General features: G+C 45.0%; 3 protein-coding genes and 1 non-coding gene across 13 annotated transcripts; 1 reads left to right on the top strand and 3 right to left on the bottom strand.

Moving 5' to 3' along the window:
* The first annotated feature begins 34903 nt into the window (after positions 1-34903).
* Positions 34904-37055, top strand: LOC133759281 (MAP/microtubule affinity-regulating kinase 3-like). Its single transcript, XM_062190210.1, has 5 exons — positions 34904-35663; positions 35817-35996; positions 36088-36150; positions 36418-36480; positions 36841-37055. Exons 1-5 carry the CDS (start codon positions 34904-34906, stop codon positions 37053-37055), a joined length of 1281 nt encoding a protein of 426 aa, XP_062046194.1.
* Positions 37056-153605: 116550 nt separating this feature from the next.
* ACTR3B (actin related protein 3B) lies at positions 153606-286156 on the bottom strand. Of its 10 annotated transcripts, none has more exons than XM_062192903.1 (12): positions 286123-286156; positions 247087-247142; positions 228307-228431; positions 226971-227081; positions 211151-211246; positions 209613-209720; positions 205793-205936; positions 201670-201843; positions 200156-200248; positions 156438-156563; positions 155224-155307; positions 153610-154514 (listed from the first exon to the last, which is right to left on the bottom strand). In XM_062192903.1, exons 4-12 carry the CDS (start codon positions 227040-227042, stop codon positions 154419-154421), a joined length of 993 nt encoding a protein of 330 aa, XP_062048887.1. In that variant the 5' UTR covers positions 227043-227081; positions 228307-228431; positions 247087-247142; positions 286123-286156; the 3' UTR covers positions 153610-154418. The 10 variants fall into 10 exon arrangements, with proteins under 10 accessions (XP_062048880.1, XP_062048881.1, XP_062048882.1 ...); XM_062192895.1 differs by lacking the exon at positions 286123-286156 and adding an exon at positions 286030-286116; XM_062192896.1 differs by lacking the exons at positions 211151-211246; positions 286123-286156 and adding an exon at positions 286030-286116 and having other exon boundaries at positions 153606-154514.
* Positions 258313-258383, bottom strand: LOC133761314 (small nucleolar RNA SNORD57). The gene has a single exon (XR_009866117.1). It is a non-coding gene; the product is annotated as a small nucleolar RNA SNORD57 (small nucleolar RNA).
* On the bottom strand, positions 268146-268588 carry LOC133761147 (small nuclear ribonucleoprotein E-like). The gene has a single exon (XM_062193814.1). The coding sequence runs from the start codon at positions 268557-268559 to the stop codon at positions 268281-268283; it is 279 nt and encodes a 92-aa protein (XP_062049798.1). The 5' UTR covers positions 268560-268588; the 3' UTR covers positions 268146-268280.
* Positions 286157-288358: the final 2202 nt, after the last annotated feature.

The following is a 288358-nucleotide window of genomic DNA, read 5'->3' as shown; positions in this document are numbered from 1 at the left end:
AGACCTATCTATCTCTTCACATGGGGTACATCCTAAGGGAGTTGTGAACCTCCTAGGGAAAGGCACTCTGTTGACTTTCATTACTTGGCTGGCCTGGGAGGAGAGCTGGCCAGGTAAAGGCAGGTGGCATCTCTAACAAGAAATTTACAGTTCTGCCTGCAATGTTGCTGACCCTACTTGACCATACCCTCAGCTGCAGTGGTCACTTTGTAAGTTGGGCTGAGTGAAGGGCTTTTCAGCTTAGAGCCAATAAGATCTGTGGCTCTGACCTGGGCATCCTTCGACTCCAGGGCAGGTCCATTTCCAGTGATCCAACTCTTGGCAGAGCTGCCAGGGCTCTTCACAAGCTGACTTCTGCTGAAGCCCAGGCTTACCACATTGAAAGCCACTGCAGTGGACTGGCCTGTTGCGTCTCCTTGAGGGCAGATCACTGTACAGATCAGCCATTAATAGGCCTGCCACCCATTGCTTCTGATGCCTAGCTTTCTTTTCCTCCTGGTTTTTGTTAAAGCAGACCAGAGGATGCAAGTCAAGGGAGTGTCCGTGTCCCATCTCTAATCTTCGGTGGCCTGAACTATAAGTCTATAGTCACAGGCATGTTCTGTAGTAGTTTTTCTAAGGTAGACAATGCCCATGAGGAAAATTATATTCTCACTTTAAAACTTTCTTTCCCTTTGGTCTGAAAGGGAGGTTTTTTTTTAAATAGCTTTTAAAATCTTTAACTCTTTTTGTAGATTGCCAATTGATTTGAATTGCTTTTTTAGTAACTTCAGTTAACCATATTTTCTCTCAGTTGGTACTGTTAATACATTATTGGCTTCAGCTGTTTACAGAGCCATCCCAAAGTACTGAATACAATAGAAGGGGCTGGGAAAAGTCCATAGGAACCTATAGGAGGACAGCTAAACACAGAACCAACAACGCATTAGTTTTATGAGCAGCAAATCATACATAACTGTGGATGACAAAAGACTTTAAGTTGCCATGTTTAAAATTATAAACTCATCAATCAACAAGAGGCACTTGCTTACTTCACAGTATTTTTCAAAGCACCTGGATGATTTTACAAGTATTTAACCCTTTAGGCCTCTGGGGCTTTCTCATTAGATGATCTACAATTTTCCATGATATGCTTAGATGCAGACAATTCTTATTTATCCAGTTCTGAACCCTGTGTGCTTCCTCAGTCTTTAAGTCAAGAACTTCTTTTTATTCTGGTACATGCTCAGCAATTGTTTTTTCAAAGATTTATTTATTTATTTGCAAGTAAGTTACACAGAGAGAGGAGATGCAGAGAGAGAGAGAGAGGTCTTCCATCCAATAGTTCACTCTCCAATTGGCCGCAATAGCCAGAGCTGCGCTGATCCGAAACCAGGAGCCAGAATCTTCCTCCGGATCTCCCACGTGGGTGCAGGAGCCCAAGGACTTGGGCCATCTTCTAGTGCTTTCCCAGGCCATAGCAGAGAGCTGGATCAGAAGTGGCACAGCTGGGTCTTGAACCGGCGCCCATATGGGATGCCAGTGCTTGGAGCCAGGGCATTAACCCTCTGTGCCACAGCATTGGCCCCAGCGATTGTATGTTCAAATATTTATTTTCCTCAATTCTTTCTATCCACAACTCTAGAACTACTATAAAACATATAATTTTTAATGTATGTTTCACTTTTTTTCATATTTGCACCTTTTAATGTATCTATGATATAGTATGGATGGTTTCTTCAGGTTTATTTTTTAAAATCTATGCATTTTCTCCTCTGCTAATATTAATGTTTTAAAATCATGTATTTGTTTATTTATTTGAAGGAAATACAGAAAGAAAGAGAAAGAGACAGAGAGAGATTTTCCATCCACTAGTTCACTCCCCAAATAGCTGCAACAGCCAAGGCTGGGCCAGACCAAAGTAAAGAGCCAGGAGTTTCATCCAGGTCTCCCACAGGGGTTTCAGGGGCCCAAGCACTTGGGCCATCTTAGACTACTTTCCCCAACACATTAGCAGGGAGCTGGATTAAAAGTGGAGCAGCCAAGACTGGAACCAGAATGCATATAGGATTAACCCTCTGCACCACAGCGCCAGCCCAATATTCATTTTTAGTTTAACTTTCTCCTACTCTTTTGAACATTTTTTATTGACATGACTGACTTTACCTTACATGTAACTACACTACAGAAAGAAGTTCTACAATAAGAAATTGTATCACTATGCCACACATGCTAAGCAAATGGACAAATACATATAGCAGCTAGTCAGACCAAGCAAGCAATGTCCAAAGAAAGTCATAGCTAACAAATCAGAGAACAGTGGCCAAATACAAGGATATAGGGAGAGTGGGTTAAGTAGAAAAATTGGTAGTTACTTTTAAATAGTCTAAAATGTACATATAATGTAAACAGAATACACATAAAAATAAACAAGGCAAGAAAGACTTTTTTTTTAATTTGATCAACCTACTTTGTGATTGCAGCAACTTGTGAGAAAAAGCAGTCCACCAGCAAAAACAATAAAGTGATACAATGAACTAGAAATTTAGAATTCAAACTGTCCAAGATGAAAGCAGCAACTCAAAATTCAGTTGTGAATAATTATGAAGATTTTTAGGTATTTCATGCCAGCAGGTGAAATCCACAGCAAGGTTAAATTTACAAGGTTATTGAGGCTGTCCAATAAGCAGAAAAATTCTCCTTTGATAGGGACTAAGTGATGGCAATTCTGCTGCTCAAAGTTTTCATCAGGAGGAGAAGAGATGACTGTTAACAAAATACTTTTAAGATTGTGATATCATGTCCCTGGCTTATGCTTTTATTCATTTCTTTTACCATTTTAAATATATATATCGCCAACATTCTGCTATCTCCAGTTCCCGGAACACAAATCTTCATGTGTGTCACTGTTATATCCAAAATTGGGTTCATTTCCTTATCTGCCTTTATTTATTTAAATTCATGTTCAGTGTTGGCCACTCCTTTGGGGCACCTTGAGCACCTGGGCACACCCAATACAGTGGGATATAGGTTTGCCTCTAACAGGATACCTGTCGTGTTCAGCCGTTCATAGCCAGTTTTTATTACTTTCTCAAGGGAGGCTCCATGATCCAGGTAGTTAGAATGAATCCACATACCCATATCTGTGGAATGCGGTAAAGGACAGAGCTGCACCAGATGTCAGGTTTCCCTGCAGCTTCCCCAAGTAAGTGGACAAAAGTTTTCATGATTTCGCATGTAGGGCGGCTCTTTGTATCCTCTGGCTGTCTGTAGCTGGTTACCTTCCAGTCCTCGTGCTCACTGACCACAGCCCCAGTCACCCGTGTGCCTAGGTAGTCAAGCAGCATCCAGATTTTTCAGTTTCTGCCTTCTGCCTGAGCCCAGAGGACTTCTCTTTCTTGATGTCCCATGTAGCTGTGTCTATGAAGCTTTGCTGCTATTGTTGCTATGCTGTTGTTTGCTTTGTCTACTCTTTCCGTGTGTTGTCAGCTCAGTCTGCCATACGAACCTGAAGTCACTCTGATGAACTCTCAGCACCCACTGTAAATGTTACCCACAGACAGCAGAATCCTTGCAGATGGAACACAAAAGGGTTATAACAGGGGTTATAGAATGCGAAGAGCTGATAGGTGCCAAAGCTTTACCTGATAAAATTTCAAGAGACTTGATTTCCTCTCTATCATCACTTGTTGACATTTCCATCCAATGTGATTCAAAAAGCATTCATTGAGATAATTTAGTATATTTTATATACTATATATTTATATAGTATATATAATTTAGTATATGGTATATAATTTAGATAATTTATGTCTGGTGGGGCTATAAAAATTGAAGGAAATAAATTAAGAAAATGCTTGCTACCCATAGGAGATAGGTAGTTCACAAACAGTTAAGCCTTAAGACAAAATGTGCTATGTATGCACAGCAAGAGAGAAAATGCCATTTGAGTACAGAGACACGTGGTGCTTCTGGCTCAGGGGCTAGAGACAGCCTCGTGGAAAACAGAAAGCAGCTTTGAAGGCTGCCTGGGTTGTGACTCCTGAAAATGCACAGAAAGTCAAATTAACAAAATAAATAATAAAATACAAGATTTTTAATAAAACAAAATATGAGCAAAGGGATACAGTGGCAAATGAAAAACATGTTCTAGGGAGCAGAGCACTGCTTGGTTGGACAGGGATTAAAGGCCTCCAATAAGAAGAAAATGGGATATGAAGTTTAAAGGTAGGCTCTGTCATAGTTGTCCAATAATTTCACATGATATTGTGCTTTCGGTTTCTGTTGATTGAAGAATACATAATGATAAAGAACGATGGAGTCAGTGAATACTTTAAAGTCATAGTGAACTGTGCATCCTTCTACATGTTACCAAAATTGGGTAAATACAGGTGCTGTGGTTTGGACGCTGAGTGTCTCCCAAGAGCATGTGTGTTAAATGTCGGTCCCCAGTGTGGCACTATCGGGAAGTGGTGAGACCTTTAGCAGATTGGTCCTACTGAGAGTCCCTAGATCACTGGGGTCATGCCCTTGGAAGGTAGTTCTTATGAGAAGGTTGTCTGAGTTTGGCCCCCTCAACACGGTCTCTGCCCCTTGGATTGTCATGTGAGCCTTCTTCCACATCTCTCCACCGCTAGCCATTTGCCACCGGGTTTCACCAGAGCCTGCATCATGCCATTTAGACTTCATCCTCCAACCATGGGTGTTAATAAAGCTCTCTTTCCTTCAGAAATAGCTTGTCTCAGCTTTTTATTGTAGTAAAGAAAAGCTTACTAATACAAAATGCAAGTCAATCACTCAAAGTAAAACAATGCTTGGAAGCTAGCACTGTGGTGTAGCAGGGTAAGCCTCTGCTTGCGCCATCAGCAGCCTATATGGGCACTGCTTTGAGTCCCAGCTGCTCCACTTCCAAACCAACTGCCTGCTAATGGCCTAGGAAAGCAGTAGAAGATGGCCCAAGTCCTTGGGTCCTTGCACCCATGTGGAAGACCCAGAAGAAGCTCCTGGCTCCTGGCTTCAGCCCAGTTTCAGCTGTTGTGGCCATTTGAGGAGTGAACCAGTGGATGGAAGACCTGTGTGTGTGTGTGTGTGTGTGTCTGTCTGTCTGTAACTCTGCCTCTCAAATATATAAATAAATCTTAAAAAAAAAAAAAAAGACAACGCTTGAACCCTGTGCAGCATCTCCTCAGCCCCAAAGTTGGGAACACTGCTTTAGGACATCCTATCTTCTACCCCAAGTTTCCAATACCCTCTCCATCCTTGTCAGAGGAGTTGCCCAGGCAAGTTGGTAGCTAGAATTTCTGGCAGCTGAGCAGAGCAATTTTTAAACAAGGAAATAAAGCTTTTACAAGAGCATCCAGCATGTCCTGCCAGAATTGGCGGTTCCCATCCCCTTCTCTCTAGGTCAGCAAAGAGAATAAAACATTTTTTAAAAATGAGAAATTGCTTTGGGGATGCACAAGCAGAGAGGAAGCAGGTGGAAAGTGGGAGAAAGAAAGCAGAATTATAGCCAAGTCTCTGTGAGGTACACTTCCTGCCCCACCCACTATTAGAGGTCAAGGCAGCAGGCACAACTCTTGTCTCCAGTTATCCCTTCCGACCTATCGAAATGCCCCTTCCCTGTCCTCTCATGTTCCACTGACATATGCATGCATACATGCACACATGCACACACAGGGCACCCTTCACCGACATCAAAAGTGTCTGGGACACTTGCCTCAAAGTAAAACTAATTACAGCCACTTATGAGCTGCTTATCATTCATGCCTAATTACTAATAGCATAATATCCGTGGCGCATGTAATTAATTACATGTTTGGTTAGCTTTATTGTAAGTTTTATTTAATATCAATACTGTTCTGTGAACTCAGCCTTTGCTGTCTGAGTACCCTGGTTGTGGGAATAGAAGGAAGAGCTAAAACACAGCAGAGGCACCTCTTGTTGAACAGCCAAGAAATGGATCAGCCAAAAGGCACTTCAATGATGGAACCAACAGGTTAAGTGCAGTTCTGGAGAGGGGGACAGAGCAGGGTTGGGAATAAGGACAGAGCAGGATGGAAATCCTTCTAACCCGGCAGGTAAAGTAGGAGCAAATACAAGTTGAAGGTGACGACTGAGTGCAGACTGAATACAATCTGGGTAGAAGGTGTATATATAAGGAGGTGAAGACAAGATCCATGAAACAGGGGTCAATGCTGTGGCAGAACCAATAAAACCACCTCCTGCAGTGCCAGCATCCCGTATGGGCGTCTGTTCGAGTCCCAGTTGTTCCACTTCCCATCCAGCTCTCTGTTGTGTCCAGGGAAAGCAGCGGAAGATGGCCCAAGTCCTTGGGAGACCCAGAAGAATCTCCTGGCTCCTGGCTTCAGATCTACTCAGCTCCAGCCATTGCAGCTATCTGGGGAGTGAACCAGCAGATGGAAGACCTTTCTCTCTCTCTCTCTCTCTCTCTCTCTCTCTCTCTCTCTCTCTCTCTCTGCTTCACCCTCTCTATAACTCTATGTTTCAAATAAATAAATAAATACATCTTTAAAAAAAGATTCATGAGACAAACCTGGTCTTTGTGAAAAGGTTGTTAATGATGTATCCATTTTTATCCATCACAGAGCCAAAAGGTAAAAACAACAGAACTGTTTGCTAGTTGATGAACAGGTAAACAAAATGTGATTTGGCCACACCATGCAATATTATTCGGCCTTAAAAAGACAAGAAATTGCATGACATGCAACAGTGTGGGTGAACCTCCAGGACATGATGTTAAGTGAAGAAAGCCAGTCACAGAAGACAAACGCTGTATGATTGCACTTCTATAAGACCCCTGAGGAGTCAATTTTTCAGACAGAAAGTAGAACCACTGGTGGCTGCCAGTGGCTGAGGGGGGAGGTACAGGGGGTTCAATTTTGTAGGATGACAAAATTCCAGAGATGAATTATGATTGTGGCTGAATAAACATGTAAAAGAGCTCAACACCACTGAACTATCCACTCAGAAATGGCTAAGACGGTCCATGGTATGGTATCTGATATTTTACTCCAGTAAGAAAAAAATCTGGAGAACAGCTGGAACACAGAGGGAGAAGGAGGCTAACAAGAGGCAAAGCCATTTAAAACCATTTGCTGAGGCATTCAGTTCAAGTTGAGACGACAGGCAGGAGGTGGTTCATACCTTAGTGGGTAACACATCTCCTTCTGCAAGTGCGTTTTGCCTCATTCCTCCACCTTTGCCCCCTGCATCTCCTCTTCCATCTCTAACCATGGTCGTACCACACAGACCACACACACAGAAAGTGCAGTTGCTTAGGAAAGGAAAATGCAGCCAGAAGGCACCAAATTAGCCTGAAAAATAAATACCTTTTGATCTTTACCTTAAAAAAATGTTATTTTTTTAAAGATTCTACCATTTGCTATCCTGAACAGTTTTGGTCTTTTAAAAATTACCTTGTTAGGCCGGCGCTGCGGCTCACTAGGCTAATCCTCCGCCTTGCGGCGCCGGCACACCGGGTTCTAGTCCCGGTCGGGGCACCGATCCTGTCCCGGTTGCCCCTCTTCCAGGCCAGCTCTCTGCTGTGGCCAGGGAGTGCAGTGGAGGATGGCCCAAGTCCTTGGGCCCTGCACCCCATGGGAGACCAGGATAAGTACCTGGCTCCTGCCATCGGATCAGCGCGGTGCGCCGGCCGCAGCGCACCTACCGCGGCGGCCATTGGAGGGTGAACCAACGGCAAAAAGGAAGACCTTTCTCTCTGTCTCTCTCTCTCTCTCATTGTCCACTCTGCCTGTCAAAAAAAATAAATAAATAAAAAATAAAAAAAATTACCTTGTTATAAAAAGATGTACAAATGACTACTTATTGTTACGTCCTGTCACTTTCACATATGTGATCTAATTTGACCCTCCCAGAAGCTCAACTGGAGAAGTAAAAGTTTCCATGTCAGGGCTGCAGTGAGTTGAGCCCAGTTGGACTCTGGCAGATCCCACTCTGCCTGTGAACATCTTCAAGGGACGGGAGGCCACTCTGCAGCATGAAGGCCTGCAGAGTCCAGGCAGGCTTAGCCCTGATCCATATGTCTTTTTCTTACAGTTGGCAGCTGCTATGTGGGTTTAGATGGTAGTGGCAAGAGCGATTTATCATCCTAGGGCACCTCTTGATCACATTTTAATAAAATCATAAATCAACACCCGACAGTGAGCTAAGTCCCCAGAAATCATGGACAGGAGCACAGGAACAAGGGCCAGGCCAGACAGCAGGTCAGAGCCATCAAGGACACCTGGTACAGAGAGGGGTCTGGCAGAGAAGGTCCCATAAGAACAATGTCTGAGATACGCACATAGTAGATAAATATGGACTGAAGAAAAATAAAATCAGAAACCATCCCATGCAACTTCAGAGAAACAAGGGACTGAGATCTAGGTAGTTACTAGAATAATAACCAATAGAGTCAGTATATATTAAAAACATATAAAAGTACTCTGTGGTTACATATTAAATGGAATTGGGCTCTGGGCTCAGAAATTATAAACTAATTTTCTACCTTTATAAATGAAATTTTAAAGTCACGTTGAACAAGAACTACACTTTCTTGTAGCAGTAATGTCCTACACAGACACACAAAGCATCATCCTGTACTCCATCCTGTGAATGCCCATGTTACGGAAAACTCAGTCCCTGTCCAAGGTGCTGAAGCAAAATGACAAGGACAAAGTCTGAGGGTAAAGGAAAGAGAAAGTTTAATCCATCAACAGATGAAGATAATCGCCAACTTCCATCTCAAGAACTACCAAACTGCTCAATGAGGGTTTTAGAAGGCCACAAGGTAGGGGAGTCAGGAATAGGGGAAGCAAAGAGTAGGGACAGCTGCACATTGACCTCCCACCAGGCATTAAGGAGCTGTTTGGAGTCATGGTGGGTATTTGGTCCAGGTACATGTTCAGCTCATGTCCAAGGTACCTTGTTGGTCAACAATGTCATTCCCTTGAAGTGGCCAGCTGGGCTTCAGAATATCTGCTCTGGGCCTGGAATTCCCCTCCCGGGACCTGAAAGTCACCTAAACAAAACCCCTCGAGGTAATACTGGTCATCAAAGTGTTCTCTATTGGAGAAGCAAATTACCTCATGAGTCCACTAATTAGAACCTTGAATGGCTGGCTGTACCACTCCCTCAGTTCAGTGGCTTAAAATTTAGTGCTATCAAAAGGCAGAGCAGGGGCCAGTGCTATGGCATAATGGGTAAGGCTGCCACCTGCAGTGACAGCATCCCATATGGGCACCAGTTCAAGTCCTGGCTGTTCTACTTCCAATCTAGCTCTGCTGTGGCCTGGAAAAGCAGTGGAGGGTGGGCCAAGACCTTGGACCCCTGCACCCACATTGGAAGACCTGGAGGAAGCTCCTGGCTCCTGGTTCCTGACTCCTGGCCCCTGACTTCAGATCTGCACAGCTCCGGCTGTTGCAGCCAACTGGACAATGAACCAGCAGATGCAGATGGTAGATCTCTCTCTCTCTCTCTCTCTCTCTCTCTCTGCCTCTCCTTCTCTATGTGTGTAACTCTTTCAAATAAATAAATAAATCTTTAAAAAAACACACACACACAGGGCAGGGGCCAGTGCTGTGAACACTTCAAGGTTGGCACTCCATATGAGCAGCAGTTCAAGTCCCAGCTTCTTCACTACCAATCCAGCTCCCCACTGACCTACCTGGGAAAGCAGAGGAAGATGGCCCTAGTGCTTGGGCCCCTGCCATCCATGTGGGAGACCCAAATGAAATACTTGGCTCCTGGTTTTGGTCTGGCCTAGGCCTGGCCATTATGGTCAGAGATGGTCTGGCACACTCCCTCTCACTCTCTTGCTCTGTGACTCTGCTTCCTAAATACAGATTTTTAAAAAATAAATAAAGGCAGGGCAAGGACACTTTAAGCTAAGAGATGGAGGCTAGGAGACTAGGGCCTAATAGTACCCAGTATCAGCATTCAAGGCCAGCGCCTTGGGAGCTCAGTGTCACTCATAGCAATCCCTCTGTGTAACAACCAGGAATAGGAATACTCCCACAGATTCCCAAAATACTCCTAGGTCTACCTCAACTCCCTGTGACATGTTTGCATGTATGTGTCACAAGGTTTGAAATGGGGGAGAAATCCAGCCTATTCTCCCAATGTTGGATATTGGAAGAAAATGGAAAGGAAGAAGGTCCAATGTGAAGGTTGGGTTTTAAGTGTGAGTGACTTGGATAGTGTGCAGTCAGCAAAAATCTGACATTACCTCACAGGGGATAAACTATGTGCCATCCTCCCAAACCCACAACTCAGCCTTGGTGGGAATATATATATCCCAAAAAAATCAGGATCCTGTTTTTTGAGATCCTGTATACCACTGGGTACATCCATCACTGTAAATTAGAAAGAGAATAGAAAGAGAGCTTTTAGAAACAGACAGAGAATTTAGCTTTAGACATATTGAGTTGGGAGGGTGACAATGTTTAATGGCTAGTTAGTCTACAATTTGCTTAGGAAATCAGAAATTCTAGCTGAGCAATTCTCACTTTCTTCAGTTCTAGAGAAGAGAATGAGGGCCCTGGCCCAATGCTTGGAGTACTGGATGCTGGAGGCCTACCCTATGCTTGCCTGGAAGAGGTGTCTGGGAGACAGCAGATTTGGTGGAGAAAGAGAAGATCTGAGAGGCTCATTTCTCCTTAGGTAAGCATCAGTTCACAAGCCAGCTCGGTGGGAGCCCAGCTCACTTGTTTCTTGTTCATTTTGTCACTTCACACAAATCAAAGAGCTCAGGCCCCATACAATGTCTGCCCCCTTGCAATGGTTGCCACCAAATAAAATCCATCCTTACCTCTTGGACCAGCATCCAGCTTTATCTTGGATGAAGCACTTGTCCTTTCCCAAGATTCTACACTCCTTTAGGATTCCCACTTGTAGTTACTTTTGTCCATCAATGCTGCCCTTAAACAGTGCCTAGCACGTATCTTTTGAGTGACCAGATGCTCTAGGTGTTGACATTACCCAGAGTCCTTGAATCAAGAATGGAAAGAGGTGGGGCAGGAGCGTCTGACTTGTCTGCCCTTTGCCCCAGCTCAGACAGAGCAGGCAGCACCGCCACAGCAGTAAGGCTCACTCTGGATTGATCTGGAATCTTCAGACCACAGAACTCAGAGTCTCCCCACATAAGAGCTGCTCCCTAATGAAGTTCCCTCAGTGTTCACATTCATCATTGTCTTGGACGAGGGCTGCACTTAACCACTGGGAGAATATTAAGTTAACAGGAACACATTAAGTGCTGGTGTAAATTAAAAGCCAAATCATTCTATAATCAAATAGTCATTATTCCAAAAGGAATTACTCACTAGGAACACATTTATCAGTATTTATTGCCCTATTATATTATAATGGGGTACTTAATAATAAAAAAATACATTATATTGATTAGAACTTAGCATTGGATTCAGACAAAATTGCAGAGGTCCTGTGTATATTTCCACTCATCCCATAATTTATCCCCCACTGCTCCACTTTTCTTTTGGCCTGATCTATGAGGACAGTTAAGGACATAGAGATATATGGCCCTCCCTGCCAGGGAACAATACAAGGGGACTGGATGAACCAGTTTTGAATTAGGCATTGTCCTTTGCTGTACCAATGGAAATCACATATCACTACTTAATAAATAAACCCCCTCTTTTCTGGGATTGGGCCACCTGTGGCCCAGAAGGGAGAAAACAGAATATTCATGCCACCATGATTGTCACCAGGAGGGAATGAGCTGTGAGGATAGAGACAGAAAGGGAAGTGAGGAACCAAGGGAAAGAGGCTAGGAGAGAGGGAACAAGAAAGAGGCAAAGAGGTTAAACCACCACCTGCAATGCTGGTATCCCATATGTGTGGCAGTTTGAGTCCTGGCTGTTCAGCTTCCTGTCCAGCTCCCTGCTAATGCACCTGAGCTAATGCCTGGCCCAGCCCTGACTGTTGCCCTGACTGCAGCCACTTGGGGAATGAATTAACAGATAGAAGACCTCTCTCTTCTCTCTATCCCTTTCTCTCTCTCTCTCTCTCCCTATAAAAACAAATAAAATAAATATTTTTTTAAAAAAAGACAGGAAATTGGAAAGGAAGGAAGACAGAGAGGGGAGGGAAAATAGGATTACTGGGTTTGGGTTATATTTTCAGTAATATTGTATTGGCTTATAAGTCAATAAAATCAGAGAACTTTTGAGGTTATCTTCACTGATCACAGAAAAAAAATCAGGCTTTATCAGTTCTCTACAAGTTAGTCTCCAATTTTTCTAGGTTGTAACGTCTGGGTCTTAATTATTGGTCAAAGACAATTACACTTCCAAAGATCAGATGACTTTTAAGTGGGATTAAAAACTGCTTGCACTTGGCACCCAAAGGTTATGTTTTTGTCAATCTTCAAATGTTGGACTGTATTTCATGAAATTCACTTCATAAAAATTCTATTGCTAGACTTGAACTGCTGTTCTGATATGGGATACCAGCATTGCAAGCAGCTTACCCTGATGAGCCACAACACCAACTCCCAGATCTATAATTGTATGGCTTTTCAGATAAGTTTGCACCATTTAAGCCATCACCACAATCAATACAATGAGTGAGATACCCAACCCAAGGTTGGATGAATACACAAGATGGGCAGGTGTCAATGTACGGACATAGGCGACATGAAGAAGCAAGGTAGCGTGATACCTCTAAAAGAATACAATGCTCCTCCAGAATTAGATCCTGACTGAAGGAAATCTATGAAATGCAGGCATAGAATTCAAAACAATGATTGTAAGGAAACTCAATGAGATGCAAGAGAATACAGCTTTTAAAATGAGGTAATCAATGAACTGCATGAATGGAAACATTACTAAGGATCTAGAACTCATTAAGAAGTGCCAAACAGGAATATTGGAGATGAAATCTTCAATCAGTGAAATAAAGAATATGAGTGAGAGCTTTAATAGCAGACTAGACCAAATGGAGCAAAGAATTTCTGACACTGGAAGTAAGAATATTGAAATAACCCAATCAGGGAGAAAAAAAGAGAAAATAATTGAAAATAATGAAGAGTCTATGTGAAATATGGGATACCATTAAAAGTATTCATATTATAGGTATTCCTGAAGGAGAAGAAAATGAAAAAAGACTTTGAGAACCTGCTAAATGACATAATAGTTGAAAATTTTCCTGGTCTTGAAAGGCACACAGACATTGAGATATAAGAAGCTCAAAGAACTCTATGGAGACTCAACCAAAAAAAGGTCTTCTCTAAGATAGATTGTCATCAAATTATCAAAAGTTAAAGACAAAGAGAGAAAAGTGTCAAGTTAACATATAGAGGAAAACTACATTAACATCAGACATCTCAGTAGATGCCCAACAGGCCAGAAGAGAGTGGGATGATATATTCAAATTCTTTAAAGAAAAGAGTTTAAACCAAGAATATTATATCCAATGAAGCTATTCTTTAAAAGTGAAGGAGAAAAAATGCATTTTCCAGATAAGCAAAAACAAAGAATTTACCACCACCAGACCAGCTTTACAAGAAATTCTGAAGGACATCCTGCATTAGCAGTAAACACCAAACACCATGAAAACACACGGCTCCACTAAATTCACTAACAGAGCCATCAACACAATGACAGGTCTACGTTCTCCTCTATCAATATTGACCTTGAAAGGAAACAGATTAAATTCACCAACCGAAAGACTTATGTTGGCCGAGCCGATAAAAAAATCCATGACCCCACTATATGCTGCCTACATGAAACTCACTTCATAAACAAAAATGCAAACATATTGAAAGTGAAGGGTTGGAAAAAGATATACCAGGCAAATGGAAAACAAAACCAAGCAGATGTAGCCATCCTAATTTAAATCAAAAATGGTGAAAAGGAGGACATTATATTTTGATAAATGGTTCAATATAGCAAGAAGACATAGTAATCATAAATATATATGCACCCAACACAAGACCACCCAGATATATATAGAAAATACTATTAGACTTAAAGGAAGAAATAGACTCCAATACGATAATAGTGGGTGGCTTCAACACCCCACTCTCCTCAATGGACAGGTCATCCAGACAGAAAATCAATAAATGTATACCAGAGTTGAAATGTACTATCGAGCAAATGGAGCTAACAGACATTTGCACGCCATTTCACCCAACAGCTACAGAACACACATTCTTCTCATCAGCACATGGAACATTTTCGAGGGTAGACCACATATTAGGCCACAAATCAAGTATCAGCAAATTATGAAAATGAAAACACAACATAACAAAACCTGTGGGGTACAGCAGAAGCAGTATTAAGAGGGAAGTTTATAGCATTAAGTGTTTACATGTAAAAGAGAGAAAATTCTCAAACTAAAGATCTAATGATATATTCTGAAGACAGAAAAACAAGAACAAACCAAACCCAAAATCAGCAAGAGGTGAGAAATAAGAAGCATCAGAGCAGAAATCAATGAAATTGAACTAAAAAAAATACAAAAGAGCAACAAAACAAAATAGTTGGATTTTTGAGAAGATAAACAAAATAGATAAATGTCTAGCCACACTAACAAAGAAAAAAAGGAGAAAACTCAAATAAAGTTGGAGATGAAAAAGGAGACACTACAATTGATGCCACTGAAATACAAGGGATTAAAAAAAACTGCTTGGAAGAATCATATGCTAATAAACTGGAAAACCTCAAAGAAATGGATAAATTCCTGGATTCATGTAACCTACCAAGATTAAATCAAGAATATATAGACAATCTAAACAGAACTAAAACAAGCAATGAGATTAAAGAAGTACTCAAAAGTCTTCCATCAAGGAAAAATCTAGGGGGCCAGCACTGTGATGCAGTGGGTTAACGTCCTGGCCTGAAGCGCTGGCATCCCATATGGGTGCAGGTTCAAGACCTGGCTGCTCCACTTCCAATCCAGCTCTCTGCTATGACCTGGGAAAGCGGTACAAGATGGCCCAAGCCCTGGGAAACCTGGAGGAAGCTCCTGGTTCCTGGCTTTGGATCAGCACAGCTCTGACCATTGCAGCCAACTGGGGAGTGAACCATTGGATGGAAGACCCCCCCCCCGCCTCTCCTCTCTCTGTGTAACTCTGACTTTCAAATAAATAAATAAATCTTTAAAAAAAGAAATCATCAAGGACACACCAAAAAATGGAAAGATATTCCTTGTTCATGGATCAGAAGGATCAGTATAATTAAAATATCTATACTACCTAAAGCAATTTACAGATTCAATGCATCTGTATCAAAATACCAATGACATTCTCTACAGAATTAGAAAAAACGATCCTAAAATTCATATGGAATCACAAAAGACCCCAAATACTCAAAGCACTCCTGAGCAAGAAAAACCAAGCTGGAGATACCATAATACCTGATTTCAAAGCATACTACTAAGCTATAGTAATTCAAACAGTCTAGTACTGGCATAAAAACTGATATATGGATAAACAGAATATGGAACCCAGAAATTAATCCACATACACACAGCCAACTGATTTTAGACAGAAGTGCTCAAACCACACAGTGGAGTAAGGATAATCTCTTCAACAAATGGTGTTGACAAATCTGGATATATATATACATAGAAGAATGAAATTAGATCCATACCTCTTACCATATACAAAAATCAACTCACAATGGATCAAAGACCTAAACTTAAGGCCTGAGACTATGGCATTGCTGAAAAAAAATAGGGGAAACACTTCAAGACATTGGTACAGGAGGTGACTTTCTGGACAAGACCCGCAAAGCACAAACAACAAAACAAAACTATACAAATGGGACTTTATCAAACTCAGAAGCTTTTGCACAGCAAAAAAAATAATCAACAGAGTGAAAAGACACCCAACAGAATAGGAAAAAAATATTAAAACCAGCTATCTGACCAAGGACTAATATTCTGAATAGATCAGCAACTTAAGAAACTCAGCAACAAAAAGCAACCAATGCAGTTGAGAAATGGGCAAAGGACTTCATACACAGTTCTCAAAAGAAGAAATACAAATGGCCAACAAATATATGAAAAAATGCTCAACATCACTAGCTATAAGGAAAATACAAATCAAAAACACAAGGAGACATCACCTCACCCCTGTCAGAATGGCTAAAACTCAAAATACAGAGAGTAACAAATGCGGTAGAGGATGTGGAGAAAGGGGAGCACTTACACACTGCTGGTGGGAATGTCAGTCAGGGCAGCCATTGTGGAAAACAGTGTGGAGATTTCTGTAAAAACTAGAAATAGACTGGCCATGTGATCCAGCAACCCCAGTACTGGGTATATACCCGAAAGACTAGAACACAGTGCATCAAAAAGACCCCTGCACCACCATGTGTATAGAAACACTGTTCACAACAGCCGAAATTTGAAACAACCCAGGTGTCCATCATCAGATGAATGCGATACAGACAGGCAGATAAGACCCAGTTGATTAGATTTGTGAGCTGGAGACCACGCCTTCGCTCTGCCTCCCTTCATAATCTCATGCCCTCACCTATACGCCCACCTGCCAATCAGACTGCGTAACCACTCCCCTCTGGAAGTGAATAAAAGGCCTGGAGCTCCTAGGCCCTGACCCCCCTACCCCGCCCTGTTGTCCTGCGCCTTCAGGCCCACAGCCAAAAGCCCACAGCTCTGTCTCTGCTTTCCTTCCCGTGCTAAGCTACCTGTGGCTGCTCCTAATCACACACTTTCCTCCACGTGGCTCCTGGACTGCTCTCTGCCTGCTATGGACACACTTATGTTTCTAGACTCCTTTCTCCCTTAAATAAAGCCCTTACATTCCTGTATATGTCCCTCACTGAATAAATGCTAAAACGTTACCATGCAGCCTGGTTTATTGGAGTTGATATTCAGAATTTTTATCTGAATAGACAATAAGAACTCTCAAAATATTAATATTAACTATTATTTAAAAAGCTGGTTGATTTCAAATGGATAAGGAAAATGCAGTGTATATATTTATATATTTATACATGATGGGGCATTATTCAGCTATTTAAAAAAAAGAATGCAAATCTACCATTTGCAAAATGGACACAACTGGAGGACATCATGCAGAATGAAATAAGTTGGATCCAAAAAGGCAAATGCCACAAGTTCTCCCTTATATGTAGGAGCTACAATTTAAAAAACAAACAAAAAAGAAATATCTGTGTGTATACAGTTTTGTAAAACATTGTTTTATGGGGCCAGCACTGTGGCACAGTGGATTAAAGCCCTGGCCTGGACTGCCATCATCCCATATGGGTGCTGGTTCTAGTCCCAGCTGCTCCTCTTCCGATTCAGCTCTCTGCTATAGCCTGAGAAAGCAGTGGAAGGTGGCCCAAGTCCTTGGGCCCCTGCTCCCATATGGGAGACCTGGAAGAAGCTCCTGGCTTTGGATCGGCTCCGGTCATTGTGGCCATCTGGGGTGTGAACCAGAGGATGGAAGACCGACCTCTCTGTCTCTACCTCTCTCTGTAACTCTGTCCTTCAAATAAATAAAATAATTATTTAAAAAAATTATTGTTTTATAACTTTGTGAAACCAATGGTTAATGTTACACTTCTATAATTTGAATGATCTGTGATTACTTTAACATTTACTGTGTATGGGTGATGATGAAACAGGGACACAAGCCTCAGCCATTTCATCTCCCTGCCTGAACGTAGATAAAATTCCATTTTACCCCTTACCCCTGCCTTCTTTCTAGAGACCAGCTCAGCCCTAACCCTGTATTGATCCTCACCCTGCATTCTTTTCCAAGTACAAACAACCTGTCAGGAGAAGCTCGTCTCTGCCTACTGCCCTCCCACTTCGGACCCTCACCCTGAGGCCTAGCCCGCTGGAGGATCGGGCCCTCTGCTCTGTGTTGGTTGCTCTTTTCCTGCCTTTTTCAGTATCTTTTTGTGCATTATTCTATGTTATCACTAATCATAAAACAACTTGGACTTCGCTGGAGACAGGAAGATCCTCTAGACTGTCCTCTCTTACAGAGGTCACTTGCTCTGTTGTTGGGTCTGTGTGCACGCTGGCAGCTGACCATATCTGAAAATTTATTTTTCTTCTTGAATATATTCGTTCTGGCTGCGAGTTCATATCCGGCCTCCTCCTTATTCTGCACCCCTTTTCCTTACAAGTGAAATGATCATTTTCCATTTAATTATTGCTTATAGTCATCTATATTTCCACTAAACTAGGGTCTTCTTGCTTTTTACTGTTAAACTTCTTTACTTGTATTACTATAATGAAATTTTAAAATATGTTATCTCGAAACCTATAAAAGAAAAAGAAAGAAAAGGAGAAGGAAAGAGGAAGGGAGGGTGAAGGAGGGAGGGAGAGAAAGGGAATATCACTATGTTCTCAGAATTGTATTTACAAATCAATTGAATCTGTTAAAAACTGATTAAAATAGAATAAAAATTTTTAAATGTTATATATGAAATTCTGTATTTCTAATTTTTAATGTTAGAGACAGAGAAGGAAAATGGTTCAGATACATCTCTTTTTATAGCACATTTATTTCCATATATCAAATAAGACCACTTACTTTACAAATAATGTTCTTCATTTATTATTTATTCCCTGGGTTTTAATCATTCTCAACTACAAAGAAGGCTCCAATCCTGCTCCTGGCAATCATTGCAAAGTTGCCTATTATTGTACATAAATGCACTTACCTGATACTTTGCTAGAATTTATCCAATCTACAAGTCTGTATTGATGCCTGCTATTTAAGTCAAAAATGTGAGGTAAATGAGTCTTATTTTGAGGAAACAAGTGACCTCTGTAAGAGAAAACAGTCTAAAAGATCTTCCTGTCTCCAGCAAAGTCTAACTCGTTTAATGATTAGTGATAGCATAGAATAAAAAGATGCTGTAAGAGAAAGGCAGGAAAAGAGCAACCAAATGCATCCACAGAAAAACAACATTAACCAGAAAAACTGCTGCCATGAAACAGCTGAACAGTGACCTAATACATTATGTGCATTTTTTTACCTCAAAGATTAAGGAATGGCATGAAGCAGACACACAGTAACTCAAGAAAGAGAACGAGATGATAATGAAGAGAGATAAACGCACTGGGAAAACTCAGGAAGTAAGTTGGAAAAGGAATAAAACCATTCAGAATCAGGATGAAATAGGAAACCAGACAGGGCAGACCACTGGCAGAGATACTGGCATCATGGAACTAAAATCATACAAGTAAACGGAATGAAAACAAAAGCTGAACTTTGAAAAGCTATAAAGAATATGATGTGTAGAAAATAAGCAGAAGCAGTCCACTGCATGCATAATCGAATTTTTTTAAAAAGGAAATCAAAATAATGGAACAAGTTAAGCTTATAATTTAAGAACTCTCTCTTGAAATAAAGATTTGTAATATTCACATTTAAAAGAAATCCAATGTGCTGGGGAAAATTAATTTGAAAATGTTGACCTTTGGTGTACTAAAATTATTGAACTCCAAAGATAAAAAAAAAAAAAACAACTGCACAGCCAAACAAAAAGACAAAGTCACCTACAAGGAGAAGAAATCAGTTGCCTCAGAAAAATTCGAAGCCAGAACACAACATAACAGTGTTTGAGAGCTAAGGTCCTCAACCAAAGATGGTGCAAGTCCAGTATTTTATATCCAGTCCAATGATCTTTCATTTATAAAGAATACAGATAGTGCCGGCGCTGTGGGGCAGCGGGTTAACACCCTGGCCTGAAGCACCGGCATCCCATATGGGCACCGGTTTGAGTCCCGGCTGCTCCACTTCCAATCCAGCTCTTTCCTATGGCCTGGGAAAGCAGAGGAAGATGGCCTAAGTCCTTGGGCCCCCGCACCCACATGGGAGTCCCAGAGGAGGCGCCTGGATCCTGGTTCCTGGCTTTGGATCGGTGCAGCTCCAGCCGTTGCGGCCAGTTGGGGAGTGAACCATCAGATGGAAGATATCTCTCTCTCTCTCTCTCTCTCTCTCTCTCTCTCTCTCTCTCTCTCTCCTTCTCCTCTCTCTGTATAATTCTGACTTTAAAACAAATAAATAATTTTTTTAAAAAAGACTATAGATAAAGGTTTTTACAGGAAGGAATTCTAGTAATATTGGGCTTAAGAATTTCCTTGAAGAAACGACTAGAGTGTGAATTTCAAATCATTCTAAGACAGGGTAGGAAAACCAAACGAAACAGACTAACAGTCTTGACTGTACTTAACAGTGAAGTCCACAACATTCATGAGGATTAGTACCAGGGCAGAGTGTGTGTGCCCATCAGTGTAGAAATGATAAAATGAACACACAATGAGAGAAGAAGACAAAAATGTAGCAGATAGAAAAAGTCTCCCAGTTGCCTCAGTTGTGATAGCTGTCATAAAGAATAGGATTTAGAGCTGACAGACCAAGCAACAAAAGAACAAAAATAAGCACCAAGAAAGATAACATTAGATATAGTTAGATGGAAGGGGCAGGCAGGTGGAATAAGAAGTATGGTAGTTTCATTATGGTTTTTCAAAGGAACAAGGAAATAAAATACTAGGGGCATTATATGAGGGGATCATTATTTTAAAAAACATTAGAACAAATCAAAACCTTCCTGTCTGAAGAACTTCAAAAAACATAAAACAAAATGCAGAAGACACAAGAAAAACTTACAAAAACAGCCCAAATATCCATCAACAGGAAAATGGATAAGCCAGCTGTGCTATCTTCATTCCTACAATGAAAAATGATTGACATCAAGATAGGGTGTGGACTTCACAGATGTATACATCTGCAAAGGTTATAGCCTAACTTTTGGCATAGCTTGCATAATACGAAAGATGCACAGGGGATTGTAAAACATTTGTGGAAAACGTAATGGAAAAACAAGTTTACTTGTTCAGAAGATTTGGAAGTCTGTGCATTATTTTTCATAATATGCATTTTTCCATGACTCTTTTGAAGACCTCCTGTGTTTCCTGATGCAGTCACCTTATGTCAAATAGCACCTTTAAGAATGCCATCCTCGGGCAGGAGAATTGCTTGCAACACCAAGAGAAGTAGCACCAAAGGCCACTGGCAGTCATTTCCATCTCAACATAAAGGAACACATGAGGTCTTTCCTCATCTAAAAAATTATCTAAAGGCAGATTTCTTAAGATTTATTTATTTATGTATTTATTTGAAAGGCAGAGTTACAGAGAGAGTGGAAGAGACAGTGAGATCTTTTATCCATTGGTTTACTCTCCAAATGGCCACTTCAGCCAGGCTGAACCCAAGAGCCAAGAACTCCAACAGGGTCTACCACATGGTCCCAGACACTTGGACCAAATTCTGCTGCTTTCCCAGGTACATTAGCAGGGAGCTGGATCTGAAGTAGAACACCCAGGACTCAAAGAACTGGTGCTCATATGGGACGCCACCAGCACAGGCAGCGTCTTGCTGCTCAACACCGATCCTTAAAGCAGATTTTGAGGCAAGAAGACAGCAGGAAGGTTTTTAGAAAAAGAGGCTGCACTACGCCACAGCACTGGCACCTATTTTTGTTTTCTAAAAGTTGCCTGTGAGGATCTGGCATTGTGGCACAGCAGGTTAGGATGCCACTTGCAGCACTGGTATCCCATATGGGTGCTGGCTCTTGTCCTGGCTGTTCTACTTTCAATCCAGCTCCCTGCTAGAGTGCCTGGGAAAGCAGTAGAAAATGGCCCAGGTCCTTGGGTCCACTGTGGTGGAACGAGAAGGCCATGCCAAGATGGCCGCTGGCAAGCGAGCATCAGTTACTCAGGAATGGCTTTGAAACCCACCTGGCAACGGAGCCTGCCTGGCAACAGGCTGTGATTGGAGGGCTTTGGAAACCACATGGCAAACAGAGCCTGTCTGGCAACAGGCTGTGATTGGATGGCTTTGGAAACTACCTGGCAACAGGCTGTGATTGGTTGGGGCATAGACCGCCCCTTGACCAGATTGGCTGGTCTTGGCTATATAAGCTGTTGCACTAACTGAAACAAATTAGTCTGCGGGCTGCTTGCCTCAAGCCCGCTTTCACCCGACTCCCCGGGGTCTGTGTGGTGACTCCACGCCTCTTGCCTCCACCATGTTCCTCCTCTCAGAAATGAATCCACTGCAACATTGTTGAGAAATCAACTGCAACAGTCCACCACCTGCATGGGCAACCTGGATAGAGTTCTAGAGTTCCAGGCTCTTGACTTTGGCCTGGTCTAGCCCCGATTGTTGTGGTCATTTGGGGAGTGAACCAGTGGATGGAGGATGTCTCTCCCCCATTCTCTCAAACTCTCTGCCATTCAAATAAATAAGTAAATCTTTTTTTTTTTTAAGTTGTCTTTGAGTCTAAGCTTGAAAGCATTGAACAATGTTCTTTACACTGGTAGTAGAAGTTAAAATTCCAAAGAAGAATTTAGTTGCAAATTAAGAGGTGGAGAAACATGAAGAAGTAGAGCCTTCTCCCCATTCTCAGGCTCTTTTTCAACTGAAAAATGCAGTAAGTGAAATTTAAAATGTGATAGAAGGCATCAATAGCAGAATAGATCAATGAAACAAAAGAATCAGGAATGTGAAAAACAGGTTATCTGAAAACACAACCTATCCCATTAATTAAAGGATAAGGGAGGAAATTTTTAAATTTCTTTAAATGAATGAAAATGGAAATATAACAAATCAAGATCTATGGAGTATAGCAAAAGTAGTACTAACATCAAAAAATCTCAGATAAACAACTTATCGTTACACCTCAAGGAAATAGAAAAGTAAGAACAAATCAAGATCAAAATTGGTAGGAAGGAAAGAAATAATAAAGCTCAGAGCGCAAATAAATGACACAGAGACTAAAAAAGTATATTGAAAATCACTAAAATGAAGAGCTGTTTATTTAATAAAATAAAAAATTATAAGCCTTTAACTAGAATAACCAAGAAAAAAGAGATGAGATTCAATTATATAGACTCAAAAATAAAAATAGAGACATGACTAACAGCACAAAAATACAAGATTATTAGAAATTACTATGAATGATTACATAATAAGAAATTCAATAACCTAGAATAAATGGGAAAATTCTTGGACTCATATACTTCACCAAGACTGAATCATAAAGAAATAGAATACCTAAGCAGACCAGTAATGAGTGGTGAGATTGGATCAGTAATTTTTAAAAAGTCTCATCAAAGGAAAAGTCCAGGACCAGATTGATTCAACACTGAATTCTACCAAACTTTTGAAGAATTAACACCAATGCTTCTTGAATTGCTTCAAAAAATAGAAGAGGAGGAAATCCCTCCAAACTCATTCAATGAGGCCAGCATTACCTTGATACCAAAACTAGATACCAATACAACAAAGAAAGAAAGCTACAGGCCAACATCTTTGATGACTATAGAAACAAAAATCCTGAACAATTACTAACAAATCAAATCCAATGGTACATTAAAAAGATGATTCACCATATTCAGGGGATTCATTCCAGGGATACAAGAGTAGCTCAACACATACAGACCAATAAATATGATACATTGTGTCAACAGAATGAAAGACAAAACACATATGGTCATCTCAATAGATTCAAAGATATTTAAAATTCCATATGACCTTAGGAAAAAAAAAAAAACTCTGACCAACTTAGGTAAAAGGAACATGCCTCAACATGATAAAGGCCATGTATAAAAAGTTAACATCGTTTTGAATGGGGAAAAGTTAAAGGCTTTCTCTCTAAAATCTGGAACAAGACAAGGATGCCCACTTTCTTTTTTTTTTTTTTCTTTTTTTTTTTCTTTTTTTTTTTTTTTTTTTTTTTTTGACAGGCAGAGTGGACAGTGAGAGAGAGAGACAGAGAGAAAGGTCTTAGTTTTTGCCGTTGGTTCGCCCTCCAATGGCCGCCGCGGCTGGTGCGCTGCAGCCAGCACACCGCGCTTATCCGATGGCAGGAGCCAGGTGCTTATCCTGGTCTCCCATGGGGTGCAGGACCCAAGGACTTGGGCCATCCTCCACTGCACTCCCTGGCCACAGCAGAGAGCTGGCCTGGAAGAGGGGCAACCGGGACAGAATCGGTGCCCCGACCAGGACTAGAACCCGGTGTGCCGGCGCCACAAAAGGAGGATTAGCCTATTGAGCCGCGGCGCCAGCCAAGGATGCCCACTTTCAACACTTCTACACTTTTATTCAACATAGTACGGGGGGTCCTTACAAAAGCAATTGGGAAAGAGAAATAAAGTACAACCAAATTTGCAGTAAGACAGTCAAAATGTCACTGTTTACAGATGACATGATTTCATAGATTCCATCCAAAGATGCAACCAAAAATCTGTTAAAATTAATAAGCAGGGGCCAATGCTATGACATAGTGGGTAAAGCTGCTGGCTGAAGTGATGGCATCCCATAGGTGCCAGTTCAAGTCCCAGCTGCTCCACTTCTAATCCAACTCCCTGCTAATGTGTCTAGGAAATCAGCACAAGATAGCCCAAGTGCCTTGGCCCCTGTGCCTGTGTGGGAGACCCAGAAGAAGCTCCTGGCTGCTGGCTCTAGGTAGGCCCAGCTCCAGCCATTGCAGCCATTAGGGGAGTAAACTAGCAAGTGGAAGACCTCTCTCTCTCTCTCTCTCTCTTTGCCTCTGCCTCTATGTAACTCTGCCTTTCAAATAAAATAAATAAATCCTAAAACAAAAAAGGAATAGAAAAGAAATATCACAATGAATCTCATAGAACAGAGATGAGAAAGTCAAAGAAGACGGAGCAAGAAAGTCCTGAATGAATTCATGGAGGAGGGGTTGAATTGGGCTGGGAATTAGAGGTCAGACTGGCAAGAGGAAAGATCATGATGGGAAGACAATTGTGATGAGGCAAAGTGTACTTGATCTTCAATTGCTGAGGAGACAGAAGAATGACCTCACTCTAGATGATGGAATGGACATAGACAGGTGAAATAGAAAAAAAAGGAGCCCCGTTGGGCCGGCGCTGTGGCGCAGTGTGTTAAAGCCCTGGCCTGAACTGCCGGCATCCCATATGGGTGAGGCTTCTAGTCCCAGCTGCTCCACTTCCAAACCAGCTCTCTGCTATGGCCTGGGAAAGCAGTAGAAGACGGCCCAGGTCCTTGAGCCCCTGCACCCTCATGGGAGACCTGGAAGAGGCTCCTGGCTCCTGGCTTCTGATCGGCGTAGCTCCATCCGTTGTGTCCATTTGGAGAGTGAACCAGTGAATGGAAGACCTCTCTCTCAGTCTCTACCTCTCTCTATAACTCTGTCTTTCAAATAAATAAAATAATCTAAAAAAAAGAAAAAAGGAACCCCCAGATCTTAGGTCTGGTGATATACTCTCCACACTCCTGAGTAATAAAAATGAAGTAACAGAGAGTGACTCCACAAATAAATATACTTATGTTATCTCTTGAAAAAAACCTCTGAAATTATTAATTTGTTAGTATTATCCAGAACTCCAATGTTCAGTATTCCTCCTGAAATTTACATAATTTACATAGATTACTTGGAAAGAATCCCAGTCAAAAATATATAACAACACAGCTCTCCATCACAAAAGCATGTAAAATTACATGAATGCTATTTTTAAAAACTGGCATTTAAAAGAACGATAATCTCAAAAAACACAAAATTGCCACATTGTCCCCTAAACTGCTAAGAAGATAAACATGAGTGTGATGAATGAATTTAGATTTTGTAAGGAAAAATCAAATTCAAATAAATTGGATAATTCATACAGAGCTGCTAAGCTTTAAGTGTCTTCTCCCTAAATGGCTATGTGCTTTATAAAGAGACAAACCACAATATAGGAAAATATGCCCTACATTAAATGTGGCTTCATAATTTCAAAGCTGGCCCCGTTAACCAAAACTACTTGTAATGGAATCTCAAGTTTCCCGAGCAGTCCATATTTAGACAGATGGGAAGGACACGGACAGCCAGCACTTTCATAGCCTTCAGTGGGACTGATGATTAACAAAACATTTACTCCAGCAGTCTTGTATTTTGAGCTCATGCTTTTAGGGATACAGTCTCAGATCTTCTTTAATGTGCCAACTGCAAAACTGAACTGCCATTACATAGTAATGGGAGCTAAATACAGAATCCTCAAGTTAAGAGTAGAACATACTTTTCTATTACTCCTTCAAGAACAGACTTTCAAAATGTTTAATTCTAATAATCCCATGCTGTGAGTGGATTTTATACGTAAGCAAGCAATCCACTGCTTAAGATTTTGTAGTTTCAGTTATGGATCCATTTAACTTTTATTCTCCCATCATAAGTGCAGTGTATAGACAAAAGTTTGTTATCAGCTAACTACATGAAAAGATAAACAACACTGTGATAATCCATGTGATCCAAATGGGCAAAAGCAAGACTAGTTCCCCCTCAAGAAGAGAAATTTCAGACCTATGAAAAGGGCAATACTAATTTTAAAAATTGTATTTACTAGGGGCCAGTGCCGTGGCTCACTTGGTTAATCCTCCACCTGCGGCACCAGCATCCTATATGGGCGCCAGGTTCTAGTCCAGGTTGCTCCTCTTCCAGTCCAGCTCCCTGCTGTGGCCTGGGAGGGCAGTGGAGGATGGCCCAAGTGCTTGGGCCCTGCACCCGCATGGGAGACCAGGAGGAAGACCTGGCTCCCAGCTTCGGATTGGCGCAGCACCAACCATTAACAGCCATTTGGGGAGTGAACCAACGGAAGGAAGAGCTTTCTCCCTGTCTCTCTCTCTCACTTTCTAACTCTGCCTGTCAAAAATAAAAATAAATAAATAAATAATATAAAAATAAAAATAAAAAATAATAAAAGTTGTATTTACTTAGAAGCATTCAGAATGTCAACAAAACAACTGCAACTTTTTTTTTGCAAATACAGTGATATTCAGTTAACAGAAAAATGATCATTTCGTATAAGCTGAATCAGAGCAATTGAAGATGATAAAACTACTATCCCCATGTATAACTAACGTGCTATGCACCAAAAAGAACCTGGTTTAAATTTCCATGCCATTTTAAAACTGTACCAGGCAAGGTTAGTGGCTACTGAAAGTACCACGAGGACAAGGCTATAGAAGAACACATTCAGTGGTGTGTTATCTACACAAAAAAAAGACACTCTACAGATTAACAACAAATCTTATATAATCTTAAATGTCAATTTTTTTTCTTTAAAAGGAGTGAGTTGTGTACAGGGGAGTTAAATGCTTTATGGACACAAAAAAAAAAAAAACCCTGAAATAAAGCCATCATCTTTCCATCTTCATCTTCCTCATCTTCTTTTCTTGCTCTTTTCAGCCTTGACAATTCCTTTTTTGCTGCATCAGGTTTTCCTATGCTCAGTCTCCTTTGATGTTTTGCTTCGGTTTTGCAGCCTCCTTTCCATCAGGCTGCCTGTCAGAGGCAGCAGCATTATACCACATCTCTCCCAGTTTCTGTGCAATATTACCCACAAATGGGCCAGAGTGTTCTTTGATTTTTTGGCAATACTCCGAACAGAACAAGAAAAAGGCCAAAGGAGGCCTCTTGGGTGCACTGGGATCCTTGAACTTCTATATTGTCTGCCCTTTGGAGGGATCTAGGTCTTCATTTCTCTTTTAATACCAAGGCTTGTCCCCCTTTGCCATGTCTTCACATTTTCCCTTCTCTTTAGCAAACGTGGTCTTCCCCCTCTCTGAGCACCTCTTAGAAAACTCCGAGAAGCTGACAGAAGCATTTGGATCCTTCTTCTTGGGCATCCTTTCAGCAAATTTGCACAAAGAACGCATAGGATGACATTTGCTTCTCAGCTTCTTAGGACCTCCTTTGCCCATGCTTAGTTACTTTTCCTCAGTGAGGCAGAGTCGCCCAGTGCCTGTCCGGCTCTCACTTGCCCTGGCGCTGTCTCTATGGAGCCCAATGTACTTCAATGGCTGTGAGAGTGGGAGCCAGACCTCATATGTAACTTAGAGGGGGAAACTGAATAATTCCAAAATTTGAGGGGAGGGTGGAACAGTGAAACTACAGCAAGACTAAGACCAGAGGAGCTCTTGGAGCCCTGGTAAGTGCACAGGAGCACAGCTGAGTCGCCAGGGCTCTGTGATCAAGGGGCCCCAGCTCCAGCAGCCTCCTGTCCCTGTGGTCCACCACCCAATATCCAAGCTCCTGCAGAACAAAATGACTGCCCTGAAATGGAAATGATGCTTTCTGTAAATCAGTCAATGAGAGCTGGCAAGAACGTGGGGAGGACCGGAAGTTCAGGAACCATGAGCTTCTCCCAGGTATTGGGGAAGTTTCCAAACAGTAAATCCCTGTTGGGAGCTGGTGAGATTCCCAGCGAGGCTCAGTCTCCGCTGAATCTTGCCTGCCGTTCAGAATCTACTTCACCTGTTACTCACATAATTGCTATTTTCCTGCAGAGAATTGCTTAAGAGAGAAAAGCGTGGTCTTGGGTGATGAACATAAAAAGGCTGATCTATATGTACAGGATGGGTCTTAAATCCCCTCTTCCTGTAGACTCACCATTAGTCTTCTGGGAATCGCTGGACGACTGCCAGCTCCAGAGGACACTGATACCAACTACAGGCAACCAGGACATTCTCCCTTCTAGGGGGCATTTCTCTCTTTAGGCTAATGAGGACTGCCTTTAAGTGCCAGTGAGTAAGTGGACTGGGACAAATCTAATTGCTGTTTCCCCCCTAGAGCTCAGAGCCCTGATGGCATCTCAGGCCTAAAACCATTGCCCCCAGAGCGCCCAGTGCAAGCCTCTCTCCAGCAGAGGAAGCTAACAGCATTTCCAGTAGTTTCTCATTCCATAATAGCATTATTCCCAAGTCACAGTTTTTGAAATATGGCTGAGGAAGTATTGAGAAAGTGCTACCTTCTAAACTAAGGACAGTTTTTTTTGTTTTTTTTTAAGATTTTATTTATTTGAGAGGCAGAGTTACAGACAATGAGAGGGAGAGACAGAGAAAGGTCTTCCATCCGAGGGTTCACCCCCTAAATGGCCACAACAGTTAGAGCTGAGTCAATCCTAAGCCAGGAGCAAGCCAGGAGCTTCCCCCAGGTCTCCCACACAGGTACAGGGGCCCAAGAACTTGGGCCATCCTCCACTGCTTTCCCAGGCCATAGCAGAGCTGGATCGGAAGAGGAGCAGCTGGGACTCCAACCAGCATGGGATGCCAGTGCCACTGGCGTAGGATTAACCTACTGCACCACAGCGCCAGCCCCAAGAAGTTGTTTTAAAGAAGGAAAGCAGGGGGAGAGAGAGAGAGAGAGAATAAAAAATAAAAGTAACTTGCATTTGTCATGTATCTTTCAAAGTTTTGGAAGCACTCAATTTCCCAAGGTCACAGAGTCAATTATTAGAAGAAATGGAACCAGAACTGTGTTTTCATGCCTCAGAGTGCTACGGATCTTTCTTCTAGACCAGATGCCCCATGGAGCTGCAAACTTGGTTCACTGAGAGTGAATCGAGCAGGATCTTTTTACAATCCCTCTCGATTTTGTCCCGTTCCCAGAATTCCTCATTGAAAATACTGATTCCCTAGGGCACAATGCCCCAGTTAGGGCCTGGCACGCCTTTCTCATATGCCCATTTGAGATTCTACATTCTACTCAAAGCCATTTTCTCTCTACAGGAAATGATTGTTCATTCACCCATGATGTTGCACGCACACTCTAAGTCCTACAGGAAAGTTCTATAAGAAGCCTTGGACCAACCCACACTTCCCTGATTTTCTTACTTATAGCTCTCACAGTAACCATAGAATGTGCTGAGAATATCATGCCCTGAGACCAAGAAGTGCCTGAAATAGCCCAGGCTTGTTTCTGTCCCTTTATATCATTGTGAGTTAAGGTGGAATTAAGTCAACATAGGCTGTGTTCCTCCCTGCCCTGGAAGAAGAATGTCCTTTCAAAGATTTGCTCAGAGAGTCGTACTGCCCCTGAGGTATACAACCCGGAGCAGACAAGTAACGATAGTAATTGTGTCCCAGAATACATTCCCACTGTCCTGTAACCACAGCCAGGTGGTTGACCATTTCCTTTTCATGTAAAGTGCCACCCCTGGACAATCTTTGCACAAGTGACTCTATTCTATTCTGGAAAAAAAAAAAAACAGAATTTTCCAGTGTCTTTTGTCCCATCATCAACTCAAAGCCTAGTCCCATAACTAGCAATGATTGAGTTGGGCACCTTGAGATAACATGGGAACAGAAATGAAATGCCTCATAACCCAAGAAACTGATTTACTTCACCACATGGTCTATCCTCCCTGCAACAACTGACCTGGAGCACAACTGTGAAACAGACACACCTAACCAACAGGACACTCTGTCCCTCTCTCAGAGCCTCTACCCTTGTTCCAACACAGCTTCCTGAGGGTGCATCAGAAGCCAGAGGCCATCAGCTCTCCCGAACACTGATCTCAGGGATTCACTGCTCCTGCTCTGCCTCTTATTAGTTTTCCCTTCTGCTCTTATCTGGAGGCTGTCCAAGCTCCATGTTCTCCCTTCACGAAGTAGCTCTGTTGGGCAATCATGCACACCAGCCTGTGTGTTCCAGTGCAAATGCGTCCTGGGTTTTCAAAGCTTTTAACCATAGACTATGCCTGGGCCCCACCCCCCAGAGCCTCTGACTTCCCTGGTTTGAAGGAAAACCTGGGCTTCAGATTTTGTAAGATTCTCCCATGTCTTCAGCACTCGCTAGGGATGAAGACCTCTCTGGACCTCAGTTTGTAGACAATGCAAAGGCACAAATCATGACTTAGTGTTGCAGCACCGTGGCCTAGCACAGTTCTTGGCACAAAAAATCATACTATCAGAGTCTGCTGAACAGAAATTCACCTGTGAAATGCATGGAGACCCCACAGCCCAAAATTAAGGGTTCCCCTGAGCATTATGCACCACCTGTGCCCTGGGACGCATGTGGGACCATAAGAGGCAAAAAGAGTAAATTCTGACCCTACAGCAGGAGACTTTGCACCCTGTTGCCTGAGTTTGAGTCATCTTGCTGTGCAGTGGAGCCAATGGAAACCTTGTGCTAAATGCCAAGATGGAGCCTCTGGCACAGGGCTAAAGGACAAGCAACCTTCAATCCCCTAGGCTCATTACCTTATGGAAATACATTAGATGCCAAATCCAGAAGACCCCAGGGAAAAGCAAGGGACCTGTATCCTAGCTATTGTAGCCAACATGGGCTATAACCATGCCTACCCAGCCCAGTTTATGGGTCAGATGACAGGTGCCTTTTAACTACCACTTAGCACATCTGCCCAAACTTGACCTTCTGAAGCCAGAACACAGGCTCTGGGGTGATTTTACAGGCGACGAGTGATTTAGACAGAAGATGCTCTGTTTCCCACATACCTGCCGCGAACACCTGGAATTCCTTCTTTTCCATTTCAGCCCTTTGACTGACAGCTAGGATAGCCAATACCTTTCCAGTAAGTGTTCATCTTCCCGTAGAGCCTTAAAAAGGCTCTCGATGAATTGCTACTGCTATTCTTCCCTGGTGGTTTTGTAGATGGTCTTGAGGTGAAATATGTGGTACAAAACATTGATGGGATTTACTAGGGACACAAGCAAATAGTATTTAATCTTCCTGGGAGCAAAACTGCCCATTTTACTGAAAATACTCTCTTAGAAGCCACATGGCAAAGTAGCAAGTAAACGAAGGAAGAGTATGCCGCTGTGTTTTAGACACAGTGTTGTTTTGCGAGCACACCCAAGGAGACCACTTGTGTAGACTAACAGTAGGCATGAAGGATACTACCACAGAGGTAGGCGGTTACCTTTCACTTTGGAGTTGCTGATAGTTTTACTGAAATTCCTGCTGCACCCGCCTATCTGATTTCAGTGTTGTTTGTCTTAATGTATGATGGAATGAATCCAGTAAAGGCTAGCAGGTGTTCTGAGACACACAGAGAGATGAAGTCACCCCAACCAAGGGTTGTTGGAGTCTCATGAAAAGGACTATAGCCTTGCAACCTGAAAGGAGGGGGAAGGGCCACTAGGAGGATACAGCCAGCAAAATGTACCACCAATAGTGTGCCCCAAATGACAATGGATTTGCATAAGGACCTCTAGAGAAAATTAGCCAAGTCTAGGGATGTCCTGGGTCTGCTGATTTTAGATCTCCTGGCCTGACCTGGCCCTGCATCATGGCAGAGTCTAGGTACCTTGGAGAGGTCAGGCAGAACCCTGTACAGCATCCATACAAAGGCCTATAAAACCTTTCACTTCTCTCTCTCTGACCTCATAGCCAATTCTCCACACTGTCTATTCCAGCCTCCCAGGGAGCAGGCAGGACATCCCTCCACAGGACCTTTGCACTTGTCCTTTCTCAGAGTCCTCCCTCTGTGTCCACATGCCTGACTCCCTCACTCCTCTGGGTCTCTACTCAGATACCCACTTCCTGTGGTTCCCTCTCACCAAACTACTTTCCTGATTTAAGTTGCACACCATGGGGTGGGGATGGGAGTGTTTTGTGCAGCAGTTCAAATACCACATAGGAGACCCACATCCCATACCACAGTGCCTGGTTCAAGTCCGACCCCTGCTTCCAACCCAGCTTCCTGCCACCATGCACCCCGGAAGCAGCAGTGACAGATCAAGTACCTGGGACCATGCCACCCACTTCAGGGACCTGGACTGAGTTCCAAGCACCTGGCTTCAGACTTGCCCATCCCTGGTTGTGGTGGACATTTGAGACATGGGCCAGTACATGGAAAATCAATCTCTCTCTCTCTCTCTCTCTCTCTCTCTCTCTCTCTCTCTGTATTTCTCTCTCTCTCTCTGTGTGTGTGTGTGTGCCTTTCAAATAGGATGAAAATAAATGTTTAGAAATAAACAGTACACACCATTCATCCATGGCACCTTTTGCTCTCTGTCCTGCTTTGTGTTCACTCACAGCATTCCTTGCTGTGTAGACCCCAGTAATTATGTACGTGCTTAAATTCATTATTTATATAGAAAGCAATGACTTCGTTACGCATTAGCCTAGTGTCTGTCTCTTCCCAATGGCATGTGCGCTCAGTGCAGGCAGGAATATCTGCCAGTTTTGCTCAGCTCCTAGAACAATGATTCCGAGCACAGGCAGATGCTCACCAGAGAGTTGTTGGCTTCCCAAATGACAGCAAAGCCTAGGCAGCCAACCATGTGGCTATTAGAAAGACCCCGAAGAAAAAGCAAAGGAGATGCAGAAAGTGACCTTGGAATACAAACGCATAAACCTGGAAACAAACTCTTTGAAGGCCTAAAACCAACAGTGTGTGAGTCTTGTGAGCTCCAGACACCACGCAGACACAGCTGGACAGTGCTGAGCAGAGTCAGTAGCTCTCAGAGAGGGCGGGTCGCTGACTTGTTCTTTCGACACCAGTAAAAGCTCAAGGACAATTCACTGACTGAAAAGAAGGGAGGAAGTAAGGGAGTGAAGGCATGAGCCTGCACAAACATGGATAATATTAAGAGAACCTAGAAGAACGGATAACCTGATAACAAAAACAGACTATATTCTCCATCCTCCTGAGCCATGCTACACTGGTCGGTCTCCAATAAATGTCTTTAATGGTGATGTTTTTATAACTATAGTTGCTAGTGAGAAAGAGAGAGAGAGAGAGAGAGGGAGAGGGACAGGGAGAGGGAGGGAGGGAGAGAGAGAGAGAGAGAGAGAGAGAGGGAGCTAGGGAGCTCCTCCGTCCTCTGACACAGCCCATAAATGACCTCCAGGCCTTGGCCAGTCTGAAGCCAGAAGCCAGGAGTTTTGGTTGTTGTGACAGGAGCCCCAAAACCCCAAGTCCTGGCAGAGCCTCGATTCCTCCCTATGGGGTGGACGACAGTCTCAGAGGATGTAGCTTTCTCGGCTGCCTCTGATTGGGCCTTCCATGTTTGGACTGCATGGACCCCACTACCTTCTGGGCTTCCAGCGTTTCTGCCAAGAAATCTGACGATGGCTTAGGGGGAAAGGGTGACCAAGCCCCCTTCCTCTCAGCTCTGGAGGTGCGAACAGTGTACCTGGCGGTGTCTTGGGCAGCAGAACACTTGTTGAGTTTACCGAGGCAGAGATGTTGTTCCATCATTCTGAGTCCCATCACTCAGAGAGTAAAGACAAAGGAGGGGATATACTAAGTGGAGACTCTAGGAGGTCTTCAAAAGACACAACTGATCATCATATTGAAACTAGTCATGAGAAGGCCACCGAAGCAATCCACAGGTTGGAGTTTCTCAACAATTAAGTATCCAGCCCTATCACCAACCTAGGCCCAAAACTCTTTGGGTATCGTTTTAATTTAATTGGAAGATTCTCAAGAAAACCACTGTGGATGAACTACAGCTCCCATTGGTCAATTTCTTGCTCTGACTTCATAAGGCACCACTGTTAGGAAAGTCGTATTATGACACAGTCCCTGGCTGGGCTGTGATTGGTCCATTTCTTGCTCTGATCTCACAAGGCGCCATTATGTGAGGTGAGCCCCCAAAAAGTATATATAGCCGCTGCGGGGGCCTGGAGTTTCGTCCGCCTTACCCAGAGAGCACTCTTTTTGTGATCTGTGTAACTAGGACCGCAACTAGCCCTTTGCGCTCATTGCTGTTGCTTGTGCTTTTTCTTGGTTGTTTGTTTCTGGGTCTATTTGGTTTTTGCTTTTTCCCCATTTTGTTTAGTTTGTTGTTTTCCTCCTCGTTGTTGTTTTGCCCATTTGGCCTTTTTTTGCAGTTTTCTTTATTTTTGCTTCCCCCACTCTAGTCAGCTAGCACACTCAGAAGTATCAGCGTTCGAGGATTTAGTGGCTTTTCCTCTTTGTTGTGTTCTGCTTTATTGAGATAGAATTGCGGCTTTGCCTCTAGAGTAGTGAGAGTAGTTGGTGCTGTGTCTTAGTCAGCTGGGTAGTCAGTCCCCCGTGGTCCCTTTGTGTTGTAGGTAGTGCAGTGAGGGTCCGTGATTAGCTAGTGTGTGTCGAGCGACTTAGGGAGTCGAGAGAGCGTAGTTAGGTGACCGGCATCATGGAAGGCCCCTTGGACTTCCATCCTCCTCTGGACGGGTTCCGCTTCGTGGACATGCTTGGCCGGGGCAGCTTCGGCCTGGTGAAGCTGGCCCGGCACCTGGCGTCCGGCAAGTATGTAGCCGTGAAGATCCTCCTGCAAGACGCCTCTCCCAGCAGCCCGCTGTCCGCACAGGGGGAAGCGGCCATCCTGAGGAGCCTGCGGCATGACAACATCGTGCGGCTGCTGGCGGAGCGGCACACCAGGACGCACCTGTTCCTAGTTATGGAGCTGGCGACCAAGGGCTCGCTGGAGAGCTACGTGCTTGAGCAGGGCGGCCTGGCCGAGGACGAGGCCAGGACCCTGTTCGGCCAGGCGCTGGCCGCCGTGAGCTACTGCCATGGCCAGCGCGTGGCGCACCGGGACCTCAAGCTGGGCAACCTGCTGCTGGGTGCCCACCTGACCCTCAAGCTGGCGGACTTCGGCCTGAGCCTGCGGCTGGAGCAGGGCACCCTGGTAAGGGGCTTCTGGGGCACCCCCGAGTACTGCGCCCCCGAGCTTTTCCTCGGGGAGGCCTACGACCCCTTTAAGGCCGACGTGTGGAGCCTGGGGGTGGTGCTGTTTGCCATGCTGGCGGCCAAGCTGCCCTTCCGCGGCAAGGACACGGAGGAGCTGCAGGACACGGTGCTGTGCGGCTGCTTCGTGCTGCCGCGTGCCGTCAGCCCGGCCCTGCAGGAGCTGCTGGCCTGGCTGCTCACTGTCGACGCCTCGGGGAGGCCCAGTGCGGAGGACGCCAGGACCCACTGGTGGTTCGGCCCCGGCCGAGAAGCCGCCCAGGAGGAGGAGGAGGACGCTGTCACCCTGCTGCAGCCCCTGGGCGTTCCCCGGGACTCGGAGGCCAAGGAGTACCTGGCGGGCCTCGGCCTGCTGCCAGGCACGGGGACCGAGGGGACGCCAGGCCCTCAGCCCCACGGCCCCGAGGCCCTGCCCGAGTCCTCGCAGGGCGGGGAGCGCCACCCCATAGAGAAGGACGGCTTGTCTCTGGTGTCAGTGTCCTGTGACAGCATGTCCGTCGACGTTTCCTCCGCACGAAGTGACTCCTCCGAGGCCTCCAGTGAGTCTGGCCCTCCCCCCTGCCTCGGGGCCTCCAGGAGCTGAGCCCAAGGCCCCCTGAGGTGACCCCACTCTTGACTCTCTCCTACCAGGCCAGCCACAGCTGGAGTGGAACCCGGCTTCCAGCGCCGCCCCCGACTCCTCCCAGGCCTCCAGTGAGTCTTGCCCTCTCCCCACATCCCCTGCCACTTTGGGGCCTCCAGGAGCTGAGCCCAAGGCCCCCTGAGATGACCCCACTCTTGACTCTCTCCTACCAGGCCAGCCACAGCAGGAGTGGAGCCCTGCTCCCAGCGCCGCCCCCGACTCCTCCCAGGCCTCCAGTGAGTCTTGCCCTCTCCCCACATCCCCTGCCACTTTGGGGCCTCCAGGAGCTGAGCCCAAGGCCCCCTGAGATGACCCCACTCTTGACTCTCTCCTACCAGGCCAGCCACAGCAGGAGTGGAGCCCTGCTCCCAGTGCAGCCCCCAACTCCTCCCAGGCCTCCAGTGAGTCTTGCCCTCTCCCCACATCCCACTTCGGGGCCTCCAGGAGCTGAGCCCAAGGCCCCCTGAGATGACCCCACTCTTGACTCTCTCCTACCAGGCCAGCCACAGCAGGAGTGGAGCCCTGCTCCCAGCGCAGCCCCCGACTCCTCCCAGGCCTCCAGTGAGTCTTGCCCTCTCCCCACATCCCTTGCCACTTGGGGCCTCCAGGAGCTGAGCCCAAGGCCCCCTGAGGTGACCCCACACTTGACTCTCTCCTACCAGGCCAGCCACAGCAGCAGTGGAGCCCTGCTCCCAGCGCCGCCCCTCAGCCAGCCTCCAAAGCGTCGCCCTCCAGCCCCGGGAGCCGCGTGAACCTCGCAGAGCCAGAAGCCACCGCAGCAGCCCATGAGCCTGAGGACTCTGGGACCACAGCCACCGCTGACACCACAGACACCAAGGCCAGCACCCAGGGCAAGAGGCAGGGCCGGCGCGGGGTCGGCAGGAGGATCCTCCGGTTCCTGCTGAGGGCGTGCTGCATCCTGCCGTCCCGAGGGAGCAGCCCTGGCCTCCGCGGCGGCAGAGTGGTCCCCAAGTAGCCTCGCTCAGCCCCAGCCACCAGGAGCAATCCACAGGCTGAGCCCACTGAACGTTTTTCTTTTCTAAGCATTTGCAAATGTCCCATGAATAAACTTCACCATGTGTGCATGGCTTTGGTCCCGTGTGATGTTTGGGTCCCTGTGTGCACCTTGGCGAGGTGATGGAGGTACGGGCGGGTGGCTCTCACAGAAAGACAAACGCTGGGTGATCTCCCTGTGTGGGGATCACAGAAGGGGTGACATCATAGAGGTAGAGCATAGAGAGCAACACATGGCCCTGTTTGCCCTGCACTTCACTGCCATGAGCACCATTGTAGTTCTACACAAACACTTTCACCTCTTACAGCTTTAATTTTGTCATCTTTGTGGCTTTGTTTTTGTTCATTTTTTAAAGGATTTTTTTATTTAATTGAAATGAAGAGAGAGAGAGAAATTTGCATCTGCTGGTTCACTCCCCAATGGCTGCAATGGCTGGGGCTTGGCCAGGATGAAGGCGTTTCATCCTCCTCTGCCACATGGGTGCAGGGGCCCAAGGACTTGGGCCACCTCCTGCTGCCACCTCAGGTACAGTAGTAGGGGGCTGGATCAGAAAAGCGGCAGCCCAGACTCGAACTAGTGCCCATATGGGATGCCAGCATTGCAGGTGGTGTCTTAACCTGTTATGTCACAAGGCTAGCCCCATCATTTTTGTCATCTTAATAGAAAGGGAGAATTAATGCCTTCCTTTCTTATTGAGCAATGCTTTTCTGAGGCTTCAATGGTGTGTGTGAAGGTGCTTTGTAAACTATCAAGCCATAGACAAGCACAGCTATCATTATCGATGTGAAAGCCCATCGTGTCGTGTGGAGCCCCCAAAGTCTCACAAGGTGTAACACAATAATACTCACATTTTCAACATCCAATCAATAGTCACAGGCAGGCTTTTTATTGAATCTTATTAAAGATCACATAGCAGCTTCAGAAATGAAAGAGCTTTTGAATCTGTGAGTGATACGGGAAGCCTCTTCAAATCCACAGTTCACAGTGGGAGGCTGTGTAGACACATTTCCCAAAGCATAAGTTCCCCTCCGCAGTTTAGGTTCAATGAGTAACCTGCAGAGTGCACCCATGTGCATAGGGGTCCATATTTTGAGAATATTTGAGAATAATCTAATTTCAACTTCAGCATCAATTTGGGGGAAAAAAAAAGCAACAGGGACAGCACAGTCACTTTTGCACGCAGACACCTGTTGTTCTTCATTAGACCGGATGAGGTCCTGGCTCACCCCAGGCAGACTCCGCACAGGCTCTTCACTGAGAATTTGCTGCTGACTCTCAGGGATCATTGTATCCTTCTCACTTCCTCTTCAAGCCCTTCCCAAGCTCACTCCTGTCACGACTAAGCCCAGCCTTGTCAGTGGGAATTACAAATCTTCCATAATTGGATTCCTCCCAAGTTATCCCCCAAAAACCCCACACTAGCTCTCTGAGCTTTGTGAGATCCACCAATTGACTGACGGACTAAATCAGAGATTTGGTTAGAACCAGAGAACCAGTGAGGAAAGCACCAATCCCCAAGAACACTCACATGTCCCTGTCTAAAGGTTCGCAGAAAAATGAACCCAAATGTAATTTCCGAGAGATTTCACCTTCGAAAGCAAACAGCCTATAAAAGCAGATTTATTTTGCCAGCCACAATAATAGATGCCATGCATCAGAAGTTCATCGGGGGAAGCTAGTTTCATTTGACCTTGTTTAAGACCCTGCTAAATTGGTCCACAGATATCACAGGAGGGGCTTCACACTGCTCCGACTGCTCTTGCCGGCATGATACTGTTTCCTTCAAGTTATCACCCACTCTGACGGTGACAGAGGAGCAATCCAAATCCAGGATCCAAATCCCAGAGAGGGGAATGGAGCCTGCAAGAGGCACCTGCCCCATCCCAGTTGCCAGTCCTCCAGTCCCAAATGGGATGCCGGCGCCACCGTGCTGGCCCCTTCAATTAGCTTTGTATACAAAAGACCAACTCTATACTCAGCAAAGATTTCAACTACTTGAGTCATTTTTAACCAAAGTAAAATAACCTAAGTAAAGCAAACTGTTAAAATATAGTATGAAGATACAAAAACAGATGTACTAATTCTAGTTATGAATGTAATTATAATGTCATTTTTTTCTTTTCAACTTTTATTTAATAAATATAAATTTCCAAAGCACAACTATTGAATTATAGGAGCTTTTCCCCCCATAACCTCCCTCCCACCTGCAACCATCCCTTCTCCCACTCCCTCTCCCATCCCATTCTTCTTCATGATTCATTTTCAATTATCTTTATATACAGAAGATCAACTTAGTATATACTAAGTAAAGACTTCAACAGACTGCACCCACAAAGACACACAAAGTATAGAGTACTGTTTGAGTAGTAGTTTTACCATTAATTGTCATAATACAACACATTAAGGACAGAGGTCCTACATGGGGAGCAGGTGCACAGTGACTCCCATTGTTGATTTAACAATTGTCACTCTTATTTATGATGTCAGTAATCACCTGAGGCTCTTGTCATGAGCATGAGCTGCCAAGGCTATAGAAGCCTCTTGAGTTCACCAACTCCAATTTTATTTAGACAAGGCCGTATTCAAAGTGGAAGTTCTCTCCTCCCTTCAGAGAAAGGTACTGCTTTCTTTGATGGCCCATTCTTTCCTCTGGGATCTCACTCACAGAGATCTTTCATTTAGGTCATTTTTTTTTTGCCACAATGCCTTGGCTTTCCATGCCTGTGAAAATCTCATGGGCTTTTTAGCCAGATCCTAATGCCTTAAGGACTGATTCTGAGGCCAGAGTGCTGTTTAGGGCTTTTGCCATTCTATGAATCTGCTGTGTATCCTGCTTCCCATGTAGGATCGTTCTCTCCTTTTTAATTCTATCAATTATTTGCAGACACTGGTCTTATTTATGTAATCCCTTTGACACTTAATTTTATCTTTTTCATCAATTATGAACTTAAACTGATCACTTTAACAAGCAAGATGGCATTGGTACATGCCACCTTGATGAGATTGAATTGGAATCTCCTGGCACGTTTCTAGCTCTACCAGTAGGGGTAAGTCCAAGTGAGCATGGGCCAAACTGTACATCTCTTCCCTCTCTTATGCCCACTCTTAGGATCACTTTTCAGTTAAATTTAAATGACTAAGAATAATTGTGTGTTAATTAAAGAATTCAACCAATGGTATTAAGTAGAACAAAAAAAAAAAAAAACACTAAAGAGAATAAAATAGTAAGTTGTTCCTCCACAGTCAGGACAAGGGCTGAGCAAGTCACTGTTTCTCATAGTATCCATTTCACTTCAACAGGTTTCCCCTTTGGTGCTCAGTTAGTTGTCACTGATCAGGGAGAACATATGATATTTGTTCCTTTGGGACTGGTTTATTTCACTCAGCATGATGTTTTCCAGATTCTTCCATTTTGTTGTAAATGACCGGATTTCATTGTTTCTTACTGCTGTATAGTATTCTATAGAGTACATATCCCATAATTTCTTTATCCAGTCTTCAGTTGATGGGCATTTAGGTTGATTCCATGTCTTAACTATTGTGAATTGAGCTGCAATAAACATTGAGGTGCAGATAGCTGTTTTATTTGCCAATTTAATTTCCTTTGGGTAAATTCCAAGGAGTGGGATGGCTGGGTTGTATGGTAGGGTTATGTTCAGGTTTCTGAGGAATCTCCAGACAGACTTCCATAGTGGCTTAACCAGTTTGCATTCCCACCAACAGTGGGTTAGTGTCCCTTTTTCCCCACATCCTCTCCAGCATCTATTGTTGGTAGATTTCTGAATGTGAGCCATTCTAGCCGAGGTGAGGTGAAACCTCATTGTGGTTTTGATTTGCATTTCTCTGATTGCTAGTGATCTTGAACATTTTTTCATGTGTTTGTTGGCCATTTGGATTTCCTCTTTTGAAAAATGTCTATTGAGGTCCTTGGCCCATCTCTTAAGTGGGTTGTTTGTTTTGTTGTTGTGGAGTTTCTTGACCTCTTTGTAGATTCTGGTTATTAATCCTTTATCAGTTGCATAATTTGCAAATATTTTTTCCCATTTTGTCGGTTGCCTCTTCACTTTCCTGACTGTTTCTTTTGCCTAACTAAATCTGCCTGTAAAAAAAAAAAAAGTTCTAATTATGAAGGAATGATGATGCAAAATATGACTCCTTTATGCATTAATTTTTTTAATTATAATAAATAAATAAAGGAGGGTTGGCACTGTGGTGTAGCAGGTAAAGCCACCGCCTGCAGTACCAGCATCCCATATGGGCACCAGTTCAAGTCCCGGGTGCTCCACTTCTGATCCAGCTCTCTGCTATAGCCTGGGAAAGCAGCAAAGGATGGCCAAAGTCCTTGGGCCCCTGCATGCATGTGGGAGACTTGGAAGAAGCTCCTGGCTCCTGGCTTTGGGTTGGCCCAGCCCTGACTGTTGCAGCCATTTGGGGAGTGAACCAGCAGGTAGAAGATCTCTCTCTTTCTCTGCCTCTGCCTCTCTTTCTCTGTAACTCTGACTTTCAAATAAATAAATCTTTTTTAAAAAGAAAGAAAGGGTGTTGACAGTTCTTGGAGTAGTAACTATGGTATTACCTTCCTCAACAAAAGAAATCCAGAAGCCAAAGAGTTAGATGGTGCACAAAAGCACCCAACCAATGAGACATCTTAACAGCACCAAGTGGCCTGGGGCTTAAGGGAGTCTGCAGTGATGACATCATGACATGGCCTCTCTCCCAGGCCCCCTCGCCATGGAAATGGATGCTCACCTTCATCAGAATGCCTGGAGCAGTATTTCCCATATATCAGCATCGTCATCACTCCTTGAGAGATTATTAGTGTTAGAACCTGTTAGGCCACTTGGGTATGAATAGTTAGCCCCAAATCCAACGAAACCGTGTACAGGTGGAAACAGGGCGCAGGTGGCTAATCTATGTTTATTGCCCGGCAAAACCCCTCACTCAAGACATTCGGAACTGCTAAGACAATCGCTGTAAACCTTACCGAGGAGTCTTGCTGCGTATCCCCCACCCACCTTATCGAGGTCCACGTGGCACCCTCCATGTCCACATGACCTCCTCCAACAAGCAGCTTAAGAAGGGACTCTGCCCACTCCCCAAGCAGAATGAAGCGAGATTTCACACCCCCTGCCCGATCCAGGCAGGCTGAAGCCCCATTCTTGTTACTCCCTGCTCTGTCCCTCCTGAAGGGAAGTATTTTCTACTTTAACCACCTCCAGGCCTTTTTAGAACCCTAAAAATCTAAAACCCTAACAATTGGAAATTCAGAAACTTGGACAAAACTGTCAAAGTAAAACTGCACTGGACATAGTTGAAGAGGCAAGGAAGGTTCTATTCAAAACTACTACAATCAGGCAGAGAGAGAGAACTCAGCCCTGCTAAAAGAAAAGGCAGGAGAGTGCTGAAGTCCCAGAATCAGCTGGTTGGAAAGTACTGGAGGACAGAAGAGAGACTGGTCAATGAGATTAGACCATCTGTGTTTGCCAATCGGAGTTTCTGCCCCACTACAGAGACAATTCGATTTCAAAGGGATGGCCTGCGTCTTTGAGAAAGATGTTCCTGGTCTGCAACACTGGCAGGAGCTGAAAGAAGAGTTAGATCTGAGAGGGTCAGAGAAGAAGTTACAGTTACAACTCCCTAAAGCAAAGGTCCTAAGAGGAGGGAGATCAGTGGCCTATAGCAGAAGGAAACCTGGAGTTCAGCCCAGCTGAGGGGAAGGGCAAAGCTGCCTTGGTCACACAGCTCCAGGGCTACTGAGTCAGAACTACGGACATGGGGCCCAGGAATCTGCTTTAGTCAGCTACCTGAATACTTCCAAAAGTGCCAGACTTCCGGTTCTCAGATCTGATACCCAGAGGAACTGAAAGGCTGACATATCAGTTAGCAAAGTTTAATTAATGTCATTTTTCCAGCTTTACTGAGATATGACTGACGAAAGATTATATATAATAAAATATATAACATATAATAAAGATTATATATACACTTATATATAAAGGCAAAGTGATTTCACATAAGTATTCCTTGTCTAATGATTCTGATTAGTAAGACAATGAACGTATCCACAACCTCACTTAGTTCCATTTATGTGTGTGTGGTAAGAACACTGGAGACCTACTCCCTTAGCAAATTTCAAGTTTACACTATATTATTAACTGTGGTCACTATGCTGGACATTAGATCTTAACTTACTTTTCTTCTAGTTGAAAGTTTGCACCTTTTAATAAATATCTCCCTATTTCTCCTATCTCTGGACCCCTGACAATCACCATCCTACTCTCTGTTGCTGTAAATACAACTTTCTTTTGTAGATTCTGCATCTTAGCAATATTGCCCTTTTTCAATCTCATTCCTTTCACTTAGCAAAATATACTTCAAGTTCATCCATGTTGTCACAAATGGCAGAACCGACATGGCTTTACTAAGTTGTTAGTTAACATTTACGTGAGCTGAAATTCTTGTAACCCTGCAGTGTAATCCTACCTCTTTAACTGCTGGCTTATAACCCTCACCTTCTCATGCTCCTGTTGCATCCAGGACCAGGGTACATGCTCAGATTCCATCCCATTTGTGTATCCATTTGGGGTACTAACTCCTTTCTTAGAAACAGGTGGAAGGCTGGAGGGAAAGCCCTCTTTCCACCACAGACCACTGTCAGACGGGCCTCTCCCTCTCTTGCGGGTGTTGCTCTCTCTTGTTCACGGACATCTGTTTGGCCCACTCGTGTGTATTCTTCTGTGTGGGGCAGCATGAATGTGTGTCTATTCCCCCACTGCTAAATACATTCTGTTCCTGTTGGCAAAAGATACCAGTCTCTATGTAGTGTTTCTATGAGAGCGACAAGAACCTGGATTGGAAATTAATATATTCATGGCCTTCTTTTTTAAGGATGACTACTATCCCATTCTGTATGTATACCACATTTTCTCTATCCACTCACCTATCTGTGGATATCTGTGTTGTACCCATGACTTGACTACATGAATAACACTGCAATGGACGTGGGGGCACAGACAGTTCTTCGAGATACTGATGTCATTTCCTTTGGGATTGCATCACAGGAGCGAAGAGGTGTGATACCTTTCCTCCTCGTTCTAAGGACATTCCTATAACGAAAGACAAAAGAGAGACACGGAGAGAGAGGGAGAGAGAGAGAGAGAGGGAGAGAGAGAGAAAGGCAAAACAGATTCATCTAAGCGAAGTTTTATGTGACACAACAGCCTTCAGAAATAAAAATCCAAAGACTGAGGGAGAACAGGTCATTTTTATGCGTAAGTTTGATGAGCCACGGAAAGTCTTGTAGAAATGTTATGGATAACGGCCTGTGTGGCGGGGTTCTTCCTGGCTGCTGTGTGAGGGATGTCTTCCCCCAGGTATTCAGCAATGCATTCTGGAATGAGGTCTCACACTCAGACAAGGTAGGTCAGGGGATTTCTTTAAAGCACAGCTCTTACACAGAAAGATGGGGAAGGTTACAGCAATATTTCTAGTCTGTGACCAGCCTTGGGGAAGAAGAATTCTAGTTTTTATGAGTAGCTTCCAGGAAAAAATAGAGGAGAGAGAAAAACAGAATGTCAGAAAGACACTTTGCTTCTTTTCCAATACTCAATTCTGAGTACTCAGTATAACAAAGTACTCATTTTCTGAGCCCCAACATTACCCATAAGTGGGATTGCTAGATCACATGGCAGCTCAGTATTTAGTTTGTTGAGGAATCACTATTCCTTGTTCCATAATATCTGTACCAATTTACATTGCCATCAACAATGTGCAAGGGTTTCCATTCCTCCACATCCTCGCCAACACGTATCTCTTTTTGACCAGAGCCATCTTAACTGATGAGAGGAGCTCTCTCATTGTGATTATGATTTGCATTTCCCTGATCACTGCTGATGCTGAGAACTTTTCCTGTATCTGTTGACCACTTGTTTGTCTTCTTTAGAAAAATGTCTCATGGAATCCTTTGCCCATTTCTTATTCAGATTATTTGATTTTTGGATATGATGCCAATAGCACAGGCAGCAAAAAGCAAAAATTAACAACTGGGACTGTATCCAATTTTTAAAATTCTGTACAGAAAAGTAAGTAATCAATGCAATGAAAATTAGCTTAAAGAAGGGTAGAAAATATTTGTAAACCATATATCTGATAAAGAGTTAATAGTCAAAATATGTATTAAACTCATACAACCCAAAAGCCAATGTCATTCCCATGAACCAGCTTCCCTTACAAAATCAAGTAGACCAAGGGGAAAAGCTCCATAATGATCGCTCCATGGAAAATAATAATAATAAAACCAAGCCTAGAATTTAGAGGAGGCCTGGGTTTTTATTTGTTTTTGTTTTATTTCAAGGCAAACTCACTGCAGAAAATTTATCATTCATTAGGAATTTTTCTGGAGACCCTGGACGCCCACACCTTGGTAAAGGCAATTCTTTGTCTTTAATGCTCTGTACTGCTCTTAGTACATTAAGAGTATTACCTTTCAAGGGCTACAGGGAGATGTTTTTTATAGGTCCAGTAAATCACAGGATAAGAACTAATTGAAACTTGCTTGCTATACCTTTGTGGGCTGAATCTTGCAACAGGAAAGCAATCAGCCAGCAATTAAAATGCTAATACAGGGCTCACCCCAGTTGGGTGCTCTTGCCAAAATGCAATGGGCAGCTCCAGTAGAATTCAGAACAGTCAGCCTGGACTGGACATTAATTCAGATGCCATCGATTTATCAGAGTTGCAAATAACACTATAGGAGACATTTTGCCAATGGAAATTAACAATAACAGCAATAAAAATAAAGAAATTATATGATGCAAGCCAAAGTATTCTCAAAGATCTGAATTCAGTCAGCTCAGTTGCTGAACATCAATAAAACCGGTATCTTGGGTGCAAACCCCAAGGCTCGCTTTCCTGTGTTCCCAACCCATGGGCAAAAGAGTCAAGTACCACACACAGAGATTCAGGACATCAGAAATGTAACTGACACATGTGAAAGTGGGTCCATCTTGTAAATTCTGGGGTTGAACTTGCCTCATTTCAAATCCTGATTCTGCCAATTGCTAGCTCTTGATCTTTAGCAAGTTATTTCACGGCTATCTGTAGAAAGATATTAACAATACCTAACTCATAAAGTTATCGTGAGAGTTGAAAATATTACTGGACAGCAGTCAACGCAGTGCAGGTACAGACTGATTGTTAATATAGTGAATTACTATCGCTGCTACTATTGTTAGTCTCTACAAACCCACCCTCACATACTCTGGATTCTGGCCCTCGCCACTTACCCTGCGTATGCTCTTGGGTCTTATCACCAACTCATCCACTATTACTTCATTGGGACTCTCAACTCCACTGTACCCCTGCACCCCTGCTTGCTGTCTTAGGGCTAACCCTGCATACCACGCTCCACAGTCATGGCCATATCCACGTGGCCCTGCACAGGCTCTGGCTCTGGAGTCCAATTTCCCAGGCAGAAGGTTCAACATATTCCTACAAAATTTCCCTCCTGCTGAGGGGAACTTGAGAGTAACATATTTACATAAACTCTGCTTCAATTCTGCCAGAAAAGAGAGCCCATTATAAGGGAGGCATCAGAGTAGGTCCTATTTGGGGACCTTTTTGTAGTTTTCCACTCTGGTTTGGACTTGCAGTAAACAGGACCACGCCCTCAACACACACACACAAAGATGGCCCTATCCTGACTCCCAGAACCTGAAATTATGTAACCTTATGTGACAAAGAGGCAGTGCAGTTGTGGCTAAATCAAGGATCTTGATATAGAGAGGCTCTTTTCAATTATCCCAATGAGTTGGTACAGCTGCTATATGGTCATGTTTTGAATGACATTTGATAAAAATTGGTTTGTGGGGCCAGCGCTGTGGACGTAGGGGATAAAACCATCACCTACAAAGCCTGCATCCCACGTGGACACCAGTCCGAGTCTCAGCTGCTCCACTTCCTATCCAGCTCTCTGCTGTGGCCTGGGAAAGCAGTACAAGATGGCCCAAGTCCTTGGGCCCCTGCATCCAAGTGGGAGACCTGGAAGAAGCTCCTGGCTCCTGGCTTCAGAACAGGGCAGCTCCTGCTGTTGCAGCCATCTGGGGAGTGAACCAGTGGATGGAAGACCTCTCTCTCTCTCTCTTTCTGCCTCTGCCTCTCTATAACTCTGCCTTTCAAATAAATAAATACATCTTTTTAAAAAAAATTGGTTTGTTACTCTGTAAAGAGTTTTTCTAGAGACATTTTCAAGAGTGAGAATGTGGAGAATAGAATAAATCAGCTGATACAAATATATAGAAACTTCCCTTTTTTGCTTACTGTTTTCAGTTGATTTGTGTTCTCCAAAGAGATATGAAGCCCTAACACCATTTCCCCTGCCGCATACCCATGAATAGGATCTTATTCGGATATAGGGTCTTTGCAGATACGATCAAGCTAGATGGGAACATGCTGGATTAGTGTAGGTCTTAAACCAGTGGCTGGAATTCCTTTAAGGAAAGATTGATTTGAAGGCTGCCATGGTCTGAATATGATTTGTCCCCACTGAACTCATGCAGGAGTTTAATCCTAAAGTTATGTTAACAGTTTTAAGAGGGAGGGAATTTAATAAATCTGTAGTGTTTAGAGCTGGGGTCTCAGGAAGGAGATTAGGCTAGATTAGGTCATCAGTACGGAGCTCCCATATTAAGTCCTGATGGCTTTTTGGGGGGTGTAGGGGAGAAAGAGATGTGGATACACAACCTTCTGCCATGGTGTGATGCAGCTAAGAGGGGCCCTTGCTAAAGCCTGCAGTGCGCTGTTTGGACCTTGAGCCTCCAGAACCATGGGCCAAAATAAACCTCTTTTCTTTATAAATCAGCCTGCCCCATGTATGTATAGTCCTGAAAAATGACTCATAATACAGAGAAAGACACAGAGAGTCATGGGATGACAGAGGCAGAAACTTTAGTGATCTGTCCGCAAGCCAAGAAATGCCAAGGACTGATCATATCCAGAGCAAGTCGGAAGAGGCAAGGAAGGACCCTTTCCTTGGTCCTTCAAAGAGAGCACGACTCTGATGATACTTCTGTCTCCAAATTTCTAGCCTCCAGAACTATGAAAGAAAAAATATGTGTCGCCTTAAATCACCAAGTTTGTGGTGCTTTACCATGGCAGTGCCAGGAACTCACACATTCACCAGCTGAAGACTCTGAGGTTGCAAATCTTGGATGCAGCTGCTTCAAGCTGAGCAAAAGAAGCAACAGCAGCCATGGCTGACTACATGTCCAAGCCACCCTAAAAGCTGGTCGGGGCACCCTAGATCCATAACCCTGCTGAATCCAACCAGAAAATGATGGAAGGCAGTCTTCTTAGTTGGAGAGAAATAACTCACAGGAAAGGAGCTTAATGGTGCAGAAACACAGTTGATGACTTTCTCCTTAATACCTCTAACCTCATCCCACTCCACTTCTTGACAAACCAGAATTGACTAGACCCTTGGGGAGATGGTGTAGACAGCACATATTTTTCACCAACCAGTAGCCATGGGCACATTTTTCAGCATCTCTGTCCTAAATTTCCTCTTCCAAAAAGCAAAAGCATAGTTATGGTTCTGTCTGCCCACCGCCTTGTTATCAAAACCAGATGATAGTGTAATTTTTACTCTGTCATTCATTATTTGATTTTTTTCATCCTGTGTACTCTGGGAGGTTCTGAGGGGCAAAAAAGAACTACAATTAGAGATGGTGATGGAGAAATCGTGGGTCTGCTACCTGACAAAGAAAGTTGTATGTAACTTTCGGTCCAGACTTGTGATTTGACTCCACTGTGAGTTTTCCATCTTCCTTCCTCTGCCTAAGCCGCGTACCTTAGTGTTTCCTCCCTCTGGGTCCCACAACACCAGCAATGTTTTAATCAGGGAGATGCCAGAGGTGATGATGGGAGAGAGTGTCAGGTTTGGCAGGAGCCAATGGGGGAGTCCCACTACAGAGCAGTGAAGAGACCAAACACCAGCACCTTCTCATCCTGCTCACCTCCCGGGGTCCCACGTTTCTCCCACCCTACTTTGAGGCACATTTTGCAACCCTTTGTCTATAGAAGGTGTTATATAAGTAATAACTCATGACTAATACTTTAGTGATAACGAGACCTGATTCCTCCTACTCTTCTTGTTCAGGAAAGTTTCTCTGAGGTACTAATACTCTCTGTTCTTTTGTCTGAGTTTCATGGGAGATGTTGTACAAGTCCCTTTTTCCTGATAATAACCCACATGTCAATTTTCCTTGGACAATTTAAATGCAAAGCAACTCCAGAGAAGCTTAGCACCAAAGGAAGACACATCACTCTGGAACTTCTGGCCAACCAAACACAAAACTACACTTCTCTCACTTATAATGTTGGTTCACTTATATCTCTCCTGCTCCTTACCTGAACAATTAGATTTTTTAGGCAGAAGAATACAACTGTCTTTGTGTTCCCCTTAAACTTTATTTTGCTGGGGTTAGCTGATCATTAAAGCCAACTGAGATAATTTAGAAGCTTAATTCTATCATCTATCATTTTAGCTATCACCAAGAAACTTCATATTGCCCAAAACATTTCTCAATGTCTTTAAGTCTTTTTACTGAAATGTAAATTTAGTCTAAGGCCATACCAACCTGAACATGCCAGATCTTGTCTGAAATGTAAATTTAAAATGTTATCTCAAAAAAAAAAAAAAGAAAGGTAGAAAGAAGAAAGGTGGGAGGGAGGGAAGGATGGAGGAAGTGAGGAAGGGAATATCATTATGTTCTTAGACTTGTATCTACAAAAATCATATTGAATCTGTTAAAATTAATTAAAATTAAAAATGAAATTAAAAAATATTTCTCAATGTCTGCACACAAATTATCCATAAAAGACAAGATGACAGAAGAATATCCCTCCATAGTGTTAGGGCTCCATTCAGCAGTACTTCTGCATGTTTTTTTAAAGATTTATTTTATTTATTTGAAAGACAGAGTTACAGAGAGAGGTAGAGACAGGGAGAGAGATGTCTTCCATCCACTAACCTAACCATAGGAATAAATCTGTATCCAGGAAAGCTGCTTTTACAATTGTAGCTTCTTGGGGTTGGTACTGTGGTGCAGCAGGTTAAAGCCCCAGCCTGCAGTGCCGGCATCCCATATGGGCACCGTTTCGAGTCTCGGCTGCTCCACTTCCGATCCAGCTCTCTGTTATGGCCTGGGAAACAGTAGAAGATGGCCCCCAAGTCCTTGGGCCTCTGCACCCAAGTGAGAGACCTGGAAGAAGCTCCTGGATCCTGGCTTTGGATCAGCTCAGCTGTGGCTGTTACGATCATTTGGGGAGTGAACCAGTGGATGAAAGTCCTCTCTCTCTAGCTCTGCCTCTTTGTGTAACTCGGTACTCACAGCTTTTCACAGGTGCAAATATTTCTCCATCAGCATCTTTAATCATTTTAAACAGAAATTATAAAAATCTAGGGAAAAGAGAAATATCCAGCAACAAAAATTGAAATGTGAACCAAATAACAACTCAAAACAGGTGTTCAGCATAGTAATAAGAAACCACTTGGGATATTCACATCTCATATCAGACTATCTGGGTTCAAGTCCTGGCTGCACTCCTAATTCCAGCTCCCTGCTAATGTGCACCTCTGAGAGAACAGATGATGGTTCAAGTACTTAGGTCCCTGCCACTCACATGGGAGATTTAGATTAAGCCTCTGCTTCTGACTTCAGCCGGGTCCAACCCTGGCTGTTGCAGACATTTGGGGAAAGGACCAGGGGATGAGGATGAGACATCTCTCTCTCTCTTCTCTCTCTCTCTCCACCTGCCTTAAAGATAAAACACATTTTTAACTTTTTGAAGAGTGTAATTGAGAAAAGAGGAAAGATATCAAGATATCAGAGGCTGGCACATCAAGTATGAAGTCCTGAGGGAGAGGACTCTTGTTGAGGTCTTGAGGGAAGTCCCATTTCTAATCTCCAAAAACCCTACTCTCCTGAAGATCTTCTCGGTACCTGGTACCAAGAAAATTCCTCAGTTTGATGCATGAAGTCACTGCCCATTCTGGCACATGCCCTCCTCTGGGTGCCACCCCCACCCCACACACAACCCCTTGCTATCAGATACAGGATCTCCTCAGACCAAAGCCATGTTTCCACTGTTGTCGCTCCTGTCCTTGCCTTCACATCAGATACATGCTCTATAAAGGCTTGAGCAGAGGCAAGAGCACAAATCCCAGGCGTCCTCCTCCCCCTGTGGAAATCTCAGCTTTGCGACCTCTCCGGAGGAGCCGAACTGTATCTTATGAATCTGTCACTTCTAGACTCAGCTGGTTCAGTGCGTATCAATAGGGCAGGTGGAGGAGCCAGGCAAAGTGAGGAACATGGCTACATACAGACAGAGAAGCAGAGTAGACGCACCAGGAGACCTTAACTGAACTGTTTGCCGCGCTACGCTCATAAACTCTCCTTCCACCGTTATTCCCACTTCCCCACTTCTAGAAGGGAACATGGAGACATTAGTAGTCCAAACAATGACCTCAGGCTAATTAAATCAATAGTCCCTGCAAATTAGGTTTTTAAATGAAAGTGTTTTAAAGACCTTTAAAAAAAACTAAAATTCATTCCTATTGGGGACAACATTTGGGGATCAATCAGCAGTAGGAGAAAGGGAAGGAAGGGAACAGAATGGCCTCCAGTTGTCTAAAAAGTCGATTGCCATTTGAAAACGCTGAAAGGAAAGACTCTGTTCTGTCCCCTGAACGTGCACAAACGCTTTCATTATACTTATCATCAACCTTGCAGGAACCGACATTGCAAACAAGCAAGAGCATTTGTCTTCTTATGTTAAATACATACGGACAAGTTTTTGATCCTCAAAAACTGTTATGATGAGTATGCTGTTACACATCCCATTGCCACAAAAAGAAAAAAAAAAATACAGTGATTGGGAATCAGCACTGTGACGTAAAATGTTAAGCCACCACCTGCAGTGTCAGCATCCCATATGGGTGCAGGCTTGAGTCCTGGCTGCTCCACTTCTCATCAAGCTCCCTGAAGATGCACCTGGGAGGTCAGCAGAAGATAACACAAGTGCCTGGGCCCCTGTCATCTACATGGGAGACCCAGAGGAAGCTTCTGGTTCTTGGCTTAGGCCTAGACCAGCACCACGGTCATGGCCATTTGGAGAGTGAATCAGGCGACTGAAGATCTCTCTCCTTTCTATCTGTCTGTATCTCTGCCTTTCAAATAAATAAGCAAAAACAAAATAGAGTTATTGCTCTACTAACATTGGGCCAATAGTCAAGATTCTTGGTTGTCTCTGACCTTAAGTAAATCCCTTTCCAAGTTATAATTTATCCAAAATATGGGGAAAAAATGCTAGTTGAAATAGGTAGCTTGTAGAGATATGGAACATAGATTTAAAACCATATAATCTTGAACAAAGGTAATAAATACAAGGGATTCCAAAAGGCCCATTGTTCCCATATTTTTAACACCTCTGAAATCAGGATTTCTTGCAGTCTGACGGTCACTGTCAGCTGAGGAATAGTGCTATGGTCTGACATGTGACACGCCACAATTCACGTTAGCATGTAAACCCCAAGATGATAAGAGTAAGCGATGGGGCCTCTGGGAGATGACTGGGCCATGAGGGCCCTACTCACATGGACAGAATTAATGCCCTTATAAAAGAGGCTTCCGGGAGCTGTCTGCCCCTGTTGCCGTTGATTTCTCAACAATGTTGCAGTGGGTTCGTTTCTGAGAGGAGGAGCGTGGTGGGGGCAAGAGGCGCAGAGTCACCACACAGACCCCGGGAGTCGGGTGAAAGCAGGCTTGAGGCAAGCAGCCCACAGACTCCTTTATTACAGTTGGTACAACAGCGTATATAGCCAAGACCAGCCAATCTGGTCAAGGGGCGGTCTATGCCCCAACCAATCACAGCCTGTTGCCAGGCAGTTTCCAAAGCCATCCAATCACAACCTGTCGCCAGGCAGTTTCAAATCCATCCAATCACAGCCTGTTGCCAGGCAGGCTCCGTTGCCAGGTGGGTTTCTTTTTTTTTTTTTTTTTTTTTTTTTTTTTTTTTTTTTTTGGTTTTTTTTTTTTTTTTAACTTTTATTTAATGAATATAAATTTCCAGTGTACAGCTTATGGATTACAATGGCTTCCCCCCCCCAATAACTTCCCTCCCACCCGCAACCCTCCCCCCTCCCGCTCCCGCTCCCCTTCCATTTGGATCAAGATTCATTTTCAATTCTCTTTATATACAGAAGATCAATTTAGTATAAAGATTTCAACAGTTTGCACCCACATAGAAACACAAAGTGAAACATACTGTTTGAGTACTAGTTATAGCATTAAATCACAATGTACAGCACATTAAGGACAGAGATCCCACATGAGGAGCAAGTGCACAGTGGCTCCTGTTGTTGACCCAACAAATTGACACTCTAGTTTATGGCGCCAGTAACCATCCTAGGCTGTCGTCATGAGTTGCCAAGGCTATGGAAGCCTTCCAAGTTTGCCGACTCTGATCATATTTAGACAAGGTCATAAAAGACAGAGTGAGGATAGTAACCAATGATCCTAAGAGTGGCATTTACCAGGTTTGAACAATTATACAGCATTAAGTGGGGAAGAGGACCATCAGTACACACATGTTGGGAGTAGAGCCATTGGTGGTAGAGTAGAGGTTATGATTACAAAGGAATGAGGCCCAAGTGCACTAGACAGGGCCTAGAACAAAGGACAGAGTCATTATTAGAGGAGCTAAGAAAGGTGCTGTCTAAGCTACAAGTAATTTTTCTGATTGAGAGGCAAATAGAACCTGATAGAAGGGGCTTGATAATAATCTGTTGGGCTTTAGGCCTTGTAAATTCAGAGGCCCAGACCTACTATCTCTTCACATGGGGTATATCCTAAGGGAGGTGTGAACCTCCTAGGGGAAGGCACTCTGTTGACTTTCATTACTTGGCTGGCCTGGGAGGAGAGGTGGCATCTCTAACAAGAAATTTACAGTTCTGCCTGCAATGTTGCTGACCCTACTTGACCATCCCCTCAGCTGCAGTGGTCACTTTGGAAGTTGGGCTGAGTGAAGGGCTTTTCAGCTTAGAGCCAATAAGATCTGTGGCTCTGACCTGGGCATCCTTCGACTCCAGGGCAGGTCCATTTCCAGTGATCCAACTCTTGGCAGAGCTGCCAGGGCTCTTCACAAGCTGACTTCTGCTGAAGCCCAGGCTTACCACATTGAAAGCCACTGCAGTGGACTGGCCTGTTGGGTCTCCTTGAGGGCAGATCACTGTACAGATCAGCCATTAATAGGCCTGCCACCCATTGCTTCTGATGCCGAGCTTTCTTTTCCTCCTGGTTTGTGTTAAAGCAGACCAGAGGATGCAAGTCAAGGGAGTGCCCGTTTCCCATCTCTAATCTTCGGTGGCCTGAACTACAAGTCTATAGTCACAGGCATGTTCTGTAGTAGTTTTTCTAAGGTAGACAATGCCCATGAGGAAAATTATATTCTCACTTTAAAACTTTCTTTCCCTTTGGTCTGAAAGGGAGGTTTTTTCTACTTACTGTATACTTCGCTGATGGCGAAGTGAATCTAGCTATGAGATTATTATTTGAGTTCTTATTTTGGCTATGCTATTGCAGAAAAATGTTAGCCATCTCTTTTATAAGGTCTAAAGATTAAATTGTGCATCCTACAGATTCCTTCATAATAGAATTAGTTTCCTACCTTGAAGAGAATAGAGAAATGAAAGAACAAGTTGGGCTTAGAATAGAGAAATGAGGGAGCAAGTCCTAGATCGCTTGCTGACAATAGCAATATCACATGAATACTTAGCAAACCGTTTCAACCATTAGATAACAACTTAAGAAAACATTTACCAGAAGGTCCAATGCCTTCTATAAATTTTAAGAATCATGTATTTGAAAACACCTCTGTAATATCTAACATGGTGTAGTTTGTTTAGCCAGTAAACTTAAGCACAACCATCTAAAATGTTTTTAGTTTCTTTCTACCAACAAGTCTAAAACATATGATACACAGATTCAGGTCCCACAAATTAAAATGTATCTTTGATTGCTTTTAGCAGCTTAAATTTATGGACAATCTTATCTATAAGCCATTTAAAATAAAACTCTTAATAAAATTTCCCCATGTGGACATACAATATGTACACACATATAATATAGTATAATAGACCAATACATCAATTTTAATAATAGCTTTTTAAATCTTTAACTCTTTTTGTAGATTGCCAATTGATTTGAATTGCTTTTTCTTTTTAGTAACCTCAGTTAACCATACTTTCTCTCAGTTGGTACTGTTAATACATTATTGGCTTCATCTGTTTACAGAGCCATCCCAAAGTACTGAATACAATAAAAGTGGCTGGAAAAAGTCCATAGGAACCTATAGGAGGACAGCTAAACACAGAACCAACAACGCTTTAGTTTTATGAGCAGCAGATATTCAAATTTTTGAAAAAAGCACATATTTAAATAACCCATTGCTCTTAATAAAAATTCAGCTGTTTTTGAACAATTAGAATTTAACAGACATCAAGAGAACATAATAGATTACTTTAACACATTGCTTTAACAGAGCATCAAAGTTTAATTCTATGTCAAAGAGAAATTGAGCTTCCTGTGATCTTTTGCTGTGAGGTTTCCTTCCTTTACCTTCTTTCATATTGGTGACCATGTTTCTGTGTTTCTGTGTGTAACACATCTTTAAGCATCTTTTGCAGGGCAGGATGAGTGGCAACAAATTCTTTCAGTTTCTGTTTGCTGTGAAAAGTCTTAATTTCACCTTCATTCACAAATGAGAGCTTTGCAGGATATAGTATTCTGGGCTGGCAGTTTTTCTCTCTTAGTACCTGGGCTATGTCTCGCCATTCCCTTCTAGCTTGTAGGGTTTCTGATGAGAAGTCTGCTGTGAGTCTAATTGGAGATCCTCTAAGAGTGATCCGACGTTTCTCTCTTGCACCTTTTAGGATCTTTTCTTTATGTTTCACTGTGGTGAGTTTGATTACAACATGTCGTGGTGAGGATCTCTTTTGGTCATGTTTATTAGGGGTTCTATAAGCTTCCTGTACTAAGATGCCTCTGTCCTTCTCCAAACCTGGGAAATTTTCTGCTAGTATCTCACTGAAAATGCCTTCTAATCCTTTCTCCCTCTCCATGCCTTCAGGAACTCCTAGAACCCGAATGTTGGGTTTTTTAATAGTATCCTGTAAATTCCTGACAATATTTTTTAGATTTCTAATTTCTTCTTCTTTTCTTTGGTTTGCCTGTTTCCTTTCCTGTTCTCTGTCTTCTAAGTCTGATATTCTCTCTTCTGCTTCGCCCATTCTGTTTTTAAGGCTCTCTAATGTGTTTGTCATTTGATCTATTGAACTCTTCATTTCATTATGATTTCTAGTCACTATCAGAGTTTCTTGTTCCACTAGTTGTTTCATTTCATTTTGATTCCTCCTTAATATTTCACTTTCACGAGAGAGATTTTCTATCTTGTCCATGAAGGATTTCTGTAGTTCAAGAATTTGTTTTTGAGAACTTCTTAATGTTCTTATCAATTTTTTGAGATCTGCTTCTTGCATTTCTTCGATCTTATCATCTTCATAATCTTGAATTGGGGTGTCTTTTTCATTTGGGGGCGTCATAGTTTCTTCCTTGTTCTTGTTAGCTTGGTTTTTGCGTTTGTTGTTTGGCATGTTGGAGATATTTGGTTTCTTCACTGTGGTGTTTTTTCTTGTTACACTATGGCTCTATATTAAGTGGACTGTCTGCTTTCAGTGGAGCCTTAGAGGCTTGAGATGAGCGTGGACTGAGAGCTGTGTTTGGTTCCTCAGGGTTGAGGGTGTGTCAAGGATGACACTCCCAGGTTAGGTGTGGTAAATCTCTCTTTCTTTTTTTGATTTAAAAGGGAAGTAATTCCGCACAGCTGAACGTAATTGGAGGTAGTTAGCAGGCAAATGATATACCCACAGGAGCCAGAGATTGGGAGCTCTTTCCCAAGGACCACACAGGGAATCTCTGCTGCCCTCAGTGTGGGCTCCAATTCTCCTGCAGTCTCCCACTGGGTTGCCAAGTTAGATGCTAATCTCCTGTTATTTCACCCCTCCCCACAGAGTCAGGTTTTTCTGCTAGGCTCAGGGCTGGTGCAGACCTGAGGTCGCCCTGCTTATGACGTATGTCCAAAATGGCGCCTGCTCTGTCTTGCTCGCCTGTGAGAGGTGAGCGGAGAGAGAGAAACTTGTGTCCGTATCAGTCACTTTTTTTATTTTTTTTTTCTCTCTCTTCTAGTTAGCCTGGTGAACTTTTCCCCACGGAGTTTCAAGCCTCGTTCCCTCTAGCCTCCTCTTTCCGCTTGCCTGCTGGTATCTCGGGCTATGGAGGTTCGGCTCACCTCGCGTTCCAGCGCTGGCGCGTTGAGTCTGCTGCTGGTGTCCCGAACTTGGGCTCCCACGCTCTCCACGCAGGTCCACTGTGAATCACTAGTTCCGGAAGAGTTTCCTCTGCTGTTTCATCCCCTACTCTTCCTTGACACTGCAGTATCTCCACTTATATTAAACTTTCTTTCCCCCCGGACTAAGTGTGCTTCCTGCCTATTCCGCCATCTTGCCGCCTCCTCCGCCAGGTGGGTTTCAAAGCCATTCCTGAGTAACTGATGCTCGCTTGCCAGTGGCCACCTTGGCATGGCCTTCTCATTTCACCACATTGCCCTTCCTGTTCTTTGGCCAGGGGAGGACATGGAGCTTGTCCCTATGGGGCCATCCCTCCATGTAGGACTTTACAAAAGACACCATCCCTTAGAAGGCCTTTTTAGTGAGATACTTGCAGAGAACTTCCCGGGTTTGGAGAAGGACAGAGACATCCTAGTACATGAAGCTCATAGAACCCCTAATAAACATGACCAAAAGAGATCCTCACCACGACACGTTGTAATCAAACTCACCACAGTGAAACATAAAGAAAAGATTCTAAAATGTGCAAGAGAGAAACGTCAGAATACTCTCAGAGGATCTCCAATTAGACTCACAGCTGACTTCTCATCAGAAACCCTACAAGCTAGAAGGGAATGGCGAGACATAGCCCAGGCGCTAAGAGAGAAAAACTGCCAGCCCAGAATATTATATCCTGCAAAGCTCTCATTTGTGAATGAAGGTGAAATAAAGACGTTTCATAGCAAACAGAAATTGAAAGAATTTGTTGCCACTCATCCTGCCCTGCAAAAGATGCTTAAAGATGTGTTACACACAGAAACACAGAAACATGGTCACCAATATGAAAGAAGGTAAAGGAAGGAAACCTCACAGCAAAAGATCACAGGAAGCTCAATTTCTCTTTGACACAGAATTAAAATCTGATTCTCTGTTAAAGCAATGTGTTAAAGTAATCTATTATGTTCTCTTGATGTCTGTTAAATTCTAATTGTTCAAAAACAGCTGGATTTTTATTAAGAGCTATGGGTTATTTAAATATGTGCTTATTTTCAAAGATTTGAATAATCACCTTGTAACAACAATCAAATTTGGTCTATATTATGTCATGATTTTAAGGAATCTTATTTCAACCAGATATTTTGGATTTTGAGCCTTCTTGGCATTCTTGACAGGCATTCAAAAAATCAAAGTTTCAAACAATCTGGACTCTAAGATTTCCAGTAAATCTTGGACTTTGGTTTCTCCAGTTTGGGCCCAACTGAAAAAATCGAAGGACCTGTGTCTCTCATCATATAGAGACACCAGCTAATCGGGTTATTTGGATTGTATTAGAAGTACTGTCAAGATGTAACGTGGTACTAAATTTTAAGTTTCTATAATGGAAAATGCTATTAATACAAATGTTTGAGAATTAAAAAGTCTAATGATCTTGTGACATGATAGTTATCTTAATGAGAAAGCCCCAGAGGCCTAAAGGGTTAAATACTTGTAAAATCCTACAGGTGCTTTCAAAAATACTGTGAAGTAAGCAAGTGCCTCTTGTTGGTTGATGAGTTTATAATTTTAAACATGGCAACTTAAAGTCTTTTGTCATCCACAGTTATATATGATTTGCTGCTCATAAAACTAAAGCGTTGTTGGTTCTGTGTTTAGCTGTCCTCCTATCGGTTCCTATGGACTTTTTCCAGCCACTTCTATAGCATTCAGTACTTTGGGATGGCTCTCTAAACAGATGAAGCCAATAATGTATTAACAGTACCAACTGAGAGAAAGTATGGTTAACTGAGGTTACTAAAAACAAAAAGCAATTCAAATCAATTGGCAATTTACAAAAAGAGCTAAAGATTTTAAAAGCTATTATTAAAATTGCTATATTGGTCTATTATGTTATGTTATATGTGTGTACATATTGTATGTCCACATAGGAAATTTTATTAAGAGTTTTATTTTAAATGGCTTATAGATAAGATTGTCCATAAATTTAAGCTGCTAAAATCAATCAAAGATACATTTTAATTCATGTGACCTGAATCTGTGTATCATATATTTTAAACTTGTTGGTAGAAAGAAACTAAAAACATTTTATATGGTTGTGCTTAAGTTTACTGGTTAAACAAACTACACCATGTTAGATATTTAAGAGGTGTTTCCAAATACATGATCCTTAAAATTTATAGAAGGCACTGGACCTTCTGGTAAATGTTTTCTTAAGTTGTTATCTAATGGTTGAAACGGTTTGCTAAGTATTCATGTGATATTGCTATTGTCAGCAAGCGATCTAGGACTTGCTCCCTCATTTCTCTATTCTAAGCCCAACTTGTTCTTTCATTTCTCTATTCTCTTCAAGGTAGGAAACTAATTCTATTATGAAGGAATCTGTAGGATGCACAATTTAATCTTTAGACCTTATAAAAGAGATGGCTAACATTTTTCTGTAATAGCATAGCCAAAATAAGAACTTAAATAATAATCTCATAGCTAGATCCACTTCACCATCAGCGAAGTATACAGTAAGTAGAAAAAACCTCCCTTTCAGACCAAAGGGAAAGAAAGTTTTAAAGTGAGAATATAATTTTCCTCATGGGCATTGTCTACCTTAGAAAAACTACTACAGAACATGCCTGTGACTATAGACTTGTAGTTCAGGCCACCGAAGATTAGAGATGGGACATGGGCACTCCCTTGACTTGCATTCTCTGGTCTGCTTTAACAAAAACTAGGAGGAAAAGAAAGCTAGGCATCAGAAGCAATGGGTGACAGGCCTATGAATGGCTGATCTGTACAGTGATCTGCCCTCAAGGAGACCCAACAGGCCAGTGGACTGCAGTGGCTTTCAATGTGGTAAGCATGGGCTTCAGCAGAAGTCAGCTTGTGAAGAGCCCGGGCAGCTCTGCCAAGAGTTGGATCACTGGAAATGGACCTGCCCTGGAGTCGAAGGATGCCCAGGTCAGAGCCACAGATCTTATTGGCTCTAAGCTGAAAAGCCCTTACTCAGCCCAGCTTCCAAAGTGACCACTGCAGCTGAGGGGATGGCCAAGTAGGGTCAGCAACATTGCAGGCAGAACTGTAAATTTCTTGTTAGAGATGCCACCTGCCTTTACCTGGCCAGCTCTCCTCCCAGGCCAGCTAAGTAATGAAAGTCAACAGGGTGCCTTCCCCCAGGAGGTTCACACCTCCCTTAGGATGTACCCCATGTGAAGAGACAGATAGGTCTGGGCCCCTTAACTTACAAGGCCTAAAGCCCAACAGATTATTATGAAGCCCTTTCTGTCAGGTTCTATTTGCCTCTCAATCAGCAAACTTAATTGTAGCTTAGACAGCACCTTTCTTAGCTCCTCTAATAATGACTCTGTCCTTTGTTCTAGGCCCTGTCTAGCGCACTTGGGCCTCATTCCTTTGTAATCATCACCTCTACTCTACCACCAATGGCTCTACTCCCAACCCGTGTGTACTGATGGTCCTCTTCCCCACTTAATGTTGTATAATTGTTCAGACCTGGTTAATGCCACTCTTAGGATCATTGGTTACTATCCTCACTCTGTCTTTTATGACCTTGCCTAAATATGATCAGAGTCGGCAAACTCAAAAGGCTTCCATAGCCTTGGCAACTCATGACGAGAGCCTAGGGTGGTTACTGGCGCCATAAACTAGAGTGTCAATTTGTTGGGTCAACAACAGGAGTCACTGTGCACTTGCTCCTCATGTGGGATCTCTGTCCTTAATGTGCTGTACATTGTGATTTAATGCTATAACTAGTACTCAAACAGTATGTTTCACTTTGTGTTTCTGTGTGGGTGCAAACTGTTGAAATCTTTACTTAATATATACTAAATTGATCTTCTGTATATAAAGAGAATTGAAAATGAATCTTGATGTGAATGGAAGGGGAGAGGGAGCGGGAGTGGGGAGGGTTGCGGGTGGGAGGGAAGTTATGGGAGGGGGAAGCCATTGTAATCCATAAGCTGTACATTGGAAATTTATATTCATTAAATAAGAGTTTAAAAAAAATAATAAAAAAAAAAACAAGTCACCATCCCTGATGCAGAGAACAAGCAGGTATTTTTTAAAGATTTATTTATTTATTTATTTATTTATTTATTTATTTATTTATTTAATGAGAGGCAGAGTTACAGAGAAGGGGAGAGGCAGAGAGAAATGTCTTCAATCTGCTGATTTACTCCTCAAATAGCCAAAATGGCCGGAGCTGCGCCGATCCGAAGCCTGGAGCCAGGAATTTCTTCTGGATCTCCCACACGGGTGCAGGGGCCCAAGGACTTGGACCATCTCCTGCTGCTTTCCCAGTCCATTAGCAGAGAGCTGGATCAAAAGTGGTGCTCATATGGGATGTCGGCACCATAGGCGGAAGCTTAGTCTACTATGTCACTGTGCCGGCCCCACAAACAGACATTGAATCTGCTGGTTGATTGATCTTGGGCTCCCAAACTTTAGAACTAAGAAATAGGGGCTGGCTCTGTGGCATAGTGGGTAAAGCCACCGCATGAAGTGCCGGCATCCCATTCAGGTGCTCATTCGAGTCCCGGCTGCTCCACTTCTCATCCAGCTCTCTGCTATGGCCTGGGAAAGCAGTAGAAGATAGGCCAAGTTCTTGGGCCACCGCATCTGAGTGGCAGACCTGGAAGAAGCTCCTGACTCCTGGCTTTGGATCAGCGCAGCTTTTGCCCATGCGGCCAATTTGGGAGTGAACCAGTGGATGGAAGATCTGTCTCTCTCTCTTTCTCTCTCTCTCCTTCTCTTTCTTTGCCTCTGCCTCTCTATAACTCTGCCTTTCAAACAAATAATCTTTTTTGAAAAGGAAAAAAAAAAGACATTCCTTAAAATTATACTGTATAGATATGCACTGTGTCTAAATTTTATGTTAGTATGCTATAGTTGCTATAGAAAATTATCACAAATTTGGTGGCTTAAAACAACATAAATTGGGGCCAGTGCTGTGGTGTAGCAGGTAAAGCCACTGCCTACAGTGCCAGCATCCCATATGGGTGCCAGTTCGAGCCCAGCTGCTCCATTTCCAATTCAACTCTCTGCTATGGCCTGGGAAAGCAGTGGAGGATGGCCCAAGTGCTTGGGCCCCTGCACCCATGTGGGAGATGGGGAGGAAGCTCCTGGCTCCTGGCTTCGGATCAGTGGAGCTCTGGCCATTGCGGCCAATTGGGGAGTGAACCAGCAAATGGAAGACTTTCTCTCTCTCTCTCTCTCTCTCTCTCTCTCTCTCTCTCTCTCCACCCCCCCACCTCTCCTTCTCCTTCTCTCTCTGTGTAACTCTGACTTTCAAATATACATATATATATATACATATATATATATATACACATATATATATAAATTCACTCTCATGATTCTAGAGGTAAGAAATGGTAACTGGATTCCACTGAACCAAAGCCAAGGCATCACAGGACCACACTCTCTTTTCCAACTTCCAGAGCTGCACTCCTTCCATTCTTCTACTATCCTCTTCCTTCATCTTCAAAGCCAGAAGCATCGCGCCTTGCCTCAATCCTCACACGGCCCTCTTACTCTACAGCCAACTCTCTCTCAGTCTCACTCGCTCTCACATAGGAATAGTTGTGATTGAAGCTAGGGTCCACCCAGTAACCAAGGCTAGTCTCCCAACTCGAGACCAGTGCTTAATCACACCTGAAAAGTCCCTTTGCAATGTAAGGCAACCTTCGTGAATCTAGGGATCAAGACCTAAATATCTTCAGAGGCCACTAACCAGCCACCTGTACTCCACAAGGGATTATGAATTTACAAGAGGAAAGAACTGGGGCCGGCTCCATGGCTCAGTAGGTTAATCTTCCACCTGCGGCTCCGGCATCCCATGTGGACGCCAGTTCTAGACCCGGATGCCCCTCTTCCAATCCAGCTCTCTGCTATGGCCTGGGAAAGAAGTAGAAAATGTCCCAATTACTTGGGCCCCTGCACCCACAAGAAACACCTGGCTCCTGGCTTCCGGTCAGCTCAGCTCCAGCCTTTGTGGCCATCTGGGGAGTGAACCAACAGAAGGAAGACCTTTTGGCCGGCGCCGTGGCTCAACAGGCTAATCCTCCGCCTTGCGGCGCCGGCACACCAGGTTCTAGTCCCGGTCGGGGCACTGATCCTGTCCCGGTTGCCCCTCTTCCAGGCCAGCTCTCTGCTGTGGCTAGGGAGTGCAGTGGAGGATGGCCCAAGTCCTTGGGTCCTGCACCCCATGGGAGACCAGGAGAAGCACCTGGCTCCTGCCATCGGAGCAGCGCGGTGCGCCGGCCGCAGCGCACTACCGCGGCGGCCATTGGAGGGTGAACCAACGGCAAAAAGAAGACCTTTCTCTGTCTCTCTCTCTCACTGTCCACTCTGCCTGTCAAAAAAAAAAAAAAGAAGAAGGAAGACCTTTCTCTCTGTCTCTCCCTCTCACTGTCTGTAACTCTACCTCTCAAATAAATAAATAAAATCTTTAAAAAGAGAGAGAGAAAAGAACCTTGTGTGCAGGAGCTTTGTACAGTGCTTGGTAATGTGAACAGTGCCCAACAAAGTTGGCTGAATAAGTGAGCTTACCTACATACCCATATCTATATAATCATAATTTATATAATGATAATATAATCCATAACTGGTATTTGACTATCTTTATACACATATGGTACTTGCTTTATATTGTGTTTTGCATGACCATTTAAAAAAATGTTGGTGATGGGACAGCATTGTGGAGTAGCAGGTAACACCACAGGCTGCAACACCAGTGTCCCATGTGGATGCTGGTTCATGTCCTGGCTGCTCCACTTCCAATCCAACTCCCTGCTAAAAGGCTTGAGAAAAGTAGCAGAAGATGATCCAAGTGTTTGGGCCCCTGCCACCTGTGAAGGTCCAGGTAGCATATCTCTCTCTCTATCTCTCTCTCTCTGTCTGTCTCTCTCTCTCTCTCTCACCCCTCCCTCCCTCTCCTTCTCCCTCTCTCCCTCTCTCTTCCTCTCCTTCTCTCTCCATTTCTCCCTCTCTTTCTTTGCAAATCTTTCAAAATAATAAAAAAAAAATCCTTAAAAAAGAAAATTTTGATGAGGCATTCGTTTTTTGAGATCTATCTATTCGTTTGAAAGGCAGAGTTAGAGAGAGAGAGATCTTCCATTCACTGGCTCACTCTCCAAATGTCTGAAATAGCCAAGGCTGGGCCAGGTTGAAACCAGGAGCCAGGACCTTTATCTGGGTTTTCCACATGGGTACAGGGGCCCAAGTACTTGGGCCATCTCCCACAGCTTTCCTAGGCTCCTTAGCAGGGATCTGGATCAGAAGTATAGCAGCCAGGACTTGAAAGGGCACCCATTTGGGATGCTGGCATTGCAGGCAGTGGCTTAACCGGAAAGCCACAGCACCATTCCTTCATTTTTATCCCAGAGTTTCCATCAAACCCTCTGGTTTTCAGCAGTTTCACAAAGGGGATTTATTTTCTCCATTTCCATCTATCTTCTCTGCTTTTCCATTCTACCTATAAATTTTCTCATGACACCTGGCCCAGGGTCATGGGGCCCTGGTGGAGAAGCTCTGTCCCAGCCACGTGACTTCACCCAATCAGGAATACCCTGTATCATATTTCAATCGCTAGCCAGCTTAATCATCCTTTCTGTCGGGAAAGTTTTGCTGGCAAATAAATCAAAGCAGCTGTGCAACAAAAGTCAGGGACAGACTAACTTCCTGGGAAGAACTTTGCTTTGCAAATATATTGCTTTCTCAGTCATAAACAAGGTCACCAACGGCACCTTTCACCTTGATGAGAAATTCAAAATTTCCAATGAAAAAATTGCCCTACAGGCAGAAGAATCTTAGCTCATCCCACAGAATCTTAAAAAAAACATAATTTTTCTATCATAAATTTATCCTGGTTAACCCAAGAAGGCCTGTGGTTTTTGATTTGTGTGACCAAACATCTTAAATCTCACAGCTAACTGCAAGTCCCTAAATCTAACCGTTTCTGCTGACAAGAGAAGAAAATTTGGAAGGCTTAGGTTTTACAGACGTTTTTCTTGGCTTTGGCATTCCCCACCAGGGCCTGTCAAGTTGATGCTGTCACTTTTGATCACTTTGTTTGTTTGGACACAAGACTGTAAAAAAGTACAGCTTGTGCCCCATCCATCCTGTGAGTCTGGACCACAGTCACAGTGCATGAAGAACGGAAGGCAGGCAGAGCCAGCACAGGCGAGAAGAAGGGTTGGGAACAGGTAGGGGGAGTTATCTAGCTCATAAAAATAAGTGAGTCAAATGCATTTTCCAAACACATCCACCATATTATTTCCAGTCCTGCACACTCTTCCAGACTCTTGTCCCTGCCCCATCAAGAGGGGCCATCTGGGAGGCGCTGTGCGACTCCCTCATTGAATAGAATCGGGAAGTGATGCTGTGTGACCTTCAGGGCCAGGTCACAGAAGGCGATGTTTTCACTTTCTTTATCAAGCACAACCACAGGGAAGGCTTTTAGCCCAGCAGCAAGTCCCCCAGGGCCCACATCAGAGCTACCTGGATTTGTACCCCGCTCTGGCTCCTGACTCCAGCATCGCATCAGTGCAGACCCTGGATGTAGAAGTAGTGGCTGAAGTCACTGGGAGCCTGCCGCCACATAGGAGACCAGCACTGAGCACCCAACTCCCAGCCTGGCCCAGTCCAAATCATCACAGGCATTTAGGAGAGAACCACTCTCTCTCACTCACTTGCTCTTTCCTCCCTCTCAAATATACAACTAAGGGCCCTGCACCCCATGGGAGACCAGGAGAAGCACCTGGCTCCTGGCTTCGGATCAGCGTGGTGCGCCGGCCGCAGTGCACTGGCCGCGGCGGGCATTGGAGGGTGAACCAACGGCAAAGGAAGACCTTTCTCTCTGTCTCTCTCTCTCTCTCACTGTCCACTCTGCCTGTCAAAAATAAAAAATAATAATAATAATAAAAAGAAAGAAAGAAGTGAAACTGAAACATTTTAAATTGTCATATAAAACGCACAGCCTCCTGAGAATATTGCAAATACCATAAGGATGTTGTACGTTTCAGTTGTACAAATATTTTAAAACTCAAAAACCACTGTGGTCAGCTGTTTACAACTCCCTTGGCGTATCTTTGAACAACACCATGTTTTGTCTTTGATAGAACTAGCAAGGATAATTCTGAAGATAACAAGGATATGTAGTCCCAAACATCGTTCTCAACGGTTGAAGTTTAACGACTTTTTCTCAGTAATCCTATGGGTCATAAATTTACCCAAACAGGTGGACCAGATTCAAAAAGACCAAGTCTAGACTCTGACTTTCTAGAGGCCATAGAAGGGATAGGTGCTGCTCTCCCCTTCAAGAGGAACCTGTACAAAAATAACCCCACTTAGGAAATGTGAAAGGGGTTTTAATTCTCAAAAGTATCCATTGCTCTGTTTTCCTCCGGGTTCAGAGGACGACTCCTCTGCAGTCCGGGTTCAGAGGACGACTCCTCTGCAGTGGCACCGTTGGCTGATACTTTGACTCTTTCCCTGGAAAAGGCACAAGTATGACCTTGCACAAGTTCACACACAGCTTCCAGGTAGTCACACACCCACCCCCATAAAACCCAGCAGTAGGTAGCCTAGGATCTCAAGGGAAAGTTGAAAAGATGCTGGTGCGTGATACAGCTGCAGAATTGGGTACAGTGGCTTTTCTCCTTCTCTGTCGTCAACTTTTCTCCTGATAGAAGTGAATGTCAGCTGTGTGGCCAGGCATACTTGCATAGGAAGGCTGAATAGTCTGTGCAGCTGTAGAAAAGAGTTCAGATCTCTACGAACTAGTTTCAAGAGATTTCTAAGATACACTCAAGTACCTTAGAAAGTTCTTGAACAATGGAATTAAAGCCTAAATGCAGGGGTGGGCTTCCTGAAATGCATACCCTGGGTGCCAGAGGTGATGGCTTAAGTAATTGGGACCCTGCCACACACACACATATGGGAGATCCAGAAGAAGTTCCTAGCTCCTGGATTCTCACTCTTTCTGTCCTCTTCTATTTCTTTCTCTCTCTCTCTCTCTCTCTCTCTCTCTCTCTCTCTCTCTCTCTCTCCCTGCCTGCCTCTCCTTCTCTCTGAAATAAATCAACAGAAGGCTATGCATCAGTTATATCCAAATACTACACCATTCTTATAAGGGATTTGAACATATACAGATTTTGATGTCCAAGGGTGGGTAGTACTGGAACCAATCCCTTCAGATACCAACAGATACTGTATAACAAGCAGGGTTGTGGAAATGTGTTAACCTGCGCCCATAGCACTGAGACTGCCACCCATCTTCCCAGCAAAGGTCACTTTGTAACTGAGCACTAGAAACACATCCCCTCAAAAGTGTGCAAAGCCTGATGGATAAGGATGTTCACTGCAACTTGTAGACTCCTCCAGTGTGGAAGAATCACTCCATGACTAGTGATTTTGTAACACTTGTATAAAGATCGAAGACAAGTAAACTCTCAGCTTCTGCAGACATCTGGATGTTAGAGGTGTGTTTTGTCATCTGGAATTTGCTCTCCCCTTGAGTGGTTCTTCCATACCAGTCAAGGAGAGCCTTGGACTTGATACAAGGCAGGATGTTCCTATCAGTGGCCATTTATAGGAGCGAGGCAAGAAGGCGGATGAAGAGGACAGCCGCTGAGTTGTCTGTGTCCACTGCCCAGCTCATCATGCTGATTTCCAAACTCCAAGGAATAGATGTCCTGGCATTCCATTCAAATGTGTGCTCTTTTTAACCCAATTTGCCATCTGGGCAGGTTGCTCCACACTCCAACAGGACAAAGAATTCCCAGACCTTGTCAGCTTAATTGGAAACTCTCTCAACTGGGATGGCAGGGAGCCTAGATTCAATCTTTATCTTTCAACTTGCCCTGGCTGAGTTTTGCTTCTCAACCTGAAAGAGAGGATGACAGCATGGCCCTCATGGACTAGGACTCTGGATGCTGTCCATGGTGGGGAAACGAGACAACATCTTTTCCAAAGGAAGCTTCCTAAGGGTGATAACATTATCATCGTTATCATCGTCATCATCTTCACAGGGGTGTTGGTCAGATTAATGAATACAAACTGGGCATCAATAGTACACCTCGTTACAGAACCAGTTTTAAATGTCATAAATAGGTGTCACCCCCAAAAGAATGATTACCAATAAAGTTTTTAGTTTTAAAAGAAGCATTGTTAATACCAATGTGTTCTTCCACGCATTTTAAATTCTCCAAGTTGCAAACACTGCATTTTCCCATTGCCTAATGCCCAACATTCCCCAGTGCAATAGAAACAGTGGGAACCAGACTGGTAGCACTTTTCTGACACAATGCCAATGCCTAGATTATGGCATTTGCTGCTACTTTATTCCCACAATTGAGTTTGCTTTTAGAAATTCTAAATTGCTTGTCTCAAAGTAAGCTTCTTAGGATCTTTAGTGCCTCAAAGTGTTTTGTGAAAAAAAGGATCATAAAGACTACAATTTTAGAAACATCATGTACATAAATCCTCTCAAAACTGTGCAAAGCCTAATGAATAAGAATGTACATTGTAACATGTTGAGGACTCCAAATATAATTGTAGGTCTGGTTGTTTTTCCTTCTATCCTAAACATTTTGACAGCAATCTGTTGTTAGTTGCACACACATTTAGGGTTATTATGTCTTCCAAATAACTAACCCTTTTATCGTTATGTGACATCCCCTTTACCCATGGCAATAGTCTGCTGTGAATTCTACTGTGTCTCTGTTAGCATAATTATGCAACCTTTCTTTGATTCATGTTCTCATGGACTATTTCTTCCATCCTTTTACTTTTAGCTTATGTCTATCTTGGCGTTTAAAGCTGTTTTGTTGCATACAATATATAGGTCAGCCTTGCTTTATTATTCAATCTGTCTTTTAGTGATGTATTTAGATCATTTCTATTTCATAAATTATTTATATCGTTGGATTAACATCCACCATCTTGGCAGCTATTTCCCATTTGTTCTTTTATTTCTCCTCATTTTCTGTCTTATTTGGATGTCAACCTAAATAACTAGCAAAGAGAGATTATCCACAGGACAATGATGTTTATTTGAGAATAGCAGAATATTGTAATGGAAATTTGCATATCATAGTAAACTATGACCATGTTCAAGGAGGTTGAGGCAAACAAGTTTTTCAAGGCAAAGTGATGAGGATTACATAAGATATTTTAAAGCAATACTCACAAGGATCAATAACAAACATAGCATTAATCCACGTGTGAGACAGTTGTTGAGCAGACATGCTACAAAATAATCTCTTTGTGCATGGTTGCAGTGGCCCTTGTGCAGGGTTGTGGCAGAATCGCTGGAGAATAGTTCTTGTTATCAAGCATGTTGTCCTCTCCATAACACCCAACTTTCTTTCTTTCTTATTTGTTTATTGGTTAGGGCTTAACAAAAGTGCAACTTGCTATATGCTATAATGCCAACATGCTCTAAATGGACAATATGCCATAAAGACACAGCATACTGCTGTAATATTGCCTTAGATCATTATCATTTAGAGCAATTATATTTCTCCTTTCAGTCTTGAAGACATTTTTTGCAGGGTACAGAATTCTAGGTAGATAAGTTAATTTTGTTTCAGTTAGCATTTTAAGCCACACCATGGTCTTCTGGCTTGCACAATGTATTAGTCTACACAGAATATTGTAACAAAACAGCACTTATTCTCTCACAGTTCTGCAGGCTAGAAATCCCAGATCAAAGTACTAATTCATACAGTTCCTCATTGGGCTCTCTTTCTGGGTTCTTCCTTTGCCATGATGTGGCTACATTTCTTGCACAAAATGAGAGAGAGAGAGAGAGAGAGAGAGAGAGAGAGAGAGAGAGAGACCTGCTGTCTTTTCTTCTTCCAACAAGATTTCAGAAAATTCATGGAAAATGGAATTGAAAGATAAGTTAAAGGGAGGTCATTTAGGCTAGCAGTTAAGATCCCCCATCAAAGGACATGAGTTCAATACCCAGTTCCAGCTCCAGCTCTGGTTCTTGACTTCAGCTTCCTGTTATTATAGACCCTGTGAGGCAGCAGTGATGACAACGCAAGTAACTGGATCACTGCTCCCCACAGGGGAGATCTGGAATGCCTTCCTGAATCCCAGCTTCATGCCAGCCCGGGCCATTGCAGGAATTTGGAAGTCTCTCTCTCTCTCTCTCTCCCTCCCTCCCTCCCTCCCTCCCTCTCTCCTCTCTCTCTCCCTTTCTCTCCATGCCTCTAAAATAAATAAATAGAAACTTTTTAAAAGCTTATTTTGGTGCAAAAATATTGAAGTCCATGCTAGTCCTTCAGAACATGCATCTCAATGAACTTCTTTAAGATCTATCACCTTTAGACACCAGTTCTATCAGGTTACGGCTCCACCCTGTGATCTCACTTTACTTTTATTATAGTCTCCTTATAGGCTCTATCTCCAAATACAGACACACCGTGAGTTGGGGCTTCAGCATATAAACTTGGAGAGAGGAGACACTATTTCATTTCCGATGAGAAGTCTGCAGTAATTTTTGCGGTTCCTTCTGCATGCAGTGTCTTTTTTTCCTTTGGTTTTCCCAAAGCTTCTTAGATCTGTGGATTAGTGTTTACCATTAGCTTTGGAAAATTCTCAGCCTTTATCTCTTCAGACGTTTCTTCGGCCCCCTTCTCTCTCCTCTCCTTTTGATATTTCAGGACTTGTGTTTCATGACACTTCCTGTTGCCCTGCAGCTGTCCAAGGCTCTATTCTGCTTTCTCTTTGTGTTTCAGTTTGGGTTATTTCTGTTGATCTCTGTTTGATTTCACTCATTCTTCCCTTGGCTGTGCCAAGCCTACTGACAAGCTCATCCAGCATTTTATCAGATTCCTTCTCATAGTCTCCATCTCTCTACTGAAATTACCTACATGATCATGCCACGGATGACATTTTCCACTACAGCCTTCAGCATATTGATAATAGCTATTTTAGGTACCTTAGCTGATAGTTTCGACATCTGTGTCGTATCTGAGTTTGGTTACACAGCTAAGAAGCAGCAAAAACTCAAGCCCAGGCAGTGTGGCTCTGAGGTTGGGCCCTTCACCAAGGGTTGTCCTACCTCCTCAGTGACTCCTGGTGTCTACCCCAACTGCCCTGCTCAACACAAAGGAGAGATTTTGATTTTATTTTTTTTACTTGGGAGAAAGAGAGAATAGCATATTATTTCTGGGCATCAGCTAAACCATTTAAAAAAACCTCCATCTGTCTGTGCCTCAATCCAATCAAAAAATCACAAAAAAGAAATTCAGGAATGAAACATGCACACACACCAAAAAAATAAATGTTCAATTGCCAAGAATTCTATGTGACTTAGGAAAGCCTCCAGCTCAAAATAATCTTTGGATCTAATCTTCAATTACAAAAGGGCAAATTAATTCTCTCCAGACTGCAGCAAAATTTAAAAGCATCCCCACTTGTCCCATTATTTTTCAATCTGTTCAGCTGAAAACAAAAATCTACAAGGAAATAAGTTCAAGCATTTTACAGTTTTGAACTCTAACTACCTCACAAGAGCAATGTTCCCTTCCATCTGAATATTGCAAAAGTGTGTCCTCTTCCTGAGCCATCCTGCTGGGTCAGAGGACAGGAGGGGCCTCCGGACACCCAGTGTCCCACTTAGGCATCACGCAGAGCTGGACAGAATGAGGTCCTTGGAGCACCCTGGCAGGGATAGGTAAGTTGTTCATGGAACACAAAGAGAGATTCTGAGGATAGGAGCATCCAGGAGGACAACGTGGGAGCCTCAGGACCAGAGTTTCTGGGAATACACAACCCAAGAGCAGGTCAAGGGGAAGCAGAGGAGGAATCAAGTATCATTAGCCCAGCCCCACATGCAGTGTCCATGGAGGCTATAAAAGTCTCTATGTGTAACATATAGTTATGAGAGTTCCATTAATTCATTAAAAATTATACTAGGTTGGGGACAGTGTTGTGTCATAACAGGTAAAGTCAGCAGCATCCCATATGGGCTCTCGTTCATGTCCTGGTTGCTTCACTTCAAATCCAGCTCCCTGCTAATGGCCTGGGCATGCAGCAGAAGATGGCCCAAGTGCTTGGTCTCCTGTCACCCACATGGGATACCCGGAAGAAGCTCCTGGCTCCTGGATTTGGCCTGGCCCAGCCCTGGACATTGCAGCCATCTGGTGTGTGGTTGTGAGGGCATGCGTGTGTGTATGCGCACATGTCTCCATCTCTCTCTCTCTCTCTCTCTCTCTCTCTCTGAGTTTCAAATAATTAAATCTTTTTTAAAAAATTATATGGTCTCTATTTCAAATAAAATAAATAAATCTTTTTTTAACTATATGGTTGCTAGTCAATGAATCCGAAACAAATCAGAACAGCTCCTCTGACTCCAAGGTGGAAAGACAGCCTCCTGAAAGGCTAAAGATAAATCCTGGGTCTGGCTAAAAGGCCCATGAGAGTCTCACAGGCATGGAAAGCCACGACACAGTGTCAAAAACAATCTAAATGAAAGATCCTGGTGAACAAGAACCCAGCAGAAGGAACAGGCCATCAAGGAGGGAGGCACCTTTCTCCAAAGGGAGGAAGGAACCTCCACTGTGATACGGCCTTGACTAAACAAGTTCAGAGTTGGTGAACTCAAGGGACTTCCATAGCCTAGACAGCTCATGGCAAGAGCCTCGGGTGATTGCTGACGTCATAAATAAGAGTGCCAATTGTTAAATCAACAACGGGAGTCACTGGGTACAGGCTCCCCATGTAGGATCTCTGTCCTTAATGTGTTTTACTATGAAATTTAAAACAACACTACTAGTCAAACAATACCCTACACCTTGTGCAGTTGTGTGAGTGCAGCCTGTTGAAATCCTTGCTTAGTATATACTAAGTTGATCTTCTGTATATGAAGGTAATTGAAAATGAAACTCGATGAAGGGCGGGATGGGAGGGGGAGTGGGAGAGGGGAGGGCCGTGGGAGGGAGGGAGGTTGGGGGGCGGGGGGACCACAACAATACAAAAGTTGCACCTTGTAAATTCACATTTATTAAATTAAAAAAATAAACAAAAAAAAAAGATAAATCCTGGGAAAGTTTGGAAGAAGCAGCCAAGAGGCATGAGGGAAGGCTCTGGGGCTGCACTGTGGTTTTGTAGGCTAAGCCTCCACTTGTGGTGCTGGCATCCCATATGGGTGCCAGTTCATGTCCTGGCTGATCTTCTTCTTATCCAGCTCTCTGCTACAGCCTGGGAAAGCAATAGAAGATGGCTTAAGTCCTTGGGCCCCTGCACCCACGTGGGAGACCTGGAAGAACCTCCTGGCTCCTGGCTTCGGATCAGCACAGCTCCAGCCATTGTGGCCATTTGGGGAGTGAAACAGTGGATAGAAGACCTCTCTGTGTGTCTCTACCTCTCTGTGTCTGTAAATCTACATCTCAAATAAATAAATAAAATCTTTGAAAGAGAGAGAGAGAGAGAGAGAGAGAAAGTCAGTCCTGGGCTAATTTCAAGCCTCAGTGGAAAATATTTTTTAAAGCGAAGGGAATGTATTTAATAGGATGCTAAGCAGTTACACACAAAGTGGGAAAGTAGGCTATGCATATGGCTATGATACCAGAAAAGACCACTGAAACTCAGAACAAATGCACTGATTTTGTTGGGGAGCCACATAAGTGCTTCTGCTGAGTTGAATGCCTGACCAGTTTCAGATCAAAGCTTCTTGTTGGGAAGTGAAACTTCCCACAGCACTGCTGAGCCAGCATCAGCAACCAGATTCTACCACGCTTAGCTCTGAGAGCTTCCTTACCCAGTATGGAAGGGAGAAATTCAGGAAGAACTAAATTCAGCACCTGGCTATTAATGGAGTCCAGACAATCCAATGACGAAAAATGCTAGGATCATGAAAAGTCTGGGAGACACTTGCACAGCCAACACAAGCTTCCATGAGCTGGGCATGCAGCTGCAAGAACCAAATGGCCCTGGGCCCGGCTGCAATTTGGTGTAGCCATTGCTGTTTGGGGATTAAACACTAATAGGAATAGTTTTGATTCCTGTCTCTCCTGGTATTTCCAAGATCTTCCTATTTTAACGGCCCAAACCACAGAAAATGAGCCACAAAAATATTGCAGCCATAGGCACTCACCCTCCATGTCTCCACTTCCCACAATCAAAGTGATCTGCTGTCTTTCCCCTACTCTTCTGTGCACCCCCTCTTCTGTTAAAGCAAAAAAAAAATATATACACTTGACAAAGTTAAACAGACAAGACAGACTTTACTCAAGACTGTTGCAAGAGAGAAGAGAGACCAGAACTCACTCAGAACTCGACTCTACTGAAACAATGGGCAGGAGGGATTTTAAGAGTTTGGGCAAGGGGAGATGTTGGGCCATCTGTGTTTGTTCATTGCCTTTACTCAAAGGGAAAATAAACTTCTCCTATCTCCTGGCTGAAGTGAGGCTCCCATTCTCCCAGGAAGCCAGGTAGCAATGCTCCCTCCTCTGGTGACTACATTTCAAAAAGGTGGCTAGGAGGTCTCAGAGAAGGATATTCCTGGATTGTAATCCTGGCAAGAGGTTTTCTTTAAGATTTCTTTTATTTACTTGAAAGATATACTTAGAGAGAGAGAGAGATAGGTCTTCCATCTGCTGGTTCACTCTCCAAATGACCATAACGGCCAGAGCTGAGCTGATCCGAAGCCAGGAGCCAGGAGCTTCTTCCAGGTCTCCCACACGGGTACAGGGACCCAAGGACCTGGGCCATCCTCTACTGCTTTCCCAGGCCATAGCAGAAAGCTGGATCAGAAGTGAAGCAGCTGGGACTAGAACCGGCACCCACATGGATACCAGCACTGCAGACCAGGGCTTCAACCTGCTGCACCATGGCGCCAGGCCCTGGCAAGAGGTTTTTAAAGATATCTGTATCAGGGGAGCAGAGAAGCGATTTACGATTACAAATTTTCTGAAGTAAATTCTCTATGAGAGGGAGGTTAGAGGCAGGAGTCAGGAACAAGCCTGTCTGGAGTTGAGTGCAGCTGAGGGGATCCTTGGTCATCCTGATCACCCCAGCCTCCCTTTCCTCCCCAAGCTCTGCCGTCTACCCAGGTGAGGATGGAGGCTGGGTGCAGGGTGAGATGATGGCCAAGTGCCTTATATACAAATCCGTGCCACCCGGAGGCACATCACCAGAGGGGTTTACTTTGCTTTTCTTGTATTTGTCAGCTCCACTAATCCAATGGGAGAAGGTTTAGGTCTCTTTTTTCTGAACTTCTGACACTGTTGGGTAGGGTGAGACACTGCCCACAATGTTAGCACCACAGGAAAATGCTCAACAAGACGCACATCCTTCCTTCCAGGACACACTCCAATTGCAATTGCTACTCTTATTTTAAGCCACTGTGAGGGTTTTCTTAGTCACTTTGCCACGACTATCTCTCCACACCTTTGCTTATCACATGCCCCCAGACTATGCCTAAAATAGTCTTCCTCTGTAAACTTTAAGTGATCTTCGAAGACCCGTCTCAAGTTCCAGACTCCAGGAGCCTTCCAAGACCTTGTCCACTCATAGTGGGCCCCCATCTCTCTTCTCTCATCCTCTACCTCTCTACATCCCAAATCCGGTTACCAATGAGTAAAGGAGAGAGACAGATGGGAAAGAAAACAGCAGATGAAAGAGATGCTGTAAGATGAGCAGCTGTTGCTAATAACGATAGCCAGCCTGCACATGCCCGATGCATGCCCAGGCTGGACACAACCTTGGGGTCAGGTCAGCCTCTTCCTAGAGCCCAGATTTAGAAGCAAGTAGTTCTCAGAGAGTCACCACACTCACGGGGACAGCTCCAGAAAGTACTGGGACCAGAATGCTCAGGGGACAGTCTGAGTATGGCATCCCTGAGGACGAAGTCAGGGGAGGAGCCAGCAAACAAGGAGTGTGTGTGTGTGCCTGGGTGTCGCTATGTGCAATGCATACATGCAGGTGCACTGAGGTGTGAGTGTATGTGCGTATGAGTGTATGCACAGGTAGACACGGGTGTATTTTACATTTGTGGCCCAAAAGAAGGAAGTGGTAGACATTTCAGATTATTTATTTTGGTTAGAAAAGAACAGTCTGAGAGCAATTTGGCCCAAAGTAAATCGATCGACATGATTTCTTTATTAGTATTTTCCATCTCAGTTTTTCCAAATGTCTCATTTCCCTGAAAGCAGAGCCCTTCCCAGACAAAACTTGGAATCTTAGTTTATCTAGGAAGTGACCTCAGGATACAGGAGTGGAGAATCAGGAGGAAGGGCAGTGCTGGGGCTGTTGGAGAGTTGAACAGGCTCCTGGTGCTCCACCTGCTGCAAGCCTGCTAGGAGAAGTTCCGAGATGTCACTGAGTCACCTGCCCAGAAGCATTTACCCACAGGCTCCAGCCTCTCACGTGTAAGGCTGGGTTTCCCCGGCCACAGGACGTGAGCTCTCCCTCTCCCAGTAACACAGATGTGAGTGCTCCCCAAGCCCAGTGTCAGGGCACCGCAGGCAGGAAGCCGGGGCACAGCTGGCCCTGCAGGTGAGGAGGCGCTAGCATCAAGCAGGAAAGCCTGATCAGCACAGCCATCCGCCTTCACCAGAGGCCAGCCTGGGGGGCGGGAGGTGGTACACAGAGGTATCTGACGAGCAGGTGCCGCTCAACCTCGCAGCTTTCACAGAGCAAAGGGACAGGGGAACCAAGGCTGCACTGACGCAGGGAGTGCCGGAAGATGGCGCTGTAAAGACTGCGCTAGGATGGGGAGGGAGTGGGTCTTCCCCGGGGCTGAGTCGCGCCCCTGTAAGAGTCTGCCCCGCCTCCCCTGGGACTGTGCTGGTGGACTTCCCTCATCCGGCGGGAGGAACAGGACCAGGCAAGTGGGAAGCCCGCATTGCCTTGTGAGAAGAGATAGCCTGTAGGCAGAAGACGTTTTAGGAAAATAGAAACTAAATTCACCTAGAAGATGGCATGGTGTGTGTGGGGGAAAGAGAAGGCTTGGACTCTGTGCACACACACACATATTCTACATAGAACTGCATTAAATGCGAGGACAGTGCTAGCTCTGTCCATGCAAGTCATCAGGATGCTCTGTGAGCTCGACTAATAACGGCCTCTTAGTGCGTGATTGGAGAAGAGGAAATTGCTATAATAAGCTTTTTTACTGTTAATTCTTCCATATAAAATAATTGATAGCATATCAAGCTCTTCCTTTAAAGCATTCATCTTATCCATGTGCTTGATAATAAGATATTCTCAGCCTGCTCAGCTGCGGCCAGCAGCGAAGCAATTATTTATTTTAACATTTGCATTTAAACCAAATGATATTAAAATTCATCAAGGCATGATCGCTAATATCACAAAACTGAGGGCAATGCTGCCTCAGTCCAGCTCTTTGAAGCAATCTATCCTCCAAATAATGAGACAGTCTATGGTCAACACAAATTATAGCTCACTTTATTGTATTTTCCATTTAGATATGATTGTAACACCATTAATTTAAAAAAAAAAATCCAGCAGTTGGCTGGATCAACAATGAAGTCAACTGCAAGCAATATCAGGCCAGGAAAATTCCCTTTGCTATAAGAACATTGTGTTCCTTTTATTAAATCAAATGCTTGTTTGGAATTCTAAATAAAGCAGCAATGTGCGATTTTCACAGCACAGCTCACCGTACTCAATGCACATGGGAGCTGCAGCACCAGCTAGCTTCAACTGCACGCCCTCCTCCCTCTCTTTCAGCAAAGCAACCACTTCTGGAATCTGCCAGACTCCTAAAGCTCTTTCTATGCAAAGGAACAGTCCTGGGCAAACCTTAATTAGTGGTGAAATATAATCCCAGATAAGTCAAAGAGGATGACGATTTATTCTTGCAGGCCTTCAATCAATACCCTGGGCGCCCCCAAAGAGCCAGTAATTCGTATTTATTGTTTAATTGCTGCCGTTTCATCTCACCCATGAAAGAGCTTTGGGGAGGAGGGAGGGCAGCCGCAGCTCCCGCTGTGCCCAAGGCAGCTGGGAAATCGCTTGTTGGGGACTTGTTACTTGGTCCAACCATGGCGCTCCCCACCCTGCTTCTGTGGGAGTCATCTGGGCTGTGTGTGCCTGAAGTGCTAGCAGCAGGTGCTCATTATCACCTTAAACTACACTCTGGCTCCAGCCACTTTCATTTTTCCTCCAACACACTGGACTAGACCAGAAAGAACAAGATAAAGGTATTTTATTAAGACCACTAGTGCTGTTTTTCCTTAGTGAGCCCCAGTTCTAATACCTTCAGTGAGGATATCCACTTGGGCATAATAAGCCCTGACATCAGCTTTGAATTGGGCTTTTACAAGCCTGGGAGGCGTCAGCTGTGCCAAGTTCTTGCTTCCTGGAAGGTCCCTTTCAACCCACTCTATGTAAACTCACACACTTGCAGCAAAGCTCAGTGATCCTCAGTATGAAAAGGAGGGAGGCCCCAGCAACATGGCGACAGGACAAACTAGAAGCCCACGGCTCCTAGTCCTGCAGCCAGCCTCGGAACACTGTGCCCTCACTTCTCAGATCCTCCTTGCTTGGAATGCGCCTGCTGGAATCCTAACGTTAATTTGTACATTAAGTATAAGCCTTAGCTCTAAACTTTCTGAAAACTATAAACACAGTGTACATAGCAAACAAATGTTTGCTAGAAATTGTGTGGTAAGAAAGACCGCAGGTGCATGTTTCACTGAATTGAATAAAGCCAACTGTTTTGAATATGTTGAAGGCACTGTTAACACACAATAAGCCAGGTCAAACACAAATCATTGTTAATCATCCCTTCATTCATTAAAACGTACCCGTGGAGTGTGCGTGATGGATACATGGTATCTGCTAATCTCACTAGTGTTTTGTGTAAACCTGTAGGTTGTGCAGCTATTTACCTGAATGCCTTGGCCCAAAGTCCTCTGGCCGTCCCTCAGTCTGAGCAATGAGTGCCAGCTATATTTGTATGCACATCTACCTATAAGCACCTGCCTCATAAAAGATGCCAGTGTGTTCCTTAACTCAGACACACACACACACTTTGAAAAGCTGAAAAGAGTCTCAAAGCCAGAAACCAAAGCCATGTCTGTGCATGCGACCAGCAGGTTGAAGAGTAAGGGATTCAGTTTTCAGGAGCAGGGAACACGGGTTACCATAAAAGGGTGAGCCTTTGCATAGGACTGAGAATTTGAGGGAAATAGGAGGACTTTTATATCCAAGAATAGAGTGCTCCAGACAACAGGAAGAAGGGAGGTGTGTTTAGGGCAATGAGAGAACGATTCAGACAGATCAGCACGTTCATGTAAGCAAGAGTACCTAGACCAAGCAAGTTTGTGATTTAAAAAAAAAAAATATGGCCGGCACCGTGGCTCAACAGGCTAATCCTCCGCCTTGCAGTGCCGGCACACCGGGTTCTAGTCCCGGTTGGGGCACCGGATTCTATCCCGGTTGCCCCTCTTCCAGGCCAGCTCTCTGCTATGGCCCGGGAGGGCAGTGGAGGATGGCCCAAGTCCTTGGGCCCTGCACCCGCATGGGAGACCAGGAGGAAGCACCTGGCTCCTGGCTTCGGATCAGCACGATGTGCCGGCCGCAGCGGCCATTGGAGGGTGAACCAACGGCAAAAAGGAAGACCTTTCTCTCTCTCTATCACTATCCACTCTTCCTGTCAAAAAAAAAAAATTAGTTCCTTTTAATAGAAGATATGAAAATCATTAAAGGAAGGTTAAAATAGTAAGTCTACTCAGTGAAGGAAAAAGAAAAAAATAACAATTTTATCAGAGAAGCAGGCATTGTGGCCAGCACCTCCCATGCGGGAGTGCCAGTGGAGTCTGCCTATTCCATGTTCCAATCCAGCTTCCTGCTAATTTGCCTGGGCGTCACTGCATGATAGCCCAAGTACTCGGGTTCCTGCCATCGGTGGGGAACCTGGATGGAGTTCCTAGCTCCTGCCTTTGGCCTGGTCTAGCCCTGGCTATTGCAGACATTTGAGGAGTAAACCAGCAGGTGGAAAAATCTCTCTCTCTCTCTTTCTCTCTCTCTCCCTCCCTCCCTCTGTCACTCCATCTTTCAAATAAATAAATCAATCCTTAAAAAATAACAATTACACCAGAAAACCTTGACTTAGGAACCCTATTAAAATGTGGTGACAGTAAGACAAATGTATACACAGGTCCAAACTCACCAAATTGTATATATTAATTTTATAAACTTTTCTGTATACTAATTATACCTCAGTGAAGTTGGGGGGAAAATAAAAACATCTATAGTAACTCATATTTTTCATTAATTAGGAAGACCTTAGCAATTTAACAAATAGTTTAATCATTTCTTATTAATTTAGTTTTTATTTGACAAAAATTGTATATATTTGTGGTGAATAACATAATGTTTGATACTTGCACATATCATAGAAAGATCAAATCATGTTATTTAACATGAGCACTGCCTCTGAAACTTTTTTTGTGTGGAGAACATTTCTCTTTTTCATATTTTTTGTGTTTTTATTTTATTTTATTATTTTTGACAGGCAGAGTGGACAGTGAGAGAGAGAGAGACAGAAAGGTCTTCCTTTGCCGTTGGTTCACCCTCCAATGGCCACCATGGCCGGCGCGCTGTGGCCAGCGCACCGCGCTGATCCAAAGCCAAGAGCCAGGTGCTTCTCCTGGTCTCGCATGCAGGTGCAGGGCCCAAGGACCTGGGCCATCCTCCACTGCACTCCTGGGCCACAGCAGAGAGCTGGCCTGGAAGAGGGGCAACCGGGACAGAATCCGGCTCCCCGACCAGGACTAGAACCCGGTGTACTGGTGCTGCAAGTCAGAGGATTAGCCTTTTGAGCCACAGCACCAGCTATGGAGAACATTTAAAAGCTACTCTTGCCGGCACCGTGGCTCACTTGGCTAATCCTCCACCTGCGGCACTGGCACCCCGGGTTCTAGTCCCTATTAGGGTGCCGGATTCTGTCCCGGTTGCTCCTCTTCCAGGCCAGCTCTCTGCTGTGACCCGGGAGTGCAGTGGAGGGTGGCCCAAGTCCTTGGGCCCTGCACCCTCATGGGAGACCAGGAAGAAGCACCTGCCTCCTGGCTTCAGATCAGCACAGCACACCAGCCGTAGCGGCCATTTGGGGGGTGAACCAATGGAAGGAAGACCTTTCCCTTAGCAATTTTCTTTTTTAGGGGGTGGTGTTTTATTTTTCTTCTTTCTTTCATCATAGGCAGAGAAACAGATAGAGCTCCAATTTGCTGGCTCACTCCACAAATCCCCACAACAACCAGGGTTGGGCCAAGACAAAGCCAGGAGCCAGGAATTCAATCCAGATTTCCTACGTGGGTGGCCAGACCCAATTACTTGACACTCCCAGTATCTGCCTTGGTGGGAAGGTAGAGTCTGGAGCCAGAGCCAGGAATCGAACCCAGATATTCCAAAATGGACTCAGCCAGCTTAACTACTAGGCTAAATGCCTACCCCATATCTTAGCAATTTTTAAGCATATAATTCCAAAGTACTTCAAAAGGTTCATGGAGGAAGCCAGCACTGTGGCATAGTAGGCTAACCCTCTACCTGCAGTGCCAGCATCCTGTATGGGCACTGGTTCAAGTCCCAGCTGCTCCTCTTCCAATCCAGCTCTCTGCTACGGCCTAGGAAAGCAATGGAAGATGGTCCAAGTGCTTAGGCCCCTGAACCCACATGGGAGACCCAGAAGAAGCTCCTACCTTCGAATTCACTTAGCCATTTGGGGAGTAAACCAGCAGGTGGAAGACCTTTCTCTCTTTCTCTCCCTCTTTCTGTCTCTACCACTCAAATAAATAAGTAAAATCTTTTTTAGAAAAAGTTCATGGAAAATGTATATTATGAAAACTCTATACATGGATTTTTTTCCAAAAAGTTTTTGCACCAAAATAAGCTTATGTTTTAATTCCATTTTTCCATGACCTATGGTCACCTTGTTACACAATAGATGTCTTGCACCAACTTCTCCTGGCTGAAAATTTATATTCTTTTTGTTTAAAAGATTTATTTGAAAGGCAGAGTTGCAGAGAGAAAGAAAGAGAAGAGAGAGAGATCTTTCATCCATTGGTTCACTCCCTAGATGGCCACAATAGCCAGCACTAGGCTAGGCTGGCCAGGAGCCAGGAGCTTCTTCCAGGTCTCCCACACAGGTGCAGGGGCCCAAGCACTTGGGCCATCTTGTGCCACTTTCCCAAGTGCATTAGCAGGGAGCTGGATCAAAAGTGGAGTAGCTAGGACTCAAACTGGTGCCCATATGGGATGCTGGCATTGTAGACAGTAGCTTAGCCCACTATACCACCACATCAGCCCTGAAATTTTGTATTCTTACAAAAGGTTTAAATACAAAAAAAGCTAATAAAAATCATGATGTAGATACCCGACATAAAAATATGCTGATGGTATATAAAATAAGCAGCTTAAAATACTCAAATACAATATAAACTGTGTATACATTGATTATTATCAGAAAAACATTGAGTTATTATTTATGACACTGACCATCAATGTAATGAGATATCAAGAACATTTTACTTGCTTTAAATAACTTATGTGAATGTTCAGAAATTCTACCACATAAGTAATTACTAGTTCTATAACCAGTGAAAGATAAAGCCAATCTTACTTTTTAAATTTAAGAAAGTAAGTAAATGCAAAATTTAGTTTTGAGTCTCCTGACACACATAAATATTGCAACTCTAAAGATTTTTTGAAGATTTATTTATTTTTTATTTGAGAGGCAGAGTTACAGAGAGAAGGAGAGACAGCGAGATCTTGCATCTGCTGAGTCATCCCCCAGACGGCTGCAACATCAGGGCTGAGCCAGCCTGAAGCCAGGAGCTTCATCCAGGTCTCTCACATGGGTGCAGGGGCCCAAGCACTTGGGCCGTCTTCCACTGCTTTCCCAGGCCATAGCAGAGAGCTGGATCGGCAGGGAGCAGCTGGAACATGAACAGTGCCAGCCCCAAAAGAGATTTGTTTTTAAAAGGGCAGGGCAGGGAGGCCAGCGCTGTGGCATAGAGGGTAAAGCTGACGTCTGTAGTGCCGGCATCCCGAATGGGCGCCGGTTCGAGTTGGCTGCTCCACTTCCCATCCAGCTCTCTGCTTTGGCCTGGGAAAGCAGTAGAAGGTGGCCCAAGTCCTTGGCCCCCTGCACCCACATGGGAGACCTGGAGGAGGCTCCTGGCTTCAGATCGGCGCAGCTCTGATCGTTGTGGCCATCTGGGGAGTGAACCAGCAGATGGAAGACACCTCTCTCTCTCTCTCTCTCTCTCTCTCTCTCTCTCTCTCTCTGCCTCTCCTTCTCTCTCTGTGTGTGTAAAATAAATAAATCTTTAAAAAAAAAAAAAGTTGGGGGGAGCAGGGCAGGGCCTGCTGAAGCTCCAAGCTGAGCAGCTCGCTCTGGTTCCACCTGCCTTTCTTCCCTCTGAAGGTGACCACAGATGACCGATGCTTGTCTCTCCCAGGGCCCCACCAGCATGCACATGGTGGCCTCTCTGCCCCATGTCATTGTCCTGGCCAGATCCTGGGTGAGGCTCGGCCACACAGCTCCCTTCGTTTGTTTCCCTCGCCTGGCATCAATCACTTAGTCAGGAGCCCCTCTCCCCCTCCCCTCCAGGTGCTGGCCACACCTCTGCTCAGAGACTCCGCCCAGAAAGAAGCAGAAAACCAGAGAGCCTGTCGTGATTGTGGGGAATTCCCCAGAGCTGCTGGGGAGGACGATGCTGGGGCAAGAAGGGACGCAGCTATTATTCAAGAAGCTGTGGGCTGCCCCAGAACTGTGCACCCTCGGGCTGGGAATCTTCAGCCCCGCACCCAGCAGGAAGGAGCCGCCCCTCCCAACAGTCCACCATGGACTCAGCCTCTGGGACGGGCCACTCTCCTGTGGACCTGCTGGGGGAGGCGTTCCCGGCCTGCCTCTGATGCTCTGGCTCTGGGCAGTAAAACTGAAATTACACACACTCCCATATTTTATTTTTATCCTCGCCTATCAGCGCGCTCTTATCTGCTCTCTGCACTGTGCATCTCCAACCACTGCGGCACTGCCATCCATCTCACACTTTGCGTTGACATCACAAGATACAAACTGCTCCCCGCCCCCACCCCGCCTCATCTCAGAACACTTACCAGGGTGTTGTCCAGGGGAGCTAGAAACCAGTGATCTGATTCAGGCAGCCAGGAGATATCTAGGAAGCTTTGACCCTGAACGAACAGAGCTGGCCCCCCCTGCTCACATTCCAGCGACACCTGCCCACGGCGTGTCCAGCCCTGGCTTTGGTGGCCTGTCCTGCACCTGCCCTGCCCCTCTTCACTCAGCTCTCCCCTGCTCGCCTTCCTCCAGCAGAACCTGCTCTCGGGAGAATATCTGATCCCACAGCGTCGTCCTCTCAGAGCACAAGCACCCGTTCCCTCTCCCGGGGACGCCCATGAGGCACCTGCCTCTCACTATGCAGAGAGGATCCTGGTGCCCAGGCAGGGCAGGAGGACTGACCCTGCTTCACACATGGCCCCTCACTAGGTCCTGCCCGGTTCTGCTCCACCCAGCCCAGCAACAGCACACCCACCACAAGCCCTGCAGAGCCCCATTGATGCCTGCATACAGACCGGACCAGAGAACAAAACAGTGAGATGTCTTTAGCAAAATATGTCTTTCGTGTCCTAGAATCAAAGGAGGGAGGGTTTAGGACTCGAGTGAAAAGGGAAATGCAGCTCATCAGAGTTAGTTCCTAAAATCGCATGAAAATCCCCCATCGCTAAATGACTCAAATCCCTTAAAACAGCACCAATAAACCATCTCCGTAGGATGCAACCCGGCACCCTCCCCCATGGAGAATGAGAACAAGGCCTCTCCCCCGGGAACCTGAGGAAGGACCATTTGCTGGGACAGCCAAGCCAAACCCAGCATGCCCCACGGTTCTAGAGGGTCCCTCACTGGGTGGTCACAGAGCAAGGGGTGGACAGGAATTCAGATGTCTGAGCCCAGCAGGTGGATTCCATGCATCTGTGTAGCCTCAGGGCCGTGTGCATTGAGGAGGAACCTGCCCCCACTATTTAGGAACCCACAGTGCTGTGCAGCCCTGCCCCCACAGACACACACAGCCCTCAGTCGAGGTGAGGGGGTGGTAGCTCTCCTGTTCCACTCATGCTCCGAACAGTTCGCATCTGAGAGTGGGGATCCCAGCCACTTTGGGGAAATGCTCACCTGGAATTTATTCCCGTCTTTAATCAGCTGAGGAACTAAAAGTTCAGCATTTAACAGGCCCTCATGGGCAGCATCTCTAATCTGAAAAGCTAAAAGCGTACAGAATTTCGGCCACATGTAATGTGTGGGTAGGAGCCCTCTCCCTCTGCCTCCCACTCTCCTCTGGGTTTTACTGTAATTTGGGAGTCTGGTCCCAACAGGTGCGCCCAGATGGGTACTACTTCTATTTTTTGTGGGAAGCAGCTGCTGTCTTTGGGGAGCTTGCACACATCACTACCATGAGATTAGGGTTAGAGACCCCAGAATCACCCCTCTGTTGAAGCCACAAGTGATCACTATTTGTTTCAGGACATTTCTTGGGAACTGTTGCAATCTATGTTCTGCTGTTGTTAGTCTTCAAAACTTCACACATGTAACTTATCAGTTCAAACGATTCACCCCTGTGGATTGGTCTCGTTCGTCACAGTGTAGCAAACATTCAGGATTCTAGGATTTCCGCCCCTTGCACACATTTATAGCTCTGTAGTCCTGGGCCTGGGGTATGGATTTTCCCCCTGAGGGTCTGGATTGGTGGCTAAGCCCTGGGGGTTATGGAGTGAAAGTGCACAGACAGGGACTGGCATGGTGACACAGCGTGTAAAGCCACTGCCTGCAACACGGATATCCCATGTGGGTGCCAGTTCAGGTCCTGGCAGCCTCACTTCCAATCCGGCCCCCTGCTAATGGCCTAGAAAAAGCAGCAGAAGATAGCCTATGTATTTGGGCCCCTGCCATTCACATGGGAGACCCAGATGGAGATCCAGGCTCCTGGCTTCAACCTGGCCCAGCACTGGCTATTGCAGCCGTTTGAGGAGTGAACCAGTGGATGGAAGATCTCTATCTCTCCCTGTCTCTACATAATTCTGACTTTCAAAATTTAAAAAAATGTTTAAAAAAGAAAGAAAGAGCATAAGCAGACATACACATGCTATGGTCTGTAGTCCCTGGCAGTGCCAAGCCCCTCTGAGGACAGCTGCTTCATGTCACCGTGAGGTGGCGTTCATTGATGAGTTGCTGTGACAGATCGCCAACTCACATCACTGCTACCAGGACTTCCAGCCATTGATCAAGTTGGAGACGGCCAGATGACAAAATACAGTTCATCATCCCAGCAAATCTGCTACTGGTAACGAGCGGACATTCAAATAACCTGGGCACACCAGATGCTGACCGTCAATACCAGAGCCTGCAGTCAGCTCTGCCTCCACAGACAAGGAAGCTGAGGCCCGTGTGAAATTCCTGCCCATGACTGTCCAGCAACGTGGACACACAGAGTGAGGGGCCCCCGCCCAGGGTGCTTCATGGCAGTCCACGTATGAACGACCGTCAATGTGCAGGCCTGGGGCAAGGCCGTTACGGAATGCAGGAACCTACACAGGTGACCAGATGACAGAGGCCCAGAAAGGATCCCATACTGCTTCCCCCAGTGCAATGGAGGGTAAAGAACTCTCTGGAAAACCTTAGCTAGCCTGTATCGCTCCGTGTTGGAAGCAACAGTGTCCTCCTATCCTCGCACACCAAGCCACAGAGAGCTGCTCTCCTTAGTCCTCCATTGGCCCCAGAGCGCTAAATCCAGAATCTCCAATATTGCTCAGTGCAACCCTTCAATTTCACAACCTTCGCCAATGCCAGGCAGCAGCCATAAAACTCGGAGGTCAGCTTAGTGTTTGCCAGACGCTAATTTATGAGCCAACGATTTGTGGGAAGCCACTGGGTAGGTCTTTGCCTTGTGAGACCTTTCTAGAGACTGCTGCCCTTTAATTCACCTGTGGGCCAAGGTGTAGAAAGAGGGGGCCGATGAGAGGGAAACCTGGGCCCCAGATACCCCATGTGTGTAGACTGTCACTTCCTTCCACCCCCTACACAACCATTCACAGAGTCTCTGGCTCTACCCCTCCAGACAGGTCACAGGGCAGGGAGGTGTCAGCCACAGCTTGTGTGTACTGCATTGAGAAAGAAACATTCTCCACATGTGACCAGTGGCCCCAGTTTAGATCCACAGCTCAGGTGGAATGCCGCGTAGTCAAAATGCTCCCACCACTCCCGGCGACCTGATGATTTGAAATCGCATGCGGCAGCATCAGGAGCAGAATTTTCCAAATTGTGCTTTTCAGAAATTAGTTCTTTTAAAAAAAAGTATTTACTTGAGAGGTGGAGAGGTGGAGTTGCAGACAGAGAGAGGGAGAGAGAGAGAGAGAGAGAGAGAGAGGTCTTCCACCTGCTGGTTCACTCCCCAAATGGCCGCAAATGCAGAGCTGGGCTGTTCTGAAGCCAGGAGCCAGGAGCTTCTTCCAGGTCTCCTACATGGGTGCAGGGGCCCAAGGACTTGGGCTGTCTTCTGCTATTTTCCCAGGCCATAGCAGAGAGCTGGATTGGAAGTGGTGCAGCCAGGACTCAAACCGGCTCCCATATGGGATGCCGGCACTGCAGGCAGCGGCTTTACCTATTATGCCACAGCACCAGCCCCAGAAATCAGTTTCACAGATATAAAGGTAGTAAAGTGGGTAAGAAACACAGATGGGGAGATTCACGATTTGGGAAATGCGGGGTTAAATCAAACATAGCAGATCTGTATAGTTGTTGCTGCTGCTGGAGGCTTCTGGGAGCTGTTAGAATGCTAGTGTGGGGGCTGTGAGTTCCAAGATAGACATCCAGGAGGACCCAGCAGCCCCCATCACAGCTGGCTGCCACTCTACCCTCAGCCAACGTGGACCCCCAGGTCTGTTCTCCCCGGAGTCTCCACAGTGATGCTTTTCCATCAGAAGAGGATTGCGTGCACTCTTCTGTTCAAAAGCCTCCAGGGTGGGCAGACGTCTGGCACAGTGGCTGAGCTGCTGCGTGGGACACCCGCATGCCCCAGCAGAGTGCCGGGTACCTGTGCCTGTTCCTCCGCTTCCGACCCAGCTAATGTGCATCCCGACAGGCAGCAGACAATGACTGAAGTCTCTGGGTCCCTGCCACCCACATGGGAGGCTGAATAGAGTCCTGGCTTTGGCCTGGCCCAGCCCTGGCTGTTGTGAGCATGGGGGAGTGAACAAGCAGATAGGAGATCTCTCTTCATATCACTCCCTTGCTCTCCCTCTCTCTCTCACTCCCACCTTCCCTCGCTCCCTCCTATCCTCCCTCTCCCTCTCTTTCAAATAAAGTGAAAATAAGTAAACAAATATTTTTAAAATTTTAAACCCTCCAGGAGTTCCTCAAAGCACTTGGAGGTAGAACTAAAGCCTACAATGCAAAGGCCACATAAACAGTTGCAGTACTGTATTACTTAGAAAACCATGGCACTGACTGTACACGTTCAGGCAGACACAATCCGTGTTTGACTGAATCCATAGATGAAGAACCCACAGAGACAACTAAATCCAAAACTTTTTAGATGCAATCCACAAGAAAAACTCCTTCAGACCACAAATCACCAGTCCCAGAATTGTATGGTGTCTGAAGCCCACTTGACATCAAACTTGTCAATTCCAAGATCTATATGAGCTGGGACAGATCATTCCCCCAAATAAACCCGGCTTCATCAGGACATATTTGGCTGTCGGGACATAAATCTATACAGGTTATCTCCAGAAAAGGAGGATTGACTGTAGGGTATAGGTTTCAGGGATCCCCTAAAAGACAGAAGAGATGGGGACCAGGACACTTTCAGAGAGTTCAGCTCAAACACCCTGTGACCCCTCAGCCTGGCTACTCACCACTGATGAGACAAGCCAGGGACAAGTGTCGCCTTCCCTCTCTTTCCACTCTTACCGCAGTCCCAGTGCCCACCTCCAAATTCCAGAGGAAGGATTCTTTGGGCCCATTTTATATCCAGTGCTCACGCTTGGCCAAGCAATGATGACCAACAAGGACCCGTCATGAGGTCCAATCACTCTGTGTGTGTGTGTGTGTGTGTGACAGAGAGAGAGAGAGAGAGAGAGAGCGAGCACATCTCTTCATGACAGCAGAGGGGTTAAGCAACAAGGCTTCCCAGCACAGGATCAAAATGCAAAGTATTAATTTCTCAAGTATGTTTTTCTCCAGAACATTTCATATATTTCCTTTAATGGCACCATCAGTGTGATAATTACTGCCTTCCTCCTCCTATGAGTTCATGGATAAAATCTACCCTGCTGCCTCTCGTGTTAGTTTTTTGCTTCCTGCCTGCATATTAGGAGGCTGTAGGCTGGGTCCTTCCTGACATCTGTCTCCTGGGTGGGAAAGGAGCATTAGCCAGCAACTCATGGGTAGATGTTCTGCGACCAGGAGGGTGCAAAGACACAGAGCAGCTCTGCCTCCTTGTCATTCATTCCCAGCACATATGAGATGTCATGGAACTTTATGAGTGCTAAATCAGTTTTATTGGCCATATGATTTGATTGATCTTGTTAGATCTGACAAGAAATCAATTGGAAAAATATATATGTACCTTCCCGGAATGTGTTCTCTACCTTAGGGGAAAAGAATAACCTAGCCAAGTGCAGAGGAAGATCCAAAACGCAACCCTGGTAAAATATCACCAAGCCCATGGCCCTGACCTCCAAAAGTCAGCAGGAAATGAGAAGGGAGGGAGAAGAACGGAACTCCATCAATTCAAGGCCCACAGAGGACCTCAGAGTTCCAGAAAAGGGTGCAGTGCCCGGATGTTCAGGCTCCTATCACAAGCACTGTAAAGTCAATAGCACAGCCACGCACACAAGAGAGGTTCCACTGATGGAGACTCAGAAAGACAAGGGGTTAGGAGTGTCCACCAGCTGCCACAATGATTAAAAAGAAGATTGTCTTGAGCCCGAACCCTCCAGACTCTGCCATTGTCTGTGTGACCACGAGCGCTCCTTCTTTGGCCCTCAACATGCTCACCTGTAAAGCAGGAACGGCATGGCCTACCACACCACAGAGCTGTGTGGAGTGGCCTGAGGCTGAGACGAGATCATGTGTGCAAGGCATAATCTGGGTCACTTATAGGCCCAGCACATGCTCCCTAATTCGTTCCATGCCAAGTTTTAAAAGCAAACCCAGGGGCCGGTGCCATGGCTCACTTGGTTAATCCTCCACCTGCGGCGCCAGCATCCCATATGGGCACCGGATTCTAGTCCCGGTTGCTCCTCTTCCAATCCAGCTCTCTGTTGTGGCCCAGGAAGGTGGTGGAGGATGGCCCAGGTGCTTGGGCTCCTGCACCCACATGACAGACCGGGAGGAGGTGCCTGGCTCCTGGCTTCGGATCGGCGCAGCACCAGCCATGGCAGCCATTGAGGGAATGAACCAACGGAAGAGGGACCTTTCTCTCTGTCTCTCTCTCACTGTCTATACCTCTACCTGTCAAATAAATTTAAAAAAGGAATTTAAAAAAAAGCAAACCCAGAGAAAGGGAATTAAGATGACAGAGTAGGGAGGGAGCTTGCTGCTCTAGTCTAGGAGAAGATAGTTTTTAAAAAGTGGAGAGTGCAGTCTCAGGGAAGAGTTAGGGAGAAGGTGGCAGAGGAAACCCTACCAAAATTAGAGGGACCCAGTGGACCTACGTGGAGGGCGTGATCACACACAACTCAGGACCCCAGCAGATGAGCACCTCCACACCAGCTTTATAGAGTGAGGTGAGACCAGTCTGCAACAACCCAAGCCACTGGCGATAAAACTGCAGGAAGAGCCTGGATGGAATCCAGCTTGGAGCTTTGTGTAGGATAGAGTACCTGCCAAACTAGAGGGGGGGGGGGCATGATTCTCTCTCCCTGATCACCCTGCAACAGCATCCTGTAACAAGTCGGTAGAAAGAAGGTGCAATTTTTTTTTTTGGCAGGCAGAGTGGACAGTGAGAGAGAGAGAGAAAGGTTTTCCTTTGCCGTTGGTTCACCTTCCAACAGCCACTGCAGCCGGCGCACCACGCTGATCCAAAGCCAGGAGCCAGGTGCTTATCCTGGTCTCCCATGGGGTGCAGGGCCCAAGCACTTGGGCCATCCTCCACTACACTCCCAGGCCATGGCAGAGAGCTGGCCTGGAAGAGGAGCAACTGGGACAGAATCTGGCGCTCCGACCGGGACTAGAACCCGGTGTGCCGGCACCACTAGGCAGAGGATTATCCTGTTGAGTCACAGCGCTGGCCATAGAGGGTGCAAATTTGAACACACATAACAGCTGTGGCAGCTCATGTCCGTGCCCAGCAACCAGCAGAGCAGAGACATCTGAGTCTGGCAGGGAGAGCTGACAAGGGGCTGGGTGCCCATGCCTGTGGGAGGCTCGTGTGCCAGGACTGTGAAAACACTGAGGCTGTGTGGGAGGCTCACGGTATGGCAGGGACTTTGGGCAGTCACTGTGGGAGGCTCCACAGGCTCAGGACTCCCTGGTTCCCTGGTGAGGGACACTGATGGGGAATCTGAGCTTACCCTGAAGACTGCACAGATCCTTTCTAGTGTCAGCATGGACAACTATTATACCCAGTGGGGCTAGCGCCCAGGCACTGGTCTCCTTTGAGGAGAGGAGATGAGCTTGGTCTACACCAAAAGAGTAGAACTTACAGGTTCTAGGAGTTCCTGAAGGTATGGACAAAGAGAAAGGATTTGAAGACCTTTTTAGTGAAATAATAACAGAAAACTTCCCTAATTTGGAGACAGAAAGGTACATCCAAGTATAGGAAGCACATAGAACCCTTAATAGATATGACCAGAAAAGATCTTCACCACGATACACTGTAATCAAACTCTCCAGAAAACAAAAAGAAAAGATTCTAAAATGTGCATGAGAGAAATGCCAGATTATTTTCAGAGGATCTCCAATTAGACTCACAACAGACCTCTCATCAGAAACCCTACAGGCTAAGAGAATGGTGAGGTAGAGTTCAAGTCCTAAGAGAAAAAAAACTGTCATCCCAGAATATTACACAATTACAAAGCTCTCATTTGTGACTGAAGGTGAAATAAAGACCTTCCAAAACAAACAGAAATTGAAAGAATTTATCACCACACATCCAGCCTTGCAAAAGATGCTTAAGGATGTGCTGCACACAGAAACACAGAAACATGATCATCACTATGAAAGAAGGTAAAGGCAGAAAGCCTCCCAGTAAAAGTACAAAGGAAATTCAAAGAAAAAAAATAGGAAAATTTATGGAAAAATGGCAGAGCAAAATCATTACTTATGAATAGTCACCTTGAATATAAATGGCCTCAACTCTCCAATTAAAAGACACATGGGGCCAGCACTGTGGCGTAGCAAGTAAAGCCACCACCTGCAATGCCAGCATCCCATATGGATGCTGATTCGAGTCCCTGCTGCTCCACTTTTTAAAAGATTCATTTATTTATTTGAAAGTCAGAATTACACAGAGAGAAAAGATGAGGCAGAGATAGAGATTTTCCTTCTATTGGTTCATTCCCCAGTTGACTGCAATGACCAGAGCTGCGCCAATCTGAAGCCAGGAGCTTCCTCCAGGTCTCCCACACAGGTGCAGGGGCCCAAGGACTTGGGCCATCTTCTACTACTTTTCCAGGCCTTAGCAGAGAGCTGGATTGGAAGTGAAGCAGTCAGGACTCAAACCAGTGCCCATATGGCACTTTGCCACAGTGCCAGCCCCAATGAATAAATCTTTTTAAAAACTAAATAAATGTATATGCACCTAATTACAGGGATCCTGGCTTTTTAAAAGAAATGTTAAGGGATCTAAAGGGAGACATAGGCTCAAATACAACAGTAATGGGGGACTTCAATAACCCACTTTCAGGAATAGACTATCAACCAGACAGAAAATCAGCAAGGAAACAATAGAGTTAATCGACACTACAGACCAAATGGACCTAACAGATATCTACAGAACTTTCCATCCTACAGCCATAAAATACACATTCTTCTACCAGTGCATGGAACTTTCTCTAGTATTGACCATATGCTAGGCCATAAAGCAAGTCTCAGCAAATTCAAAAAAAATCAAAACCATACCATGCATCTTCTCGGACTACAATGGAATGAAGCTGGAAATCAGCAACTCAGGAATCTCTAGAAATATGCAAACACATGGAGACTGAACAACATGCTCTTGAATGAACAGTGGATGATTAAAGAAATAAAAGGGAAATAAAAAAACTTTCTGGAAACCAATGAAGATGACAATACAACAAATTCAAATTTATGGGATACAGAAAAAAACAGCATTAAGAGGAAAGTTTATAGCAGTCAGTGCCTACATCAAGCATTGAAAAGGCACCAAATAAATAGCTATCAATGCATCTCAAGGTTCTAGAAAAACAGCAGAAAACCAAACCCAAAACCAGTAGGACAAAGAAATAACTGAAATTAGAGAAGAAATAAGCACAATTGAAACCAAAAGAAATACAAAAGATAAGCAAAATGATGAGCTGGGTCTTTTTTTTTTTTTTTTTTTGAAAAAATAAATAAAATTGACAAACCATTGGCACCTAATCATAAAAAGGAGAGAGAAGACCCAAATTAATAAAATTAGAGATGAAAAAGGAAACTTAACAACAGACACCACAGATATAAAAAGAATCATCAGAAATTACTACAGGGACCAGAGCTGTGGCGTGGTAGGTGAGGCCTCCACCTGCAATGCCAGCATCTCATATGGATGCTGGTTTGAGTCCTAGCTTCTCCACTTCTGATCCAGCTCTCTGTTATGGCCTGAGAAAGCAGTACTCCTTGGGGCCCTGAACCCACATGGGAGACCTGGAAGAAGATCCTGGCTCCTGGCTTCAGTTTGGTGCAGCTTTGGCCATTGCGGCCAATTGGGGATGACCAGTGGATGGAAGACCTCTCTCTCTCTCTCTCTCTCTCTCTGTGTGTGTGTGTGTGTGCCTCTCCTTCTCTCTCTGTGTAACTCTGACTTTCAAATAAATAAATAAATTTTTTTAAAAAATAATAATAATAAATAGAATTTAAAAAGAGTGAACGCTCCAACATGGGAAGCAAGTCCACACAGCAGTCATAGAATGACAATAACTTTAAATAGCATTTTGACCTCAGAATCAGTCCTTAAGGCATTCTGTTCTGGCTGAAAAACCCACAAGAGCATTTCAAGCATAGAGAGCCAAGACACTGTGGCAAAAAGTGTCCTACATGAAGGACCTTGGTGGGTGAGACCCCAGTGGAAAAAGTGCTCATCAAAGATTGATGTACTTTTCTCTGAAGGGAGGAGAGAGTTTCCATTTTGCTTATGGCCTTTTCTAAAAACTAATGGAGCTTGTGGACTCAAAGGGCTTCCATAGTCTTCACAGCTCATGTCAAGAGCCTCGGGTGATCACTGACATCATACATAAGAGTGTATTGTAAAATTAACAACAAGCATAATCGTGCACTAACTTCCCATGCAGGCCTCTGTCCTCAAAGAGTTGTATTATGAAAGTTAACAGTAAAGCTTATTTTCAAAGATTTATTTCATTTTAGTGTATTAAGTGGAGGATATTCGAATGTCTCATAAGTTTTAGTTATGCCTGAGTGTCCATCTCCATTGCTTGTTTTCTTAGGTGCTTCCTTAATTAATAATAAAACTCATTCTCAAGGACTTACTTTCTTTTAATGTATTAAGTGGAGGATATCCTGATGTCTCATAAGTTATAGTTATGTCTAAGTGCTTGCAAAAGATGTATCATCCTTGGGTACTTCTTTTTTTTTTTTAATTTATTTATTTATTTATTTGAAAGTCAGAGTTACACAGAGAGAGGAAGAGGCAGAGAGATAGAAAGGTCTTCCATCCGATGGTTCACTCCACAGTTGGCTGCAATGGCCGGAGCTGAGCTGATCCAAAGCCAGGAGACAGGAGCTTCTTCCAGGTCTCTCACTTGCAGGGGCCCAAGGACCTGTGCCATCCTCTACTGCTTTCCCAGGCCATAGCAGAGAGCTGGATTGGAAGTGGAGCAGCCAGGTCTCGAACCAGTGCCCATATGGGATGCTGGTGCTTCAGGCCAGGGCATTAACCCACTGAGCCACAGCACCGGCCCCAGGTACTTCTTTAAAGTTAATTAAGTTTCTAAAAAAAAAATGAAGTTAATTTTGAGATGCAATGACTTTGAACAGCCCTTGTCTGGACTGTTAAGGAACATTTTTTTTTCTTTTTTTATGCAAATTGTTGAACTCTTTACTTAGTATACAGTTGGTCTTCTGTGTATAAAGTTAATTGAAAATGGATTTTAGTGGAGAATGGGACTGGGAATGGGAGAGGGAGGAGGAGGGATGGGAGTGTGGTTGGGAGGGCATGTATGGAGTGAAGAATCTAGATTCCTAAAGTTGTACTTATGAAATGCATGAAATTTATATTCCTTAAATAAAAAGTTTATTTGGGAAAAATAAATAAATAAAGACAAACCCAGTGCTAGTTCAACAAAGAGGCAAGATGACTCAGGGGAGGGGACCAGGGGGTGGAACCCACTAGAACAAGGTCCAAATGTTGATTCTGACGGCTTAACTAGCTGTGACTCTTTTGGCACATTATTCAGTCTATGTCCTTGAAATAACTGTATCAGAGTCACTTGTATTGCTTCTTAGAAGTGCAGATTCCTGGCCCCAGCCCAGAGCTACCGGATTAGAATGCCGTGAGCAAGCTTCCTCCTCCCAGCACCACCTATACTGAGTTTTGAGAGCTGCTGGCCATGTTGCTGGGATGGCTGTGTCAACCCTCTCCAATGGAGCTGTTCATGAAAGGGACCGATTTGCCCAAGGAGCTCTTGTGCACCCCACTTCACAGCACCCCACCATTGCAGTGGCTGCAGTTGGGCCTGACTCCACTTTCCAGTTGTAGACTCTGATGTTGCTCCCAGGAGGACGTTTGTGGGCTTGAAACTAAAAGTTGGAAGGGCTTTTAGAGACTCCATAGCTTCAAAAGTGAAAGATGGGAAGACATTGGCCTTCCATGCTGGTATCTCTAACTATTCTCTCTGGTCTACTTTCTCTAAGATTTCTGTCCACAAACACTAACTAATGAGCTACTCTCACTACGATACCTTGAGCAACACATCAGTTTTTAATGACCACCAAGGGAAGAGTGGGCTGAGGGTCCTTCTCCGTGTGGACATCCTGGTCGTGAGGCAAAGTCCTTTTTACTGTTCCAACCAAGGGATGCTAAAGAGTAGCCCAAAGGCCCTGGAGAGTGGGGACTGGTGATAAGATGGCCTTGGTCGTTTGTGGAAAGACAAGCTGGCCTCCTGCAGTGCACCTCCTGACTACCACCCAGTCACCAACAACAATACCAGTTCCCCTGTTCTGCCCGGCCCTCTTGCCCATTCAAGAGCAAGAGAAAAATAAGAAGACGAGGGAGTGGAGAGAGAGAGAAGAGGGAAAAAAGGAAGAAGAGGCGAGAAGCAACAGAAACTAACGTTTATTGAGCTCTTGCCTTTGCTTTAAGTCCTTTGTGATCTTCTCAACAATCTAATAAAGCAAGTACTATTATTGTCTCCACTCTATGGCTCTAGAAAATTGTCCAAATTGGAAAATTCTGAGGTGAATCCCTTCTAGTCATAGCAGCCACGGTCTTTTTTTGCTTCCTTTTATTTCAGTAGCCTTTGAAGTTTGCACAGGCCCTACTATCACTTTCATTAAATCCTCTTCCCTCATTCTCTTTCCATTTTCTTGTCCTATTTCTGAGCTTCTAAGATGACAGATTGGGATGGGTTGTCTTGTCCCAGTCAGCTCCTGTGGCAATGGCTCCAGACTGCACAGCTCACCTGTGTGTGGGGCAATGGCCTTCAGAGGACTCTACTGCCCGAAGGTCATGTGTGACCCAATCGGCCCATGCTGGCCCTCCAGTTTCCACTTTGCCTTCCCAAGATTAATCACTTTGTGCTGGGCTTGAAATCAAGAGGCCTAAGCTCTGATCCCCTGGGCCTCGTTATTCTCCCTATAAAATGAGTGTGAGAAATCATGCCTCAAAGGCTGTGCAAATTGATTTGATTCCAACTGAATAAGCTTCAGTGTTCTACATAAGTGAGGGTGATGATGGTGCTGGCATTGGAAGAAAGGATAATGCTGCTGCTCCCGATGGTGATGGTGATGGAGATGGTGATGGTGATGGTGATGGTGATGGTGGTGGTGGTGGTGACGATGGTGGTGATGAGATGATGGTGGTGGTGGTCATGGTGATGGTGATATGATGATGGTGGTGGTGGTGGTGGTGGTGATGGTGGTGATGAGATGATGATGGTGATGGTGATGGTGATGAGATGATGATGGTGGTGGTGATGGTGATGAGATGATGATGATGGTGGTGGTGGTGGTGGTGATGGTGGTGATGAGATGATGATGGTGATGGTGATGAGATGATGATGGTGGTGGTGATGGTGATGAGATGATGATGGTGGTGGTGGTGGTGATGGTGATAGTGGTGACAATGATGATTGGGGTTGTTGGTGGTGGTGGTGATGAGATGGTGATGATGATGATGGTGGTGATGGTGGTGATGAGATAATGATGGAGGTGGTGGTGGTGGTGATGGTGGTGGTGATGAGATGATGATGATGATGATGGTGGTGGTGGTGGTGGTGGCGGCAATGGTTGTGGTGCTGCTGCTGCTGTTGCTGCTGATGTTGACGTTGACAATAATTGTGATTAAATCCAGAGGATGCCTCCATGTTCCAGCTCTCCTGTTTTTCACTCTGTTGTGGCCTCTCCATCCCACAAAACTTCCTCTTCATTTGGAAAGTCTCGATGCCTTTTATTCACTCACTTCTGACTTTGAATTTTCTCCAGCCGCATCTTGTGATCCTTTCATCCTCTACCACCCACCCTCCTTGGATGTCCCCCAAGGGCATTCATTCTGCTTCCCTTGTCTCTTCTCGGTCTTATCTGACTCTGAGACTGGGCTGTGCATTAACCAGGATTGGAAGCCAGATCTTCATATTTATCTCCTGCTGCCTCCCTGAGACCCTACACAAAAATATATGCCTGGTTTGTTCCTCACTGGGCCATGAGAGGCTCTCTTCCCTCTCCACAACTAATTTGTTGTAAGCAAGGACAGAGTCACTGAGTGTGGGTGCTTGAGCCTTATGGTGAGAGTCAAAATATATAGGACTGGAAGCCACAGATCCTCTCACTCTTTCTCTACCTAATGGCAAAGGAACTCAGTGTTGTGCAAAAAAACACTTTTTTTTTGCATTTGAAGTTTGCATTTCAGTCCCTTATGCATACTTCATTGCTAACTCACAGAGCTTGGGAATCAAATACAGCTTCAGGCTCCAGGGATGGAGCAAAAATCAGGCATCTGTCTTCCAATAGCCTTGTAGAACAGCACATTTGTCCCCAGCTGCTATTGTCATGAGCCACACCCGTTGCATATGTCCTGAAGGCTCTGGTGATTCCTGTGGAGTTGTCGCCTCTCTGTTGGCCTGAGGATGACTACAGCTTGGTTCTCCATATTCAGGTGGGACCATGGCCAAGTCACAACCCTCTTCAGAACAGTTTCTTCATTTATAAAATACAGAGACTAGGGCAGCTGATCTATCCAGTCCCCTCCAGCTTTGATAGCTAGCTCCCTGGTGTCCCTACATTTCTCCACTTCCTAGCTCGGGTTCAGAAGTCGACATAAATCTATACCTGAAGCAAATCCCACCTGCTCTCCACACACACACATGAGCACATGCATGTCAGACATACATGCTCACACACACTCCCTACTACCAACGTCATCCAACATTCAAACAATAAACACACACACACGCGCACACACGCACAATCCCTCCGGGAGTTAAACTTAGTGGAACTGGTGAGCAAGATGGTATAGAAAAAGGAAGATCTTGGGGCTGGTGCTGTGGTACAACTGGTTAAAGCCCTGGCCTGCAGTGCTGGCATCCCATATGGGTGCCAGTTCTAGTCCCGGCTGCTCCTCTTCCGATCCAGCTCTCTGCTATGGCCTGGGAAAGCAGTGGAAGATGGCTCAAATGCTTGGGCCTCTGCAACCATGGGGGAGATCTGGAAGAGGCTCCTGGCTCCTGGCTTCGGATACGCTTAGCTCCAGCTGTTGCGGGCATCTAGGGAGTGAACCAGTGGATGGAAGATCTCTCTCTATCTACCTCTCTCTGTAACTCCTTCAAATAAATAAAATAAATCTTTAAAAAGAAAAGAAAAAGGACGATCTTAAGGGAGCTTCATAAAACACATGGAAAGGCCAGCGCCGCAGCTCAATAGGCTAATCCTCTGCCTTGCAGCACCGGCACACCGGGTTCTAGTCCCGGTCGGGGCGCCGGATTCTATCCCAGTTGCCCCTCTTCCAGTCCAGCTCTCTGCTGTGGCCAGGGAGTGCAGTGGAGGATGGCCCAAGTGCTTGGGCCCTGCACCCCATGGGAGACCAGGAGAAGCACCTGGCTCCTGGCTTTGGATCAGCGCCGTGCGCGGGCTGCAGCGCGCCAGCCACAGCGGCCATTGGAGGGTGAACCAACGGCAAAGGAAGACCTTTCTCTCTGTCTCTCTCACTGTCCACTCTGCCTGTAAAAAAAAAAAAAACAACAAACAAACAAACAAAAAAACACACATGGAAAGACTTTTCTACCCCTCCCCGTAACCTGCCCAAAACAGTATCTGGAGATTAAAGAAAGAGAGCAACATGCGCTGGATTTACGAGCAAAAATCCATCATGAATCCTGCCCCCCACTGCAGCCGCCTCTGAGGCTGCCTCTTCCGTGCTCCAGGAGACACATCTGCAGGAAGCTGTGCTCCCTGTGCCAGCCACCACTGCTGACTGCTCTCCCCACCCCGTGACCAGCCTCCTGCAAGCCCCAAGGAGGCAGGACAGGCACAGCCACCTGTCTGTTGCAGACAACCCTGAGTGGGACACACTGTGTGGTAGCTTTCACTTTCAGTCACTGTGTTCCATCACAAAGATATTTCTCACTAGGTGACAACGTATTCCAGTTGAGGGGTGGTCACCGATTGAGTGTATCAGCGCCCTGGATCTAAATCAGTTGCTGTGTGTCGGGGCGAGACAGCGATAAGTCAGACTCAATGGGCTCTGTGTCTGATTCAGCGGGTGATGCATCGAAGGCACGTTGATGAATCTGGCTTAGCAGGTGATCTATTTCTATTTCCAGCAGTAATTATGCTTTAATGTGTGAAATATCCTTTTCAGGATGGGGTGTGTTAAATCCCTGATAACTGTGTATTTACTTCCTCGTGTTATGTATGCACACAGCCATTAATATACATCCCGACGTTTAATGCATCCACTTTCACATGCCATATATCCCTGACTCTGCCTGGAGTTTAGGGCTGACTGACACCTCATAAAATGCCACTTCATTAAGAATCAACAGGAATAACCCAACCAGAAAAATTTTTTATTGATGAAGGTTGAACAGAGAAATATCAAGTTCACTTATCACTTCTCACAGGGGAGCGAGACAATGAAATCTTTATTGGAAAATTCCGTGTGTCAGGAATGCACTTCATCTTGTCAGGGGAAGTGCAGCCAGGAAAATATATAGCCTGACATGAATAATCACCCCGAGAGGAAGCCCTGACTAAACACGCCATCTCAGCAGTTCCCAGTGGTTCCGTGTCAAGTGGCTTCGGCGTTCCCAGCCCTTCCTGGCTTCTCTGATCGGTCAACCTGATCCCGCCCCCTCTGGATTGCCCTTGGACACTACAAGTGTTGAGCTTCAAGAGTGCTCTGCGCCAGTGCTACACCGAGATGGTGTCTAGGTAAGGGCCACCCATCAGGCGTAAACACCTGGAGAGGGCAGGGCAGAGGGGGAAGGCAACACGGGTGTCACAGAGCCTCAGCCAACCCCACAGGGAGCCCAGGGTGCATGCCGTGGGTGATTCGTTGTTGGAGGTGGGTCACCTGGGACCCAGGAAGGGCGTATTTCTCAACAATGTTGCAGTGGGTTCGTTTCTGAGAGGAGCAGCGTGGTGGGGGCAAGAGGTGCGGAGTCAACACACAGACCCCAGGAGTCGAGTGAAAGCAGGCTTGAGGCGAGCAGCCCGCAGACTCGTTTATTACAGTTGGTACAACAGTTTATATAGCCAAGACCAGCCAATCTGGTCAAGGGGCGGTCTATACCCCAACCAATCACAGCCTGTTGCCAGGCAGTTTCCAGAGCCATCCAATCACAGCCTGTCGCCAGGCAGTTTCAAATCCATCCAATCACAGCCTGTCGCCAGGCAGTTTCCAGAGCCAGGTGGGTTTCAAAGCCATTCCTGACTAACTGACGCTCGCTTGCCAGTGGCCACCTTGGCATGGCCTTCTCATTCCACTACAGGCGTAGTCTTTGCAGACAGGTGACTTTCCATCTCCAACACAGTGCCTCCGCCCCACCCCTGCAGCTCAGGCAGCTGCTCCACCCTTTTTTTAAAAAACCTCTACTTATTTAATTGTACATTATTTGGAAGGCAGAGATATGGGAAACAGAAAGAGAGAGAAAGAGAGAGTTTCCAACGGACTGGTTCACTCCCCAAATGTCTGTAACAGCCAGGGCTGGGCCAATGCCAAGGCTAGGAACCCAGAACTCAGTCTGGGTTCCCCACATGGGTGGCAGGGACCCAAGAACTTGAGCCAGCAGCTGCTGCCTCCTAGGGTACACAGTGACAAGCAGCAAACTGAATTGAAAACAAAGGAACCAGGGAGCAAACAGGGCACTTTGCTATAGAATATGAGAGTCCCAAGTGACTACTTAACCACCATGCCCAAAGGCCTGCCCCAGACAGCCCCTCCTTGAAAGGGGGTCTGGGCACCTTATCTCCACACCTTTCTACAAAACATAGAAAATACCCACAACTACCACTAACTTTAATGAGGCTCTCACCAGGAGTTCGCCAACAATTCCCACTTCAGCTGACCTTCTGGGAGTGCAAAAAAGAAAAGAAAAGAAAAAGTACATGACAAATATGCTCTTATGCTCTTGGTGGCTAAGATTTAGGGCAAGAGCAAGCAAACTAGTGACATCAGCGAGGCAGGTTTTCAACACCTCTCTTTTCCCTGTCGGATTTTTCCACTCTGCCTCCCAAAGGAACTCATCGCAGGTCCTGCCTGTCACCAAAGAAAGATGGGAACATGCACACCTCAGGAGGCGTGAAGAGAGGCTCTGTGAGGGTAAGCCCAGTCCTTCCCAGCACATGGGAGGATTTTGGTGGGTGGGGTGCTGCCACCATGCTGAGTCTGAACCTTGTCTTTCCTTGGACTTCTAGAATATTGGTTTGCTGAGGTTCTTGGTTACCTGGATAGGAACACAACGCCCCCTCCTATATACGAAGCAGAAGAGCCAAAAACCACCCCTTCTTCTCTTACCTTGGGCCAGAGTGCCTCGTCAGGGACACTGCCAACATTTTGAGCCCCATAACTCTTAGTTGTGGGGCCGTCCTGTGCACGGTGGGATGTTTGGCAGCTCCCTGGTCGCTACCACTAGATGCTCGTGGCACAATCAAAAAACCTCTCCAGATGCTTGCAAATGTCCCCCAGGAGGCAAAACTGTCCCTGGATGAGAACTATTGCCTTAGGCTAATTTTTTTCTGATGGAACCTAACTAAAAACTGATGAAAACCAAAAAGGATAATTATAGAAAGTCTGAACAGCATAAAACAATCCATTTGAGAATCTCGGATAACTTCCTAAAACTCTCAAACCCTTAAAGACCATGATGCCTAACCAGCCTTGTTCCAGGACAACCACAGCCCAAGTCCATCAGCACTGCTCCCTCTGTCTCCTTCCCCTGCTTCATCCCTTGAAACGGGAACAGCGTTTCCCTCGCTCACTGTGCCATCATTGTGAAGAAATGTCCACTCTCCGGTTCCTTCAAAAATAAAAGGGGCACACGTTTGGCGTGGCAGCTAACATACTGCTTAGAACACCCGCATCCCATATCAGAGTGCCCGGGTTCACCTCCCAGCTCCTCTGCACTCAATCCGACTTCTTGCTAACAGGATGCAAATGATGACTGGAGTACGAAGTCCCTGCAACCCATGTGGGAGAGCAGGATGGGGCTCCTGGCTCCTGGCTTCAGCATGGCCCATTCCTGGCTGCTGCAGGCATCTGGGGAGTGAACTGGCAGGTAGATGTGTGTGTGCATGTGTGTGTGCATGCGTGTATGTGTGTGCACGTATGTGCATGTGTGTGCGCGTGTGCATGTGTGTGCATGTGTGTGCATGTGTGTGCGTATGTGTGCGCGTGTGTGTGCGTGTGTGCATGTGTGCGTATGTGTGCGCATGTGTGTGTGCATGTGTGTGCGTGTGTGCGCATGTGTGTGTCTTTCAAATAAATTGATTAGTTTAACTTTTCGAATTTGAAGTGTGAATTTGTTGAGGACAGTGCTGTGGCATAGTGGGTAAGAACCGTCGCCTGCAATGCTGGCATCCCTCTGGGTGCTGGTTCGAGTCCTGGCTGCTCTACTTCTGATCCAGCTCTCTGCTATGATCTGGGAAAGCAGTGAGAGATGGCCCAAGTCCTTGGGCCCCTGCTCCCTTGTAGGAGACCTGGAGGAAGCTCCTGGCTCCTGGCTTCAGATGGGCCCAGTTCCAGCCATGGTGGCCACTTGGGGAGTGAACCAGTGGACAGAAGTCCTCTCTTTCTTTCTCTCTCCACCTCTGTCTCTGTCTCTCTGCAACTCTGTCTTTCAAAAAAATAAATAAATATTTATTTTAAAAATTAAATTTGTTAAAGTATATTTTTTAAGTAAAAGCAAGGAAGAAAGAGGAAGGGAAGGGGAGAAGGAAAAAGAGAAGGAGGAGGAAGCTATTATATAGGCAAAATCACTTTTCTTTTAATAACTCATCTTAGTGTAAGTATTTTAATTTTTATGTAATCTTATCCAACATGAGACCATGTACACATTTTGACATAGCTATAAATCGACCACAAGCAATTGTGTAGCCTGGTTTTTTGACTTAACCTTGTTTTAAGGCATTTTCCCATGATGCTATCTAGTTTTTACAGTTTCTGTTTGTAATAGTTGTGCAATATCTCAACAATGGTGAATCAATTAAGTCAAGCTGAGTTCTGCTGTGATGACAATCAATTCAGGGCTGTCACAATGAGGTCTACTTTGTGCTCACTCAAAGTCCACTGTGTGTCTAGGACACTGTCCAGGCCGCTCTCCCCACTGTGAGGGACCTCAACCCAAAGTGCAGGGCTTTGTGGCCCCTCCCACTAGTCACCTGCTTCCCCGGGGTGATACAAGTCACTTCTGCTCCCAGCCCATTGGCCAGAACTCACCATCTCCATGGGGCTGGGAACCAGTCTTCTATGTATCTGGGAAGGGGGAAAGGACTGGGAACACCAAGAGTCCTGATGCGTCTGGCATTGGTTGGCTTTGCCACAAAATGAATTTGTCATTCTCACTGCTGACCTTTATTTCCAAAATTCAACCTTTTATAAAGAAAGATTTTATTTATTTATTTAAGAGGTGGAGTTATAGACAGAGAGAGGAAGAAGCAGAGAAAAACATCTTCCATCCACTGGCTCACTCCCCAAATGGCCACAACAGCCAGAGCTGGGCCAATTGGGAGCCAGGAGCCAGGAGCTTCTTCTGGGTCTCCCATGCAGGTACAGGGGCCCAGGCACTTGAGCCATCTGCTACTGCTTTCCCAGGCCCTAAGCAGACAGCTGGATTGGAAGAGGAACAGCCAGGATAGGAACTGGTGCCTAGATGGGAGGCCAGCTGTAGGGAACCAGACCGGAGGAACCGTGCCCCTAAGATGGCGCCGACTCCCTGCTTCCGGGTTCTTCCTCATCTCAGGGAGTTCCCGCTCTTGCTCGCTCCTTCCCGCCTTAGATTTCCCGCTCTAGCTCGTTCCTTCCCGCCTTGCCACGAGATTGTCCTATCCCCGCGCTTCTAGCCTATCACCTGATTTGTGACGTGTATTGTGCATATAAACCCTTGCTACGCGGGTGTAAGGGAAGTTCCTGCCCAGAAGAGATCGAAGCTGGATCTCCTGCTTGCCGAGCAATAAAGGAACCCCGTGCAAAGTGTTCGGTCTCTGTCTCTTGCTGGACGAGGACGGCGCCGAGCAGCTGGTGGCCCGTACGGGGAGCTTCCTCTACGTTGCCCGGTAAGTAGAAGGTAAGCGAGGTCAGTCTTACCGTCTGGGCCCCGCGAGTGAGGTATATCTCGTGGTTGGAGGGTGGACGCACCCTAAGATAGCGGACGTGTTTCCCCGCTTTAAACTGAAAGAATAGCAGACTTGTTTCCCCGCTTTAAACTGAAAGAATAGCAGACTTGTTCCCCCGCTTTAAACTGAAAATAAGATAGCGGACGTGTCTTCCCGCTTTAAACTGAAAATGGGAAATTCATCTAGCCATTCAATGTTGCTTAATCCGTTAAAAGCATTATTGCGTAGCAAAGGGATTAAGGTTTCTAAGACCACACTTGTCAGGTTCCTTGGAAGTGTTGATTTCTTTGCGCCGTGGCTCACCCACGAGGGCCAAATAACTCTTGAGTCTTGGGAGAAATTAGGAAAGGATCTCCGGCGCACAGTTAACGATCCCCAGGAACCCGATATCGACCCCGTTGTTCTCCCCTTATGGGAACTACTGCGGGCGTGCCTCCAAGAGGAGAGGTCGGTGGGAGCGGACCGCCCGACTCTTACGGCGGTTCGCGAGGCTCTCGAGGAAGTTCGTTCTCAGAGCTCGGACGGCGCCCGGGACCTCATACAATTTAAGGACACGGGATGCCAGACTTCCTCACTGGCCTCAGGCTCCGAATGTGGCTCCGCCTCCTCTGAGTCTGAGGGGGAAGGGGACGGCGATCCTAAATCCCCGCCTCCTACGTATGCGCAGCTGCGGCAAAAGTTAAAAGATGCCTGTTTACGCCCTCTAGTGCCTACGGCTCCTCCTATCGATGTCGTGCCCGCCCATCAGATTAAAGACGCAGCGCCTCCTACTGGCGGTCATGTAGGCGTGCCTCAGCCCCATCTAACACCCGTGCCGCCATGGCCATTAAACGTCCCAAATGTGCCACCTTTTTCAGGCAGACAGTTTCATCAACAAGCCTGGAAACAGTTGCGAACTGGCGCTCCCGCTGCCCCCGCTCAGGCTTACCCTGTTTTGGCTTTGGGCACGCGAGAGGCCCGGCACGAACCATTGGACATGACAGTATTAAAACAACTTAAGGCTGCGGTCCATGACTATGGACCCACAGCCCCATTCACATTGTCACTCCTTGAATCAGTCGGCCAGTCCATTTTAACACCTAGCGACTGGACCCAATTGGCTCGGGCCTGTTTAAGTCCAGGCGGCTTTCTTTTGTGGCAATCTATGAATACAGAGTGCTGTCATGACCAGGCAGATGAAAATGCTGAGGACGGCCACCCTACGTGGAATGCTGATATGCTTTTAGGGCGTGGACCTTATCAGGCTGACCAGACCCAATTCCCTAGACAAGTATACAGGCAAATTTCCAACTGTGCCCAACGTGCGTGGAGGCAGGCGTCCAATCCAAGTGACTCAGCTAGCCACCTCACCAAGATCGTTCAGGGCACGGCCGAACCCTTCGCTGATTTTGTCGCTCGCATACTTGAGGCTGCGTCGCGTATTTTCCCTTCCGAGGTTGACGTTCAGCCACTGGTCAAACAAATTATTTTTGAGCAGGCTAATAAAGAGTGCAAAAACACTCTTCGACAATATAGACATAAATCTCTGGACTCCTGGTTAAAATACTGCAGAGATACCGGTGGGCCACTTACTAATGCGGGCCTAGCTGCGATGCTGGCAAAAGTCAAAGAAAACAGTCCAAAATCTAAATCGACCCGACCCCCCATATCTTCAGGACTTTGCTTCCAATGTCATCAACCGGGTCACAGAAAACGCGATTGCCCCAATCTCAGCCATGGGTATTCCACGGCACAGCCTTCAGGCATAGAGCCTTGTCGCCGTTGCCGCAAGGGCCCTCATAGGGCAGAGGTATGCCGTTCTGCTTTCGATATCGATGGCAACCCACTTACAGGTAGCGCCCAGGGGCCAAAAAACGGCCAGAGGGGGCTCCCCAACCCAGCGAGGAGCCCCCAAAATCAAATCTACTCTCAGGTTCCACCTCCCGTGTCTGCGCTACACCCAGTGCACCCTCAGCCCGTGCCACTCACGGGTCCGCAGGCCTGGACCTCCGCGCCACCTCCCCTCTCCTCTTAACTCCGGAGATGGGGGTACAATTAGTGGAGAGCGACTGCTCCGGTCCTCTGCCCCCGGATTCGGTTGGATTAGTGTTGGGTCGGTCCTCCGCCGCCCTCCGAGGGCTAGCTGTGATCCCCGGGGTAGTTGACTCTGATTTCACTGGTAAAGTAAAGATCATGGTTCAGGCCCCTCAGGGACCTTTAGTAATCAATCCTGGAGACCGTATCGCACAAATGTTATTACTGCCCAGTCTTCACTCTTTAATCCCAGCTAAAAACCACGTTCGCGGCGCTGGTAACTTTGGGTCCTCTGGCATTAATTTTACCGGCTTACATATGCTTTTAAATGAACGTCCCACTTTAGTGTTGCAGATTAATGGCAAGGACATTAAGGGACTTTTAGACACAGGAGCCGACAAATCCATTATAGCAACAAAGGACTGGCCTAGTACATGGCCTACAAATGTGGCGGAACAAACCTTGCAAGGACTTGGTTTTGCTCATTTCCCAAAAATCAGTGCAGCCTTGTTGTCATGGCAGGATAGCGAGGGTCATAGAGGACAGTTTTCTCCATTCATTTTACCTCTACCCATTTCCCTTTGGGGGAGAGACGTCCTGGCCGAAATGGATGTTGCTTTGGTCACCACTTCCCCTGCAGTACGATCTATGCTACAAAATATGGGTTACGTCCCAGGCAAGGGACTCGGTGTCCAGCTCCAGGGCCACCCTTCCCCCATTGAACCAAAACAAAGACCAAGTAAAGTTGGCCTGGGTTTTTCCTAGGGGTCACTGTTTCGCCTCCTAAACCAGTGGAGCCTTTACCCATCTCGTGGCTAACGGACGTACCCGTCTGGGTTCCACAGTGGCCCCTATCTCAGGAGAAACTGGAGGCAGTCAACACTCTGGTCTTGGAGCAGGTCAACGCTGGTCATTTGATCCCATCCACCTCTCCATGGAATACGCCTATTTTTGCCATCCGCAAAAAATTAGGTCAATGGAGACTCTTACATGATCTTAGGGCAGTCAACGCACAGATGCAGCCTATGGGCCCTGTGCAACGTGGTCTTCCTCTGCTTTCGGCACTTCCCAACCAATGGCCTGTTATTGTAATAGATCTTAAGGATTGTTTCTTTTCCATTCCATTGGACAAAAAGGATACCCCACGTTTTGCTTTTACTGTCCCCACCCAGAACCAGGAACAACCGGACAAGCGTTGGGAGTGGACAGTCTTGCCTCAGGGTATGACTAATAGCCCCACCATGTGTCAAGTCTATGTAGCCCAAGTACTAAAACCTCTTAGAGACCGATATTCCGACTGCAGGTGCCTACATTATATGGACGACCTACTGTGTGCAGCCCCCACAGCAGAGAGGCTCCTGGCCTTATACAGTACACTCCAACAAGTGCTGGAAGGGGCAGGGCTGCATATTGCACCTAATAAGGTGCAATTGTCGTCTGTAGTTTCTTATCTTGGGGCTATAGTCGCCCCTACTCAAATTAGACCTCAAAAAATTCAAATAAAAATCAATGCTATCTCCACTCTAAATGACTTACAAAAACTTTTAGGGGATATCAATTGGATTAGGCACTACCTTAACATTCCTAATGCTGCATTGCAGCCCCTCTTTAATATACTTAAAGGAGACCCGGATCTTGCTTCCCCCCGAACCTTCACCTCTGAGGCCAAACAAGCACTGTCAATTGTCAACGATGCCCTTAGTAAAGCTGCCCTAAAACGTTGGGACCCTGCGGGAGACCTTACTCTTTGGGTCCTCGACACCCTTAAACAGCCCACCGCGGTCCTATGGCAGGATGGGCCTCTCCTCTGGATCCATCCCTCAATGTCATCTACTAGATCTATTAGTTACTATCCCGTGGCAGTGGCGGAGATAACTCTCCTAGCCATTCAGAGGGCTATCCAACATTTTGGACGCGAACCATCCACCATTGTTGTCCCCTATTCCATGGAACAGGTACGTGTGCTAATCGCTTGTACTGATGCTTGGGCGGTTTTAGTCTGCTCCACTTCCGCAACTATTACAAACAGAACACCCTCTGATCCTTTGCTAACCTTTGTTCAGTCTCACCCAGTTATTTTTCCAAAGTCCACATCCCAAAAGCCCTTACAGGGAGCCCCAGTAGTGTATACCGACGGTTCTAAAACAGGAGTCGGTGCATATGTTGTTTCAGGATCTGTGCCAAAAACATTCCAATTCGCTACTAACTCCCCCCAGGTAACTGAACTTCTTATAGTTAACCAAGTCTTCTCTGATTTCCCCGGACCTGTCAATATTGTGTCTGATTCACGCTATGTGGTTAATTCTGTGTCTATCCTTGAGGCCGCAGGACTAGTCAATTCTTCATCCTCCGTAGCGACAGTTTTCCTCACCCTGCAAAAATCTATTTGGAATCGGTCTGCTCCTTTCTTTATTACTCATATTAGAGCTCATTCTTCCTTACCTGGACCCATGACCACAGGCAATGCTATAGCTGATCAAGCCACACGCCCCATTTGGATACTCCAATTTTCTTCCCCAGAAGAGCAGGCTATCCAGTTTCATTCAGAGTTCCATGTAAACGCAAAAACCCTTGCCGCCAAATTCGGTCTTTCTCGTGCTGCCGCTCGCGATATTGTTCGCCATTGTGCCGCATGCCCTACTTTAACCCCTGTGCCTTCGGTGGGGGTTAATCCCCGAGGATTACTACCAGGACATATCTGGCAGATGGATGTCACCCACATATCCGAGTTTGGGACCTTAAAGTATGTTCATGTGTCAGTTGACACCTGTTCCCAAGTAATTTTTGCTTCTCTGGAGACGGGTGAGCGTACCACCCATGTCATTAATCACTGCCTTGCTGCATGGGCAGCCTGGGGCAAACCAAAAACTTTAAAAACAGATAATGGTCCTGCATACACAAGTAAATCATTCCAAGATTTCTGCACCCGTATGCAGGTACAACATAAAACTGGAATCCCTTATAACCCTCAGGGACAGGCCATAATTGAAAGGGCTCATCGAACCCTCAAGGCTTTTCTCTTAAAACAAAAGGAGGGAATTGCCACGGGCAAAACCCCTCGAATGCGCCTCTCCCTTGCACTGTTTACTATAAACTTTTTGAATTTGACAGATCATTCTATGTCCCCCGCTGAGAGACACATGTTAAAGGAGCCATCTTCACGAGGCTATGTCCGTTGGAAAGATGTCCTCACGGGAAAGTGGTACGGCCCGGATCCGGTATTATGCTGGAACCGAGGCGCGGTCTGTGTCTTCCCACAGGAATCTGGAAGAGAACCTCTCTGGATACCGGAAAGATTGGTCAGAAAAACAGCCCCGCCGCCGCAAGATACACCTCTATCACCTACGGACGACATCTCCCCCGAGATAACCGAGATTACCACGCTCTCACAGGACGACAAATTGCAACAAAACAACGAGACGTGAGATGCACCCCTTCCGCTTCTTCATACTGGCAGCGGCTTTGCTCCCTGGCTCTTATGCGGGCTTTAACTCCAACCCCACTGCTTTACTGCAGAACGTAGGCAACCCTTGCGACTGCAAGGGGGGGACCAGCAACACCGTACTGCAGCGTACTCACATCGCCACAGCTGATTGTGGGGACAAAACTGCATATCTGCCCCTCCAGGGGATCCCCGGCCTACCACGCGGCTACATATGTGTGCCCAAACCCCGCGTTTCTGATCCCCATAGCAAAAACCACTCCTGTCCTTGCTCGACCTTTCAAGAATCCATGCACAGCTCTTGCGATTCCTCATACTTCCAATGCACTTCTGGCGGTCAGTCGTACTATGCCACCCAGTTACAAAGTACTCGCAGGTCCTCTAGTCCTGACCATTTGCCACAGGTAGTCCATTCATCCCCCTACCTCTCAGCCCCCTGTGTTGGTACGCCTGGACAGTGGGCGTGCTGGCGCACTACGGCACCCGTGCATATCTCTGATGGCGGAGGCCCACAGGACCAGCTCCGCCACCAACAGCTAACAAAGCGATTAAAACCCTCGTCCCCCCATCCCTACTCACGCCTTACATATGGACAATGCCTCCATCAGGCACACACCTTCCTCGAGTTGTCTTGTTCCCCCTCTCATTCATTGGGCTGTATCACCCATCCCTGACGGGGAGCGAAAACTGGGTATGCGAGACCAAAGGTACTGCAGCAGGAGTCCACCCGGGGGTTCCGGGGGTCCTGGGAGAGCATATGCATATGCATGCAGGTTCAATTCCCAGCCTGCCCCAGCAAAAGGGAATAAAAACTGATCCCTAACGGAGACATCAGGGGTTGTGGCCAGGCCCTTGAAGTTCCGTAACTAACGGATCACAAGCACGCTGGGTATGCACCTCTACTCTCTGCCTAGTAAATATTCTCCCGGCCCTCATGAGCCAGGGCCGTCGGGGATGTGATTTGTGCAAAAACAAAAGGAGGGAGATGTAGGGAACCAGACCGGAGGAACCGTGCCCCTAAGATGGCGCCGACTCCCTGCTTCCGGGTTCTTCCTCATCTCAGGGAGTTCCCGCTCTTGCTCGCTCCTTCCCGCCTTAGATTTCCCGCTCTAGCTCGTTCCTTCCCGCCTTGCCACGAGATTGTCCTATCCCCGCGCTTCTAGCCTATCACCTGATTTGTGACGTGTATTGTGCATATAAACCCTTGCTACGCGGGTGTAAGGGAAGTTCCTGCCCAGAAGAGATCGAAGCTGGATCTCCTGCTTGCCGAGCAATAAAGGAACCCCGTGCAAAGTGTTCGGTCTCTGTCTCTTGCTGGACGAGGACGGCGCCGAGCAGCCAGCGCCACAGGCGAAGGCTTAGCCTACTATGCCATAGCACCAGCCCCCAAAAACCAACCTTTCATGAACTAAACTTCCCAGTCCCTAAAAGGAGCTCAGAAGGACTTACATCACGGACCTCAAGCATGACTGGTCATGAGAGGCCCCTGAGGTGAAATTCTGAAGTTGTGGCATGGAGCCTAGGAATCAGCATCTTTCAAAGGGCTCCAGTGAGTCTGTTAACCAGCCATGGCGGGGATTAAGACTTGAGTGATTTTCAAGGCAATGGCGTTTGATGCCCCCAGTCTCCTATGATCTATGACATGAGTTCTCAGGCTGAGGGGTTTGGATCCTTGCTGGGAGCCTGAGAAATAATTACAAGGACTCTACAAATCTGTACTTAAACCCAGCACTGATTGAATACCAAACAAATAGCATTGATTGTGCATACAATTTTGGAAATATATGATGCTATTGCTATTTTGAAATATAGATTCACTAAACACACGCCTGAAGATATAGTTCTGATCTTATGAATGGTCTCAAAATATACCCTATCAGTCAAGGTCACAGAAGGAAATAAATGGCACACCAAATGGGGGTGATGGAGGGGTTTAATGAAGGGACTATTGATAAAAGTGTAGGCAGGAGAAAAATTGTGATGCTTCAGAAGCCAGCATCCATGGAGAACTCACCATTCCTAGTCAGAAGGGCCAGGAAGGGAGCTGCCAGCAGGACTGAGAGAGGGCAACGATTGCTCTGTAAATAGAACAAATACAGCCGTGCATGCTACACAACACTTCAGTCAACAGCGGACCACATGCAGGACGGACCCTCACATACTCCATGAGTGCAGGCTCCGTCTTCAGAGAATGCGTCCTCATTCCCTGCCTGTAACTTAAACCCACATTAGCTCAAGTTTACCTTAAGTGTTGCTATGGGAAATTGTAGAATGTGTTTGTTACAGGAGAACATGTCTGTTCTCTGAGTTATGAACGATGTTTGCCACGGGAAATTGGATTCACTTGCATATCTTGTTATGATTAACGGGGTCACCAATAACCCACCTAAAGAATCTTGTGAATAAAATTACCTTTACATAAGCTGAATAAATTCCCTTGCTAATTTAGAAAATATCTTGGGTTGTGGATCTAGATTTCTCCTGTTACCAACTAAACTAGTAAAGTTTAAATGGAGATTTGAGCATGCATTTCAGGACACAAAGCAAAATCTCATGCTCTCACAAACAGGCTCTAGGACAAGAGCCTTGACCTGACAGCAAAAGGAACCCTAGCCTGTTTGCGTGGCTTTTGCTTAAGCCCTGGTGTACTCTGACCCCTAACACAGCACAACAAGCTACCAGGCTTCGAGGGGTGATCGCTCCTCCCTGGTGTGCTCACCCGTTTGCTCTGAAGTCTCTCCTATTCTTTTATTCTCCGGGGCTCTCTTGGATTTGCCTGCACTCCACAGTGTCCTCAACCTCTTTCTATCATGTTTCTTGACTAACACGAGGTCCGAAAGTCATCTTCAAAAAACTAGATAATGCCAAGGAACCACAAAAGGTTTTCTCTCATTGCATCTGATGTTATAAAGAGATGTGCGTGAGGAGAAAAGGGAGAGAGATCAAGCACAGTTTGAAACCCTGAGAGGGCAAAGGCATTGCATGGAGAAGACTGTGCCCCCTTCTTTGCTCATGAGCATCAAGTTCAAGCTTGGAGAAGCTACAGCACCATCTTCTTCTCCAACCTCATGGTCTTGATGACGTCACCTTGATGTCATCATGATGTCATGATGATGTCACGTTGGCCTTTCTCTACTTTGATTTCTCCTCCATCCATTGCCACTGAGCACCTCCATCTTCACCTGCGTCTTTACAGCAAGCCCTACAGACCTAGACACCTAAGCCCAGGCATTTCTTAACCTCTTCCGCCTTCTAGGGAACATCGTACACTAAAAACCGACTGAGTATTTGTAAGGAACCAGGTAAGGTCCAGTTGATAAACTCATTTAATTCTCACAACTTTAGGAAGTAGATGTTAATATTTGATTATCCTCATTTTACAGGTGAAGAAGTGAGGCACAGAGAAGGAATTTATCAAAGATTTCCTAACCCTGGATGAACACAGTTCAGACTGGATCCTAGTCTCGCTAACTCTTAGCCCCTACACTGCTGGTTATAGAATATCATTGTCATTTGAACTTATATGGATGTGCTCAGTCATTGACAGTATTATGGGTGGTGGAGGCACATAGAGGGACACAGTCATGCACGCCTCATCCACCGCTGTATTTCATGGGAAAGTCTTTTCTCATACGTGCAGATGGACAGGAACACATCTGCCATGGGGAGCAAGAACTGCCCACAATGCCTCTCAGCCCTGCTGCCCGCCTGTAGGCCACAGCCAGCCGGTGAGTCCTACGATCCCAGATTCCTCATTTCCACCACAGCCCCCGGTGACGTGGCCTGTCACGATGTCACAATGACCATCTGCCCACGCCGGAGCACACAGCCATTCAGTGAACAGTTCCCAGGCGGGGCTGAGTTACAAAGGGCACCTGCCCTCCCGGCTCTAACTCTAACCTGGGAGGTCAGTGCTACCTCCCCCACGACGTCCTGGGGTAGACAGGTTACAGGCAGGCCCCGAGACGACAGCCGTGGACAGCACAGCCATTGAGGATGCAGGAGAGCGCTCAAAGGCATGGGACAGCATGAGGCCCAGAGCAGGGACCTCTGAACTGCCGACTCAGCCTGAGGGTCCTCAACTCGTTTCACACCATCCATGATGGGACAGAAACCCAAGGACGACCACTATCCGGACCGATGGCGTCCACTGATGAGACTTTCAGAACAAAAGCCAGTGCCTCTGACTCAGATGTGACCTCTTCCAACACGCTGGTCCCCAAGCTAGATCCCAAAGGCCCTGTGAGATGCACTGACCCCCTCCACGGCCAACTCAGCCCTGTGGAGCCGTCAGATCCAGAACCTGGCCACACACCCAGCCGGCCCCGCAACAGTGAAGCCCAGGGAAGTCCTTCTCCTCTCCTCACCACACCTACCACAAGCCCCTGCCCTGGTGAGATCCCTATCCACACCCCTCACCACACCTGCCCACACCTCCGTGGCCCATTTCACCTGCCAAAAGGGTGTCTATGCAGCTCTCCAGCGACCTGGCCCAGGCCCCCACCACCCACCAAGAACACACCAGGCTTGCACCCAACCTGTTCAAGTTACCTGTTCATCTGACAGCAGCACCTCCTCCCCTCCCACCACCACCACCCCCCCTCAAACAGTCCTGGCATCATCCTACTGCCCAGGAGCCTGGCGGGCTGCCAAGGTCACACTCCACAGCTACAGTGGGCCACTGACCCTTCGTCTGTACTTCTCATTGCCGCTCTCATGCCCAACAGGATAGATGACCCCTAATTCCCCACCCACAACCTCCCGTTCCCCATCACACAGCTCCCTTCTCTCCATCCCTCCCCTGAGACAGCAGTGAAAAGAGTGAGTCGACTCCAGGAGCCTGGTAGACACTTTAGGGACACAAATAAAATAACAAGTACAGAACAGCGGAAATACACTGCAGAGCAGCTTGGGGGTGGGGTAGATGACCCCTGAAGCTACCCTCTGAGCATGAACAGGGGGACACTATCAACAGGCTAGTGCTTTAACCAAGTGAGCAGCACGGCCAGACACATGGCTATCTTTAATTTTACACCCAACACCCTTTCTGAGAGCAGGAACAGGAGAATCCTTGGACTAGATTTTCCAACAGAGCTTTTGTACAGAGATTTCCAACAGAAAAAAATTCTGCAAAGGAGCTACAAAGGGGGTGTGGTCTGGGAACCAGCCCAGGAGATTCACAGTCTGACCGAAACGTGGACACTGAGAGTGTCTCCCGATGAGGCAAGGGGTCCCCGAGCCCCAGGGGCAGGGGCGGGATGGATGAGGAGGAAAGCCCAGGAATTGATCTAGCTCATACAGACACTCAGGCTGCCGCAGGTGCACCATGGTGCAATCTCAGCCATCCAGCTCTAACCACAACACCCTGAAAAAAAAAAAAAAAGCTGGAAACCGAACACTGTCTGCAGCTCCAAACTAGAAAGCTTGGGCAGGGAATTTAACTTTTAAAATCACCCCCAAATAACACTGGCAGATGGTCTCCGCACACCCTGAAGCCACCCTGTGTCCTTTTTCGTGCCACAGGTCTCAATGCCACGGGAAGGTGCCAAGTTCATACTGGAAACCCGATGTGGTTGGGTCTTCAGAACGTGGATGATTCAGCACATTTTAGAAGGGCAAATATCAGGTGCATTTCATGGTTTGCCACAAGAAAGGAAGCTATTAACTCCAGGTTTGCCTGAGAAAGTTGTTTTGTGCAGAAAGAAGAGAGAGGAGGCATGTGGCGTCATGATGAAGCACTGGAGCCGGGTGGTTGAGCGCAGCACTTCCAGCTCCTGGGAGAAATGAGTCCCAAGGAAGTCTACGGCCATACACCCTGAACACGCCCGATCTCGTCTGAGCTGGGAAGCTAAGCAGGGACGAGCTTGGTTAGTACTTGGATGGGAGACGCAAGGAAGAGAGGAAAACACGGTCTGGTCAGAGACACTCTGTTGGGGAGGCAAAGCTGAGGACAGTGCGTGTGTGGGTGTGGGTGTGGGTGTGGGTGTGAGAGAGAGAGAGAGAGAGAGAGAGGCCAGATCCACGCAACACAAAAGACCAGCTTGGCACAACATAGGCCCCTAAGTTGCTCCGTTTCCTCTTCCCTTGCAGATCACTCCACAAGACTGAGCTGCTGAGATGACTGGAGACCCACACCCCACCCACATGGTCTCAGGGAGTATGGCATCGTCTGTTGCCAATTAGACAGTCATACCTATAGACGTAGATGTACACGTAGGTGTAGACATAGACAAATACACAGACAGAGGTATAGGCACACATAAATAAATAGACCAGGGCCCACGTTATGGCATAGCAGGTTAAGTCAATGCCTACAGCACCAGCATCCTGTATAGGCACTGGTTTGAGTCCCAGCTGCTCCACTTCCAATCCAGCTCCCTGTGAATGGCCCAGGAAAGCAGTGGAAGATGGCCCAAGTACCTGGGGCCCTGTCGTCCATGTGGAAGACCTGAAAGAAACTCCTGGCTCCTGAATTCATGCTGGCCCAGGCTGTCTGGCCATTGTGGCCATTTGGGAAGTGAACCAGCAGAAGGAAGATTTCTCTCTGTCTCTCCCTCTCTCTGTAACTCTGCCTTTCAAATATATAAAGTAAATCTTTAAATACATATATATGTAAACTAGATGTAGACAGATATGCAGATATAAGTACATAGAGATATAGACAGATACACAGACATAAATATAGACATACACACAGATATAGAAATAGAGGCATAGATACAGACAAAGCCAGAGACACACGAGAAAAAGGAAGAGGACTTCAGCCTTGCCAATCATAAACACACATGCACATACATGCACACACAGATATATGCACAAACACACAACACAAACACACATACACACAAATACACATATATACATGCACACACATACACATAACAGGCACACACAAAAACACATGCACATGCACATACATGCACATACACATACAAGCACACATACACACACAAAGACACATGTACATACAGACACACATACATAAACACATGTGCATATAAACATACATGCACATACATGCACGCACACACGCATGAGCTTTTGTGTCTTTGCCTCATCGGCCAAGGCCACCTAAGAAACTCCTTCACCCTAAAGCTTTGGCATCAACGTGATCCCAAGTGGAGCCGTCGAGGGCCCCAGTCTCTCAGCCATGCGGCAACTGCACGGTCACCCATCCTTGTCCAGAAAGGCCCGGGACCGGCTCCAAGATGGAACCAAGCATGCACAGGGTGCTGGGGGTGCTGCTCTAGGCCCTCACGTGTGTGCAAAGGGGGAGAAGAAAAGGGAAGGGAGGAAACGCAAAAGACCACATGTGGTGAGGGAGCAGCTGAGCTGTGGCGCAGTCTGAATGGAGACCTCTGCCCGCCCGCCCTGGGGCTGGGGGCCTGAGGCCTGGATGACCCTCAGGCTGTGACTTTATTACCCCTTCTCCTCCACTTCCATCAGCCACTGGAGCTGGGGGGGGGGGGGGGGGTCTGGAGGTGTGACCTTGGGGAGCCTCCCTGCGGCCCAGGAGATCCCACGGCCCTGACTCTGAGCCCTGTGCGCTGGTGCCCAGTCCCTGTGTCTGGGCTCCAGGTGGCACCTGCAGCTTCCACCACACCCGGAGAGCCGAGTCCCACTCTCCCTGGCTGAACAGCACACATGTATGATGCCTGGAATTAAATCTCCTCCCACCCAGGGCTGTGTCCTCTCCCACCATCCTCAGGAACGCAGACTTCCTTCCTTGACTATCTCAGTCCACAGCCTCTTATCTCTGAATGCCTGGCTGTCTTCGGGAACTGCAGGGCCCCACCCCCTCCCCACCCAAGGGCGGCTGCAGAGCCTGCTGGTGAGATGAAGCATTCCCACGTCTCCAGTCCCGCAGGGAAAGGCAGCAAACCCCAGGGCAAGGGCGGGCAGCCCTGCACACAGCTCTGTGGGCTCTGTGCCTAGGACGCCTGCAGCATAGGACAAAAAGGTCAGAGGAGCACACTGTCCGGGTTTAGTGTTGAGAACCTGCTGCACACCATGTGCTGTTTTGTAAAGAACTTCAGTTACAGCGCCTGGGCCACCGTACAGTGCTCTGGAGGCCCTATACTTTGTCAGCAGGAACCGCGGAGGGTCCGTGCACTGACCCTGGGGATGCAGAGCTCCTGGGGTAATCAGCCACGTCTGGGGGCAGAGCCGGGGGGGACAGCCACGCCTGGAGGATGACAACACGAGCAAGGTATGTCTGCAGTTCCAGCCACAAGGCAGCACTGGCCTTTGAGCCACCCTGTAGCCGCCCTGTGCAGCAAGTGTCCTGCAGTACCGAGAGCCAAGCATTTCCTAGGAGCCTCCACCCACACCCCACCTCCACCACCACCTCTACCCTTGAGTAACACGAGGCATCTGCACTCGCATTGAAGAACTCACCTGTTTGTACTCTGAGAAGGAGGGGGCTGGGTGCTTCTGCTCTTCTCAGTGGTCTCACGGGATGAAAAGTGGCTTATGTCAAAAATTTCCCTTTTTCTTCCTTATTGTACCAATCGGGGACATCCTACTTCCTCCCCAACCCCCTTGAACCAAGAACCACGCCAGGGTGAGCACCAGGCTAAGAACCTCCAACAATTTCTGCCTGATATTCCAAGCCCTGCCAAATACCATCTTTCCACTCTCATTTCTTCTCGGAGCTTCCAGGGCATTTACACAGATCAGAGCCCTGACCCCGGATTACGCGCTAACGTCCGTACCTTCCTTCGTGAAACCTGTTCCCTTAATAAGATGGCCATCAGCACGTGATGTCTGATCGGCAGATGGAGCGGTCCAGCTCCAGGCAGGCAGCCGTGTGCAGGTACCTCGGGTGGCATCCAGGGAAGGGTGGAGCACGTGATGTCTGATCGGCAGATGGAGCAGGCAGCTGTGTGCAGGTACCTCGGGTGGCAGCCAGGGAAGGGTGGGTTTTCTATAACCTGGGCTTGCCTACTACAGTGCAAAGCCAGTGTCGGAAATGCACAGAACTTTGGCCACTGGAAAGCAAGCATCGCGATGGGATGGGAGGAAGGGGATTGACCAGGTGGACACACCTGAGGGGACACAGCAAGCCTGTGGAAGCCAAGGGGAGACCAGTGGCCTACCTGTCCCCTCGGCTCACCACCATCCTGTGTCCCTCTCCTGCTGAGGCCCATCCACAGTCCCCTGGAAAAACCATTCTGCTGGGGCCCAGCCCAGAGAACTTCACACCTGCAAAGATCCAGGTCCTGCAATCAACAGCACATCACACCTGATTTCACACTCCCCTCTGTTGTCGGGATCCACACCCACGTGTGTGACAATCCTCCCCCAGCATGGCACTGAGGACACAGCCTCACACAACCCTCACGAGTGGCTTGAGCTCTGGCCCCCTGGTCACTCCCACAGTTCCTCCCCTCCTGCAGTGGGACCTCAGCATGGCCAAGTTTCGATGACCTCCCGTGGTGCTGTCTCTCCGTCCCCATCCCAACACGCATGTACCGACTCACAAGTAAACAGGTGTTGGACATCCAGAGATGGGTATTTGGTACAGCAGTTACACAGTCCCATGGAATGCCCACAACCCAACTCAGAGTGCCTGCCGGCTCTACTTCCTATTCCAGCTTCCTGCTAATGTGCACCTTGGGAGGTGGCAGGCCATGTTGCAAGTAGCTGCAGGCCTGCCACTCACGGGGGAGACTTGGATTGAGTTCCAGGTTCTTGTCTTTGCTCTGGTCCAGCCCGGGGCTATCGGTGGGCATCTGGGGAGTGAACCAGGGGATGGAAGATCTTCCCTGTCTCTCAGTCTCTGCCTTTCAATTTGATATGTACTATAAGCTGTAGAAAATCATTATCATCCATGAAAGACCTCAAAGCCTGAAATGCCGCATGGTGTAGAAAACTCAGCTGTTAGAATCAACTCAAGTCCTCCATTTTCAAGGTACCCCCCCCCCACGCACAGATATCAACCTGGGTAACATCTGAGATGATTCAGTTAGCTCCATTTGCTCATTTGCACAACCTTATTTTGACCAGATTAACTTGCAAGCTTTCTTAGCTGTGCTAACACGATGAGAAGGATCCTATTCCCAACTCACCGTACAGCCACCTACTACAAATATGCTGTCCTGTAGCCTCTTTCCCAGCTTCCTCCTCGCTGTCAGCCACTTCCTCCCCCCTTCCAGTTTGCTGTGTCTGCTGTGAGAGAGATCCTGGGGCCTGAGGGAGGAGACCCTGGACCTCACAGCCAAGGTGTCCCGTGAGTAGCTGACGGCAGCCCTGAGTGCCTCAGGACACCGGGGGCCTTCTCAGCCACGTTGCCGACAGCTAGGGCTGCTGGATGTGCGGCCCCAGAGAGGAAGCGCACCAGTGTGCCCTGGTGTGCACGCTCGGCTCTGGTCCTAGTTTCTGACAGCCCTGGGGTACGTATACTCTGAAGGCACAACCACAGAGTTGCGCTGCTCCATGCCCTAAATTTCAAAATAAGACGGAAGTGTTAGTGTAGGCCATTTTTTCCTCTCCCTTCCTTCAAATATCAGCTCAAAACTGACCTCTGAGAATTGGTAATAGGTTCAACACTTTCAAATCGCAAAGCATGCTGCACGCTAAGCAAGCGCTCCGCCCAGGCCAGGCAGGCGGCGGTGGCGAGCGCCCTCTGGTGCGCGTCTCTGGTACCGAGCGGCCCTGACAGCTCCATCCCGGAAAACCTGGGGAAGGCAGAGTGCAGGGAGGGGGGTGCCCACGGGGGTCCCGGCGGCCGCGTTCACTTCCCTGTCACCTCCCTCCGCCCACCAGCGTCGAGGTCCATGCTCAGGCCCCCTTTGGGAGGCTGGGAGGGGTCACAGAGGTTTGGAAACAGGCTGAGAGTTACCCAACTAATGGACCTGCTCCCCAAGCTCCCGTTATGAAACCGGCTGGAGGAGACAGCATGGAAGGCAGGATTGACAGCCGCAGGGAGTGAGGAAAGTTCGTGAGGCTAGGGAGGCAGCGCCACAGGGCGGGGAGAGCGAGGTCACATGGTTGAGTGGAGCGATTACACCTGCGCAGGCCAGGCCGGAGGCTCAGCAGAGAGGCGGAGGGCTGAGTGCGCAGTCCACCGTCTAGACTCCCTAGGTTTTTAAGGGAGTCTGTTTACCCACCTCCCCCTCTCCTCCAGGACAAAGGATGGGAGTCCTGGTAGAAGGGTTTGTTGGGATGAAAATTAGCAAATTCCTCCCCAGATTTGCTGGCTCCAGGCAGAGTAGGGGGGCTCCCCTTAGGGCATCTGAGAAGGCTTTATTGCTCCATGTTATCAGGTAACCCCTTTGGTCCTGAGGAGAGAGAATTATCCTGGGAGCTTTCCTTGAGGGAAGGGCTGGGCCCACCTGGGAGGTGATCAGGGTCTGGGCAGGACTTTGAAGTACAAGATGCTGGGCTTCTGGAGCTTCCGCAGTGGGTGCTGGTCTTCAGGCCTTTTTACACACACACACACACACACATGCTAAATTAATTCTGACTTGCTACCTAACACTTAGCAGGGGTAGAAAACATTTGATGCCTCCTTAAATTTAAAATAAGACATTTACTGAAGGCCTTGAATGTAATGCAGCCTTTATCCTGTTGGCATTGCTGGTGGTGGATTTTTTAAGGACTTACTCTGGCACAAATGGGGTTGATCATTTACATTTTATTCATTATGTACAAACAAGGGGGAACCAGACCCAGAACAGAGTTGACTGCGGCTGTGTGTCTGGGTTATTCAGTGTTGCCTACAAGCCTTTTAGTGCCCCAGGCAGCTTCCTGGCAAGCCTATCCCTCAACCTAACTATGAGCAGTACTGCATTATGTAGGAAGTAGCTTCTGTCTTTGCTAGAACAAGGTGGTGAAGAACAGGAACCTAGCAGAGGACCAGAGCTGGCTTTGCCAAGTTCTTACCCATTGTCTCCTACAACGCCCTTCTATCGCTGGCCCCAATTTAAAAATTAGTAAAGGGCGGGGGGAGGGCGCGCCGTGATGTATCGGGTAAAGCCGCCACCTGCAGTGCTGGCATCCCATATGAGCAGCAGTTCGAGTCCTGGCTGCTCCTCTTCTGATCCAGCTCTCTGCTATGGCCCGGGAAAGCAGTAGAAGATGGTCCAAGTCCTTGGACCCCTGCACCCAGTGGGAGACCTGGAAGAAGCTCCTGGCTCCTGGCTTCAGATCAGCTCAGCTCCAGCTGTTGTGGCCATTTGAGGAGTGAACCAGCAAATGGAAGGACCCCCCCCCCCCCCGCCGCTGCATCTCCTTTTCTCTCTGTGTATCTTTCAAGTAAATAAATACATCATTAAAAAAATAAATGAGTAAGTAACGGGGCAGGTGTTAGGCCTAGGGCTAATGCTGCTTCCCATGTCAGAGTGTCTGGAATCCAGTCTTGGTTCCAGCTTCCTACTAACACACACCCTGGGAGACAACACATGATGGCTCCTCTATGCTTCAACTCCCTCATCTGCAAAATAGGAATGCTAATCCCTACCTCCGGGATTTATGGTGGGGTTAAGTGGATTGGTGTATGTCCCTGGCAGGCTATAAATGCTCCATAAAAGCAACCTGTGGGGTCAGCGCTGTGGCCTAGCAGGTAAAGTTGCTGCCTGCAGTGCCTGATCCCATATGGGTACCAGTTCAAATCCCCACCACTCCACTTCTGATCCAGCTCTCTGGTATGGCCTGGGAAAGCAGTGGAAGATGGCCCAAGTGCTTGGGATCCTGCACCCATGATGGAGACCTGGAAGAAGCTCTTGGCTCCTGGTTTCGGATAGGCCCAGCTCTGGCTGTTGTGACCCTTTGGGAAGTGAACCAGTAGACACAAGATTCTCTCTCTCTCTCTCTCTCTCTCTCTGTGTGTGTGTGTGTGTGTGTTTCCCGCTCTCTGTATAACTCTGCCTCTAAATAAATAAATAAATCTTTTCTTAAAATGTTACCTTAGTATTACTACTATTGTCATTATATCAGAATTGACCCCCTAAAATATATACAAAAATGTGGACCCTTAAAGTTCCCCAGAAGTGCCATCTAGGGTACCACATGTGTTACTGGAATTTAGGGTGCCATACAGTATCACCATATGCTTATTAATAAATCCCCAATATTAATAAGTCCGAGAGGGTTCTTGCCTAATATTTAGAGACTTCTAAATACTGGCATAATTAAAACGAGGCAGCATGGTACATTTTAAGCTTTTATTTAGTGAGAGAAATCATAGGAGAGTGAGAGCTTTATCTAAGAGACAGAGAGGGGTAAATCTGGGTTCATACCCAGTACCAGGAACTAGCCACGTGGAAGAACATCTAGGCCAGGAAGCCTACAGCCAGTCTCCTCCTGGCTAGAGGCCAGGGAAAAGAGGCCCGGACACACCCACTTCCAAAGGGGAGTGGTTAATTAACCTGATTGGCCAGTGGGCACTCTGGTGTGGCCAGGTAAAGGCATGCGGTCACAGAGGGGCGTGGCGAAGGTAGAGTGTGAGGTCACACAGGGGCATGGCGAAGACTTGGTCTTCCAGCTCGCAAACCTAATTGATTTTAACCTGTATGCCTGCCTACTTCAATTAGACCTTACAAAGTAAAATACGAGACAACTGTAACCACCAAGGCATTGAATGTATCTGGGGCATCAAGCGATAAACACGGGTGAGACTGAATCAGGATGAAACCTCGGGAGTGAAGAGGCACCGCAATCAGCCTCCACATGCGGAAGCTGCCGAAGAGCGAGGGGCCGAGGAGTCGGGCAGGTGGCGATGACGGCCGTGGAAGAAGCCAGCTTCCCTGACTGGGGCATCTTGGCCGTAACTGCCACGCTTGCCCTCTGTGACCCTGCTAGTCATCGCAAGCCCTATTTGGTAACCGAGGTGGTTAAGATAATCTGCCAGCCGTCTGGTGCCAGTAAGTGATGCCTGGAACATCCCTTATCTGACATCTGGAACGATCAGGTGCATTCTGGTTAGCCGTGGGCAGCCATGGCCAAGGTCAGCATAGAGACCCCTCTTCTTCCTGGCGAGGGGGATGCTCTCATCTTGTGGCCACTCGAGACACACATCTGCCATCAGATGACACTGTGTAGCCCTGGCATTGTCCCCTTCTGTCTCGGGTCTCACAGCACCTTCCAGCTTTGGCGGCTGCTGCTTGTCCACAGGGTTTTCTAGAAATGGTCAATTACCACCAAGTGGCTTGCCCAAGCAAACTGAGAAAGGGGAAACGTTTGAGTCTGTGCTTGAGGTACAAAAGGCCTGTAGACGCTAGCAGCCAACAGTCACAACACTTCCTTCTGTGGGAGGTGTGGTGCCTACAGCACCATCGTCTGCCTCAGTCCAGTTCCAAGAAAATGCACCACCACGCCTCCCTACCTTGTTCCCAGGTCCCTGGGCCCTTTGCTCTTTCCACATTTGCAGCAGCCGCTCTCACACTTCCCAGCCGTCACCAGCCACCGACCACAAGAGCAGCAGGTGCAATGCAGACTCAACAGGTGACCTCATGGCCCTTGACACCCCCATCAGAACAGGTGACAAGGGTGGGGTGGCATGAAGGGGTTGGGGGGCTGGGGACCAGCACGCGGCACTTCTTCAACGGCAGGACTCGGCAAGACTGCTTCGTTGCCTTTCTTGGCACGTTCTCTGAGAGATTTCAAAAGATGACTAGTTGGGTTCAGAAAGCGAGCACGCCAATTCCCTTAATGCCTGAAGATGCATGTATCTAGGCCTACTGATTTACATTTGCTGCAGACCAACCAAGAATTCCCTCATCTGCCACTGGCAATAAGCTATTCTTGCAAGGTCTTCATTACTTCCTAATTGTTGGAATTTATTTGCTTCATTTTTCTTGTTAGGAAACATTAAAAAAATTAATCTTCAATCTTGGGCTGCTGTTAATTTAAAAGCTCCTCCTCATTTATTAATGGCATCATTTATTATTTCAATCATTCCCCCCACCATCAGCACACTGCAGCGTGTGCGCACACACACACACACATGCTCACACACTCACACCCTGGTTTCAAACTCCTTTGCTCTCTCTCGCTGGTTACAAACTCCAGGCTTCCATCCAATGACCATTGTCAATGCAACACCTACTTGACTGTTAGAGGCCACATTAGGAGCATTAGCATTAAAAAATGACTCCTGGGCATGGCTTCCTTTGCCCTGAATTCTAGACCTCTCTAGTATCAAGTTCTCAAGAGCAGTTGAGTCCCCACCCGCCTGCCCCGCCCTGCCAGGGAACGTGGTCCTTGCCTGCTTTCTGTCTGGGGTTTGTGAAGCACAAAAATATGAAGGGAGCCCCTGTGCTAGCGTCAGTCAGCTTACTCAGCTCTGCCTCTCATGAACTCCTGGTGAAGGTGTGTAAAGAAATGTTCAGTGCATTAACAGGCTAAGCCACCGCCTGCGGCAACTGCAGCCCATATGGCCACCGGTTCAATTCCCGGCTGCTCCACTTCCAATCAAGTTCTCCACTAATGCGCCTTGGAAAGCAGCAGAAGATGGCCCAAGTCCTTGGGCCCTTGCACCCATGTGGAAGACCCAGAAGATGCTCCTGGCTCCTGGCTCCTGGCTTCAGTCTGGCTCAGCTCTGGCTGTTGCGGCCAATTGGGGAGTGAACCAGCAGATGGAAGACTTTCTCTCTCTCTTTCCCTCTTTCTCTGTAACTCTGCCTTTCAAATAAAATAAATCTTTTTTTAAAAAAGAAAGAAATGCTCAGCCTACATCTTCACTGTTCTATGTCTCATCCATCATTACATTCCCCATAACACCAAACACAGCAATTTGGCAGCCGAAGCCTATAAATATGTTAGTTTTTAAATTTTTTTATTTATTTGTTTATTCGTTTGAGAAGCAGAGAGAAAGTGATTCCATCTGCTGGTTCACTCTCCGCAGTGCCAGGGCTGGGCCAGGTTTCACATCTCCTACATGGGTAGCAGAAACCCAATTGCTTGAGCCATCACCATTGTCTCCCACGGTCTGCGTTAGCAGGAAGCTGGAGACAGGAGTCACAGCTGGGTATCAAATCCAGGTACCACCATCCAGGACACCAACAGCCACTCCTCACAAGTAATTGCTGAAAAGTTCAATGGGGCCAGAGTTGTGGCACGGCAGGATATGCCACTGCCTGTGAGCATCCCATATGCGCAACAGTTAGAGTCCCGGCTGCTCCACTTCCAGCCCAGCTCCCTGCTAACGCACCTGAGATGTGCTTGTGCCCCTGCCATCCATGAGGGAGCCCTGGATGGAGTCCCAAGCTCCTGGCTTCAGCCTGGCCCAGCCCTGGCTGTTGTGGCCATTTGGGGAGTGAACCAGCAGATGGAAGATCTCTCTCTCTCTCTTCCCCCTTCCCTGCCCCTTAACTCTGCCCTTCAAATAAAAAAATAATACATCTTTTTAAGGAACTGGCTCACATGCTCCCTGGAACGCTCACGTCTCAAACTGATAGCGCAGGCAAGAGCTGAGGCTGAGAAACGCAGAGTGGCCAAGGCTTCCGTGTTGCAGTCTTGAGGCAGATGTCTCTCCTCCCCAGGAAACACCAGTGTCGCCCCTACGGCCTGCAGCTGAGTGGAGGGGGCCCACGCACGGAACGGAGGGCAGTCTCCACTCGCAGGCAGCCTGGGCGAAAGCGCCAAGCAGGTCTACAAGACCCCTTCCTTCACAGCAGCGTCCAGGCTGGGGGCTGCCCGACATCGCTGCCCCGCAGCCCGGCCAAGATAACACACAAATCCTCACGTCCTGCGGTGGGTCCATCTCCCTTCCTCTTTGAGGAAGCCTGCCTCATCTAGTCTGCCACCCCTTCGCGGAACCCTCCAAACAACGCTTCCAGGCTCCCAGCAATCCCAGCTCTTCACAGACTATGCAGTAAACAGCGTGATGTGCTTGCAAAGAACTCAAAGCCCTGCGGAACTGCACCATTCACCAGAAAGTTCCTTGAGCGTCCAAGAAACACCCAGGGAGCATCCGGCTTGTTCCCCTGCTTCCTGGGAGGCCTCCTCCTCACATCTCCTCAACCACAGAGAAAGGGGGAGGTGGCAGAGAGATGTCAAGGGAAATGTGACAGCTAATATCCAATAGGTGCTCGGCCTTGTGCTGAACTAAACTGACTTTGCATTGAAAGCCAAAAGGCAGCAGTCAGACTAAACATGGGTTCTCTTGCTCACGGCCCACACACAGCAATGCGGAGATGCAATAAGAGTTAATTGGTTTTGGCCGGCGCCGTGGCTTAACAGGCTAATCCTCCGCCTTGCGGCGCCAGCACACCGGGTTCTAGTCCCGGTCGGGGCGCCGGATTCTGTCCCGGTTGCCCCTCTTCCAGGCCAGCTCTCTGCTATGGCCCAGGAAGGCAGTGGAGGATGGCCCAAGTCCTTGGGCCCTGCACCTGCATGGGAGACCAGGATAAGCACCTGGCTCCTGGCTTCGGATCAGCGCGGTGCGCCGGCCGCAGCAGCCATTGGAGGGTGAACCAGCGGCAAAGGAAGACCTTTCTCTCTGTCTGTCTCTCTCTCTAACTATCCACTCTGCCTGTCAAAAAAAAAAAAAAAAAAAAGAGTTAATTGGTTTTGTTGGGACTGTGCAGAAGAAAAAATGAGGGAATCCAATCGCTACCACTAATTAGAATTTCCGAAAGCACCAGGAACGATTATCACCTCCCTCCGTCACCGTCTAACCTTCTCAATCATGTTTATGCAGCCAGCATCTCTGGCCTGCTAGCCCACCCTTCCATCCAATCTGTGTGACTCCCCACGGGTTTCCAGGCCGGCTCAGTACTCGCTGGGAGTCCAGTGAGTGAGGGAGCCGCTCTGCTCGCTTTCTGTTCTCTCTCCAACTCACAAAACTTCCTGAAGTCTCACACAAAAGCTTTCCCAACCGCCAGAGACAATGGCCTGCCCTGTTTCGGCTTGTCCATTGTCTCGAATACGTAGCACCCCAACGCGATGTCTTGGCTCTGCAACTACGCCATGGTTTGGGTCAACAAACACTCTGAGAATGACGGCTCCTAGAGAGGGACATCGGCCAAATTCTAGAAGTCACTGTAGCGGCAGGAATTCTGCAGACACCTGGTGTAGAGCCGGAGCTGTGTGCTCGCTCCGGTGAATGGGTGAGCACTCCAACCCCCAGGCCAGGCTCTGAGGGTGTGGATCAGTGGGTGGGGTGGTGAGGGGGGTGGCCAACCAGCCAGCAGCTTCCATGGCGTGCTATAGAAATGGAAGGCACAGACACTGGCCACAAATGGCCCTTGGCTTCCTCCCTGTCTCCTCGAGCTTCACCAGGTCTACAAACCATCTTCCGTCACAGCAACATCCAGGCTGGGCCTCCTCACCGTTCTACAGAAGGGGCTTCCTCTGTCTTTTGTCATTTGACTCCACCACTTTTTTTTTTAAGATTTGTTTATTTATTTATTTGAAAGGCAGAGCAACCAGCGGCAGGGCAGGGGGCGGACAGAGAGAGATGTTCCACCTGCTGCTTCACTCCCCCATTTGGCCACAACAGCTGAGTGTGGACCAGGCAGAGGGCCGGAGCCAGGATCTCCTTGGGCCAGCCTCCACTGCTTTCCCAGGCGCATCAGCAGGGAGCTGCATCAGAAGTGGAGCAGCTGGGACTCATGGGATGCCAGCGCCACTGCACCACAACGCTGGCCCCTACCCCACTTCAATGAACCAACGGTCTTAATTGGGCATTTGCATTCTAAGTGAGTTATGCCTAGTTGTAAATTTTTGAATGTTGATCTGTTAAAACTTCCATCACTCAAGCTCAGGCGTTTCGTGTAGCAATTAAGACCCTGGCTGGGATGCCACACCCCATGTCCCATTGTGGAAGGCCTGGTTTGGGGCCCAGCTCTCGTTCCTGACACCAATCTTCTGCTAATACAGACCCTGAGAGGCAGCTGTGGTGGCTCAAGTGGTTGGGTTCCTACCATCCTGGGAGACCTGGGTAGAGTTCATAGCTCCAGCTGCAGCCTAGTCATGGTCACCATTTGGGGAGCGAGCCATCAGATAGGAATTTCTCTCTCTCTCTCTCAAATTAAAAAAAAAGTCACTCAAAAGTAGGTGCAGGCTGAATATTTGAAACCCAAAATGCTTCAAAATCTCAAGTTCTTTGAATGCCAACATGGTCCCAGAAATGGAAAACTCCACAGCACGAAATTTTGCACAAAATTATATAAAATATTCTATAAAATTACCTTCAGGCTAAGTACATTAGATGGATATAAAACGAATGAATTTCCCATTTAGGTCTGGGCCCTCTCACCAAGACAACTCATCACACATATGCAAATGCCACAAAACCCCAAAGCCCTGAAACCCGAAACCTGTCTGGTCCTGAGCATCCCAGCCCAGCGATCCTCCCCCGGAAGCACACTTTTGAGGGAAGGCGTCAGTCTGCAAGAGATGCAGAGAACAGCAGGGCCGGGCCCCACAGCCTCTGGGGCTTCTCCTGGACGCCCTGGCCCTCTCCCTGTCACGCTGTCATGCACGCTGTCTCTCTGCCACTGCCCCTCACGCTGGGGATGAACTCGGCGGTGACTGCAGCCTCTCTGCAGCTCTAGCAGTGGCCACCTCTGACGAGCCTGGGGGGAAGGGGCTCTACTCTCACCCCCAGCCCCCAGCCCTTCTTCCTCTGCTCTCAATGGGAGCATCTCCACCCTGAGACCCAGAGCCATCCTGGATTCAACCAGGGCAGATTTGGCTGAATCCTCGAAGCACTTTTGTATCAAGCCCACGGGAGAGTGGCTCTCCCTCCCCGCTTCCTCCCTCCAGTCCAGTGTTTCTCGAATTTTAGCAAGCGCACAAATTGCCTTGGAGCCTGCTAAAACTGGGAATCAGATTCAACGGGAGCGGGGCGGGGTCTTCCACATACATCTCCAGCAAGTTCCAGGAGGTGGCACTGCTGTGGGGCCACGGAGCCCAGCGAAGACCCATCTGTGACAGCCAGGGGGAGTTAGCTCTCATTCTGGGCCCCCTGACCAAGAGCTTTGGGAAAACAGCTTTTTCTTTCTTTCCCTTCTCACCTCTCAAGACCCTATGCTACTGGAACCAGTAGAGAATGTAAGGGCTCCAGCACATACAGAGAGAACATGAAATGACCAGGACAGCAGCGCAACACAGATGTGAGGCGATCCGACCCATTGCCACGCCTGGGCCACTCGCGTGGACCGTGCAAGGGCCTGCGCAACACTGGTGCTTCTGTGGTCTCAATCAGGTGCCCAGAAAGACACAGGGAGATTCTGACCCCCAGCACCTGAGGATGTGATCTTACTTGCAAGTAGGATCTTTGCAGAGACAACTGGGCTGTCAGTAAGATGAGGTCAGACTGGAGTAGGGTGGGGCCTTTGTCCCATGTGACAGGTGTCCTAATAAGAAAGAACCAGATACTGACACAGAACGCCATGTGAAGACAGGCATACCGAGGGAAGACAGAGGCAGGGATGGGAGTGGGGTGGCTGCAACCAAGGAACTCCCAGGACTGCTGGGAACCCCCCAGAAGTCAGCATGGCCCTGCTAATACATTGACCTTGGACTTCTGGCCTCCAGAATAAATGTCTAATGTTGCCACCTACTCAGGCTGTGGCAGTTTCTCCCAAGGAACAAAGGCAGGTGCTCTCCGTATTGTTGTTTGGTCTTGTTGGTTGTACACAGCAGTCCTGGGGAAGGGTGATAAGTGAGTTCCATCACCCCATTGCTACTCTCAAGAAACCAACTAAGACGGAATTGGCTGCATTCACTGGGAATGAAAAGCCATGGTGAGCATCATGCCGGAAAGAATTCTCCTCCCTGAAGATCAAAGAAAGAAATCACAGACAGCTGTCCAAGAGGCAGACAGACAGACAGAAAGGTGCCCCCTTTCATCGAATGGGACTGAGCCCTGAGAAGGGATTCTCGTGTTGCCGCATGAGAAATGGCAGGGCAGGGGTAGCCTGAAGCACACGGGCCAGGAAGGGAGCCCAGTCCACTTGGAAGCTTTTTAAAAAGAACTCCAGGGCTGGGTGTTGTGGCACAGTGAGTTGGGCCACTACCTGCGCTGCCTGTGTCCCATAGAAGAGTGCTGGTTCAAGACCCGGCTACTCTGCGATTCCAGTTCAGCTTCCTGCTGGGAGGAAGATGATGGCCCAGGTGCTTGGGTTCCTGCCACCCACGAAGGAGACCAGGATGCAGCCTCCCTAGCCCCAGCGGTGGCAGGCATTTGGGGAATAAACCAGTAGATGGAAGAAACTCTCTCTTTCTCTCTCTCTCTCTCTCTCTCTCTCTGTCACTATGTCTTCTAACTAAATAAATCTTTAAAATAAATGAAAAGAAATCTGTATAAATGAATCTTCCAATTCTTAAGCCAGGGCAGAGGCTGGTCATTACTGCCCAACATCCACACTCTTTCTTGGTAATAAAACCCGATTCGTCCCTAGGCCCGGTGCTATCCAGCTAAATGACTACACTGACCTCTGTCCCTGGCTTTCTCGTTGCATTGAGGCCCAGCTCTAGAAAGCCCTGGAAGGCGCTTCTGTGAAGCATCCTGCAAAGGGAAGAGGCACACTCGTTTTTGTCACTTCGTTCATCCTGCTGGCCAGAAAGCAGCTGTGTCAACTGGAGCCTCAGCCGCCACCATGGGCTATGAGGACGACAGCCACAGTCCTGGGGTGGAAGGGCCAGGACACCGGAATGAGCACGGGTTCCTGCCGTCTCCATGGAGATGGCAATGCCAGCGCCGGACAGCCCACCTACAAGGAAATATAAAAACCTCACATACTGAAGCTATTGTTGATAAGGGATTTCTGTCACATGCAGCCACATCCTGACTAACAGACCAGCCCATGGGACAAAGCCTGGCATTCTCCTGCACAAAATACTGGGGGAGCACACCCTAAGAAAGGAGGCAGGAAACCGCCAAAATAACTCTGGAGACGTGGAAAGGAAGCCACGTTAAACTTTGGACAACCGCAAGCCCAAGCACTAAGAGGATTGAATTCCCAGTATGCCCTGCCTGACACGCTCTTATAGCCCGTCTCACACTCCCTGGGTTCAAATCCCAGCACTGTCCCTCGCTGCTGGGGCGACTTTGGTTGGATGCTAACTTCTCCAAGCTTCGGTTCCCCCAGGGGTACACGGACGCACCAGTTATGAGAATTAGAGGTTATGTTTATGAAGCGCCTTGCATGTGCTTGGCACAGAACCAGCATGGGATAAACCCTGGTGGTGCTTCCCCAGGGCAGGCTAGGAATTTCCCATCGTGCCAGTCCCCGGAGTGGGCAGGAGCATCTAGAGCGCCAAGCACAAAACAGGAGGTAGAGAATGGGCCCAGCAGGCAGACTGCCTTCATCTCCCACCCTTGGTTTCCTACATGTGAAATGCCAGCAAAAATATCCATCGCTATCTTGTATAAGTCAACATAGGTGTAGCTACCTATCAGTTCTTAGCACAGTCCCTGACATACAGTAAATGAAATTTTAAAAAGTGCTTGCTGGGGCCAGCGCTGTGGGGTAGCAGGTAAAGGTGCCACCTGCAGTGCTGACATCCCATACTGGAGCCAGTTAGAGTCCCAGCTGCTCCACTTCCCATCCAGCTCTCTGCTATGGCCTGGGAAAGCAGCAGAAGATGGCCCAAGTCCTTGGGCCCCTGCACCCACAGGGAAGAGCCGGAAGAAGCTCCTGGCTCCTGGCTTCAGATTGGTGCAGCTCTGGCCATTGCAGCCAACTGGGGAGTGAACCAGTGGATGGAAGACCTCTCTCTCTGTGTCTCCTTCTCTCTCTGTGTAACTCTGACTTTCAAATAAATAAATCTTTAAAAAAAAAAAAAAAGTGCTTGCTGTGATGTTTAGAGTTAATTCCAGGGCCAAAACTCCTGGGTGGGATGCCTTGGGAGTCCACACGGGGTACAGTTATCAGACAAGCAATCTGACAAGGGTGAAAGAGATAGGTTTTATGTCAAAAAGGGAACTGTCAATTTAACACATAGGACGAAAAACAGTAAAAAGTGTCAGAACACAGGGTAAAATGACCCTCTGAACTCAGGAAAATACAAAGAGTGAAGGCAGACACACCCAGAGACATATTCGTGTGTGGACCTGGCAGGCTGTGGATGGGCAGAGAGGGGGAGGGGTAAAGGAGCAGCAAAGACCCAATGGCAAATCTGCATGGTCAGTGTGACAGCCAAGGCAGCCAATCCCACACAGGGCTACGGGGCTGTCAGAGCTGGGTCCAGGTGGGGGCCACTCCTCTCCCCCTTCTCACTCCCCTCCCGCCCCTCTCTCCTGCTCCGTTCTCCACTGTTTGGGTTGCGTGCTGGTGACAAAGACACATTAACTTCTTCAAGCAAATCACCAAGGTTGTTAACAACTATGGGCAGTCACTTGAAATAAGTAAATTCTTTAATTGACAAATAAAAACTGCACTCTTCCATCAGTCTAATAAACATAAGGAAGGGAAAAATTGGGCCTCTCCACCAAGGACTTTTAACCAACCTCCTCCCCCCGGAAAGCTTGTTTGTAGATAATTAGATTCATGAAGTGGGAGTATTTTCTTCCTCGCTTGACAGAAAACATTAGTCATCCTGAAGGAGAGGTTGTAGAGCTACATAACAAGAGCAATTTAAGTGATTTCGTTTTGTTTTTTACCCTATAATCCTTGGATACATCTTGTATTTCGATCTGATAGTAAAATCAAGCCTCTGTCTTCCATCGGCCCCAGCAGCTGCAGCTCCCAGTTCTTAGTCGCTGGATAACATTTGGATTTCTAGAACTACGAAATTAAGAATTTGATCCTACCAAAAAAACATAATTTAACTAAATTTAGATCTAGGCTTCTATCTTGTCCTCCCAGCAAAGCCATTTCCTGGCCACACAATCATTTTCCTTTTCTCCGCAGTTCTTCGGGAGCTTGACAGATCATTCTGACTCTCCTTGAATTCAGGGTCTTCTGAGCTCATGCTACTCCCTGGGAAAACTCAGTTTGCTTTCGACTTTTATAGACAGTGTGCAGGTAGATGAACACAGGAAATAAAGTGGGATATTTAGAATCAAAGCAGTGACAAAGGAAGGTAGAAAAAAGCAAAAGGGTTTGAGACAGCCCAAAGGGAACTGGACATTGCAAATGGCCCTCTCCAAAGGCAGCAGCATGGGGAATCTACCCGGGGGACAACCCTCCTCTACCCAGGGGGACAACCCTCCTCTACCCAGGGGGACAGCCATCTACCCAGGGGGACAACCCTCCTCTACCCAGGGGGACAGCCATCTACCCAGGGGGACAGCCATCTAATCATGGGGACTTGTGTGTGCCCCAGGAGACCACAGACGTGTATGTGTGTGTGATGACGTTGATGTGCAGTCCTGGGAAGGGACAGTGGGGGCAGCAGGCCGGGGGAAGGGGCAGTGGGAGTTGCAGAGGGGAGAGACTGTGGAAATAGCTGCCTATGGCGCACTCAACTCCCAGCCCAGACCCAAGTCTGCGGTCCCTGGGCAACTGGAATGGGAAAGCTAACATCCCACTTTGCAGACGGCTTTGCAGCCACACTTCTGGTGGTGCAGGTCTGGGCGGGCACAGCAGAGGTCCGAGCTCCTCATTGTCGTCCTGTGGGGCGCTGGCAGGGGGAGGAGTGGGCAGCCATGGCGGATGAGGTGCTGCTCCTGCGTTCCCAGCCACACATTCCCCTATTAGTTTTGCTCCTGGCTGGGTGATGCACACACCACATCCCTGGCCCTCCCAGGCGTCCCGACGCTACCTAACGCTTCTTCCTGTAAAAAGCTACCTTACCTTGGACTTCACAGCCCTGGTCTGTGCTCCCGCTGGACAGCTGCTTTCTACTTTTCACTTGTTGAACTCTTTGCTTCCTGCAGCATTAAGCCTGTGACTATAAAGTTAATTAAAAATGCTATCACAAAAAGAGGAAGGAGGGAAGAGAACAAAGTAGCGCTATATTCATAGAATTCTATGAACTACATGAAATACGTTCTCTTTATATTAATAAAAATAACAAATTATATTATAAAAAGATGCAGGCTGAAACTCAGACTCTGACACAATAGGAAAGTGAGCGCTGAAGAAGTTGAATCGGCATCAAACCCTGCCCTGTTCCTTCAGGAATTCTATTCTAAATCGCTATTCAAGCTTTCTGGAGTTGCATTTTATTTAAATTTTAAAGATCAAGAACAGAAGCAAGCCTTGATGCAGGTATTTTTTTTTAAATCTTCCAACCTAACTCTGCTGAATTAACTTATTGTATTTTTCAATATATTCTCTCTGTAGGCAACCAACATGCTTTGCAAATGGAAAATGAGAATAATAAATTCTGAAGGAAAACCTCAATCTTTGCCAAAGCATTGAGACAAAGCTCATTAATAGACAACTCTTGGGAGAGAGAAACAACCTTGTAAAAGTAAAAGGTAGATAAATGTCCTTTGGATTTGTCAATAGCTTTTTTTTTTTTTTTTTTTTTTTTTAAGATTTATTTTACTGGGGCTGGCACTGTGGCGTAGCTTGTAACCTGCAATGCCAGTATGCCATTTGGGAACCAGTTCAAGGCCTGGCTGCTCCACTTCCGATCCAGCTCCCTGCTAATGCGCCTGGGAAAGAAGTGGAAGATGGCCCAAGTGCTTGGGCCCCCGCACCCAGGTGAGAGACCTGGAAGAAGCTCCTGGATCCTGGCTTCAGATTGGCGCAGTTCCAGCCGCTGCGGCCAATTGGGGAGTACCTCCCTCTCTCTCCCTCTCTGCCTTTCCTCTCTCTGTGTAACTCTTTCAAATAAATAAGTAAATCTTTTTTTAAAAATAAAATAAAAGGCTGGCGCCGTGGCTCAACAGGCTAATCCTCCGCCTAGCAGCACCGGCACACCAGGTTCTAGTCCCAGTCGGGGCGCCGGATTCTGTCCCGGTTGCTCCTCTTCCAGGCCAGCTCTCTGCTATGGCCGGGAGTGCAGTGGAGGATGGCTCAAGTCCTTGGGCCCTGCACCTGCATGGGAGACCAGGATAAGCACCTGGCTCCTGGCTTCGGATCAGCGTGGTGGGCCGGCCGCAGCGGCCATTGTGGGGTAAACCAACAGAAAAGGAAGACCTTTCTCTCTGTCTCTCTCTCTCACTGTCCACTCTGCCTGTCAAAAAAAAAAAAAAAAAAAGAACAAAAAGCAACAACAAAAGGAACTGCTGGAAGAAAGAAGCCCTCTCCAGCAGGACTGATAGACAAGTGGGGATCCCCCACAACCATGCCTCACTTCTGACACCAACTGCAAGTTTCAGGGGTCTCCAAGGCCACCCTTAGGTTCCATACATGGTAGAAGAACTCTCTAAAGCGGTTCACTCTTCATCCACACAGTTACCCATAGTCCAAAAATACCGATGGAAAATTCCAGAAACAACCATAGCATGGTGTAGCAGGAGCAGCATGGTGAAATCCCGCTGCACCCCTCCCTGCCCTCCCAGGACATGGATCACCCCTTTGTCCAGCGCGTCCACACTGTATACGTCACCTGCCCATTGGTCACTTAGAAACCATCTCAGTAATCAGGTCAACTCTACATCCTGGCAGTGTTTGTGTTCAAGGTACCTTACACAGAGCCTAGAGCTACAGCACTGCCTCCACCACTCGCCGTACTTCCTCTCCGGGGTAGGCATTGTATCAACTCACACGGCCACCAAAAGGGTAAGTGCGGGACAGTGAGATATCGCGAGAGAGAGGCCCTGTACCTAGGTATAAGGCAACATCAGCCAACGGCTTTTACCATTTACACGCAAAGCTGGGAAGCCCCTGCTTCCACCTGACACCACGCCCTGCAGCTCCCTTGTGAATTCGCCATCCCAGCCCCTTCAGAAGCCCCCAGAACACCCTCATCCAGTCCCTGAGACCCTCACGTCTGCCACCCTCTCAGCTGTCCAGAGTCAATGTCTCTTTCCTCTGCCCGGTGAGCTTCCGTAACAGAACCACACTCGCCTCACGTTTTATCACAGCATATTGTCCTGCTTATTCTGTTATGGGTCATTTACGCCGGTCGGCGTATACAGGGCCATACTATCTCCAGTTTCAGACGCCTACTGGGCGTTCTGGAATGGGTCCCCGGTGGATGGGGGAGCATTCCCACAGACACGGTGTACGACAGCTAAGGATACAGATTCAAACTGACCCCGGGAACAGGCAGAATTTAGAAGGATTGCCAGCGTGGAATCTCTCCCAGTGCCCTCACAGACAACATTAGGCCCTCTCTGCCCTGATGTGACAACACGCACAGAGCACCGCCAGCCAAGGACCCGTACCAGCTCCTGACGTCCAGAGTGTCTACTGGGCTCAGACACACAGGCACAGTTCTCGTCCTTGTGGCTGGCCTTGGGTTCCCAGCCCCCCAGAGGCCACGCCCTTGCAATGTGGCCAAGCCCTACCCCCAGCCCTCCCACTGTCAGCAGAGACAATCTGGAGTTGCCTAAGGCTCCCAAGTAACAAGACCACTCGCTCCAGACAGGAGGCCTTGGGACCACCTCCCAGGAGCGGCAGGCTTGGGCCAGAGCACTCTCTGAGTCAGGATCATTCGTGGCCACACAGAAAGTAAAGTAACAGCCACGAGGCAACCTGCTAAAGGCTACCTCTGAGGGGGGTGGGAGAAGGAGCTGCACCCTTGAACTCCAGGACACCTGGGCGGCGAGGCAGGACGAGAAGAAGGCCCCTCCAGGCAGCCTGCTCCGCTCTGGGTCACTGCCCACATGTGAAAGTCACACGGGCCACTCAGACATGTAAAAGGCGGTTTCAGGCATGGAATTGTTTCCTTCTCCTCCGCAGATCATAAACACCACGGCCCAGACGCCCGCCCCGTGGCTGCATCCGCCTGCTGCCTGCTCCTCCGAGAGGGAGAGGGCATTTTTAATAACAGGTGTCGCTAAGAATGCGCTGAAAGGAAATTAGGCGCTTCAGAGCACAGCCTACCCCTCCAGGGAGGATCTGCCCTGGGTTGACCGCCTTGGCTGCCGCGAGCGGTCTGGCCAGGGCAGCCCCAAGCTGATGTCTGCGCCCACCTGCACCAGCGCAGCTCAGCCTGGCGGGCCGCCGACAGTATTCCGGACAGCGCTTGTTTCCAGGAGACTCTGGCTTAGGGGACACCAGGGCCATCTTCACGGGCATCCAATGCAGACGCCACACTGAGGTGGAACAACCTGCATTCCACGTCTGGAAATTCTGACAACGTTTCTAACAAAGGACCTGCAAGTGCACCTTGCACAGGGCCGGCCTGGGGTCAGCCGCCTTGTCCATGGGGCTGCAAGTGTCTGTTGTGCTGAGGAGACAGCCACGTCCTGCCCCCGATGAGTGACACCCTGGGGTGGGGGTGCAGAGAGGCATGAAGAGGGAGCACCTCAGGAAGGCGCTGTTACAAAAAGCTGCCAGACCCAGGGGAGGCCTGAGCTCTGGCTTCCACATCTGTAAACTTCAGAGCAGCGGAGAGGAGCAGGCTGGGTCCTCCCTAAAGACCAGTGGAGGGGGCTGCCACTGTGGTGTAGTGGGTAAAGCCAGTTCAAGACCCAGCCGCTCCACTTGTGATCCAGCTCTCTGCTGTGGCCCGAGAAAGCAGTAGAAGGTGGCCCAAGTGCTTGGGCCCTTGCACCCATGTGGGAGACCCGGAAGGAACTGGAATCAGTGCCCGCCCGACATGGGATGCCAGCACTGCAGGCAGCGGCTTCACCTGCTGTACACAGCATCGCCCCTCTGCACCCCTGTTTGAAAGGCATCTTAAGGCCCAGAGTAAAGGGACTTAGGGGACTGAGCGCGTGAGGAGCAGTCAGATTCCGTCTCTGAGCCTCTCGTCACAATTCCACGAGGCCACCACTGGAAACCCAAAATTCTTTTAAAGAAAAAATATGTGATACAGTAGAAATGCTTTGATGTCTTTATTGTATTTAAATAAACAGAATAAAGTAATAGCAGCATAGCTTCAGGACCAGGACAGGCAACGTTCACATTCCGATAATGGAAACTGTGATGCTACTCAAAATGTCACTTCTCCGGGTGAGGATCTAAATGTACAGATGTCCCACGGCCTGTTTACAACTGCGACCCCTCATCTGCAGCCCAACGGCAAAACCATGACCCCTGCAGCAGCTCGCCCCAGATGGTCATGTTTGATCCGTATCTACCAGCTTCTCTAATTGTAGCCATCACAGTCAATTTGGGACCAACGGAGAAACGCGCTCCCCTAAGCAATCGTGTAAGACGCTGGATTCTAGCTTCTAGCGAGCCGCCTCCAGCTTCCTGGGGCCGCAGCCTTCCCTCTTCCTTACGAAGCTTTCTCACACGTCTCACCTGGCTCCGAGTCGCTCCCAGGCTCGGGGGAGGCTGGCTGCCTCCCTTGCTAGATCAGGCCCTGTTCTTGATCAGTCGGGGCTCCTTTGTTTCTGCAGGACGGCTACCTTCTTCCCAGACATCACTTTGCCCAAAGCTAAAAGGAAAGCAGTTTGCATCTCCCACCTCCCATTTCACTCTGCACTCTCCAGAGGAGGGGCTGCCACGCAGGGAGATAGCCCAGGGCTGCGCGGGAGGACCAGAGCGCCACGTGGGGGACGGAAAGCGGACAACACCTGGCAACTGACGCAAGCTCACAAGGTCTGAGAAAGCAGCGGCCAGAAAACCAGATTTAGGAACTTCGTCTGAACCACAAATATCAGGCCCAGTGAAACTACCGAAATGCACACAAATTATTTTCTGCATTTAGGGTTTCCCGCACAGCACATACCCCTGACAGAACATGGAAGAAGCGGGCGTTCCCACTCAGGAACAGGAGCCGTGGAACCACGTCCTCTGACCTGATCACTCCCGTGAGCAGTTCGTTCTCCCTGAGAAATGGAAATGTGATGGCACAGGGCTCACAGCCAGGCCCGGCAATTTCCACCAGGCTGACACTCTGCAAACCACCAGCGTCTGTCACTCCTCTCCCTGCGGGGTGTTTGCTTATATTTGAAATAAAATTCCAATAGATGGAAATTATATCCCTTTTCAAAAAGAAAAAAAAAGGCTGTTGAAATGCAATCCAAAGAGAGTAACAGATTGAATTTTTCCATTATCCTAGATGATGAGTGTGACCATAAGAAAGAAATGAAAAATTATACAAAGAAATGCCAAACAGTCCATTTTGTTAATTACAATCTTCTGTAAAAGACCTAAATGCCCTCTACAACTTCATTATTTATCACCAGCAACCACTGAAAGCATCATTATCATTTCTTTTCAACTCACAGTAAAATAAAAGTTTAAAAAAATAATAATTTCTTTTTGGAAACCTCAACTTGTCTTTTTCACGTCCACCAGAGACAGCCCCCCCGGAGGCAGCTCTTCAAGGAGCAGCTACTAAGACGAGCTCTGCTCTCAGGCCCACCAGTGCCTGGAGAGACGGTGGCGGGGCAGGGGTACGCATGCCAGGGTCACTGGCCGCAGGGCAGAGTCTGGATTCTGAGCACCTGTCAGCTCTCTCTCATCAGTTACCTCTCAGGTTACCTGGGGAGGGTGGGGGCAGGGCAAAGGTCTGGAAGTCAGTCTTCCACAAATCCACCTCCAGTAGTGAGGAACGGACACAGGGTCCACTCTACTTCCTGAGCATCACCCGGAGGTTGGGAATGAATGGGCTGAATTCCGGTGCTCACAGCCCCAGGCTTCCCTCTCCCCTAGCAGTCCACTATAATGGTAGAGTTTAAATTTTACCCCACACACACACATAAAACAATAATACTCAGGACTGGCATTGTCACACAGCAGGTTAACAGCCATCATTCACGATGCTGGCATCCACAGGGTCAAGGAGTGCCAGTTCAAGTCCTGGCTGCTCTGCTTCTGATCCAGCTCCCTGCTAATATGCCTGGGAAGGCAGCAGCAGATGGACCATGTACTTGGGCCTCTACTAGCCACTCAGGAGACCAGGATGAAGTTCCTGGCTCCTGGCTTCTGCCTGGCCCAGACCTGGCCATTGCAGGCATTTGGAGAGTGAACCAACGGATGGAAACTCTCTCTCTCTCTCTCTCTCTCAAATAAACAATCTTTTTTAAAATGTATACCCTCTGTATGAATGTATCAGTGATTCTGTCTTTAAGAAAAAAAAAGAAAACCTCTGAAGAGAGAAGAAAGAGGGGTGGGAGTGTGGGTGGAGCGCAGGTAGGGTGGGAAGAATCACTATGTTCCTAAAATTGTATTTATAAATTGCATGAAGTTTGTATTCCTTAAATAAAACGTTTGGGGGGGACCTCTGAAAAATTGTCCTGGGTGTGGTCACTAAGCCTTATTGATTGTTTTTTTCATTTCCATGTGAAATCAAGCACCCACTTAACTGTGTCACAAATGTAACAATTTCTCAGAGCACTGGCACAATAAACTGAGTACATTACTATAGGTGGGCTAGTGGGCAGCACTAAATTACAGGGGCCACGCCCACAGTTAACAACACTGTGCACAGGGGCCGGAGCTCCTTCCAAGTTACCACCTGGAAACCACCTACATGATACCAGGAGGTCTATACTGCAACTGTTACCCGCTGCCAGGCAAGGGTATTTAAGTTACATAGAGCATGGCAGTAACATCCTTAAACTCCGATCAGAGAGCTGGAATTGCATCAGGCAATAATGTTTTGATCACCTATAAATTAAATAATTTATCACAGACATAAGAGCTCATGAATACATGTGTTACAATCCGCTAATTCAGCTCAAGAAAATGATTATATAATCAAAAACGCAAGTTCAGTGCATTACCTAATTAAGGTAAAAGATGTCAGCGGGGGCCAGCACTGCGGCTGAGCAGGTGAAGCCGCTGCCTGCAGCGCCGGCATCCCATATGGGCACTGGTTCAAGTCCCGGATGCTCCACCTCTGATCCAGCTCTCTGCTAATAGGCCTGAAAGAGCAGTAGCAGATGACCCAAGTGCTTGGCCCCTGCCACCTCCATGGGAGACCCGGAGGAAGCTCCTGGCTCCTGGCTTCAGTCTGGCCCAGCCCTGGCTGTTGTGATCATTTGGGGGTGAACCAGCAGATAGAAGTGCTCTCTCTCTCTCTCTCTCTCTCTCTCTCTCTCTGCCTCTCTGCAACTCTGCCTTTCAAATAAACAAACAGATCTTTAAAAAAAAAAAAAAAGATGCCAGCAGAGAAAAGCAGTTAGTTATTATACCTTTATAGCTCACAAACTTATTTCTCTGGTTAGCTGGTCAGCTTATTTCTAATTATTATGTACGTCTTGCTCCTTCTCTACACTGTGCTACAAAGAAAGCTCTCGACTAGCTCACAAACTCTGATCATGGACAAATCTGTCGCTCTTTTTCTTCAAAATGAAGAAAGCACATGGGATGGCATTTAGGATGCTAAGATGCCCACATCCATATCAATGTACCTGCGTCTGCTCCTGACGGCACTTCCTCTAGGGCAGACCTGGGAGGCAGTGGTAATGGATCAAGTAATTGGGCTCCTGCCACCCACAAGGGAGACCTGGATTATGTTCCCAGCTCCCGGCTTCAGCCTCAGCCCAGCCCTGGCCACTGTGGGCATCTGGGGAGTGAGCCACGGTGGGTGACAACTCTCTCGCTCTCACATTCTCTCCCCTGCTTCTCTAATAATAGTTTGTTTGTTTGTTTTAATTTCTGTAAATAAAGCATAATGGGGGAAGAAAAAGACTATTTCTAATTTCAGCAAGAGAAATCTGGCTGGTACTTTGAATTTTAAAACTAAAAGCTGACTATATCCATTAGCTATATATTCTATTATACTATATTCAAAAAGGTTCACCTGAGCACCTGGCCATTCTGACTTCCAATTCCCTTCTCACACCCTCCAGGAACCTCAGCCCTGCTGTGGAGCGAGACCCACAGCCCGCACCGCCGAAGCGCCCGATCACCGAGGCTCGGGTAACCTTTACCCAACGCCGCCCGGCACGGAGCTCCAGGCAGCGTTGCCAGCCAGCGGCCTGTTCCGGTGGCAGGTCAGCTCAGTCGTGCTGGAGAAGAAACTGCCTCCGAGCTCCTAGGTAGGTCTGCTTTTGATGTGGCACAAATCTGACCATCCACTCCTCCGTCTAAAATCTCTATGTCTAGGGACCCTGTTCTCGGGGGAAAGACCAAAATTCTGAAGCCGGCCCCACTCCGGAGTCGTGCAGGGAGCCCGCGTCCTCTGGTCCACTTTCCTTCACAGTGGGGTATCCAAGTCACCCCTCAGGGCCCGTTTCCAACCAACTCTCGTTCTCTGAGTTACTCGACAACGTGGGGTCCTGTGCCTCTCAGTGCCCGGCGTGTGCTGTCATCCTCTCACTGGACACAGAAAAGGAAAGGGACAGAACTAGGAACAACTCAGAGCGGCCAGCACCGGAGCAAGCCCACAGCAATGCCAGCTGGAGCTCAGGATTCCACAGGGCCTGCTTTCTGCTCGGCCCCACAGGCTCCACCGCTCTGCTATGAGCAAACGACCATGATGCAGCTCATCAAAAAGACTGCCCTGAGGTCAGTGCTGCCAATCACAAGCCAGAAAGACTGCCAACGTGTGTCTGATGGGAAGCTCTTCAGAACTCATTTAGAGCAGGTGCAAATGTGGCCAAGAGTGAATTAAATGGAGCGCGCATCGCTGACCACATCTGATCTGATCCCCAAATAGTGGAAATACATCCAAGCCTCTGTCATTTAAATCTGATTTGACATCAAGTCTTAGGTTTGTAATAATTAATTTAAAAAATATAAGGCCACATTCATCTCTTATCAATTACAAAACTGAAATTCTTAGTAATATACATTAACTTAGGAACTATACATATATATGATTATGAACACATGCATATATACAAATACTGAGAAAGAGAGGCAGGGAGGGAGGGAGGAAGAGAGGATTATCTACAGCACCTCAAATTAAAAATGAAATAGAAACTGAGAAGTCACTCTGTGGGGAATAAACAGCAGCTTACTTTTGAGAAACAATGCAGGGTACAGAGCTATCTAAAAAAAAAATTTAAAACCCTTCATAATTATACCAAGATCAACCTACTTTCTTTTCCTGTCTTAAAAAAGATTTGTTTCTACAACGATGTGAGGAAAAAGATACCTTAATCCACTGCTGGTACAGCCATTGTGGAAGACAGATGGAGATACATCAGAAATCTGAATATAGATAGACCTACCATGTGACCCAGCCATCAGACGCCTGGGAATTCACCCAAGGGAAATGAAATCAGCATAGGAAAGAGTTATCAGTACGCCCATGTTTATTGCAGCTCAATTCACAATAGCTAAAATATGGAATCAACCCAAATGCCCGTCAGCTGAAGACTGGATAAAGAAATTATGGACTATGTACACCATGGAATACTACACAACAGTAAAAAAAAAAAATCCTGTCATTTGCAACAAAATGGATGCAACTGGAAAACATTACACTTAGTGAAAAAGCCAGTCCCAAAAGGACAAATACTAGAAGTTCTCCCTGACCTGTGGTAACTGTTAGAGCACCTAAAAGGTAACTTACAGAAGTGGAATTGGCACTTTGAGATGTGATGACTTTGAACAGCCCTTGTCCTGACTGTTGAGGAGCAGTTTTTCTTTTCACACTATTTGTTGAACTCTCTACTTAGTGTAGGGTTAATCTTATATGTATAAAGTTCATTGAAAATAGATCTTAGTAAAACAGGAGTGCAGGTGGGAGAGGGTAGGGTGGGAAGAATCACCATGTTCCTAAATTTGTATTTATGAAATGCATAACATTTGTATACCTTAAACCAAAAAAAAAAATGGAAAAAAAATTTACTTCTATTTGATCAAGGGAAACTGATGTAATTGCCAGAGCCCCATGCAATTATTTTGCCAATTTACATTTCTATTTAATAAGGCTGTTATTTAAAAATAAATGTTATGAAATATTCTTTAATTAAGAATTATTTAACAAATATTCATAATGGGGCTCTTTGTGGCTTTAAATAAGCTGTGCACTTGATGAATCTCACAGGCTTTATTTGGCACAACCATGATTTTTACAAATGAGATAGAAGGGAGGGACCATACGGAACGAATCAATCACAAAACGCTCTGTACTTCCGTCACCCATGAGCTCACTGTTCATATGTATTCTGAGTTGTATAAAACACACATGTGTCTTCAAGATTTCTGTGGGGTAGGTCTCTTGGTAAAAGGTCACACTGCAGATGGCAGCCAGTGTGGAGGAAGGCCACGCACAGCCACGTGCCGGCACCCCACAAGGTCCATCATCTACTTTTCAGGAACACAAAACATCTACTGGAGCCAAAACTTAAAGAGATTTTATAAGACCACCAAAACTCTTAAGATAATTAAAATCCCAGATACTCAATATCTGGCTCTCACCTAAGGTTACCTATCATGTAATGCTTTTTATTGAATACAAATTTAATTTAAGAACTACTTATTGGCCGGCGCCGTGACTCACTAGGCTAATCCTCCACCTTGCGGCACCGGCACCCCGGGTTCTAGTCCCTGTCAGGGCACTGGATTCTGTCCCGGTTGCCCCTCTTCCAGGCCAGCTCTCTGCTGTGGCCCGGGAGTGCAATGGAGGATGGCCCAGGTGCTTGGGCCCTGCACCCCATGGGAGACCAGGAGAAGCACCTGGCTCCTGCCATTGGATCAGCGCGGTGTGCCGGTCGCAGCGCGCCAGCTGCGGCGGCCATTGGAGGGTGAACCAATGGCAAAAAGGAAGACCTTTCTCTCTGTCTCTCTCTCACTATCCACTCTGCCTGTCAAAAAATAAAAAAAATAAAAAATAAATAAAATAAAAATAAAAATAATTAAAAAAAAAGAACTACTTATTGAGCACTTACCATGTACAAGGCACCATGAGGACCCCAGGGGGTACAAAGATAAGCAACATAGGACTCCAGCATTTTTTTAATTAATTATTTTGAAATTTGGTTAGAGAGAGAGAGGGAGAGAAAAAAGAGAGATCTTCCATCTGCTGGTTCACTCCCTAGATGGCTGCACAGCTAGCTCTGTAATAGGCCAAAGCCATGAGCCAAGAAATTCACCTGGGTCTCCCACAGAGCTGGCAGGGGCTAAGTAACTGGGCTATCTGCTGTTTTTCCCAGGCACAATAGCAGGGAACTGGATAGGAAGTAGAGCAGCTGATACAAACTGGCATTCCTAAGGGATGCCAGTACTGCAGGTGGCGGCTCTACTCGCTACACCACAGTGCCAGCACCTAGGGGCCCCTATTTTCAAGGACATCAGTGCCTAGGTCTGTTATGGTACAGAGTTAAGGCACCACTTATGACACCAGCATCCCATAGGAGCGCCAGTTCAAGTCCCAGATGCTCCACTTCCAATCCAGCTCTCTAATGTGCCTGGGAAAGCAGCAGAAGACACTTGAACCCCTGCTACCCATGTGGGAGACCTGGATGGAGTTCCAGGCTCCTGGCTTTGGGCTGGCCCAGCCCCAACCATTGCAGCCATATAGGGAGTAAACCAACAGATGGAAGATCTTTTCCTCTGTCTCTCCCTCTCTCTCTCATTCTGCCTTTCAAATACATCAATATTAAAATAAACAAATAAATGCAATTCCTAAAGGTAATATAGTTCATGAGTCATTTTTAACACAACTGTGGTGAATGAGGCTTTTAAGACACAATTGCTTCATAACAGAGTAGTAATAAAGGCTAGCCTGCATGGAACCTGCACGAAGATCTCATTCTGGTTCTAACAGCTTAGATTAACAACTGTCTTTTATCTGTTTGTTTTGTAACATGGAAAAAAGTCAATGCACTGACACAGCACTTCTCTGCTCCCCAGCTGTGTGGTCTCGACGTGTAACTGAATTACTTTTGGTCATAGGCTCCCCTCTGGTAAATCAGGCACATTAATACCAAGTCCACAGTTGTTAAGATTAAATAATGTTGGGGCCGGCACCGTGGTGCAGTAGGTTAATCCTCCACCTGCGGTGCCAGCATCCGTTATGAGCTCCGGTTCTAGTCCTGGCTGCTCCTCTTCTAATCCAGCTCTCTGCTGTGGCCTGGGAGTGCAGTGGAGGATGGCCCAAGTGCTTGGGCCCCTGCACCCACATGGGAGACCAGAAGGAAGCACCTGGCTCCTGGCCTCAGATCAGCAAAGCTCCTGCCGTGGCAGCCATTTGGGGAGTGAACCAACAGAAGGAAGACCTTTGTCTCTGTCTCTCTCACTGTAATTCTACCTCTCAAATAAATAAATAAAATCTTAAAAAAGATTAAATAAGGTCACGCAGAATCAGCACTTAGCAAAGTTCTGATGTTCTGGCCATCTCCCATACTCATCTAGGACTTCAGCAACTGGATCAGTCTTACGACCTATCCAAATCCCCTAAATTCTTCAGCAGATTCAACTTCTACATGATGGCCACAATGAACTTGTTACTGCTGAGACGTGCTCTGCCGCTGAAATCTTAAAAACGTCCTAACCTTGCCACACTCTCATTCCCCCTTACTGCTCAGCCTACCTGAACTTCAGCCACAGAGATCTGCCCAGTCGTCACACTCACCTGACGAAAACCCAACTCTGCCTCCTTCCCGTCCCCCCAGCCACGTGCATGAGCTCCACTGGGAGCACCTGTGCTTTCTGGGCTTCTCCTGCCTCACCCTGTGCTCAGGGGTTCTGCCTCTCAACTCCTCAGGGGCCTTGATCAAGTCATTATCTCCCCTTTCCACTCCAACAGCTTCCATCGCTCTCCCTATTCTTTTCCCTGTGCCCATAAGCCTCATGTCCTTACAGAAACCAAAGCCCTCAGGAGTTAATATCTCCACTTTTAAAAGCTAAGCAGCTATTCCCACAGGTGCACTGCAAAGAACAACTCTGCAATATTCATCATGTCTTGTTACAGAGATGATGTTAGCAAATATTCCTGTTATCAGTTGCCATATTTTAGGTTAACAGACAAAACTGCAAGCATTTACCATGTATAGCATGTTTTGAAATATATGAGACAGCATTGTGCCATAATGGGTAAAGCCACCACCTGCAGCACTGGCATCCTAGATGGGCACTGACCCAAGTCTCATCTGTTCCACTTTCAACCCAGCACCCTGCTGATGGCCTGGAAAAGCGGCAGAAGCTGGCCCGTGTGCTTAGGCCCCTGGCTTTGGTCTGGCCCAGCCCTGGCCACTGTGGACATCTGGGGAGTGAACCAGCAGATGGGAGGTCTGTCTGTCTCTCTCTCAAATAAATACATATTTTAGATTTACTGAAACATACATACACTATGAAATGGTTAAACCATGCCAGATTTTTAAAGTTAAAGCTAGTCCTATATTTTATCATCATGAAGTTTACGTCTAAATCTGTTAAATAAGACAAACTTTCTGTATTATTAAAAGGTTTGTTTCAGTAGTTTTAAATACTGTTGACTTACAATCTTACAGAGGTTTTTTAAACAGTGTACTGATTAAATGGAAAACTGTTTGCCTGAAGTAAGACGTCTCTGCCCTACAAAGTTGACTGTCAACTCTAGTAATACTTAACTCATTACTATAATATGATCTAGCAGTAATTAAGTCAACCTGAAAAAAAGTGTATGCAAGTTTTCTAAAAATTGACAGCCTAATTCAGAGCATTTTTCCTTTTTTTAAAATTTATTTATTTGAAAGGCAGAGTGAGAGAGAAAGGAGGGTGAAAGAGGAGACAGATGGCAAGATTTTCCATCCACTGGCTTACTCCCCAGATGGGTGCAAGAGCCAAGGCTGGGCCAAGATGAAGCCAGGAACCAAGAATTCCATTCAGGTCTTCCATATAAGTGACAGGGACCCAAGTGCCTGAGCCATCATCTGCTGCCTCCCAGGTGCATTAGCAGGAAGCTGGATCTGAAGTGGAGCAGCTGGGACTCAAACCAGCACTCCAACATGGGACGTAGGTGTACCGAGTGGCACCTAACCTGCAATGCCACAATGCCTGCTCCCAGTGTTTTCTTTAAAAAAAAATTGTTTATTTCCATTTGAAAGACAGAGAGAGAGAGAGAGCAAGAGCAAGAGCACAACTGATTCACTACTCAAATGCCTACCACAGCTAGGACTGGGCCAGGTAGGAGCCACGAGCTAGGAACTCCATCCAGGACTCCCACGTGGATGGCAGGGTCCCAAGTACTGGAGTCATCGCCAGCTGCCACCCAGGGTATACATGAACGTGAAGCTGTGTCAAAAAGCACAGGAGCCAGGACTGGAACTCGGGGACTCACGCGGGCATCCCAAGCAGTGGCTCAACTCACTGCATCCCAACGTCCACCTCTTTCTCCTCCTTATAACGTGACCAACGCACTGTGCAGAATCGCAGTTCACTGCTACCCACAGTATGTGGAAGGTTTCTTGAATAGACAAAAATATTAACTCCAATCTACCATGGTAATGGGGCCACTGCAATTCTCAGACAGCTGAGGAAACACAGTAAGACAGCACTTGCCCAAGGAGCAGCCAGAATTCATGCTCAGATCTCCTTTCTGCTCATCAGAGTCTGAGGATCTAGATACAGACTGGCATCACCTAAAGAGATTAAAAATAAAAAGCAAAACACAGACGGCTTCCCTAACCCTCCTGCCACCCCCCATCCCCAAGCTCACTCTGATTCATTTAGTGTGGGATGGGTCTTGGCCAGGATTGAGAACCACAGAATTATACAAGCCATGTTCTAATGGACCACGCTGCCCTGCAGATCTTGTTTAAAACAGAATGCTCTCATCATGATCCTGTAAACTCTGACAAGTAAATAAATAAAAAATCTTTAAAAAAAAAAAACTGCTAAACCTAAGTAAAATCTCAGAAACCACCTTGTTTCAAACAAGGAAGATGGAAGAGGTTGTGTGGTCTGAGATCAGGTTTTATCAGCTCTGGTTTAGCCAATGTCTGTACTGATGCTGACACACAGAAGCAGCGATATTCCAGGAGTCTGTAGGAGGGGTACCAAAGCACCTGCCAACACAGCCCCATAGCAGAGGCAGAAACGAGAGCACTCACTGTGCAAAGTCCACATGACCTAAGACGGAGCAAACTCCAGAGGGAAGACAGGAACAAGCTGTCTGGAAGAACCAGCTGGCATCAGACTCTCGAGTAGAGACTGAGCAGGGGGGTCGATGACAATACGGGGAGGGGGCAGGAACTGCCGTGAAGGCTCGCTAAACTCAACAGCCCCCTTGTCTGAGGGGGACACTTCCAAGACCTCCAGCAGATACCTGAATACTGGTATTGTATATGCCTATACATATACAGTACCAAAACATAATTTTCTTTCTAAACATACATACATACCTGTGATAGTAAAATTTATAAATTAGACACAGTAAGAGCTTTACAATGACTAATAATAGTTAAAATATAAAATATAACACACTTATTAAAAGTTATGTGAATGTAGTCTGTTTATTTCTGGAATTTTCCATATATCAGCCCACATTGCAGGTAAATAAAATCACACAAAGTGAGACCACAGATAAGGCAGACTGCTGAGTTTATTGTTCCGAAACTTGTTTTTAAACTTAAATACTAGAATCCAACATTCATGAAGGCAAATTTTCTAACAGTTAAACATACCTCCCAACTTATAAGGAACACCATAACTAACAGTTTAAAGGTAACATAATTATAAGGATATGAAAAACTGGAATAAACTTAAATCTATTAATTTAACAAATTACCTCTCAAGCCAGCAATCTCCTCAGCAAATGTCAGAGTAGTTACATTTAAAGTTATGAAATCATGAGGAACACCACTCCACTACACCCCCAGTCCAAAAAACATTTCTGTGGTGGAATGAGAAGGCCATGCCAAGACGGCACTGGCGAGCGAGCAAGATGCGCCTTCAGTTACTCAGGAAATGGTGGCGGAACCCACCTGGCAAAGGAGCCTGCCTAGCAACAGGCAGTGATTGTTATGGCATAACCCTTGACAGGATTGGCCGCCTCGGCTATACAAGCTGCTGCACCAAGTGAATAAACGAGTCTGCGATCTGCTCGCCTCTAGCCTGCTTCCACCCAACTTCCAGACTCCCAGTGTCTATGTCGTGGCTCCGCGCCTCTTGCCCCCACCGTGCTTCTCCTCTCAGAATGAATCCACAGCAACACATTTCCAACATGTTTATCAGCCACATCTCCCACTGGTGAAGTGGTCACTGGGGAACAGAAAGTTCACATCATTTTAAGAAATTTCCTGGGTGGGGGGGGGGGGTGGGCCACAGCAAGCTGAGCCACCATTTGCAACACTGGCATCCTGTATCAGAGTGCCAGTATGAGTCCCAGCTGTTCCACTTCCAATCCAACTCCTGATAAGGCACCTGGGAAGACAGCAGATGATGGCCCAAGTACCTAGGTCTCTGCCACTCCTGTGGGAGACCCAGATGGAGTTCCAAGCTCCTGGCTTCAGCTTTGCTCAGACTTGGGGAAGGTATCTCTGTGTGTGTCTCTCCTCCTCCAGCCCCCTTAACTCTGCCTTTCAAATAAATAAATAAATCATTTTAAAAAATTGGCTTCCACAAATTTGTCACTAATCATCAGATCAAATTTCAATAGTCTTTGAAAGAACTACGGAGGGGTGGGTGTCTGTCCTAAGTTTGCCATCTCATATCAGAGGGCCTGAGTTCCATCCCCAGGTCCCCATTCCAGCTCCCTGCTAATGCAGATCCTGGGAGGCAGCAGGTGATGGCTCAAGTCATTGGGTTCCTGCCGCCCACGTGGGAAACCTGGATTGAGGTCCCAGCTCCTGGCTTCACCCTACCTCAACTGTTTCAGGCATTTGGGGAGTGAATTAGTGAATGAGAGCTCTCTTTCTTGCTCTGTTTCACAAACAACAACGAAAAAAAAAAAAAAAAAAAACCATGCAGCTGATGCTGTGGCGCAGCGGGTTAAGCCACTGTCTCTAACGCCAGCATCCCATAAGGGTGTCAGTTCAAGTCCCAGCTGCTCTACTTTTTCTGATCCAGCTCCCTGTTAACGCACCTGGGAAAGCAGCAGAAGATGGCCCAAGTGCTTGGGCCCCTGCACCCATGTAGGAGACTTGGAAAAAGCTCCTGGCTTCAGCCTGACCCAGCCTTGGCTGTTGGCAGCCATTTGGGGAGTGAACCAGCAGATGGAAGATCTCTATCCTTTCTCTTTCTCTGTCTCCCTCTTTTGCTCTAACTCTTTCAAATAAAATAAATAAATCTTTAAAAAAAAAAAAAAAAGCACAGGGGCTGGCGCTGTGGTGTAGCAGGTAGAGCCACCCAGCTCTCTGCTATGGCCTGGGAAAGCAGTAGAAGATGGCCTAGGTCATTGGGCCCCTCCACCCATGTGGGAGACCCGGAAGAAGCTCCTGGCTCCTGGCTTCAGATTGGCTGAGCTCCGGCCATTGCAGCCATTTGGGGAGTGAATCAGCAGATGGAAGACCTCTCTCCCTGTCTCTACCTCTCTCTGTAACTCTGTCCTTCAAATCAATAAAAATAAATCTTAAAAAAAAAAAAGGCAGAAAAGAGAACACCAAAGACCACTGCACTACAGAAAAAAAATTTATAAAGATTCTAACAGCTTTTATTACAATAGTGCAAGGTAGTATTTCATCCAACACTCACCAAAACAAACCATCATCTTCTATAAAACAATTCCAGAAAATTCAAACAAAAAACTAAAGATACATTATCTATAATAATTCTCATACAATACTGTTTAGTGTTCAAACTTTACGTCACTCCAATAAAGTATAATCATTTTCTAGCAAACGTGGCAAACAAAGTTTGCTCTGTTTCTCTGTTTTATTGTCTGCCTATAAACATATCAGCACATGCCTCACAGTTAGAAACTTAAACTACAGCACTCCATGACATCAATATCTATTCGTGCTTAGGATCAGCCAGTTGTACCAAATACCATAAATACAAAATGATAGGAAATATAAACATCGATTTGTATTTCAAGTTTATAACATTTTATTTACAAAAATAGGCTGGGAGGAAAAGGGTTTACAAGCCCCATCATTTCCTGGGGGTGAACGATTCCACACCATCTTCTAGTGTGTTTTCTCCCCTAACAATTTTTCCAGTTGCATCTGAATCCCTTCAGAACTGCATCTGTCAACTAGAAGCTCGGGTGGCGAGGAGGAGAGAAAATGGGGGGAGTGGGAAGGGGGTGTGAGGGAGGAAGGAACGGGCATACAACAGTCGGCACACAGATAAATGGCTTGTACTGAAAGGACTCTGCGCTGTGCCTCATGCACGGGGCGATGCACGCACACTGCTCGGACACCGACACCGGACGCTGGTATGTACAGGAACTGCGCTCTTCTCCGGCTTCCGAAGGACACTTGCTCCCCAATATGGCACGATCGAACGATGACCCCGGCGGACACTAAGACATGACTCCGAAGACAGGGTTGTGGCGGCAGATGCCGGGGCCATACTCTTCATAGTCCTTCTTGGCATGGCAGACCTGAAAGAACTCCGGCTGCCAGAGGCAACAGTTAGAAGGAAACTTAACTAGTTCAGAAATAAACTACTAAGTGAACGAGAAGCTCTCCTTACCCTAGACCTCGTCTCTCTCCAGACCACTCAGAGGAATTTTTTTTTAACTTTTATTTAATGAATATAAATTTCCAAAGTACAGCTTATGGATTACAATGGCTTCATAGGATTCTGACCTCTCTGACACACTAACCCACTGAATGAGGAGTAATCCCATTTTTGAAAGACGTATTCACCCTCTGTTATCTAGAGCCCACTATATGCAGGCCCCATGCTGACAGGGTGTCCGTTACTAACAAATTTGAAAAATTAATTAGGAAAATCACTTGTAATAATACAAGATTTATTTTTTTATTTCACTTATTCATGTTATCTACAATCCCTAGCAAGAATACCTGCAAATTAGCTATGCAACTTAAGTGATCATTAAATTATGTCCAATCTTACAGAATTAAGTATGTGTCTATAACCACATAACTAGAACATGCACTATATAACCTTCCTAGACAATAGAGGATACATTAAATTCATGAAAAATGGAATTGAAAGTTTATTTGCTTACAAAAAATTTTTAAATCCATGCAAGTTTTTCACAGCATGCATTCTGTATGAAATTTTTGAAGATCTGTCCTATTTAGTCACACTTAACAGAGGCTGCAGAAAGGAATTATGCAACAACTGAAAGGACTTACGGTGGAAGCCAGCATTGAGCCTCCAAACCACACGGCATAGCGCTGCATGTGATGTGTTATCACCTGAACCTCCACGGGCTTAGGCTGGAAATAAAGTAATCTACATTTAGTCCAAGGGTACTCGTAAACTGTCATTCAGGTCATCTTTTAGCTAACAGGGTGGCATCCCTCCTGGGCCTTCCTTCCCTCGTAATGGTGGAAGGCCCCTCCCTCACATGTGCGTCCTCCTGCAGTGGCACCAACTACACGCATGCTGCCTCTGCAAGGAACGTCCTCCCTGCCGGCCCCCATCGCTCCAGACCCAGGTGGTTCTGGGCCCGCGGAGGGCACCTTCACACAACAAAGCCCTACAGTAAGTGAAAGACCCAAGCAACTCCCCTCAATCATTTCTTTTCTTTTCTTTTCTTTTTTTTTTTTTTTTTTTTGCCCAAATGAGATAGATGTTTTAGCACTGTAGAGATGATTCCAAGTCCCCACTTGGGCAGCACATACACTAACAAAGAGCTAACTCCAAACACGTCTCGCCATTCCAAAAACACTGAAGGAACTGCCCCTCCCCAGCCAGCTGGCTCTGTCTCGGGGGGCTCGCTTCTTTGCTCCCACTTCCCCTACCAAGCTCAATCTCGGTTAGACGTCTAACTAAAACCAGCAGCTTGTTAACTGGAGGAACACGTCACACCTCCCTGACAATATTAGTTATTTTTGTTTAATGAGAACATTTCCAAAGGATACTAAAGATCCTTACTATAAATTAACTCCATCTCCTTGGGACAGTGTCACTATATGACATGCCCGATCTCTTACAGCACACACACACACAGTCTGCTGGTGACGTGGGTAGGGGGTGCGTGAAACTGCCATTGCCGCATCACTAGGTGCATCAGTTTTAACCACATGTTTGGAACGAGTTCAGGCAACAGAACTCGGCTGCAGCTTTCCAGCATGGTTAAGTGCTGCAGCCTGTTTTCTTTCATGAAAGACCAGCTCCTGCAGCTCTGTGTGAGGAAGAGAGAGCCCAGCTCCTGCAGCTCTGTGTGAGGAAGAGAGAGCCCAGCTCCTGCAGCTCTGCGTCAGGAGAGCGAGCCCAGCTCCTGCAGCTCTGTGTGAGGAAGAGAGAGCCCAGCTCCTGCAGCTCTGCGTCAGGAGAGCGAGCCCAGCCCATGCCAGTGCAGCAACTCGCCTCATGAGCACCCACGTGGTTCCTGGTCTCCTACCTTGATTCTGCCGCCACTCAGCTCCTCACTTAGTTTTAACCTGGCGTCCACCACTCTTTTTAAATCTCTCTGCAATCGACGTCCAAAATCCCTGAACATTGTGGAGCCTCCTGAAAGAACGACATTCTAAAAAACACAAAGCAGAGGGGTGCCTTGGATGAAATCACCCACCCACGTGGTTCTCGTAATTGTGCCACAACAGAATCCCCTCACATCCAACTGCTTGTGGAGTAACACACCGACCCTATATGAAAAGACACTAAGTAAAGCAAAGTCGAAGCCATCAGAAGCGTGCAGGTGGTGTTTTCTCCCCCTGTGACAACTAGGCGTCACAAACTGCTCCTTTCAGCACGCTCCCTCGACTGTAACCAAGTGTGAACAAAGCCATTCTCCTCCCACGTGCTCCCCCTCAGACCCCACAGAACCACTGGAGAAACTGACTCTCTTAGTCCAAACCAACCCCGATCTTCAGGGGTTCTGCCTTAGTAACCACTGGCACAGACGAGTCTTCCGACTAACACTTTCAAGAAGGGAGATGCTGCGAAGGCCCCCGTTTTCTGGAGAAGCCTTTCCAATGAGCTGTCTCCCTTCCCATTCTTCTCCAGCACCCGACAGCTCAACGGCCACTGGACAAACTGCTATTAGATCACCAATCAGACTTTGATGAGGGGTGAAAATTGTATTCTTTCAGGCTACCGAGTATTATTTGGGACAATGTAAGTGTAAGTAAGTATACACTGATTTAACATTCTTACAGAAAAAAAAATCACTTGCAAAAACTATACATGGAAAATGAAATAATCCTTCAAGAAGCCAGAAGACCCACTTCAAGATTCTCTAAATCCCCGAGCGCTCACCCTGCTCTTCCTGAGAGCCCTGAGTCCCCGCCGGACTACCTGCTGTCAGGACCGCCTCCCAGTCAGCTCTGTGTGTCTGAACAGTGGACTCCTCACAAAGTTTACAGGTAAGTGGAAGTCACAGGAGCCAGGATGACAGAACACACTCTCTGTCCCCGTATCCTGGGTTGTATGTTCTCCACGATGGCAGTGGTCCTCTCCTGCCACTGCTGTCCTCAGGAAAGATGGCCGGCACTGAGCAAAAGAGGATTCGTTTTCCCTCGTGCCAGCTCCTGGAACTGCTGCAGCAGCACCCGTGAGAACTCAGGGGTAGGCAGGTAAAGTCAGAAAGGAAACAGAAGCAGGGCTATGAGAAGCCACCATGAGCAGCCTGGTCTTCTGCGCGGGGCTCTATTCCAATTCCACCCCAAGTGTCCCTACAGAAAAATTTCGCCTCTACCAACCAACAGATTTTTGATGACCTCAAACAAGTTCTAACTGCTCCAGTTACGGAGTTGAAAAGGACTGTCAGTTGCTAAAGCTTTCACAATCCCTTGGATGGCAACCTTGCTGTGGGCTACCTGTGGTCTCACCAAACTGTGCTAACATTTTTTTAAAGATTTATTTATTTGAGAGGCAGAGTTACATAGAGAGAGAGGAAAAGACAGAGAGAGAGGTCTTCCATCTGCTGGTTCACTTCCCAAATGGCCAAAATGGCCAGAGCTAGGCCAATCCAAAGCCAGGAGCCAGGAGCTTCCTCCAGGTCTCCCACGTTGGTGCAGGGGCCTGAGCACTTGGGCCATCCTCCACTGCTTTCCTAGGCCATAGCAGAGAGCTGGATCAGAAGAGGAGCAGCCAGGACACAAATCGGCACCCACACAGGGAGAAGCAGCTGTGCACACACTATTGTCTCACTTCCTGGGTTTTAACTTCAGGTAGGTCCCTGCACAGCAGGTGGCTCTGCTCTGCACCTCTCAATGAGAATGCCCTGCCAACAGGCCCTAAGGAAGAGCCAAGTCATTTCAGGAGCAGGCATCCGTCTCCAGAGAAGCCACAGAAAGGTCACAGCCCAGTAACACGTGGCGGCCAACAGCCCTCTTTTACATTGTTCGTTACCCAGAATTATTCCTCTTCACTGTGTAACGGAGCTCAAAATTCTCGGCTCACAATGGACTAGAGCTCCACATGGTTACCACACTCTGTCCAGCTCAGCACAGTTACCTGATAAATGACAGAGAATTTTAAAACCATGAAACAAAATGAAACGTGGAGAAAGTACCAACATGACAACTGGCAAGATTCAAGATGGCTCTCATCACAGAGAAAATTTTGGAGAAGTTGGGAAACTCCAAAAGTAGTATCAGAGCTCAGGAATGATTCAGTAAACAATATGGACATAAGCAGGAAAAATAGCAACAGAAATGAAAACTCTAATTTAGGGATATCTGCATCCAGATTAGAGGAGATTTACACAAGATTATAGTGTATAAATGTATACTCAAACTTCACAGCAATGACTAAATGCAGAAAACCAAAGTCCCTAAATTGAGTCAATTAAGAAACTTAAAATAGCAAGCGATGAGATGACCAGCAATAGGTCCCCACCTGACTCTCCCTCACCATCATAAGTGAACAGGACAGCTCTCAGCAGCCATGGAAAGTGGACAAGATGACTGTCACGAACCACAGAACGACGGCTGCACGGACCACAGTAAGTCACAAGATGGCTCTCACTGACTAGGTCGACTAAGGACCACTGTATGAGAGCTCACTGGTTACGGTGATTTTTCCTACATGCTCTCAGATCTGTCTAGAAGTAGACTCTGTTTCTGACAGCATTACAGGCTGCATCTGCTGGCTTCTGTTGTAGCAAAATAGAACTTAAAACATACTTAGGTTCACATTTAACCCTTAGGGTGACACCTGAACTGAATAGTGACTTCTTCTTCTTGACTAAGATGTACACAGAGGTTCTTGTGCATACATCTATGTAATAAATTTAAAGCATTCATCCCAATAATATTATGTGTCTAAAAAGATACCAGAGGATGGGGCCGGCGCTGTGGCATAGAGGGTAAAGCCGCCACCGGCAATGCTGGCATCCCACATGTGCACCAGTTCTAGTCCCGGCTGCTCCTCTTCTGATCCAGCTCTCTGCTATGGCTTGGGAAAGCAGTAGAAGATGGCCCAAGTCCTTGGGCCCCGCACCCACATGGGAGAACTAGAAGAAGCTCCTGGCTTCAGATCAGCAAAGCTCCAACCATTGTGGCCAATTGGGGAGTGAACCAGCGGATGGAAGACCTCTCTCTCTCTCTCTCTCTCTCTCCACCTCTCCTCTCTCTGTAACTCTGCCGTTCAAGTAAATAAATAAATCTTTAAAAAAAGGCATCATCACAAAACATTTTTAATGCTAAATTACATCTAGACTGACCATTTATTTTTCAAGCAAATTTATGTTTCTCTCTTTTCAAAAAGCATTATTAATGGCTATTTTAGCACATTTAAATTCTACTTTCATGGAAAAGGCAAACAATAAGCCAGTAAGTTCATGTAATGACTTTTTTTTTTTTTTAACAGAGTGGACAGTGAGAGAGAGAGACAGAGAGAAAGGTCTTCCTTTTTCTGTTGGTTCACACCCCAGTGGCCGCTGCAGTCGGCGCGCTGCGGCCAGCTCACAGAGCTGATCCATAGCCAGGAGCCAGGTGTTTCTCCTGATCTCCCATGCGGGTGCAGGGCCCAAAGACCTGGGCCATCCTCCACTGCACTCCCGGGCCACAGCAGAGAGCTGGACTGGAAGAGGAGCAACTGGGACAGAACCGGCGCCCCAACCAGGACTAGAACCTGTGTGCCAGTGCTGCAGGTGGAGGATTAGCCTATTGAGCCATGGCGCCAGCCCCATGTAATGATTTTTTGAAAGTATTTTATTTGGAAAAAATTTCCCTCAAAAATAATTTTAAGAAATCAACAAACAATAAATGCTGGTGAGGGTGTGGGGAGTAAGGTACCGTAATTCACTGCTGGTAGGAATGTAAATTGTACAGCCATTGTGGAAGACAGTATGGAAATACCTCAGAAATCTGAGTATACATCTATGATCCAGCCATCCCACCCCTGAGAATTTACGCACACCAAAAGATATCTACATGTAAAAGAGTTATCTGTACTCCCATGTCTATTGCAGCTCAATTCACAAGAGCTAAAATATGGAATCAACGCAGATGTCCACCAACTGATGACTGGATAAAGAAATTATGGTTTATATACACTATGGAATACTACTCAGATGTAAAAAAGAATGAAATCTGTCTTTTGCAACAAGATGGATGCAACTGGAAACCATTATACCTAGAGAAAGAAGCCAGTCCCAAAAAGATTAATACAATATGTAGTTACCTAATCTGTGGTAACTAATAGAGTACCAAAAGTACATGTAGGACTGCAATTGACATTCTGAGATCAGAGGATTGTTTACGGCCCTTGTCTCTACTGCTCAGGAACAGTGTTTTCTTCTTCTTACTATTTTTGGAACTCTTTATTTACTGCAAGGTTAATCTTGTGAGTATAAAGTGGACTGAAAGCAGACTATGTAAAAATTATGAGAAGGAATGAGAGAGAAAAAGGAAGAGGAAGGGTGAGAGTGTGGGCAGGAGGGAGGGTAGGGTGGCAAGTATCACTATGTTCCTAAATCTGTATATACGAAATGTGTTTACCTTAAATTAAAATAAATAAAATAAAACTATGTGACATAAAAATTTTTCTATAAATGCTTTATTCAGATTTACCTATTGTTACAACTCTGTTTTTATTTGCTTTATCATAAACATCCATTCGTTCCCCCAACACTCTACCCAAACTCCCAACACATAAACTTTGAGGGATCATCGAGAGTAAACTATATACAAACTTTGGCTCCTAAATACTTTATAGTACATATTTACCAAAAATACCTTAGAATGTACACATTTACCAAAAATAGAAACAATCTCTTATGTTACAAAGCACCACATTAATATAAGACTTTACCTAGTCCAATTTTGTCACTTCATCTATTAATATTCTTTTATAAAGTTTTGCTTATTTTCATTGTATTTAGAAGACAAAGAGAAAGAGAGAGAGAGAGACAGCGAGCTTTCAGCAGCTGTTTCACTCCCCAAATGCCTGCAACAGCTAAGGCTAGGGCAGGTGGAAGCCAGGAGCCAAGAACTCCATCCTGGACTCCCATATGGGTGGAAGAAGTCCAAACACTTGGGCCATCATCTGCTGCCTCCAAGGGTATCAGGGTATGCATTAGCAGGAAGCTGGATCAAAAGCAGAGAGGAGACTCAAACTTGGGCACTGTAATATAGGAATGGACATCCCAAGCAGCAGTCCAACTGCTATGCCACAATGCCTATCCCTTATTTATATTCTCCATAGTATTTGCAGTCTACAGTCTAATATAGGGTCAGATTTTGCAACTGCTTGCCATGTCTCTGTAATGAGTACTTCAGTTAAAAAGTAATTCACTAGGATATGAAAATAAATGTTCATTATGACTATCAGAAGTATCCAAGATCTTGAGTTGCTTTCAAAGGCATCATATACAAGATTCAGGTTTTCATTCATTCACACAACCATAAAAAGTACTATGTATATATGGTTAAATAATTTTAAAGAAAGTTGACAAGGTACTTCAACAGGGAAACAATAGTCTTTTTCAACAAATGCTGCTGTAATAATTGATCTCTATGGGGGCAGGGCATAAACATTTAATAACTACCTCCCCTCATATACACAAATTTAAAAAATGGATCACAGATTTAAATTTAAGACTATAAAATTTCTGAAATAAAAAAGCTTATGACTTTGTTGCAGCAAACATTTCTTAGAATATAAAATGCATGAGGACAAGGCACTGTGGTATAGTGGACTAGGCCTCTGCCTGTGATGCCAGCATCCCATATGGGCACTACTTAGTGTCCTGGCTGCTCTCCTTCCTATGCGGCTCTCTGATATGGCCTAGGAAAGTAGTAGAAAACGGCCCAAGTGTTTGGGTCCCTGCACCAGTGTGGGAGACCTGAGAGAAGCTCCTGGCTCCTGGCTTCAGATCAGCTCAGCTCTGGCTCTTGTGGTCATTTGGGGAGTAAACCAGCAGATGGAAGACCTCTCTCTCTGTCTGTAACTCTGTCTGTAACTCTGCCTCTCAAATAAATAAAATATTTTTTAAAAAAGTGAACCATAAAAAAATTTATAAACTGGATTTCATAGAATAAACATTTCTGTTTTTTAAAAAGTAGCACAAGGAAAATGAAAAGACACAGACTAGGCAAAACATATACTGCAATATGTATGATAAATGGCTTGTATTTAAAACATATAAAGTCTTACTACTCGATAAAATTTTTAAAAATCAATTTAAAAGATGGGCAAAAGATTCCAACAGTTAAATATGCAAAAATTCAACATTCGTTATCAGTATCATACAGATTAAATCCACCACACAGCAACTCTGAGTTAATGAGTGAATAACCAGAATTCTATATAGTATTGGTTAGAGTGTAAATGGTAGAATCACTTTGGAAAACTCTGGTAGTTTTTATCAGGTTAACCATACACTTCCCGTAAGACAAAGCAATAGCTCTCCTAGATATTTACCCAAAGGAAATAAAACATATCTACCAATATTAGACATACAAACATAATTCCAATGTTCATAGCAGGTTTTTCGTAATGACCAAAAATTTTAAGAGAAAAAATTTCCATCAGCAGGGAAATGGATACACTAGAATGCCACTCATACACCAGAATACCATTCAGGGGCCAGTGCTGTGGTGTAGTAGGTAAAGCTGCTGCCTGCTGTGCCGGCATACCATATGGGCGCCGGTTTGAGTCCCGGCTGCTCCACTTCCAGTCCAGTTCTCTGCCATGGCCTGGGAAAGCAGTAGAAGATGGCCCAAGTCCTTGGGCCCCTGCATGCACATGGGATACCTGGAGGAAGCTCCAGGCTCCTGGAGCACCCTGGAGTTCCAGCTAGCGCACCCAGTTGAGGAGTGAACCAGTGGATAGAAGACCTCTCTCTCTCTCTCTCTCTCTCTCTCTGCCTTTCTTTTTCTCTTTGTGTAACTTTGACTTCCAAATAAATAAAATAAATCTTTAAAATAAATAAAGACCTTATTACCTTTAAAAAAAAAAAGAATGCCATTCAGCAATGAAAAAGAATGACTGACATTTGCAAATCAGTAAGAGAAACCAAAAACAAAGCATATACTATATAACTCCATTTATAGGAGACTCGAGAAAGTCAAATCAGGGCTGGTGTGTGGCAAAGAGGGTAATGTTTCCACCTGCAGCAGCAACATCCCATACGGATGCGGGTTCCAGTGCCAGCTACTCCTATTCCCATCCAGCTCCCTGCTAATGTGCCTGGGAAAGCAGTGGAGGATGGCTCAAGTACTTGGAACTCTATAACCATGTGGCAGATTTGAGAGAAGCTCTTGGCTCCTGGCTTCAGCCTGGCCCAGCCAAAGCCATTGCAGCCATTTGGGGAGCGAACCAGCAGATGGAAGATCTCCATCTCTCCCTCTCTATGTAACTCAGGCTTCCAAATAAATAAAATAAATATTTTAAAAAAAATGGCAAATCCAATCTACAGTGATGGAAAGCACACCAGCATGCTTCTGGAGTGACCAGTAAGCTCACAGAAGGTCAAGCAGATAATGGTTATATTCTGTGTGACAGGGCTTCAAAACTTCATGAGAAAACAAAACTGAAAAATGACTTTATTTTGGTGCAAGCCCTAACGTTCCTTGTCCCCTGGCCTGTGGATGCGCCTCTGGATCTGTCTCACTGCCACATGGAGTCCTCCAGACCCAGTAAATTGGACTTAAATCATCAGTGGCTGCTTGCAGCTGCACAAACTTTCTATAACAATGTCGATACACTGATCTCAGTGGGTGGTAGGCTCTGCATGTGATCTGGCATTGTGGCTCTGGTGGCTGCAAGACTAGGCGCTGGCCTACAACAGGCCCAGGAAGAGGCTGGAAGGGACAGACTATCCCATTTTAGATATCTTCTCACTTCACTCGGAACCCCAGCTGCATAATTGAGACAAATCTGGGCTTAAGGTGTCCTCCAGAGCTGAAAGAGTAACTACACACCACAGCAATCTTGCAGCAACTCGTGACATAGCGTGTCAGTCCTGAAACAGCAAAACTGCCCACAGAGTCAGAGAAAATAAGCAGACTGTTTAGAGTATTTGGAAGAAAAGCCAGAAAACCAGAACAAAACTGTTACTGAGCAGGTAACATTGTATGCCAGCAAGCATCAGGAACTTTCACACAACCATGACCTCACCTAACGAACAAAATAAGGTGCCAGAAACCAGTAAGATAGCAACACACACCTATAAATTCTCAGATGGAGAATTCAAAACAACTGTTTTCAGGAAATTCAAGAACTTCAAGAGATCACAGAAAAAGAATTATACTCTGACATGACTGAGAAACTGAAAGAATTTTTAAACAGCAAATAAAACTCCTCTGAATGAAAAGTACACTAAGCAAAATTAAAAACACAATAGGGGATGAGTCTTTGATGCATAAATCACCACTGGGGACATCCACATACCATCAGAGTAGCTAGGTTTGAATCCCAGCTCCACTCCCAATTCTAGCTTTCTGCAAATGTACACCATGGGAGGCACCAGGTGATGTCATGTCCAAGTAGTCGGGTCCCTGCCATCCACGTGGGAGGGAGACCTGGACTGATTCCTCAGCTCCTGACTTAGCTATACCCTCTCTGTTGCAGGCATACAGGAAGTAAATCACCAGGGGATGGGAAATTGAGATTTCTCTCCTTGCCTTTCAAATAAAACAATTTTTTTAAAGATTTATTTTGTGACTTGTGCTGTGGCACAGTAGGTTGATCCTCCACCTCTGGTGCCAGCATCCCATATGGGCACCAGTTCTAGTCCCAGCTGCTCCACTTCTGATCCAGTTCTCTGCTATGGTCTAGGAAAGCAGGGGAAGACAAAGTTTGGACCCCTGCAGCAGTGTGGGAGACCCAGATGAAGCTCCTGGCTCCTGGCTCCTGGCTTCACTGGCTTCAGATTGGCTCAGCTCTGGCTATTGTGGTCATCTGGGGAATGAATTAGCGGATGGAAGACCTTTCTGTCTCTCCCTCTCACTGTCTGTAACTTATTTATTTGGAAGGCAGAGTTATGGGGTAGGGGGGTACCTTCCATCCACTGGTTCACTCCTCAAATGGCTGCAACAGCAGGAGCTGGCCTAAGTCAAAACAAAGAACCAGGTGCTTCAGCAGGGTCTCCCATGTGGGTACAGGGAACCAAGCACTTGGGCCATCCTCTGCTGCTTTCCCAGGTGCATTCTTAGGGAGCTGGATCGGAAGTGGAGCACCAAAGACATGAACTGGCACCCACATGGGATGTCGGCATTGCAGGCGGCAGCTTAACCTGCTATACCACAGCACGGACAAATAAATTTTTCAGTGTGATAGAAGACAGTGGTTTTGCAGATAGGCTATTTACAAATATATGGCTGGAGGGGAAAAAAGAGAAAAGAAGAATGAAGAATGCTTAAAAAGATATTGGAACAGCATGAAAATAACAAATATCTGAGTTACTGGGGTTCAAAGGGGACTTGAGAATGTCAAGGGGGTAGAAAGCATATTCAAAGATACAATAGAACACTTCCCAAACCTACAGAAAAATACAACTATCTCCAGACAAGGAGGTCAAAGGTCACCAGTCAGATTCAACTCAACCAAGTCTACCCCCAACATTATAATCAAGTTCTCCAAGAATAAAGACAAGGAAAGAATGCTCAAAGCTGCAAGAGAAAATAAACAACACAAAACAGTGTGCCAATGTGCCTGAATGCAGAAGAGGAGTAGCCAGACGCAAACCAGCACCCATATGGGATGCCAACACCGCAGGTGGAGGCTTAACCTTACAGGCCAAGAAGGAATGGGATGAGACTTTCACAACTGAAGAAAAAAAACTGCAACCAAGAATACTGTGCCCATCAAAGCTATTATTTAGATATTAAGGAGACGTAGAGACATTCCCAAACAAAAGCTGAGAGAATTTATCACCACCAGATCTGTCTTACAAGAAATAGTAAAGCGAGTTCTTCGAACTGAAAGAAAGAGGTGCTAATGAGTAAGAAAAAAACATCAGAAGGTGAAAACTCACTGCTGATAGCAGTACAAATTCAGAATGCTCTAATATGTTACATAAACCATTCATATCTTTAGTATGCAGACAAAAATTAAAATTAATGTCTACAGGGGCTGGTACTGTGGCATAGTGGGCTAAAGCCTGCAGTGCCAGCATTCCATATGGGCGCCGGTTCTAGTCCTGGCTGCTCCTCTTCCCATCCAGCTCTCTGCTATGGCCTAGGAAAGCAATGGAAGATGGTTCAAGTCCTTGGGCCCCTGCACCCGTGTGGGAGACCCAGAAGAAACTCCTGGCTCCTGGCTCCAGATCAGCCCAGCTCCGGCCATTGCAGCCATTTGGGGAGTGAACCAGCTCTGGTTAGAAGACCTTTCTCTCTGTCTCTTCCTCTCAAATAAATAACTAAAAAATCATTTTAAAAAATGCATACCTACATTAATGTATTATGACACAGGCAGTATGAAAAGATGTTGAACAGGACAGCAGGAATTCAAAATGTAAGGAGGAATGAATGCAGTTGTATGGTTTTGTTTCTTTCACTATCTTTATAAATAGCATAAATTGAAATAATTTCAAACTAGACTGCCATAACCTAAAGATGTTCTTTAGAAGCCTCATGGTAATCACAAAGCAAAAATCTCTAATTGACTTACCAAAAATAATATGCATAGAATCAAAGCACACTACTAAAGAAAAGAACAACCACAAAGGAAGCAAAAGAAGAGAAAGGGAGTACAATGAAATTGGAAAACAAGTATCAAAATGACAGTAGTAAAGCCTTACTTATCAATAAATACCTTAAATGTAAATGGATTAAATCCTCCAACTAAAAGACAGAGTGACAGAATAGTTTTTAAAAGAGACACAATTCGCGGCCGGCACTGTGGCACAGCGGGTTAAAGCCCTGGCCTGAAGCGCTGGCATCCCATATGGGCACTGGTTCTAGTCCCAGCGGCTCCTCTTCTGATCCAGCTCTCTGTTATGGCCTGGGAAAGCAGTACAAGATGGCCCAAGTCCTTGGGCCCCTGCACTCGTGTGGGAGACCCGGAAGAAACTCCTGGCTCCTGGCTTCGGACAGCTCTAGCCGACAGCTCCAGCCATTGCGGCCATCTGGGGAGTGAACTAGCAGATGGAAGACCTCTCTCTCTGTCTCTACCTCTCTCTAACTCTGTCTTTCAAAATCTTAAAAAAGAGAGAGAGAGAGAGAGAGAGAGAGAGACAATTCATTTGTTCATCTCTAATTACACAAATAGACTGAAAGTGAGAGAACAGAATTAGACATTTCATGCAAATGGAATCCAAAAGAAAGTAGTAGTATCCATGTATGTATCAGATAAAATAGATTTTAAATCAAACGCAGTAAAAGGAGACAAAGAGGTCATTTTATAATATAAAGGGTTCAATTCAGCAATATGAAATAATAATTGTAAATATATATGTATCAAATTTCAGAGTACCCAAATATATAAAGCAAATAATTAATCTTTTTTAAAAGATTTTATTTATTTATTTGAGAGGTAGAGTTACAGAGAAAGAGAGATGGAGAAATGTCTTTCATTTTACTCCCCAGATGGCCACAACAGCCAGAGCTGAGGCGAACCGAAGCCAGCAGCTTCTTCCATGTCTCCCACATGTGTGCAGGCAGGGGCCATCCTCCACTGCTTTCCCAGGCCATAAGCAGAGGGCTGGATTGGAAGAAGAGTAGCTGGACACAAACCAGCACCTATATGGGATGCCAGCACCGCAGGTTAGGCTTCACCTACTATGTCAAAGCATGGCCACAAAGCAAATATTTATAGACCTACAGAGAAAGAGCAACTCCAATACAACAACACCCCACTTTCAGAAATGGAGAGATCATCTAGACAGAATATCAACAAAGAAAGGAGTTAAACAGAACAGAAAAACTACACCAGACATCTACAGAACGCTCCACCCAAAAACTTGCTGAATACACTTTATTCTCAACAGCACACGGAACATTCTCCAGGATAAATCAGATCAGAGGGCTCATATAACAAGCACCAACAAATAAAAACAAATTTTAAAAATACATAAATCATATAGTATCTTTTCTCATCCACTATAATTAAATGAGAAATAAGTTTGAAAAAACTTTAGAATCTATAGAAATACACGGAAATTTAAAGAACTTACTCATGAACAATCAATATATCCAGGAAAAAAATTAAGAAGGAAATAGAAAAAAAAATTCTGGAATGAATGAAAATGGAAATACAACTTACCAAAAATCTATGGCATATAGCAAACACAGTACCAAGCAGAAATTTTATTGCAATCAATGCCTATATCAAAAAGTTGGCTGGGCCAGTGCTGTGGCACAATGAGCTAAGCTGCCACCCCATAATGGAGCAGAGCTAATGTGCCTGGGAAAGCAGCAGAGGACAGCCCAAGCACATGAGCCCCTATAACCCATGTGGGAGACCCGGATGGAGCTCCTGGCTTTGGCCTGGACCAGCCCACACTGTTGCAGCCAGTTGAGGAGTGAACCAGCAGATGAATATCTCTTTCTCTTCTCCCCTCCCTCCCTCATTCTGCCTTTCAAATAAATCAATCTTTAAAAAAAAAAAAGATAAAGATCTCAAATAAACAATATATTGCTATACTCCAAGAAGCAAAAAAAACAAGAACAAATCAGATCCAAAATTAGTGGGATCAAAGAAATAATAAAACTCATAGTAAAAATACCTGGAATACAGGGGCAGGTGCTGTGGCGCAGTGGGTTAAATCCCCGGGCTGCAGTTCCGGCATCCCATGTGGGAACCAGTTCCAGTCCCAGTTGCTCCACTTCCAGTCCAGCTCTCTGCTAATGTGCCTGGGAAAGCAGTGGAGGATGGCTCAAGTCCTTGGACCCCTGCACCCATGTGGGAGACCAGGATGAAGCTCCTGGCTCCTGGCTTCAGATCAGCTCAGATCCAGACGTTGCAGCCATTTGGGGAGTGAACCAGCAGATCAAAGAAGACATCTCTCTCTCCCTCTCTCTCTCTAACTCTGACTTTAAAATAAACAATATAAATCTTAAGAAAACAAAGAAAGAAATAAAATACAAACCAAAAAATCAGTGAAACAAAGTACTGAGTCTTTGAAAAGATTAACAAAATTGACAAACTCTTAGTTAGACTAAGAAAGAAAGAGAGAAGACTCAAATAAAATTGCGGAAATTTGACTGACACCATAGAAATACAAAGGATTGGGGAAGTGTTATGGTGTGGCAGTGGTGGGTAAAAGCCACCACCTGTGAGGCAGCATCCCTTATGGGTGTCTGTTTGAGTCTCGACTGCTCCACTTCCTGTCCAGCTCCCTGCTGATATGCCTAGAAAAGTAGAAGATGGCCAAAGTGCTTGGGCCCCTGCCATCCACATGAGAGAACCGGAGTTAGTTCCTGGCTCCTAGCTTTGGCCTGGCCCAGCCCTGACCACTGTAGCCATTTGGGGAGTGAATCAGCAGATGGAAGATTGATCTCTCTCTCCCCCTCTGCCTTTCAAATAAAATGAAACTAAAATTTTAAGTAAAATTTTAAATGTTTTAAATGTTTTAAAAGTGATATACCACATCAACAGAATGAAGGCCAAGAATCACATGACCCTCTCAACAGATGCAGAAAATGACATAAAATCCAACATCTTTTCAAGATTAAAAAAAGAAAGAAAACTCTTAACAACAACAACAAACAAACAAAACAAACTCTAAACAAATTAGAGCATAAGGTCGAGATATACCAAACCAAGAGGAAGCATCAGACCAAATGGAGAAAAGCTGAAGGTTTTCCCTCCAAGGTCTGGAACAAGGCAAGGATACTGTCTTCCATCACTTTTATTCAACATAGTACTGGAAGTGCTAACCAGAACACTTACATGAGACAAAAACACACAGGGCATCCACGCTGGAAAGAAGGTAATCAAACTGTCAGTGTTTGCAGACAGCATGGTCTTATATATAGAAAATCCCAAAGACTATCCAAAACTGTAAGAACTTATCAGTGAAACAGCAGAATTCAGGATACAAAGTTAATGTACAAAATGTAATAGTGTTGCTTTACACCAATAATGAATTATCTGAAGAAGAAAAATCAAGAAAGTAATTCCACTTCCAATAGTTACAGAAAACATAAAAATACCTAGAATATATTTAACCAAAAAGATGAAAGAGCTCTACAATGAAAAATATAAAACACTCATGGAAGAAAATGACACAAAGAAAGGGATAGATATCCATGTTTATGGATGAGAGAATCAACAGTTAAAATGCCCATGTGCCCTGTTATGTATTAAACAGCACTTGTAGACATTTAAAACTCAAAGTTTCATGTAAAGTTTAATGGATTAATACTATTGGCTGATGGATTATTAGAGACTTGTTCTAATCAGTTAGGGGCTGAGCCCACAGGGAGATCTTCAAGTTACTGGAGCTTGCCTTCGAAAGGTAGTTCTTGCAAGAGAGCTGGTTGTTTAGGCCAAGTTGGTCCTAGCTTCTCCCTCTGCTTCCTGGTTCGCTGTTATGATCATTTCTCTGCACAGGCAATGGTGACTGCCAGCCTCCACTGGCACCATAGTAATGGGGCTGTCGACTGTCAACCAAAACAAACCTTTTTCCTTCCCAAGAAGCTCCTCTCAAGTATTTCAGTTCAAGTGAGAAAAAAAAAAAAACCTAATTCAGTACCAATGATTTCAATGAAATCTCCAACAAAATATCAATGACATTTTTCACAGAACTACAAAAATACTACTGAAATTTGTATGGAACCATAGAAGATTCCAAAAAGCCAAAGTAATTGTGATTCCAAACAAAATAAAACAAAGCTGGCAGTAACACATCTGATTTCAAGATATACTAGAGTTATAGTAACCCAAACAGCATAGTGCCAGTACAAAGCAGACACACAGACCAAGTAACAGAATAGTGATCCCAGAAATTAATTCAGGATTACTGATCATCGACAAAGGTGCTTAAAAAGGAAAAAGGACAGTCTTTTCAATAAATGGTGCTGGGAAAACTGAATATCCACATGTAGAAGAATGAAACTAGATACATACAACTTGCCCCTAATCTCTTACCAGGTACACAAATTAACTTAAAATGGATTAAACACACAAATGTAAGACATGAAAATATGAAACTCCTAGAACAGAACACAGAAGAGATGTTTCAGGTCAGTGGAATGGGCAAAGATTTTTTTGGATCGGACCCCAAGGAAACAAAAGTAAAAATAGACAAATGGGATTTTATCAAACTAAAGAAACAGTCAACAGGGCAAGATGGCGGAATAGGAAGGGAGCACATTGATAGTTCAGCAAGACACACAGGTTAATAAAAGTGGAGATACTGCAGGGTCAAGGAAGAGTAGGGGAAGAAACAGCAGAGGAAACTCTTCCGGAACTAGTGATTCACAGTGGACCTGCGTGGAGAGCGTGGGAGCCCAAGTTCGGGACACCAGCGGCAGACTCAACGCACCAGCGCTGGAACGCGAGGTGAGCCGAACCTCCATAGCCCGAGACACCAGCGGGCAAGCGGAAAGAGGAGACTAGAGGGAACGAGGCTTGAAACTCCGTGGGGAAAAGTTCACCAGGCTAACTAGAAGAGAGAGAGAAAAAAAAAAGAAAAAAAGTGACCGATACGGACACGAGTTTCTCTCCCTCCACTCACCCCTCAAAGGTGAGCAAGACAAAGAGCAGGCGCCATTTTGGACATACGTCATAAGCAGGGCGACCTCGGGTCTGCACCGGCCCTGAGCCTAGCAGAAAAACCTGACTCTGGGGGGAGGGGTGAAATAACAGGAGATTAGCATCTAACTTGGCAACCCAGTGGGAGACTGCAGGAGAATTGGAGCCCACACTGAGGGCAGCAGAGATTCCCTGTGTGGTCCTTGGGAAAGAGCTTCCAATCTCTGGCTCCTGTGGGTATATCATTTGCCTGCTAACTACCTCCAATTACGTTCAGCTGTGCGGAATTACTTCCCTTTTGAATCAAAAAAAGAGAGAGAGATTTACCACACCTAACCTGGGAGTGTCACCTTTGACACACCCTCAACCCTGAGGAACCAAACAGAGCTCTCAGGCCACAGTCATCTCAAGCCTCTAAGGCTCCACCGAAAGCAGACAGTCCACTTAATATAGAGCCATAGTGTAACAAGAAACAACACCACAGTGAAGAAACCAAATATCTGCAACATGCCATACAACAAACGCAAAAACCAAGCTAACAAGAACAAGGAAGACACTATGACGCCCCCAAATGAAAAAGACACCCCAATTCAAGATTATGAAGATGATGAGATCGAAGAAATGCAAGAAGCGGATCTCAAAAAAGTGATAAGAACATTAAGAAGTTCTCAAAAACAAATTCTTGAACTACAGAAATCCTTAGTGGACAAGATAGAAAATCTCTCTCGTGAAAATGAAATATTAAGGAGGAATCAAAATGAAATGAAACAACTAGTAGAACATGAAACTGTGATAGTGACAAAAAACCACAATGAAATGAAGAACTCAATAGATCAAATGACAAACACATTAGAGAGCCTTAAAAACAGAATGGGCAAAGCAGAAGAGAGAATATCAGACTTAGAAGACAGAGAACAGGAAAGGAAACAGGCAAACCAAAGAAAAGAAGAAGAAATTAGAAATCTAAAAAATATTGTCGGGAATCTACAGGATACTATTAAAAAACCTAATATTCGGGTTCTAGGAGTTCCTGAAGGCATGGAGAGGAAGAAAGGATTAGAAAGCATTTTCAGTGAGATACTAGCAGAAAATTTCCCAGGTTTGGAGAAGGACAGAGGCATCTTAGTACAGGAAGCTTATAGAACCCCTAATAAACATGACCAAAAGAGATCCTCACCACGACACATTGTAATCAAACTCACCACAGTGAAACATAAAGAAAAGATTCTAAAAGGTGCAAGAGAGAAACGTCAGATTACTCTCAGAGGATCTCCAATTAGACTCACAGCAGACTTCTCATCAGAAACCCTACAAGCTAGAAGGGAATGGCGAGATATAGCCCAGGTACTAAGAGAGAAAAACTGCCAGCCCAGAATATTATATCCTGCAAAGCTCTCATTTGTGAATGAAGGTGAAATTAAGACTTTTCATAGCAAACAGAAACTGAAAGAATTTGTTGCCACTCATCCTGCCCTGCAAAAGATGCTTAAAGATGTGTTGCACACAGAAACACAGAAACACGGTCACCAATATGAAAGAAGGTAAAGGAAGGAAACCTCACAGCAAAAGATCACAGGAAGCTCAATTTCTCTTTGACATAGAATTAAAATCTGATGCTCTGTTAAAGCAATGTGTTAAAGTAATCCAAAAACAAAAAGCAATTCAAATCAATTGGCAATCTACAAAAAGAGTTAAAGATTTTAAAAGCTATTATTAAAATTGCTATATTGGTCTATTATGCTATGTTATATGTGTGTACATATTGTATGTCCACATAGGAAATTTTATTAAGAGTTTTATTTTAAATGGCTTATAGATAAGATTGTCCATAAATTTAAGCTGCTAAAATCAATCAAAGATACATTTTAATTTGTGTGACCTGAATCTGTGTATCGTATGTTTTAAACTTGTTGGTAGAAACTAAAAACATTTTAGATGGTTGTGCTTAAGTTTACTGGCTAAACAAACTACACCATGTTAGATATTTAAGAGGTGTTTTCAAATACATGATTCTTAAAATTTATAGAAGGCATTGGACCTTCTGGTAAATGTTTTCTTAAGTTCTTATCTAATGGTTGAAATGGTTTGCTAAGTATTCATGTACTATTGCTATTGTCAGCAAGCAATCTAGGACTTGCTCCCTCATTTCTCTATTCTAAGGCCAACTTGTTCTTTCATTTCTCTATTCTCTTCAAGGTAGGAAACTAATTCTATTATGAAGGAATCTGTAGGATGCACAATTTAATCTTTAGACCTTATAAAAGAGATGGCTAACATTTTTCTGTAATAGCATAGCCAAAATAAGAACTTAAATAATAATCTCATAGCTAGATTCACTTCGCCATCAGCGAAGTATACAGTAAGTAGAAAAAACCTCCCTTTCAAACAAAAGGGAAAGAAAGTTTTAAAGTGAGAATATAATTTTCCTCATGGGCATTGTCTACCTTAGAAAAACTACTACAGAACATGCCTATGACTATAGACTTGTAGTTCAGGCCACCGAAGATTAGAGATGGGATACGGGCACTCCCTTGACTTGCATCCTCTGCTCTGCTTTAACACAAACCAGGAGGAAAAGAAAGCTCGGCATCAGAAGCAATGGGTGGCAGGCCTATTAATGGCTGATCTGTACAGTGATCTGCCCTCAAGGAGACCCAACAGCCCAGTCCACTGCAGTGGCTTTCAAAGTGGTAAGCCTGGGCTTCAGCAGAAGTCAGCTTGTGAAGAGCCCTGGCAGCTCTGCCAAGAGTTGGATCACTGGAAATGGACCTGCCCTGGAGTCGAAGGATGCCCAGGTCAGAGCCACAGATCTTATTGGCTCTAAGCTGAAAAGCCCTTCACTCAGCCCAACTTCCAAAGTGACCACTGCAGCTGAGGGTATGGTCAAGTAGGGTCAGAAACATTGCAGGCAGAACTGTAAATTTCTTGTTAGAGATGCCCCCTGCCTTTACCTGGCCAGCTCTCCTCCCAGCCCAGCCAAGTAATGAAAGTCAACAGAGTGCCTTCCCCTAGGAGGTTCACACCTCCCTTAGGATATACCCCATGTGAAGAGATAGATAGGTCTGGGCCTCTTAACTTACAAGGCCTAAAGCCCACCAGATTATTATCAAGCCCCTTCTATCAGGTTCTATTTGCCTCTCAATCAGAAAACTTAATTGTAGCTTAGACAGCACCTTTCTTAGCACATCTAATAATGACTCTGTCCTTTGTTCTAGACCCTGCCTAGCACACTTGGGCCTCATTCCTTTGTAATCATAAACTCTACTCTACCACCAATGGCTCTACTCCCAACCTGTGTGTACTGATGGTCCTCTTCCCCACTTAATGCTGTATAATTGTTCAAACCTGGTAAATGCCACTCTTAGGATCATTGGTTACTATCCTCACTCTGTCTTTTATGACCTTGTCTAAATATGATCAGAGTCGGCAAACTTGGAAGGCTTCCATAGCCTTGGCAACTCATGACAACAGCCTAGGGTGGTTACTGGCGCCATAGAGTGTCAATTTGTTGGGTCAACAACAAGAGCCACTGTGCACTTGCTCCTCATGTGGGATCTCTGTCCTTAATGTGCTGTACATTTTGATTTGATGCTATAACTAGTACTCAAACAGTATGTTTCACTTTGTGTTTCTATGTGGGTGCAAACTGTTGAAATCTTTATACTAAATTGATCTTCTGTATATAAAGAGAATTGAAAATGAATCTTGATGTGAATGGAAGGGGAGAGGGAGTGGGAGAGGGGAGGGTTGTGGGTGGGAGGGAAGTTATGGGAGGGGGAATCATTGTAATCCATAAGCTGTACACTGGAAATTTATATTCATTAAATAAAAGTTAAAAAAAAATGAAACAGTCAACAAAAAGCAAAGGAAACGGTCAACAAAAAGAAGAAACACAGAGAATGGGATAAAATATTTGCAATTTATATATCTGACAAGGGTTTAATAACCAAAATAAATAAGGAACTTACACAACTCAGCAAATAATAATAATAATCCAATTTAAAAATGGACAGTAGATCTACACAGATATTTCTCAAAGGAAGACGTATAAATAGTCAACAAGGAAAGGAAAAATGCTCAACATCACCAATCATCAGGGAAATGCAAATCAAAATCAAAATCACAGTGAGATTTCACCTCACTATAGTAAGATTGCCTGTTATCACACACAAAAAAATGTCCATGAGGACGTGGAGAAAAGGGAGCCTTGCACATGTTGGTAGGTGTAAATCAGTACAGCCACTGCGAAAAACAGGCTGGAGGGGTCTCAAAAAACTGAAAACAGGGCTAACATCCAATCCAGCAATCCTACTCCCGGGCAGGAGTTCAAGGGGAGTTAAATCCATTTGTTGAAGAGACATCTGCACTCTCACCTTTATTGCAGCACTAGCCACAGAGCCAAGCAATAGAAACAATCTATGTGTCCATCCACTGATGAGTGGCTAAAAAGAAATGTGCTACATATACACAATGGAGAATAAGTCAGACATAAGAAAGGATGGCATCTTTTTTTTTAAAGATTTATTTATTTGAAAGTCAAGAGTTACACAGAGAGAGGAGAGGCAGAGGTCTTCTGTCCGCTGGTTCACTCCCCCAGATGGCCACAACGCCCGAAGCTGCGCCTATTCAAAGCCAGGATCCAGGAGCTTCTTCCAGGTCTCCCACACCGGTGCAGGGGCCCAAGCATTTGGGCCATCTTGTAATGCTTTCCCAGGCCATAGCAGAGAGCTGGATCAGAAGTGGAGCAGCCAGGACTAGAACCGGCACCCATATGGGATGCCGGCGCTTCAGGCCAGGGCATTAACCCACCGTGCCACAGCGCCAGTTCCAAGGATGGCATATTGTCATCTGCAGTAACATGAATGGAACCAGAGATCATCATGTTAAATGAAATAATCCAAGCACAGAGAACTGCATGATCTTCCTCACATGTGGAATCTGAAAAAACTGACCTCACAGAAGCTTGAGAGGCCTGGCAGCATAGGAAGGAGGAATGGGGAAAAGTTATTTAACAGGGACTAAATTACAGTTAGATAGCAGTAAGAAGTTCCGGTGTACTAATACATATTAGAGTAACTGTAGATAGTGACAATATACTGTGTGTTTTTCTAAAAGAAGAAGTGAAAGGATTTTGAGTATTTTCACCAGAAAGAAATGATAAACATTAGAGGAGATGCATATGCTTACCCTGATTGGATATTACACAATGCATGCATGTATGGAAACATCACGTGGTACCCCATAAATACATACAATTTTTATGTGTCACTTAAAATTTTTTACATCAATGCTAAGAAAATGTTTCTGCACCAAAAGAAGCTTATCTTTCGAGTCCATTTTCCACAGGGGGAAAATATGATAAAAACTTAAACAAAGGAAAACCCCTCTAATTTCAGCACCCCACTACAAAAACATTCCTTTCCCTCTCCCCATCCAAAACACAAATGGAAAAGTGATTTTTATAAAGGCAGAAGACCTGGACCTGGCTTCATTCTTCTTAGGCCCTAGTTACTGCCAGCATCACTCTCCTGGTGCTTGGGAATACAAGAAAAAAACTACGGAGCATACCACAGCGAAGTGCCCTGTGTGCTACGGCCACACCTACTACTATCACTTCTCAGCAACGATGGGGACAGTCAGAGCCAGCATCCACCCATCCTGAGAAGCTGTGGTTCAGAGTCTGCCTTTCGGGGCTGGCACTATGGCATGGTGGGTAAAGCTGCCACCTGAGACACTGGCACCCTATGGGTGCTTGTTGGTGTCCTGGCTATTCCATTTCCATTCCAGCTACCTGCTAAAGGCCTGGGAAAAGAACAGAGAATGGTCCAAGTGCTTGAGCCCCTGCACCTACGTGAGAAACCCCAAGGAAGCTCCTGGCTCCTGGCTTTGGCATGGCCCAGCCCTGGACATTGTGGCCATCTGAGAGTGAACTAAAGGATGAAAGGCCTCTCTCGTTCTCGCTGAAAATCTTTCAATATAAATAAATAAATCTTTTTTAAAAAATTTTAAAAAGATTGTGCTTTTTATTCCTAGAGCGATTCAGATACCCTGGTAAGAGTACCCACCAGGGGATGCCCCAGGAGAAGCTGAAGGGCTCAGACTTACCCCTAAGAGTAAAGCTAAGAACCTGCCATGGGACTCCAAATCCCATTAAGTTGGCAGGTACCAATGCTAGCTTACTAGTTAAAGTGATCAATTTAAGTTCATAATTGATCAAAAAGATAGGATAAAGTGCCAAAGAGATCACATAAACAAGACTAGTGTCTACTAATAATAATTGATAAAATTAAAAAGGAGAGAATGATCCAACGTGGGAAGCAGGAGACACAGTAGACTCATAGAATGACAAGTGCCCTAAACAGCACTCTGGCCTCAGAATTAGCCCTTAAGGCATTCGGATCTGGCTAAAAAGCCCATGAGAGTTTCTCAGGCGTGGAAAGCCAAGACACTGTGGCAAAAAATGACCTACATGAAAGATCTCTGTGAGTGAGATCCTGGTGGAAAGAAGGGGCCATCAAAGAAGGAGGTACCTTTCTCTGAAGGGAGGAGAGAACTTCTACTTTGATTATGGCCTTGTCTAAATAATGTCGGAGTTTGTGGACTCAAGAGGCTTCCATACTAAGTTGATCTTCTGTATATAATTAAAAATGAATCTTAATGAAGAATGGGATGGGAGAGGGAGTAAGAGATGGGATGGTTTGAGGGTGGGAGGGTGGTTACGGGGGGAAACTACTATAACCCAAAAGTTCTTTCAAAATTTATATTTATTAAATAAAAGTTTTTTTAAAAAAAGAGGCTTCCATAGCCTTGGCAGCTCATGATAAGAGCCTCGGGTGATCACTGATGTCATAAGTAAGAGTGTCAATTGTTAAATCAACATTAGGAGTCACTGTGTACTTGCTCCCCATCTAGGACCTCTGTCCTTAATGTGTTGTACCATGAAAATTAATGATAAAATTAGTCTTTAAACAGTACTTTATACTTTGTGTGTCTGTGTGTGTGCAAACTGTTGAAATCTTTACTTAGTATAGAGTTGATTTTCTGTATATAAAGATAATTAAAAATGAATCTTAATGAAGAATGGGATGGGAGAGGGAGTAGAAGGTGGGAAGGTTTGGGGGTGGGAGGGCAGGTATTAGGGGAAGAACCGCTATAATCCAAAAGTTGTACTTATGAAATTTATATTTATTAAATAAAAGCTTTCCATAAAAAAAGAGCAATTATGGAAGAGAAAAACTGAAGGGCATCAAAATTGTAAAGGGAGAACTCAAAATATCCATGTTTGACAGTGACATGGTTTTATACATAGAAAAATCTAAATATTCCACCAAAAATCTATTAGAACTGACAAACCGGCCTGCACCGTGGCTTAACAGGCTAATCCTCTGCCTTGCAGTGCCGGCACACCGGGTTCTAGTCCCGGTTGGGGCGCCAGATTCTATCCCGGTTGCCCCTCTTCCAGGCCAGCTTTCTGCTATGGCCCGGGAAGGCAGTGGAGGATGGCCCAAGTCCTTGGGCCCTGCACCCGCATGGGAGACCAGGAGAAGCACCTGGCTCCTGGCTTCAGATCAGCACTATGCACTGGCCGCAGTGGCCATTGGAGGGTGAACCAACGGCAAAAAGGAAGACCTTTCTCTCTGTCTCTCTCTCACTATCCACTCTGCCTGTCCAAAAAAAAAAAAAAAAAAAAAGAACTGACAAACCAATTCAGTAAAGTTGCAAGATAAAAATCAATATACAAAACAGCAGCATTTTGAGGTCAGCACTGTGGCACAGTGGGTTAATGCCCTGGCCTGAAGTGCTGGCATCCCATATGGGCACCGGTTCTAGCCCCTGCTGCTCCTCTTCCGATCCACCTCTCTGCTATGGCCTGGGAAAGCAGTAGAAAATGACCCAAGTTCTTGGGCCCCTGCACCCATGTGGGAGACCTGGAGGAAGCTCTTGGCTCCTGGCTTTGGATCGGCACAACTCTGACTGTTGCAGCCAATTGGGAAGTGAACCAGCAGATGGAAGGCCTCTCTCTCTGTCTCTACCTCTCTCTGTAACTTTGTCTTTCAAATAAACAAAATAAATCTTAAAAAAAAAAAAAAGCAGCATTTTATATAGCAATAACGATCTTGCTTAAAGAGAAATCAGGAAAAAATAGCTACACAAAATTTAAATCTTTAGAAATAAGTTTAACAAAAGAAATGAAAGATCTTTACAATGAAAATTATAAAACACAGATGAAAGGAATCATCGGGGCACAAAAAATGCAAAGATAGTCTTGTTCATGGGTTGAAAGAATTAACATAATTAAAATGTCCATACTACCTAAAGCAACCTACATATCCAATGTACTCTCTATAAAACCCTAAAATTTGGCCGGCGCCACAGCTCACTTGGCTAATCCTCTGCCTGCAGTGCTGGCACCCTGGGTTCTAGTCCCAGTTGGGGTGCCAGAATCTGTCCCCGTTGCTCCTCTTCCAGTCCAGCTCTCTGCTGTGGCCCGGGAGGGCAGTGGAGGATGGACCAAGTGCTTGGGCCCTGCACCCATATGGGAGACCAGGAGGAAGCACCTGGCTCCTGGCTTCGGATCGGCACAGTGCACCGGCCATAGTGGCCATTTGTGGGGTGAACCAACGGAAGGAAGACCTTTCTCTCTGTCTCTCTCTCTCACTAACTCTGCCTGTAAAAAAAAAAATAAAAAATTTTAAAAAATCCTAAAATTCTTAAGTAACCAAAAAACCCAGGATAGCCAAATTAATACTGAAAAATAAATAAATAAATAAAGCTGGATGGATCACAATACCTGATTTCAAAGCATTCTGCAAGTTGACAGTAATTAAAACATCATGATTCTGGCCTAAGAGCAGACACTTAGGTCAACGGAACAGAATAAAGAGTCTAGGAATTAATCCATTTGAATAAAGCAAACTGATTTTTGAGAAAACTGCCAAGGAAATACATTGGAGAAAAGATAGTGTTTTCAATAAATTGTGCTAGCAAAACTTCTACATTCCTATGTAGAACGAAATTAGATCTGTATCTCCTTCTATACACAAAAATCAACTCAAGATAAAGCTAAATGTAAAACCTGAAACTACGAAACTGCTGGCAGAAAAATCAGAGGAAATGCCTCAAGACATTGGTGTAAACAATGATTTTCTGGATAAGATCCCCAGAGCACAGGCAACAGAAACAAAACCAGACAAACGGGATTGCATCAAATTCAGAAGCTTTTTCACAGCAAGCTAAACTATCAATAAAATAAAGAGACAGTCAACTGAATGAGAGAAAGTATTTGCAAGATACTTCTAAAAAATGATTAATATTCTGAATATACCAGGAATTCAAAAATCAACCTATCTAGTTAAGAAATGGCCAAAGGACCTGAATGGATAGTTCTCAAAAGAAGAAATACAAATGGTCAACAAATACATAAAAAATATGCTCAATATCACTAGCCATCAGGGAAATACAAATAAAAACCACAGTGAGATATAATCTCACACTTGTTAGAATGACTAATCAAAAAGGTGAAGATTCACAAATGCTGGTCAGGAAGTAGAGAAAGTGAAATTTTTATACTCTGTGAGTGAGAATATAAATTAGTAATCTGCTAGGGAAAACAATGTAGAAATTCCTTAAAAAGATAGAAATAGTGCTGCCATATGTTCCAGCAATTTTACTACTGGGTATATATCCAAAAGAAACGAAATTACTGTTATTAACAAGATACTTGCTCCATCATGGCTACTGCAGCACTGTTCACAATAGTCAACATATGGAATCGACAATGGTGTCTATCCTCAGGTGACGGATAAAGAAAATGTTCTATGTAAGTACAACAGAACACACAACAAAGAACAAAATCCTATCACTTGCAGAAAATGGCTGGAACTGGAAGACATCATGTTAAGTGAAATAAGACAGACGCAGAAAAGAAATATGGCATATTCTCCATCATATGTGGGAGTTTACAGAAACATACAAACTGAACACAGAGTGGTAACTCTTGGAGCACAAGGGCAGGTGGGAAGTATAGAGTCTGTCTGAAAAATTAGGTGACAGCATTGTAGCATAGTGGACCAAACTGCTGCCTGCAAAGCCCACATCCCATCTGGGTGCCAGTTCATGTCTTAGCTGCTCCACTTCTGATCCAACTCCCTGCTAACAGCCTGAGAAAAGCAGCAGAAGATGGCCCAAGTGTTTGGGCCCCTGTTGTCTATGTGGGAGATCCAGATGAAGCTCCTAGTTCCTGGCCCAGTCTGGCCCAGACCCGGCCATTGTGACCATCTGGGGGTTGAACCAGTGGATGGAAGATCTCTATCTCTACTTCTGCCTCTATAACTGTGATTTTTAAATAAATAAATCTTTTTTTTAAAAAATAGAGGAAATTGAGCATGGCTCATTAATTGTGACAAATATGCTATACCAACATGAGATGCTAATAATAGTGGAAATGGGAATCCAGAGAGAACTGACTGCATGTATCTAGGAAGAATGGATTGAAATAATCTTTCTGAAGATCCTCTTGTCTTAGGACAGGAAGACAGGAACCGAAGGAGCCACGTGGACGTCTCAGGAGCAGGAAGTGTGGTCCTGTGGCCAATCGCTGATCTCTCTCCTTTACTAATTCTCTGGCACTTTGGAGATAGGAAAACTCTAAAACAAACTGAAGTTCTATTGGAATTGGAGCCTCAGTAAATAATGAAGCTAGTTTAACAGAGGAGTATTTTTGTTGTTGTTTTCACTTGAATTTATGGACTGTGACTCATGGGTACTACAGGGCTAACCATGTCTAGCACCAGTAAACATTCTTGTGTAGTGCTTATACCCGGAATAAATTTCAGCCCATTAAATTCAAGACAATTCTTTTAGACAGCAACATTAATAATGCTCTTTGAGTACAGATGGAGTGATTGGCTGTCTTCTCAAAATTCCTGTGGATTAGGTAAATCCAGAAATCTTTCATGATACTGAGTTTACAGAGTACTCCAGCATGCTAACCAGCTCCTGGAGTGATTGAGTTTGATCAACAGAGGAAAAGAAACAGGAGAGGCACTGCCTTGTTAAAGTTGGCTGATGAGACTAACTTCTCCACAGATTTCATGAAAGGCTTATGGTCATATTTAGGACCCTTGTTTTGGACTCTGAGTTTGTAAGAGCTGAACCTCTTCCTTTAGGTGATTCTAATAGCGCCACTCAGACTGTCAGCCAGGACAAGTAAGGACCATCACAACAGTTTCAAGTCAGGGCTCACAGATGGTAAGCTTTGGGGAAGACCAACATGAATTGTTTCTGCAGTCTCTGAGAGTGACCTGTCAAGCTGTTAGGATGCTGTAACCCTCCAAATGGACAGGCCCCCCACTTAATACAGATCAGATGCAGCAAAGTCGTGCTTTGGAAAACATCAGACGTGGTAGCTGGGGAGGCTCTGTTGAGCCTTGCTTTGGAACCATTCTCAAAGCAGCCACTGTAAGATTACACAAGGTCAAATATTCTTCTTGGTTTTTCTCTGAGGGAACAGGACTATCTCACTTTTCTGTTGCAATAATTGAATGCCACAGTCCATGTCATCAATAGAAACACAAGCGGTTTATTTAGCTCTTAGTTTGGAAGCAAGTAAATCCAAAAGAATGGTGCTCTCCTCTGGTGAGGATCTTCCTGCTGCGTCGTAACAGGGCAGAGGGGTAAGCATGACAAAGAAGCCAGAGTGCTAGCCCGGGTCTCTCTTCCTCTTCTTATAAAGCCACTAATGCCATCATGGGGACCCTGCCCTCATAACCTCAGTGAATCCTAACTACATCCCAAAGGCCCCACAGCTAAGTACCACCAATGCATGAATCTGAGGATTAAGGCTCAAACATATGAAATCTGAGTATACATTCAGGCCACAGAATGACTATATCATGATAAATTCAGCCAAAGGGAAAGCTCACATCTATGATAGAGAAGCCACGGTGTATTGGAAGCTTGGTATGGTGTGTATGGAGGTGAATTGGGTTTGGGCATCATAAGAAATAAAGGAATTAGGCCGGCGCCGTGGCTTAACAGGCTAATCCTCCGCCTTGTGGCGCCGGGTTCTAGTCCCGGTTGGGGCACCGGATTCTATCCCGGTTGCCACTCTTCCAGGCCAGCTCTCTGCTATGGCCCGGGAAGGCAGTGGAGGATGGCCCAAGTCCTTGGGCCCTGCACCCGCATGGGAGACCAGGAGAAGCACCTGGCTCCTGGCTTCGGATCAGCGCTATGCACTGGCCGCAGCGGCCATTGGAGGGTGAACCAACGGCAAAAAGGAAGACCTTTCTCTCTGTCTCTCTCTCTCACTATCCACTCTGCCTGTCCAAAAAAAAAAAGAGAGAGAGAGAGAGAGAAAGGAATGAGAGTATGGAGTCCCCTCATGCCTTGACACCCTAATATATAAAAGTATAGGACACAAAAACTGTTCTCCAGGAATTTATAATCTATATTGGGAGAAAAAGTAGATACCCCAGGGCCAGTACTGTAGCACTGTGGATAAAGCCACTGCCTTCAGTGCTTGCATCCCATATGGGTGCCGGTTCTAGTCCTGGCTGCTCCACTTCTGATCCAGCTCTCTGCTATGGCCTGGGAAAACAGTAGAAGATGGCCCAAGTCCTTGGGCCCCTGCACCCACGTGGGAGACCAGGAGGAAGCTCCAGGCTCCTGGCTTCAGGATGGTGCAGCTCCGGCCATTGCAGCCAGTTGGGGAGTGAACCAGTGGATGGAAGACCTCTCTCTCTCTCTCCTTCTCTTTCTGTGTAACTCTGACTTTCAAATAAATAAATAAATCTTAAAAAAAAAAAAAGACAATGGGCTTGCCTCTCGTAGTTCTTCTTTCACTGAGAATCCTGATCCATAGTCACACAAGGGTCCCTCCACTCTTTAGAGGGCTTCCCTCACTGCCTGGGAAAACTGAGTTGGGGTCCCCACCTACCTGCCCCCAACACTCCTTTCTTCCTTTTCTTGTTTGATTTTTTCCTCCTCGCCATTTATCCTAAATGTGTTTAATCACTCGTTTATTTATTCCGTCTGCTACCCCACATGATTACGGTAATGTCCACAATGGCAGTGACTTCGCCCCTGTTTTGGCCACAGCTGATTCCGCAGTGCCCAGAAATATCATTCAGCGAAGGAGTGAAGGAGTGGCTGCATCTTGCAAACCCAGCACAGACACCGGCCCACTCTGCCCGGTGTCTTAGCTCATGACCACCCCCACCCCTCGCCAAAGCCTTCCCTTCCACGCTGGCCCCTCAGCAGACCAACCTCAGCTGCATGGGGACCTTCCCCCCTGACTCACACGATGTGTAATGCTCACCAGAGTCTCTGTAAAATTCAAAGGGCACTAGTCTGCTGAAAGTCGAATCAAATCTGATTTCAAAATGACAAAACAGAAATTTCTCCCTTTCTCCTTAATTGAACCAATTCAAATAAGAAACACATGTTCTTACAACTGCTCTACAGGAATAAAACTGTAGCATTTTCTCTTAATTAAATCAAGCTGAATTCATTTCCAATACCCAATGCCAAACAAAGAATACGCATTATTCACTAGCTGTCTTATCTCTACACCAGCCCATACTTTGTTTCAGTGACAGCTCATTCACCACTTGATTCACCACCAGTGTTAACAGTAACAGCACCATAACAACAACACGCAACATGTGCTGCTTACTATGCTATGATGCTTGTTGTCCTGTTAAGCCTTACAACACTATGAAGTAGGTATCATTATCCCATTTTACAGATTAAGTGCCAATGGCCAGACGTCAAATAACTGGCCCAAAGCCACAAGCTGGGAAGCTGCAAATCTGCCTCATTCAAGAGCCCATGCTCGGGGCCAACGCTGTGGCATGGCGGGTGCTGGCATCCCATATGGGCGCCAGTTTGAGTCCTGGTTGCTCCACTTCTGATCCAGCTCTCTGCTATGGCCTGGGAAAGCAGTAGAAGATGGCCCAAGTCCTTGGGTCCCTGCACCCATGTGGGAGACCCAGAAGAAGCTCCTGGCTTCAGACTGGCCCAGCCCCAGTCGTTGTGGCCATCTGGGGAGTTAACCAGCAGATGGAAGACCTCTCTCTCTCCCTCTCTGCCTCTCCTTCTCTCTGTGTGTAACTTTGACTTTCAAATAAATGAATAAATCTTTTAAAAAAAAAATCCCACGCACACAGCCATAGGATTAAGTGAAGATAATAGAGTAATAACAACATTTACTTAGTACTTAATAGTAATTATCTAATACTAATAATAATATTCACTTAATTAGCAATAGTTGCTATATACCAAGCAATGTGCTGCATCCTTTTTAAAAATAACCCAACTAAATCCTCACAATTCTGTAAAATAGTTGCATTTCCTATGGCCATTTTGCACCTGAGGAAGCAGGGGCTGGGCAAGACTAAGGAAGTAGTACAGACATGGCGGTGGTAAATGGTCCAGTCGATGGAAAACCCAGGCAGTCTCATGCTGGAGCCTTCACCCTCTTAGCTTTGACAACATAAAAATAATGTTCTCAATACAGTGTTAACAAAAGCCAAAATTCAAGGATATTGACTCTAAAGACAATTTAACTTAGAAAACAAAGTACTGACATATCACATAAAACATAAGCAATCTGTAAACTTTGAGGGGTAGAGCTCTAACCATGAGTAATCTTCCAGAAAAGCATTTTCCCAATTCCTTCCCACAAATCTACTTATAATTTTGATTGGAAATCCAGATATATTCAAACACCTAGTAAGGATACCAGCCAGAAAGTATCTACTTCACTCAAATCAACAAATTCTCAAATCAGAACCATTCTAATCAAAAATAACATTTTTAAGAAATTTATTTTTCTTGAAATGCAGAGTTAGAGGGAGAAACGGAGGCAGAGAGAGAGAGAAAGAGAGAGAGAGAGAGATCTTTCAACCATTGGTTCACTACCCAAATGCCCACAACAGCTGGAGCTCGGCCGGTCTGAAGTCAGGAGCCAAAAGCTTCTTCCAGGTCTCCCACGTGGGTGCAGGGGCCCAAGGACTTAGGCTATCTTCCACTGCTTCCCCAGGCACGTTAGAAGGGAGCTGGATCAGAAATGGAGCAGCCGGACTTGAACCAGTGCCTATATGGGATGTCAGCTTGCAGGTGGTGGCTTAACCCACTATGCCACGGCACCAGCCCCCATAAATATCATTAATTACAGATCCCCATGTACATCAGATGGAGCCAGAAAAATATACTTGTCCAGGTAAAGAAAACTGTGACCTAAGCTGAAAAATACCAAAAATCTAATTGTAGGAAAAAGGTTGGTAATCTGACACCGCATAGAACATCAGCCTTCATTAACAATGTTTTTGGAGAATTTTCCTTATTTAAGAAATTTCTCACAACGTAACAGATCTATTTATAATTCATGAAAAGAAGAGGCAAAGATGTAGTAATAACTGATAATCAATGATTACAAGGAGTGACTTCCGGTTTTGGTGTAGCTCCAATTTCCTAAACTAAGCCTGTATTTTAACTTGGAAATGCTGGTCTTTGCTTTCTGTAGAGTGCAGATTTTGTACACTGAAGACCACACTTTCACACCGTAGTCCTCCCAACACCCTGCTCCCACTGCAATGGCTTGGAATCTACACGTACACGGCTGGTATAAAGGCAACATCTGCTTGGTGGGTTCACTATGTTGACTGGCACTTTTGAGAACCCTCAGCAAATATGCTATTACCTTACTTTGCTGTATAAACGTGTACTGCACAAGGTCAAATGGAAGTTTCAACTTGAAGTTATCTCTCCCAATGGAAAGGCCTGCATGGGAATGCCATAGCATGTACTATAATAAACAACACACGTAAGCTGTTGGTCTTTGGAAATTTAAATTCAAAAGGCTTTTATCTTTATCAAGAGGCACACCAGGTTCTAGTCCCGGTTGGGGCGCCAGATTCTGTCCCGGTTGCCCTCTTCCAGGCCAGCTCTCTGCTATGGCCCGGGAGTGCAGTGGAGGATGGCCCAAGTGCTTGGGCCCTGCACCCCATGGGAGACCAGGAGAAGCACCTGGCTCCTGCCTTCGAATCAGTGCAGTGCGCCGGCCATGGCGGCCATTGGAGGGTGAACCAACGGCAAAGGAAGACCTTTCTCTCTGTCTCTCTCACTGTCCACTCTGCCTGTCAAAAAAAAAAAATTTACCAACAGTAAGTTCATTTCATCAATAAACACGGCACTGAAAATAACAAAACTTCCCTTTCCTGTAATGCTACGCGTGCTCTTAACTCAGTTTGACAGACAACAGCACCACCTAGCAACCACTCTGTGTAACTGCAGTCATGATATAAAAGCTGCCCAGAGACTGCAGCCTCTCTCCCTCACTCCATACTCAGGCGCCCATGACCCCCACCGGTTAAAAGGACAACTCTGTTGGAAGCCTCTGTTATCCCTATTTTGTATTCTCAAAAGCTTTTCCTTCTTTAGGAACTACAGCTTTTTATTCTCGAACTGAACGCAAAGAATGCAATCTTGGCAAAAATTTGATCCAACCTAACACATGGGATGTATAGTAACCCAATGGTGTACTGGAGGGAATCCAAGCCAATCACCAGGGCCACTTTTTAAAAAATGTTTATTTTATTTATTTGAAAGACAGAGTTACAGAGAGAGGTAGAACCAGAGAGAGAGCAAGCCGTCTTCCATCTGCTGGTTCACTCTCCAAATGATTTCAACAGCTAGAGCTAAGCTGATCCAAAGCCAGGAGCCAGGAACTTCTTCTGGGTCTCCCACGTGGGTGCAGGGACCCAAGGACTTGGGCCATCTTCTACTGCTTTCCCACATCACAGCAGAGGGCTGGATCGGAAGTGGAGCAGCCGAGACTGGAACTGGCACCCATATGGGATGGCGGCACTGCAGGCCAGGGCTTTAACTGGCTGCACCACAGCACTGGCCCCTCCAGGCCCATTTTCAAACAGCTGCCTGATCCCAGGGACTGTAACAACTAACAGTGAGTTCCTTACAAGAATAACCTGTAAGTCTTCTCTCATCCTTGCAACTCCTCATTTTCCTTCAACTGCTGTAACCTGGTCTCTGCCCAACTCCTGTCTCCATGTTGCTCACTTCTCATAGTGAACCCAGCTGCTGCCCGAGACACTCACCTCGTATCAGTCACACCTGTCAGGGCCAAAGACACGTGGTCTTCCCCTGGCCTTTGGAGTTTTATTTCTCTTCTCTCTTAAGACAACTTCTTCCTGGCTTTTTTAACAGTTATTTTGTGTCAGTTTGGCCAAGATGTAGCACCCAGTGATGTAACCAACACTACTTAGGTGTTGTGAGGTATTTTGTAGATATGGTCAACAACAATACGACATGGAGGGTAATCATCCAATTTGTTAAAGACCTAAAAAGCAAGAACCAAGATTCCATTCCCCTGAGGACTCGTGCCTTGAGTGCAGCGTCACTCCCTGAGCCCCAGCCCGCCCCACAGCTTCTGGCACTGCCAGCCTCTACTCCATACAAGCCAGCTCCTCGAGGTAAACCCACGGACATGCACTGCCCAGACGGATGCCATCCCACCACAGCAATATGCTTACTGCTTCTGCTTCCCAGAAAAGCGCTCACTCAGTCTCTGGAATCCTTTCTCTGCCTATCTCTTAAAAACTAACCTTCCTTGCATTCTTGGCTTTTTGCCTACATATTCTCCTGTAGTGACACCCACTTGCAGACCTTTAATTTCCATCAGCACACTGAGGATATTCAAATCTGCATGCATAACTCCATCTTATCCCTAAGCTTCCAACTTCGGTCTGCAATGCAATGTCTCCACACCTAGAATTCACTTTCTGATCCCTCATGTGTGTTCCCCTGCTCCTGCATCTCCTATCCTCGTAAATGACACCCCATCCTCCTAGATGTCCACAAGCTACCTGAAGCTTTTACTCCTGCCTCATTAAAATCTAATGCTATGGACCCTCTTCTTCCAACCATGTTCGGCCGTACACCTCCTACCACCACTTCCTACAGGAGTGCTCTTACCACAGTACTACATGATCCTTGTGACTGCTGTTCCTGGCTCCAATCCTTCCAGCTCCAGCACTCATCGAAAACCTGCATCAGGTCACTTCCCATCCCTGCACAAAACCCTCACTGCCCTTAGAATAAACTAACTCCATGAAGGACCCTCTAGTGGATATGCTCTGCTCTCCTCAGAACCCCAACAGGTACCTGGTGGCTCACATATGCTCCTGAACACCCCGCATACTCTGGCCTCTTCATGCTTATCAGGCCTGTGCTCACATGTCAGGTCCAGGGATGCTGAATTGCTCTCAGGTCCGAAAACAAACTCTCTTCTCCTTCACTTCTTTCTTTAAGGTTTCTTCATTTTATTTGAAACGCAGAGTTACAGAGAGGCAGAGAAAAAGAGAGAGGTCTTCCATCTGCTGGTTCACTCCCCAGATGGTGGCAACAGCCAGAGCTGTAACAGTCCACAGCCAGGAGCCAGGGGCTTCCCTCGAATCTCCCGTGTGGGTGCAGATATCTGTCTCTCTCTAACTCTGCCTTTCAAATAAACAAATCTTAAAAAAAAAAAAAAAAGAGAGAGAGAGATGCATTCACATCTGCTTGACAAATACAATGAATAGGAATTTGTAACCGCTCCCAGTTTACTGCTAGAGCAGATTCAAAGATATTTTACTGCTGACCCTCTCCCTTCCTAAACTTGTTTCCCACAACCTCCTACACCTTCTGCACACCCCACCCCCGCCCCGGACTCTGGCCAGAAGAAAAATCCTTATCTGGCCAGAAAAAAAGTGACTCTCCACTCCTCAGGACTCCAGGCTGGTCTCCCCCAGACCAGCCCTGCAGGCCAGGCCCCAGAATCAGCTCAGTGTCACTTTCTCAAAGCCTTTCTTGATCCCTCTAATTAAATGCAATCTTTTCCTTCTCTCAATTATCATAATTTGCACGATTCACTTTAATAACATTCAGCTCATAGTGGTTCCCATTAGAGTTATTTTAGTATTTTTAGCCTTATAAGTTCTTGAAGACAAGACCATTTCTCACACATACTTAAACCCCCTAATTCACAACAACAGTGCCTTCTACCTTGTAGGCACTCAAGCTACCGCATGAGTAGAACTCAGAAATAGAAGATATGCAGTTATATTACAAAGTGACTTAGACTAGGTCTGCCCTCAAGTAAAGCATGCACGTTGCTCAACACTGGCTAACGCAAGAGTAAGCCAGCTACTGACAGTGACGCTCAATTTAGTCGAACCTTAGAATCACTTTGTCAGGCTCCACCAGGCCCAACTCCAACAGAATCCCCAGGGCAGGATCCAGACCTGTCCATTCTAGAGTTCTAGGACGACACCCAAGGCGGATGAGGTCGTATACCACCTGCTCTGACATCCCCTGCAGACCCTCCCTGTCGTTCCAAAGGCAGAACAGAGAGGACATGTCTATCATCTTTATTATTTCTGCCAGACAGAAAATCAGACAGATGATGACTGCCTCTGTCTAAAAAACACTGCTTTGTTTTTGCAAAGAGTCTAAGTTTTTTAAAAGATGTGTTTACTTATTTATTCAAATGGCAGAGTGATGAGAAAGGAAGAGATGGAGAGAGATCTTCCATCCACAGGGTCACTCCCAAATGGCTGCAACAGCAAGGTCTGGGTCAGGCGAAAGCCAGGAGCCAACTACTCCATCCTGGTCTTCCACATGGGTGACAGGGGTCCACGTACTTAAGCCATCCTCTGCTGCCTTTCCAGGTGCATTAGGGTGAAGCAAGATCGGAAGAGCAGCAACCTGCACTAGAACTGATGCTAGAATATGGGATACCAGCATTGCAGGAGTTTAACCTGCTGCATCAGAACACCAGCCCCCAATTCTAAATGTTTAGTCAAGCTCATAAAAGTAGGAAGTAGAACAGTTAGTTACCAAGAACAGTGGTAGGAAAGTGGGGAGATATTGGCCAAAGGATGCAAACTTAGTTGTAATATAAACAAGTTCTGGAAACCTAAGGTGTAACATGGTGATAATAGTTAGTAATAATGTTTTCTATATATCTAAACGGCAGAACCACAGAGAGAGAGAGAGAAGGAGAAAGAGAGAGAGAGAGAGAGATCTTCCAACCACTTGCAGAAGCAGCAGTCACAAGATGGTACAGAACCCACTGCCAACCCACAACAAATGTACACCACGACCAAAGAAATAAACCTCTCGTGTGGGACACCATGATACATCCAGGAAAGTGGCACAGTGGGGGTAGCCTCACAAGTGTGTCTCTTTCCTCTGTTCCACAGAGAGCTCAGCTGTATGACAAAGCACAAAAGACAAGGTCAACTCCACCACACTCAGTCCTCCCAGCTCTCAACCCTATTTGAATTCTATATCAGCTACAAGGCTGCAATACCACTGGAAAGGCTCCTTACATAAAAACAGAGGTGGCTGATAGAGCAAAAGACTTATTCTGCACAAACTTGTAGCCATGTCAAAGACCACAGGGAAGAAACGACCAGCCTAACAGTAGAGAGAGTTCAGGAGCAGGGTTTCCTTCTTGGGAGACTCACCTTCCCTCCACATTGACATAATTGTCAGCATCATAGAGTGGAAAAGGTGTAAGTTTTCAAAAATGCAGGCAATGGGCCCAAAATTCAACCTTACCTCTTAACAGCTACAGGTTCTTACTTAGCACCATAAAACTCAATTTTCTGATGTATGCAATAATTAAGACAATGTACTTTAAGAAACCATGGAGGTGGTGGTGGCAGGGATGTGCCGGCACTGTATCGCAGGTTAAGTCTCCACCTGCAGCACCAGCATCCCGTGTGGGCACTGCTTCAAGTCCCGGACGCTCCACTTCTGATACAGCTCCCTGCTAATGAGCCTGGGAAAGCAGCAGAGATGGCCCAAGTCTTGGGCCCCCACACCAATGTGGGAGACCTGGAAGAAGCACCTGGCTCCTGGCTTTGGCCTAGCCCAGCCCTGGACGTTGCAGTCATCTGGGGAATGAAGCATAGGATTGAAATGCTCTTTCTTTACTTCTCTCTTGTATCTCTGTCTTTCAAATAAATAAATCTTTAAAAAAGAGAGAAAGAGGGGCCGGCGCTGTGGTGCAGTGGGTTAACACCCTGGCCTGAAGCGCCAGCATCCCATATGGGTGCCAGTTCGAGTCCCAGCTGCTCCATTTTCAATCCAGCTCTCTGCTATGGCCTGGGAAGGCAGTAGAAGATGGCCCAAGTCCTTGGGCGTCTGCACCTGCATGGGAGAACCAGAAGAAGCTCCTGGCTCCTGGTTTCAGATCAGTGTAGCTCCGGCAGTTGTGGCCAATTGGGTAGTGAATCATCGGATGGAAGACCTCTCTCTCTCTCTCTGCTTCTCTTCTCTCTGTATAACTCTTTCAAATAAATAAGTAAATCTTCAAAAAAATTTAAAATTTTTTTAAAAAAAGAAAGAAACTTCAGGGGCCAGAGTTGTGGCCTAGCCGAAAAAGCCACTGCCTATGATAATGGTAGCCCATATGGATGCCAGTTCGAGTCCCGGTTGCTCCACTTCCAATTTAGCTGTCTGCTAATGCACCTGGTAAAGCAGCAGCTCCTGCAACCACGTGGGAGACCTGGATGAAGACCCAGCCCCTATCATGATAGCCATTTATGGAGCTGATAGAATCTCTCTCTTTCTCTCTCTCTCTAATTCTGCCTTCCAAATAAATAAAATATTTTTTTTAAATAAAAGAAATGCTTAAAGTCCCTGCACATAGAAGCCTCATTTAGCAGACTAAAATGCTGGTCCCCTGAAGGTCTGTCTCAGTTTTATTTGTGAGATGAGAACAGAAACAGGAACTATTACACAGGGTCATTATCAGCAAAGTGCCAGTATATAATAAAAAATAATCAAGCTTATTGAAAGTGTAAACTTTCAATAAATTATAGTTATTAAAGGATCTTTTAAAAGCCTGTGATTAATGACAAAATTTCAAATAAATACTGTAAAGAGTGGGGAATCTTTTTATTTTCTGCCAAGGGCCATTTGGATATTATTTTATAATATCTGCAGGCCATACAAATTATCAACTTAAAAATTAGCTTGCTGTAGATTTATTGAATTTCAGGTCCCACTTTCAGCTGTCTTGGCAGGGCCAGGCCAAATGATTTCGTGGGCCTTATACAACCCAGGGGCCAGATATTCCCCACTGCTGGAACTTTAGATTAATAGTACAGGACCTAGAGACCAATGAGCCACCAAAAAAAGCAATTCTGAAATTATCAACCACTTAAATTATATTTACAAGGTTAATCATTTTTTCCTAATCTCTGAGCAACAAGTTACAGAAATGTTGGGCAGCCAGCATTGTGGCGCAGCAGGTTAAACTGCCATCTATGATCCTGGCATCCCATATGAGTGCCAGTTCAGTCCCAGCTGCTCTGCTTCTGATCCAGCTCCCTGCTAATGCACCTAGGAAAGCTACAAAAGATGGTCCAAGTGCTTGGGCTCCTGCCATCCACAGGGAAGACCTAGATGGAGTTCTCGGTTCCTGCCTTCAGCCTAGCCCAGGCCACAGCAGCCATTTGGGAAGTGAGCCAGTGGATGGATGATCTCTCTGTCTCTCTCTGTAATACTACCTTTCAAATAAATAAATATATCTTTTTATAACAAAAAAATGATACTGATAAAATTTATTTTAAGAGCAGGAATTTAGCCTGAACGTTAAAATGTCCATGTCTCATAGCAAATCACTTTGGGTTCAGTTACAAGCTCCAGCTACCTGACAATGCAGACCTCGGGAGGCAGCAATGATGGGTGAAGCAAATTGGTTCCTGACACCCACTGGGAGACCTGGATTGTGTTCTCAGCTCCCAGATCTGGCCATTGCTGGCAGCTGGGGAGTGAAGATGGGACTGAACACACTCTTGCCTACCTTCTCTCTTCCTCTCTGTTTCAAATAAAAAAAAAATTAATGTATTAGAAAATGCATGGGCTGGTGCTGTAGTGTAGCAGGTAAAGCTGATGCCTGCAGTGCCAGTATCCCATATGGGCGCCAGTACAAGCACCAGCTACTCTACTTCTGATCCAGCTCTCTGCTATGGCCTGGGAAAGCAGAAGATGACCCAAGTCCTTGGGCCCCTGCACCCAAGGCGAGCAGGAAGAAGCTCCAGCCACTGAGACCATCTGGGGAGTGAACCAGTGGATAGAGGACTTCTTTCTCTCTCTCCAAAAGGAAGGAAGGAAGGAAGGAAGGAAGGAAGGGAGGGAGGGAGGGAGGGAGGGAGGGAGGGAGGAAATGCAAGTAACTGGGTTAAACTTATTTGTATTTATTAAGCTACAATCCTGATCCTCTCTCAGAGACCCTTCAATTTTTTTTTTTAAGATTTATTTTATTTATTTGAAAGAGTTACAGAGAGAGGTAGAGACAGAGAGAGTCTTCCATCTGCTGGTTCACTGCCCCAGATGACTGCAACGGCCGGAGCTGTGCCAATCCGAAGCCAGGAGCCAGGAGCTTCTTCCAGGTCTCCCACGTGAGTGCAGGGGCCCAAGGACTTGGTCCATCTTCCACTGCTTTCCCAGGCCATAGCAGAGAGCTGGATCAGAAGAGGAGCAGCTGGGACTTGAACCGGCACCAAGATGGGATGCCAGTGCTTCAGGCCAGGGCTTTAACCAGCTGTGCCATAATGCCGGCCCTCAAAAACCTTTTTAAGACCATGTTTTCTTACAGTTTCTCTATCCCATCATTCATTATCCTATCTAGAATGGGTCTGCCCTCATCTCCTTTCATCAAATGATCTACAGGAAACTGCTGACTTAGACATCTACTGAAGTCCAAGATGATTACTATAAATACACAGGCAGTCAACAGCCAACACCACCTCACTTCTCTTGATTGTTAAGCCACTTAACAATGACTGTGGGGGCCAGCACTGTGGCATAGTGGGTAAAGCCACCACCTGCAGTGCGGGCATCCCATATGGGTGCCGGTTTGGGTCCCGGCTGCTCCACTTCCGATCCAGCTCTCTGCTATGGCCTGGGAAAGCAGTGGAAGATGGCACAAGTCCATGGGCCCCTGCACCCATGAGGGAGACCCAGAGGAAGCTCCTGGCTCCTGGCTTTGGATCGGCGCAGCTCCAGCCATTGAGGCCTATTAGGGAGTGAACCAGCGGATGGAAGATCCCCTTTCTCTCTGCTTCTCCTTTTCTCCCTGTGTAACTCCGACTTTCAAATAAATAAATCTTTAAAAAATGACTGTGAAAGGACATTTTTAACAAGCTAGTATCGCACGCACAACACTAGTATCACCATTGTACTAGCCCATTTTGCAGCTGTCTCTGACACAATCTAACACTTCCAGCCAGGTGACTGGGAGAGAAGTACGCATATGAACTAAGAGAACAGTAAGCTATCTATGGACAGCTGCTAAGGAGACCACCTGACAGTCAGCTGGAATGTTTAGAAAGCAGATGGAAACGTGAGGCTGATCTACAGAGCGGTGAGGGGAAGAGAACTTACCGCTGCACCCTCTGCCTCAGACACCCTCAGCACTAGCCCCTCGATCGTTTCCTTCCTCCTCTTCTTCATGAGCCATTGTCTCTCCCCACTTTTAATCCTTGTTTTCTCTCGTGACTTTCCCAGGTTTAGATATCGAGCCCTGTACCAGACGTGGCCTCATGGGCTATACCATCGTCCCTACATCTGACACAAAAGTATAAGTGTTTTCTCTCATGACTTTCCCAGGTTTAGATATCGAGCCCTGTACCAGACGTGGCCTCATGGGCTATACCTCCGTCCCTACATCTGACACAAAAGTATAAGCGATTTGAAACTCCTGCAGCAGTCACATCGTTCTCATAGGTGTGCCTTGTGTCCCCAGTTTATAAAGCTTCCTTGAGTTCAGTATCCGCGCGTTTAACACAGTGTTACTTACTAATTCCAAAAAGGAAAACGGCGTCACAGTGAAATTATTAGAAAGAAAGGGGCCGGCACCATAGTAGGGGAAGAAACAGAGGCAGAGTCCTCAAGCGTCCTTGGATAAGCAACACAGTAGAAGTAAAGATTGCCTTACCCTTCCTAAATGATACAGTCATTGTGTTGGTTAACGAAATTCTCCTATGACAAGAGATAAAATGGCCTCTCCTGATACCCCTCCCCCAAAATAAACAAAGCCCAAGACCAGTGTGTTTCATTTCACCCACATGGCTCTAGTTTCTGCCTCCTCTCTCCATCTCTGGGGCTGCCATCACTTACTGAATACGGAGCTCACCGAACTAAGTGAACTGTGTCATCAGATGAGACCATCACGAGCAGTCCATACTGGGGGCAAAGCTTCTTTATGATGAATTAGGCTCTTTAACATACATGCGCCTGTTCCTGTCAGCGTGACAGAGGAAGAGAGAGAGAGAGAGAAACTTTCCATCTGCTGATTCACTCTCAAGATGGCTGCCACAGCCAGGGCTGAGCCAGGCTGAAGCCAGGAGCCAGGAGCTTCATCTGGATCGCCCACGTGGGTGGCAGGGGCCCGAGCACTTGGGCCATCTTCTATTGTCTTTCTCAGGCCGTTAGCTGGGAGCTGGATCAGAAAGTGGAGCAGCCAGGACACGAATTAGAATCCATAAGGGATGCCAGCATTAACTGGCAGAGGCTTTACCCACTATGCCACAATGCCAGTCCCTCCTCTCTCTCACTGACAATAAGACAATGTTAAGTGAGATTTGAGAATTAGAAAGCACAAGACACACTACTTAACTTTCACACTGTAATCTCGTTAATTTCCATTTTATGGTAGGTTTTTATTGCAGGAAAGGTGTTTAATTAAGGCTACAAGGCCAACAACACGTGGAATCATAATTTGTTTTCTGGTCATAATACATTATCTGGATTTCCTGCCTTCTGGCTTCAGATCGGCACAGCTCCAGCCATTGCGGTCATTTGAGGAGTGAACCAGCAGATGGAAGACCTCTCTCTCTCTGCCTCTGCCTCTCTATAACTCTGCCTTTCAAATAAATAAATAAATCTTTTAAAAAACACTATCTAGATAGGAAAATATTTTCCAATTATAAAAACAAGATTTGTTGACTATAAAATTTCAAGCAATTTTAAAATACAAAAAACAAACATAAAAGTTATCCATCACCATACCCTCAAAGATATTTTCCTTACTTCAGGAACAAAGGGGCTGGCAATGAGGCATAACAGGTAAAGTTGCTGCCTGCAGTGCCAGCATCCCATATGGGCACCTCTTTCAATCCGGCTCCCTGCTAATGGCTTGGGAAAGCAGCATAGGATTATCCAAGTGCTTGGGCCCCTGTCCCCAATGTGGGAGACCCAGAAGAAGCTCCTGGCTTCAGCCTGGCCTGGACCCAGCCATTGTAGGCATCTGGGGAGTGAACCAGCGAATGGAAAACTTCTCTCACTGTCTGTTGCTCCTTTTTTCTCTGTAACTCTGACTTTGAAATGAATAAATAAATCTTTAATAAAAGCAGCAAAGTATGTATTAAAAATATGCAAGCTATATTTTATATAAAATGAAATTATATGTAAAGTTTTATAAGTTTTTTTTTTAATTTAAGATGTACTATAGCTATCTTCTCATTTGAATTTACACTGATTTACCTCATTCTTTTCAAAGGTTACTTAGTATTCTGTTGTGAAGATAAAACAGGGGTCAGCATTGTGGTGTAGCAGGTAAAGCTACGGTCTGTGGCACTGGCATCCCATATAGGTGCCAGTTCATATCCCTGCTGCGCTACTTCTAATCCAGCTCCTTGCCAAGGGCCTGGGAAAAGCAGAGGATGATGGCCCAAGTGTCTGGGCTCCTGCCACCCAAGTGGAAGACCTAGATGAAGCTCCTGGCTTCTATTTTTGGCCTGGCCCAGCCCTGGCTGTTGCAGTCATCTAGGGCGTAAACCAGTAGATGGATGATCACTGTCTCAGTCCTCACTCTCTCTCTGTAACTCTACCTTTCAAATAAATAAATACATCTTTTTAAATAAAAGTTAAAATTTATTGAGTCCTCATTGTTGAACCATTTCTCCACTCTTTAAAATTCACCTGGGGTGGGCGCTGTGGCACCACAGGTTGAACCTCTGCTTGGGACATCCACATTCCCATATCAGGAGCTCCTGGGGTCTAGTCCCAGCTCCTCCACTTCTGATGCAGCTTCCTGCTGGTGTGTCTGAAGGCAGCAGATAATAGCCCAAGTACTTAGGTTTCTGTCACCCCTGTGGGAGACCTGGGTGAAGTGCCTGGCTCCTGGCTTCAGCCTGACCTAACCCTGGCTGTTTCAGGCATTTAAGAAGTGAACCAGCAAATGGAAGACATTTCTCTCTTTTGCTCTCGTTCTTGCTCTCTCCCTCTCCCTCTATCACTCTGCCTTTCAAATAAATAAATCTTTAAAATAAAGAAAAGAAAATTAATGTAGCCAAATTTGAGTGAGATGAAGTCACAAGGCTGATGGTGGCAGTATGATTCACTCAGGCTAACGAGAGATGGAGGAAAGCTGACTGATAATCACGTTCTGCCTTCAGTTTCTGGCTGCCAGCTCTGGGACAGCATTTCCTGTTATTCACCAATTACATGGACTAGACTTTTCTCATTCAAGTTTTCAAATTCTAGGCAATTCAAGAATTTTGAAAAAAAATTTTTTATTAGCATATTCTACAATTTGATTGTTCCATTTGGACTCTAACGTCTATCTGCCCACAGCACATTAGCATTGAACCTAATTAAACAGGCATGAAACAAGACTGGAAAGTTCACAGGAGGCCTAAGACGGTATCACTTTTATCTTTCAACCAGTAAGTGAGAGGACCAAAATTTTCCAACTTAAAATATACCTTCCCAGGTAAGAATAAAATATGTTACAGTATCTGCATTAAATACTTCTAGTTAACCAAGTCATATTTCTAAACATTTTAAGTCAGTCTTTCTCCAAGTAAAATCTTTTATAATTATACTGCTGTTAACAAATCCTATAAATCAGAAAGCAAAACAGAAAAGTCAGTATATTAAGCACCTATTCTCAGAATTATGTGCCTTTAATTTTGGAATGAAATCAAAGTACCTTACCCAATCAGCTTATACCTTATACAGCGGGCGTCGCACATCAATGGGACAGTTTTGTATTACTTCATCGACAACATCCGAGATGGACTCCATAAAGTCTGGGTTGGCAAACTAAATTTTACATAAATACAAAAGAAACATCATACATTTCTCTCAAATAGGAAAACACAAAAGTTCTTTGTAAAAAAAGAAACTTTAACAAATAATACAATTCACTGTAACTTAAAAACACTTCACACTGGAACGAAGGAATGTCAAAGCAATCTCACAGATGATGGATCACACACCCGTGAAGTGGTAACCTGTGTCTCCTCAAGACAAGAAACATGAGATTTAGTAACAAAGACAGCCCCACCCCACATCACAAATACATAGTGACTCATGCTAATGAGAGAAAGGAAAAGTTATGTGTGTGATCTACGTGATACGCAATGAGAAACTCACAAGTGTATCACCAGTGAATATTGCCAACATGAGAAAGTTAGGACATAAGGAAAAGGAAACATGTTCAGTGGAAGGATAACCCTGGCCTAGAAAACAGGCGAGGGGCTGTTTTACTTGATGGTGGTAACTTTAAAATGCAACAATCTGTACAATAACAGTTACTCGATTCAATTCTTTGAGTTAAGTAAGCTGAAGCAAATAATTCCACTCAATCACGTTTGAAGTATATTTTTAAAATCAAGGGAAGCTTTAGTGTGCAAAAGTCATAGAGAAAGAATGCAGTAGCATCCTCTTGTCCACCAGCTGCTCACTAGACACTGGTCTGTTTTTTTATACTTTAAATTGATCGTATCAAGAGCATGAGTATTTATTAGGTTACTACTATTCATTAGGTTATTATTAGTCATTAGATTATGAATAGTGAGGCATACACTCAGCGCCACTTCTTTGTACAAAATATGCATCTTAAAACAGGCAGCAGTTTGATATCTACCTACTTCATGTAAACTGAATTAGGCAGGAAAATAATAGCAAAATACAAATTTAATCCATTATACATGGAGCTTACAACGTTGCCTCTTAATTTCTGCTTTCTGCAGAAGTATTACTAATTCCTTGTGATGACCAGTAAAAATGACAAAAGCTCTACTTGACTTGCAGTGAGCAACGCAGCAGGACCAACCCTCCTGCGTTACAACTGGGATTCAGACAGACCACCACAGAAGGTAGAGACGTTACCTGTCACCCCACATTCACACAGAATCAACCTGCACACAGCCCTTCAGAGTATCCAGCTGTCTCACTGGAAGGTACTCCTAAACCCTTGGGACTCATTTTAATTCCACTATTTTCCAGTGCTCTGAAAACTTCTTCTAACCTCTCGGCAGACAACCCAGTCTACGGAGAGGCAAAGTGAAGAATCAATCGAGCAGACACAGTGCACACGGGCACTGTCACTGTCTGCTGAGAGAGAACTGAAAGGCAGCTGGCTTCTAGGACTCCATTGAGAGTACTCTTCATGCACACTAGGTGGCAGTATTGCTCCATATCCACCACACTGTAACACATTTGGAAAAGCATCATCTTACCTCTGGGTGAAAGAATATTTCAGGTCCCAGGAACCTTTCATAACCAACATCTATAATGAACTTCTTCTGATTGATTGCATTGATACCCGTGTATTGTTTGATCCACTTCCGGGGATCCATGTCATACTTAGAAAATTCCTTTACAATATCCGGGCAAATGTAACAGTACTTCTCCTGCATATACACACAAAGACATCACCAGACATTAACACCTACCCAGAGTCTCGGCCCTTTCTGACAGCTACTCAGGGACTCCATACATTACACACACCCCTGAAATGACATCTGCCCACTCCGTAACAACAGTGCATGTGCTATCAAGCCTCCTCATCTATGGCTTTCATATTAGACATCACTATACTCAGACTCTGGACAGGTTGAGTCTGCTTTCTCTGACACTTAACTACTGATCTCAGCCTTGGTCTACTTTTGTCGCCATCTTATTGGAATGGTGTCTATAACCACTATAAGAGATCTATAGTGTGTCAGTACCTTAGCTCCGTCTAGTCTTTCCTGGCGTGTCTCTTCATGCCCCTCCAGGCACCCTGCAGTCTTCAGCTTCTGGACCAGCAAACTGTGCTGCAGCCCAATCTACCGACTATGGTGCTGTCTACATCCACTGCATTACTGCAATGGCTTCTCTGGTGCCACACCAACGGAGAGATCACGGTTAATCTCAGCCATCAACATGCTGTGGAGTCAGCCGCAGCACTGTCCTCTAACTGCCCAGGTTTTCCTAGAGGCATACACTCAATCAACACATATGTATCGCACGTCTAGGCATTGGAAAGACACAAGTGAATAAAACACACAGATCCCTGTCCAGATGACACTAGCTGAGAGTCAGACAATAAGGGACTACAATAAAGGTGATAGGGACCAAGAACAATAGAGAAAAGCAGTCAGGTGGGAGGGCCAGAGTCACCAGGATGTGGCTGCTACAGTACAACTTGTTAGTTGCTTCCACACTGGCAGCAACACCCAGCATGAGCTGTGCAAAGTGTTTCCTGAGAATCTGATGATAGTGATGTTCTTGGGGATCCCTGTGTTGATCATCTGTCCTTAGCAATCAGCTCAGCAAAGCAGCAGGTGACATCTGGGCACGAGCTTCTGAAAGTAAGCGCCCAGGTGGGCATGACTCAGGTAGGCCTACTCAGCCCATACACGAGAGCAGCACCAGCTTGAGCTCTCTATACATTTTAGAAGGAATGACTCCCTCAAAGACCTCTTTGTGGCATTAAGCTTTAAGTTTCCTAGAATTCCTGACACATATTCTCAAAACATCTTCTGGATATCTTTGATCTACTCTAGCTAACTAAAATGGTTGGGCAAGAATTATTACACAACCCTGAGTTCCCTGATGAGAGAGTCAATATCACTTTGAATCTATCAAGACTAGAGACCTGTCAAGACTCAGCTGTCCTTGGAGGACTGGCCAATGCCCTATAGCATCCTAAACATTCTCATAAAGCTGGATGCAGAGTAGCAGTGTTAACGCTAAAGTTCTACATTCATGGGACAGAAAGATGTGTTTACATTAAACACGCTGAGGCCTGCTCATGACCATAGCAGGTAGGGATAATCTAAAGCATTCCTTCCTGGATCTCTTCCTTTACAGGAAGAAGTGAGGCAAGAACTAACAGGGCCAACCCACACCTGACAAGCCGGGTAAGCTGCTCAGAGTCTGCAAAGGGGGTCTCTTCCACTCCTAATCCTCACAGCTGAGCAAAACACAGCCTTAATCCTGCAGCGCCACCTCAACTTTCAAGGTCAGGATGGAACCCAGGTAAGCAGGGAGTGAAACAAAAGCCCAGCATGGGGCTTGGGAGGGCCACCTCCACTGGGAGGGGACTACTCAGATCCTCAAGAGTTACCCTACCAAGAGGGTTCACGTTCGTAGCAGATCCAGGGTGGGTAAGCAGGATTACATCAGGTATCCAATTTTCTTCCCCAGAAGAAAGGCAAAGAAAGAAGGAGAGAAAAATTTTGTGAGCTCTTTCAGTCTAAAAGGGGCTGGAGTTGTGGGCAGTGGATTAAGCCACTGCTTGCAACACCAACATCATTTTGGGCACCTGTTCTAAGTCCTGGCTGCTCCACTTCTGGTCCAGCTCCTTGCAAATGTGCCTGGGAAGGCAGCAGAACATGGCTCAAGTGTTTGAGCCCCTGCCACACAAGTGAGAGACTGAGACAGAGTTCCAGACTCCTGGATTCAGCCTGGCCCAGTCCCAGCCATTACAGCCATCTGAAGACTGAACCAGCAGACGGAAGATTTATCTAACTTTCCCTCTCTCTCTGTAACTCTGCTGTTCAAAAATTAATTAATTAATTAATTTGAAAAATAAATAAATCTTGAAAAGTAAACACTTCAGTCTATAAAACAAAGTCTGGAGTGGGCATTTGGGGCAGCAGTTAAGATATCACTTAGGATCCTGCATCCCACAGGCAGTGCCTGGGTTCAAGGTTCAAGTCTCAGCTCCGTTTCCAATTCCAGCTCCCTGCTAATTTGCACTCGGGGCAGTAGTTCCCTGTCACACACATGGGAGAGCTGGATTGAGTCCCTGGCTCCTCGTTTCCACCTGACACAGCTCTGGACATTGCAGGGGTTGGGGAAGTGAACCAATGGATGGAAAATGTATGTCTCTGTCTCTCTTTCAAATAAAGCTAAATAAATAAATCATTTAAATATATATTTTAAAAACATAAATAATAATAAGAAAAGTCTTATGACACCTCAGAAAACCTTCGCCCCAGAGGGAAGGGACCAACTCTTCTCTGTCTGCCAGGAATTCACGTTTTTAGTACTGAGAGCTCTCCTGCCCCCACCCCTGCCACCACCTCTCCCCCTTCCCTGGAACCTCCAGCCAGAGGCAAACTGGGGGAGGAGAGGCCTACTTACAGAAAATTACCCTATATCAGTGCCCCTCCCTGTCCTAGATTGTCCATCAAAACCTGAGAATCATCTCTGGTGCTTTTTTTTTTTTTTTTTTTAAGTTTTTAAGCTTTTTATTTAGTGAGAGAAATACATAGAGGAGTGAGGGCTGTAAGGGAAAAAGAAAAGTCAGGAAGTTAAGTTGGGTCCCATAGCTGGTGCTTCCTTTCCTTCAAGCAGCCTCAGCTCTGAGGGGCCTAGCAGGAGCAGTGCAGCAGGAGAGGAGGGCCGAGTCTCACATCCCCTGCCCTGCTCCTCTACAGCTCAGCAGCACCAGATGAGACAGGACATGCTCAAGGCCACACGTCGCTGCCATCTCCAAACTAAATTCTTCTCCCAAGAAAATTCCTCCCCTCATTATCTGTGTAATAATTATCCTTGGATTGCTAAGGATTTCTGGCATTTTGATTTTTTTTAATTGTCCTGATTTTGCAATTTGAGAAGAAAAACTCCTTACAAAGGGTGTATCAATTGCCATGTACAGAGTAAGACAACATTAATCCTGAGGAGCATGTCAGGCAAACACTCTAATTAAGGATTAATCAGCCATTTTTCTTCTGATCTTACTGATTAAATTCTAAAACGTCCTGTAACTTTTCTAGTATAGAAAATACAGATGAATTTTGTTTAATGAGTCTGCTCTAGATCCTAGAATTGCACTGTTTTGAACTATATAAGAGGTCTTCAAAAACTGTGGAAAAGGCATATTACAAAAAAAAAAAATGCATGGATCTGAAATTTCCTGCAGCAAGATAAACACATTTTCATTTCATCGGCCCACAAACTTGCTGAATTCTTAGACCACAATGATGGGTGCAGACCAATGCCGTCAGTCACCTGTGATGCTGCAGCTGGCCTCCCCTTCCAGAGGGGAGAAGCTTTAGTTAACTGCAGTTCTATTTAATTAGGTTCCAGTGACACCCTGCTGTACTACAGAAGCTGGTGCTCAATACCAGTTATCAAGCTGATAGCACTGACAGCCGAAATCTCAACAGCGCATCTGTTAGAAGTTGTTGAGCTGTAGGTCTTCAGCCCCCTTAACTCAGTGGTAAACAAATCAATGTCCACACTCACAGGGAAGGGTTGATAGGGACAGGCAAGGGAGGCAAGGGAAGGGATGGTGGCACCAAGGGACGCGGCCAGACACCATTTCTCTCTCACCCCCAAACCAGCCAGTTTCCCATCTGTTTTTACCTTAATGGCTTTTGCGGTCTCCAGTGACTGCTCAGGAGGGATTCCCACCTCCCTCTCCCTTAGCAGCTGTTGAATGAAATATGTAATATCTCTACCTGCAATCGGGATGTGTTTGATGCAGCTTCCAATTACATAACCTTCTGCCTGGGGAAGAAGAGGAGGCAGAACAGCCTGCGTAAGTAATCTCTCAGACAGGAGCTGCCCAGACTCATGAGGTCTCCTGCCTCAGCCTCCCTTGCCCACCCCACTCCTGGCACTAACAAGCACTTACTGAGTCACCACTGTGCAAGCTCAGTACTGCAGGTATTTTTATATTACTGCATATGCAATCCCATTAATATTAAAATTCTAAATTATTCCAATAAAGTGAGACTCTCCATAGCGACCAAAAATGATGTTTTCATTAGGAAAATGAAAAGGAAAACCATGTAGGGTAGTTTATTTCCGAAAAGTAACGTAACACTGCCTATGAGAACAGGCAATCCAATATTTTTTTTCTGTAACAAAAAGGAAAAGGTTTTATCTATAAATTGTCAAGTGAATGGTAAATCTACCATATTTATATTAAAATCAGCAATCAGTTAAGTACACAGGACTTAGATTAAAACCCCAGTTTCAAGTTCATTGGCTGAGTGGCCATGGCCATGTTTCAGCCTCCACACATGATTCCCTGGGGCTTTACTATATTATATTCACACAGGTTAATACATGCATGTCAAGCCTGTAGTGCTGTGCTCTGGCACACACTAAGTATTCAACAGACAGTCCCATGTACTGTCCTAAGGACCGATTCTGACAGGTTAACCTAAGCACTCCACCATCTGAAGGCAGCAAGCTCATCAGTAGTCTGGATTCTCTCACTGTGCTGACTTCCTGGGCCAGTGAAGGCAGGTGTGTAAGGTGCCGGCAAAGGGACACACAGTGACTCCACTATCTCTGGTCTTCCTAGTAGGGCTGATATCTATCCACCCATAGCAGCCATGGACCCAAAGTTCCCTCCTTCACCTCCCTCTGGGCACAGAGCGGCCACAGAAGCCACAGACAGGCTTGGCAAGTCCAACTGCTCTGCAGGGGCTGGGATGGGGAGATGCTGGTGGTGAGCGTGGATGGCACCCTACCACAGTATCATCAGATAAAAAGACACAACTCGGGTTGCATGTTACAGCTCTGTGCAACAATCTTCACGTGACACAGAGGGAATGGAAGTAAACACTGACTTCATTTTACAAATGTGTTAACTCTAATAACTACATGCACAAGATACAGCCACCAATGAAGGTCAAGGACAACTTACAGAATTCCTCCTGCTTTTTTTTTCCTGATGTACCTAACTTTAAGTAAAGCAGATTTAGCCCTTCTGTAAAGTCCTAGTATTTGTAAAATATTTAAGGCAGACATAAATATAAATCATTGAAATAGTAAGGATCAACTTAAACCCATAAAAATATTAGATTTCTTAACACAAACTATTCACAATTTTCTATGCATTACATATAGCATTTTCTAAACATTGCCACTAAATTGCAGTTTCATCACAGCACCAAAAACATTAAAACAAGCTACATGTCCAAAAAGAAAAAGAAAATGACTAACTGAAGTATGCTATGCCCACAATTACACAGTAAACATTTCTTCACAGACTATTTAACCATAAAATAGAAAATTAGAGTTAATATGCAAGGTATAACTTTAAAATTATATAATTAGGATATAAAACCAGACATAGGCTATTCCAATTTTGATTAAAATGTGTACAAAGTACGTGTGTGTGTGTGTGTGTGTGTGAGCTAAGAAATAGAGCCTAGAAGAAATAGAACCTAAAAAATATATGGTTCTCTGGGTAGCTTTATGAGTAATTTTACTTTCTTCTTTACATTTTTCTATGTTCTATTTTATGTTCCTATTTTATCCAAATTTTCAAAAAATGTAATTTTTACACTGGAATAAAATGGAACTAAGGTACAGTTATAAATTTAAAAAACCAGGGGCAGCCATTTGGTACAGAGGTTAACCTGCTACTTGGAATGCCTACATCCTATGGAGAAGTCTGTGGGGTTGAGTAGCAGCTTCCCGTACAATCCAGCTTTCTGTTTGTGTGCACCCTGCAGGTAGCAGGCATTGGCTCAAGTACACATGTCCCTGTTACCCAGATGGGAAATCCAGACTTAGTTCCAGGCTCCTTGCTTACGCCTGGCCTAGCCCTGGCTATTGCAGGAATTTGGGGAATGAATGATTGATAGATCATTCCTTCACTTTCTTGAAATAAAATGGTGACTTTTTTTTTAAGTAAATGGATTTTTTTTTTCAAATCCTAATTCATGGGGCAGGTATTTGGCCTAGTGGTTAAAACACCTGTGTCCCATACTGACTGCCTGTTCAAGTCCCTGGTCTAGCTCCAAATTCCACTTTCCCATCATTGTAGACCCTGGGAGGACACAGGTTACAGCTCAAGTATTTGGGTCAGAGCCACACATACAGGAGACCTAGACTGAGTTCTTGGCTCCCAGTTCCAGGGCTGGCCCATCCCAGACCACTGTAGGCCTGTGGTGAGTGAACTAGCAGATGGGAGCTTCTCTCTGTCTCTGTGTTTGTCTCTTAATCTCTTTGCCACTCAAAAAAAGAAAAAATCCAAATTTGCGTTTTGCAAAGGAAGTATATACACAAACAATACACTCATGTGCTCATGTGCAAAAAATTAGTAAAAGTGGTTACTGAGGAAGTCATATTGGGAAAGGATAATCAGGAATGAGTCTGACTTTCCAATGAATACCTCCCTCCCTTGAGACAGTTCCACTTCATTAAAATGTTTAAATAATTCCTTTAAATAATCCACTGGACCAAAAGAAAAAGAGAGAGCTCTTTAAACTGGAATGAGAAATCACTTCTCTAATATTTTTTTAATATCTTGAAAATTAAACCAGAACATGATGTTGCAAAATCTTTACAAGTCAAAAGTACCATATCTGCTCCTTGACTCTTAACTACATTTTTAAAAAGAATAATCAGGGCAGGCACTATGGTACAGCAGGTTGAGCTATTTCTCAGGACGCCTTATCCCACATCAGAGTACTTGGTTGGAGTCTTGCCTCCACCTCTGCTTCCGACTGAGTTTCCTGCTAAAGCACCTGGAAGGCAGCATAGATAGGCCAAGGTGTTGGGTTCCTGGCTCCTGGCCTCAGCCTCTCCCAGCCCTAGCTGTTGCAGCCATTTGGGCAGTGAACCAGTAGACGGAAGATCTCGATATCTCTCTCTTTCTCCCTCTCCTGCTCTCTCTCTTCCCCTTCTCCTCCCCATTTTCCCCTCTCTGAATCACTCTGTTTTTCAAATAAATTTAAAATATTTTTTAAAAAATAAAAAACCAGAATTAACTTCTCTAAGGCATGAGCTAAAAGCATTCACACCTTTTCATAAAACATAGACATATTCTTTCAAATGGTCATGCAGTTGCCCTACACTCCCGATATTCAAAATGATGTGTATCTCCAACAGCTCAGAACTCTAAGCCTAGATGATGTCTCTGCTGCTGATGTCAGACCCGTGGGAATGATGCTATACACTGGAAATCCCAAACAACCACTGATACTCTGACTATAGCAATTTGTCACTATGATTGTTAAATGACCAAAGTCACAAATATTGACCATCTTTTTTACTTTTCTCACATATCTGATTTTCTAAAACACTAGACTTTCACAAATACAACTCTCATTTAAAAAGTGGTGTCTTACTTGTAAAAGGGTAGCTGGCTTATTTAATTTCTTCACTTACCTCCAATCAGATGGTAAGCCTAGGGGAGTTAGGTATTAACTATGGAGCTTACCACTGGGATCACATGGGTGACGCCGTCCCCGCTGTCAATGACTATCCCTGTCAACGTGCGTTCGCCAACTTGTCGAGATGTCCAGGATGCTGCTAAGGCCAGCACTGCCTGGAGAAAAGACAGAAACCACTAGTACACAGGGAACTTTTTCTAAAGTGCTGTGCCTGCTTATCCTTGGGTGCGACCAATAAACTCTTACTAAGTCTGGGCGACTCTTTCCTTTCCCTTTCTCCCATCACTCCTCCCGCCAAATTTCTATTCCAACTTGCACAACTGAACATGCAAAGTTTCAAACTCCAGGAGTCAAGTTTTCAATAAAGAAGACTAAGGTTTTACAAAGGAAATCCAGCAAAGAGGGAATTCTAATATGTAAATAGAAGACTAATATCTAATCCACTACTTCCCCACTTTTTAATGACCAGACAGCTGCCATAAAACCACTTGTGAAGCTTTAAAATACAGATCAGCAGGCCTCCCGCCCAGAAATTCTAATACAGGAGATCCAGGATCTCTCAACCAGGGGCAGATGTGCTCCCCGGGAGAACATCTGGCAGTACCTAATGTCACTTTTCATTGTTACACTTGTGAAGAGACAGGTGACTGGTGGTGGTGGTCTTCTCATGGGTAGAGGCCAGGGCTACTGCCAAATACCCTGCAATGCACAAGACAGCCCCACAGGAAAGAACTATCCAACCCAAAGCACAGTCTATACTCAATCTGTACTTTCAAACACTCCCTGGGGTGAACCTGATACACAGACCACTCTGACAACCGCTGGTACTGTGGTTAACTAAATTTGGGAGTGCTGGAACAAATTTACAAAGACTATACCATATTAATATGCACGGCCAGTCACCATGAGGAGACCACAGAATGCAGTACCTCCCAAATCTATTTTCCTCTGAAACTCCTTCTCCTCCTTTTTTAAAGCAGAGACTGTTCCTATGCAGAAAACATTTGGGAAGCACCCATCTTGTTTATAATTCTCAAAATTGCAGCCAATTCCATTTTTTTAAAAAAAAAGGTGAATCTATAACAAACAAAAACAACCCCAAAAAAGTCACATCAAGTACAAATCTCTTCAAAAGGAGATGTGTAAGCTCATGGAAACACAGGATCTCTCAGAAGCAAGAAAATAAAGTGGGACTAATAAGGGGAAACCTCGTAAAGATATTTATTTTTTCCAACACTCTACAGTAAGCAAAAGAAGCCAAGCAGAGATTCACACTTGAACTTCTGTCACCTAGAAAAAAAAACACATTAGACACAAATACACAGAAAAAGAGAGCTACACGGTCCATACCAGTAACACAAATACGAAAGTAAAGTCATGGGACCTGTTCCCCACTGTTTTGGTTCTACCTGTGTGTGGGAGTGTGGGGGTGTGGGAGTGTGGGAGTGTGGGAGTGTGGGAGTGGCTGAGGGAGTGAGAACAGGAAGTTGATATTGCATTATCTCAGGACAGAGACCCTCTGGAGACCCTCCTTCCACACTGGCCAGCTAAGATTCTTTGGGAATCACAAAACAACTGTTTTTACCTGAACTGCAATGTAGAGTCCTGGGACATTAAATGACTCAAACATAATTTCTGCAAGATATTCTCTATTTTCTGGGGTGTTCAGTGGAGGTTCTGTCTGTAAGAAAACATTCACTATATTTAGTGTTCACCCAAATTTCATGAATTACATCAGAACCATAAAAAGCTTAACCAAAAACATGTTGGCTAGGATATTATACAACTTTCTAATTTTACAGAGTATGACCAGAGTAATTAATTAAAGAAATCTGGCTGTGGGCCTTAAAAGATTTAAGATGCCAGAACACAGACCTCCCTGAAGGCTTCTGTTCCTATTATCCACCCAAAACAAGAACAAGGGATAGAAAAGGAAACTATCTTTGAGGCCACAACACAAAAACGCCCTGAATATCCCTGAAGCAAGTTGCCAAGAGCAGTGAAAACATAGCCAAGTTGAGTGAGGACACCCAAGGCAGATACCAGTGAGTTAGAACAGCTCCCCAGGGGCCAACACTGTTGGCACAGTGGGTTAAAGCCCTGGCCTGAAGCGCCGGCATCTCATATGGACGCCAGTTCTAGTCCTGGCTGCTCCTCTTCCGATCCAGCTCTCTGCTATGGCCTGGGATAGCAGTGGAAGATGACCCAAGTGCTTGGGACCCTGAACCCACGTGGGAGATCCGGAGGAGGCTCCTGGCTCCTGGCTTCAGATCAGCCCAGCTCCAGCCGTTGTGGCCATCTGGGGAGTGAACCAGCGGATGGAAGACCTCTCTCTCTCTCTCTACCTCTCTCTCTAACTCTTTCAAATAAATAAAAATAATTCTTTAAAAAAAATTTAAAAAGAAAAGTTCCCTGAAGCAGAGCCCAAGGAGCAAGTTGCTGGCTGGACAGATCCAGTGTGAGCAGAACAGCTGAAGCTTCCTGAGCCCTCTACGACTTCTCCCACCACAGAGCTGCCAGGGACGCTAGGTCAGGCCACACACCTGTACTGCCCAGCACAAGACAGAAAGCCCAAAGCACAGTTTCCTCACACACTGGGCCTCTCTCATTCAAAAATGAGTAAAGAGTGCAATGACACTGGCCAACGAGCACAAAAACACTAAAAGAGGGGAAGGGGACCGGTGTTGTGGGTTAAGATGCCAGCTGGGACACCCACATCCTGTAACAGAGCACTGGTTTGGGTCCTGGGCTCCTCCACTTCTGATCCAGCCCCCTAATAATGCACCTGAGAAAGTAGCAGTAGATGCTCCAAGTGCTTGGATCCCTGCTACCCATGTGGGAGATCCAGAAGGAGTTCCGGGCTCCTGGCTTCTGCCACTTGTGGCCATTTGGGGAGTGACCCAACAGATGGAAGATTTCTTCCTTTCTGTGTCTCTCCCAACCTCTCTGTCACTCTGTCTCTCAAATAAACAAATAAATCTTTTTTTTTAAATGAAAAGAAGGAAAAAGAGGGGAAAGAAAAATAATAGGACAAACTAATGGCAGATAAAAAATACATGCCTAGAAATATATTAAAAACAAAGCTGAAGAATATCATCCAAAGATATTTCCAAGAATTCAATATGTATTTTAAAACAATAACCATTATCAAATAGGAGGAAATGGCAGGATAACAGAAAGATTAAAAAGAAAAAATCTACTTTGTATCATTTAGCAATGTGCTGTGAATATTTTTCCATGTCAGCACATATAGAGCTACACTTCATACTTAAAGCTGCAAAAATAAATAATTTTCTGGGCCTTTTGACAAAAAATTTAAAAAGAGTCCACATTTTCTTTCATTATAGATTGAATCCTGTCCCCTTCCCCCCAAAAAAATTCACATATTGAAGCCTCAAATTCAATGTGACTATATTTGGAGCAAAGCCTTTAGGGTCACAGTTAAGGTTAAATGAGGTCATATGGATGGAGGTCTAATCCAACAGAACTGGTAACCTTAAAAAAAAAAAAAAAAAAAAAAAAGGAAGTGCCACCACAGGGCTCTCTCTCCACCTATGTCAGCACAGAGAAAGGCCACGTGAAAACACAAGAAGCTGGTCATTTACAAGCCAGAAAAAGGGTCCTCAACCAGGAACCAATTCTAACAGCACTTTGTTCTTAGATTTTTAGTCTCCAAAATCATAGGAAAGTAAATTTCTGCTGTTTAAGTCACTCAGGCTGTGTTATTTTGTGATGACAGCACAGCAGAGTAACACACACTTAAGGTGGTAACAGGACAGCCAGCCTTGGCCTGCCACACTGGGACTCAGGGGGCCATTCCTGCAGAGTCTTCACAGCAAGAATGCATGACCCAATAATGCCACACCTGGTTGGGCTATCAATCAAGTATGCTGCAAAAACAAAGTATCTTAGAACATATAAGAACTTAGAAGAGCCCAGCATTGAGGCACAGCAGGTTAAAGCCTCTGCTGTAACACTGGCATCCCATAGGTACACCAGTTCGAGTCCCTGATGCTCCACTTCTTTTGTATGTATTTTTTAAAAGATTTTATTTATTATTTGACAGAGTTACAGACAGTGAGAGAGAGAGGGACAGAGAGAAAGGTCTTCCTTCCATTGGTTCACCCCCCAAATGGCCGCAATGGCCGGAGCTGCACCGATCCGAAGCCAGGAGCCAGGTGCTTCTTCCTGGTCTTCCACACGGGTTCAAGGGCCCAAGGACTTGGGCCATCTTTTACTGCTTTCCCAGGCCATAGCAGAGAGCTGGACTGGAAGAGGAACAACCGGGACTAGAACCTGGAGCCCATATGGGATGCCGGTGCCACAGGTAGAGGATTAACACAGTGCGCCACAGCGCCTGCCCCCTATGCTCCACTTCTGAAGCAATTGCCTGCTAATGTGCCTGAGAAAGCAGCGGAAGATGGCCCAAGTACTTGAGTCCCTGTCACTCACATGAGAGATCCAGATGGAGCTCCTGGCTCCTGGCTTCTTTCTCACCTAGCAGTTGTGGCCATTTGCAGAGTGACCCAGCAGATGGAAGATCTCGCTTTTTCTCTGTCTCTCCCACTCTCTGTAACTCTGCCTTTCAAATAAATAAATATTTTATTAAAGGTAAGGGGTGGCATTGAGGCATAGCAGGTAAAGCTACCACCTGCAATAACAGCATCCCACAGGGGTGCTAGTTTGTGTCCCGGCTGTTCCACTTCCAATCCTGCTCCCTGCTAATGGCCTAGAGAAAGCAGTAGAAGATGGCCCAAGTGTTTGGGTCTCTGCCACTTACGTGGGAGACTGGATGAAGCTCCTGGCTTTGGCGAGGCCCAAACTGGCCATTGCAGCCATTTGGGGGGTGAACAAGCAGATGAAAGATCTATCTCTCCCTCTCTCTGTAACTCTGACTTTCAGACTCATCTAATTTTTACAAAAAAAAAAAAAATATTTAGGAAATTTTGGCTGCCAATAGCCCTTCATGAATTAATTATTAAGATAAACTTTATCCAAATAATAATATAGAAAAAAAAACAAAGTTTTACAATAAAAAAGAATACATTTAAGATGTGGGACTAAAAAAATTTCTTTTATAGTAAATTACAGAAGGAAATGTAAATGTTACAAATTACACAAAAGAGACACCACAGAGTTGAGAGGTGTATACACAAATGAGACAGCATAGGCACAATCTCTTAATTTGAAATCAAAAGATACAAAGTAAAACAAAGTAGCAGAGATTAATATACCTGTTAAATCAGAATAAGCTTATTTATTAGTTATCAGTCAAAAGCAGATGATAGAGAAAAGGAAAAGGAAGTAAGACTATTTGAAAATTAAGAGGCCAGTGTTGTTGCACAGTAAGCTAAGCTGCCACTTGTGACACCGGCATCCCCTATCTGAGTGCCTGCTGAAGCCACAGCTGCTCAGTTTCTGATCCAGCTTCCTGTTAATTCACCTAGAAAGGCAGTGGAAGATGGCCCAAGGATTTGAGCCTCAGCCACCCACATGGGAGACCTGGATGAAGTTCCTGGCTGCTTGCTTCAGCTGGCCCAGACTTAGCTGTTGTGGCCATTTTTGGAGTGAACCAGTGGATGAAAGGTATCTCTCTCCCTCTCTCTCTCTCTCTCTCTCTTTTAAATAAATAAATAAAACTTTTAAAAAAAAAGAATATTTGAAAACATGAACATGGTCAATAATCAAAATAGGAAATCACCCCTAAACAAATACAGGGTAAATACATAAAATTATATAAAATACCCAAGGAAAAAACCTTTAAATTGTTAGATAGAACATGTATCTAATAAGAAGCCAAGAGGAAAAAAAAGTCTTGAGTTTAAAAAAAACTGGTATATGGCCAGCGCCGCGGCTCACTAGGCTAATCCTCCGCCTTGCGGCGCCGGCACACCGGGTTCTAGTCCTGGTAGGGGCACCAGATTCTGTCCCGGTTGCCCCTCTTCAAGGCCAGCTCTCTGCTATGGCCCGGAAGTGCAAAGGAGGATGGCCCAGGTGCTTGGGCCCTGCACCCCATGGGAGACCAGTATAAGCACCTGGCTTCTGCCTTTGGATCAGCGCAGTGTGCTGGCTGCAGCGCGCCGGCCACAGCGGCCATTGGAGGGTGAACCAACGGCAAAAGGAAGACCTTTCTCTCTGTCTCTCTCTCTCACTGTCCACTCTGCCTGTCAAAAATAAAAATAAAAATAAAATAAAAAAATAAGATCCATCTAAAACAAACCGGTCCAGAAAGATCAAAAATCTACATTATTTGTAAGTATTAGAAATTCATGACTAACCTAAATGTCAATCGCTGAGTAACTAAATTATGCTACATCCATTAAATATTAACACTTTGCAGTAATTAAAAGGGATGAGTTCCATATGTATAATAAGAAACAATCTCTATGATGAACTGTTAAAAAAGAGAAAAGTGTCTCATTCCCATTACATTCTTAAATAGCCTTTGTATCAAAAATTTGTAAAGAACTCCCTTTCTCTCTATAAATCTGCCTTCCAAATAAAATAAATAAATCTTTTTAAAAAAAGTGAAAACAAAGAAAACTTTTTAAAACACAAGTTATGTGGGGGGATGGGGAACCCAGAGTTGCTCTTCAGTGGTATGGAGTTGCAAGATGGAAGCTCTATTACAAATAATGTGAGTACAGTTAACACTACTGAACGGAACACTTAAAAATGGCTGAGACTATAGATTTTATATTACATGGGGAGTTTTAACCACAATCTAAACAAAAAACTTTCAAAGTAGACACACATCCCACGTCGGAGTAAAACCTGGTCTAACACCTAGCTCCAGTTCCTGACTCCAGCTTCCTATAACGCAGACCCTGGGAGGCAGCAGGTGATGATTCAAGTACTTGGGTCTCTGTCACCCATCTGAGAGACCCAGATAGAGTTCTAGGCTCCTGGCTTCAGTCTGGCCCAGATTCGGCTATTAAGGCTAAAGGAAGGAAATTCTGAAACATACTACAAAATGATGAATCCTGAATACACTGATAAGTCAAATAAGCCAATCACAAAAAGACAAATAACTGTATGACTGTACTTACATAAGGTACCAAGCAGTAGTAAAATTTATACAGACAGAAAGTAGAAGGGTGGTTGCCAGCAACCAAGAGGGGGAAACAGGGCTGGTGCTGTGGTATAGTAGGTAAAACCACCACATGCAACACTGGCATCCCATTTAATCACCAGTTCAAGCCCCTGCTGCTCCACTTCTAAACTAGCTCCTGCTAAAAAGCCAAGAAAAGCAGTAGAAAACCGTATAAGTGTTTGGGTCCCTGCCACCCACATGGGAGACCCAGATGGAGTTCCAGGCTCTTGGCTTCAGCCTGGCCAAGCCTCAGCTGTTGCAGCCATTTGCGGAGTGAACCAGTGGATGTAAGATCTGTCTATCCCTCTCTGTAGCTCTTTCAAACAAATAAGTCTTTAAAAAAAAAGGAGGGAGAAACAGCAAGGTGGTTTTTAATGTGGACAGACTTATCAATTGGGAAGATGAGAAAGTTCTGGAAACAGATGGTTGCACAACAATGTGATTGTACAAGGGTACCTCAAAAAATTCATGGAAAATAGAATTAAATGGTTCAAAAAACTTGAAATCTAGGTATATTTTTTCGTAATATGCATTTTCCATGAACTTAGTTAAGATCCCTCTACTTGCTGCCAATATACATTCAAAAATGATTAAAATGGTAAATTTTATGCTACATCCATTTTACAGTAAAAAACTATAAATCAAAAAAAGTTGACAGAAATAATAGTAATAAGAAAATCAATATAAAACTGACACATGAAAGAGAACATGAATAGGCAACTCACAAGAGGAAAGACAACTAATAAATGCAAAAAATATCAGTCATTAAAGACGGAAATTAGACCAGGGCAAACATTTGACACGGCAGTTAAGGTAACACTTGGTGCCCACATCCTATATGTGAGTCCCTGGGTTCCTGTCTCAGCTCTGCTTCCAATTCCAGCTTCCTGCTAGTGTGCATTCTGAGAGGTAGCAGGTGATGGCTCAGTATATGGGTGCCTGCCACCCAAGTGGGAGACACAAATTGAGTTCCAGCCTCCTGGCTTCAGACTGCCAAGTCCCAGATGGTGAGGCATTTGGGGCATGAACCAACAGATGAAAGATCTCTCTCTGCCTCATAAAAGTTAAATAAATAAAAAGCTTTTTGAAGTTTTAATGATATTAATGCTCACAAAAGTATAAAAAAGTGGCCCTCTTGTATATAACTGATGGCAGTGTGAAATAGCATGCTATAGTTAGACTCATAAAATTATTAACATTTCTGTACTCCAAAATTAAACACAGGCAGTTCTTTTTAAATAAGAAATGCTCTAAATACATAAAAAAGAAACCCATAAAAAATTCACATTGTTTCTTACAGAACCAAGAAATCTGGGGTTGTATTGTAGCGCAGCCAGTTAAGCTGACACCTAAAGCGCCGGCATCCCACGAGTACCAGTTTGAGTCTCAGCTTTTCCAGTTCCAATCCAGCTCCCTGATAATGCACCTGGGAAAGCAGTGAAAGATGCCCCAAGTACTTGGGTCCCTGCCACTCATGTGAGAGATCCAGATGGAGCTCCTGGCTCCCGGCTACAGCCTGGCCCAGCCCTGGCTTCTGCAGCCATTTGGGGAGTGAACCAGCAGATGGAAGACCTCTGTGTTTCTCCCTCTCTCTCTTATTCTGCCTTTCAAATAAAATATATTTTTAAAATATAAGAAATTGAAAGCAGAAGTAAATAAGAAGAAGTGCTAAACAGACAGGAAATACCTACTGGATATATTACAAATCTGTTAATAGGAGGACTAGCAAACCTAGAGAACACAGGACTGAGTAGAACAAACAGAGGTGCACAGAGTAAATGAAAGCATGCTAAATGTGAACAATAACTATGCTGACATGACGACATTATGAAAGGTTCACTGAAACAGTCCAAATTTCCTGTATCCTCCTCCCAGTTCCACTATAAAGAGGGGACATCTTTCCATGAGGGGTCACCCTCTGAGTGGTGGTCCGAGACAAGACCACACGAACTCCTCACAGAACGCCTGATTCACTCTTCTGCAGACAGAGAACTCAGCAGGGGCCCGCAGGCAACAGAGCAGGAGTTTCGCCACAGCTTCTCCCTGGCCTGCTGGCTTCCTACTGTGGAGGACATGTTCCCAGGAGGCAGAATCCAGCCAGAGCCGTGCAAGCAGCTGAGTTCTCGTTTTGCCACTGTCCCTCAGACAGGTGAGTCACATCGTTATGGCAGGCACCTGACTTCTAGTCACTGACCTTGTGAGTTCTTTCTGACACACTACTCATCTATGAGAGGAAATCGCAACAGGCCCAGACTAAAACCACTTCCCAGACTTCCCTGTGGATAGAGATGACCATGTAAGTTCTGGCCATCATGATACAAAAGCTACTGGATATGGCTTCTCTGAAAACCCCTTACAAAGTTGAAGGTAGACTCCAGTACCAGATTCCCTCCTCCCCTTAACATCTCTTCATTCCTGGAACACTGAGGTAACGACTGGAGCTGCAGTAAGCAACCTGTGACCATGAGGCATTCCTTAGAATGCAAGTCATGCACTGAAGACACTAGAGAGATCTCTACTGATACCAGGGAGTTGTCAAACTACATTGATTTAAAAAAAAAATAAAACTCCTAACTCGTTTAAACCACTGTTTTTTATACCTATTACTTGCAGCCAAACACAATCTTTGAAGAATTAAAATCTATGTACTTCCATTTAAGGAAACATTTATAATATAATCAGATTATATGAGTTAATGAGTAACCCACATCCGATCACCCACAACTGATATGAGATGTGGGTGTCCTGAGCAGAAATTTAACCACCAAGCCAATGCCTACCCTAACCATTTACATTTTTTTTTAAAAAAAAAAGGTTTATTTACTGCAATAATAGAGATATGAAGGGAGAGTAATTTCAGGTACATGTACTCAATTTGCTGTCTTTATACAGAAATATGGATTGGCTTTATAGACTCACTCATTATTCATTTTTGAATCAATACCAAGTGATAATTTTACTATTGTTGTGAAAAAAAGTTTATATAGCTTGTATTCATGTAATAGTCTATCGCTTCAATATATACATCAAAAAGAAAAACCTCAATTTAGATATCCTCAATTACATAAATAAAGGTTTATTTATTTGAATGGCAGAGTTAGAGAGGAGAGGGAGAGGGAAAGAGGGAGAGGGAAAGGGGTAGAGAGAGAGAGAAAGAGAGAGAGAGGGAGAGAGAGAGAGATCTTCCATCTATCACTTGGTTCACTCCCCAAATGGCTACAATGTCTGGAGCTGGGCCAGACTGAAACCAGGAGCATGGAACTCTATCCATGTCTCCTGTGTGGATGCAGAAGCCCAAGGGCTTGGGTTGTTTTTTTTTTTGCTGCCTTCTCAGGCACATTAGCAGGGAGCTAGATGGTAAGTGGAGCAGCTGGGGCTTGCACTGACATCCATACAGAATGCCAGCTTTGCAGGTGGTGGCTTTACCCACTGTGTCACAACACTGTCCCTCCAATTTAGATCTTGTTTTAAAAAGTGGTTTGGGAACATTTTAAAAAATTTATCTCCTAAGGAATAATTACCACGTCTATAGTAATAAGCATAGAAGAAATGGTTTGGGGACTGTTATGGCATAGAGGGTTAAACTGCCACTTGGTGACTCTGGTATCCTGGATCAGAGTGCTGTTTCCTCTGCTTCCGATCCAGCTAATGTGTCTGGGAAGGCAGCAGAAGGCAATCCAAGTGCTTGGGCCCTTGCCACCCATGTAGGACATCTGGATGGAGTTCCTGGCTCCTGGCTTCAGCCTGGCCCAGCTTTGGCTGTTGGGAACATTTGGAAGATCTCTGTCTCTGTATCCCTGTGTTGCTCTGCTTTTCAAATTAACTAACTAACTACGTAAATCTTTTTTTTTTTTTTTGACAGGCAGAGTGGATAGTGAGAGAGACAGAAAGAGAGAGAGACAGAGAGAAAGGTCTTCCTTTACCGTTGGTTCACCCTCCAATGGCTGCCACAGCCAGCGCACTGCGGCCAGTGCACCGTGCTGATCCGAAGCCAGGAGCCAGGTGCTTCTCCCAGTCTCCCATGTGGGTGCAGGGCCCAAGGACTTGGGCATCCTCCACTGCACTCCCGGGCCACAGCAGAGAGCTGGCCTGGAAGAGGGGCAACCGGGACAGAATCCGGCGCCCTGACCAGGATTAGAACCTGGTGTGCCGGCGCCACAGGCGAAGGATTAGCCTATTGAGCCGCGGCGCCAGCCCTATGTAAATCTTTTAATGGTTTATGATTATGGTTCTCGGATCTATGAGAATATGGTCTTAAGAATGCTTTAAAATTTTTAAATAACATATAAATGCTCAAAGAAGCAAGAATAGGAGAGGAGATGACAACAAACTAAAACTTGGAAATCCAGTGGTAATTAACTAGCAAATCCAAGGCAACTGGCCTCAATGCTGGTTTGCTGGTCCAAACCATTCTGAGTAACTTAGCAGGTCAAGACGCAATCCTATATTGTGATTCATACATACATTACTGCTAATAAACAGCTATCAAATTTCTGGAGATTTATTTTTATTTATGTGAAAGGCAGAGCAACAGAGACAGACTGACCAACAAAGACAAAGTGAGAGATCTTCCATCTGTTGGTTCACTTCCCCAAATGCCCACAACAGCCAGACTGCGCCAAGCTGAAGTCAGGAAGCTGGAAACTCAATCTTGGTCTTTCATATGGGTAGCAGGGACTCAAGTACTTCAGCCATCACCTGTTGTTTCCCATGGTGCACCTTACCAGGAAGCTGGATTGGAAACAGGCGGGACTCAAAGCCAGACACTCTGGTAATGGGATGTGGGCATCCCAAATGGTGCCTTAACCTGGCACACAAGGCGCATCTCTCCATCTTTTACTTCACTGATTCTTGAAATAAACGTTTGTTCAGAGCCATAACCTGAACTTCACACGGGGATTTCAGGATAATTACAGTCTCTCTAAAATACGAAGGATTTTTGGTGATGAAAGTTCTCCCAACCAATCATCAACATGTAAATGCTACTGACTCCAAACCAACATCTGTAGCTTTGAGCTGCTTCTTTCGAGGCTTCTTTACCTGTTTAGTTCAGTAACCTCTAGACCACGGCAGATACAAAACTAAACTCTCCTTTATCCTCCCTCCAGTGAGATTTTTTAATGTCTCAGAGCTCAGCCAAGGAAATTACTACCTACCCACTCCTCAAGCTAACACTGAATCTTCCTGGCTTCCTCATCTACCTGCTAGCAGTTCTAATCACCAAGACCTATGAATTCTATCTCCTGTGTATCTCTACTACATATCATAGAACTTACCCGGCCAACAGTATATGCTTCAAAGAATGGTAAGAGACAAGCTTTGGGAGCACACAAGAATGATAAGGTCGAACATGAGAGCAGAAGAAATAACTAACTGAATAGTAAAAAATAAGCCTGTCCGTATTCTACTTGAGGCTGACTCTGTCTGATTTCTCAGTTCATCTCAATTTCCACACGTTATCAGTGTGAACATACTGCTAGACAAAAGTAATTCTAATCAATGTATGCTCTTCACACGACACTGTACTGTACCCCCAAGTAAAATCCACCTGCCACAGCTGGTATAGACAAAAATCCCCCCCCCCCCTGCTTAGGGGAATTATTTTTCTCACAATCACTGAGAGTTGTTGTCTTAGTCGCTTACAAGGACCCTTCCTGAGAGAATCCCATGATGGTTTTGACTGTAATGTTCACCTGACACCATTTTCAGAACTTTCATCCTCTCTCCCTGGATTTTTTATGAAGACTATGAGGATCAGCCACGCCCCCTCTCCAGTCTCTAAAATATAAACTTGCAATGATACCTACTGCTTTCCCTACCTCTCTCTTGGCCTCCAGTTATACTAGCCAGTTCCTCAAGTTATCTCTCTCTTTCTCTCTGCCAGTCACTGGCAAGGGCTGCTTGATGGTTCTTGTACAATTAACAAATCAGAAAGCCTGAAAAATCTCCTCGAAAGTTCTAACTCTGGAGTACTACAACATTTTTTTTAAAGATTTATTTATTTATTTGAAAGGTGGAGTTATAGAGGCAGAGGGAGAGAGGGGGAGAGAGAGAGAGAGAGAGAGAGAGAGAGAGAGAGAGAGAGAGAGAGAGACAGTGTGTGTGTGTGTGTGAGAGAGAGAGAGAGAGGTCTCCTCAAGAGCTCTAACTCAATTTCTAACTCTGCAGTACTACAACTTTTTTTTAAATTTATTTATTTATTTGAAAGGTGAAGTTATAGAGGCAGAGGTAGAGAGGAAGACAGAGACAGAGAGAGAAAAAGAGAGAGAGAGAGTGACAGAGAGAGAAAGAGAAAGGTCTTCCATCCACTGGTTCACTCCCCAAATGGCCACAATGGCCGGAGCTGCACCCATCCGAAGCCAGGAGTTTGGAGCTTTTTCCGGGTCTCCCATGTAGGGCAGGGTTCCAAACACTTAGGCCATCTTCTACTGCTTTCCCAGGCCATAGCAGAGAGCTGGACAGGAAGTGGAACAGCCAGGTCTCAAACTGGTGTTCATATGGGATGCCGGCACTGCAGGCGGTGGCTTTACCTGCTATGCTACAGCGCCAACCCTTACAACTCTTTAAAATATATCATTCCATTGTGAACTCTGGGCAATTCAATATTGAAAAGAGTATGACTCCCAGTTGCCATTACTCGAGTCTCTGAGCATCTTGAAAATCTTAGGTGCTAATGAGCTCACTGTCAGTTTGCACTCAGCAGTCAGGAAGGACAACTGGGTGAGCTCCCCAAGGACCCAGAGCATGGACCTCCTAGACTCTTAAACCTGGAGGCCTCACCTGATGCTGCAGCTCAGCAAGCATCTTCTACTCACTTCAACAGCCTGGCCATAATTCTCTTAACCACTCTAGAAATTGACAAGGGTGGACATCATCCTGAGGAAATCTACCATTCTATCACTTCTTCAATACATCATGCAAAGAACTGACTTACAGAATACAAAACACATGTAATGCAAAGTTTTCTCATTTTTTAATAATAAACTTGATTATTTGTAAAAATTGAAAGCACCCATTTTCAGCCAACAGACTTCTTCACTTTTACAATGAACACCTCCAATTCTGTCCTGGAAAGTGGCTTGTTTTTACTAGCTTCTTTTTTTTTCACTTTTTTTTTAATTTAATAAATGTGAATTTACAAAGTGCAACTTTTGTATTGTTATGGCTTCCCCCCCCCAACCTCCCTCCCTCCCGTGGCCCTCCCCTCTCCCTCTCCCATCCCGCCCTTCATCGAGTTTCATTTTCAATTGCCTTCATATACTGAAGATCAACTTAGTATATACTAAGCAAGGATTTCAACAGGCTGCACTCACACAACCGCACAAGGTATAGGGTACTGTTCGACTAGTAGTGTTTTTACGTTTCATACTAAAACACATTAAGGACAGAGATCCTACGTGGGAAGCATGTACCCAGTGACTCCCGTTGTTGATTTAACAATTGGCACTCTTATTTATGACGTCAGCAATCACCCGAGACTCTTGCTATGAGCTGTCTAGGCTATGGAAGCCCCTTGAGTTCACCGACTCTGAACTTGTTTAGTCAAGGCCGTATCACAGTGGAGGTTCCTTCCTCCCTTCAGAGAAAGGCACCTCTCTCCTTGATGGCCCGTTCCTTCTGCTGGGGTCTTGTCCACCAGGATCTTTCATTTAGATTGTTTTTTGCCACCATGTCATGGCTTTCCATGCCTGTGAGACTCTCATGGACCTTTTAGCCAGATACGAATGCCCCAAGGGTTGATTCTGACATGATCAGCCCTTGTCTAGACTGTTGAGGAACAACTTACTATTTTATTCCTTTTAGTATTTTTGTTGTTGTTGTTGTTGCTAAGTGAAATGGACACTATGAGACACAATGACAGGACCAGCCCTTGTCTAGACTGTTGAGGAACAACTTACTATTTTATTCCTTTTAGTATTTTTGTTGTTGTGGTTGTTGTTGTTGTTGCTCTGTTTGTTCTACATAAGACCACTGGTTGAACTCTGTAATCAATGCACAATCATTCTTAGGAGTTTAAAATTAACAGAAAAGTGATCTCTGTTAAACATAGGAGTGGGAATAAGAGAGGGAGGAGATATATAGGTTGGCACATGCTCACTCAGACTTACCTCCAATGGTGGAGCTAGAAATGTGCCAGGGGATTTCAACTCAATCATACCAAGGAGGCAGGTACCAATGCCAGCGCACTTGGTAAAGTGATAAGTATAAATACACAACCAATCAAAAAGATAGGGTATGTGTCGAAGAGATTTCACAAATAAGACCAGTGTAAGCAAATAATGAAGGATAGAATTAAAAGGGAGAGTATGATGCTGTGGGGGAAGCAGGACACACAGCAGACTCATAGAATGGCAAACGCCCAAAACAGCACTCCTGCCTCAGAATCAACCCTTGTTTTTACTAGCTTCTATTTGTCAGTTACATTTTTTAAGAAAGAAAATTCTCTTAGTAAAAATGTTCTGTGGGCTGTGTGTCCTGCATCTGTTCCACAGGCCTAAAGATTAGCTGTCCCTCTAAGGGGAGCAGGAAGAACTGCTGGCCCAGTAAACTGACGCAGACAGGAGGAAGCAGCTGGGCATGGTGCCTGGTCCTAAAATCCTGTCCAACAGGTAGTTATGTGATATGCTACAGAGGGAAAAATGCCAAATCTGACAGGTGGGAATCTGATTTGTTTTGGCTATAAAGAAAAAGCTACTCATACACATTGTCAGTTTTTTGGCTCCATTTATTTTACATAAACCATTCTAGATGTACAGGCGAGAAAATACATAGAGTGACCTATAAAAGCCATCCATGGCCATTCCAACTGTGAAAATATAGCCAGGAAAAAAGAGACCAGAACACTTGCAAAGACTTATTCTAATAGATGTTAAATATATAAATTCCACTATTAGTCTTGCACTTAACATATTTTTTAAACCAGGTAATTCTAAATACCACTTCATATTTACCATTAGAATTAAGTGAGTGGATCTGGGACCATTTGATGATGTACTTACATGGGAAAAAATCTAAAGCTAAACTACGTAGGTTTTAACATGCAGCTTTTGTTACGTGAAATTGCTCTCTATAAAGCAGTTCGTATATACAATTAATTTTAGCTTAAGAAGAACATTTTATGGAAGGAAACACATAATGCTGAGTAGAAAATCAGAAAAGATCCCATAACCAAGAGACATTTCTTCCTATTTCTCTGTAATGTTTTATTTTGTTTGAACAAGCTCAATTAAGTACCATGATCAGGGACCATACTCAGTTCAGTTTTATTTTACAGTAACTTTAAACCCTGGGGCGGGGGAGGACATCTTGACTCAGTATGCTCTGCTACAGTAAATCACAATAAACACAGTCATTTGGTTACTTCAAAGATGTCTAAGTACACAGTTGGTTTCTTGCCCAGATCTATTCCTGCTTCTCTCATGCTTGCGTGTGCAGGCCTATGTAGGTACTGATCCTCCTCGCAGAGTCCAGGTGATCAGTCACAGTCACATCACAGCCCCGGGATGGACTCTAGATGTCTAAACCAGTCAAGGTAATTCCATTCCTCTTGCCAGTGACCAGGTTAAGCTTGGGCAACTGGGGTGAATCTGCTGGAAAGGTTCTGGAGAAAGGACTTCTAAACCTTAAAAAGTGATGTGCAAGGAAAACCTTCCCTCATGTAGGACCTTTGGCAGCTATTCTGGGGCGGGACAGAAACCAAGAGAAAAGGTCAAGTTCAATCACTAGGCTGCATTTTCAATTCCATCACTAAGCTGCTAAAATAACCAGTGTTAGAATCACCTATCACTGGCCTTCCTGTTTTGTAAGATAATAAGTCCATTTTGGTTCTGGATATTTTTATTGAGTTTTCTGTTACTTGCAAAACAGTATCCTGATTCATGCAGGTATCTTTATTTTTATTTATTTTATTTATTTGAAAGGCAGAGAGAGAAAGAGACAGAGACAGATCCTCCATCCACTGGTTCACTCACCAAATGCCCCTCACAGCCAAGGCTGGGCAAGGCCCAAGCAGGGAGCCAGGAACTCAATCCAGGTCTCCCACATAGACGGCAGGGACCGACGTACTTGAGCAAACACATGCTGCCTTCCAGGTACACACAGCAGGAAGCTGGAATCAGATGCAGAACTGGGAGCTGGATCCAGGCACTCCAATATGGCGTGTGGAGTTTTGAGTGATATCTTAACCTCTGTGCCAAACACTTGCCCCTGCAAATATCTTTAGAAGGAACTAAAAACTATCTAGGAAAGAAAATATTGAGTTTAAAACCTAAACAATTTGGAATTTACAGGGATATAAATTCCAATTACTCACCATTAAAAAATAATGGTCTTCTGGTTCAGCTCGAAGATACTTAAAAACTACCTGTTCCATGAACCTTTCCATAAGATCCCAGTCTTCAATGATTCCATGTCGTATAGGCCACTGAAGCAAGAGAAACCAAAACGGGTCAAGCTCTCCTTCATGACAACAAGAACAGCTTAACAACATTAATACAGAAGAGATGGTGTTGTCAAAGAATAAGCATCTCCTAGTGCAATTAATGTGGAGTCATGTAAAGAAACAACAGGTATTTTAAAAGAAAGACTAAGTCATCTCACTGCTTACATTCTATTCTACTCATTTCTAAGTACAAAGAATCACCTTAACAATGAGGGACAGATAGAAAAGTGTAGCTCATATACCAAACAACTGGATGTGGAGCTTTTTGTTTTGTTTTGTTTTAAAGAAAACATCTTCTTAAATAATGTGTTCTTTTAAATTAATCCGTCTGCAGTTTTCTACATCTGACAGGCTAATTAGTCAACCTGCAATTTTCCCTAGGAGCAGATCTAGCTTTCACGGTAACACAGTGTGTGTTTGCTGAGTCAATTCTGCATTCCAAGGTTTTGTTAATTCACTTGATCCTTCACTCAAAAATACCCCTTTTCTATTTATTTTATTCAAAAGGAAGAGAAACACATGCAGAGACAGACAGAGCTTCCATCTGCTGGTTCACTCTCCAAACGCACCCAACAGTTAAGACTGGGTCAGGACAAAGCCTATAGCCAGGAACTCAATCTAGGTCTCCCACAGAGGTGGCAAGAGACCCAATTACTAGAACCATTCATTACCTGCTGCCTCTTGGAATCTGCACTGACAGGAAGCTGGAGTCAAGAGCTATAGCCTGTAAACAAACTCTGGCACTCTGATATGGAACACAGACCTTTTAACCGCTAGGCCAAATGTCTGCCTCATACCCCTACTCTAAAACCACCACCATCATATCTTTTCAATCACCATCATAAAGAATACATCCTAGGAAATGGGAATTTAGCCTAGTGGTTAAGATACCCAAGTTCCACCTCAGAGTGACCTGGATCCAATTCCCAGCTCTAGCACCTGACTTCAGCTTTTTGCTAATGCAGACCTTGGGAAGCAGCAGGTTCCTGCCATCTACAAAGGAGACCTGTATTGTGTTCTGGCTCCTGGCTCTGGCTCTGGCTCTGGCTCTGGCTCTGGCTCTGGCCCCACCCCAGCCACTGTGGGCATTTGGGAAGTAGACCAGTAGATGGGAGCTCCTTTCCAGATAATGTATCATTTTGCATTTTTCATTCCACTGCTCTGTTTCTGGTTCTACATTAAGAGGACATTCCTGTCAGAAGTTTACCTTGGTAGCATACGTAGGTTTATCAATGGCTTCATCCCCTATGAAAAAATCAAGGTCATCAACTCCCCTCAACACTCTCCTTTGGGCTTGGTCGACTACCTTTGCTGACTCCCTGATGGCAATACCTTAAAAAGAAAGAAAGAAAGAAAAAAAGAAAGAAAGAAAGAAAACACAAAGATTTCCATCACTATTCACATTTATTTGAATGATCAAGAAAAGATAATATAATTCCTAAGTATGTACAAGTAAATTTTCAATGTCAGGGCTTTATCAGGAGTCAAGGGTAGTCACAGAAAAGACACTGTCACTGAGCACATAAAATAATACAAAAATAAGTTATTAGGTGCCAGTATTGTTTTTAGTATGGTACAAAGGAATTTAGCTGGTGTGTTTTTAATGTTGACAAAACTTGTATTAGTAATCTCTCGGTTTCATCTGGAAAAATCTCTTAGGATAATAATGAAATGCCTACAGATTATATATGAATAAGTTCTAATCTTGAATATACAGTGTGGAAGAGGATACCACAGAAGAGGAGAGTAAAATAAAAAATAATGCCTATATGCTCTTAAGTCATTTTAACAAAACTATACAAACAGCTTTAAAATACAATTTTAGTTGTTACAGAGATAACAAAACAAACAAAAAAAAAGCTGTGTAAATGGAAAACCTAGATTACTGATTAATGTTTGCTGTAAAAATTAAGGTATAATAATCAAACAACCATACAATAAAACAACTTCAACTGTAAATAGCTTTTTTAAACACCACCTTAAATATCTGGGAATATGCTTACAAAACCTGACTACAGAATTTAGCATCTAATGAAATATGGTAGGCTTCACAAAGACTCAATTTTCCACTTAGATTCCAACCCTGGTCACACTTTGAGCTGCCACACACTCATGATTCATCACCAGGTCGCGACATCCCCTTCCTCTTGAAACATTCCTTGACAACCTGGCAGTGTAGGCTAAGTTTAGGATGCTTCCAGTGGCCCTTCTATATTACCAGAAAGGCATTTTTTCATGGTGAATTATTCGTGCTTACGATCAATCTACCAACTAGACTATAGACTCTTTAAGGTTTGGTATCATAAATCTTTTACTGGTGACAGGCACACATGTCAACAAATAATAGTTTATATGAAGGTATTTCAAAAACTCAGAAAATGGAAATAAAAGATAAGTTTTTTTGGTGCTCATAATTTCTGAAATTCCTGAATAATCCATGAACTTTCTGAAGATCCGTTGTATTTCAGAACAGTCTGCTAAGTGTTTCTTTTTGTACACTATTTCACTTAACTTTTTTTTTAAAGATTTGTTTATTTGAAAGTCAGAGTTACACAGAGAGAGAAGGAGAGGCAGAGAGGCAGAGAGAGAGAGGGGGTCGGGGGGTCTTCCATTCACTGGTGCACTCCCCAACTGGCTGCAATGGCAGGAACTGCACTGATCCAAAGCCAGGAACCAGGAGCTTCTTCCAGATCTCTCACACAGGTGCAGGGGCCCAAGGGGTTAGGCCACCCTCCACTGCTTTCCTAGTCCACAGCAGAGAGCTGGATTGGAAGTGGAGCAGCCAAGACTCAAATCAGCGCCCATATGGGATGCTGGCACTGCAGGCAGCGGCTTTAACTGCTACGCCACAGCACCAGCCCCTCATTTAACTTTAATGACAGCTTAAGAGAAGATAAGTACTATTATCTACATTTTATAGAAGTAGAGGCTTAAACAAGCAAATTTACCCAGTCGAAGAGACAGAGTCAAGATCTGCACCTAAAAGCAGGCTACTATCAGCAAGGCATTAGAGAAATATTTAAGTTAATACTCTAGGAGCAGGTGTTGTGGCACAGCAGGTTAAGCTACCGCCTGCAATGCCAGCAGTGCCTGCAGTGCCAGTTCGAGTGTTCCATTTCCAGTCTAGCTTCTTGCTAATACACCCAGGAAGGTAGCAGAAGATGGCCCAAGTGCTTGGACCCTGCCACACACATAGGAGACCTGGATGGAGTTTCAGGCTCCTAGCTTTGGCCTGGCCAACCCCAGCCATTGCAGCCATTTGGATGGAACAGGATGGAAGATCTCTTTCTCTCTCTGTATCTTCTTCTCTGTAACTCTGTCTTTGGAATAAATAAATAAATCTTTAAAAGAAGAAAGGAACTGCAGATGATTTGTGCTTTCCTCTACTAAGTGTGGCTTTTAAACTATGAAAAGAAGAAAGAAGACAATTAAAAGCTACTGTTTTGTCTGTAAGCCACAGCATTACTCTGTTACCTCTTAAATTCATTTATCCTCAGAGCATTATTTACAAGTGAAAAGTTCTCAAGGTAAGTCAGGCTACAGAACTTCCTCAAATAAGAAACTAAGTTTGCTGTAAAACTGCCTTAAAATTATTCCGAAACAAATCTATAAATATATACATTTTCTTTAAAAGTAGATTGCCTGAAATTCCTAATTTATTACAGAGGAAGAATAACAACAAAGCTGTCAACTCGAATTGTAAGCCTGTTTCTGAGAAAGGCATCTTAAAGCAACAGGGTGAAAGGTGAAAAGAAAAGGACACAAGTGCAAAAACCACACTGAAACTTTCAACTTAGAAAAGGAGGCATAAATCTACAGGACTGAAGAAAGCAGAGGTGATGTGGAAATGCTGGACTCTGGGCCTAGAGACAGTCTAGCATCAGAAGTGGCGAGTACATCTGGGGCCCTGGGCTGAGACTGGGCTAAAAGTCTGGTGGGCCATAACTGACTAAGGCAATCTGCAGAAATAAATAAAATTTATCTCTGAAAACTGACCAGATGTCATTCAACTAGCATACTGACAGACACTACACAGAACATCTGATGCATAAGATGGCCAGCAGCAGACCTCAAAAAATCCTCATACAATATGCTAGTACACAACACAGATTCCATTCACTGGGCAAAATTACACTTAATTATGCATGAATTTAGAATTAAACTGACAAGACTAACATAAAGACAGTGAAGAGATGCTGCAATTCATGACATCATTCAGGTTTATCAAGAATATGAGGACAATACATTTAACCAAAAGCGAAAGAAAAACCATCACCTTTAAAAAAAGTTAATGAAACTACGATACTTAAAAATTTAAATGACAACAAAGTATTATTCCTCCCAAAAGGTAAATAAAAGCACTGTGATCCCAAACAATAGTAGATCTATGTTTTTGTGGCCTTAGAAATAAAGAATACTTCTTTCAATTATTATTTAGGAAGCAACTGAATCCATGCAAGAGAACAAAGATAGAGTTTATATATAAAATCTTTTGTACATACTAGACACTAGTCCAAACAGTGCTTATTGAACATAACGAAGTATCTAAGAATGTATCTAAGAACATTTAGTGTAGAATAATAATTCATATGTCATCCCAGCTGTCTCCAGCACATCGCAGCATATTACAGAGAGCCTGACTTTCCATCCAACTCAGCAGTAATGTTGCAACTATTGTGAACCTGAGGTACTTGTTTTGTTAGGTTTTTTTTTTTTTAATATTTATTTATTTTATTTGAAAGAGAGAAAGAGATCTTCCATCCATTGGTTCACTCCCCAAATGACTGCAACAGCCAGGCCTGGGTTAGGCTGAAGCTTGGAGCCAGGAGCCTCCTCTGAGTCTCCCACCTGGTACAGAGGCCCAGGGACCATCTCAAGCACATTAGTAAGGAGCTGGATCAGAAGTAGAGCAGCTGGAACTCGAACCAGTGCCCATATGGGATGCTGGTGTCACAGGAAGTGGCTTAACCCACTATACCACAATGCTGACTCCGAACTTGTTTTTGACAATTAAGTATAAGGCCACTGAATGAGTAGCCAAGAAGGCGATTTTAGCAACGTTTACTGAAAGAGCATGAAGACAGGAATTCCTAATCAGGAGGGATAGAATTCTACTACATACTGGGGGTTTATATATGTAAAACAACAAGAGATTTTTCACAGACCAAAGGAAGAATTTTATATTAGGACCTGTCAAGGGAATTATTTATTTTTTCCATACTCTTGAAACTGATCACTGATACATGGTTAAGATAAATTGGTTACCTGGCCATTTGCTCTGGCCTGGAACCAGAGCAAATGCCTTTACATTACAAGGCTTACTTTCCCAACTGGATTGATAAAAGCCATCTACATTATAGGTGAGGCCCTTTGCCCTCTCCCTGTCTGGCACTTCCCACTTTTAACTCCAACAGTAACATGGAGATCATCCCCCAGCTGAGTGCCACCAAAGGCCAAGGGGAGAACCTGAACTTCAATCCCAAACTGGCAGCAACATTCAGACCCTCCTAACATACTTAAAATGTCCAGATTTTAATTTTAAAATCTCTTACCATAACAAGAATCAGGAACATCTCAAGGAAAACGAGAAAAGACAACTGACAGGCAAGAATACTAATGTGACACAGGTATTACAACTATCAAACAAGGATTTGGGGAGCCATCATGAAATGTTTAAATAAACAAATGAAAAAGAAAAAAAAAAGAAAATCTCAGCAACGAAATATAAAGTCACAGCAAATTAACAGAAGATATAACAAATTCCCATATGCAAATTTTAGAACAAAAAAATAAATTGATTGAAATAACTATCTCGGTTCCAAGATGGCAGAGTAGGGAAGGAGCTTGCTGCTCTAGCCCAGAAGAAGATAGTTTTTAAAAAATGGAGATAGTGTAGTCTCAGGGAAAAAATGGCAGAGGAAGCTCTACTGAAATTAGAGGGACACAGTGGACCTACGTGGAGGGTGTGGGCCCCCACGGCTCGGGACTCCAACAGTGGAGAGCCTACAAACCAGCGCTGGAAAGTGAAGTGAGACCAGACTGCAGCAGCCCAACCAATGGCAAAAAAGCACCAGGAAAAGCATAAAGGGAACCAGGCATGGAGCCACGTGGAGGAAAGTGCACCAGCCAAACTAAAGGAGAAAAAAAGGAAAAAGAAAAAAGAAAAAGGATGGGACGGACATGTTTCTCTCTCTCCAATCACTTTACAAAGGCATAGTGTAACAAGCCAATAGAGAGGGTGCCATTTTGGACATACGTAACAGCTGCACCAGCTCGTGTCTGCACCCAGCAAACAGCCGAGCTAAGACTCCTGACCCTGGTAGAGAGAACTAACAGGAGGCTAGGAGCTTATGACTGTGTGAAGCTTCTGCACCAGGACTATGAAAAAAACGGACAGTGTGTGGGACTTTCAGCAGTCTCAGTGGGAGACTCCACAAGCTCCAGGGTTCCTGGTTACCTGGTGAGTGACATTGCTGGGGAATCTGAACTTACACTGAGGACTGTGCAGATCCTTTGTGTCATCCTTAGGACAGAGCAGATGAATATTATACCCACTGGGGCTAGTGCTCAGGCTCTGGTCTCCACTGAGGAGAGCTCAGCTGAGCAGAATATACCTCCCTTCTGATTAAAAGAGAGAGTGAGAGAGATTTTTTTTTTTTTTTTTTGACAGGCAGAGTGGACAGTGAGAGAGAGAGACAGAGAGAAAGGTCTTCCTTTTGCCGTTGGTTCACCCTCCAATGGCCGCCGCAGTTGGCGCACTGCGGCCGGTGCACCGCGCTGATCCGATGGCAGGAGCAAGGGGCTTCTCCTGGTCTCCCATGGGGTGCAGGACCTAAGCACTTGGGCCATCCTCCACTGCACTCCCTGGCCACAGCAGAGAGCTGGCCTGGAAGAGGGGCAACCGGGACAGAATCCGGTGCCCCGACCGGGACTAGAACCCGGTGTGCCGGCGCCGCAAGGCGGAGGATTAGCCTATTGAGCCACGGCGCCGGCCGAGAGTGAGAGAGATTTACCACACCAAACCTAGGTGTGTCACCTTAGGCACGCCCATAACCCTGGAGAACTGAACAGAGCTCTCTGTCCCCACCCACTGCAAGCCTTTAGAGATTCACTGAAAGCAGACATTCCACTTATCTACAGTCAAGGTACAACAATAAAAGCTGCCACAACAAAAAAAAAAAGAAGAAGAAGAAGGAAGAAGGAAGGAGGGGGAGGGGCAGAAGGGGGAGGAGGTGGAGGAGGAGAAAAGAGAGGGAGGAGAGGGAGGAGCAGGAGAGGAAGGAGGATGGGAAGGAGGAGGGGGAGGAGGGGGAGGGAAGGGGAAGGAAGGGGAGGGGAGAAGAATAGAGGAGGAGGGGGAGGAGGGGAAGGTGGGGGAGGGGAGGAGGGGAAGGAGGGGGAGGGGAAGAGGGGAAGGAGGGAGAGGGGGAGGAGGGGGAAGAGGGGAGGGGGAGGAGGGAAGGGGGAGGAGGGGAGGGGAGGAGGAGGAGGAGGAGAGGAAGGAGGGGGAGGGGAGGAGGGGGAGGGGAGGAGAAGGGGGAGGGGAAGGGGAGGAGAAGGGGGAGGGGAAGGGGAGGAGAAGGGGGAGGGGAAGAGGAGGGAGAGGAGAAGAAACCAACAGTTACCTCCACAAATGCTGAACAATAAACGCACCAATCAAAAAAACAATAAAGAAGACAACATGACACCCCCAAAAGAACACGACACTTCAATACCAGATTGGGAAGACAAGGAGATAGAAGAAATGGAACTCAAAAATGATCATAAGATTACATAGAAGTAATCAAAAGCAAACAAACTACTGAAATCCATGCAGGACATCAAAGAAAATTTCTCCCATGAAATTGAGATCTAAAGAGGAATCAAAATGAAATGAAGAATTCAATAGACATGAAATTGAGATCTTAAAGAAAAATCAAAACAAAATGAAGAATTCAACAGAACAAATAAAAAATGCAGTGGACAGCCTTAAAAACAGAATTGGTGATGCAGAAGAGAAAATATTGGATTCAGAAGACAAAGCACAGGAAAGTATACAGTCAAACCAAAGACATGAAGAGGAAATTAGAAAACTAAAAAGCACTGTTGGGAATCTACAGGATACTATAAAATAAAAAGATACGGGTTCTAGGAGTTCCTGAAGGCATGGAGAGAAAGGATCAGAAGGCCTTTTTAGTGAAATATTAGCAGAAAACTTCCCAGGTTTGAAGAAAGAAAGGGACATCCAAATATCAGAAGCACACAGAACTTCCAATAGACATGACCAGAAAAGATCCTCACCACAACACATTGTAATCAAATTCACCATAGTGAAACATAAAGAGAAGATTCTAAAATCTGAACAAGAGAATCACTAGATTACTTTCAGAGAATCTCCAGTCAGAGTCACAGTGGACTTCTCATCAGAAACCCTACAGGCTAGAAGGGAATGGCAAGATATAGTCCAAGTCTTAAGAGAAAAAACTGTCATCCCAGAATATTAAACCCTTTAAAGCTCTCATTTGTGACATTCCATAACTAGTCTTCAAACAGTACTTTATACTTTGTGTGTGTGTAAATGCAAACTTGAAATCTTTACTTAGTATAGTGTTGATCTTCTGTATATAAAGATAATTAAAAATGAATCTTATTGAAAAATGGGATAGAAGAGGGAGTAGAGTGTGGGACAGGTATGGGGGTGGGAGGGTGGGTATGGGGAGAAGAACCGCTATATTCCAGAAGCTGTACCTATGAAATTTATATTTATTAAATAAATGCTTTCTTAAAAAATGATAGAATTTAAAAAACTAATAAATTTATACTTAATGAAGAACAATGTTTAAGTTCTGTTTCTTAAAAAATTATATGGATATATAGAATGTGAAGAACTAAAATATACAGCCTATTTTCCTATATGCTAGTATCAAAAAGTCATGTGAGAGCAATCTGAGGAAGATTATCAGGAACAGTACCACCAAAGAACTAAGATTTAAACTCTGTATCTTTAAAAAAAAAAAAAAGATTTATTTGTTTATTTGAAAGGCAGAGTTACACAGAGAAAGAAGAAGAGGCAGAGAGAGAGAGAGCAGTCTTCCATCCGCTGGTTCACTCCCCAACTGGCCACAACGGCCAGAGCTGTGCAGATCCAAAGCCAGGAGCAGGAGCTTCTTCTGCATCTTCCTCGTGGGTGCAGGGGCCCAAGGACTTGGACCATCCTCTACTGCTTTCCCAGGCCACAGCAGAGCTGGATTGGAAGTAGAGCAGCCAGGACTCAAACCAGCACCCATACTGGATGCGGTGCTGCAGGTTACCCACTACATGATGGCACCAGCCCCTAAACCCTGTATCTTAAAACTACTTGCCGGGCCGGTGTCGTGGCTCACTTGGTTAATCCTCCACCTAAAGTGTGGCATCCCATATAGGCGCCAGGTTCTAGTCCCGGTTGCTCCTCTTCCAGTCCAGCTCTCTGCTATGGCCCGGGAAGGCAGTGGAAGATGGCCCAAGTGCTTGGGCCCTGCACCCGCATGGGAGACCAGGAGAAGCACCTGGTTCCTGGCTTCGGATCAGCACAGCGCCAGTCATGGTGGCCATTTGGGGAGTGAACCAATGGAAGGAAGACCTTTCTCTCTGTCTCTCTTTCTCACTGTCTAACTCTATCTGTCAAATAAATAAATAAATAAAATCACTTACCAATAGCAGGCAACAGGCACAATAGTAGTTTTTAAAGTAAAAATCTCCAGTATATTTCTCAAAAGCACATTAAATACTTTATTAAAACTTAAAGGAATAAAGAATTCCTGTCTTATACAAACTGTTCCAGAGAATAAAAAGTAAGCTAACTCATTTTATGAAGCCAAAATAATCCTGATACATCAATCAGACCAAAACAGTAAAAGAAGTGAACATCACAGTAGAGGATGGCCCAAGTCCTTGGGCCCCTGCATCCACGTGGGAGATGCAGAAGAAGCTCCTGCTCCTGGCTTTCAATCGGCGCAGCTCTGGCCGTTGCAGCCAGTTGGGGAGTGAACCAGTGGGTGGAAGACTGCGCTCTCTCTCTCTCTCTCTCTCTCTCTCTCTCTCTCTGCCTCTTCTTCTTTCTCTGTGTAACTCTGCCTTTCAAATAAATAAATAAATCTTTTAAAAAAAAAAAAGATACAGAGTTTATATCTAAATCTATGGCATAGCAGGTAAAGCCACCGCCTGCAGTGCCAGCATCCCATATGAGAGCCAGTTCGAGTCCCAACTGCTCCACTTTCCATCCAGCTCTCTTCTATGGCCTGGGAAAGCAGAAAATGGCCAAAGTTGCTGGGCCCCTGCACCTGTGTGGGAGACCAGGAAGAAGCTCCTGGCTCCTGCCTTCAGATCAGCACAGCTACAGCCATTGTGGCCAGTTGGGGAGTGAATCAGCAGATGGAAGACCTACCTCTCTCTCTCTACCTCTCTCTCTCTCTCTGCCTCTGCCTCTCTGTAACTCTGCCTTTCAAATACATAAATAATCCTTTAGGAAAACAAAAAAAGGAAATAAACATCACAGACCAATCTCATTTTTGAACAGTGATGTAAAACTCCCAAACACAGTTAACATGTTACATATGGCATTTTGGTCAACAACTGACCACATATGCAACAACATGGTTCTCTTAGTTTGTGTAAGTACACCTTATCACATTTGCCAACAGCAAAACCACCTAATGACACACCTGTCAGAATCTCCATCATTAAGCAATGCAAAGTTCTAAATATTTGGAAATACAGTTCAGCATGTAATTTGTATTTCATAACCAAATAGGATTTGTCCCAAAAATCAAATACATTAACTGTTCAATATCTGAAAATATATTCATGTAATTCATCATATTAAAATGCAAATGTCAAAAACCATATGATCATCTCAATAAAAAAAATGTCTTAAATAAAGGTCAATACTCATTCATGATTAAAAAAACAATTCTGTGTTAGTTCAAGTCTGGGCTACTCTGTTTCCCATCCAGCTTCCAACTAATATGATCCTAGGAGGCAGAAGGTCATGACTCAAGTACTTGGGCCCCTGAAACCCATATAGAAGACCAAGACGGAATTCTAGGCTCCCGGCTTCAGCCTGGCCTAACCTTCATGTTGCCAGCATTTGGGGAGTGAACCAGCAGATGAAAGATATCTCTCCCCCCCTACCCCTCTTACTCTCTTTCAAATAGATAAAAATAAACAAACAATTTAAAATTTAAAAACTCGGGCTGGTGCTATGGTATAGTAGGTTAAGCCTCCACCTGTGGCATCTGCATCTCATATGGGCACTGGTTCGTTTCCCAGCTATTCCTCTTCCAATCCAGCTCTCTACTAATGGCCTGTGAAAGCATGGGAGGATGGCTCAAGTGCCTGGACCCCTGCAGCCAGGTGGGAGACCCAGAATAAGCTCCTGACTCCTGGCTTTGGATCGGCTCAGCTCCAGCCAGCTGTTGCAGCCATTTGGATAGTAAACCAGCAGATGGACAACCTTTCTCTGTCTCTCCCTCTCTCTGTAACTCTGCCTTTCAAATAAATAAATCTTTAAATAAACAAATAAAAGTTTAAAAAAAATTTTAAAACTCTGATTAAACTAGGAATAGAAGAGCACTGTTTTAATCCGAAAAGTATTTCCATAAAAAAAATACAGCAGGGGCAAGCATTGTGGCTTAGCAAGTAAGGCCACCTGCAAACTTGGCATCCCATATGGGCATAGGTTCATGTCTTGGCTGCTCTACTTCCAAGCTAACTCCCAGCTAACGGCCCGGGAAAACCAATGGAAGACAGCCCAGGTGTTTGAGCCCCTGAACCGGATAAAGCTCCTGGCTTCAGCCTGGCCAGCCCTGGACATTGTGGCCATCTGGGGAGGGAACAGGCAGATGAAAGATCCACCTCTGTCTCTCCCTCTCTCTGTGTAGCTTTCACTTTCAAATAAATAAATAATTTTTTTGACAGGCAGAGTGGACAGTGAGAGAGAGACAGAGAGAAAGGTCTTCCTTTTCCGTTGGTTCACCCCCCAATGGCCGCCGCGGCCGGCGCGCTACAGCCGGCGCACCGCGCTGATCCGAAGCCAGGAGCCAGGTGCTTCCTCCTGGTCTCCCATGCGGGTGCAGGGCCCAAGCACTTGGGCCATCCTCCACTGCCTTCCAGGGCCACAGCAGAGAGCTGGACTGGAAGAGGAGCAACTGGGACAGAATCCGGCACCCCGACCTGGATAGAACCTGCTGTGCCAGTGCTGCAGGCGGAGGATTAGCCTCACGGCGCCAGCCAAATATATAAATTTTTAAAAACTACAACAATCACTAACAAAACACTAAAATCTCATTTTTCTTCAAAGTCAGAAAAACAAAAGCATGTGCTATCTCCAGTTCTAGTAAGCATTTTAGCAGAAGTTCTAGCCAACTTAACAAAGTCAAGAAAATAATTATGAAGTATTAGGATTGGTCAATATAAAATAACCACTGTTTGCTGGCAATGCAATAGTCTGCGAAAAAAAAAAAACTAAAAGAATCTTCATACTATTTAGAACAAGAAAGAGAGGTCAGCAAGATTGTTGAACTCAAAAATAGCTTAGAAACTTCAGTGGCATTCCCTTATGCTGGCAACAAACACCTAGAAGATATAGTGTTTTTTTAATTTCACAACAGCAACAAAAACATAAAGGCACCCAAAAATAACTCTAGCAAAACGCATTTAAGAGCTTTTCAAAGAATACTATAAAATATTACTGAAAAACATGAGTCATAAATTAAAAAAAAAAACATGTAACCATATTCATGAACAGAATACTGAATTCACAAACAATAATATTCAATTTCCATTCATGAATGTCAAATTTTATGTCAATTCTTCCCAAATTAATCTATACATAATGCGTTTCTAATAAAAACCTCATTATAATTTTTCATGAAACTGAAATTGATTCTAAAATTTCTTGTAATGTATAATGACCAAAACAAATTTAAGAAAGAAAAATGAGAAGCAACTACATCCCTAAATAAATTAAAATATGAACAAAGTAACAGCATTTAACACTGCAAACCTGGGGCAGAGATAGAAACAAAATAAAGACAAACAAAAGACAACAAAATATATATTTCCAACCATATATGGTACCTCAATATGACCAAAGAGACATGGGAACTGAAATGCACTCTTCAATAAATGGAATTGGAAAAACTGACCTTCAACTCGTAAAACAAAATTAGCATCATATTCAAAAAATAAACTCAAAATTTTCTTAAGGGTGGCCATTGTACCACAGCAGGTTAAGCCACTGTTTGGAACACCCATACCTTATACTGGAGTCCCAGGGTTTGAGTCCTGCCCCCATGTTGGTTCCAACTTCCTAATGCCCAAAGTAGGAGGCAGCAGGTGATGGCTTAAGTTCTGGGGTCCATGCCACCCACATGGGAGACCCAGATTGAGTTCCAGGCTCCTGGATTCAGCCTGACCCAACCCCAGCTGTTGTAGGCATTTGGGAAATGAACAGTGGATAGAAGAGATCTCCCTCCCTCCCTCCCTCTGTCACTCTGCCTTTCAAGTAAATAAAAATAAACACCTTTTAAGTTTTTCTTTAAAAATATATAAAAATTCTTTGTGATTTTAAAATACAAATGCATTTTTTAATGTCAGTGAATTATAAAAGACTGAAAACTCCATTGTAACCCATAAGCTGTACTTTGGAAATTTATATTCATTAAATAAAAGTTTAATTAAAAAAAAAAGGCTGAAAACTGAGCAAATCAAAATTTGAAATTTCCAGGCATTTTTAAAATGTCAAAACAGGAAAAGATATATACAACAAATTACTATTTGACATAAAAAGAGTTTCTATAACTCCATAAAAAACGTTCAAAAAGGGGGAGACATTTGGCACAGCCATGAATTCTCCACATGGGACACTATACCAGGGTGCCAATTTTTTTTTAAAGATGTATTTTATTTATATGAAAGACAGAGTACAAAGTAAGAGGTAGAGCCAGAGAGAGGTTTTCCATTCCATTGGTTCACTCCCCAAATGACCACAATGGCCAGAGCTGAGCTGAGCTGATCCGAAGCCAGGAACAGGAGCTTCTTCCAGGTCTCCCACGCAGGTGCTTGGGACATCTTCTACTGCTTTCTCAGGCCATTGCAGAGAGCTGAATGGGAAGAGGAGCAGCTGGGGCTCAAACCGGCACCCATATGGGATGCTGGCGCTGCAGGCTGGGGCTTTCATCTGCTGCGCCACAGCACCGGCCCCTACCAGGGTGCCAATTTCAAGTCCCTACAACTCCACTTCTGATAAAGCACATCGTTGGAGGCAGCAGATGATGGCTAAGTCCTTGGGTTCCTGCCATCCATGTGGGAGACTAGCATTGAGGTTCAAGCTCTTGGCTTTGGCCTGTCCAAAAATGCCTGACTGTTGCAGGCCTTTGGAGAGTACACTAGCAGACCAAAAATCTGTCTCTCTCTCTGCCTTTCAAATACACTGAAAATAAAGACCAAAAAAAACGCAATTTTTAAAATGGGCAGATATAGGCAGACAATAAAAGGTATTCAAAGAAACAGAAGTATTCCAAATCAGCTGTCATTTTACACTTGTCAAACCACTGTCAAGATGTGCAGAAGCAGAAACTCAACACACTGCTGGTAGGAACACAAAGCTGTATAACTATATGGAAGAGCAACCTGGCAATAAACAACAAGGGTGAAGAGGTGCACAGCGTACGAGGACATAAGTTCATTTTTCAATCATATTCCTCTTGGGACATAAGGAGACATTTACTGCACCATTCTATGTAATAGAAAAAGCTGGGGAAAATCCATATTATCATTTTTTAAAAGATTTATTTATTTATTTGAAAGTCAGAGTTACACAGAGAGAGAAGGAGAGCAGAGAGAGAGAGAGATCAGTTGGTCTTCAACCTACTGGTCCACTCCCCAATTGGCTGCAATGGCCAAAGCTGTGCTGATCTGAAGCCAGCAGCCAGGAGCCTCCTCCAAGTCTCCCATCTAGGTTCAAGGGCCCACGGACATGGGCCATCTTCTATTGCTTCCCAAGCCATAGCAGAGAGCTGGATTGGAAGTGTAGCAGCCGGGACTTGAACCAGTAACCATATGGGATGCCAGCACTGCAGGCGGCAGCTTTACCTGCTATGCCATAGCACCAGCCCCCAAAAAAATCTGTATTTAAAAAATGCTGTATACTCATGTTAGAATTCTGATCTAGATCTATATATATCAGCACTGAAAAATCTAAGAAAAAAATATTGAAGGTTTTTTTTGTTTGTTTAAAAAAAAAAACCACACAATTAGAGTGGTAACATTTTTGAAAATGTTTAAATTCAAAAAATAATGGATCTTTTTATTTACGATATAAAGAAAAGACATGGACTGGAAACCCACCAGAAAATATCCTCTAGGGTAGAAAGTGGGGAAGAGAGGACAAAGAAAGAGAAGAAAAGGACTGGGAAGGAAAAGAGAGGGGCTGGTACTCCTATTACATGTTATTTAGCATTAATTTACTCTGACACGAGGATGAAATATTAGCGTGTGTTCATTTGGGGTGTGAGTCTGTTACACATTCCTTTGCATTTTTTTGTTTTTTTTTGCCAAGACTAAAATTTTAAGAGTCTATTTAATGAAAACTAAAAACATCTCAGGGTTCAACTTCTACCTCCAGTCTAGGTCTCCTCTCTGAGCATTTAAAATCTTTTACCCAGTTCCTATTAGACCGTTATACCTGAACTCTTGAGATACCAAACTGTCTAAAATGTCCTGATTTCTTCTGCTTCATCCTCTTTCTACTGATGTGTTCACCACACATTCCTCTGACTCCCAACAGTCTCCAACCACTTGGATGCTGTGCCGGAGTGGGTTGAGCAGCCACCTGTGGTACCAGCATCCCATATGGGCCCTGGTTCAAGTCCTGGCTGCTCCACTTCTGATCCAGCTTCCTGCAAATGTGCCTGGGAAAGCAGTGGAAGATGGCCCAAGTGCTTGGGTCCCTGTACCCACAAGGGAGACCTGGAAGAAGCTCCTGGCTCCTGGCTCCTGGCTTTGGCTTGGCCCAGCCCCAGCTGTTGTGGCCATCTGGAGAGTGAACCAGCAAATGAAAGATCTCTTTCTCTCTCTCTCTCTCTCACTATCACTATCACTATCATTATTTCTATCTCTCTGGATCTCTGTCTTCAAATAAAATAAATCTTTTTAAAAAACAGTAAGGAAAAAATTTCTTTAATCAAGTAAATTCTGCACATAGACTCAACAGCCCAGGTACAAGCAGAGCTTCGTGCCTCTTTAGTTCCAAGAGCCAGGTCCCTGAGGGAAGCCTCAAAAACAGTGTGAACATTCCTGCTCTGCAAAATGGAAGTGGAATTCCTGACCAGGAAGCAGCAAGCATTGAATCTGGTGGTAAAGATGTCCCACATCAGGGTCTCAGCTTTGGTTCCCAACTCCAGATTCCTGTCAGTGCAGACCCTGGGCAGCTCAAGCAACTGGATTCCTGCCTCCCATGTAGGAATATATACCTGGAGCCTGGCCTGGGGTGTGGCCTGGCCTAGGCCCAGCCAGTGGGAGAGTCTGAGGAGCAGATCACCAAATGGGAGCTCTGTCTTATGCCTCCTTCCTTCCTTCTTTCCTTCTCTCTCTCTCTCTCTCTCTCTCCTTCTCAAGTAAACTTTTAAAATTCTTTTTAAAAAAGTTAAGTCCTTTATTGGGTTAGGCATTGTGGCACAGAAGATTAAGCCACCACATGGGCTGCCCACATCCCATATTGAAGTGCTGGTTCAAGTCCCAACTATTCCACTTTTAATCCAGCTTCCTGCTAATACACCTGGGAAGGCAGCAGATGATGGCCCAAGTATTCTTGGCTTCTGGGCTCAGGCTGGCCCAGCCCTCGCTGTTGTGGGCATCTGGGGAGTGAGCTAACAGATGGAAGATGTCTTTCTCTCCCTGTCTCTCCGCCTTTCAAATATGTATATATACATACACACACACACATATATACACACACATACATATATATATATATATATATATATATGTATTTTTTTTAAGTTCTTCATCTAGGTCCCTGCTCCACATTTCCAACCACATCTCCTGCAACCCTGGCCCACTCTGCTCTCTAACACTGGCTGTCCTTATACTTCACATACACTCACTCTGACCAGCCTCTTTGCTCATCAGGATCATAAAATCTTACTCCAACACTTACCACACTCCTATACATGCACCTGCTTCATCCCCCTTTTCTCTTCTGATACAACATTAGCATGTATGTTTCAAACTGTCTTTTGATGGGTTCTCTGAAACCAGAAAAATGCTTCTATTTCCAGTGCCAAAAAAATCTGCAGGTCATTGCTCAAAGGAAGCCAAGACCCTCTATCCCTGCACCCTCACTTTTGCCCAAACATCTTCTAACCTTACCTCCTGGGGCCTCTCTAACCCATGCAACCAATTCAGCCAACAATGTAACTGTTCTTTTACTCCCACCTCTTTGACATTTTTATCTTCTTTTCAGCTTCTGCCACTGTTAAGGTTCTGACAATACCAGTGTGAATTCTCCTGCCTTTTGACAGTGAATGAAATCCTGCTAATAACTGTCTTTAATTCCCCTCCCTATAAAAGACAGGTTAAATGGGGCACCCAGCTAAATGTTACTGACAGTTTTAAATGCCAGCATATTAAAGCAAAAGGTGCAAGGTCAGTCTTTTCTAATTGTTGCACTTAAGAAGGTTAAAATCTAATCTTCAGCTTTGAAAAGGTAGAAAGTCTAATTTATCAACTCAACATGAAATGATAAAGTTCTAGGGCATTCACATTAATAAAATTCACAAAAGGCTGATTCATCTTACAGAAGGCCAAATCAACTAAGTCACATTCCCACAAAACACCTGTGTTGCAACCCTAACCCCTAATGTGACTGCATTTAGACACAGGATCTTCAGGGAGATAATCAAGGTTAAATAATGTTACAGGGTGGGATCTTCAGGTGATAGGAGCAGTAGCCTTAAAGAGGAGGAAGAAATGCCAAAGGAGTTGTCTCCCCCACCCCACCACACTGTTACAGAGAAAAGGCCACGGACACAACCAGAACGTGGTCCTCCTAAAGCTGAGGCGCACCAAAGAACTCACAGCACTTTGAATGTTGACTTCGAGCCTGCAGAACTGCTCGGGCATATGTTGTGGTGCAGCTGGCTCAGCCACCACTTGGGACACTGACACCTCATATCAGAATCCCTGGGATCTAGTCACAGATTGGTGCTGCTGATTCAGTCTTCCACCAATGCACCTGGGAGGTAGTGGATGATGGCCTGAGTACCTGGGTTCCTGCCAGCCATGTAGCAGATCTGGATGGAGTTCTCAACTTCTGATTTCAGCTTGGCCCAGTCCCAGCTGTTGCAGACATTTGGGGAATGAACCAGTGAATGGAAGATCAATCCATCAATCAATCAATCTACCTACCTATCTCTCTCTCTCTCTTTCTATCTCTCCCTGTCACTCTGCCTTTCAAATACATACATAAATCTTAAAAACAAAAGAAGATAAATTGAATTTCTGTTATGCAGGCACCTTCATGTGTGGTGATCTGTTATGGCAGCCCTAGCAGACAAATATCCCAATTTGTTAATTTTAAACGAAGACACAGCATACCACTCAAACTTGTCATCAAGGACAACTCATTCAAAGCATCAAAGTGTTTAGATCTAAAAAATCAAATTCATGGTCAGTTATTCAGCAAGCAAGAAAGTAGGAGGAGATGATTTAAATGTCCTCAAGGAATCTGGAATAGTTTCTAATACTCACTTAAATAGGCTTTTGCCTTCCTTTCAATAAATACTAATCAAACTCCTTACCTTTGGCCTTCTTACATTATCCCTATTCACTGTGGTCTCAAGAGCCTGTCATTACAACAGCCCTGACTCCCTAAGAACTTACAATTACTCAGACCACAACTCACCTTACAAAAGCTACATTTAGGAAGCCAAGTTTCACTTCACTTTTTTTAAGAGATTTATTTATTTATTTATTTATTTGCAAGGAAGAGTTACAGAGAGAGAAAGACAAAGGCAGAGAGAGAGAGAGAAAGAGATCTTCCACCCACTGATTCACTCCCCAAATGGCTGCAACAGTTAGGACTGTGTCAGGCCAAAGCCAGGAGCCTGGAGCTTCTTCTAAGTCTCCCAAATGCTTGGGCCATTTCCCACTGCTTTTCCCAGGACATTAGCAGGCAGCTGGTCCAGAAGTGGAGCAGCTGGATCTCAAACGGGCACCTATATGGGATGTTAGCATCGCAGGTGGTGTGCTTAACCTGCTATGACACCATACTAGGCTATCTTTTCACTCTTGATTAATATACCTTACTCTTAGGCAAACTGTCCCCAAATAATTACCTGGTATTTAGTTTCCACCCTATAAAAAGCTGATCTGACCTTGGGGAGACTCCTCTGGAAAATAAAGGGGAGGTAAGGTAAATTCATACCAAAATGTGAGGACACATTTTAAGCTTATCATTCCCTACAGATTAAAAATTAAAAAACAGAACACTTCTGAACACAATAAAAACACTTGCCAGCCCTCTTATTCCCACAAAAAAGAGAGAGAGAGAAAGAAATCTCCCATAGAATAATAAACAGTGCAATGCAATAGATATTTCAGTCCATGAAAATGCTTATCCAACAACACTATACTTAAAATTATAAATAAGTCTTAAGGAATTAGATCTTTTCCTAGGCTGTTCAAATATGTAAGACTGAAAGAAAGGTCCCTGCCAACCACCCAAGCTGAAATTCTAATGTCAGTGACAAAGGGCTGTATCAGAAAGGGGTCAAGGAACTAGAAAGTTGGCAAAGGAGAATAACATTTACACCCTACAGTGATATTTAGGACTAGAGTCAAAATAAATAAGCAGAACAATCTTTTAAAGGAAGATGGTAAGTAAGTTAACATATGTGAAAAACAGAATGCTTTGAACAATTCTAAGAAATGTTATATGTTATAAACTCGAGGGTAAAGCTTTACTTACATGAAGGAATAATGAACTGTGGCTCAGTGTTGCCTGCGTAGCCAAGCTTGGTATACCTAAAAGCACAAAGTCATCAACACATATTTAGATAATAATATTCTTGTCTATATGCCATTAATGTCTTTTATTATAAATTTTCCAAGTCCTAAAATAACAAGCCTGAGAATATTCCCCTGAAATTACTAAAAAAAAAAAAAAAAAAAAAAAAAAAAATTGTGATCACTGACAATCAAACACTACTTTCAAAGAAGAAAGCAAGCAATTACAAAAACTTAAAATATACTTGTTTCTAATGGAAAAATAGAAACCGATATATCTAGCACAAAAATTACACGTGTATTCCTAGTAACTTTTAAAACTGCTTTCACATTCTTTTATTCTTCACAAAACTTCTGTGCAAGTAGATATAAGGCATATTTTGCAGATGAAAAAACTGAGCCACTGATAAATTAACTAGGCCTCCCAAGGCCAAATAGCTAGTGAACAGCAGAGAGCTCAGATCTAAGCATGCAGGCGATCCCAGCACTAGCTCTCTGGGAAGTATACTTACTTCCCAAACTTCCTGAACTTTAGGGGGTGGGAGGGTAGAAAATGATTACATAACTTCCTTAAAATGTCATGGCATATGTCTAGAGCAGCTCTGCCATCTCCTGAGAATCATCTGACAGGAGCATCTCTTTATCATCTCATTTCAGAAGGAGCCCATTTTCTGTCAAGATACTCTCTGTACGATGGATTCCAAAAGTCGTAACTAAAACAAATGCCAAAATACTACTAGCTGTTCCAAAAGCACTTGCTAATCTCCTAAATATAAAAAGGGGAGGGGTTGAAAAACACCACTCAGACCATCTGCTGGAAATGAAGAGCTGAAAAGCAGTTAAGTAAATTGAAAAACTCATCAGCTCTTCTTTCGTATTAGGACTACTGTAATTAACACTAAGGCATCATTCTGTGAGAATGCTTATATTGAATAAAAATACTTCTTAGCAGTGCTGAAAGTAAATTTATTAATTTTACAAATTATTTCAAGATGCTTTGATATTAAATTTTTTCAATGTGGTAGTATTTCCAAATTCCAATAAATTAATGTTATGACTTCAATGTATTTTCCCATATGCTAACTTTACTATTTAAATATACAATGAATGGATAAGGTTTTGAAAGATGTAAAAATCAAGTTGGGGGGCCAGTGTTGTGGTATAACAGATTAAGCTGCTGCCTGCAATGCCGGCATCCCCTGTGGGCACCAGTTCAAGTCCTGGCTATCCCAGTTCCATCCAGCTCCCTGCCAATGCACCTGGGAAAGGGGAAGATGGCCTGAGTGCTTAGTCCCCGCACTCATGTAGGAGACCCAGAAGAAGCTCCTGGCTCCTAGCTTTGGCCTGGCCCAACACCGGCCATTGTGGCCATTTGTAGAGTGAGCCTGTCTATGGCCATACCACCCTGAACGCACCCGATCTCCTCTGACCTCGGAAACTAAGCAGGGTCAGGCCTGGTTAGTACTTGGATGGGAGAGAGTGAACCAGCAGATGGAAGATCTCTCTCTCTCTCTCTCTCTCTCTCTCTCTCTCCCTGTCTTTGTAACTCCCTTTCAAATATATAAAATAAATCTTAAAAAAAAAAAAAAAACCACCCAGTTGGCTCCCATTAAATCATACCTTTCTGCTCAACCTCAGTAGGATTTGAATTCTTCCTACCCCAGGAGCCAGGACCTGACCAAGTCCCTTGGGTCCTACAAGGCAGCATGTTCTTAAGTCCTCTCAACTTCTACGAACCACAGAGCTGGGAACAGGATGCACAATGTAATGAACCCACAAGTCCCCCACTCCACAGTCACAGACCAACAGAGGAAGTTCAAAGCTCACCCAGAGATAAGGGCTTTTAAGAATGGAAACAAGACTGTACTTTAAAAATTCCAGATGAAGGACAGGAAGTTAACCTATGATAATCGTAGCAGTTAGGATGTGCCCATCCTATATTCAATGTCTGGGTTCAATCCCTGATTCCAGCTTCTGACTCCAGCTGCCTGCTCATGTAGATCCTGGATGGCAGCAATGACAGGTCAAGGAACTCTGTTCCTACCCATGTGGGAGGCCTGGATTGAGTTCCCAGCTGTTGCAGACATTAGTAAAGGTGGACCAGGAGACAGGAGTACTCACTTGTGCACGCTTTCCTCTCTCTCTCTCTCTCTCTCTCTCTCTCTCTCTCTATATATATATATATATATATATATATATATATAGCTTCCTCTCTACCTTTTAAAAAAGATCTTTTTTAAAAAAAATTTTTTAATTCCAGATCATCTCCAACTTGACCATTACTCTGGAATTATATTCCAGACAACAAAAATATAAAATGTGGGCATTTTAGTAGTTAAGACTCTACTTGAGATGCTCACAACCCATACTGAAGTATTTTTGAGTCCCTGCTTCCCTGCTTACCCAGCTTCCTGCAACAGCACATTCTGGGAGTCAGCAGGTGATGGCCCAAGTACTTGAGTCCCTGACACCCACACAGGAGACACTGAAAGAGTTTCTGGGTTCCTCATTTTGGTCTAATGCAGGGATTTAGGGAGTGAACCAGTAGACAGAACATATCTCTTGCTTTCTCATTCTGCCTTTCAAATAAATAAAAATAAATAAAACTTTAATACAAGCATAAAACAAATTACTGACTCAAGGCAAAAAAAAAAAATCTAACAAGCAGACCAAATATCTCTAAAATTATCAAATCTGAAGGTTTTTTTAAAATGTTTTATTTATGGGGCCAGCACTGTGGTGCAGTGGGTTAAAACCCTGGCCTGAAGTGTCGGCATCCCATATGGGCACTGGTTGGAGACTCGGCTGCTCCAGTTCCCATCCAGCTCTCTGCTGTGGCCTGGGAAAGCAGTAGAAGATGGCCCAAATGCTTGGGCCCCTGCACCCAATGTGGGGTACTCGAAAGAAGCTCCTGGCTCCTGGCTTCGGATCGGCACAGCTCTGGCCATTGCAGCCAACTGGGGAGTGAACCCGCTCCTCTCTCTCTCTCTGCCTCTCCTCTCTCTGTGTAACTCTGATTTTCAAATAAATAAATAAATCTTTTAAAAATTTTTAAAATTTATTTACATGAGAAGAAAAGAGTAAGAGATACTTATAGACAGAAACAGAAAGAGGTCCCACGTGCTGGCTCACTGCCCAAATGCCTGTAATGGTCAAGGCTGAGTTGAAGTCAGAGCAGGGAACCAAGAACTCAATCCTGTTCACTCACAAGGGTGGCAGGAACCCAGTTACTTCAGCCATCACAGCTGTCCTCCTGGGTCTGCATTAGCCGGCTGCTGGAGTCAGGAGCCAGAGAAAGGTATTGAACCAGGCACTCCCATGTGGGATGCAGGCATTTAACCACCAAGCTAAATGCTGATCTGAATCTTTGTGTTTCTAACAAGGCACATCACCCATTGCCCCCCAAGAATGTGCACCTTGCACTTAAGTAAATTCACCTGCCCACATAGCTAGGGTATGAGTCCTGGGATGACTTGAATTGGGTGCTCTTTCATGGTTCCATCTGTACCTCCTGGCACTGTACCTAGCACATGGCAGATATTCCGTAATATCTGCTGAGTGAATTCTTCCAGATGTAAAGAAAGGTAATCACTGTCAAAGTGCTGGGGAAAGGGTCAAAGTTTGAGAGGGGGACACTGAAGGTAAGAAAAAAAGTTAGATGCAACGAAAAACAGAAAAGACAACAGACATCACCTAATATAATCTCCTCCTTATAGATGAGGAAACACCTATCTGGGATGTTTAATTTAAAAAAAAAAAAAACTGAAAAAAGATGGCACACCATTAACATTTACTAAAGTTAGGTGCTAAGTATCAGTCACGTTTACTATATTATTTTCGTATTTTAAGTATGTTGTATGAGATAAGACAATGCACTTTGGCACCAGACTGCCTGGATTCAATTCCCAGCTCTTCTATTTGGCAAAATCATAACTTCGGGCAAGTCACTTTACCTATGTGTACGTCTCCCCATCTGTAAAATGGGAATAATAATACAAGCTAGGATTACTATGAAGAGAGTGAGCAAACATACATAAAAACGTTAAAACAATGCTGTCTATACAATTTTTAGTTTCTAATTTTTCTGTGTATTTGAAATATTCACTTATTCAAATTTGGAAAAGTTGAAAAAAGAAGAATCCATGTGCCCTGTGTCCTCAGTACTCATTCTGTCTGCTGTATACCAGAGTCTAATTTGTACAGTGGTGGAAATGAAATGCACACATGAATGGCAACTCCAGTAGGGACCAGACACCCTGCAACAACTAGTCTCCTCTCCCTTCCAGCTCTTTAAATTTTATTCATTCATTCTTTCATTTGAAAGAGAGACAGAGACAGAGGCTCTTTCTTCTGCTGATTCACTCCTTAAATGCTCAGTTGGGGTCAGGGGCTGCAGCTGGACTAAGCTGAAACCAGCAACCAGCAACTCCATCCAGGTCTCCCACATGAGTATCAGGGACTCTAGTACTTGGGTCCACAACTCCTCAACTCATCTAAATACTGATGATGCCACTCAGCAACAGGTGCTGAAATACTCAGATTCTGAAGCCACAGCATTCTTTTAGAAAGAAGAATCTTGAAAGGAGACCTCAGTCACAGAGTTGCCCAGTAACACTGAGCAAACAATGATTTTTGTGACTGCCACAAAGCAACATGAAGAAACATTCATATTCTCATGTACGAACAACTTGCTATGAAATATTCCCTCTCCCTATTAGCAGAACTGAAGCCATTTTTTAAAAGGCACAAACTATTCAGATCACTTTATTGTAATTTCATATCTTTTAATTTTTGTTTTTCCATATAAACATATTTTAACAAATACACTTGAGGTTTTGTTATACTAAATAATTACAATGTAATGAATGTCAAATTACACAGTTCAAAAAGAGACATTCTAGTTCAAATTTTTAATAAAATCTGCATCAACACAGGCTCATAGCAAGCACTGAAAATGTAACCTAAAAAGTACACATTCTCAAATTCTTTCCTAGGAGGATAATCCAATGCTATATTAGTATGCTGCCTTAGAGATGAGCTTGTAACAGTTCAAAGACATCAAGAGCAGGACCCAAAAATAATCAACAAGCAAAACATAATTCTTACATATGGAGACTACTCCTCCAATACACCATTTCTGAAAACCTTATTTCAACCAGTTTACTAGCTAGAAACTATGTAGCAGGCACTGCATTAGTCACTGAGGGTACCAGGTTGGGGCCAAACACTTTTGGCCCTCAGCCTCAAAGTGTTTTCTCAAAATTTTACCTAACTTTTGGCCGGCGCCGCGGCTCACTAGGCTAATCCTCCGCCTTGCGGCGCCAGCACACCGGGTTCTAGTCCCGGTCGGGGCACCGGATTCTGTCCCGGTTGCCCCCCTTCCAGGCCAGCTCTCTGCTGTGGCCAGGGAGTGCAGTGGAGGATGGCCCAAGTGCTTGGGCCCTGCACCCCATGGGAGACCAGGAGAAGCCCCTTGCTCCTGCCATCGGATCAGCGCGGTGCACCAGTCGCAGCGCACCAACCGCGGCGGCCATTGGAGGGTGAACCAACGGCAAAAGGAAGACCTTTCTCTCTGTCTCTCTCTCTCACTGTCCACTCTGCCTGTAAAAAAAAAAAAAAAAAAAAAAAAAAAAAAAAAAAATTTACCTAACTTTTTAAGTAAAAAAATAAATCTTCAAAAAAATGTTTACCTATGACAAAGATAACTTCAAAATCAAGTTTTCAGTTGTAGCATGGACTACTGCCTCTGGAAGGCAAGTTTAAAGTCATCTGGATAGGCATTCACGAAGAATCAGCTCCAGCTGAGAAGCCCCTCCAGTACAGATTCCCAGGGCCTGTGCAAGGCTCATTGACGGCAATCTCCAGAAGACAAGAATGGACATCCACCATGGTTCTGACAGTCAACCAGCTTGGAATCACTGACCTACACTACACCACATGTGCTCACCATTAACATTTCTATATAACGCAAGCTCCCAATGGCATGTCCACATTCTTACAAAATCTTCTACCACTCACCACATTTACCAAATGAAATAATGCTGAAGTTTAATACCGGTCAGAAGTTCTGAAGAAAAGACTCAAATGTATCAATTTTGTCTTATTATTTAAACAATGTGTGTTGAAGGTATTGTGTGGAAAAGAATGTAGAAGTGCTTTTCAACTCAAAGTATTCATGTAGTTAAGGGGGAGGCTTTGTCCCACAATGCCTACATCCCATATGAGCACCGATTCAAATCTTGGCTGCTCCACTTCAGATCCAGCTCCTGCTAATGTACCTGGGAAAACAACAGAGGATGGCCCAAGTGCTTGGACCCCTGTCACTCACATGGGAGACATGGATGGAATTCTAGGCTCCTGGCTTCTGCCTGGCCCAGCCTTAGACGTTGCAGCTATTTGGGTCTGAACCAGCAGTTGGAATCTCTCTCTCTCTCTCTCTCTCTCTCTCTCTCTGTCTCCTCTCTGTGTAACTCTGCCTTTCAAACAAATAAATTTTTAAAACAAAAATAAAAATAAAGAAGTAATGGTGGTTAGGGAGAGTCCAGGCTGAACTTCCTAATGAAAAGTTTAAAACAGAAACATTTACTTCTTAGAAAAGGCAGAGGGTTAGGGAAAGAATCTCTCAAACTAAAAAATAATGAAACATTAAAAGCATCCTGTAGGGCCAGCACTATGTGCAGCAGTTCAAGTCTCAGATGCTCCACTTCCAACCCACCTCTCTGCTAATGCACCTGGGACAGCAGTAGAAGATGGCTGAAGTGCTTGGGCTCCTGTACCCACGTGGGAGACCCAGAAGAAGCTCCTGGGTCCTGGCTTTAGATCAGTCAAGCTCCAACAGTTGAAGCCATTTCGGGAGTGAACCTACAGATGAAAGATCTCTGTCTCTCCCTCTCTCTCTGTAACTCTGCCCCACAAATAAATAAATAAATATTTTTAAAAACTAAAAATAAATAAATAAAAAGGCATCCCTGTTAAAGACAGAACCAAGCCAAGGAGACTCTCAATCATTATTCCCATTTAATATTGTATTGGAAGGACTAGATATTACAAATCACAGAAAAACTAAATAAAACAGATACTGGGAATGAGAAGGCAAAACTTTGATCATTTAGAAACGATAACTCTACCTAGTGTATTACTCAGCTTGTCATTACTTTAAAAGAAGCTATTCAGGAAGGAGAGAAGTTTATTTTAGCTCACCATTTTTGAAGTTCAGAGCCTAACACTGGGCAGACCCACTGGTCTGGTGTCTACTGAGGGAAATGCATGGCGTGACATATGAGAGAGGAGCACAGGGAGAGCCAAGAAGCAGAGAGAGCAGGGGAGGCCCAATTCAGCTTTACAACCAACCCTCTGACGAGAATTCACTCCCCAAGGCTCACCCAGTGACTCAAGGACCTTCCACTGGGTGCACCCCTAGATGCCATAATTACATCAAGTCTCCTTTTTAATCCATTAACCATTATCAATCAATCCATTAACCACTGACATAAGACTTTGGGGACCAAGCCCCTAGTATGTGGGCCTTTGGGAAACAATCTATTATCCCAACCATAACAGCTAGACTACCTAAGGAAGTTAAGTAAAAAAAAAAAAAAAAGAAAGAAAGAAAGAAAACTAAAAGCAATAAGGGAATTCAGATAACCAGTTACTAAAGGAAGACAAAAATTGACACTTTCCTATCTAACAACTAAGAACATACACTAAATTAAAAGATCCCATTCAAAAAGCAAGTCAACAAAATATATTATCCTTGGGAATAAACTAGATGATGTGTGTGAAGAATCTTCCAATCAACAGCAGACAAAAATGATAAATCTTATAAAGAAAGATTATTTTTAAAAGAAACATCAATTAGCACTAAATCAACCCATAAATTTAATAAAAAACCACTCAAAATCTGGGTCAATATTGCAAATGTTTGTAAAGCCATATAGCAGTGGTAGTAAAAGGCTGAAGATCCATTATAATAGTAAGTTTCACATTAGCTACCCAAATTTTAAATGCATATACCCTATTACCCAAATAGTAAATTTCTGGGGGACAGCACTGTAGCATGGCGGGTAAAGCTGCTGCCTGCAGTGCTTCCATCCCATATGGACACCGGTTCGAGTCCCAGCTGCTCCACTTCTGATCCAGCTCTCTGCTGTGGCCTAGGAAGGCAGTGGAAGATGGCCCAAGTCCTTGGGCCCCTGCACCCACATGGGAGACCTGGAGAAGGCTCCTGGCTCCTTGCTTCAGATCGGGACAGCTCCAGCCATTGCAGCCAACTGGGGAGTGTACCAGCAGAAGGAAGACCTCTCTCTGTTAGCCTCTTCTCTCTCTGTGTAACTCTGACTTTCAAATAAATAAATAAATCTTTTAAAAAAAAAAAAAGATCTCTTTCTCTCTCTTTCACTCTGCCTTTCAAATAAATAAAAATTAAGAAAAAACAAATAGTAAATTTCTAGGAATTGACAGCACAAAGTATTTTTACATGTATACAAGAACAAAAAAATGGAAACACTCAAAATAGCAGATATACTAAATTCACACCCATTCAAAAATGCTATGTAAGCATCAAAAAAGATTAGAGTTACTGCCATTAACAGATGTCTAATATGGTTTAAAAGTAGTTACAAACAGTATGTATTTATGATGTGATGCATTTACTAGGACCACAATGCTGGGTTGAAATTTCAACACTTCCTATGTGATTTAAGGCTAGTAAATTAATCCTGTCATATCTCAGTTTATTTATCTGTGAAATGCAGAAAACAATCTCTAGCTACATCAGTGATTTTAACAGTTTTTGGAAAGTATTTCTGAATTCAAAGTAGAAGCAGAATCTCATTGTTCAGTAACTTTAGTACTTACTTACTACTGAATATTACATGTGTACTAATCTCTATTTTTTTTTTAATTTATTTGACAGATAGACAGTGAGAGAGACACAGAGAAAGGTCTTCCTTCCTTTGGTTCACCCCCCAAATGGCCGCTATAGCCAGATCTACACCGATCCGAAGCAAGCCATATATGTAAAGCCATATAGCAGTGGTAGTAAAAGGCTGAAGATCCATTATAATAGTAAATTTCACATTAGCTACCCAAATTTTAAATGCATATACCCTACTACCCAAATAGTAAATTTCTGGGGGACAACACTGTAGCAGTGGTATCCCATGCGGTGCAGGGGCCCAAGCATTTGGGCCATCCTCCACTGCCTTCCCAGGCCACAGCAGAGAGCTGGACTGGAAGAGGAGCAACCAGGACTAGAACCCAGTGCCCATACGGGATGCCGGCGCTGCAGGCGGAGGATGAACCAAGTGAGCCACGGCACCGGCCCTCTTTTTTTTTTTTTTAAGATTTATTTATTTATTTGAAAGTCTGAGTTACAGAGAGAGGAGAGCCAGAGAGAGAGAGAGAGAGAGAGAGAGAGAGAGGTCTTCCATCTGCTGGTTCACTCCCCAGTTGGCCTCAATGGCCAGAGCTGCATCAATCCAAAGCCAGGAGCCAGGAGCTTCTTATAGGTCTCCCACGTGGGTGCAGGGGCCCAAGGCTTAGGCCATCTTCCACTGCTTTTCCAGGCCATAGTAGAGAGCTGGATGGGAAGTGGAATAGCTGGGTCTCAAACTGGTGCCCATATGGGATGCTGGCGCTTCAAGCCAGAGCGTTAACCTGCTGCACAACAGCACTGCCCCAATCTCTATTTATTTCATAGTTATCCTTAGATAGTTTTTCTACTAGCACTTTAGTGTCTTCTTGCCAGTCTGAGTGAACTCTTACACACTGAGGGTATCAATGCTTGCTTATATACAAGCAATATATACTGCTAATTTTTCCCAGTATGTTGCTAATATGAGTTACAGTCATGCAATGCTTTAAGGATGGAGATGGGCTGTCACAGTGTTATTAGCTGATTTCATCACTGTGAGAAATCATAGAGGGCAATTACACAAACTAAGATGGCTAACAGCATTGCTAAGTGGTATTACCTTGGGGACCACTGTCAAATATGCAATCTGTTGCTGACCAAAACATCATTACGTGGTGCATGACTTCACATTCCCTGAAATTAAATTATTTTTAAAGAGTCTAGGTAATCAAATCTACAAATATTTTCCTAAATAATTTCCTTCCCTTATGTTCCTACTTTGAAAGTTCCTCCATATAATACAATTTCATTCTGTTTCTCTTTCAGCATCATCAAATGGGAAGAACTACTTTGTTTAAAAAATATGTATTTATTTGAAAGATTGAGTTACAGAGTGGGAGAGGCAGAGATAAAGAGATAGAAGTCTTCCATCCGTTGGTTCACTCCCCAAATGGCCACAACAGCCAGGGCTGGGCCAGGTTGAAGCCAGGAGTTTCTTCCAGGTCTCCCAAACAGGTGCAGGCCATCTGCTGCTGCTTTTCCAAGTGCATTAGCTGGGAGCTGGATTGGAAGTGCAGCAGCCGAGACTCGAACCGACACCCACATGGGATGTTGGTGCTGCAGGAGGTGGCTTAACCCGCTATGCCACAGCACCAGCCCCAATGAAGAACTACTTTTGTATGTAAGTGGGGGTTTGGGAGGTGCATGAAATTTGTTTTAATGTAGTGAGGTCACAAGTTGGTAAAGGTTGCCTTGGGGTGCAGAATGTCCGTGCTAATTTTCCTGGGATGCTTTGTAGAGCTTGTTCTTTTTCTTGGTGCGGCTCTTCTCTGCCAGCAGCCTCTTCAGGGTCACTGCTAACAGGCTCCTCCCCGGAAGAGAATTTACTCTTTTTCTTGGAGACCAACTAGCTACCCACCTCTTCTGCATCATTTGCCATTTCCTCCTGGGCCTAGGGTCTCTTCTTGGGAGGGCTTACACTGCCACCTGTCTCCTCTGATCACTACTAACCAGCTCCTCCTTGGAAAAAAAGCTTCCTTTTTCTTGGGTTTGGAGAAAGAGATAGATGGTTCTTCCATTCCATTCTCCCGAGGAGCTTCCTGTGGCTTCTGCTTTTTCTTCTTTCTGGGTTTTTCATGAACCTCCCATTACTCCTCATGGATAGTGCTGTCTCCCAAAAACGCCAAGCGAGTGCAGCCAAGCACTTCTTTTCCTTCTTCAAGCATTTCTTCTCCTTCTCCAGCTTTCTAGTGATCTTGGCAGCTCCTCTTCTGCCTGGTCATAGAAACGTGATGAAAAGGCCTGAAGACCCAAGGAATCCTGGTTGGCTTTATTGGATCAGGCTCATTAAATTAGTTTTTTTGCCTCTACTCTAGAAGGTCAGGCTAAGCAGCTCATTATCTCCAGAGAAGAACTACATTAATCAATTTTTTCCCAACATGTTTGTGTGTGTGTATATGTAACACACACACACACACATACACATACACGCACAAGCATTGAAGATCATCAACTTTTATTTTTAAGATTTATTTTATTTATTTGAAAGAGTTACAGAGAAAGAGGCAGAGACAGAGAGAGGTCCTCCATCCACTGGTTCACTTCCCAGATGGCCACAATGGCCAGAGCTGCACCGATCTGAAGCCAGAAGCTTCTTCCAGGTCTCCCACATGGGTGTAGTGGCCCAAGGATTTGGGCCATCCTCTACTGCTATCCCAGGCCATAGCAGAGAGCTGGATAGGAAGAGGAACAGCCGGGACTAACCAGCACCCATATGGGATGCCGGCACTTCAGCCCAGGGCATTAACTCGCGGCGCCACAGCACCGGGCCCCAAGATCATCAACTTTAACACAAGCTATACAAACACTACCATACTAAAGCCAGCCATTTTCAAATCTATATAAAAACCATCTTGGAGCCGATGCTATGGTGTAGTAGACTAAGCTTCTGCCTGTGGTGTAGGCATCCCATATGGGCACCAGTTCTTGTCCTGGCTGCTCCTCTTCTGATCCAGCTCTCTGCTAATGTGCCAAGTTAAGCTACCACCTGTAGTACCATTTTCCCATATGGGCCCAGGTTGGAGTCCTGGCTGCTCCACTTCCTATCTAACTCCCTCTGGTACACCTGGGAAGGGAGTGGAGGATGGCCCAAATATCTGGGCCCTAGCATCAATGTGGGAGACCAGGAAGAAGCTCCTGGCTCCTGGCTTTGGATCAGCCCTGTTCCAGCCACTGCGGCCATTTGGGGAGTGAGCCAGCAGATAGAAGACCTCTCCCTCTCTGTCACTCCCTCCCTCTCCCTCTTTCTCCCTCTCCCTCCCCCTCTCCTTCTCCCTCTCGAAGTCTGCCTTTAAATTGGAAAAAAAAAATCAGAAAAGGGAAAGCTATCAAGCAGAATCAACAGCTGCAGAAAGCACTATCAAGAATTGCACCTCGCCTTTCAAACAAATATGGTCTCACAGTTCACTATTCAAAGCAATACTTTTTGGGTCCATTAAGAAATCTCACTCCCAATTTTGCACCCATCCACCCACTTCTGCCTTCCACCCAGGTTCTCCTACTATTCATCTTCCCACTGTTTATTTCTGTAAACACAAATATGCTTATCTGCCCCATTTTGGAGCTCTATACAAAGACTCTTTCACTCTTCTTGTTAAATGACATTATTTCACCAGCAGTAATAAGTAGACTTTTCAATTCTGCAAAGTCAGGAGAATTAATCAACATATTTATATATAATTATATATTTATATATAATTAAAATTCCTCCTACAACCATGTGTCTTGAGCAGAAGGTGACAATGTAAGCTCAATTAATTTATGTTCAAAAGTGGAAGTGTTACATCTTCAAAAGGCATTCTACATCTTTAAACCATGTTCTCAAACTGTATCCTGTGGGGAGGTTCTTTTGACTGAGACCCTAATTTCAACCAGAATAGCTCAATCTCTCCTAAGATTTTCACAGTTTAAATATGGCTTTGATAAAAGTGAAACTGTTCCCAGATTTTTTTAAGATTTATTTATTTATTTACTTACTTATTTGAAAGGTAGAGTTATAGAGAAAGAGAGATACGGAAAAAGAGATCTTCAGTCAGACAATGGTTCACTCCCCAAATGTCTGCAACATCTGGGGCTATGTTCCCAGATCTTAATGATTTAAAAATATTTAATTATTCATTTATTCATTCATTTATTTATTTGAAAGTCAGAGTTACAGAGAGAAGGACAGGTAGAGAGAGAGAGAGTGAGATCATCCATCTACTGGTTCACTCCCTAAATGGCTAGGCCAGGCCAAAGCCAGGAGCTACATCGAGGTCCCCCACATGGATGCAGGGGCACAGGCACTTGGACCATCTTCCACTGCTTTCCCAGGCCATTAGCAGGGAGCTGGATTAGAAGTGGAACAACCAGGATATGAACCAGCGCCCATATGGGATACTGGTGCTGCAGGGCAGTGGATTAACCTGCTGCACCACAGTGCTGGTACCCAATGATACTTTTTTTAAAGAATACACACAATCCTTAAACAGTGCACTGTAAATTAACACATGATCAATTTTTTAAATGTTCTTTACTGTTGTATAGACAAGCAGTCTCTGTTTATAAGACAAAAAGTTCAGTATAGAAGTATGAATTTTGGCCGGTGCCGCAGCTCACTAGGCTAATCCTCTGCCTGCGGCGCCGGCACCCCAGGTTCTAGTCCCACTTGAGGCACCAGATTCTGTCCCGGTTGCTCCTCTTCCAGTCAAGCTCTCTGCTGTGGCCCGGGAGTGCAGTGGAGGATGGCCCACTGCATGGGAGTGCACCTGCATGGTTGCACTTGAGCCTTGCACCTGCATGGGAGACCAGGAGGAAGCACCTGGCTCCTGGCTTCAGATCAGCGTAGCGCGCTGGCCGCAGCACGCCGGCCATAGCAGCCACTTGGGGGTGAACCAACAGAAAAAGGATGGCCTTTCTCTCTGTCTTTCTCTCTCTCACTGTCTAACTCTGCCTGTTAAAAAAAAAAAAAAAAAAAAAAGAAGTCTGAATTTTGGGGCTGGCACAGTGGCATAGTGGGCTAAGCCTCCACCTGCAGCACCAGCATCCCATATGGGCACTGGTTCTAGTTCCAGCTGCTCCTCTTCTGATCCAGCTCTCTGCTATTGTCTGGGAAAGCAGTAACAGATAGCCCAAGTACTTGGACCCCTGCCCTCGCATGGAAGACCCGGAAGAAGCTCCTGGCTTTGGATCAGCCCAGCTCCAGCCATTGCAGCCATTTGGGGAGTGAACCAGCATATGGAAGGCCTTTCCCCCTCTGTCTGTAACTCTGCCTCTCAAGAAAAAAATTAGTAGTCTGAATTTCTAAATGTATTATTTTACCTAAATCAAATTATTTTTGTCTATTTGATCAGCCATTAAATTTTTACATTACGTAACATACTTGCCCATTTCGCCTTCTAAATGTTTTTGGGGGGAGGAGCTTCTATGGAATTTGGTAAATATAAGATCATGAGATAAAGTCCCTTTATGGATTCTGAACATTACATATTTTTTAAACACTTTGTAGCTAGCATTCTTTTTGTTGTTGTTGTTAAAGATTTACTTATTTATTAGAAATAGTTAAAGAGAGGGCTAGGCAAAGGTGGAGGCAGAGAGAAAGGTCTTTCATCAGCCAGTTCACTCCCCAAAAGGCTGCAAGGGCCAGGGCTAGGCCAGATCAAAGCCAAGAGCCAGGTGTTTCCTCTCAATCTACATGTGGATGCAGGGGCCCAAGCACTTGGACCATCTTCTGCTTTTCCAGGAGCATCAGCAGGAAGCTGGATCAGAAGTGGAGCTGCTGGGATTTGAACCAGCACCCATATGAGATGTCGGTGCTGCAGGCAGCAGCTTTACTTGCTATACCACAGTGCTGTCCTCTCTGATCATTATAAAGTGAACTCTTTCAGGTTAAAATGGTGATTGGGGTGGGAGCAGCATGGTGGTGTCGCAGGTAAAGCCACCGACTACAACGATGGCATCCCATATGGGCACTGGTTTGCATCCTAGCTGCCCTACTTCCAATACAGCTCCCTGCTAACCAGAGGGGTACCAACAGTATGAAGCATGGGTTAAAACACTACCTGTGCTGCCAGCATCCCAAATTAGCTCCAGTTCAAGTTGTGGCTGCTCCATTTTTCATCCAGTTTTCTACTAATTTTCCTGGAAAAGCAGCAGAAGGTGGCCCAAGTACTTGGGCCCCAGCACCCATGTGGGAGATCTGGATGAAGATACTGGCTCCTAGCTGGCCCAGCTCAGCCATTGTGGGCATTTGGGGAATGAACCAGCAGATAGAGGATCTCTCTCTGTGTCTCTTAACTCTCTGTAACTCTGCCTTTCAAATAAATAAGTCTTTTTTTTTTTTTAAAAGGGGGGGGGAGGCACGTGGTGTAGCAGCAGCTTAAGTCACTGCTTAGAACACCCACATCCCATATCATCAGAGTGCCTGGTCCACATCCCATATCAGAGTGCCTGGTTCACATCCCAGCTACTCTGCTTCCTATCCAACTCCCTGTTGATGAACTTCCTGGGAGGCAACAGAAAATGATTCAGTCTTGGGTTCATGCTACCTACTTGGGAGCCCCAGATGCAGTTCTGGCTCCTGGCTTCAGTATGGCCTGGCTCTGGCTGTTAAGGGCAGTAAATGAACAGAGGAAAGATTTCACTGTCTCTCTGCCTTTAAAATGAAAATGTAAAAGTCTTTTTAAAAACAATTTATACAGGCCAGCGCCACAGCTCAATAGGCTAATCCTCCGCCTTGCGGCGCCAGCACACCAGGTTCTAGTCCCAGTTGGGGCGCCAGATTCTGTCCCAGTTGCCCCTCTTCCAGGCCAGCTCTCTGCTATGGCCAGGGAGTGCAGTGGAGAATGGCACAGTTGCTTGGGCCCTGCACCCGCATGGGAGACCAGGAGAAGCACTTGGCTCCTGCCTTCGGATCAGCGCGGTGCACCGGCCGCAGCGCACTGGCCGCAGCAGCCATTGGAGGGTGAACCAACGGCAAAGGAAGACCTTTCTCTCTGTCTCTCTCTCTCACTGCCCACTCTGCCTGTCAAATAATAATAATAATAATAATTTATACCATACATAAAATTTTGTAAATATTTGTTAAACCACAAGGATAGGGGCCAGCGCTGTGGCATTGTGGGTAAAGCTGCTGCCAGCAGTGCCAGCATCCCATATGGGCACTGGTTGGAGTCCCAGCTGTTCCACTTCCAATCCAGCTCTCTGCTATGGCCTGGGAAAGCAGTAGAAGATGGCCCAAGCCCTTGGGCCCTTGCACCAGTGTGGGAGATCTGAAAGAAGCTCCTTGCTCCTGGCTTTGGATTGGCACAGCTCCAGGCTGTTGTAGCCACCTGGGGAGTGAACCATCGGATGGAAGACCAACTGATCTCTCTCTCTGTCTCTCTCTCTCTCTCTGCCTCTCAGATAAAATAAATTAATCTTAAAAAAAGAAAAAGCCACAAGGACAGACAGAAAAGGAAACAATAGCAAAATTCTGGCCCTGGAAAGCTGATAATCCATGGCAAATGACCTCAGACATATAAGAAAGCCACCAGAGGCAACACACACTCCAGATCACAAAGGCTCAGAACTGGTAGATGCCAACTACCTGCAGGACTGGAACTGAGGGGCTGAAGTCAAAGTAGGTATGGACAGCACAAAATTGAGGCTCAAAGAAGACTCCCTCCCCCAGGTGCCAGCTCCTTTCCGCCTCCAGCATTCTCTGGAAGTTGATTCTCTGGACCATGTAAGGCAAAGAAGTCTTTGGACTCAAAATCAACTTGCAAGAATCGAAATACCTTGATAAAATTTGATTTTAAATGAATCAAAAGAATCATACAGGATGAGCATCCCTAATTCAAAAATCTGAAATTTGAAACATTTCAAGCACCAACATGACAACATAAATAGAAAATTCTACACCTGACCTCATGTGATAGGCAATAAAATACAAGTGCACCAAAAGTACTTTACAAAATTACCTTCATGTCACGTGTTTAAGATGTATACGCGAAATACATGAACTTGGCTTTATTTTTCATTATACGTGGTCTGTTTCCTTTTTTCCTGCTTGCTTTTGTCTACAATTCTTTACTTTACGGGTTAGTAGTTCCCCAAGGTATGCTTCCATTTTAGTGATACTGAATTCCTTCTACCTCACTGTGATCCCTTCTTTTACTCCCGGAAAACATTATTTTGTTTATGAATGTTTCAGCACCATCTTTGTCTTCACTGATTTCTTTGGCTACATTTGAATATGATCAGTCACAGAACTCATGTAAACATTTACACTAAAGTCATAAATCAGTAAAGAGTGAAAATACAATCCAGTTATGGCATTCAGGAGACGGGTCTAATGAAAGGCCCTTGGGTCACTGCAGGCAGCATGCCCTTGAGAAGCAGTTCTCACAAAAGGCTTGCTTATAAAAGCCTGAGCTGGACCTAATTGCTCTCTCTGCTTCCTGGCTGGACATGGGATTCTTCCCCCACACGAGCTCTGCTACTGCCACCTGTTGCCCTCCTCAGAAGCCAAACCAATACAGCCGCCTACTCTTGGACTTGAACCACTAAAACCGTGAGTTAAATAAACCTCTTCTCTTTATAAAGTTGGCCGCCTTTGGTATTTCATTGTGATAACAAAAAGCTGACAAATACACACAGCTTCCAACTTCTCTCTAATCGCCACTGTCTCCTGTTCTTTCCCACTATGGTCTATTTAAGTTCCAAAAGCTTACCTGCAATTTCAGAAGCACCAGTACTACCTCTTACATCTTTCAACATGGTTTCATTTCTGACGTAATTTTAGTTTTCTGTCCTCGTCTGTCTACTTCCTATTTTCCTTTCCACATCTTTCCTTACAGGTACCAGCCCACTTTCACATCTTCCTTCTAAGCTCTCAAATCACATCTTTGCTCTTTCACTTTACTGAGTCCATGTTGTCTAAATTTCCTGACAGCAGAATAGTGGTCTCTAAAATTGTTCTCTGATTCCTGAAGTCTCCTCCTTCCAAAGTATGTTTTTCAGCAACTTTTGTTTATCATGCTCCTTTCCTTATTTTCCACTCAGTTCACACACTGGGTTCTTTCTGCTTAATACACAATCTTTTTTTTTTTTTTTTTTTTTTTTTTTTCAGATTTTTTAAAAAGATATTTTTATTGGGGCCGGTGATGTGGCGCAGCGGGTTAAAGCCCTGGCCTGAAGCACCGGCATCCTATATGGGCACCAGTTCTAGTCCCAGCTGCTCCTCTTCTGATCCAGCTCTCTGCTATGGCCTGGGATAGCAGTGGAAGATGCAAGTCCTTGAGCCCCTGCACCCACGTGGGAGACCTGGAAGAAGCTCCTGGCTCCTGGCTTCGGATCGGCGCAGCTCCGGCCATTGCAGCCATCTGGGGTGTGAACCATCAGATGGAAGACCTCTCTCTCTGTCTCTACCTCTCTACCTCTCTGTAACTCTTTCAAATAAATAAAATAAATCTTTAAAAATATATATTTTTATTTATTATTTGAAAGGCACAGTTAGACAGAGGAGGGGGGGGGGAGTCTTCCATCTGCTGGTTCACTCCCCAAATGGCCCCAACAGCCAGAACTGAGCCTATCCGAAGCCAGGAGCCAGGAGCTTCTTCCAGGTCTCCCACATGGACACAGGGGCCTAAGCACTTGGGCCATCTTCTACTGCTTTCCCAGGCCATAGCAGAGAGCTTGATCAAAGTGGAACAGCAAGGACTCGAACCAGTGCCCATATGGGATGCCGGCACTGTAGGCGGCAGTTTTACCCACTACGCCACAGCACAGGCCCCCAGATTGTTTTAGTTATTTGAAAGTCAGAGTTACACAGAGAGAAGAAGAGACAGAGACAGATCTTCACTCCCCAAATGGCTACAACGACTGGGGCTGGGCCAGGCTGAAGTTAGGTACATCAAGAGCTTCTTCCAGATCTCCCACATGGATGCAAGGGCCCAAGCACTTGGGCCATTTCCTACTGCTTTCCCAGGCACATTATCAGGGAGCTGGACTGGAAGTGGAGGAGCTGGGACTCGAAATGGCACCCATATGGGATGCTGACATTGCAGGCAGCGGCTTTACCTGCTACACCACAACACTGGCCCCTAATATTTAGTCTTGAATACGAAAGTTCTCTCTGGACCTCCTAATTGCTGAACAACTAAATAATCCATCTCCTCACGTACAGAGATACTGAATAAGTGTAACATCTTGGGCTAGCTGTACAGTTCTTTGGATGGTTAAAGTAAGAAAAAAGAAAGAATTAACACAGGAACAGTAGGTGGTCAGTGCCTAAATTCAAATATGTTATGCTTCCCCACTGATCCTATTAAATCCTCTGTTCTGGGGACACATCCAATCCCAAAGTTCACTGTGGGAGAGAGGGAGCTTACATGGAAACACTTCATCTTAGAGACCAACAATTCCTGCTCAGATACCCGCTGGTCATCCCCACAGGCTTTCCCTTGTAGGAAGCCAAGTCAAAGAACAGGAAGACTGTATGATCCTCTCCCAGCCCAGCCCAGCCAGTCCTGCCACTTTGTGGCCTGATGAGTTGCTGCCAGAATGTGCCTTCTTGGCAATGGCATACTCTTTCTGCAGCTCCCAGCTCTCCAATAAAGACTGTGGGTGGTGCCTTCCTAATACAGGTAGATATGGTCTGTCACCACTGGAAACTCATGCTGAAGTTTAATCCCCATTCTGAGGTATTAAGAAGGAGGACACTTGATCCAACGAAGATGTTTAAAGGTGAGGCCTTTGGGAGGTGACTAGGATGAGAGAGTCTTCAGAGCAGAGACTCCATAATTAACTATCGGTGGCTACATAAGAAGAGGGAGAGAGACTAGGAGGCGCATATTCCCTGTCTCTCACCATGTAAAGCCCTGCACCATCTTGGGATACTACCAGCAAGGAGGCCATCACCGTCTGTAGCACCTTGACTTTGGACCAGAACTCTGAGCCAACACAAGCCTCTTTTCTTGAAGACTTACCTAGTCTATAGGACTGTTACCAGCAGCAGAAAATGAGCAAAAACATGCATGCACGCAGCCACAGACAGGCAAAAATGTCACATTTCACTATCCTCCCACAAATGGGTCCACACTTCACTGTAAGCTTCATAAAATGTGATAGGAGGGGCTGTGTTGTGGTAGAGCAGGTTAAACCACCATCTCAGATAACAGCATCCCATATGGACACTAATTCAAGTCCCAGCTGCCCCACTTCCAATCCAGCTCCCTGCTAATGTGTCAGGAAAAACAGAAGACCGTCGAAGAACATGGTGCCCTCCACCAACGTGGGACACCTGGATGGAGCTCGAGGCTGCTGGCAATGGCCCAGCCCCAGCCATTGCAGCCATTTGGGTAGTGAATTAGCAGACAAGATCTCTCCGTCTCTAACTCTCCCTCTCTAACTCTGCCTTTCAAACAAATAAATCTTTTTTTAAAAATGTGGTACATTTTACCTGTTTTCTACTTTTCATTAGTTTTGTTCATTTTGGAAGTTTCAGGAAGGAATTTTTTTAAGAAAGCTTTTATTTAATAAATATAAATTTCATAGGTACAGCTTCAGGAACACAGTGGTTCTTTCCCCCATACCAGCCCTCCCACCCTGAATCCCATCCCACCTCCTACTCCCTCTCCCATCCCATTCTTCATTAAGATTCATTTTTAATTATTTTATATACAGAAGACCAACTCTATACTAAGTAAAGATTTCAACAGTTTGCACCCACACAGACATGCAAAAATATAAAGTACTGTTTGAAGACAAGTTTTACAGTTAATTCTCATAGAACAACTCATTAAGGACAGAGGTCCTACATGTAGAGCAAGTGTACAGTGACTCCTGTTGTTGATTTAACAATTGACACTCTTATTTATGATGTCAGCAATCACCCGATGCTCTTGTCATGAACTGTCAAGGCTATGGAAGCTTTCTGAGTCCACAAACTCTGTCAGCATTTAGACAGGGCCATAAGCAAAGTGGAAGTTCTCTCCTCCCTTCAGAGAAAGGTACCTCAGGAAGGAATGTTAAAGAAACATACTTGTACATTTACACCACATGCCCAACAAAGCTTTTTGTTCTTTTTTTTTTTTTTTTTCAGATTTATTTATTTATTTTTTTAATTCCCACTGTATTTACTGTCTTCTTGTAATAACATAAGGGTAATAAAAACAACATGAACAAGTGTTTTGGACCTACACTCGCAATGAAAGGGCACCTAAAAAACAAACCAAAAGACACCGCATTGCCTTCTCAGTATTTTCTCATTTCATCCATCCTTTCTAGTTGGAGACACTTTGTAGCAAAGTAATATCATCTCCTTTTAGCATGATCCGACCCAGTTGTTTTCTTGACTTTGTTTTAGAATGGATCTCCCCTGCATCATCTAATACGAGGTTCATGTATTCATCGAAACCAATGATGCAACCCTCTATCTGAATGTTCACTTGCTCATAGAGCCATACCTGGATGCGAGACCGGTTTTGCAAGTATCTGAAGATGAGGTTGATGGGCTGCACCATCGCCTTCTGCACTTTCTGGCCCTGGCCACGGTACGCCATGGTGGAATCTTATTTATTTTATTTGAAAAGCAGAGCTACAGAGAGGCAGAGGCAGAGAAGGAGAGAAAGTCTTCCATCCACTGGTTCCCTCCCAAATGGCTGCAATGGCCAGAGCTGAGCCAATCCAAAGCCAGGAGCCAGGAGCTTCTTCCGAGTCCCCCATGCAGGTCAGGGGCCCAAGGACTTGGGCCATCTTCTACTGCTTTCTCAGGCCATAGCAGAGAGCTGGATCAGAAGAGAAGCAGCTGGGACTCAAACCAGCACCCATATGGGATGCCGGTACTGCAGGCGACAGCCTTACTCCCTATGCCACAGTGCTGGCCCCCAACAAAGTTTTAAAGAACCTTTCATTATGAAAAGGATATATGACATGTGGTGAATTATCAATTCTTCTAATGATTTAGAGAACTTTTTATAAGTGGATCTTTGATGCTGATAAGGGAAAAGGCACAGTAAAGAACACCAGAAGAACTTTGTCTCTCTACCTCTGCCTCTATGTAACTCTGCCTTTCAAATAACAGATTTTTACTTTATTTAATCAATTTTTATTTAAATCTATTTATTTTAAATAAAAGACTGCTTTATAGTTACTAACAATTTTAATTAACTCACTAAGTGTGAGTTATTTTGCATTATAAATAATACCCTTTTACCCCTTAACATTTTACAGCAGTACATTTTTTCATAACATGAGACTGCAGAATTTTCTTCTTTTGTTATTCGATATGTGCAGGATTACAATACAAAGCTATTCTTCCATTTGAGTGCTCAGAACTGAATGTTTCTGCAGATATTGTGGCATTTGTCTCTCTACTGTGATATATAAAGGTGTAATTAAGACAGAGTTCTATTACTCTAATCAAGTTTGCTGTTAGTTGTGCATTAGCATATAAAAGCTAATATGTATTATATGCTCTTTCAACAGTTTTGAAACCTCTGCATAATGGATTATAAAAATGCATGACATTTTTGTTTTTAATAGACTTTTTTTAAAAGGATTGATTTATTATTTGAAAGGCAGAGTTATAGAGAGGCAGAGAGAGAGAGAGAGAGAGAAGTCTTCCATCCTCTGGGTTACTCCCCAGATGGCCACAATGGCCAGAGCTGCACTGATCCCAGACCATAGCAGAGAGCTAGATTGGAAGTAGAGCTGCCGGGGCTCGAAACTCTAAATGGAGCCCATATGGGATGCCAGCACTGCAGGCAGTGGCTTTAGCCACTATACCACAGTGCCGACACCCTTTAATAGACTTTTTTTAAAAATTATTTTATTTACTTGAAAAGCAGAGTAACAGAGTGGCAAAGGCAAAGAGGGAGAGAAGAGAGAGGTCTTCCATCCACTGGTTCACTCCCCAATGGCCAGAGCTGGGACGATCCAAAGCCAGGAGCCAGGAGCTTCCTCCAGGTCTCCCATGCAGATGCAGGGGCCCAAGGACTTGGGCCATCTCCCACTGCTTTCCCAGGCCATAGCAGAAAGCTGGATCAGAAGTAGAGCAGCCAGGATGTGAACGGGTGCCCATACAGGATGCCAGCATTGCAGGTGGTGGCTTTATGCACTATGCCACAGTGCCTGCCAGCCCCTGGACTTTTTTTTTTTTTTTTTTTTTTTTTTGACAGGCTGGACAGTGAGAGAGAGAGAGAGACAGAGAGAAAGGTCTTCCTTTTCCATTGGTTTACTCGCAATGGCCGCCGCAGCCAGCGCACCCCGCTGATCCGAAGGCAGGAGCCAGGTGCTTCTCCTGGTCTCCCATGCAGGTGCAGGGCCCAAGCACTTGGGCCATCCTCCACTGCACTCCCGGGCCACAGCAGAGAGCTGGCCTGGAAGAGGAGCAACCGGGACAGAATCCAGCGCCCTGACCGGGTCTAGAACCAGAGTGCCGGGGCACAGGTGGAGGATTAGCCTATTGAGCTGCGGCGCCAGCCACCCCTGGACTTTTAAAATTATAATTTTTAGGTTTACTTTAGGTTTTTGTACTGTTGACTTTTTGACACAGCAAGCCCAAAAATAACTTTCTGAATATTTTCACTTCTGTGTAAGTGGAAAGGGCATCTTTCACATATAAGGGGACTGACCCATATTTTCAAAAGAATTTTATCATTGTGCAACTAACAGAAACTAGCTCTTAATTATGGTGACAGCTCCTATTTGGTGTATGTGAGATTATTCTAGCAGTTACAGCATAACAGTTACAGCATAACACAGCTGAATTATTCCCATACACACACTCCATCACCCAAATAATTTACTGCTCTATTAACATTGGCATTGATAAAATTCTTATTAAGAAAACTAAGATTAAGAAAAAATAGAAAATTATTTGGTGTGGCCATCTTACATGCTTATGTTTCCTACAAAAAGCTAAATATTCTAGCAGTGGTGTAATGAAAAGTTACATCTTACTGTTGGTGTATATATGTTTTGGTACAGGAATGTCATTTTGTTGCCACAGCATTGCAGTAAAATACATAAATAAAAAGTTAAATTCAAAAAAGTTAAACTAAAATAAAATAGAATTAGATGCTGGGAGAGAAAAAGGGGGAAGAGGAAGAAGGGATTACAAGCTAATTTCATTATTGCTCATAATTGACAGCCATTAGAAAACAGCTACAAATAAAAGGAGTATACATAAGGTTAATCACTAGACAGAAATACAACCTGCCCTAAAGTCCACCAAAAAAAAAAAAAACATATAAATCAAATATAATCAACTACACAGTAAAAGATTACATTGAAATAGACGTGAATAAACTTAATACAAATCAATATGGCAAAACCAAGGCTAAATATACTGATGATATAAACAAACATTTATAAATAAATGCTCTTGATTCAGCACTGCTGAGCCTAAATGAGCTTAAGTCATCCACTAAAAGACAACCTAACAAAAGCAAAAAATCCAGCAAATACACTGGGTATGAGAGAAATAAACAATTCAGAAAGGATAATAATAAATATATAGGGGCGGCACTGTGGAATAGCGGGTAAAGCCACTGCTTGCAGTGCCAGCATCCCATATGAGTGCCAGTTCAAGTCCCAGCTGCTCTACCTCCAATCCAGCTCTTTGCTATGGCCTGGGAAAGCAGAAGAGCACAGCCCAAGTCCTTGGGCCCCTGCAGGAGACTAGGAAGAAGTTCCTGCCTCCTGGCTTCAGAATGACGCAGCTCCAGCCATTGTGGCTATCTAGGGAGTGAATCAGCAGAAGATATATATATATATATATATATATATATCTCTCCCTCTCCCTCTCCCTCTCCCTCTCCCTCTCCCTCTCTCTCTCTGCCTCTCTGTAACTCTGCCTTTCAAATAAATAACTAAATCTTTCTAAAAAAAAAAAAAAAGTGAACAACATAAAAAATACACATATATTCACATACCAAGCAAATACAGTGAGAAGCAAGCAGGAATCACACATCTCCATATCTAACAAAAGAGAATTCAGACAAAGGCTCTGATGTGGTAAAACAACTGTGGTCTCTTCTTATTAACTTGGTGCTGTAACCTGAATGCTTTGTAAGTTGCATTAAAATTACTGAATCAAAAAAGAGAGACAGACAGACAGACAGAGAATTCAGGCTAGAAAACACTCAAAGGAAGATCCTTTATAATGATAAAACAATAACTCAAGTAAAAATACAAATTATCTATATGTAGGTAGCCAATGAAACAGTCATAATATTCATAAAACAGAAAACTACTGGAGAAATAAGAAACACATTAAGGATAGGCATTGTGGCACAGTGGGTTAAGCCACCACTTAAGATGCCTGCATCCCATATCCCAGTGCCTGGTTCAAGTCCTGGTCACTCGACTTCCAACTGAGCTTCCTGTTAATGTGTCTGGAAAGGCAGCAGATGATGGCTCAAGTACTTGAGTTTTCACCACAGCTGTGGGAAGCCTTGATCTAGTTCCTGGCTCCTGGCTTGGGCCTGACCTGGCTCTGGTTGTTGTGGGCAATTAGGGAGTGAATCATCAGACAGAAGACCTCTCTCCTTGTCCCTTTCTGTGACTCTTTCAAATAAATTAATAAACAAAATCTTAAGGAAAAAAAAAAAACAAATACCAATAAAACCAAGACAGATTTAGCACACAACAATGACAAATTTGGAAGACCTAAATAATTAATAAGGTACTCATAAAGATACATGAACTCTGAACTCATTAACAGACTATCCCTCCTTCTCAATAATATATAGAACATACACTGGCCGGCACCGCAGCTCAATAGGCTAATCCTCCGCCTTGTGGCACCGGCACACCGGGTTCTAGTCTCAGTCGGGGCGCCGGATTCTGTCCCGGTTGCCCCTCTTCCAGGCCAGCTCTCTGCTGTGGCCCGGGAGTGCAGTGGAGAATGGCCCAAGTGCTTGGGCCCTGCACCCCATGGGAGACCAGGAGAAGCACCTGGCTCCTGCCTTCAGATCAGCGTGGTGCGCCGGCCGCAGCGCGCCAGCCGTGGCGGCCATTGGAGGGTGAACCAACGGCAAAGGAAGACCTTTCTCTCTGTCTTTCTCTCTCTCACTGTCCACCCTGCCTGTCAAAAAAATAAAAAGAACATACACAAACCATCTTAAACCACAAACAAATGAAGTCCAAAGAACAGAAACAACACAACTGCACTCTGTAGCCAAAATGGAACAAAAGCAGAAATTAAAATCAAAAAGGCTTTTCCACCTAAACATTTTAAAAACCTACTAAGGGGCTGGTGCTATGTTGCAGAAGGTTAAAGCCCCGGCCTGCAGTGCCAACATCCCATATGGGCGCCAGTTCGAGTCCCAGCTGCTCCACTTCTGACCCAGCTCTCTGCTATGGCCTGGGAAAGCAGTAGAAGATGGCCCAAGACCTGGGCCCCTGCACCCACCTGGGAAGACCCAGAGGAAGCTCCTGGCTTCTGGCTTTGGATTGGCCCAGCTCCAGCCATAGCAGCCATTTGGAGAGTGAACTAGTGGATGGAAGACCTCTTTCTCTTTCTCTCTCTCTCTCTCTCTCTCTCTCTGCCTCTGCTTCTCTGTAACTATGCCTTTCAAATAAATAAATCAATCTTAAAAAAAAAAAAAACTGCCACCCCAAATCAGAGCACCAGTAATAGTCCTAGCTGCTCTACTTCTGATTCAGCTCTCTGTTAATGCACTTGGAAAAGCACTGGAAGACGGCCCAAGTACATGGACTCCTGCCATCCTTGGGGGAAGACCAAGATGGAGTTCCAGGCTCCTGGCTATAGCCTGGGCTCTTGAGCTCATTTGGGGAACAAAGCAGTGGATGAAAGCTCTCTTTCCAAATCTGGCTCCTGGCTCCTTGCTATGGATGGGCCTAGCTCAGGCCAGTGCGGCCATTTGGGGAGTGAACCAGCACATGAGATCTTTCTCTCTGTCTTTCCCTCTCTCTGTAACTCTACACCTCAAATAAATATATAAAATCTATTTAAAAATTAATTAATTGGGGCTGGCACTGTGGCGCAGCGGGTTAATGCCCTGGCCTGAAGCGCCAGCATCCCATATGGGCACCAGTTCAAGTCCAGCTGCTCCACTTCCGATCCAGCTCTCTGCTATGGCCTAGGAAAGCAGTAGAGAATGGTCCAGGTCCTTGGACCCCTGCACTCACATTGGAGACCTGGAAGAAGCTCCTGGCTAACTCTTTCAAATAAATACATAAATCTTTTTTTAAAAAATTAATTAAAAATTCTGCTCCAACACCATATCGGAACATAAAAAAGCAGAAAAATTTAATTTTCATATAAAGAAAGTCTTAACACTGACCCCAAAACCTGACAAAGACTGCACCAAAAATCAAAATTGTAAATTAGTCACACTTATATTGATGGGAAAAATCTGAAAAGTAACAAACAGAATCCATATGCACATCAAAAAACACTGTGGCACAGTGGGTTAAGCCGCCACCTGCAGTGCTGGCATCCCATATGGGCGCCAGTTCAACCCAGCAGCTCCACTTCCAATCCAGCTCTCTGCTATCGCCTGGGAAAGCAGCAGAAGATGGCCCAAGTCCTTGGGCCCCTGCACCCACCTGGAAGACCCAGAAGAAGCTCCTGGCTCCTGGCTTCAGATGGGCTCAGCTCCGGCTATTGTGGCCAACTGGGAGGTGAGCCAGAGAATGGAAGACCTCTCTTTCTGCCTCTACTCTCAATGTGTAACTCTGACCTTCAAATAAATAAATCTTTTAAAAAAAAATGTATCCTGAATGAGTGGGGATTATTTCAAAATACAAAAGTTGTATAATGGGGCTGGCACTGTGGCACAGCAGGTAAAGCTGCTGCCTGCAGTGCCAGCATCCTATATGGGCACTAGTTCGAGTCCCTGCCGCTCCACTTCAAGTCCAGCTCTCTGCAATGACCTGGGAAAGCAGTACAAGATGGTCCAAGTCTTTGGGCCCCTGCACCAATGTGGGAGACCCAGAAGAAGCTCCTGGCTTCTGGCTTCAGATCGGCGCAGCTCTAGCCGTTGCGGCCATCTGGGGAGTGAACCATTGGATGAAGACCTCTCTCTCTCTCTCTGCCTCTCCTTGTCTCTCTTGTGTAACTCTGACTTTCAAGTAAACAAATAAAATCCATTAACATAATCCATCATATTAACTAAGAAAACACCTTGTATTTATGGTAAAGATATCTGGCAATATTCAACACTCATTCCTGCCATAAATATTCCTCAAAAAAATACAAATTTGCATACTTTCTTAATGGTATATATGCATACAGATGTTTATGCATTTATACTAGCACACCACACACAGAGAGCACTCCAAAAGCCAGCATCTTACTTATTTTAGAAACACCATAAGCTATTTCACAAAAGTCAGGAACAAAAGAATGCAAACTCCACTCCTATTTAATTCATGTTTAGAGATACTGGCCACTGAGTAATTAGAGTAGGGCTGGTGTTAAGTTGTGGCATAGCAGGTTAAGCTGCCACTTGGAGCACCAGTACCCCATACTGAAGTGCCATTTTGAGTTCCAGCTACTCTGTTTCTTATCCAGCTTTCTGCCATTTCATCACTGGAAGCAGCAGATGATGGCTCCAGGCTCCCAGCCTTGGTCTGGCCCAGCCCCAGCTGCTACAGGCATTGGAGTGAACCAAATGAAAGGTAAGTCAGTCTATGTGCATGTGTGTGTATGCATGCACCAATCTCTGCCTTTCAAATAAATGAAAATTTAAAAAAAAAAAAACAGCAGTTGGGGGGCCGGCGCCATGGCTCACTTGGTTAATCCTCTGCGCTAGGTTCTAGTCCCGGTTGTTCCTCTTCCAGTCCAGCTCTCTACTTTGGCCCAGGAGGGCAGTGGAGGATGGCCCAAGTGCTTGGGCCGCTGCACCTGCATGGGAAACCAGGAGGAAGCACCTGGCTCCTGGCTTCGGATTGGTGTAGCACCAGCCGTGACGGCCATTTGGGGAGTGAACCAATGGAAGGAAGACCTTTCTCTCTGTCTCTCTCACTCACTGTCTGTAACTCTACCTGTCAAATAAATAAATAAAAGAAAAAAGAAAACAACAGCAGTTAGGGCTGGCATTGTGGCATAGCTGTTACAGCCACTGCCTTCCACGCAGGCATCTCATATGGGTGCTGGTTTGAGTCCCGGCTGTTCCACTTCCGATCTAGCTCCCTGCTAACGTCCTGGGAAAGCAGCAGAAGACAGCCCAAGTGCTCGGGCCCGGGCATTCCTGTGGGAGACCAGAATGAAGTTCCTGGCTCCTGGATTCCATCTGGCGCAGCCCCAGCTATTGTGGCCGTTTGGGGAGTGAAACAGTGGATGGAAGTCTCTCTCTCTCTCTCTTTCCATAACTCTGACTTTCAAAAAACTAAATCTTAAAAAATAAGCAAAAAAAAAAAAAAGGCCATGAAGTACCTAGAAATGGAAAAGAAAAGGTAAAACAGTTTATTTTCCAATGATAAAATTTTGTATCTTTAAAACCCTAAAGATCATAAGGAAAATTCACACAAGAACTTCATTTCAAAGCATCAGGTTTTTAAATTAATACACAAAATTAAGAGCCTTTATGTATTCAAGAAGAAAATAAAATTATATTTGTGCTATTCACAGTAACAAAAAGAAAATCAAATACTCAGGTGTAAATTTAAGAAATCTACTTGAGGAAACACTACAAAATTCCTAAAACACAAAACAGACTTGAACTAATGGAAAGATATGCAATGTTTTTTGATGGAGACAACATCATAAAGATGATAATCCTCATTAAATTAACATAAATTTAATACAACCCCCAAAAAATTCCATCATAGGACACGTATTTGACTCAGCAGTTAAGACACTACTTGGCACACACCCTTCCCATATCAGAGTGCCTGGTCTGACTTCAGGTTCTTGCGAATGCACACCCTGAGGGGCAACAGGTGATGGCTCAAGAACCTGGTTCCCTAGCACTCACAAGGAAAACCCAATCAGAGTTCTAGGCTCTTGGCTTCAGCCTGGCCCAGCCCCAGCTATGGTGGGCAATTTGCAGAGTAAACCAACAGATGAAAATCTCTCTTTCTCTCTTTCCCTCACTCCCTCCCTCCATACCTTCTTCCCTTTCAACAACATGAGAAATAAATGAATTTTTTTCAATCCTGTCAGGCTTTTCTCCCCCTGAAACTAGAAAAAATTGATTATAAAGTTCATTTGGAGGAACTAAAAACAGAGAGAAAACCCTGAAAAAGAACCAAATGAGCAGGGGAGGCCACGCTATCAGATATTAAACATTCTAAATGCCTCAGTAATTAAAACTCTGTGGTGCAGCTGCATGATTAAACCACAGACTAATGTAACACAAAACAAAATCCAGAAATAAACACAACTGTACAAATTTAATACATGATAAAAGCAGCAGCTCCAGTAATTTTTTTTTAAAGTAATACTGAGATAAATAGGATAGCCAAGGGAAAGAAGAATTGGATTTGACTGGGTCCACTCCTCACACCACACCTCCAGATTAATTCCAAAGGGATAAAAGATTTAAATGAAAAAAATTTTTTAAACCACCAAGTAATCAGAATGAAAACAAAAAACTTTCTAAATTATAACTGACTCAAAATCTAGAATAAGCGGGGAAAAAATGAATAAATCTGACGCTGTTTTAAAAAGTTTGCATGGTAGGGCCAGCACTGTGGTGTAGCAACTAAAGCCACCACCTGCAGTGCCAGCATCCCTATGGGCATCACTTCAAGTCCGGGTTCTCCACTTCCCATCCAGCTCTCTGCTATGGCCTGGGAAAGAAGCAGAAGATGGCCCAAGTCTTTGGGCTCCTGTACCCTGGTGGGAGACCTGGAAGTAAAGAAGCTCCTGACTCCTGGCTTCCAATGGGTGGCCAACTGGGGAGTGAACCAGTGGATGGAAGACCTCTCTCTTTCTCTCTCTTTCTGCCTCTGTCTCTCTGTAATTCTGCCTTTCAAATAAATAAATAAATGCTAAAAAAAAAAAAACAACTTTGCATGGTAAAAGACAAACGATAAATAGGGAAAATGTAAATGCAAATTAATGTCACAAAGTGTTAATAGCCTTATGTGCAGAAAAGAGTTAGTAGGCCAGAAACTGCTGTCCTTAGGTCTGCCTGCAAGTGTGGCCTCTGGCTAACATCCAGGAACTTAAACTTTCAGGGGACTCCCTACCATCCCCTAAATGAGAAGAGGGGCTCATTGTGCCTAGACTTGTGCAAACAACATGGTTTATATCAAACCCCTGCCCCCTTTTAGAACCATGGAATTCTGGTATATGCTTGCATGACTAGTCCCCAATGAAAACCTGGGGTGCTACATTGTAACGACCTTCCCAGTCGAAGTAAGTGTACCCAATACGATGGCACTGGGAAAAGGCTCTGGCAGCTTGCACTGGTTTCCTCCATTCTCCACCACACACCTTTTCTCTTGGCTGTTTTTACCATGACCCCATGAGTCCTAACAAATTACGGAACCTGGAGACGTCTATGGAGCCCAACATACCCTAATATACAAACAGCAACTAAAAATAAAGAAGCATGGGGCCAGCGCTGTGGCGTGACAAGTAAAGCTGCTGTCTTCACTGCTGACATCCCATATGGGTGCCAGTTCGAGTTCCAGCTGCTCCACTTCCCATCCAGCTCCCTGCTAAAACACCTGAGAAAGCAGTGGAAGATGGCCCACGTACTTGGGAGCTCTGAACCTGAAAGAAGTTCCTGGGGCTGGCGCCACTTGGTTAATCCTCCCCCTGCGGCACCAGCGCCAGCATCCCATATGGGCGACGGGTTCTAGTCCCGGTTACTCCTCTTCCAGTCCAGCTCTCTGCTGCAGCCCCGGAGGGCAGTGGAGGATGGCCCAGGTCCTTGGACGCCTGCACCCGCATGGGAGACCAGGAAGAAGCACCTGGCTCCTGGCTTCAGATTGGAACAGTGCCAGCCATGGCAGCCATTTGGAGGGTGAACCAACGGAAGGAATACCTTTCCCTCTGTCTCTCTCACTGTCTATGACTCTACTGTCAAATAAAAAAATAAAAAATAAAAGTAAAATATATATGTGTGTGTGTGTATATATATGTGTGTGTGTGTGTGTGTGTGTGTATATATATATATATATAGAGAGAGAGAGAGAGAGAGAGAGAGAAGCTCCTGGCTCCTGGCTTCAGCCTGGTCCAGCACCAGCCATTAAGTGAACCAGTGGATGGAAGATTTCTCTGTCTCTCCCTCTCTGCAACTCTGCCTCTGAAATAAATAATTTAAAAAAATTTTTAAATGGCTTTTAATCATATGAAAAGATGTTTACCTTCCCATATAAGAAACTTAAATTGGGGCCTGCTGCCTGCAGCACCAGCATCCCATATGGACGGCAGTTCAATTCCCAGCAGCTCCACTTTTGATCCAGTTCCTTGCTAAAGTGCCTGTGAAAGCAGCGGAAGATGGACCAAGTGCTTGGGCCCCTGCACTCATAGAAGAAGTACCTAGCTCCTTGCTTCGGATAGGCCCAGCTCCAGCTGTTGTGGCCATGTAGAGAGTGAACCAGCGGATTGAAGGCCTCTCTCTGTCTCTCCCTCTGTCTCTCAAATAAATATTAAAAAAAAAAAAAGGTGTATGCATACACAAGGCTGTCATTGCTGTCTTAGCAGAATGCTCAAAAAATGAAAGAAACATATCTGAAGAATATGGGGCATTGTGGCATAGCAGGTTAAGCCCCTGCCTGCAGCACTAGCATCCCTTATGGGCACTGGTTCGAGTCCCAGCTGCTCTGCTTGAGATCCAGCTCCCTGCTAATGGCAGAAGATGGTCTAAGTGCTTGGGTCCCTATACCCACATGGGAGACCTAGAGGAAGCTCCTGGATCCTGGTTTCAGCCTGGTCCAGTCCTGGCTACTGGGATCATCTGTGGAGTATATCAGTGGATGGAAGACCTCTCTCTCTCTCTTCCCCTCTCTCTATAACTCTGCCTTTCAAATAATAAATCTTTAAAAAAAAAAAAAAAAGAATATGGAACAATGGAGGCATCAAAACAAATGATGGTAATAATAATTACCTGCTGAATATAATGATGACATAATGAATATAATACTTTAAATGATAATCTATAAGGACAGTACACAAATGAATAGGGAATAGGGGCCGGCACTGTGGCATAGCAGGTAAAGCCACCACCTTCAGTGCCAGCATCCCATATGGGTGCCAGTTCGAGTCCCAGCCACTCCATTTCCAATCCAGCTCTCTGCTATGGCCTGGGGAAGCAGTAGAAGATGGTCTAAGTCATTGGGCCCCTGCACCAATGTGGGAGACCCAGAAGAAGCTCCTGGCTCTGGCTTCAGATCGGCAACGCTCCAGCCGTTGCAGCCAACTGGGGAGTGAACCATCAGAGGGAAGACCTCTCTCTCTTGCTCTCTCTACCTCTCCTCTCTCTGTGTAACTCGGACTTTCAAGTAAATAAATAAATCTTTTTAAAAAATGAATAGGGAATATAGAAAAGTTCTTTATAATAAAATGCTAACTAAGCAACGAAGTCAGAATACAACAGCTAAAAAAATCAGCATCTTAGGCCGGCGCCGTGGCTCAATAGGCTAATCCTCCGCCTTGTGGCGCCGGCACACCGGGTTCTAGTCCCAGTCGGGGCGCCGGATTCTGTCCCGGTTGCCCCTCTTCCAGGCCAGCTCTCTGCTGTGGCCAGGGAGTGCAGTGGAGGATGGCCCAAGTGCTTGGGCCCTGCACCTGCATGGGAGACCAGGAGAAGCACCTGGCTCCTGCCTTCGGATCAGCACGGTGCGCCAGCCACGGTGGCCATTGGAGGGTGAACCAACAGCAAAAGGAAGACCTTTCTCTCTTTCTCTCTCTCTCACTGTCCACTCTGCCTGTCAAAAAAAAAAAAAAAATCAGCATCTTGCAACCATCACTGTAAATAACCAATTTGGTCAAAAATCACCAATGCATACTAAAAACTAATGAGTGAGTGCTTAAGGAAGAACAATATGGACATAAAATATCTCCCCACAAATGACCTATTATCACAAAGGGAAAAATAATAACTATACAGTGAGAAACCTACGGGACATCACCCTACCCAATGAGCCAAGTGAATTTCACCAAGAATAAAGCAACTCAGCATCTTAAACCTTTAGATGGGACGCACTAAGATCAACATCACTTTTGTGGCATTCCTGACAATATATATGCTGTATCTATCTTAGGAAACACCAGACAAACCTAAATTGAAGGACATCATACATAACTGGCTATCAAAAATGTCAACGTCTTGAAAGACAAAAAAAATAAAATAACAAACTGTTCCAAATTAAATGAGACACAAAAGACAAGACGACAACAAATGCAATGTATGGTGCTAGATGGGATAGAAGGCGAGATTCCTTAAAATATATAAATGGGGGCCGGCGTCGCGGTTCAATAGGCTAATCCTCCGCCTGCAGCGCCGGCACACCAGGTTCTAGTCCCGGTCGGGGCACTGGTTCTGTCCCGGTTGCCCCTCTTCCAGGCCAGCTCTCTGCTGTGGCCCAGGAGTGCAGTGGAGGATGGCCCAGGTACTTGGGCCCTGCACCCACATGGGAGACCAGGAGAAGCACCTGGCTCCTGCCTTCGGATCAGCGCGGTGCACAGGCCACAGCGTGCCAGCCTCAGCGGCCATTGGGGGGTGAACCACAGGAAAAGGAAGACCTTCCTCTCTGTCTCTCTCTCTCTCACTGTCCACTCTGCCTGTCAAAAAAAAATATATATATAAATGGGGACTGTTCTCATGAACACGGGGAATACTATTGTATAGATAATCAAGTTTTCTGATTTTGCAATGTGATTGTATATAAGAAGTGACTTATTCTCAGGGCCGGCGCTGTGGCTCAGTTGGTTAATCCTCCCCCTGCAGCGCCTGCATCCCAGATGGGCGCCGGATTCTAGTCCCGGTTGCTCCTCTTCCAGTCCAGCTCTCTGCTGCGGCCCTGGAGGGCAGTGGAGGATGGCCCAGGTCCTTGGATGCCTGCACCCGTATGGGAGACCAGGAAGAAGCACCTGGCTCCTGGCTTCAGATTGGCACAGCGCCGGCCATGGCAGTCATTTGGAGGGTGAACCAACGGAAGGAAGACTTTTCTCTCTGTCTCTCTCTCCATTGTCTAAATCTATCTGTCAAATTAAAAAAAAAGTGACTTATTCTCAGAAGGCAGACACTGAATTATGATTTAAAAGAGTATGATGTTTAAAAAAAATGGGATAAATTTTTAAATATAGATAGATAGATAGATAGAGAGATACACACACACACACATACATACTTCTGGTTCAGCCTGGCTCAGACCCAGCCTTTGCAGCCATTTGGACAGTGACCATGGATGGAAGACATCTCTGTCTCCCTCCCTCTCTCTCTAAAACCGCCTATCAAATAAATAAATCTTAAAAAAAAAAAAATTCCTGGAATCAAGTCCCTCCTCTCCTTCCGATCCAGCTTCTTGATAACGCACGCGCTGTGAAGCAGCAGATGATGCCCTATGCACCTGGGTTCCTACCACCCACATGGGAGATCTGGATGAGTTCTTGGCACCTGCCTGTGGCCTGGCACTGTCCCAGCTGTTGTAGGCATTTGGGGAATGAACCAGCAAACGCCAAGATCTTTTTCTATCTCCCTACCTGTCACTCTGCCTTTCAAATAAATTAACTAATCTTTTAAAAAAAAAAAGAGTATGATGTCTACAACTTAGTATCTAAAAAGTAGTAAACAGGGGCTGGTGCTGTGGTGTTACAGGTAAAGCCAGCACCACAGCCCATATGGGCGCCGGTTCAAGTCCCAGCCGCTCCACCTCCAATCCAGCTCTCTGCTATGACCTGAGAAAGCAGTAGAAAATGGCCCAAGTGCTTGAGCCCCTGCACCCACTTGGGAGACCCGGAGGAAGCTCCTGGCTCCTGGCTTCAGACTGGCACAACTCTGGCAGTTTCACCCATTTGAGGAGTGAACCAACAGATGGAAAACCTCTCTCTCTTTCTCTCTCTCTCTCTCTCTCTCTCTCTGCCTCTGCCTTTCTACAGCTCTGCCTTTCAAATGAATAAATAAATATTTTTTTTTAAAAAAAAGCAGTAAGTGATAATAGTAGGTATTGGGTCCAATGGTTCAGACACCCACGTCCCATACTGCAGCACCTGGCTTCAATTCCTGGCTCTGGCTCCTGACACAAGCCTCCTGCTAATGCAGACCCTTGGAGGCAGTGATGACCATGTAAGTAATTGGGGAAACCACCCACATGGGAAACCTGGGTTTAGTTCCTGGCTCCCAGACTTGGGCCTGGCCTGGGCCCAGCCCCAGCTATAGTGAGAATTTGCAGAGTGAACTGGCAGATGGGGATTTTCTCCCTCCCTCTCTGCCTCCCAAATAAATAATTCTTCTAAAAAATAAAAGTAGTAAAAACATGTGTAAACATACACAAAATAATGAAGCAAATGTTCATAGGTGAAACTAGAAGAGCACAATCATTTTTTTGTTCTCTTGCAGTTCTCAATATATTTGAAAGTACTTCAAAATAAATTTTAAAATGCAAAAGTCTTCATTGAAGAAGTACAGTTCAGAGAAGTGACGCTGGACTTGTGGGGAAACTGAAAACTATGCCGCCTAGTCATTCCTTTAAATAGATGAACCTTTATTTTTGGATATATCACATCCCTTTTTCTGTATTGTACCGGCCCCCGGCACTCGAGCTTTCACCCAGCTGGTCGGTTTATCAGAAACTTGAGGTTACCAGGATGAAACACTGTTTAATACACTGCTATTCAGAACACTGTTATCATTACTGAGAACACTGTTTAGCACAAAACATTCTAATAGACATTGTTTAGAGCACTTTCGACTAAATCATTAGTGCCCACTATGTATCGTTCAATGTCAAATTTTTCTTTTAGAATGTAGTACTAAAAAAACCTTTTCAACTGATAAACAGGTACTTCTCTTCCTTCCTGATGACAGGAATTACATAACAATGGGTCTCTTATGATATTACAGATAGAAAAACCCATGCCAGATGAAGACCAACTACAGCAACCAACGGTTCACTCCCAGGCCCATTCTTTCCCATGGTTATTTTTATCTGCCATTGCACTGCTTTTTGTCCTATTTTGAGGCAAAAGTCAATCCAAAACCCAATTTAGCTGTCGGGGAAATGTAAGAACTACTAATACATTAAAGTAGGTAAGGTTAGGGGCATCCAGGCTGCTCCTGGCCACGCAACAGACACGGGCTATTCATGCATGCTAACTGCAACAGTTTCCATGACAGAATTATGTCCATGGGAAACCCACTGGGAAGACTCCCTACCACAGCTTCTAAGGCTCAACACCAAAGCCTACAACAACTGAAGCATGTGCCACACAACAAAGATCTACTGAGGCTGAATGTCCCAGTGAGCAGTTACATTTACCACCTACCTCAAAGGATCTAAACTGAGCACATTTCAGATATTTATAGCAAGAATGAGTAAGGCCCCCAGCTCACGAACGTCAAAGGTATGACAAACTCTGTGAGCATTATCTGACTGCCACAAAACAAGAAATGCTTCGTTATTTCAATAGCTTTTGCCAGACCAAAAATACAAAACAAAAGCCTCACGTGCAAATGTGACATTGGAAAATACTTGTACATGTTGCCTTCACCCGTAACACAGCCAGGCCAGAGGGGCGCAGGGTGAATAATGAAATCGTGGAGGGAGGAGAAGAGTTAGGTCCTCAACAACTGGAGGGAGAACTGTAACACAATACTGATTCTGGCTTGTGTTTTGAGTATTAAAGCAATTTCAAAAAACTAAAAAGCCAGAAAACTTCTGGTACAATATTTCAAAAAGAAAAATTGGTACAAGCAAAAAGGCCACAATTTTTCCCTGGCCCGGAACCACCACTGGTGGCTTGAGCAACAAAAGCAAAGAACTATCAGTAGGAGATGGACTGTAGCAAATTAAAGACGACACCCCCACAAGGTTGTCAGGGAAACCAAACCAAGAGCATCTTTCTACACAACAAAATCAAGGGTAGGGAGACTGAGCCATGAAATAGTCTGTGGCAAAACGATTAAACTCTCTTCTCAAAAAAAAAAAAAAATCTTTCAGAGGCTAAATTTACGTCCGGGCTATTAAGTACTAAACCCACAATGCAAGCAAGCAAGCTTGTATCCCCAAACTATCAGCAATCGTCTCGCTAAAAATCAGCGACTGGAAATACAAGACATCCCCTGAAGTCCGTTCTACACATCTTGACATCCCAAGACGCGATCACATCCCCAAAGGACCAACCTATACCACAAACAGGTTTTCCCAAATCTACACTGCTTTTCCAAAATGGAGTCTTTTCAAACATCCTGTGTAAACAGAAAGGCAGGTCTCCGCAAAACTAAAAGCAAGACGTTATCCTGAGTGTGCCCTTTCACCCTGGAAAAGAGCAGAGTGGGCATTACCCAGGCTGTCGGAGTTGGCAGATCAACGTAAATAGCTCCACAAGTAGGCGGCAAAAAGCATGGGCCAGGAGAAATGACACGCGCGTGAGGGCACAGAACCAAGGCCAGCAAACATCAGAGGGCAGGGGCACCGTTAGCCAGCAGGTAAGTGACGTTAAAAAAAAAAAAAAAAAAAAACCTGCAGCGATGGGTGCCCTAGAGGCACTCCAGCAAGGTGCGATGCGGCTGACCCCGGATTCCCGACAGGGTGTCCCTCCCAGAGGGCCGGCGCGGGGCCGCGCGTCCAGGGCACCCCCGCCGGGCCACGTGACAAGGCCCGGAGAGTGGGCACACTGACTGGAAACTACGTCCTCCCCCTCTGTCACCTTCCTCCCGTGGCCCTTCCTAAAGGGGACATCACAGCATCAGGGCTAAGCCCGAGGGGAGCGGCGGGGGCCGCGCAGAGACCCCGGCGGCAGTGACCCCACTGTCAGTGCCCAGTCACGGGTCCCAGAGTTCCGGAGCGGCGAGCGCAACCCGACCACCAGGTGAGGGCAAGATGCCCGGGGCCGGGAGCCGGTCCGCGGAGGAGCGGGGGCAGACGCCGAGCGGGTCTTACCCGGTGCCACAGTCCACCACGCAGGGAGGCAGGGAGCCCGCCATGGTCTGGACGCGCGGCGCTCAGGCGCCGGCCGCACCGCTGCCAGCTCACCTGCGTGCCGCCTCTCCAGCGAGCCTCCGCAGCGCCGCCGCCAGGAGCCCGGATGCTCCGCGGCCGCCACGTGACGCCACCCCCGGACTAGCCAATCGGAACGCGCGCGCCCCGCCCCCTTCACTCGCCATCTTTGGTGCTGGCAGCGAAGCTTTTAAGCCCATTCAGGCTGCAGAGGCTGGGGGTTATTTTTAACTGACCTGCGGTTAACGTGACCCTGTTTCCAAGGCATGGCTCCTTGTTCATCCTTGTCACCTTCTCAGAGAAGTTGTCCCCGAGCACCCAAACTAGGTCCCCTCCCCACACTTTGTCTCTACCATCTCATTCCTGGAAGCAAATTTTTTTAATATTTATTTATTTGTAATCTATCATTCCAACTGGCCAGTAGGCTGTGCTGGGAAAGGGTTCCAGTCAGACTATTGTTGATGGATGCTCAACACAGTATTGAGTGCAAACATGGAAAACACCCAAGTGAATGAGTGAATAATTTCACCATATAGAGAAAAAATATTACAATTATCGTATCTGGCAGAGCACTGCACAATTTATTCTAAGAAGAAAAATCTGGAAGACAAATGCATGGCTAACCTTAAGGAATGAATGACCTCAGACTGAGATAATACCGTACCGTATACTAAAGGAAACTACTTTCAAGTATCAAAGACAAGATCATTATCCAAAACTTCTTAGGGAAATCAGAGACTGAAGAAGGCAAAACCTACCCACCATGCTATAAAGGTACCAGATGTCCCACCGCTGCCAACTTCTTGTCCTATTATAAATTCTTAGCATTAATTTTTAGGGAGTTTTCTAGAAAGACACATGTTTCGTAACTTTTTTTTTCTCTAGGGTAACAGTAGATTTGTTGATAATTCCAGCTTAACCTTTATCATTTCTTTTTCTTACATGTTTGAGTTAAATAAAGCCCAGATGTAAAAAATGTTCAGGAGAAGAGAAGAGAAGAGGAGTGGAGAAGAGGGGAAGGGAGGAGAGAGGAGGGGAGAGAAGAGGAGAAGAGGGGAGGGGAGAAGAAAAGAATAAGGGTGGCACTGTGGTGTAGAGGGTAAAGCCACCATCTGTGATACCAGCATCTCATTTGGACACCAGTTGGAGTCCTGGCTGCTCCACCTCCAATCCAGCTCCCTGCTAATGCTCCTGGGAAAGCAGTGGAAGATGGCCCAAGTCCTTGGGCCCTTACATCCACGTGGGAGACCTAGAAGAAGCTCCTGACACATAGATTTGGTCTGGCCAGCCCTGGCCATTGCAGCCATTTGGGAAGTGAACCATTGGATAGAAAATTTCTCTGTCTCTCCCTCTCCCTATAACTCTGCCTTTCAAATAAATAAATCTTTATATTAAAAAAAAAAAACAAGAAGGGCTGACGCTGTGGCGTAGCAGATAAAGCTGCTGCCTGCAGTGCCAGCATCCCACATGGGCACCGGTTTGAGTCCCAGCCGCTCCACTTCCAATCCAGCTCTCTGCTATGGCCTGGGAAAGCAGTAGAAGATGGCCCAAGTCCTTGGGCTCCTGCACCCTGATAGGAGACCCGGAGGAAGCTCCTGGTTCCTGGTTTCAGCTCGGCATAGCTCTGGCCATTGTGGCCAATTGGGGAGTGAACCAGCGGGTGGAAGACTGCTCTCTGCCTCTCCTTCTCTCTGTGCAACTCTGCCTTTCAAATAAATAAATAAATCCTAAAAAAAAAATAAAAATAAATAAATGGCTCTTTAAAAAAAAAAAAAAAAGAATAGAAGAATCCGGCATAGAACCCAAAGAGTAGGGACAAAGATTGACTTAGCTATTTCCTGCTTTACCAAGGCCCTGCCCAGCTCTCATTTTTTCATAGACCTTGCTAAAACAGTGTAGATAAATTTTAGATTACAGACTGTTGGCACCACTGTGTCTTTTATTTTCACTTACTTAATGCATATTTATCAAGCACCTACCATGAGTCATGCTTTGTATTAGGGCATGCAGCAATCAGCAGGATGTTCAGAGTATCTTTTCCCAAGAGTCTAGTGAGAGGTAGTGACAGTAAATAGACAATCACAATATAATATGGTAAATGCTAAAATGGGGCAAGTCCATTAACGGGACGCTTAACCCTGACTTGGCTTCTCAAAGCAAACTCAAATCCAGACGGTGGGTGGAAAGCAGTTAGGTACAAGAAGAATGTGGGTGAAAAGTGTGTCTGGGACAGGAAACATGTACAAGAATCAGGAGGACCTCCAGCCTCATG

Source organism: Lepus europaeus, chromosome 5 (assembly GCF_033115175.1).
Source record: "Lepus europaeus isolate LE1 chromosome 5, mLepTim1.pri, whole genome shotgun sequence".
Classification (NCBI taxonomy): domain Eukaryota; kingdom Metazoa; phylum Chordata; class Mammalia; order Lagomorpha; family Leporidae; genus Lepus; species Lepus europaeus.
The sequence above is the reverse complement of the archived record's forward strand: the minus strand, read 5'-3'. Positions and strand labels throughout refer to the sequence as shown.

Bases quoted from the DNA above. Each gene is read 5' to 3' on its own strand.
- ACTR3B (XM_062192895.1), bottom strand. From the start codon at position 286,073: ATGGCGGGCTCCCTGCCTCCCTGCGTGGTGGACTGTGGCACCGG. The intron at 201,844-205,792 runs GTAAAAACAGAT...GTGTATATGCAG, and splicing joins AGACCGCAAAAGCCATTAAG to GAGAAGTACTGTTACATTTG. The intron at 156,564-200,155 runs GTATAAGCTGAT...TGTGTTTTTTAG, and splicing joins TGCGACGCCCGCTGTATAAG to AATGTCGTTCTTTCAGGAGG.
- LOC133761147 (XM_062193814.1), bottom strand. From the start codon at position 268,559: ATGGCGTACCGTGGCCAGGGCCAGAAAGTGCAGAAGGCGATGGTGCAG.
- LOC133759281 (XM_062190210.1), top strand. From the start codon at position 34,904: ATGGAAGGCCCCTTGGACTTCCATCCTCCTCTGGACGGGTTCCGCTTC. The intron at 36,151-36,417 runs GTGAGTCTTGCC...CTCTCCTACCAG, and splicing joins CGACTCCTCCCAGGCCTCCA to GCCAGCCACAGCAGGAGTGG. The intron at 36,481-36,840 runs GTGAGTCTTGCC...TGAACCTCGCAG, and splicing joins CAACTCCTCCCAGGCCTCCA to AGCCAGAAGCCACCGCAGCA.